The sequence below is a fragment of the Sylvia atricapilla genome, chromosome 25 (assembly GCF_009819655.1).
Source record: "Sylvia atricapilla isolate bSylAtr1 chromosome 25, bSylAtr1.pri, whole genome shotgun sequence".
Lineage (NCBI taxonomy): Eukaryota > Metazoa > Chordata > Aves > Passeriformes > Sylviidae > Sylvia > Sylvia atricapilla.
Genome location: NC_089164.1, coordinates 959,914 through 1,211,204, shown reverse-complemented (window position 1 = coordinate 1,211,204; position 251,291 = coordinate 959,914). Strand labels below are relative to the sequence as shown.

At 53.5% G+C, this 251,291-nt stretch overlaps 4 protein-coding genes and 1 long non-coding RNA gene across 14 annotated transcripts; 3 read left to right on the top strand and 2 right to left on the bottom strand.

Annotated features, from left to right (window-relative positions):
* Positions 1-3,184: 3,184 nt before the first annotated feature.
* On the top strand, positions 3,185-22,248 carry LOC136371456 (complement receptor type 1-like). The gene is given in 37 exon segments (XM_066335558.1): positions 3,185-3,257; positions 3,912-4,088; positions 4,674-4,856; positions 5,009-5,188; positions 5,328-5,510; positions 6,002-6,184; positions 6,337-6,516; positions 6,619-6,801; positions 7,031-7,233; positions 7,236-7,272; positions 7,538-7,729; positions 7,966-8,065; positions 8,656-8,741; positions 9,649-9,843; positions 10,155-10,334; positions 10,422-10,613; positions 10,760-10,859; positions 11,036-11,121; positions 11,639-11,833; positions 12,355-12,537; positions 12,872-13,051; positions 13,160-13,342; positions 13,464-13,646; positions 13,737-13,915; positions 14,926-15,199; positions 15,747-15,929; positions 16,151-16,342; positions 16,591-16,690; positions 17,205-17,290; positions 18,008-18,187; positions 18,576-18,623; positions 18,820-19,002; positions 19,267-19,449; positions 19,715-19,894; positions 20,312-20,341; positions 20,478-20,553; positions 20,811-22,248. Coding segments are annotated over 37 exon segments (5,613 nt in total). The 3' UTR covers positions 20,893-22,248.
* A 749-nt stretch (positions 22,249-22,997) lies between these two features.
* LOC136371602 (membrane cofactor protein-like) lies at positions 22,998-45,450 on the top strand. Of its 9 annotated transcripts, none has more exons than XR_010745370.1 (13): positions 22,998-23,132; positions 23,932-24,123; positions 24,363-24,459; positions 25,072-25,157; positions 25,486-25,692; positions 26,236-26,418; positions 26,831-27,019; positions 27,195-27,386; positions 27,692-27,718; positions 28,382-28,448; positions 42,492-42,655; positions 43,538-44,048; positions 44,586-45,450. XR_010745370.1 is itself a non-coding variant. In XM_066335780.1 (12 exons), the coding sequence occupies exons 1-11, from the start codon at positions 23,057-23,059 to the stop codon at positions 42,640-42,642; spliced, it is 1,467 nt and encodes a 488-aa protein (XP_066191877.1). In that variant the 5' UTR covers positions 22,998-23,056; the 3' UTR covers positions 42,643-42,655; positions 43,538-44,564. The 9 variants fall into 9 exon arrangements, 6 of the variants coding, with proteins under 6 accessions (XP_066191877.1, XP_066191883.1, XP_066191880.1 ...); XR_010745371.1 differs by having other exon boundaries at positions 43,538-43,642; positions 44,586-45,448; XR_010745372.1 differs by lacking the exons at positions 42,492-42,655; positions 43,538-44,048; positions 44,586-45,450 and adding exons at positions 29,952-30,049; positions 30,559-30,611; positions 31,932-33,760.
* Positions 45,451-46,540: 1,090 nt separating this feature from the next.
* Positions 46,541-50,115, top strand: LOC136371604 (uncharacterized). The gene is made up of 2 exons (XR_010745373.1): positions 46,541-46,789; positions 46,876-50,115. It is a non-coding gene; the product is annotated as an uncharacterized lncRNA (long non-coding RNA).
* A 16,897-nt stretch (positions 50,116-67,012) lies between these two features.
* Positions 67,013-81,785, bottom strand: CD34 (CD34 molecule). 2 transcript variants are annotated; one of them, XM_066335529.1, is made up of 8 exons: positions 81,548-81,785; positions 75,940-76,083; positions 74,967-75,247; positions 74,803-74,886; positions 71,735-71,882; positions 70,932-70,978; positions 69,933-70,097; positions 67,013-68,680 (listed from the first exon to the last, which is right to left on the bottom strand). In XM_066335529.1, the coding sequence occupies exons 1-8, from the start codon at positions 81,597-81,599 to the stop codon at positions 68,486-68,488; spliced, it is 1,116 nt and encodes a 371-aa protein (XP_066191626.1). In that variant the 5' UTR covers positions 81,600-81,785; the 3' UTR covers positions 67,013-68,485. The 2 variants fall into 2 exon arrangements, with proteins under 2 accessions (XP_066191626.1, XP_066191627.1); XM_066335530.1 differs by lacking the exon at positions 67,013-68,680 and adding an exon at positions 69,361-69,720.
* A 25,161-nt stretch (positions 81,786-106,946) lies between these two features.
* On the bottom strand, positions 106,947-232,497 carry PLXNA2 (plexin A2). The gene is made up of 31 exons (XM_066335774.1): positions 231,276-232,497; positions 230,674-230,856; positions 192,854-192,988; positions 167,549-167,649; positions 163,544-163,667; positions 162,383-162,536; positions 160,919-161,015; positions 158,528-158,642; positions 150,280-150,480; positions 148,477-148,573; positions 147,618-147,814; positions 141,373-141,524; positions 138,009-138,126; positions 137,385-137,521; positions 134,420-134,587; positions 133,810-133,903; positions 132,429-132,668; positions 131,666-131,809; positions 129,669-129,903; positions 127,965-128,107; positions 125,723-125,991; positions 122,216-122,282; positions 121,486-121,632; positions 120,817-120,976; positions 120,429-120,532; positions 115,475-115,574; positions 113,172-113,362; positions 111,880-112,049; positions 109,389-109,601; positions 108,399-108,549; positions 106,947-107,416 (listed from the first exon to the last, which is right to left on the bottom strand). The coding sequence occupies exons 1-31, from the start codon at positions 232,461-232,463 to the stop codon at positions 107,321-107,323; spliced, it is 5,691 nt and encodes a 1,896-aa protein (XP_066191871.1). The 5' UTR covers positions 232,464-232,497; the 3' UTR covers positions 106,947-107,320.
* Positions 232,498-251,291: the final 18,794 nt, after the last annotated feature.

Genomic DNA, 251,291 nt, shown 5'->3' with positions numbered 1-251,291 from the left:
TCCACGGCGACACAGGCAGCAGCCCCGTGTGTCCCCTGGCCGGGGAGGGGACCCTGGCACACCTGGTGCCCCTGCACAGCCCCGGCTGCCACTCGTGCCCCGTGTGCTCGGCGCCCAGCCACGCTCACCTGTGCCAGCCCCAGCGCCTGGCACCCGATGGTAGGAGCTGCACCCCAAACACCCCCCGGGGACCATGGGGAGGGGGACAGGGCTCCAAAAACCCTCCCCAGCCCCAGGGGTTCCCTCTGATTCCCGCTTGTTTCCTGTTGTAGGATAAATCCGGGAGCTCCGACACCGATCCCCGGGCAGGGATTCAGTTCCTAGTGCAATAAAGTGACCTGAAGTTGAGGCTTTGATTTCACCTGATCTGGCAAAGAAGCAGAAAAGCCAAACATACTTCAAACCCACCCCTGTGCTGGTTTAATGCCCGTTTTTTTGTTTGTTTTTCTATGAACGAAGTATTTTTACAGCTCTTAAGAGGAGACTTTAAAAAGTCAGCAAACGTTTCTTTGCACTAGGAAAATAATTTCCTCCTTGCACAATCTTACGAGATTTAGTTGTGCTTCTCAAACTACTTTTTGTTTATCAACTGAGGTTCTTCCACTAGTGTGCAGATAAAAGTGCAAAATTTCCATTATTTATAGTAAAACTGTTTTGTAAATAAAAAAGAATGTAGAATAAGGAATACTGGTATCCTGGCTCTGGGGATTATTTCATATTTACCAGTCAAGCCTTCCCACGAAGTGGCTTCAATGATCTTGCAGTCTCATTCTTTGCCGGATGTACCCAAGTTCATTAATTGCTTCTGCTCAATTAATTGCTGTTTTTGCAGTGGCGTCCTGTGCCTGACCTTTCCTGGGAATTGTGATGAGGGAGGTGGGGCAGCGCTCGGCTTTTCCCTCCTGAGAAAGTGGCCTTGAAGCTGGAAACCACCAGCCCTGGCACAGCCCGGGAAACCCTCGCCCTGCTGGGTGGGACTGGAGAGCTTTGGAAGCTCCCTGGCACCTGGAATGCTGCTCAGAGTTCCTGGAATTCCGCTCAGGAATCGAGGGCAGCTCTCCCTGTGTGAAGTCACGGAGGTGCCAAAAACCTTCCCGCTGCAAGAGAGGAAGCTCGAGAAATTCCTTTGGGGACCCCACGTGTTGGGTTCCTCAGCACCACTGAGGGCCTGGTGGGGATTTGGGAGCTCTGAAGGGTCCTGAGGTGGAAAGTGCAGCCCCTGCTGAGAGGATCAGCAGGGAATGTCCTCCTGGGAGTGAGCTGTGCTCACCTGGTGTGATCCAAGGAGGTTGTGTGAGTCCGGCATCGCCTCTGAGTACTGACAGCACTGAAAACACACTGTGCTCAAGGCTGGGAGAGACCCAGGAAAACCACACCGTGCTCAAGGCTGGGAGAGACCCCAAAATCATTGAGTGAAGCCTTTGACCAAACCCCACCTTGCCCAGAAGGTTTTTGGGCTCTTGCTCTGCTCGTGGCAGGGCTGGGGAACAGCTCTGATCCCAAATAGGTGCAGATGGACACGGAGCCAAATCCTCCCTGGGGAACAGGACACCGACCCCAAAGCTTTTGGGGGCTTTGTTTTCACCTGACCTGACCCGTGGCTGTGCTGAGGACGGTGTGTGAGTGTGCAGAGAGGTGAAGGAGGAACCCGTGGGCAAAATGCCCTGGATTTGTGTGGCTGATGGAAAGGCCACGCTGAGGGCAGTGTCCTTCCCTGGCTGTAGCTCAGCCTGGCTAAAGGGTCAGTGGAGAAGCTGAAGAGGTGCCATAAAATGGAGTAGGATTAAAAGATTTCCTGTTTAGAAGGGCAACACCACTGTGGTGGAGTTTTGACTGGCTAAGCCTGAGCCACTCAGACTTTAAACTGCTGGTAAAGCAAAATATTGAGGTTTGAGATTTTGTCTGCTGCAGAGGTAAATCACCCATCTGAGAGCTCATGATGTGCAACTTGGGAACAGGAACCATCCAAAATGTGTCTACTACAGACCTTTGGTTTCTCCATTTCCCCGGTGTCTTCTTGCTAGCAGGAACATGCCTCTAATAAGAAGGAAACCCACAAATAACCATTTCCATCCTCACATCAGCCTTGTTCCAAGCAGAGCCCCAAGTTCTCCCTTCCCAGCAGAGCACTGTCCTGTTCAGCTGTCACTGCAGATCCTGTTTTTTAGCCTCACAGAACAAGCGTTAGCACGTCGCTGATTATTTTTATTTCTCTTTTACTGTAAACTGTGTGAGTGACTAAATGGACAAAATACAACCTAAAGCCTCGCGGCTCTGGGTTGTGTTTGGTTTTGCTATTTTAATCCCACCACATTTATTCCTACTGCACAGTCCAAAGTGAATTTTTTTTCCCGAATGATTTAACGTGAGATTTGGGGAGCAGCTTGGAATGATCTCAATCAGATGAAAGGAATTGTGAATGCTGAAACATTGTTTACACTTGTGCTCACCAACATTTACCATCGGAGAGGGTTTATTTACTGCATTTGTAATCAATGATAAGTAATTTTTCTTTATAATCTGAGCGCAAAGGACCAAGTGCAATTGTGAATGTTGGATTTGTAAGAACTGGAAGCTCTCTGTCACAAGAAGAGATAAAAGGACTGGAGCAGTTCATGTCTTGCTGCCTGTTTGGGGCTCAGAAAGTGTCACCGAAGTGAGGTGTGGAGCTGGAGCTGCTGCGGCTGCTCCTCCATCAAAAACTCCTGTCTGGGGGGTTTATTCTTCCTGCCAGCGGTGAGGGATGAGCCCAGGGTCGGGCCAGGAGGATTTGTGTCCACGGCTGCTCCCGTTTTATGGGAGGAGGGAATGCACATCCCATCCCTGGGCAGGTGAATTGTGTTATGCCCCTGAGGTGCCACCACCATCACCCGGGACAGAGCCTGGGCCATTTATCCCCAAGGGAGGACGCTCTGCACCGTGGGAACAGCACCTTTGCCTGCACCCAGCCCCTTTTCACCCCTCTTTCCCCATCCTTCCCTGCCAAAACAAGCAGCAGCGTGAGGCACCTGCAGCCTCCCCGGGGTGCTGACTGTGTCTGGATGTGCTGGGAAGCCCAGAGCTTCCTGTCCCACGGGCCTGGAAAGTCCCCCAGCAGCGTCTCCTTCCTCCCACCGGCTCACTGGGGGGAACTGGGGGGCCCTTATCTGCCCTGTGCCCCCGGGAGCTGCAGCCTGTGCCGGGGATGGTGCCCACCTTCACCCTCTGCCTGCTGGGCAGCTCCGCTCTGCTCCTCAGCACCGCACCCGGGGCTCAAGGTAAGGCAGAGCAGCAGTTCTGCTCCTCTGGGGCCTTCCTCCCACGGCCCTCCTCCTCCTCATCGCTGCTCCTCTCCTCGCTGCTCCCCCCCCCCCCCCCCCCCCCCCCCCGCGTTTTTCTCTGCAGAGGGGAATGGGAACCCTGCGCTGGTCCCAGGTGGATCTCAGCATCACAGAGCTCCGAGCTCCTGTGCTGATGGCAGGGATCCTCTGGGCTCACCAGAGCACAGCTGGCACATCACCAGGGCCACAGCTGGCACATCACCAGGGCCACAGCTGGCACATCACCAGGGCCACAGCTGGCAGCCCCAGCCCAGCCCGGGGTGCTCCTGGCAGCACAGGTCCCTGGGGTGCTCCTGGGTCAGCCCTGGACTGCCCTGTCCGTGTCAGCTTTTGGCCCCCAGGAGGGGCTTCAGAGCCCGCAGAAAGGTCAGCAAAGGCTCTTGACCTCGCTGGGAGGTTGACATGAAATCCTGGGCACCCAGATTTTGTCAGCTGGGGTAGCTGCAGGGTCCCCCAGGAGCACAGGGAGGGTCCCAGGGACCCCCACCCCAGCCGCAGCCGCCAGCGCATCCCAGGCTGCACAGGCAGCCTCCAGCACGGCAGGAACCTGCGAGCTGTGCGGGTGAACATTTCCCTTCTCCCCCTTTCCAGCTGCCCTGTGCCCGTCCCCAAATGTCCGGTACGGGAAGGTGTCCCCCCGGCGCTATTACTACAGGACATGGGACACCGTGACCTTCACCTGCAGCCCGGGGTTCACCCTGCGGGGCGCCTCCAGCAGCACCTGCGGAGACTCCAAGTGGAACCCCCCACTCCCGGAGTGCAAAAAGGGTGAGTGTCCCAGGGGTGTGAGCAGCGCCGGCCGCGGGGAAAGCTCCCTCTTGTGTCCTCTCGGATTCCGCGGAAAGGCAAAGCCGGGAGGGATCTGTCCTGGCTTCTCTCCCCAACAGAAACAGCTCCGGGGGGAAATGCTGCGGGGGGAACACGGGGATGGATGGCTGTGCCCTGTCCGGGGCTCCGAGAGCGATGGGGAGAAGTTAACCCCGTTAACCCCGTGGGATGGCAGGATCTGAACCCCGGGGGGATTTCTGACACTCTGCTTCTGGGCAGATGTGGAGCATTGTCACCTTCATGGTGCAGTGGAAAATAATCACAACTTCTCACTGCTCCTGCGGCTTCCCTGTGAGTGTGGATCCCTGCCAAGTCCTGTGACGTGCCTCTGGTCCTGTCGAGACTCTCACTACTGCCAGCAAATTCTTCCAGGTGCAGCAGCACCTTTAGCGAACCAAAACCTTGAGCCAACAAATGGAGCACAGAGCAGAATTCAGAACATCACCCTGACTCTACCCGAGCTGTCCCAGCAGCACACAAACCAGCACAGAGCAGACCCACAGGACATTTTCTCTTCGTCTGCAGAGGTGACATGTCCTCGGCCACCCGGCATCGCCAATGGGCTGCACAGCGGCCAGTCCTCGCCCAGGTTTCCCCGGGGAGTGACCGTGTCCTACAGCTGCAGGGAGGGCTTTGAGCTGCTCGGGAACGTGTCCATCACCTGCACGGACTCCGGCCTCTGGAGCCGGCCGCTGCCCCGCTGTGAAGGTGTGTGGGTGCCTCACTCGTGCCGTGGGGTGGCGGGGAGGGTGCGGGGTGTCCTGTGGGGTCAGAGCGGGGGGGTTCTGGCCGTGAGGAGAGGGCTCTGTGTGCGCAGGGTCTGCTCCGGCGCTGAAGTTTAAAGGATGCTGTTCCCACAGCGATCGGCTGTCAGGCGCCCGAGGTGCAGAACGGGAAGGTCCACAACGGAAAGAGCACCTACAGAGCTGGAGACACTGTGCGCTTCCACTGTCACCGTGGTTATGCCGCAGAGGGCTCTGATGAGGCTCGCTGCCAGCCCGGGGGCACTTGGGACCCTCCGGAGCTCCTGTGCCAGAGGGGTGAGTGCGGCTGCTGCTCAGGAACAGGGCTGCAGGCAGGGATTTCTCGGATTTCCCCCATCCCTGCAGCATCACTCTGGCTGCCCGCCCCTGGCTCCCCGTTCTCCCGCTGAGTTCAATCCCCATCTCCCTCCCGCAGTCCGGCCGTGCCCGATGCCTCCGGAGGTGGCCAATGGCAATCACAACGGCCAGGACCAGGCCTCTTTCACCATGGGGATGTCTGTGAGGTACTCCTGCAATCCCGGCCATTACCTGGTTGGAAATGCCGCCGTGTTCTGCAGAGCGTCGGGGACCTGGAGCCAGCCCCGGCCTCGCTGTGAAGGTGAGTCTGGGCTCCGTCCCCTCAGGGGACAAACTCTCAGGGTGGCTCTGAGCACAGGGGACACCCTCAGTAAATCCACCGAGACCTTCAGTGACAGACTAAAATCCATTTTAATGAAATATTTGGGTTTATAACACGTAAAGAACAAGCTAAGATCCACGAACCCAGAGCCAGCACCGTCCTCCCCAGTCACAGCCTGGCTCCAGCACACCCATGGATGGTGACAGGGCTGAGGACAGGCATGGGCATGGGGGACACAGCTTTTAGGGGGTGACCAGCTGAGTTTAAATGAATCATATCAATACTCTTCGTCCAGAAAAACCAGAGGAGAGACAGGACACCCAAAGGCTGCTGTCAGGATGCAGCTGGCAGTACCTGGGGTTCGAGCTCTCTGTCCTCCCAAAGTCTGACATGCCGGAGGCTGGGGGCTGAGCTGGCTCTGCAAAACCACCTCTCCCAAATTCTCATGGGGTTTTCCCCTCCCTCTGCAGAGGTGACATGTCCTCGGCCACCCGGCATCGCCAATGGGCTGCACAGCGGCCAGTCCTCGCCCAGGTTTCCCCGGGGAGTGACCGTGTCCTACAGCTGCAGGGAGGGCTTTGAGCTGCTCGGGAACGTGTCCATCACCTGCACGGACTCCGGCCTCTGGAGCCGGCCCCTGCCCCGCTGTGAAGGTGTGTGGGTGCCTCACTCGTGCCGTGGGGTGGCGGGGAGGGTGCGGGGTGTCCTGTGGGGTCAGAGCGGGGGGGTTCTGGCCGTGAGGAGAGAGCTCTGTGTGCGCAGGGTCTGCCCCGGCGCTGAAGTTTAAAGGATGCTGTTCCCACAGCGATCGGCTGTCAGGCGCCCGAGGTGCAGAACGGGAAGGTCCACAACGGGCAGAGCACCTACAGAGCTGGAGACACTGTGCGCTTTGGCTGTGATGATGGTTACACCACAGAGGGCTCTGATGCGGCTCGGTGCCAGCCCGGGGGCACTTGGGACCCTCCGGAGCTCCTGTGCCAGAGGGGTGAGTGCGGCTGCTGCTCAGGAACCGGGATTTCACTCATCCCTGCAGCATCACTTGCTCCCCGTTCTCCCGCTGAGTTAAATCCCCATCTCCCTCCCGCAGTCCGGCCGTGCCCGATGCCTCCGGAGGTGGCCAATGGCAATCACAACGGCCAGGACAAAGCGTTTTTTACCGCTGGGATGTCTGTGAGGTACTCCTGCAATCCCGGCCATTACCTGGTTGGAAATGCCGCCGTGTTCTGCAGAGCGTCGGGGATCTGGAGCCAGCCCCGGCCTCGCTGTGAAGGTGAGTCTGGGCTCTGTCCCCTCGGGGGACAAACTCTCAGGGTGCGAACAGATCCCCCAGGAGGGTTAATTCCACGTAAATTGATCATGGAACCAATTAGTGTCAAGCCTTCCCGCGGCCGGGGAGGTTTGTGCGGACATCACGCTGATTTTGTCATTGCAACATTAACAACCCGTGGTTTTGTGTGTTTTCTTTTGCTCCAACTCCTCCTCCTCACCCACATTTCCAGTGACTGTCTGCATCAATCCAATGGTAGCCAACGCAAGGCAACTTGGTGGCCACGGACTTCTCTCTGCCCCCGGGGAAACGGTGACATTTCAGTGCCACGATGGTTACAGGCTGCAGGGCAGTGCCACCGTGTCCTGCCAGGAGGATGGCAGCTGGCAGCCCCCTGCTCCCGAGTGTGACAGAGCTCTGCCTCACCACAACTCCTTCAACAGGTCCTCACGTACGTGTCAGAACCGCCTCGGGGTAACACTGCTGTTTACGTCCCCTAATCCTGTTTGAAAAAATGTTGTTAAACCCTTTGAGGGGAAGATTTAAGCCTGCCCTGGGAATAAGAACCTAATCCTCTGCAAGCCTTTGGGAGAATGTGTTTATTAATGGCTGTATAAATCAAAATAAACATTTCTACAAGGCCAACCACACCCCTTTCTTCCCCACCAGTGCTCTTTGTGTGCTTGCCCCCGATGTGCCCGTCCTGCCTGGTCCTCACCTCTCTTTTCTCTCTCAATAGGTGCTTGTGCTGCTCCCACAAGGTTGCAGTTTGCTGAGCTAAATGAGGAGCATAGAAATGCCATTGAGTTTTCTGTTGGGAAGACTGTGCAATACACTTGCCGCCCTGGATATGCTAAAGTCGCAGGAATGTCACCTACTATTACATGCCTTGGGAGCGGAGTGTGGTCAGAAGCACTAGAGTTCTGTAAAAGTGAATAGCTCCTTGATTTGGTGTCCGTTGTTGCAGGAGGAACAGGTCTCAGGTTCTGTCCATGCCGCCAAAATCTTGATTATTCTGAATATGTGACTAGTAAAGCCATGTAACACTTTGAATTTGGAAACCCGTGTCGGGAGGAATGGGGAATGTGGGCAGGGGACTGGAGGAATAATTGCATATTTTTGTGTAGGGAGACAGGAGCCTAAATTAAGGGTGTTTTCCTTCCCCAGGGAAACAGTGCAGTCACCCTGGTGAGCCTGTGAATGGCAAGATTAGTTCCCTGACAGATCTCCAGTTTGGGTCTACAGTGGTCTACAGCTGTGAGGAAGGGTAAGTCTTGGTCTGGAGGTGGATTAGGTAAGTGTCCCCTGTTTAATTTCCTGTTCATTCGCTCCCAGTAAATGGATTCTGTACAGGATAGCCCCTGTACAGGTTCTGTACCTACAGAGCACATGAGGTGTTCACTGTTGTGTCTATACACTAGAGTCTGTATCTGTATATATATATATATACACACTACATATATATATAGTGTGTATATATAGGCATATATTTGTATATATATCCTATAAATATAACTATAAAATATATTTATAAATATATTAAATATGTATTTATACATATTCTATATAAAATATATACAGACATATAGATATCTATTATACATTATGAATTATAAATTATATACTATATATTATATTGTATATTATATATTATTTATATAAAATTATGTTTATATATAAATATATATATTCCCTATAAATACTGGGAAATGGCTCAGGCAGAGCAAGGAAGGAGCCTCCCGTTCAGGGCCACAGCTCTGCTGCCAGCAGGGCTGATCCCACATCCCGGGTGGAGGGGAGGAGCGATAACTCCAACTGGGATGGTTGGGGATGAATGACCAACCCTTTTACCACCAGGCACAGGTTAGTTGGACAGTCCAGCAGACGCTGTGAGATCTCTGGGGGACGTGTTGCGTGGAGTGGGGAAGTTCCCCTCTGTCAGCGTAAGTAGCTCATGGCTCCGGGGGTTTGCATGGAGCTGGGAAACATTTTCCAGCAGACACGGCCACAGCTTTCCAAGCAAAGCTTTCAGAGGCAATTTCTCTGCTCTGTGGGCAGGGAAATTACCAGAAGGTTTGGAAGTCATAAGAAAGTAGGCTGGGAAAACATCCCAGAGTTAAAGGGATTATGGAAAGCAACACCTCAGCTGGAGCTTTTCCAGCAGTGCTTGAGCATCCTGCTGCTGACTGACACCACGAGCCCATCGCAGGAGAGGAAGGGAAAAGGTGTTCAGCTTTGGGGTTGTTTTGTAAGAGCCAGAGAGACCAAGGGTCAGCCCTAAGCAGGGACAGAGCATTGGGCCAGGGCCAGCAGTGAATCCCAAAATCCCAGACCGTGGGTTTGCTCCCTCTCTCCTGGCACTGGTGAGTGCCCAAAAGCTGCTGTGCTGCTCCTCAGCAATTCCACCCGGGGGTTTCTCTGCTGATCAAATAGTGGCTCATCAGGGCACAGTTTCATGCAAAAACCCAAACATTTGCTGGTGCATTCTGAGGTTTTAAAGCATTCCCCAGATTCTCCAGGTAGGTGTGAAGCACAGGTGACACACAGACTGTGCCTGCTGCACATCTCGGCACCAGGATTTTACACGGGTGATGCAAAAAGGACTATTTGATTTCTTATTTCTTAAAAAGTAGAACATCCAAAGGATGCAGGTGTTTCCTCCACAGAGCTCTGATTATTGCTGCGTTTCCTACCCGCCAGGGAGGCGGGCTCCTGTCGCCAACACGCTCTCACCTGGGAGGTCACTTCATTCCATCTTTAGAACAAGTGTTTGTGGTGCACAGATGGAGGGATTTCAGGCGCTTTGGCGCTGCTGTTGAATTGAGAAAACCTTGTTGTGCACCTCTGCAGGGATCCCCTGCGAGCCCCCTCCGGACATCCCGCACGGGCAGCACACGGGCCGGCTGCTGAGCGAGTTCCACTACGGCACGGCCGTCACCTACAGCTGCCAGGCCGGCTTCCCTCTGCACGGGGAGCCCTCCATCCACTGCACCACCCGCGACGGCCACAACGGCGTGTGGAGCGAGCCCCTGCCGGCCTGCGGAGGTGCGGCTGCGCTGGGGAAGGGCGCGGGGACCCCCAAAATCCTCAGTGTTGGGAAAAATCGGGAAATTCCAACCGGCTGGAATTCTTGCCCCGGCGTTTTCAGGGAGGGCAGGGGAGGCTGGAGGGCCGGCCCAGGATCACCTTTTCCCCCATGGAGGTGTTTGATATTGCAGGATGCAGGCACAGCATCATCTCGAGGGAAAGGATCTTCAGGCTCGAGTCTTAAAATCGCAACCCTTGGTGGCTGCACAGCTCCGCCTCGGGGCCTGTTTTGAGCACTTACACCTCTTTTTATTATTTTTTTTTTCCAGTGGCAAGTTGTCCTGTCCCACAGATCCAGAATGGGAGGGTCGTGGCTCTCAGGGCTGCCTACACACACAGGGACAATGTGACCTTCGAATGTGACCCAGGCTACGCCATCCGTGGCCACAGAGAGGTCCAGTGCCACCCAAACAACACCTGGGTGCCGCCCGTGCCGGTCTGCGAGCAGGGCAAGTGTCCCAGCTAGGCTTTACCTTTCCCCTGCTCTCCCAAATGCACCTTTTCTGGCTCTTTAACCCCCTGGTTCTCTCTCCCAGCTGGCTGCAGAGCCCCTGCCAGGCTGGGCTTTGCCGAGCTGAAGGAGCCCCAGAGGAACCAGACGGTGTTTCCCGAGGGGAGCAGGGTGGAATTGGTGTGCCGGCCCGGCTACACCCAGCTCCCGGGGGTGTCACCAGCCATCACCTGCCTCAGGAACCAGACGTGGTCTGCAGCGCTGGAGTTCTGTAAAAGTACGTCCTGCAAGTGTTGAAAACCTCAAGCGTGAGGCTCGGCTGGTTTTCCACGTTTTCCCAGTTTTGTGGGGTTCGCTGTCAGCTCATCCTGGCTGGGCTGTGAGCACAGCTCGGGGCTGATGGAGGCTGGAATTCCCTTCCAGGGCAGCAGTGTCCCAGCCCAGGGAGCCCAGAGAACGGCAGAGCTGTGGTCCTGACAGATCTCCTCTTCGGCTCCAAAATTAATTACACTTGTGACAAAGGGTGAGTCTTGCCCCGGTGAGAGCGAAGTGGATTTTCAGCTTTACACAACTCAGTCCCCAAGTCAGAACTCTCGGGTGCCACTTGCAAGGGTTGTAAAGAAATCTCAGGGCAAGAAATCTCACTGTTAAATTAAATTAAATTAAATTAAATTAAATTAATCCTTCTGTGTGGTCCAGGTACAAGTTGGTTGGAGGCTCCCAGAGAATTTGTGAGGTCTCTGGCACAGGTGTCTCGTGGAGTGGGGATGCTCCTGTCTGCCAAGGTAAGTAGGCCACCACAACAGGCCTTTGGAGATGGTTTACAAGATAAAATGGAACTTCCTTCAAGACAAAGGTTTTATCGCAAAAGATTTCTGAAGTCACTGAATGTGTAAACCAGTTTCTTTTTCTTTTTGTTTGGGATATGCTTCTGAAAAGGTTTCAAAGGTTTTTATTCTGGTCCAAACTGGGAAGAAACACTAATATTTTAAACTCTGATGGTGGGTAAGTATTTCTCACTGGGCATGTACAGGCAGGATGTGGCCAGTCTCTCTCTGTGTCACCAATGGTTATGGAAAGGGACATAAGAATTGTGCCAGCACCTCCAGACAATGGCAGCAAGGAGGTGACTCACAGGAGGGGACAGATTTTCCTTCCCACATGTGATTATTTTTTTTTTTCCATGCAAAGTGTGTTCCTGGAGAATTCGGGTTGTTGTGTCAGAGCTGAGGTGGTTTCCTCTCCATCAGGGCAGAGTGTGTGCCCTGGGCAGTGCTGACTGTCCCCTTGTCCCACCCCCAGGGATCCGCTGTGCTCCCCCTCCGGCCGTGCCCCACGGGACACACAGCGGCGGCTCCAGGGACACCTTCTCCTTCGGGGACGTGGTCACCTACACCTGTGCCTCGGGGCTGGCCCTGGCTGGGGACACCTCCCTGTCCTGCACCTCTGAGGATGGGGAGAATGGCACCTGGAGAGGGGCAGTGCCGCGGTGCCAAGGTACAGCTCAGGGTGTGCCCGCAGCCAGCTCTGGCTGTCCCTGCCACAAGGGACAACCACGGCTGTGGCAGGTCCTGCAGCCACCCACGGGGACACAGCTCACACCTCTGATTTGATTTATTCTCAGCAGTTAATGTCAGTGTTCAGGACAACTCAGAGAATTTACTATTTTTAAAATAATTTTTCTGGGCATGAAATGCTTATTTGAGTGGCACTTTAATATAACAGCTTTTACTTTTTCTTGCTGGTGGGGAAGTACTATTATTGCCTCAGTTTTCATTACAACTTTATTTGATGTATTTCTTCTGAAAAAGCTCTAAAAAACCACGATGTTGGTCTCTGATGGAGAAAAGAGACCTGGAAAAAAAAAAGAGATGGAAAGCTCCTGGAAAAGCTCCATATCCCCTCGTCCTGGCTGACTGCACTTGTGCTGTCTCCCTCCTTCGCTTTCAGAAGGTTGGATTTTGGGTGGTTTTCTTGCCTTGCTCTGTTTCTCACGTGCCTTTCCTTGTCCCTGGCAGAGGTGAGGTGTCCTGCCCCCCCGAGCATTGCCAACGGGCAGCACAGCGCCAGCCCCGGGGCCAGCCTCAGCCCGGGCTCCGTGGTGCTCTACTCCTGTGCCGAGGGTTATTCCCTGGTGGGGAACGCCTCCATCCACTGCACGGCCAAGGGAACCTGGAGCCGGCCCCAGCCCCGCTGCCAAGGTGTGTTCCTGGGCTTCCTCTGCCTGTCCCCGGGCTCTTTCCTCCTTCTCGGCTCTTGGTTTAATCACTGCAGCCAAATCCCCAGGGAGAGGCAGGGACCAGAGGTGCCCCGTGTGCCTCTGTGCGGTTCCCTTTCTGTTCCCACTGAGTACAAACACTCAGGAACCGCTGAATAAGGATATTTTGTGTAAAACCAAGAGTCAGTAATGTTGAAATGCCCGTGACAGTGATGGCAGTGCCCAGCAGCAGGTGCTGCCCCTGCCCAGTGCCCCTCCACTGCCAGGAGGGGTTTCACATCCCCAGCTCTTCACATCCTCCTGCTCTTCCCTTCCAGCAACTGGCTGCACCAGGCCGGAGATCGAGAATGGAAAAGTGACCGGGCTGGAGACTACCTACAGGCTGGAGGACATCGTTCTCTTCAAGTGCAACATGGGTTATGCCTTGAAGGGCTCCCAAGAGTCTCGGTGCCAGTTTGGGGGCAAGTGGCACCCTCCTGTCCCCACCTGTGAGAAGTGTAAGTGCCAGTGAGGGGCAGGGGGGGAGCTGATTGCCAAACCTCTGTGCGGAGGGTGGTTTGTGGTACCAGCCCTTGGCTAGCTGAGACTTCTTCCCCTCCTTGCAGTGCCGCCGTGTCCTCCCCCTCCAGTCATCAGGAACGGCCAGCACGACAGCAAGGCTGTGACAGAGTTCATCCCTGGCATGTCAGTGAAGTACTACTGCGACCCTGGGTACGTCCTCACCGGGAAAACCACGGTTTCCTGTCTGCCATCGGGAGTCTGGAGCATCCCCTACCCGCGGTGTGAAGGTGAGCTGGAAACGCTTTCCCCGGAGGAGAGCGCTGTGCTCACACAGACCCCAACACCAGAGGAGGAGCCCCCAGCTCTGAGCTCCCCAGCAGCCTGAGCTCCGCTGCTTTTCCCTCCCAGTGCTCACCTGCAGCAGCCCCAGCATCAAGGACGGAGAGGTGGCTGAGGGCCAGAGGGCTGTGTACCACCCTGGGGACAATGTCACCTTCCAGTGCCACCCAGGCTTCGTGCTGAGGGGCAGCCGTGGGGCCGAGTGCCAGCCCGACAGCCGCTGGATGCCCGCTGTCCCCACCTGCGAGCCAGGTGAGCCAGCTGTGACGGGCTTTGCTGCGGTGCCAGTGCTCCACCTCCGCGCAAACCCCATAACCTCTGCTCTCTGCTCGTCCCCGGCAGTGCGGCTCTGCCCTCCGCCGCCCGTCATCGCCCACGCCACGCTCAGCGCGGAGCCGGGCACGAACTTCACCAGCGGCACCTCCGTGAGCTACAGCTGCCAGCCCGGCTTCTCCCTGCTCGGGGAGCCCTCGCTGCTGTGCACGGCCTGGGGCAACTGGAGCCTTCCCCACCCACGATGTGCAGGTGGGGCTGGCTCGGCGTCCATCCTGTGCCAGGCTCAGCGTCCACCCCGTGCCAGGCTCAGCATTCATCCATCCCGTACCAGGCTCAGCGTCCACCCTGTGCCAGGCTCAGCGTCCATCCTGTGCCAGGCTCAGTATCCATCCTGTGCCAGGCTCAGCGTCCATCCCGTGCCAGGCTCAGCGTCCATCCCGTGCCAGGCTCAGCGTCCACCCCGTGCCAGGCTCAGTATCCATCCTGTGCCAGGCTCAGTATCCATCCTGTGCCAGGCTCAGCATCCATCCCGTGCCAGGCTCAGCGTCCACCCCGTGCCAGGCTCAGCATCCACCCCGTGCCAGGCTCAGTATCCATCCCGAGCCAGGCTCAGCATTCATCCACCCCGTGCCAGGCTCAGTAACCATCCTGTGCCAGGCTCAGCTTCCATCCCATCCCAGGCTCAGTATCCATACTGTGCCAGGCTCAGCATTCATCCCATCCCATCCCTTCCCATCCCAGGCTCAGTATCCATCCATCCTGTGCCAGGCTCAGCATTCATCCCATCCCAGCTCAGCATCCATCCTGTGCCAGGCTCAGCATCCATCCATCCTGTGCCAGGCTCGCCCTGGATCAGGCAAACCTGCCAAGCTGCAGGATTCTGTGGTATAGGGGGAAGCACACACAGGAGCTGTGCTCACTTTGGTGGCACTGGGAGTGACCTGGTGGCATTGCCTCAGTTTCCCAAAAGGAGACAGGCTTGGGTGTTCTAAATGTTGAAATTTTTATATATTCTAAATATTTCAATGTCTTAATATAGAAAAAGATTTCTGTACTCTACAGCCCATAGTCATGTGAAGGCACCACACTGTCCAAACTATTTTTTGGCCATTCTTTTTTCCTATTTTTTTTTCTATGACCACATAAATTAGGTCCTTTTGGTGATCCCTGTGTCCTGTGTCCTTACATGCTGAACGTTATTTGATGCAAATATCAGGCTACATCGAAGGTGCATCAATAACTTGGGGTTTAACAGTGCCTACCAATGCACCTGTTTCTCTTTAGCTGCATTTCACAGCCAAGGACATATTTCTCATGCCCATTTTGTTTCTTGGCAGCCGGCTGTGGCACACCAACACCCTTGTTATTTGCTGAGCTAAGCGAGGAGTATGAAAATCAGACTGAGTTTCCTGTTGGGATGACTTTGAACTACACTTGTCAGCCTGGATACGTGGCACAGCCACAGATAACACCAACCATCACATGTCTTGAAAATCTAACGTGGTCTGAAGCCCAGGAGTTTTGCAAGAGTAAGTTTTGCAGCTGCTTTGAATTTGTTTAAATTGTTGTGCACTAAAATCTCATAATTTCTCTTTTACCACTCCCTCCTTTGGAAGGTTTGGGCAGACTCCTGAAAACAGTGATTCTTTTCCTATGACGCTGAGTTAAAGAAACTTAAAATCAGCTCACCTCAACCCCTGCCACGGGCAGGAACACCTTCCACTATCCCAGCTTGCTCCAAGAGGTGTCCAAACTGGCCTTGGACACTTCCAGGGATCCAGGGGCAGCCACAGCTGCTCTGGGCACCCTGTGCCAGGGCCTGCCCACCCTCCCAGGGAGGAATTCCTTCCCAATATCCCATCCATCCTGCCCTCTGGCACTGGGAAGCCACTCCTGTCACTCCATCCCTTGTCCCGAGTCCCTCTCCAGCTCTCCTGGAGCCCCTTTTGACACCAGAATATGCTCTAAGTTCTCCCTGGAGCCTTTTCTTCAGGCTGAACAACCCCAACTTCCCCAGCCTGTCCCAGAATCGTAGCCCTGTCCTTTTCTCAGTTTTGTTTCATCCTCTTTCCTCAGTGCTGCAATGCCCTTCACCTCCAAATATTGACAAAGGAAACCACGACAGCCAGCACCTGGAGGTTTTTCCCATGGGGATGGTTGTGAACTACAGCTGTGACCCTGGCTACAGCCTCGTGGGAGAGGCATCCATCTCCTGCACCGACTCTGGCAACTGGAGCCTCCCTCTCCCCCAGTGTGCAGGTACACAGTGGTTCTGAGCTTGGAGCCTGGGAGTTTCTGCCTGTAGGACTCCTCCTTTCCCAAAATTCTGAACCCTTTTCCTTCTTTCTTTTTTTTTTTTTTTTTTTTTTTTTTTTTTTTTTTTTTTTACCCATTTTAAACTGCACATCCTCAAAATACATTTTAAAACAACTTTAGTAGTTGACATCCCCGTTTTCTCCCTATGTTTCCTCCCCTGATAGGTGGCTGTGGTGCACCTCCAAACCTCACCTTTGCTGAGCTAACCAGGCAATACAAAAACCAGCTGGAATTTGCTGTTGGGGACACTGTGCGCTACAGCTGCCGGCCGGGACACTCGAGACGCCTCGGAGTGCCCCTAACTCTGACTTGCCTCCAAAACCACACGTGGTCTGCAGCCCTAGAGTTCTGTAAAAGTGAATAGCTCCATCCCTTTGCTGTTGGTTGTCGGAAATTGTGTGTTCTGTGGGTTTCTCAGAGCAATTTTCTGAAGGAAAGATTCATACATGGCTTTACTAGTCACATGGTCTGGGCCGCTTTGGGCCTTTTCAAAATCACGTTTTATTGGTGTCAGAACTTGGACAGAGCCTTTAAGATGCCTTCTCACACAGTGTGTTACACAACCTCGAGAGAGGAGTTTAAACTCAGCCTTGTTCTTTCCCAGGGAAGCAATGTAAAGAGCCAGAACCCCCCAGGAATGGCAGAGTTGTTGTTCTCACAGATCTCCTTTTTGGGTCAACCGTGAGCCACGTGTGCGATGAAGGGTGAGTCCCACGCTGCCTTTGCTGACTCTGTGTCAGTGAGTTTGGTGTTGGGTAAGGGATCAGAGCCCACTCCTCTGCACAGCTGTTCTCTCACAGCAGACCTGAATCTGGGTTCTAATTTTGCCATAGCTGTCTGCTCTGGAAAGGGGGAATTGTGGAATTGTCTCGTTTTTCCCTCCTGTGCTCAGTAGATTAATTTGCAAACCAGTTTCAGTTTTCCTTCTCAGATGGCCTCGAGCAGGAGCTGAGAGTGGGAGCAAGCCTGTGCTGCAAGGAGGCTCCAGCCCTCTGGAAATCTGTTGGGTCCTGATTTAGCACCTGACCCATCTAACCCAGAGTTTTTGGGGTCAGTTTTTTTGCTCCTCTTGGATCTGGAAAGAAGGAACTTGATGTCCCAGCAGAGTGACCTTGGGAATCAGCTGGAATCAGGAGGCTGCAGAAGGAAACCTCCGGGGAGGACAAAGTCCACGCTGAAGGACTTGGAAGAAGCTGATATTTCTCTCTGTACCTCCAGGTACAGGCTGGTTGGACAATCCCACAGGAGATGTGAGACTTGGGGCCGAGAAGTTGCCTGGAGTGGTCTGCCTCCCACCTGTCAGAGTAAGGTCACCACCAGATCAGGGCCAGAGTTGCCATACTAACTCCTTAAAATTAAAACGCATTTCCTTTAAATAAAAAGAATTAAAGGAATAAGACTATCAAAGCATGATATTCCTCTGGGATAGTTCTGGGTTTTTTTTAAGGCTTGCATGTTTGGTTTCTTCTAAAAATCTTCCAGATGTAAGCTTTTGATCTGTCACAGCAAAGCAGGCTGAAGAGTTGTGAGATGCCTGCAGGGACTAGTCCCTTTTGTTTCAAAACCAGAAATAAGAAATCAAGTAAAAAATGTGTTTTGTAGTAGAAGAACGGTGTTTTGAGTACGATTGAAATGGAATTTTCCAAAGCACAAGCACGTTTTGCAGGGGTTGATCACTGCAATTAAGTCTTTTCTTCAGATGGAATTGCTTTGGAAGGCACAAGGCTGGGATAGTAAAGCATTAATGAGAATGACAGTACTGACAGATTCCTACCCCATTGCACATATTTATTAGAATATATTCACATTATTCTGTTTATGGACACAAAACTATGTTATATATATAATACTGTGGTACCCTTAAGGTACCTAAAAGAAATAAACCCCCTCAGTTCTTTAAAATATTCTTATCTGAGTCCAACCTGTGAAACTCCTCTGAGCACACTGAGAGTGGGTTTTAGGATGTGTTCATCACAGCACACACACAGCTTTGTGTCCCTAAAGAGGAATTTCTGTTTCAGGGGTGGCGTGCCCTGCCCCACAGGTCCGGAACGGGAGGGTGGCTGTCCCCAAGTCCCGCTACACCTACAGGGACACTGTCACCTTTAAGTGCCACAGAGGCTTCACCCTGCGAGGCCACCCCACGTCCCAGTGCCAGGGTGACAGGAGGTGGCACCCACCCCTGCCTGTCTGCGAGGAGGGTAAGGATCAGCTCTTGGGCCTGTCGGGATTGCACATTCCTCCTGATTTCTCCTCACCGAAGCCAAAGTTGGTTTTATTTTTCCTGTTTGCTCCGACTGCTTTAAGGAGAACCCAGAAATTTTTCCTTTTCATTTATGCTTCTCTTCACACACAGGAGATGAGCCAGGGTTTGGGTAATGCTGTAAGTATTGGCACTTTCTCACACTGCTTGTTGCAATCCATAACCCACACTCTCTTCATTCCCTGGAAGTGAGGAATTCAGTAGCTGATACTGACTATCAGCGAATATTTTCCTGGAAATTTAACACCAGGATGATAAGAAATGAAGGTAAATTTGTGCACTTTATTTGCTCAACCACGTTTTTAAACTCTCAATACTGCATTTAGATGGAGTGGCGGAGTCTTATCACCAGCCTGATACTACAACAAAGCCAGGTAGGTCTGAAGAGGCAAGATTTGATTTATTAATCACCAACTCCTTCTCCCAACCTGCTTTTTTGAGGGGACTTTGGAGAGGGTTGGGCAGTGCTGTTGGAGTCAGTGCTGTGGGAGGGAGCATTCAGCTTTCTCCACCTGCTCAGAAGTTTCCCCTCTCTAAGCTCTGTTTTGATCTGTACGTCTCTGTTTTCAGCACTGCACTGCTCCAAGCCTGCAAATATCACCCACGGGTCTTTCCGTGGCCCAGTAAAAGCATTTTTTACTCCGGGAACATCTGTAGACTACATCTGTGAGCCTGGCTTCTCTCTCCTGGGGACAGCATCCATTTATTGCACAGCATCTGGAGCCTGGAGCCATCCCCCTCCCCTCTGTCAAGGTGTGTTTTGGCTGCAGGGAACAAAGAACATTTAACGAATCTTGCCTCAGGGGAAGGTTTAGAAAGTCTAAATCTGAGCGCAGACTGTGTGATAAGAACAAATTGAAGTTTTAGCCTTTCCCAAGCCTGCTGGAGTTATTACAGGGTGTCGAGTCCAGGGGGAGAAATTCTAATGGAACAGTGGAGGCTGCAGAGGGACAGTGCCTCAGTCGCTCCCTGGGCATCCTTCAGCATCCTGTTGTTTGTCTCTCCGTGATTTTCCAGCGGTGCGGTGTCCGCAGCCTCCCAACATCCCCAACGGGAGGCTCAAGGGCAATGCCTCTGGCACCTTTCCCTGCGGAGCCGCAGTTTCCTACAGCTGCAATCCCGGTTACTCACTGGTGGGGAATGCGTTCATCAACTGCACGGGCTCGGGAGCCTGGAGCCAGCCCCTCCCGCAGTGCAAAGGTGAGTCTGTGCTTCCTCTGGTCTTTGGAATCCCACGCGGGATCGAAGCACTTTCCTGGTTCCGCAGCCATAAAGAAAGGGATTATCCCGCGGAGTGAGAGTTAATTCCTGGCTACACTCAGAAGGAACTCGGGAGCAATGTCCTGAATAACCCACGAGCAGTGTCCTGAATAACCCACGAGCAATGTCCTGAATAACCCACAGCTGTGTTTCTCATATTTTGCCTTCCCTCTAAACGTCCTCTTTTTACTGCTTCCAATGTCAGAGATCAGATGTGAATTCCCGGATGTCCAAGGTGTTAAAAAAGCCATTAAAGGAAATACTTATCGCTCTGGGACTAACATCACTCTCGAATGTGACGATGGTTACATGCTGGAGGGCATCAGTCACACCCAGTGCCAGGAGGACTTCAGCTGGGACCCTCCCGTGCCAGCCTGTAAACTGAGTGAGTGGAATGTAAACCGAGCAAAGATCAAACAGAAGCATGCAAATGCACTTGAAACATGCAAATGTCTGGGTTTTTTTTTTTTTTTTTTAAAGGAAGTACACAAGGGTGTGGTTTTAAGAAATCTGGTGGCGTAGGTTTTAGCAATGAGACATTGGCATGGGGAAGCTGTGGCTGCCCTGGATTCCTGGCAGTGCCCAAGGCCAGGTTGGATATTGGGGTTTGGAGCAGCCTGGGACAGTGGAAGGTGTCCCTGCCATGGCATTGGGGTGGAACTGGATGAGCTTTAAGATCCCTTCAACTCAAACCATCCTATGATTCTGAAAAGTTTACTGGTATTGCTTAAGGACAGCTGAGAAATGCTGTGTTTTGGTAGAACAGTTTGCTGATTTTCCTTTTTTTTTCCCTTCCCTCCAGCGTCCCCCAAGTCCGGGTCAGTCGGCCTAGGTAAGCAGCTTACAAACATTTTTGTCCCCAGCCCAGTGGCACAACCTCCCTCTGATTACTCAGCAGATACACCCTGTTGTGGATTTCATGCACTTTACAACACACAGCGAGAATAACTCGGGTTCCTCTCCCTCAGGGGTGGCAGCTGCGGCAGTTCTGCTGCTCCTGGGGGCAGGCGTGGGCTGGAAAATAATGTCCAAGCAGAAGGAAGGGTAAGGCAGCTCTAGTGTTTGTTCCTGCCCCTTGGTGCCAAATCCCAAGCTTTATACTCTTGAGATATTTGCCTCGGTGTGTCTGGGCCTTGTAAGTTTGTAAATAATTTTGTGCCTTCAGAACAGGCTTGCAAATGGTACAACCTGGAATCCACGGCGTGGTTATGTCATTTTATTTCATGCCTCTCTTTCTGAAAGGAAACCAAACCAACTGCTCTTTTACGAGGCAATTCATTGTTTTCTTCTTTTTCACCTAGCTATTACCGTACATATGAAAACTATAATTACAGAACCCCCCTGAGCCCAGCATCTGAGCACAAAGACCTGGCTCTGCCATAGGAGGTACGGATTTATATTCCTCAGCACAAAATATCAGTTAGAGCTGCAGTAAATATCCTGTCATTTGTTTATATTGCTGACTGCATTGTCTCCTCGACTGACTAATTTCCTATTAGAGTCATTCAAGTAGAAACCTCTTTTCCTTTTCATTTTCTGATAGAATATTTTCTTTTTGCCAAATAGAAGATGTTTAAAATATACTGGGGTTTTAAAACATCCTGTTTTTTTCTGGCACCGCCCTCAAATCTGACTTTCCTTTTCCACAATCTGGACAGTTGGTGTGCACAGGTCAGACTACAGACCAGTCCTTCCTTCAAAGCTGCCTTTAATTTGTACAGATTATGAAAAAACTGAAGAACTGCCTCAGCTGTAGTAGAGTCAGAAAAGGAAACTGAACTTGGTTTCTGGGGTTTTTTTATTGCTTTCACATCTGCTACAATGGTATTTTTACTAACAAGTGAATTCCTTGGTGGATCGATTGCAGCCAACAGGGAATTTTCACTGTTCACAGCACTTCACCTACAGAGCAGGACACCGTAAACAAAATCACTTTCGGGTTGTTTGGGGTGATTCCTTTGAAGCAAAGCCTTTCCCAGAAATTCCCTCCTCTCTCTCCGGGTGCTGATGGAATCTCTACACATCAGCAGGAGCACAGGAAAGCTCCAATTTCAACCTCAGGATCTCATTTCTTTCCTAGGCTGGGCATCCGAGCCGCTGCTAACCAGGAGCTGGGCTTGTTTCCCACAGCGAGGAAGAGCTGCTTATGTGGAGACTGGAATTCCCTGGCAAAAAACAAAGACATTTACTGTAAATCTTTAATGCTCTCCTGCTCTCAGTAGTTTCTGTAAGGATGTAGGGAGGCTCAGCCTGCACACAGTGCAGGAGGGAATTCTGTGTGCTGCTCCCCATGAAGAATATTTCCTTTATCCCCCAAAAAACCTGCATGACCAAGTGGATAACCCCAAGCTTTGGCAGGGAGAAATAATGAAAAATGAACTTTATTTCCTTCCTGCAATGCTTATGTGCAGTGCTCCTCTATGTGCAGTGTTCCTCTATGTGCAGTGTTCTTCTATCAATGCTTAACCGAATAAAAAGCTGATGATGAGAATTCTGTGTCTAATTTTTGGTTTACCTAGAACTTTAACTTCCAAAGGCGAGCAGCCCTGCACAGGGGTGTCCATCCTGAGCTGTTATTTTTAATTAATCACTGCTGGTGTTCAAGTGCAGCAGTCGCACAATTAAATACACTTTGATTTTTTTTCCTGTTTCCTTGAGCTGCCCAGGAAAGGGCTCGGTCTCCTGGCACCCAGGGCTGTAATGCAAAATTCGGAGATTTTTAGTGGAGATTACACTAAATCGGGGCGTTCTTTGCTGGAAGATCTTTGTACCTTTCAATCCTAATCCCTAAGAAAGGAGACGTGGTGAGAGCAGCAGGCCGGAGCATCCCTTGGTCAAGGGCATCTCCGAATGAACCAGCTCTAAGGATGAAATAAATAAAGGCGCTGATGTATTCGTTTGGCAAAATACTCAAGGTCCGTGTATTCTCCAGCTGAAGAATGATTAGTAACCTCCTAAAAATATCATTTTCGGGTCAAACAGAGCCCGCCCTGAGCATGCGTTGAACGGAGCAGGGATTGCGTCATTATTTCGGAAATTAACTCATCACAACACAGCGGCCGTGCCAGGAAACCGAGCTAACCCTGCGCTCCTGTGTGTACCACCGGCCTGGCGAGCAGCGCGGCCCGTGCAATACCGGCAATCCCGGGGGTGAACAGCAGCCCGAGCTGTCCCCAAAGTGTTTGTCCCAAAAGTGTCACCGCGCCGCTGAGGGGACAGGGCGGAGCCCGCCATGGCGGCGTGAGGGCGGGGCTGAGGGCGTGAGGGGCGGGGCTGAGGGCTGGATGGGCGGGGCTGAGGGAGGGATGGGCGGGGCTGAGGGAGGGATGGGCGGGGCTAAGGGAGGGATGGGCGGGGCTTAGGGCGGGATGGGCGGGGCTGAGGGCGGGACGGGCGGGGGCTGAGGGCGGGGTGGGCGGGGCTGAGGGCGGGGCCAGGCGGGGCTGAGGGCGGGGTCGGGCGGGCCGCGCATGCGTAGTTATCCTCGCGCTGCGTCGCCGCCGCCGCCGTCAGGAGGGAGCGGAGCGGCCGCGGCCCCGCTGCGGCGATGGGGCAGCGCTCGGTGCCGGTTCCGCTGCCCGTGCTGCTGCTGCTGTGGCAGCTCGGCGGAGCCCAGGATCAGGGTGAATACAGCGGCCGCGCTCGCTCTTTGCTGCCCCGGACGGTGCCGGTGGCGAAGGGGCGCTCGGAGCGGCGGGCGAGGCGCGGAGCGGCCGCGGGCGGGCGGGAGGAGGGATGCGGATCGGGATGGGGATGGGGGTCAGGGTGGTGCCCTGCTCACCGCTCTGGTCCCCCCGGGCTCTGAGGGTGCCCTCGGGGCCTTGCCGGGGGGAGGCAGGAAGGAAATGGCTCCAGGGCGGTGCTGTGAGCACGAGGGTGCGGGCGGGTTTATTCACGGAGCCGTGCCGCTGTGTGGGCTGGCAGGAACCTCAGAGCCCGTCCTGTGCCCCCCTGCCCTGGGCAGGGACACCTGCCGCTGTAAGCGCTCTCCACCCTGCCCCTGGAGCTGATTGTAACCCCGCTTGCCGCCCCTTAGACCCGCCGTCCTTTTCCTTTTAGAAAGGACCATGAGCTCTGGGAGCGGCTTTGCCGGGTTTGTTTTTCCTGCAGCCGGCCAAACGGGCGTGCGGAGGGTTAACCCCAGTGTTTAAAATCAGGCAGACAAAAGCCAGCATGTGGAAGGAAGTGCATTGTCTGGGCAGAATGACGAAAGGATTCGAGAAAACAATGAGGAACGTGCCATGTACGCGGGTGGAGCTGGACGCTGTAAAAACCTACATTTAAAAATAAAAAAAAAAATGGAACCAGCTTAACTATACCCTTAAATCCTCCTGAATTATTCCGTCTCCTGTGCTGGTGCACTTCGGTGTGTTTTAATTCTTGTTGCTAAGGTGCTGTGCTGCTTTTTCCTGCCTCTCGCAGCCTCGTGTCCCGTCCCGGATCGGCTGGTCTATGCGGAGCTCAAACCGCCCTATAACGAGATGAAAACTTTTCCCGTTGGTACCACAGTCACCTTCACCTGCCGGGCGGGGTACATCAGGGTCCCCGGGATGTCTCTGAGCCGGACCTGTGGTCCTGACTTGCAGTGGTCACCCACGGATGTGATGTGTACAGGTAATTTTTGGTATCTCTTTTTCCCCCCCTCACTGGTGTTTTAACAGTTTCGGTTGGTTTGCAAGTGGGAATTTGGGTTTTGCCGTGTTTTAAATGAGGCTTGGGAAATGCTGGTGTGAGTAAGAGCAATAAGTGCTAAAGGTTTTGTCTTTGTATGTAACTGCAAACATGTCGATCTTTTTTCTTTTTCTTTTTTTCTTTTTTTTTTTTTTTTTTTTTTTTTTTACCCCTTCTCCCAGCGAGAAAATGTAAATACCCAGGAGACTTGGAAAATGGTAATTTTGATCCAACAGATCTTACATTTGGTTCAAGCCTGACATTTGTGTGTAATGAAGGGTAAGTGTTTTGGTGAAGTTAATGAATTATTTTCTTTTTTTATCTTATGTTTACACCGGATTTGAAACAAACCCAAATTTTCTATTCCAGTTCTGACCTGAAATCTGAATTCTACCTGTAGCAAATGGAATTATAGCTAAATTTAATTTGATTCCTTGGTTTAATTACTCGTTGCATCAACCCTTTGCAGAGCTTTTTAGTGAGATTCTGCAGAACTGGAGTGTTACCTCTAGTGACTTCTTTTAATACTCCTATGGCAGAGGGAGTAAATAGATATTCATCATCCTTCATTTTTGAATAATTAAGTCAAAAACACTAAGGAGCTTTTCTCTCCTTTTCCTTGAGTATTAGTAACTTTAGAACTTTAATATTAGAGGGTGTTTCTGAAAATGGTGAGACTTCCACAGTTCCTTAGTGTTGTATTTTTTTTTTCTGCTTTCAAAGTGAGACTGTCAGCAAAATAAACAAGATTCTGTTCTCACTACAGCAAAACCTTGGTGTGTTAGGTCCCCGTAATGACAGAACAGAATTATTTATAAGAACCAATTTTTCCGTGCACGTGGAAAAATGAGGCATTTAAGTTTCACTTCTTCTAAATTTTTACCTTTCTAGATACAGATTAGTGGGTAAGAAAGAGATTACCTGTGTTATCAAGGGAGAAGGTGTTGACTGGAGTGGACCTCTGCCTTTCTGTGACAGTGAGTAAAATTCCTGCTGTGTTTGATTTTCGTTTCAGAGGGAGGTACTTCATTTACAAACTGCTGTGCCACCAACTTCCCAGTATCAAAACCGATGGGAAAACAGGGAGGGTTTTTTTTTTCTTAATTGCTTGGGTTGTGCCTGAGGAATGACCACTGAAAAATGTCAGTTTTTGTGGTAGTCACCTCATATTAAAAGCAACCTCCTGTTGAAGTTGAGGTCCTGTAGCTGTGTCAGATTTTCAGTGAAATGACTTGAAGATCAAAGCTCTCTCTTTGAGATGGACCGGCCAACGCAGCAGAACCAACTTTTGTGCTTCATTTACAGGAATTTCTTGTGAGCCACCTCCCACAATAGCCAACGGGGACTTCGAGGAGCAAGCCAGCTACGTGTACCAGAGCTCAGTGACCTACAGGTGCAAGGATGTCCCCAAGGGCTCTGATCCTTTTTCCCTCATCGGCGAGGCCACCATTCACTGCACAGCTGGTCCAGACTCAAGTGGAGTTTGGAGTGGGCCACCTCCAGAATGTCGAGGTTGTTGGGGTGTTTCGTTCTTTATGACACCATCCTTTTCTTCAGAATCGGGGTGGGGAGAATGGACTTTGCCTCTAGGAAGGGAGGAACAAGTGGCTCTGGTTCAAAGTTTTGTACAGTTCTGGTGGAGATCATATCAGCGTGGTGGATACTGAGGGGTTATGACACAGAACGTGACTGAAGTGCAGATTAAAGCTTGGAAAGTACCTGTGTGATTGTCTTGTTGGTAGAAGTGACAGGGCCGAAATGAAGGGAGACCATAAATCCTGCAGAAAAAAAATAAAATTGTGCCAAGGGCAAGGATGTGAGGGCTGGATTAGGAATTGTAAAAAAAGCTGAGGAAGATTCCTTTTCCTAAAAACAGCCACTGGGGAAGTGCAGGAGTCAGTGTTTTTATAAAGTTTCTCCAATACAACTTGGGGAAATTGATAGGTAGGGAAAGGAAGTTGTGTTTGGTGCAATGTTTGTGTTAACAAATGTTTCCAGGCTTTGTTTTCGTTTGTTAGCAAATGTTTCTCTTAGCAAATGTTTCGCCTTTTTCAGTGGTCAAATGTGAAGACCCCAGAGTTCAAAATGGGAGAAAAGTATCTGGATTTGGGCATCCCTACAGGTACCAGGACTCAGTTATGTTTGAGTGTGATCCTGGCTACTACATCGTTGGAGCAGAGGTAATAACCTGTCAAGAAGATAACACCTGGGCTCCTCCAAAACCAACTTGTGAGAGAGGTAAGATTTTCTGTAAAATTACCATTTCTCTTGAGTGTTGAAAGTGCTTTAGCTAAAGGAGAGCATGGGAATGTTCTGGTGGTTTCATGTGGAAAGGTGTGGAATGCAGGAGAAAATACTTGATCCAGAGAATTAGGAGGATGCACAGTGAGGAAAGCTGTAGAATTTTTCTGGGGTAGTTGAAATCTTTGTGTGTGTTTTTTTTTTTAATGCAGCTCTTCAGCCCCTCTTTTCTAGAAATTATTCTGGAGCTCAGAGTTTTCTAAAGGGAATATTTTTACTTAAAACTGGGATAAAGTTAAACCTCTGAGCTATTTTTCTTATATGAAGCCAACTTGTATTTGTGGCACGAGTTACTGAGTGACGAAAGAAACTTTATTCTCACTAAACTTGTTTTAAATCCCTGTGTTAGTGACCCCAGATGTGTGTCCTGCCCCGAAGGTCCCCAATGGGGTCCTGATTCCAGCCAAAGCTGCCTATGAAAAAGGGGAATCTGTGCAGATCAGGTGCAATGCTGGCTGCTCCTTCCCTGGTGGCTCTGAAGAGATGACAGTGACCTGCCAAGAACAGAGTTCCTGGGGTGTTTTACAGCACTGTACCTGTGAGTGAAATTACTATATTATATATTATATAATTTAGTATATAATTATATACATTATGTAAATTATAATGACTCAAATCTGCAGCAGACTGACAAATTTTAAATCTCTGACGTAGTAACGCATTTTTTATTATTATTTCTTTTTCTTCCCCCTGCTTGTATTTTTTTTTTCCAGGTAAACCTGAAGAGTCTGGTTCCACACCCGTCATAAGTTATGGGAGAGTGATAGCTGGACAAAAACCTGCCTATTCTGTGGGGGATTTCATCACCATTGAGTGTTACACGGGGTACACCTTGCACGGGGAGGCTCAGATTGAGTACATTGGCAACAACCAGTGGTCTCCTGGAGTGCCAACCTGCCAGCTCAGTGAGTAAAAACTCCCCTGAAATACATCTTAAGAGAACAACAACCCTTTTATGTTCGGGAGAAATGGTTTCATGCAGCTTCCTCTTTTTTTTTTTGGTGTTAGAAAATAGGGTTGGATAAAAAAATTAATTAAAATGTTGGTCTTCAGAGTTAAATGAATGTTGTTATTTAAATTGGCTTGCTACAAAGATTGTGTTGGTAGAAGTAGTTGACTTGAAATAGGTCTGTGAATATTTTTATGATAATGTATGAGTAAGAAGCACCTCTGTGTTCCTCTGGTGATAACTGATTCCTTCTGTTTTCAGGTGGATATATTATAGCCATCATCTGTGGTAAGTATTTTCTAAAACCTTAAAAAAAAATACAATACAAACTATATTTTTTATGTGAAAATCCATTTTTGATTCCAGTCACTTGGGACTGCAGCAGGGTGATTTTGAAATTTTGGTTAAAGCTGCATGATTAAAAAAAAAATCACTTAGTTATTAATTTTAATAGCTTTAGGTTAGTGTGAAATGTGTATTTTCTCCTGTGGTGAAGTCACATTTCAAAAGAGGTTACAACAGTTTGGCCACTTTGATAAATTTCATAAATAATTTGGGTTTACTGAGGGTGTGAGTAAATAACTCTGGCAGTGAACAGAAATGTTCAGCCCATCCTGTGTCCTTGCTTTTGTTATCCAGATTTGTACAGATGTGTAAAAAGTCACGTCAGGGCCCTGTCACCCCTGTTTTAGTGTTTCTGGGCTGGTGGGGTTTTGCCATCTTGGTTCTGGGCTGAACCATCCCACAGAGTTTTGAGTAAAGAATTAAATATTTTAATTTACGTGGCTCATTCCATGAATAAATTGGGTTTTGGGGGTGTAGAGGTGGAATAAGCTTATAGATGAAAACAAGGCTAATTCTGCAAAAAGTTTTAATGCTTTATTGTGAGCTGGAGATGATCTTTATCAATCTGAAGTTTGGTTGTTTTTTTCTTTTTTAATTCTCCCAAAGTGGTTGTGGTAGTTGTGGTGCTCCTGGCAGCCTTCTGGGTCTACAAGAAATTCTTCTCACAGAATGGGTGAGTAAACTTTTTTTTATTAACACTGCAGATTTCCAAACGACTGAGCCAAAGCTGTGCTGACGTTTGAATTTCTCGTGAGCTTTGTGTGCCCTTTCTTTTTCAAATGTCTGATTTCGTGTGAGCTCCCCCCAGCAGCTGATGGAAGCTAAAGCCTAACCACGAATTTGACTTGAGTTTTGGATCTGCTGTTCAGCTAAGCTGCTAATTAACACTTGCACTAATTTCAAGGGAGAGAAGAACCTGTTCTTAAGCTTGTGTTTGGCAGTGTCCACTTGCCAAGGGAAGTGTTTTTGTCCATCTGCTTCAGGCGTGTCAGTTTATCTCCTAAAGCCAGGGGGAGCCTTGGTTGTGTGGGTTTGTGCTGCCAGAAGGTGTTCAGGTTTTTCTTCTCCCTCTGCAGCCCCAACCAACTGTAAAATATTACATTTGTGCATAAGCAATTTGTGTTCTGTTTTTAATGAGACACGTGCAGGGCGTTTTAAACTTTATCTTCAGAACAACTGGGGTTTGTGTGTGGTTTTTCATGGAGGGGCAGGAGATTTAAATTCCTCTTTGTGCATTGCTTTTTGCTGTGATGTCTGATTTTATCTTCTGGGGAAAAAAAAAAACAAACACTTTTTTTTTGTCAGAGAAATATTTTGTAAAATTGACAAAACACTGACAGTCCCCAGAGCAGGTTAGGTGGAGGACATGGAGTGGCAGGAGCAGCATCTCATCCAAACCGTGTTGTCTTTTTCCAGAATCTGTTGGGATTTATCTAGAGTACATGGAGCAAAGGAAGGGAGGCTCTGGAAGCAAACCAGAGGGAATATTCCTGTGGTTCATGTTTGTAATGAAGTACACACAGAGGACTTGGGAGAGCCCTGAAGGTGCTTTATATCCAGTGAGGTTTTAGCCCTAGTGTCCTTTAAACAGGCAGTGCAGGAGCAATCTGTTGCAATTGTAGAAAAGCCAATAGCATCACATCAATCCAAGGGCCAGAGTGTGCTGCTGAGCAGTTTGGTGCTTTTGAGGCACTGTTTTTATCCAGTCCTGGGATATTCTGCAGCCTGGATGGGCCAGAGGAGAGCTCCTGGCAGTTCAGGGCAGCACTTGCTGCCCTCATCCCTGGAGAGACTTCTCAGGGGGTAGAAAGCAGGAGGGATCTAAAGCAGCATCATCAAAAATTAAAGAACGTGACATTCCCGAATATCTGACAGCATGAAAAGCCTTTTTGTGCCCAGTGCTTCCCTTCATCTTCCTCTCTGAACATCTGACTGTTAAAGCTCTTTCTTGTCTGGAAACCCTGATCTAATCTCCTTTTAATTAAGGCCTCCATCTCCCTGTTCAGTGTCCTGAGCTCCTGATGCAGCTGAGCCTGTTGTGCTTCCAGCCCCTGATCTTTGCTGGTTTGTAGCCTCCAAATGACAGCCAATCTTTCCTTGGCCTCTCTTTCTTGTGTGTTTAAATTGCACTTGGATGGGACATTCAATTAGACCTTTCTCCCCTTCTGCTGTTCAGCTCGTACACAGTTGATGAGAGTTGCAAGGAAACTTGTATTTTAAAAGCTAATGTCCCAGCTGAGATGGAAGAAACTGCACAAATGAATTAATGACCAGGTATAACTTTCCATTCATTTGGACTTTTTGCAATGCAGCATTAAGTGTCTTTTTTTTTTTTTTTTTTTTTTAAATTGTGACTTGCTTGGAATTTCAGGAGTGTGGGATCCATCTAGCTGGGAGCTTTGGCTTCCTGTAGGAAAGGATATCCTAACCTTTCATTCATTTTGGGAGAACAGGGTATAACACATGAAGAATTCTCATTTTGCAGTGTCACTGAGAGCTTCCAGTGATTGTAAATCACGTTTCTTGGTGTTGTGTTTGAGGAATGAGCAGCATATCACTACATATATTACTCCATGTGTGTAGTGGCCTACAATACTCAGCAGAATGTCTGCACCCATCCCAGTGGTGAATTACTTTCCTTAGCTGAAAGTTTAATTACTTGTAATTAGAAGCTGGAAGCCACTTTTGGGCACTAAAACTCTAGAAGTAGTTGTGCATCCCATCAGAGAAAACCAGATCACATCTCTGACCAACACTGATTCATCTGCATTTTTGCTTTCTAGAAGAGAATGAATGAAGGGTCTGACAAGATCTTTTGAAACCTTCTTATGAAAAGGTGATTTCTGTTTCAAATTCAAGAGTTCTGTAGTCCTGAAAAGGATCAAAATGCAGTTGCTTGTTTGCAGCTCTCCTTTATTTTAACCTAATCCTTGTCCTCTCCTTTGTTTTAACCTAATCATCTCAGTCCAGTGAGGTGCATGTGGTGAGAGCTGAGGTTCCTCCTGCGCTCCTGTGGGGTCAGTGGAGCTCTTCCAAAATCTTCCTCTCCAAACCCTGTCTGAGCAGAGCACTTTGCAGACAGGACAGCTCAGTCTGACTGTTCCTTGCCAGGATTTTGTCACTGCTGTCTCAGCAGAGCTGGAACTATAAATATTTTTTAAACCAGCATCTTTTTTTTTTCTTCGTTGCTTCTCTCCAATTCTGAGGAGGTGATGGGTTCTCTTATTCCAGCTTAATGCAAAGGTCTTTTCATGTGTCATTCGTAGTCTTGATTTTGTTGACTTGTAAAGAAAAGTGAATTTTCAGCATTTTTGGTGAGTTTTTTTATGTGAAGATTAAGTTTGGAGTTCATTCCAAAATAATGTATAGATTAAGGAATATCATCTTCACTCTGAAGGAAGATGTTTATTAAGATAGGATCTGTTTTCCGGGTTAATTTGGCTTATTTTTGGAGGGGAAAAAAGGAGTCAGGAGATAGAATAGAATAGAATTCTTCATTCCAATTTTAGCTTTACACATGATAAGAGAAATTTCTGGCCTGGTATGCCAAAATACTGGTAATTCTGGGGGTTTTCTTAAGGAATGTGGAACCCTTTAGAGACTTGGAATAATAGCACTGAGGTTTGGTGTGGGGTTGGTTTTTTTGGTAAAGCAAAACAGGAGTTATTCAAGAACTTGGGACATTTATAAGAATGTCATTGTGAATTTTAATTCTTGTTTGTTTAATACTCTAAAGTTGCTGTTGGTGGACTGCAGAATCACAGTCCACACGAACTAATATTTCATTTGTGGTTAGAAAAGATGCACGAAACAACACACTGTAATTAAAATGAATTTCAGGGTGCAGCTGGTGGAGTAATGGGAATCCTGTAACTGTTCTGCTGATAGTTTCTGGTAATATCAGTCATCACTTGAAAAGATCCCTTTGGATCCAAGGCTCTGCTACTCCTTGGGTCATTCCTGAACATTCACAGTTCAGGAGCTGATTGAAGCTAAAATCTCCTCACTCCAGATTGATAAAGAGAGGCTAAGGAATGACCCAGTTTGTGACTTTACCTGTGGCTTTAATGATAAGACTAAGGCTGTGCTTTCAGTGTAAATGTAAAACCTCTTGCCATGTAAAAACCTCTGATCTGACTTGTTTTTTTGTTTGTAGGAAACGTGAGAGCACCCCCAGTTCTGCCGAATATAGGATGTATAAAGCATGACTGACCTTTTTTGGGGGGGTGGGAGGGAAACTTGGCAGTGGAATATCCCTTGTCAGAGCTGGAAAACGATTGTTTTGCCCTCTCAGTGAGTTTCTGTCCACGAGTCCCTTGTGCTGTGTCTTGCTCTGCTGACAAACTGCAGGAGGAGATGCTTGATAGGATAAAAATGTGTGTGCATGTAGCTAACACAGATAGATCCTGCTTTGCCTCCTGTGCACGTGAGCTGGGGGAAAGGCAATACCTGTGACATGCCAGAGCCTGTGTGGGAGGGCTGGAATGTCACTGTCACTGTCCCAGTGCCAGCTGCTGCCCTCAGTGCCACCTCTTTGCTTACACAATGTTCTCCTCTCTCCCTGCTCACTCAGTCCTGGTTGTCCTTCCCATCCCTTTTTGCAGTCGAGGTGGTGTAAATGGGTCTCTTGTCTCCTTTGCACTCTGAAATGTGTCGTTGCTCATTCCCTGGAGAGTCTGGTGCCATTTAAGGCCGTGTCTTTTGGAAACTGTCACAATCAAGATCTCATATACTCTACCTCTTTGCCTGCCAAAGTTGGTTGCTGTATATATAATGAATTAAAACGTGCCTTGAAAACAGAGTTTTACAGCTTTTCCTTTGCTTTTAAGAAGGAAAAATGCCGTATATATTTCTGATTCTTTGCTATAATCTCCCAAAGACTGCAGTGGGTTTTGCTGGAACTGAAGACTGGAGGATGCTGTAACAAAGGCATCCCCTGCCTGTTGGCAGGAGGTCCCTAATTAAAGGAGCTGCTGAGAGCTCAGTGGTGGCCGTGTCCTGTCATGGGCACAGTGGAGGTTCTTTAGGATGCTTGTTTTTAGTGAGCCTTGATGTCAGTTCTGGAGATCTTCTGTTGGTTTCAAGGATAGAAACAGGTGCTGTGTGATCCACCTTCCTTGGTTTTTTACTTCAGGTCCCATATTCCACATTTCTAACCTCTGGCTGCAGACTGGGATGTTAAATCAAGCTCTGAAAAGCTGGATTTAGCATCAGATTCCTGTTTAGAAGCAGAAGCTTTTCCCTGTCACTCACTTTCCATGTTAAAGGCAAGCCAAACCAGTTCAGTTTGTGTGAGTTCTGGTACGTGTGGTGATCTTTTGTTTGCTGCTTGTCCCTCAAAGGTTTTAGTCCAGATTCTCACTCCAGGAGCTCCCACCACAGCGTTTGCCATTAGATGAGACTCACTGCTACTTCTAATTCCTCAGCAAACCCCAAATCTTAACCAGAACATGTTTTAGCTTCATAAACTCACTATCAGCATACAGACAGCTTCTGATTTTCACAGAAAACCCAAACAGCCTCACTTCAGATGCCTGAGGCAGCATTGAAACTGCTCTGGCTTGTCTGTGGCTGCTTGGCACTGCTCTCCCTGTCATCAACAGATTGCTGGAGTGGCACAGAACTGTTCAGGGCTTTGTAGGGCTTGTTGGGACAATCCCAGCAGTCGTATTGTTCGGGTTCCTAGCAGGCTGTGGCTGTTGGAAAGGGGCTTTGGCTCTGCAGGAGGGTTTGCTGCTGGTGGCCTGGCTGATCCCTCAGTTTGAGGGTTGTTTGTAAGCTCTGGGGTGTGTGACTGGGGCTGGTGGTCAGGAGCTCAGCTTGCTTTTGTGGCATCTGCAACATGCTGAAATACACTGGAATGTAATTAATTGGGAAGTGAAATCCCTGTAAAAAGTGGTCGTATTTTCACTCTTCTCTCTCGATGTAAAGATTAGCGACGATTTGTAATATTCCAAATAAAATCCTTAAATTATTTAGCAGTAAGTGTTTGTCTTTCATTCATCGTTGTGCTGAGCAGCTCTTTTCCTATTGTTATCCAGGTGATTTTTTCATGTCCCAAACAGCAGGTGGAAACTGCTGAGATTGAAGTTTGCAGTTTGTGCACAGAGTTACTCAGGGGTAGTGCAGGGGATGGGTTTTAATTTGCTGAGCACCTTTTGGGGTTTCCTTTTAGAATTGCAGAGAATTTCCCAGAACCTCCAGAGTTTTACAGTGGGGGAAAAAAAAATTTACTCCTGGAAAAGTTGATGGAGAAGAGGAAGTTTCTCTTGGGGCTGTTTTGGTGGAACACTTGAGGCAAAGCCCAGAGGGTGTTTTGGCCCCTTTTGTCCAGTGTGTGACCAAGAAATCCTTAGGGAATACAGCTCTGGTGGGTTTAGGTGACCTGTGAAGGAGTGTGGATTTAGGGATTGTGTGAGTTTCACACTTGAAGTGTACAGAACTTCCATGGCAAAGCCGTGTGTGGAGTCAGCTGCCTGAGAGAGTGAAGCCTTTCAGAGGGTGGAATAGGAAAAAATAACCTCTCATGCTCTATTTCTTTCCCAGTTTGTGGTTGTGATATTCAGGAGTGATTTGGTGTGGAAATGATGGCAGAGTGCACAACTTTACACTGTGGAGTTTGGGTTTGCAGTGAGCATTGATGGGATCAGCAGAGTTTATCTCTGGTGTCCCTGCCCGTGGGCATGGGATGAGCTTTAAGGTCCCTTCCAACCCAAAGAATCCTGGGATTCTGCTCTGTGGTTCTCTCAGTCTGACTTCAGCACTACAAATTAATTTGGCCTAATTGTCATGAGTCCTGTGCTGTTTCTCCTAGAACTCAGTGCTGCATGAATTATTTCATTTTGGAGTCTGGAACTGATAATTAAAGAGACGTGAGCTCTGTGCTAAGGGAAAGGCTGCGTGGAATAAAAATGTGCTGTTGCCATCTACTGGTAGCAGGGGCAGTGGGAGTGACAAAACAGGTTCAGAGTTACCTGGTTTTGGATTAAATAATGTGAAGTGACAGTGGTTGGTGGGTTCTCAGTGTCACACTCTAAAATCAGTATTATTTAAACCCTGCCCGTGGCAGGAGTTGGAACTGGATGGTTTTAAGGTCCCTTCCAAGCCAAACCATTCTGATGTCTCTGACTCTTAAATACTTCTGAGGGTGGTGAAAATGGAGCTGGGGGCTGAAATGAAGAGACTTGCAGCACTTGGGTGTCATCCAGCAGGGAATCAGGTGATCTCTCTACCTGAGACACAGCCCAGGAGCATAGAGCACACAATTTTATTTCAAAGGAAAAAAAAAATAAATCTGTGTAAAGAACAGGTTAAGGCAAACAAACAGCACATGGAGTAAAGTGGTCAGAAGGTTGGGTGGCTGTGTTGTCACACCCAGGCCCTGGCTCTTGCTGGAGTTGAAGAAGCTGAGTTATGTTTGAAGAGATGCTTCTCTGTGTCTGGAGGCATCCCCTCCTCACTTGAAGGGGATGCTGAGTGTCCTCCTTCAGTGCAGGATGTTCAGCCTGTGGGGGGAACTCCAGAGAACAGCAGAGCAGAGGTGTTTGGGAGGCCAGGCCGTGCTCTGGGTGGTGTTTGTTTGTGACTTGGGGGGTGAGGGAAGGAACTTTCCCATTACTGTTGCTTTTCCCCCTACATCATAACCGATTTCAAATGGTGCTAGACAAAAACTGAGACTCTGAACACCAAGAGAAATCGGTCAGCCTGTGTAAGAGACGTTTTCCTGGCTCAGAGAAGGATCCTCTTGTAGATGACAGCTATGCATTCTTTAGAGATGGCTACTCAGTGCTCTGATCAAACCTTCATCCGCACAGGGATCGGCTTTTCCGTGTCTGGGAACACGCTGCACAGCAGGGAGGGCAAGAAAAGAGTTCAGCTTCAGATTTAGTGGTTGGGATGCAGGGCTGGAGAAATGAAATATTGCTAGGAGGGACCAGCAGCAAGCTGGAAAATTCTTCTGGAAAAAAGAGTGGGTTCTGTGTGTGCTAGAGAATTAATCTGGAAAAAGGAGTGGGTTCTGTGTGTGCTGTGTGGCATCTTCACGATGCCCAAGGCAGGGGGTTGGAACAGGATGATCTTTAAGGTCCCTTCCAACCCAAACCAGTCTGGGATTTTGGGATTGCTGAAGGCCCTTCTGTGTTTGACTGCTGAGATCCCTTTGCTGGGGGGAATCTCTGTGTTTGCAGAGCTGTGGAATGAGAATCCTGTGGCGGTGGAGCCCCCAAGCAGGGGGTGGAAATCCTTTTGCTCTGAGGCAGTAAATTAAAGGTTGATCCTGGTTTTTGGGGTACCAAACATACTCTGCCTGTCAAGGTACAAGAGGTACCACGTTGGTTTTCATGCAACTTGCGGATCACTTTACTCTGGACAACTTGAACTCATAGCCATTGTTTATTAAGCAGAAGTACAGGAGGCTGTGCTGTGTGGCCCTGGGCTTGGGAGGGTGCATACAGTGGTTGGAGAAGTGTCTAGAAATCAGATGGTGTTACAAAGTGGATGGCTGGCAAAAAAAAAAAAAAAAAAAAAAAAAAAAAAAAAAAAAAAGAAAAAAAAGAAAAAGAAAGAACCTTTGGAAAAGGGGCTGGTTTGAGGAGCAGAGGATGTTGTTGAAGTGAGCAGGTGCTTGGTCTCCTCCCACGCTGTAATTCTTGCTCCTAGAACACTGATTTCAAATGGTGCTAGATACAAAGTGGGAAAATCTAAGCCACCATGTGAAACCAGCTTCCAGAGGAAGACACATCTTGTGCATGGCTGCAGGCTGAGGGAGAAAATCCTTCATCTCCACCGTACCTAGAGAAAAATTCATGTATTTAATTTTATTAGACAGCAAGGCAGTTACTTTGGGCTTAGCTACTTTATGGATACACTTTTTTTGGTTTTTTATGGCATCTTGTGGATGGTTGAGGCAGATGTAGGAGAAATTGAATATGTGGTGAGGAAACCCCCAGCCTGGCAGTGAGTGTTGTTCCCTGCTCTATCCAGGTGGAATGCACTCAACTTCTCCCCAGCAAGTGATGATCAAGGATTTATTTCTTGCAAGTGCTGAGCACAATGCTGATGGGGTGAGTGTGGGAAGTTTGTGTGGTACAGGGAGACTTTTTTATTTCATTTCACTGCAGATGAAACCAGGCTAGAAACCTCATTCTGTCCAAGACAGGGAGCGTTCTGCCTTCCTGTCACTCACTGACCAGACAGTACAGGACACATCAGGTGCTTCTTGGGACAGGGAAAGGAAATGTGAGTGTCCTGATGGAACTTCCTCTGTCTGCAGCCCCTGTGCTTTAAATAAGCAAGAACGTGCAGATTTTGGTGAGACAGCTTTTGAGTTCTGCAGGCAGAAGGGAGATAAATCGGGTTGAAAGTCCTTTGAGTGTGGGTCAGGACAAAAAGGGAGTGTTCATAAATTGAACTGTGAATGGTTCAGTGGAAGTTGTCGAGGAAGGAGAGTGTGAAAATGAGTGGCTGATGGTTCCTGGAACTGCAGCAGGGCTGAGCAGTGCACTTAACCTGCAGAGGGAATAGAGGGGGTGTTGAGAAGCCTCTGAACTGCTCCACACATGCATAATTCAGGAGCTATCAACCCTTGGATAAGTGTCTGACCTGTGCTGGAGCAGAGGCCAACCTGAAATGGAACGAAGCACAACTGGAGGCAGCACTTTCACTTATTGATGCCCTGGGTTTTTGGCAACTCTGTGTATGCATATAACCACATCCAAAAATCTGCTCCAGGGCCTAATGCACCTTCCCAGGCAGCAGAGGGAAGGCTCAGAGACAGGAGCTTGTCCTTCCAAGAAAGAGGGGTGGAGGAAGGGGAAATAACTGGACTAGATTCCTGTGTCTGGATATCCGCTGTAGTTTCTAAATCCATTATCTGGGGCAACAGGGTGAAAGACGAGTGGAAAGCAGGTTCCCTCCCCAGTGCCTGCCGTGCTGGCACAGTTATTTGTGAGGTACCCTCGATTATCAGGTGAGATTTACTCCTGAAAAGCTGCACCAAGGAGTTGCTGCTGAGGAGAGGCAGGTGCAGCACAGATCACAGAATCACAGCAGCATCTCTGAGAACCAGGCTCACAAAACGAGAAACAAAGCAAGGTTTGCTTTGGTTTTTCCTTCCCTCAGTAGAAAGCATTACAAAGAAATCTTGATTAGGGCTTTGAAAAATTGTTGGAGGAAATTTTGTGCTTAATTTTGCGCTGCTGAAAATGGGAACTTGTGTCAAAGTATGAGACTGAAAAGGATTGAACACCTCTGCACATCTTCCCCTCTGCAAAGGAGACCAACCTTTCCAGAAATATCATGCAGCAGATGAAGACCAATGGCTCATTTATTATTTATAGTTTTGATAAAACCTGGTTTCACTTCAGCATAATTAAGATGCTGCTGCTCCTCCTCCAGGCTACCTGGAGTTTGTCCTGTTGCCTTCACAAGCTCCCCAGAAGGTGTCAGCCCTTCTTGGCAAGGCGCAGGTGCACGTTTTGGGAAGGGTACATCTGTCTGTGCTCTCCTTTCCAAGGCTCCCAGAGTGTCTGGGCAGGAGAAAGGAGCAGTTCAGGATGCTGTGAGCCACACTTGGGATGTGCACACGGGCAGGAAAACAGGAGCACAGGATGGTTTGGGACCTTAAAGCTCACCCAGTGCCACCCCTGCCATGGGCAGGGACACCTTCTCCTGTGCCAGGGTGTCCAGCCTGGCCTTGGGCACTGCCAGGGATCCAGGGACAGCCACAGCTTCTCTGGGAATTCCATCCCAGCCCCTCCTCACCCTCACAGGGAAGAAAATGGAGCAGTGCTGGTCCCAGACATTTGCTGTGTGGAGACCAGCAAATCCTGTCACCTGTCCTTGGCTTTGTCACAGTGGTCTGGACTTTGCAATAAATAATAGTAGGGAAAGTTCAGTATAATTCTGTGGTTTTCCTCCTCTTCAGATGTTTTAGTGGCAGTGCTGTTCTGTAGCTTCTTTCAGAGGAACAACTCGAAGCCTTTCATGGACTTCAGAGTGCTTTGTACATTCCATGGGAGACAAAGACAAAAAGGGAATCCCTGCTTCCCTGTGAAAGGAGCTTCCTCTCTACCCTGAGACCTTCAGTCTGCAGGAACAAGGCAAGCCTGGATGTCACAGACCTGATTTTTCATAACGCACACCTTCTGTAGAAAGGCAGTTCTGGGGCTTTTACAAAGCAAAACAGATCTCAGTGGGCATCATACATTTTTTTTCCTCCATTTTCGCTTCACGGGGGTGAAACTCGTGGGTTCATCAGGCTCAGGAGAAAATAATCCCTGTTTTACTTGCTGAGAATCTGAGCTTGATGCATCATCCTCCCAGTGAAGGAATGAATCAGCCCAAGGCCAGGTGCAGGACAAGGGGTGTGACAGTACAAGTGGTGACCTGTAAGGGGAATGGAAATGAGTGAACTTCTAAGGTTTCAAAAAGAGCCTCCTCGGCGTGGGGGAGCCTGTAACTGCATCTCTTTGTTGTGCAGGTCTGGTGCTGCGTGGGTCAGCTGTGGACAAATGTGCTCTGACTTGCTCTGGGAGCCAGTCCTCAGTCTGGAGCACTTGGTGTGGCAGCAGCACCAGCCTGGGCTGAGGGAAGGCAGGGGCTGCACTGGGCAGAAAAATTGATATTTGTGCCTAGGAGATGGCTCTGGAGATGCCACTGCTGTTATGGGCAGCAAGAACCTCCTTCACGAGTTTAAAGCATAAGGGAAATATTTTTTTCCTTTATTAAGGCCACAATAAAAACTCTACATTACAATCCTGAATTTCAGGATTCCTATTCCTTCAGTCCTACTCTTACATCTGGAGTATAAATGGACTTCAAAGCCAGACACTGTGTCTGAAACCCCCCAAAACCCCAAGGCAGGCTGAACATGGGACAGGATGAGAGTAAAAGCCTGTGGAGCTTTGTGTCCCTTCTGACTGTGAGCAGTGGGACAGTCAGGCCTGTTTGATTTGAGTCACTGATTTCAGTTCCTGTTGAGGGGACTCTGTCAGAGCTCTCTGCAGTGTCTCTTTTAGCATGGTGACCATCACAGCTGTGCTGAGATATTCATGCTGTAGTTCCCCCATCTTGGGATGCCCCCTGCTCATCTGAAATTGCTTTGACTTGCCTGGAGTCGAGTTTTCCTCCAGCTCTGAGTTCCTGGGTGAGCCCCCAGCCTGTTTGGAGGGCACAGGAGCTGCTGAACCCCTGGATCCTGTGGAGGACTCCAGATCTCACAGGGAACAGCGAGGTGAAACTGGGCAAACTCCCTCAGGGGAAAAAAAGCACTGCACTTTTCCTACTGCCTGAGGTCAGGGAAGGGCAGTAGGAATGAAAACTCATCAAATTCAGCCCTACGCAGCCTCTGAGTGGGCAGCACATTGCAAAACTCACTCCACTCAAACAAATGATCCACCTAAAGCAGCTGCAACCAGGAAGGCCATTTTCTATTCCTAACTCCTGTACCTAAGCATCACTTTAGAATGTAAAGTACTGATTGCAGGGCTTGAAAGCTCTCACAGGGAGATGATTGTTGTGATTTGTACAGTCAGTTCAGGAACATGGTGTTCCCCCAACATCACTGCTCCAGCTTCTCCAGGTAATGGCAAGGGAAGCCATATTTTTTCTTTTGTGTCATTCAAGAGACAAAAGAATGTCCTGTGCCAGGGAGGAGCATAAGGCAACAAACGCAGCCAGATGTTCACTGAAGTATGACCTGCCTTTAAACCAGACATCTGAAAACAAGCCTGTAGTTTAACACTACCTGCAGTACATGGACCTGGCAAAACAGCTGGAGAGAAGCACTGACCAAACACTCCTGGCTGACTCCCCCAGGCTCATGAGCTGCTGCTCTGTCCCTGTTCCCAGGATCCCCATCATTCCACCCCTGAAATATCACCGTGTGTCCAAGAGCCACTGTCAGTGTTTAAGCATAATTTTTGAGCTGGATATCCAAATGCAAACCCAGTGGCTGCTGTTGGACTCCTGAGTGCTGTGAGTGTTTGTGGGGGGAGCTGAAGAGATGAGCTTCACTCAGAAATAGCTCTTCCTTGGAAAGCTGGAGGGCTGAATCACAGTGTGTTGGCTCAGTTTTTAGCAGACGAGCCATCACATCTGCCTCCCTGTGGGCGAGGAGCCGTCACTGGCGTGGGGGATTGGCAGCCAGGTTCTGTCCCTTTGGAAACCAGGGAATAGTGATGGGGAAAGTGAAGGCTCCTGCTGAGCAGGGTCAGGCCGCCCAGGGCTGGCAGCTCTGGGAGCAGGAGGGGTCTGCTCGTGGCCCTGCTTGGCCTGCTCTGCTCCCCCTGGCCCTGTCTGTCTGCAGAATGTGCCCCCAAATTGAACTTTGGGGACGTAAATAAATGGTTTTGCTCAGAGGCATTAACCACTCCTCTGCTGCCTGGGAGGCTGACACAACCAGAGCCAGCCCTGAGCATACCCATGGCTGGTGTTGTTCTGAGACAGCAAAATACGAGTGAGATGGGCAAATAGGAGCACCAGGGAAGAATGGGGAAACCTGGGAGGGGACAGGACAGCTCCTGAGCTGTCTGAAACTGAAAGCACCTGAGAGACACCCCTGGCCTGACAGGCTCTGGGGAGCCTGCAGAGTCCACCTGATAGCTGCAGGAATGCAAATATACACAGAGGTTTTCTTCCTAGAACAGAATGTGAGCCCTTAAATACACACACTCCTGGTTCCTAGCAGTCCAGAGGAATTCTTGGGGGAAAGGAGGATGAGGGAACTGGTGGAAAGTTTTTGGAGCTAGCAAAGAAACAAATTACAGATATGGATTTTAAAATCTTTCAGAGACAGGATTGTTTTTGGAGCTACAGTTTTGGGCTCAGTGCCCCCCACTGCTGCAGTAATGTTAATTTTCAAGCTCCCCTCGAAGTTCAGGCATGAGCACAGTTGCAAGAGAAGTAGATTGGGAGTTCCTGAACCAACTGGTTGCTGACCATGAGTCAGGGGAATGACCTTGCAGCAGGCGGCTCGCGGTGCCGCTCTCGGAGCCGTGCCAGGATAAACGGCACTGGCATCTCGGAGTGCTGGTGGAACCATTTTGTGACATTCCAGCTTGGCCCTTTCTACGGCTGCCTTTGCACCGAAATTGTTCGGGTGGGTGGGAATGGGATGGAGTATTCCCTTTTTTCCTCCCAGCCTGGGCTTGGGACTGTCTTTATACAGAGATAAGGAGGATGTGGACAACTCCTATCTCTTGCCCACATCCTTGTCCACTAACATCAGCATTAGAGACATTTAACCAAATTAAATCTTACTCTCCCCCCCCCAGCCATACTCATATTAAACTGTAAGAAAACACCATGATAAAGTTTTACAGATCCTACGCAGCAGCACTGAATTTTCTGGATAGGTCTGGGAGAGATTTGTCAGAGGAGAGAGGGTAGAACACTTGGCATTTAGATGTTTTAATGAATGTTCCCAAATAAGAAAAGAAAAACATTTGCTTGTAGACTTTAAGCTTCTCACAGCATCAGAAAGCTCCTGACACAGAGCCCAATGCTGTATTTGTATAACATGGAAATGAACAGCAGCAGCAGCAGTGCTGCAGGCTCCGAGCCTGCTCTGTGAGCAGCAAAATGGCCAGGGGTGCTTGGGCTCATCAGAATTCCTTCACCATTTGGGGAGGGTCACTAGATGGATCTGATACCCCTGTCCCTTCAGGTTCAAACTCTTAACATCAACGTGAAATGAATGTTTTTAACCATATTTAAGCTTGTGCCTCCACCAGCTCCACTCCCTAAAGCACCGACAAGGAACCAACAGCAAAATTCGTCTGCGTCACAGATGTAACATGACCATCAGCAAAACAAGTGCAGGAGGAGATCATGGCTGTCTCGTCCCTCACAGAGCCTTCCTTCGCTAGCAGACAAGAAGAGGTAATGCTTTTAAATTTATACCGTGGGCATGTGAAATCCTGCCCTTCGTTCCCCGAGCCCCGCAGTCCCTGAGCGGTCAGAGGGGCCGAGAAAATCGCCTGTGTTTTGTCGGCGTGGTACCGAGCGCTGCGTCACGGTGCTGCACCAAGGCCGAGGCAGAGCAAACCCCACTCCCCAGAGCAGGGAAACCCAGATAGAGGAAAATGAATCAGCTCACGCAGTGTCACACACACACACAAGTGTCAGGGGGAGGGGGAAATCGCAGCTTTCCCCAGTCCTTTTGCGGCACTGTGCAGAGAACGACCACGGAGCAGTTCCCCATGTACAGCTCACGGTGACAGTGACATCCCTGTGCACACAGTCACTGCTGTCCTACAGAAATATGCCATGTCCCCTTCTTAGCCTTGTTTCCTGCCAGTCCCACAGATTTACCTGCTGACAGTAACCTCAATTCCTGAGTAATGAGATTTACAGCTGAAGTTTAACATTGAAATAACTCCTCTTTTATCCGTCTCCTTACCTTCCCTGCGTTTAGGCACAGTTAAACCATCGCTGTGCCCAAAACATGGTGGCGAAAGGAACCAAACCAAATCCATTCCTACGCTGAACACACTCAGCAGCCAGTATCACCTCCTTGAAAGCCATGAAACAACACCAGCTTTACAAAGTAAGGGCTTCTCCACCCCACAGCTGTGATGGGGAAAACCGCAAAGAGTTGTCCGTGCCACCAACACTCCGGAAAACAGACTCAACCCACCTGTCATCCACACAACCCAGCATCGTGCCTTAGTCCAGCTCCTGGCCCTACAGAGCCCCTTCCACAGCTGCCTGGGACTGTTCTCGTGTGTGTGTGTGTATTTATGCCTGTCTGTCTGGCTGCAGGGACCACCGTGGTGGCTGCTGTTCCTGTTGTTCCCCTGCTCTGCGGATCTGGCGCTGCGGGAGGCGAGGATGCTCCGAGGGAGCCAGCTACAGCCAGCGAAGGCAGTGAGTCAGGAGGGGTTGTGATGACTGCAGTAAGAGGCTGAAATTCCCTACGGAATCCGGCAGAAAAAGGAGGGGAAAGTGGAAAGATGGAGACAGAGGGAAAGGAAGTGGGGAGTGGCACGTACAGCCTGGTGGGTCCGTCCCTGCGCCGCACTGCCGTTGGAAATGGCGGCCCTGCGCAAAGGACGGAGTCGCGAAAAATCCGCAACGCCTGCGGCCTTGGCCACCAAACCACCGAAATTCCACTTGGGGTGCGGATCCAGCCCTTCCCTGTCTCCCTGTCTCCCAGAGCACCCTGCAGAGGCCAGGCTACAGCCTGGGCGATGGGACCGTGCGGTGCCTGAGCCGGTGCTGAGCCCAGCCGTTGTTGCTAAACAACCAGCCCTGACGCTGGAGATGTCAGCCAGTGAGTAACAGAGATTAAACGCTCCTGCTAGCACATCCTGAAACTTGGGTAAGCCTCAGGATGATGAAAGGCTATGGAATAATGGTCCCTGTTGTGTGAGAAAGCAAAGTTACCACTCCACTGCATAAATCGAGAGACTTCCTCGGCCAGAAGGACCAAGCTCAAAGCTGGCTGCGTCCTCAGCACTTCCAGGCAGAGCTGCCATCTTCATGGCTGGTCGCTTTGAGAAGAGAGGTGAAAGAATAGTATAGTAAATGTTAAGAGGGTAAAGTGTTCTTCACTTCCTCATCCTCTCTCTGGAGCTGCACTCTGCTCTCAGTCTCCCATTCATCCTTGACCAGTCCTTCCCAATCCTTCCATCCGTGCCTTCTAAGGCTGTTGGTCCTTTGCAAACCTTTACAGACCCATCACTGAGGGCAGTCTCCATCTCTCCGGGATGTTACTGAGACTGGCAAATTCACACTTGTGCAAACAAAAGCTGAGTTTGGGCAAGAGTCGTTTTCCTTTCGTTAACTATTCCTACAACATGATTTCCAGGTGCAATCCCTTCTCCAAGCAGCTCACAGTGCTGCCAACACTCCAGCACCTCACAAGGGAGAAGGAAGCAAGGAGAAAAGCCCTGAACTCCAGTACTTTTCCCTGCACCGCGGGCTGCAGCTCTGACACGTCATCGTCACGACTGGACGGCGAAACGAGACCTCCTGGGAGCACCCATGGGCGAAGGGCTGCACCCAGCACACCGAGCAGGGACCAGCTCCTGTCCTGCCTGCTGCCTGAGGGACACCTGGCATCCCAGGATCTGAGGTGGGCACCGAGCGAGCGGCCGGTGGCTGGGAGTGGGCAGTGGGCAGAGAGCAGGGAGCAGGCAGGGAATGGGCAGAGATTGGGCAGGAACAGGCAGGGAGCAGCCATAGACCAGGATGGGGAATGGGCAGGGAGAAGTTAGGGAATGGGCAGGGAACAGACAACGAGCAGGCAGGGAATAGGGAGCAGTGGGCGAAGGACAGGAGCCCACTGCTGGCTGTGCTGCATGGACACTCCGGCTGACACGAGCAGGCAGGGAATAGGGAGCAAGGAGCACTGGGCAGAGGGCAGCGTGGCACTTCCACGGCCGCTCCGCTGACGCCTGCAGACAGGGAGCAGAGAGCAGGCAGGGAAAGGGAGGCAGGGAGCGAGCAGTGGGCAGGGGGCAGTCCTCAGCACAGCCGCTCTGCTGAAACCCATGGGCAGGGAGCAGGCAGGGAATAGGGAATATGGAGCAGGGCAGCGGGCAGCGGGCAGAGGGCAGAGGGCAGAGGGCAGTGGTCACAGAGCCGAGGGCAGCGGGCAGCCCCTTGGCACGGCCGCTCCACTGACACCCACTGGCAGGGAGCAGAGAGCAGGCAGGGAATGGGAAGCAGGGAACAGGCAGGGAATGGGAAGCAGGGAGCAGGCAGAGAGTGGGCAGCAGGCAGTGGGCACCGAGCAGCGGGCAGTGGTCACGGAACCTGGGGCAGCGGACAGTGGTCATGGAGGCCAGGGCAGCAGGCAGCCCCTCGGCACGGCCACCCCTCTGGCACCCACGGGCAGGGAACAGTGAGCAGTGAGCAGGCAGGGAATGGGAAGCCGGCAGTGGGCACCGAGCAGCGGGCAGTGGTCATGGATCCCGGGGCAGCAGACAGTGGTCCCGGAGCCCGGGCAGCAGCAGCCCCTTGGCACGGCCGCCCCGCTGACACCCACGGGCAGGGAGCAGGCAGAGAATGGGCAGTGGTCACAGAGCAGAGGACGGTGGTCCCGGAGCCCTGAGCAGTGGTCACAGAGCCCCGGGCAGTGGTCACAGAGCAGAGGACAGTGGTCACAGAGCAGAGGACAGCAGTCCCGGAGCCCCGGGCAGTGGTCACTGAGCAGAGGACAGCGGTCCCAGAGCCCCGGGCAGTGGTCCCAGAGCAGAGGACAGCGGTCCCAGAGCCCCAGGCAGTGGTCCCAGAGCAGAGAACAGCGGTCCCAGAGCCCCGGGCAGTGGTCACAGAGCAGAGGACAGTGGTCCCAGAGCAGAGGACAGTGGTCCCGGAGCCCCGGGCAGCAGACAGTGGTCACAGAGCAGAGGACAGTGGTCACTGAGCAGAGGACAGTGGTCCCACAGCCCCGGGCAGTGGTCACTGAGCAGAGGACAGTGGTCCCCGAGCAGAGGACAGTGGTCCCGGAGCCCCGAGCAGAGAACAGCGGTCCCGCAGCCCCAGGCAGCAGACAGTGGTCCCAGAGCAGAGCACAGCGGTCCCAGAGCCCCAGGCAGTGGTCCCAGAGCAGAGCACAGCGGTCCCAGAGCCCCGGGCAGTGGTCCCAGAGCAGAGGACAGCGGTCCCCGAGCAGAGGACAGGGTCCCGGAGCCCCGGGCAGTGGTCACAGAGCAGAGGACAGCGGTCCCGGAGCCCCAGGCAGTGGTCACAGAGCCCTGGGCAGTGGTCCCAGAGCAGAGGACAGTGGTCCTGCAGCCCCAGGCAGTGGTCCCTGAGCAGAGGACAGGGTCCCGGAGCCCCGGCAGCCCCTCGGCGCGGCCGCCCCGCTGACACCGGCGCGCGGCCAATGGGCTCGGGCGCTCCACCTGCCATCCCCGGCGCGCCCAATGGCGGCGCGGCCCCGGCGCTGCGCCCTCCCCGGCCAATGGGAGCCGGCGCTGGCTCTCGTTAATGATGCAGCAGTCCAGGGAAGACTATCACATGTGAGCTGGCCGCCTGCCAGCATGGAGACACCGAGAGAGCAAGGTAAACAACTTTCCAACGCCAAAATGATGACATTTAATCCCTAAATGCTCGCTTCCCCGGCTCGACTCATCTTTAACCCCTTTCAGCTGGTGTGGAAGCGTCTGGAAGGCAGCCGTCTACCTGTCCCCAGTGCTTTTAAAAACTGGACGACGTGCCCTGCAATGATCACTGCGTCACGGTTTGCCACTTTGCGAACTACGCAGTGACAAACCTCCGAGCTCCGAGTCGCAGGGCGCCTGTTAACCCCTGCACCAACCCCTCTCCGACATGCCAGCCTCCAGGGACACGGGGGGGGGATAGAAAGCCCAGACAAACCGGGAAAACAGCAGTCTTTGCAAAGTTGTCATCTCTCCCCCACGACTACTAGCCTCCTCTGCAGTACAGCAATGCCGGCAGGAGTGACATTAGTACAACCTGTGCCGTCGCTCCATTGAGAAAACAGCTCTGACGCAGAACAGAGCGATCCTACCCAGCCAAAATAATAATAAAGGCACTTCGGGATCCGAAACTTAGGGACGCCGGGGAAAGGGACGCCCTGCAAACAATCGGAATACGTGGCTGCAGCTCCAGCCCCATCCTGATCAGAGGGTACGTACGTGAGGGAGACGAACCGGACCGAGGAGCCGTGCCCGTGCACCATCTGCGCAGTCCTCAGCCCTCCGCTCGCTCTGGAGCGCCGCAGAAGAGAAGGTTCCAGAAATTTCCTTCCCGTTAACCCCTTCGGTGTCTGCCCACTCTCCCTCCCCGTGGGATTAAGCGCGCCGGGTCTCCAGCATCGTCAATGGGCGAAGCCTCCTACGCCAGGCGAGCCCGAGGACGGGGTGCAAATGGCAGTGGCTGGTGGCAGGAGCCCAGTCCATGGCGTTGGGTTCCACTTCTCTTCCTGGAGCCCTTTCTGCCTCTTTTGCTGCCTCTCTCCCCTCTTGCTGCAGCAGGGCTGTTGCTGGTAGACCTATCGACGGAGCTTGCTCTCTCACTCTCTCGCTGAGCTCTGTGACGCAGCTCTAAATTCTCCAGCCTGCTCCTTGTGTTATAAGAGCGGAACTGCAGCTTTCCAGGGAGCCCGTGCCAGCGGTGCCAGGGCCAGGCAGACCGGAGGGAGCGTCGCTCTTGGACTCTGCACCTTTTTTTGGCAATTATTCTGTTCCTCACCTCTTGTGTCTGCGCTTCCTCCCCGGCTCTCAGCCTCGCATCTCCTTCTCTGCTTCTGAGTCATACTTACCAGGTTAACTCTTTTAGGATTGGTAGTCAGCAGTACAAATCTCGAGCGATAGCAGCTGAAACCACAGCCAACTTTTTTGGTGTTTTCTGCTTTAAAAAAAACCAAAGCAAATCTTGCTGGCTCTAAAAAAACAAAAACATGTGCACGCACACACACGTTGCAGTAAAGAGTTGGTGCTTTCTGATTAACTGTTTCGGTGACAGGAACCACTGCTTGACTTCCTGAAATAAAATATTTTAGGCCCACGTCCTGCAAATCCTCAGCAGGCAGATCCCCTGAAGCACAAGGCAGCTTAAGAGGAGCTGCTGCTGTGAACAAATGCAGGACTTTGGGGTGTGAGGCTGTTGCTGGCCCCACGAGCCCCAGCTCTGCTGGCCACAGGACACTGATCTGAGCGTGGTTCAGCTGCTGGGCAGATGCATGGTGTGAGATAAGGTGCTGAAAGTGCTGGAAAGCCATAGGATCTTCTTAATCTGAGCAGCATTAATAAGTGTTATCACACGCACAGATTCAAAACGCTCGGCGTAGGCAGGGGAACTAATAACTGTGCTCCTGGAGTCACCAGAATCCAATAATCCCCGACAAAGACAGTCCACAGGCAGCTCTGCATTTCAGCACAGCAGGCATCATCCCCAGGCAAGGAGCCTTTTGCAGCTGCACGCTCTCTCTCCTCTCCTCTGCCCCCCAAATCCCTGGGATAACTCCGGTGCCTCCGGCCAGCCCCAGCACCAGCAGAGCTCTGCCAACCCCGGGAAGTGTGGAGGAGGAGGATCCGTGGTAGGTGCAGCTCCTGGGAATCAGGGAAAGCTGATGGAGAGGCAGCACTGTGAGGGAGTTGATGTGCACACACAGAGCAGCGAGGAGCAGTCCATCAGGAAACACGGAATGCAGAGAGATCCCTGCTCCACTCCTCCGTCTGCCATTTTAATTCTGACTTCAGAGCCGGCTGCGAGCGTTTGGGTTTTTCACTACAACCAAAGCTGAAGTAACCACGATTTTTTTTTTTTTCCTCCTCGCAGCGTCTGAAGAGCCTGAGCTATTTTGGGATTTGTCTGTACTACACTGAAAATGACACCTGTTACACACAGACACAAATGAGAAAAATTACAAGCGCCCGGTTCCTCCAATAGGATCCTACAAAAAATGGGGTGAGATCCCGTGGGTCAGGGCTGGGGGAGCAGCACAGGCTGTGCCGTGGGGTGAAGGGGATGCCCCCGGTGAACTGAGCAGACACCAGGACGAGAAATGTAAAAAGTCTGTAGTAGCTGATGCAAGGGGAAATCAAGCCTCCATGTGACCAGAAGAAGTAGTGCATGATCAACTAAATGCCACAATACATGGTTTCTTATGCAATCCAGCCCATGGGACGCCAGGCCTTACACATCCACTTTGTGGCCAAAGCTGCAGGGATTAACTCCTTCCTTAATGACTGGGAGCGAGCTCAGGCTCCTGAAATGAGTCACCCCTCGAGGCAGGCCGGGGTTTGCTGAGGTTTTCAGTCACCCCCATTCTCTCAGGAGCCCCGAGATGCAGGGCTGGGGTGGATTTTCCGCGCTCCCACTTTTCCCTGGTGGTTTGCAGGCAGGCAGAGGCCACCTCGAGAGATGCACGGAGCTCCAGACGTGACAGAGCAGAGATGAAACACCAGGGAGAGATGAAAAAACGCTGGGAAGCCTCAGAAATGGGGCAGTTCACTGATGCTTTCAGCTCACACCGCTTTTGTCAGGCCCGTGGCGCGTTAAGGAGGTGAAGCCAACTTTGATTTATTTCAAATGGCTCTTTCTGGTTGCTTTCAGGGGAAATGCGTTTATTTTATGGTGTGCTTTCCTTTGAGAATCAGCAGCCCTGGAATGTTTCTATCTTTACCTGGCTCTGAGTACTTGCTGGTGGCACTCAGGCTCCCAAGAAGAACTCAGAGCTGTGCTGCTCTGGGGAACAATCAGCTGTGTAGGAAATCTTGGGGCAATGAGAAACTTCAGCCGTCAGAACTGAGTGATGAGGTTTAAAAACATAATTTTCTGAGACTCTTGGGCAGGATTTGTTATTTTTTGGTTTGAACATCTTTGACATGCCACTATAAAAATCTAGGCTGCTTTTCTGGTTTCACTGGAGCCCATGTCCATGTGTTACTACTGGTCAGGGTTTTTTTTTTTTAGCTTTTTTTCTTTTCCTTCCAGACTTTAAAAGTAGGAGGCAGAGCTTTGGTTTTGTAAGAACTGCCTCTGAGGATGCAAGGTCCTGGCCTAGAAAGCAGGCTTGGAAAATGGGAATAATGGGAAAAATCACATGGCTGTGATCTGAGGCAGGGGAGATCAGTGTCACTGTTGGAATGGCAGGGTAGGAATCTCTTCCCAAAGTGGGAGTGACCCCGTGGCTGATCACAGCTGGGCCCTGAGTGCTTACAGTGCTGACTAATAAAATAAAGAGTTTTTATAGTGCTGAACAGGATTTCAGGATTTGCAGCTGGGCTGGTTCAGGCTGGATGTTTGGGGAAAATACCATTTTTTGAGGAGGGAGGCTGGGGATTGAGCCTCCACCCTGTCACTGACAGCTCCCTCAGCACCACTAAAGGATCAGGGAGCGATTCCTCAGCTTCCAAAGGGAGTTTGGACTTGCCCTGCTGCTGTGCCAGGCTGTACCTAAAGGTTCATCCTCAGTTCTCCAGCATCTCCCATGCCATTTTCTGCTGTCACGTTGCGATGACCTTAGCAGCAATGACATACGGAGCCTGACTGTCCCCAGATCTCACCCTCGTGCTCATCATCATAATGATACCAGCTGCTGGGGGTGATAAAATGACCTCAGGGAGGCCCTTGGTGTTTTGAGTGCTGAAGGAAACCCTCGTGGTCCTCCTGCTCGCACTTCCAGCTTCCTGCCGGGGAAGCCTTGGCTCGGGTTTCGGTTTAAATGCCATCGGCCACACCTTCCCCCAGCGCAGGAAGCACGATTGTTAAAATCAGGGCATGTTCCTGTTCCAACTGAAAGGCTGAGATAAATAATCCAAAGGCCTCGTTGATGCCAAGTGAATTCCTGCCCGGGCCGGAGCAAGTCTGGGCAGCTGTAGATCTGTAACCCCTCGACCTCGGCAGCCACCGAGGGGGAGCCTTGGCACATCCCCTCGGGAGTGGCCGGGCACGAACGGAAGGAGCAAAGAATCGGGCAAAGGTGGACGGGGCAGTGGAAAAGTTTCTTCGCTTTACCAACCCAGGAGGCTTAAAAGCTCCTTTAAAATGCAGAAGAGTTGGTTTTTCGAGTGCTGATGTCGGGGAGCTCTTGTTGATTTGTTGGCGATACAGAACATAGCCTCAGTGAGGGAACAGAGTCACAACAAACGTTCAGGTTTTGAGTTTTTTTTCCCAAAAGGTTTATTGTTTTCTAGACAAGCTTCTTTAGTGAATTCCAGAGAAACGGAAGTGAGTCCTTTACCAGCCCAGCAGAATCACAGAATAGTTTGGATTGAAGGGACCTTAAAACTCATCCAGTGCCAGCCTTTGCCATGGGCAGGGACACCTTCCACTGTCCCAGGCTTCTCCCAGCCTGGCCTGGGACACTGCCAGGGATCCAGGGCCAGCCACAGCTTCTCTGGGCCCCCTGTTCCATTTGGAACACTCCGCTGCTCTCCCTGGGATCCCAAGCAGCAGGAGGAAGAGCAGCAGGCAGATAAAGAGCAGTAAACCCCTTCCCGAAGAGTTTTACAGCCGATTCCGTGCGTCTGTTTGGGTGTGCACAGCTGCCAGTCCCACAGAGAGCGGGCTGGGGGGTTCACAGCCCCCTCGGGAGGTGCTTCAAGGGAATTGTGTGGAGCAGCTGGTGCCGAGATCAAAAGCCGGCGCTGCCAGAGGTGCGGGATCGTTCCCGGGCGCTGTCGGGGATGTGTTGGCACGGCTGTGCTGGCACTGGGGACTCACATTTGCATGGAGCGTTTGCATTCTCGGTGCGAACCCGGCCCACGGCACAGAGCAGGCACTGAAACCGGAGCCCGCAGGTGAAAACCCGGCCCTCCCTCTGAAAACCTGGAATTTTTCCGGTGAAATCTAAGAAACTCCGCTGGAAGAGCCAGAATCCTTTTTTAAGAGGATGAACATCCCAGCTGCTTCCAAAGCACCGCTCAATGGCCTGTGTTGGAGTCGGGGTCGGGGTATTTGGGATCCCAAATCCTCGGCTGGCACAGGGAATCCTGAATCCGCTGTCCTCATCCCCATTTGGCACAGGGACCCTGTCCTGACCCCCAGGACCCCCGTTTGGCACAGGGACCCTGCAGGACCCTGCCCTCACCCCCAGGACCCCCGGCCGCTCTCCCAGCGCCGCCAGCGGCTGTGGGGGCGATCCGAGGATCCAACAGCTCGGGAGACAAAAAGGAATTATTTCAGCTATTAGCTGCTAAGAATAGAGGCGGCGGGGGTGCTGAGGTGCCTGACAGCGCAGCCGGAGGAGCGGGGATTGCAGGGGGAGCACGGAAATAGCCACGCTCCTGCTCTGCACCCGCAGCTCCGTGAGTCAGCCCGGCCCGCGGCGGGGGCACAGCTGCGGTGGGCACCATCCAAACCTTGTGTTTTTGGGTATCTGCCCTGCAAAACCTGCCCTGGGGTGGGCACCATCCAAACCTTGGTTTTTGGGGAACCTGCCCTGCAAAACCCGCCCTGGGGTGGGCACCATCCAAACCTTGGTTTTTGGGGAACCTGCCCTGCAAAACCCAGCCTGGGGTGGGCACCATCCAAACCTGTTTTTTTGGGGAACCTGCCCCACAAAACTCTCCCTGCAAACTTGTCCTGCCCGTGCCCCGAGCACAACCAGCCCCTGGCTGCGTTTGTAGGGTACCAGAGCTGGTTTTTCCCTGTGGAGCATCTTCCCAATCCTGAAACCATTTGGGGAAAACCCCAACCAGCCCCACTGGCTGCCCCCAGCTCTGCTGAAGGTGCCGCTGCCCTGGGCAGGAGGATTTGGGAAAGGCAAAACCATTCCCCGGCCGGGCAGCGGGAGTCTCTTGATGTCGGTCCAACTGTGTTCCAGGGTGTTTTCCCAAGTGCTAATCTCGAAGTTCCCTTTGCAAATACCTCATAAAAGGTTAAAGATATGCGCGGCAGGGTATTTAAAAGCGGGGTCAGTAGATGGTGAGGTGCTCCAAAATGGTTTTAACGTCTTGGTCAGCTGGTGTTTAACAAAAAAATCCCTTTGGTATCACTGCGTGTTTTTATCCAATATAGCCTGGAAGAGGCAATTTTCCTTCTGTGCTGTTTGTGCAGCGCAGGGTACAACACATTCCTGATCTATGACGAGGTTTCCAAACTCCATAGTCAAACGAATAATAATGATAGTAAACGTTGTATAACTTTTTTTTTTTTTTTTTTTTTAATACAGAAACCTTTGTATTACTTTAGCTCTGGATTTTCCAGTTGTTGTACGTGGGGGGAAAAGAAAGTTTTTTGTTTTTTAAACGAAACAAAGGATAACAATGAAATGATTAAAAAAAAAAAAAGGCAACAAATTCAAGGTTTGTAGGAAAAGAAAAATCAGCCCTGGGTGCCGCTGCAGAAAGAGTCGAGCTGGACAGAATTAAACATCTCAGCTGGAGCGTGGACAGGGCAGCAGACAGGCGGCTAAAAATAGATTAATCCCAATTACAGGCACACTCCTGCTTTGCCCAGGTCCCCGCTCCCCGTGGGCACAGCAGGGTGAAGGGAGAGGGGCTCGGTGCCCACCCTGGGGCTGGGGGCTCCTGGTGCCCGTCCTTGCGTCACCCGGGGGCTCGGGGGGTGGCAGTGACAGTGACAGTGACGGGGACAGCAGTGTCCCCGCCTGCCTCTCCAGCTGCCCAGCTCGGCTTAGCTCCTCTCCCTGCTGCAAATCTGCTCTGCCCGTGACCCAGAGCAGCAGGGCTGCGGCTGCCGCGGCCTCTCGGGTTAAACATTGAACCCTGGGCACCTCCTCCTGGGCCTGTCCCCACGCCAGGCTCTGGTTAAACCCCCGGGCCAGTGCCAGGAATCCCGGCTGCTGTTGTTTTTTATTTCCTCTCGGACAACACTCCGAGCTGACTCCTTCTCCTCAAGCAGCGTTGCAAAATAGTCAGTGTGAAATAAACAGGTTTAAGCCTCTGTTTTCCAAACTCTGGTAAATTTATTTGTCCTGCCCAGTCTAGGAAACTCTGGCAAGCAACTCTTTTCCCACCGAAGGGATGGATATTAATTACCAGTTTAAATATTTAGCCAGGGAATTAATCCCTTCAGCTATAACAACTTCGTTTTGTTCAATCCATCAGAAACCAAGAGTGAATGCTCTGGGGTTTCTTTTAGTTTCCGTGGCAGAAATCAAACTTTAATATCTTGGATTTACCTGAGGAACAACTCTTGTGAGTACAGGGAGAATAGAATGGGTATAATTTAAATGTCCAGCTGAGCCCTGATGGGATGTTTTATTTAAAAATGCAAGTCCTGGTGAATGCCAGGACACAGCCCTGAGAAATCCCTGCCAGGATCGTGTCCAGGGCTGGCAGGTAGCTCTGAGTGGGGGTAAGGGTTTGGATGTGGAGCAACAGCATTTCTGCTTAGAACTGATCAGAAAATATTTCAATTTACATTTTTAGGGTTTATTTGCCCTTTGCACTGAAATGCAGATCCAGGGTTTGGGGTTGATTTGTTGTTTTTGATGAAATGAGGGAGACTCAGTGCAGAGCAGTTGGTACCTGTGGGCTGCTGGGCGTTCCCCTGAGCTGACAGAAACTCCCTGTTTGATTCCCCAAAGAAATGTCAACCAGCCGAGTTTCTGGCTGTCCCAAAGTCCTGGCTGTCCCTGCTGCTGTCAGCTCCCATCTCCCCAGAGCTGCACCCTGGGTACACAAAAACCTCCCATAAAAAGCTCCGCCAACCTCGTAACGTAACAAAGCAACATTTTCCCATTGGGAAATGAACAAACAGTGGGGAAGTGGGGAAAAATAATAAAAAAAAATCTGTTTGGGCATTTCTGAGCAGCTGTTTTAGCATCGCTGGGCCAGCAGCAGCCCTGGGGATGTCAGGGGTGTCAGGAGCATCCCTGTCCCTGCCCCAGGATCACCTCCAGGTGAGCACAGAGCCTCCCTGTGCTGGGAGGGCACCTCCCGCTGTCCCTGTGTGTGTCTGCCTGGAGCTGCTGCTTTTCCAGGCACGGCAGGGATTGGGAAACGCTCCGTGATTCATCCGAGCCTCCCCAGCCCCGCTCCCACCCCGCCTGAGCACCCACGGGCGCTCGGGAGCTGCCAGACACACACACGGAGCCAGGGGAACGCCCGGAGCCAGAACCTCGCTGCCACAAACCCCATCCATTCTCCTCTGCGCATAAAATAAAATTAAAATAAAAAAAAATAAAGAGGAGGGAAAAAAATAATTCCTGAAGTGCTTTTTTATTACCGAAAATTATCGTATTTGGGATTACCATATTCATCAGGCTGGCTGGCTGGCGCTGACCGGGGCGTTCTGCTGTTCCTGCCGGGATTGGAGCTGGCAGCGCTGCCGGAGCGCTCTGCCTGCCTCTTGTCTCAGCCTGGAAACCGGGACTGTAAATTGCTTTGGCCGGGGATAAACTGGCCTAAATAATTTGCTTGTGCAGCGCCGAGCCACGATGGCCTCTGGGTCTGGGCTGAGCCTTCTGGAGGCTTCTAAAAATACAGAGTTCTAAGCGATTATCTTTGAAAATACTTGGTGAAAAAAACAGAGGGGGCAAGGAGAGGATCCTTCCACAGCTGTTTTGGCCTCAAACTGCCAAGATTTATTTTTTAAAAATGTGTTTTCTTGATCGGTTCTCTCCATAGCCTTTCATAAAACAAGGGCCCACAAATTTAGGACAGGTGTTTTGTAGTTCCATAGCAAAAAGTCATTTGAAGACCGCCAGTATCTCCTAAAATCCAAGGTACCACTAATAAAATGAAAATTAATCCTAAAGCAGTATTTTTATGCATGAATTCATTACTCTTCCCAGCCTGAAATTATTTTGCAAACAAAGCTCAATTAGAGAATGAACTATTCTATTTTTATTTTTCCTAAGAAAAAATGGTTATTGTCATTTTTCAACATACTTTGGATTTTTTCTTGCTTAGCCAATTCTCATTAATCTCATTAGTCCCACCACAGATTTTTTTATTTTTTTCCCCTTACCAGAATGGGAGAACTTTGTTTGGAGCGATTCCTTTGTATAACTCGTAAAATAGAAAACAAAACATTAAACATTACAAACCAAAACAGATGAAAATACTTTCAGCTTTGCTCATGTTCCTGCCAATTATTTTCCTCTTAAAATACCCCACGTAAACCAGCTCCTTCCCAGCCTGTTTAACTCCTTTAAAGGGGGGGGAAAAAAAGCTGAATATTCTCATCCATCCTGCAGGAAGGGCCAGTACCTGAGGAATGGCAAGGGCTGGGTTTAAGCCTTTAGGAGATCATCAACTGCTGACCCTTCCCCCCAAAAAAACCAAGAAAATAAGAATAAATTATAAAAAAATCCCCCAAGAAAGTACGAATAAATCATCATGGAGTGGTTTGGGTTGGAAGGGACTTTAAATCTCATCTCGTTCCATGGGCTCCCTGTCTGGGAGCTTGGGGAAACTCTCCAGCTCTAGTTTGGGGGCTCAGGGGGGTTCTGGTGTCCCCAAATGCCACGGGATGCTGAGCTCGGTGTGCCACTGGCCCCAGGTAACCCATAGCCCAGTTTTCCACCTGTAACCATGGCAACCATGGCTTGGAGTGATCTCTTCTGAGGTGACTGTCACCCCTGGGAGTAACATCGTGCCGCAGCCCTGGGATCCTCCAGCAGCACATCCCGGGACATCCCAGAGCATCCCAGCCCATCCCAGCCCACCCCAGCACATCCCAGCTCATCCCAGCACATCCCAGCACATCCCAGCCCACCCCAGCACATCCCAGTCCATCCCAGCCCACCCCAGCACATCCCAGCTCATCCCAGGACATCCTGGGACATCCCAGCACATCCCAGCACATCCCAGCTCATCCCAGCACATCCCAGAACATCCCAGAACATCCCAGCTCATCCCAGCTCATCCCAGCACATCCCAGCACATCCCAGCCCACCCCAGCACATCCCAGCTCATCCCAGCACATCCCAGAACATCCCAGCACATCCCAGCACATCCCAGCCCACCCCAGCACATCCCAGCTCATCCCAGCACATCCCAGCTCATCCCAGCACATCCCAGCTCATCCCAGCCCATCCCAGCCCATCCCAGCACATCCCAGTTCATCCCAGCTCATCCCAGCACATCCCAGCTCATCCCAGCCCATCCCAGCTCATCCCAGCACATCCCAGAACATCCCAGCTCATCCCAGCCCATCCCAGCCCATCCCAGCACATCCCAGCACATCCATGGGAAAACAGGAGCAGAGGAAGGAGCTCCTGATGTGAAGCAGCTGGGGGTAAAAAAATGATCTGATTAAATAAATTCAGGATTTGTGTGTTCAAAGTGATGGGCTCAGAACCCCCAAACCCTCACACTGGACGAGGTGTCCCTGGGCAGCGCAGGGAGAGCTGCCTGCAGGATTGGGAAGGATCCGAGCCTCCTGCGCTCCTCCCTGGGGTTCTCCCTGTGGGGCCAAGGCAGCGGGATGGGTTTGTGCAGCCCCGGCAGGGCGGGGCAGGGCTCGTTCCTGTGTTTGCACCGTGCTGGTTCCGTGACAAGCTGTGCTGGGCAGGCAGCGTGACAGGCCACGGTCACAGAGCACCTGTGGGAGGCCAGGTAAACACAGCAGGGACGGGTTTCGTGTTCCTGCCCTTTGCACAGCCCACCGTGAGCACTGCGCCGTTAAATCACATTGAAAAGCTGCAAATTGTCCATTATTCCCTCTCCCAGAGCGTTATCAAACAGCAGCTGGCTGGGAATGCTGTGGCAGGGACAGTGCCCTGGAGACCCGGGTAGGGAAATGTTGGGAACACAAGGGAAATGCTCCAATGCAGTTGAAAGGCAAATGTGTCTTTCCCAGAATACCAAGGTTATTCCTGCAGCACAAAGAAGCCCCTGTAAATTTACTTCTCTAAGTCCCTGGAAGTGTCCAAGGCCAGGCTGGATGAGGCTTGGAGCAGCCTGAGGCAGTGGGAGGTGTCCCTGCCCGTGGCAGGGGGTGGAACAAGGTGAGTTTTAAGGTTCCTTCCAACCCCAAATCGTTTTCACAGAGCCCAGACAGGCAAATCCATCCCGCTGGCATTGGGAGGGGATGCTCAGAATGCTCCAGGGACATTCCCAAGCTGGAGCTGGAGTCGTTCCATGACTGGAGAGGGTGGCAGCGAGGGAACCACCAAGGCCAGCGCAGCTCAGAGGGAAGGAAAAGCGGAACTGTGGGATGGAGACCACACAGGTTTGTCTGGGAAGGACCTACTGCCTCCTGATAACCTGGAATAAACCCACCCAGCTCCCCATCTCCATGGAAACTCCGTCCTTCCAAGCACTTTCAAAGCAATTTGCTCCCTGCTCCTGGATTCTCCGCTGGCTTTGGAACAGACCAGTCGAGGCTGAGGGGCAGGACTCAGGTGAGGGACCAGCAGGGGACAGGCAGCGCTTCTGTCCCCTCCCAGGAGACACCCGTGGTGCCTTCACTGTGCAGGATGCAGAAAAAAATCATCAGCCTTCAGTGTTCCTTGTATTCCCTGGTCAGGGCAGAGCTCAGAGGAGCCACCAGGAGTGATGGCACCTTAAAACCCCTGTCCCAGCCCGGCAGAGCCATGCTGAGGCACAGAACCATCCTAAAAACAAATATTCATTGAGTGTATTCATTAAATGGACCGTAAACAGCACAGGACATGTCTGCAGTGACTGATAACGGGGCTGAGGAGCTCTTTGTCAGCCAGCAGAGGAAACCTAAACCCGTGAAATATTGAAATTCCCGAATTAAACCCGTGTTTACAGAATGACTGGGTCACTGCTGCTGGGGAACACGGGGGTTTGAACCAAAAAAAGGCATTTCTGCTGGGCACTGAGGTGCTGCTCTGTGCCAGGCCTCCCCCAGCCTGTCCCCACCACGTTCTGCTCTCCTTCAGGGACCTGAGAGCTGGGAGCTGCTTTGGGGCTGAGCCCAGCTCTGGGGTCCTCACCCCACTGCTCATTTACCCCTCCCGGGGCTGGGGACCCTCCTTGGGGCCCTTCCCAAATCTGCCCTTCCCAAATCTGCCCTTCCCAGAACTGATTCTGCCCAAACTGTCTTTCCCCAATCTGCCTTTTCCCAAATCTGCCTTTTCCCAAAACTGGTTTTCTCCAAATCTGCCTTTTCCCCAATCTCCCTTTCCCCAATCCGCCTTTCCCCCTGTCCCCTCACCTGGAGCACAATCCCCCTGCAGTCCCTCAGCTCGGTTTGGTGGCTTTAACCCACGCTGAAAACTGGTTTTGGGGCTGTCCCGTGCAGGGCAGGAGCTGATGGTCCTGTGGCTCCATTCCAGCTCAGGATATTCCAGGATTCGATGGGTTTTTCTCTTTGAAATGAGGAATAAAACTGTCTGCACCCTCCGACAGAAAACAGGGAAATGTCTTTGCTGCTTCAGCCTGGCTAATGACAAATATAACAACACGGCAGACTAAAAATAAGAAAATCTGAGTGCAAAATAAAAATAAAAGAATTTTATGGAGCTTCCCCCCTGCAGTGTCTTTAAAAAGCCTTCTAAAAAGCCTTTTACCACATAGCTAAACACACCTTTATTTATTATTTTTTAAGAAAAGGGCATAAAAGAACTTAATCCAAACTAAATATTTAAGCAAACAGCAATTAACTAACAATGATGAATGGTAAACAGTCCTAGTCCCACGCTAGGCCGGGACTTTAAAGCCCGTTTATCTAAGCTAAAGCTGCTCAAGGGGAAAAGAAAGTTTATTGAGCAAACTTTGTCTCAGCCACCTCGCTATTAAAACAGTCCACAAGCAGAACTTGTGTCGTATATTCTGCGAGGGGAAAAAGAAAAAAATAAAAGAAGGAGCAAGAACGTAACAGCCCGTGGAGGTTACAATGCTGTGTGGAGCAATTAGCCCTGAACAGAAAATCGGGGAAAATACAAAGTTCTAAATCAGCTCCTTCCACCCCCGTGGCCTTGGGTTAAAATAGGAAGAGGTGAGAAAACCCTTAAATTCCCCCCAATGTCCCCATTTCGCTTGGGGCTGTCATTCCCATTTATCCACTGGGAAGGAGGGAGCCTGGGCAGAGATGCCCAAGATTTTATCCACGTGGATCCTTTTATTTAAACGTAACAGGATTATTATTATTATTCCTTTAATTTGAATGTAACATAATTATGATATTATGATCATCGCCATTATTAGCATTATGATAATTAGCATTATCCCCACTGTCATAATTACCATTATTGTTATTATTATTTCTAGTTTTCCTGTTTATCATTATTCCAATTTATTATTATGCCTATTTATTATTATTCCTATTTATTATCATTATTCCTATTTATCATTATGCCCATTTATTATTATTCCTATTTATCATTATTCCTATTTATCATTATGCCCATTCATTATTATTATTCCTAATGACATTATTATGACAATCACCATCACTATCAGCTCTACCATGATTTTAAATCACCCCCATCTCTCTGCAGAGGCCGGGGCCGTGCCCCACGCGGGTCCCTCCTTTGGGGGGTCCCGGCCCCAGCGAGGCGCAGGGGGACAAGCGGGGGGCGGCGGGACTGGGGATGTGAACGGGGAAGGGGAGATGAGGAGGGGATGAGCGTGGAGGGATGAAGGTGGGGAGCGGGGACGCAGCGGGATGTGCGCGGGATGTGTGTGGGATGTGCTCAGGGATGCAACAGGATGTGCGCAGGGTGCGCGCAGGGATGCAGCGGGATGTGCGCAGGGATGCAGCGCGATGTGAGCGCGGGATGTGCGCAGAGGTGCGGTAGGATGTGCGCAGGGATGCAGCGGGATGTGCGCAGGGGTGCAGTAGGATGTGCGCAGAGATGTGCGCGGGCATGCAGCGGGATGAGCGCGGGGAAGCAGCGCGATGTGAGCGCGGGGATGCGGCGCGATGCCCGCGGGGATGCGGAGGGACGAGCGCAGAGATCCAGCGCGACATGCGCGCCATGTGCGCGGGGATGCAGCGGGACGTGCGCGGGATGTGCGCGGGGATGCGGCGCGACGTGCGCGGGATGAGCCCGGAGATCCAGCGCGACGTGCGCGGGATGTGCGCGGGGATCGAGCGCGACGTGCGCGGGATGTGCGCGGGCTGCGCTCGGGCTGTGCTGGGCCCCGAGGCCGCCGCTCGCCGCCCGCGGTCCTCGCCTGGAGCAGCATCCCCGGGCCGGCCCCGGAGCACGGCGGAGCGCCCCCGGAGCCCCGGGATCCCTGGCAGAGGCGGCGGCCGCGGGGCCAAGGTCACCTCGCAGCGACTACAATTCCCAGCAGGCAGCGAGATCCCGGGAAAAGGCCCGGGGGCAGCGGGGGAGGAGTGAGGGGTCCTCTCCAGACCCCTCCGAGTGCCTTCTCCCCCCGCATCTTCCTCTTCTTCGCCAGCGGAGCTGGGGTGTCCCATCCCGGGGGATGACGGCGCGGTCTGTGAGAATCCGGCACAAACAGACGCCGATCTATTTCGGGATTTTCCTCAGCTATCCAAAAAAAAAAAAAAAAAAAAAAAAAAGCAGCATGGGGAGAAATAAATGTCTGACGGTCGGGTTTAAAGTGCTGCGTGTTCCTTGCAGGGCTGCAGCCCCTGCGTGTGCCACCGCACATCTCCGGGACCACCTTCCAGGACCCCCCCAGTCATTAGTGGGTATTATCCTCACTCCCTCTTAGGAAGTGCTGGGATAATCATTCCCCATTTAACGGCTGGGGAACTTGGCACAGCGCGCATTAAGCGATTTGCTGACAGGCACACAAGAAAATTGCGCTAGTCAAGCGTTCTCCCAATTATGCCATCCTTGGAAGTGCATAATTTCCCTGCGTGATTCCAAACACGGCTCGGGCTCCCTGGGCAGGGTTCATCTCTGCGGAGCGCGCAGCTCAGAGCAGCCGGCGGGACCCGTCCCCTCCACAAACCCACCGCTCCTCCCCACGGCAGAGGTGGGCAGGACGCGCAGGTACAACCCCGGGGGGACACCCGAGCTCTGGGGGAGGCGGAGGGAGACTCTCAGCTGCACAAACCCCTCGGTCCGACCCTTCCCCAAACGCCGCTCCAGCCCCGCGCCCGGCAGAATCCCGCAGCCCAGTGGAAATTCCCCAGCGCTGGCGCCTCCAGGGACCGGCCAAACCTCCCCGGAGCCACCCAGGAGCTGAGGCCATCGAGAGCAGCGTTTGGGCCGTGGGAGGGACCCTGTGGGGTCTCGGGGAGGGTCGTGGGGCAGGGGGGAATTTTTGGGGAGCGGAGATGTCCCCCGCGATGCTCCCCTCGATGTCCCCCGCAATATTCCCCGCGATGTCCCCGCAATGTTCCCCTCGATGTCCCGGCGCTGTTCCCCGCAATGTCCCCCGCGATGTCCCCACGATGTCCCCGCGATGTCCCCGCGATGTCCCCGCGCTGTCCCCGCTCTCCCCTGCCCTGCTTGCCATGGCCCTGCCTTGCCCAGCCTCCCTAATCTGCCGATGAACGCCGCGATAAATTTAGAAAGAAATCTTTGTGTGGGTCAGAGGAAAAACACGGCGGCCCGGGGGAGCCGAGCTGGAGCTGCTGCTGCTGCGGCGGCGCGCTCCGATACTTCATTTTTTTTTTTTTTTATTTTTTTTTTTCTGTCCCTGGGCTCGCTCCCAGCAGGGATTTCTGGCCCCTGCGATTGTCGCTGCCGAAAACCAGAGGCAGCCGCAGGGTTTAGAGGTGGGCCGGACTCCGCTGGAGTTCGTCAGGCAAAGACGGCTCGGTTTAAAATCAAGATTTTGGAAGTGATTTAGTGGGAAAGGAGCGGGAGGAGGCGGCGGAGGCTGCGCTGCCCCGGCTCCGACCGCGACCTGACATTTCAGCCGGAGCCTCTTAAAGAGCACGTTTGCTTTTCCCCACGTCCCTAAGCGGGGACAGCAGCTGTGTTCCATTCCTCTGCCCGGCTCTCCTGCCTGCTCCTTCCCAATCGCTTTTGGGTAATCTCTTAAATTGCTTTAAAACAACAACAACCACAACAAAATAATGGCATTAGCCGTGCAAAATCCCCCGTGAAATCACCAACCCGGCTCCACTCCCCTCTCTAAAATCGGAACGTTTCAAACTGTTTTATCATTTGCTGGTGAATTGTATTGTACCAGCGCGAGGAGAGGAAAAGAATTTTCTGAATGTATTTTCTTTTAATAAGCTATTAAGACCTTGTACTGCTAATTAAACTATTAATTAGACGTCTTATCATCCCTAAACACGTTAGCATGTTGCCAAAGCAGCAATAAGCCTCTGGGGCAGGCAGGAGATAAGGAAAGAAGGAAGACGCAAACATGAAGATTTATATATATATATATATATATATATATATATATATATATATATATATATATATATATGAAGGAAAAAAATATCAAAAGGACGAGAAAGAGCAAATAAATAACTAAGAGTCAGAAGGGTGATGTGTTACTTAATTTATAGGAATAAAAAATAAGTAACTTGAGAACGAATTTTCTACGTAGGAGCCCTTGGGGTATCTATGACAAAAGGACAAAAAGGGACAGGACTCTTCAGACCTTTGTTTTTCTGCAGTCAGAGCAGTGGAACCAGAAGCGGAACTCATCTTTCCCCAACACCAGAAGCTGCCATTAGAAAATGAACAGGAAAACTGTACAGAAATGCTGAGGTTTTCCTTCTCCGGGAGAAAAACTCGAAGGGGTTTCAACAGGAAGATCTTAACTCCGAGGAATTTCTGCAGCTGGCTCCACACCGACCCACGGCCAGCCCCCAGCTCCCCCACCCTTGTCTTTGTAAAGGTAAAAAAGAGAATTTCCGGCCTCACTTTGGATGCTCTTTGCCCCTGTGAAGGTGGCTCCTTCAGCAGTGAGAAGGAGTTTGGGGACAGCTCTGCCACCCCCCCGAGGCACCTCTGGGACCCCAGTCCCGGCTCCCCCCGAGCTCTGCCCCTTCTCAGGGTTTGCAGCACATTAAAATGCCTTCAGCCCCCAATTCCTCAGCGTTTGCCTTCGACAGCCGGTCTCAAGGGATGGATAATCTCATTTTACGTCTGTTCCTACAAATCAAAACAGCGGCAAATTAAATGGATCTGAAGGCCAAGATTAAAGGCTCCAAACACATGGGAAGTGCCTGTAATACAAAGAGCCCTAAATACAATTGATTGTTTTGGTGGAGGGGATGGAAAAGCCCATCACAGATGCTCTTCCTTTACCTGGAAAGCGAAGACAGAATCCTGGAAGTTTTAAGGCTGGAAAAGACCTCGGAGATCAAGTCCAGCCGCTAATCCAGCGCTGCCAGGTCCACCACCACGGCTGGAAAAGGAGGAAAAAACCCAAAACGAGCTCGATCGTGACCCTTTTGCAGCTCTGGGAAATGCCTTTGTGGCCATCTGATGGTGGCTGAGGTTTAGGCTGGTTTGAAGCTGCTCAGAGGGACTGAGCCCAGGACACTGCTGTTCCCAGCTGGGATTTCAGGGGTGTCCTGACCCCACTCATGCTTCCCCAGCTTCTTCTCCATCAGCCCCCAAAGCCCCAAAAATCCTGCCTGGCCCCTGGAGCAGCGAAAACGGGAGAATTCCCACGGGGGATTTACAGGATCCGCCACTGAGAGAGAAACCGATGTGAACCCCAGTTCCAAACGCCACTGTGGACATTCCCCGTTCCTGGAATACGAGCCCCCAGTCCCGCCGTTCACGTTATTCTTCCATAATTCCATGTTTTCTCTCCCCCCGGGCTCTGGGCTGGGGCAGGGCAGGATTTTTTTTGGGAGCAGCTCCTGCCAGGGCCGAGTTCCCCGAGCTCCAGCTGCCCTCTAGAGCCCGGCTCCAGCGTTCTGGCGGAGCGCAGCCAGCAGATAGCAGCATCGGAGTGCGAATGCGCCTCTTCCCCGAGTCCTGCGGGATGCTCGGGGCTCTCCCCTCGCTCCGCTCCCCACCAGGGGAAATCAGCGCCAGAGAAGGGAGGAAAGAGCCGCTTTTGCCCGTCCCAGACTGAGCTGTTCGGCTCTGAAGGGTTTGGGACAGGTCCTTCTCACGGGGAGGGATGTGCTGGATTTATTGGGAAAGGATGGAGCAGCCAGCCGAGGGCCACGGCTCCTAAAAATGAACCAAAACTCGTTCGATTGCAGAAATTGAGCGCCGGCAAAGCACAGAGGAAGGCACCTTTAACTCACAGAGAACTTTGAGGTAGTTCAGGTAGAAAGGTGTTCCTTCACTTGTGGGGAAAATCTCTGATTTCAGCTGGCAGAAAGATTTGGGGGCGGCGGGCTGGGAAATGGACACAGACATGGTTCTATTTCTATTATTTCTATTTCTATTTCTAATTTCTGTTATATTTATTTCTATATTTATTTCTCTATATTTCTGTTTCTAATTTTTGTACTTGTATTTAGAATCAGCACCCTATATCCCCCACATTCTCCCCCAGAGGATGTTTTCATGCCGATTATTTCCCTCCAGAGGGTCCCTCTCAAAAAGAGGCTCCTCAGCAGCTAAAGGTCGTGTGGGAGCAGAGTGGGAGCCCACGGACCAGGCATGAGCAATTCCACCAACCTTGAACCTGTTTATGAGAAATCAGGCTGCTGCTGGAAGCTGAGATGGATTCAGATTCCCCAAAAAGTCCCCCAAAAAGCAGCTGTGAGGCTGCAGGGGATGCTGAGAGGAGGGGGCAAGGAAGGAATGCAAGGCGGCTGATAAGGAAGGAATAATAATAAAAACCTTTTCGGCCTGGCCAGGGCTGTTTACACACGGGCAAAAAAACAACTTCCTGAGCTGGAAGTGCAGCTTTTTCCAGCCTTTTCCAGCCCTTTCCAACCCTTTTCCAGCCTTTTCCGCTGCCTCAGCACCGGCCCCGCTCTGCGTTTCCCTCAGTCTGGGGCCTTCGGAGGAACCTTTTGTTTTGCCAGAGCACTTGACTGTAAGTTCATTGTCCCCGCAGGACATTCCCTGAGCTGTGAAAAAGGCACCTGACGTTTGATGAGATCCGCAGCTCCTGATGCAGCGCTGATTAGATGAACAATGACCAGGAGAAAAGCCGGACCCCAGCTCCTTGTCCCATCTCCCCGGGCTAATCAAAGCTCCGGGAGAGTTTTCCCTGGGAAAGTCATCGGCTTTTCCTGCATCTGGTCCCCTCCCAGCCGGGCTGCCGGAGGTCAGGCTGCCCCCAAAACCCGGCCAAACAGGAGCCAGAGCCCCCTGAGGAGTTCCTGGGGCCAGGGAATCAGCGCTGGGAGGGGTCAGAGAGGAGAGGGATTCAGGAGAGATTCCCCGTTCCCAAAGTTCTGCCCTCAGTGCAGCTCCAGCATCTCCACCAGAGCAGGCACCGAGGGCCTTCCCTGCATCCCCCCGGTAGATTTTTAGGGCAGGAAATGTTGCTGGTTATTGCAGAGCCCTCACAGAATCCCAGGATCTCTGAGGTTGGAAAATCCCTCTGGGATCATCGAGTCCAAACTGTGTCTGGTCCTCACCCTGAGCGCTCAGTGCCACCTCCAGGTGACACCTCCAGGGGTAGGGACACCTCCAAACCTCCCTGGGCAGCCCCTTTCCAAGGCCTGGCCGCCTTTTCCATGGAGAAATTCCTGCTGCTGTCGCCCCTGCCCCTCTCCTGGTGCAGCCTCCCTGTGTCAGGTCCAGCCCCAGCCCTGCGCATCATTCCGGAGCCTCATTTCTATTCCCAGGAACCGAACGTCTCAAACATCAAATAAACCAACCCCGAATCAAACCAACGAGGTGTTAACAGTCTGCCGCACGTCACTCATCCTGGGATTTTTTGGGGAGGAGAGGAGGAATGTGCTCAGAGCCAGCCAGAGCCTTTAGTCATGGGATTTGTGCTGGGGAAAAAACCTCTCCGTGAGGCGTTGTCCTCCCATGCTGCTGGCAGCAGCCAGAGCCGCGCACCCCGCAGGGATAAACACGCTGCTCTTCCAAGGACACAACGGAGAAGCCGGTTTTTAGTACTTAATTCTTTTTTTTTTTTTTTTTTTTTTTTTTTTTTTTTTCTAAAGGGATTATTTACAATGAGATCAGGGAGAAGCAATTCACAACCAAAGCAAACAGCCTGGAATATTTTAATTGTGTTTGAAGAGACTCTCGCACCCACAACGCACAGCCCCAGGTGGTGATGGATGCTGCTGTCATTGCTTTGAGCATGTACCAGAAAAAAAAACCAACAAACCCTAAACCTTTCCCTCAGGTGTTCAGCACTGAGAGAAGTTTGGGATGAATTCACCCGTGAGAGGGTAGATGAGCTTCACGGGCCATTTTTGGGTTTATTCGGGGTGTGGAGGTTGCTCGTGTTGAACCATGGCCCCTGTTGGTCTGGCACCAGCGGCACGGGGCCGGCACAATCAGGGCTTGAGCTCCCTAAAATCCTCTTGGGCTGGGGAACAAACCTGCCCTGAGTCCCCACCGAGCTGCCGGGAGCTGGATGTGGCTCCAGCAGCGTTTTCCTCAGGAGCAGGAGCAGCGCAGAGAGAGCTCAGACCTGCTCCTGGGGTTTGGTGCTTCCCAAAGTGGAACGCTGCTCTTTGTTCATGTCCCTGCTGCTGAGCCCATTGCAGAACTGGGGTTTTGTCACCCTCTCCTTCCTCTGGGAGCCCTCTGGCACCTCTCCTGCCCAAATTCCTGCCCCAGGGGCCAGCAGGGAGAAGATCCCAGCCCCAGCCAGAGCCCCACAGCCCTGCCCGGTGCTCTCCATCTCACCCCAGGGATAAATTTCTGGCTCTGCCCGTCACAACCCCCAGCCCCTGGCAGGATGAGGCCGGGGAAGGATTTTTTCCTCTAAAAAAATACTTCATTTCACAGTCCTGGAGTCAAAGAGAAAGGAGTTGACATTTCAGCCTTCAATTCCACGTGGAAAGTTTGTTACAGAGCTTCAGCAAATTCTGCTGGAGTAGGAAAGAAGTAGAGGAGCCCTAAAGCACAGGAAGGGGTTAAATACCTGATGGCCTCAGAAAAGGAAGAAATCTTGCACTTTAACACAAAGATGAGATTATAAACAACTCTGTTAACCAAAAAAAACAAAAAACTATCTGAAACCTGAGAGGCTTTTGTCGCTGCAATCCCAATTTAACTACTTTAGTCAGCCTAACATATTGCTGCCAGAGATCTGGGCTGCTCCGAGTCCAACTCTGCCTCTGCTTGAAAGCTGCCGAGGGCTAAGGGCACTTGTGTTCGTCCTGATGATCGTCCTGATGTTCCTCTAACAACAAAAGCAGAGAACAGCTGCAGAGAATTGTCCTGTGTGGTCACCGAGAGCAGGAGGAGGAGGAGGAGGAGGAGAAGCTGCTCTTTGGCAGCTCTGCCCCTCAATGCGCTTCAGGCTGGTTTTGAAGTTCCTCGGGGACACGACACAGAAGGTCTGCGATTCCCTGTGTGTCCACAGAGATGTGCCCTGCCCCGCGCCGTCCCTGCGGGCGCTGTCACATCTCGGTGTCGCCGGGGCTGCGCTGGTGGCCCGAGTGGCCGTTCTTGGAGCCCGCCTGGCCGGTGCCGTTCTCCTGCGCGCCCCCGTTCGCGTTGGGGAGATTTGGCTTCTCCTGCAGCTCCGCCGGCTCCTGGGAGGGCGTCATCAGCATGGTGTTCCCCTGGCTCTCCGTGTAATAGGGGTCTTCAGCCTGCCGGGGACACAAGGGACACGTCAGCGCAGGGACAAGGTGCTGGATGGACAGACAGCCCCAGGTCAGGGCACTGCTCTGGCTGACAGCGAGGGGAGCAGAGGGCCTGGACCAAGCCAGAACCGCAGTTTTCCCAGGAACTGCAGTTTTTCCTCCGGCACCTGCACGAGGAGCTGTCAGGTTTTGTTGTTTTCTCCTAACCGCGTTTTGCAGCACACCTTGCCTTGGGACAGATCTGCTGGCCCCTTTGGCCAAGGAGGAGCCACCACGGGATGGAAACGATGGGAATTGTCTCTTTTCCTTCCCTCGGCCTCCCTCTGAAGGGCAGAGCTCACTGCCAGATGTGGCAAAAGTGCAGAATTTCAGCTCAGCAGGGCGGTGAGGGGCAGGTGCCTCTGGAGCATCCAGAGCCCCCAGAGCTGCCTGCATCCCTCACGAGAATCCCCCAGGGGTTGTGCAGCCCTGGCATGGGCAGTGGTGACTCCAGAGGGCAATTCCCAGCTGGAATGCCCTCAGCAGCAGCATCCAGCAGTGGCCAGGCTGGAGGTCACTCGGTCTCCCTTCCCTGGGTGGGCTGGACTCGCCTCACCTGGGATTGGGATTGGCACTGCCAGGGGCTTCCAGGGACACACTGCCAGCATCAGGGACACGGGGCAGTGTCCCTGCCTCTGCCACGGGCATTGCTGTGATCTGGGGACATCCCTCCTGGCCAGGGAGCGCCCTGCTGGCCTCCCGGGACACAGCGGTGATGGGAAATCACGGCCCGGCCTCGCTTTACACAGGGGCACGTCCCCAAAAGTCACCGGAGGGGAGGGTCAGCCTGCCTGGGAAGGGGAGAATGGAAATAGGAAATTTCTGCCTCTTTCTTTCTTGATATGTTTTATTGCCATGGCCGGTGGGGGGAAATCGCCTTTATTACAGCACGGGTACAGACACGGGGCTCACGCAAGGAATGGAAATTAAAAGGGCGTCACTTTTAATGACAGACTCGTGAGGTTTCAGTGGCTCTGGAGGAGTGGCTCTTGCCGGATGAGTTCTTACTGCCGAGCAAAAAGAAGTGTTAGACCTCGGGGAAGCTGCTGCAGGAGCTGATTTTGGAAGACCAAAGATGTTCCCCCTCAGTGTCCCTTGCCCTCGCCCTGCCCTGGGGACACACCTGGGGGCTGGGGATGTCCCTGTCCTGTCCCCCCAGGACCCCTCTGTGCTGCCGGGCTCCTCTCTACCTGCGGCTCTGCCACCTGTAAGCACTGACCAGCCTCTCCCCCGCCGGGCTCCAGCTGCGCCGCTTCATCAGGAAATATCCAGCCAGCCCCAGGAACGCCAGCAGCAGCCCCGAGGTCACCAGGGCGATCAGGGTCTTCTGGGAAGAGTCCCGCCGGCTCCTCGCACTCACCTTTTTGAGGGATTCTATTCCAAACTGGAGGAAAAAATAAAATAAAATCAAATAATAAACCCGCAACACCAAAGGGAGTTGGGAGCGAGACAAACAGGAAACGTTTGCATCTGCTGCACAGGCTTCAAACAATGCTGCTCCTCACCTCCTCGGGAAACGGCACGTAACCAGAGCTGGGTTTGCTGGCCCAGCCCTGGGAGCCCTCACGTCCTCCCAGCTCATTCCCAGCCTGCAGCCTCCTGTGGCACAGGGAATTTTGTCCTCCGGAGCACACCCCGGGGTTCAGAGCACCCGCCTGAGAGCTCTGGGAGTGCTGCAGCTCTGCCATTTACACCCGGAGTGACACTTGGGGCTCAGCCCCCCGGGCCAGCGGCAGCCTCAGGGGAAGGAGGAATTCTCTGATGTCAGCCTGACCCTTTTGAAGAAGCCAGTTCCGTCCTGAGAGTCATTGATGGGGTCCGACCCTTGCTGTGACAACTCTACGGCATTTCCCAGAGCCAGTCCAAGCATTTCTGTCCCCACGGCTTGTCCTGGTTCTCCTGGGCTCCATCACAGCCTCGCTGGGGCTTGGGACCTTAAAAATCACCCAGTGCCACCGCTGCCTTGGCAGGGACACCTTCCACTGTCCCAGGGTGCTCCCAGCCCTGTCCAGCCTGGACTGGGAATTCCAGGGATCTCTACACTCCTCCAGACTGGAGGCAGGTTCAAGTCTCAGCATCTCCCTCAGCCTCATCTGACCATCTGAAGCTCTCACCCCTCCAGCCCCCTGGCCAGGCCTTTTTAATTTTTTTTTTTTTTTTTTTTTTTTTTTTTTTTTTTTTTTTTTTTTTTGCAGGTGAATTTGCTTAAGAGATTTACCTTTTCCCAGTGAGACTTGGGGAACGTGCTCAGGAGTTTGTGAGAATCTGCAGGGTGGAAAACAGGAGAGCACATCACACACACATCACACACATCACACACACATCACACACATCACACACATCACACACACTGCACCCATGGATCAGGGCACACCGAAGGGCCCAGCTGGGCACAGAGGAGCCAAGGTTGCCCCTGGAGGCAGTCCCACGGCTCCAGGGGTGCAGCAGGACCCCAGAAGAAAGAGCAGAATGGATCCAGGCTGCTGGTGGTGTATCAAGCCCTGAGGGCTGATCTGCAACCTCCCAGAAACGGCTTTAAAATAATCGTGAGGTGTCTGATCAGGAGTGCTTTGAAAAGCAAAAAGGTTTTAATCAAAGGGAAAATAACAAATGATACAAAACCAAAACAGAAGCCGTGCCCAAGTGCAGGAAAGCCCCTCACACCTGGCTAAGGCACCCCAAAAAGCACCTCTGTGCTCCTTCTTAAGAACTCAATGTTTTAGGAGGGTTCTTTGGCTTGTTCCCAATAGAAAGAACAGCTACAGAGACCAACAGGTGCCTTTGTCCTGGCACTGAACCAGCCACGGTAAGGAGGGCATGGAAAATTCCAGATTTTTTTTCTTCCTTAAAAGCCTTGAGGTGAAACTGAGCCCCTTTTCTTAACTTGGAAACATCCCCTTGGGTGTGAGGATGCAACACAGAATTGCAGAGAGGTTTCTCCTGCCAGGATCTGTCTGAACCCCAGTCCCCCTGCCCACAGCAGGATCCGTGGGTCACAGCCAAGGAGTGCCCTGCACTGACCTTTCTCTCCTTCGAGGATGAGGACCAAACAGTTACTGTCCATGCTGAATGGGGCCAGTTGGATCTTGCAGGGGGAGACCACGCCGTGGGTTCCATTTTCGCATATCACTCGCCACAAATCCCGGCCCTTCTTCTCTAAAAATTCTTGCTGTGAAATTTTCAGAAAGAGCAGCCGTTAAACCGAGCAGACTGAGCAGTTCTCTGCTGGTGGAGGTGTTGGTTGTGCTTTCCCATTCGAGTTTTGGTGGCTCCTCTGTGCCCTGCAAAGCTGAGCTGGGTGTCAGAGCTCCCCTCCCACCGCAGCCCTGCCCAGACCCCAGCACCTTGGAGGTGCTCGTTTCTCCTCTCTAAACCTAATGAGAAATAATTAATCGAAGATATTATTAGCAACTCTTGAAAACGGCATTTAAACAAAGCTAAATTTAGGCTCTGAATCTCATGGCAAGTCTCCCCAGTTTTTGGGCTGGAACGACTGAGGAGCCCTATTGTTTCAGAGTCCCAGGCAGGGGCTGGGAAAGGGGGGAAATAACAAAGAGGCATTGAGCCTTCCTGTTTAGGAAATGTCTTCGATGTTTTTGCTAGGTTGCTGATCAAAGGCTAGGTAAAAACCCCACAAATTTCTCACATTTTAGAGCCGAGCTGACGCTGGGGTGGAAGAGGAAGAGGAGAGAGGAGCTGCAGCCTTTGCAGGCCAGTCTCTGGATCAGACAGGATGGGCTTTCTCCTCGGGGAAAGGAGCCACAGGCAGCTCAAAGACAAAGCCCAGCCTCGCTAAAACCCTTCGCAGCCGCCCTGACACCCTGTGGGCTGGGGACAGCGGCTGTGCCCACCCCAGAGACAGACAGAGACAGCTCCAGGAGCCTGCCCTGGGCTAAATCCCCGCGCTGGGGCTGTGCAAGAGGAGAACCCGCCTTGTCCTGGGCTCAGCGCCCTCCTCCCTGTGCCCCGGGTCCCTCCATCCTCCGAGTGCCCAAACCCGCAGGAACTCCTCCACGGGAGAACAACAGACAAATCATTCTCAGCTGTCTCCGTCCAGCTCGGCTCGGGGCGGGGAGGAAGGCCAAGATGGAACAAGAGACCCAAGAGTGTATTTTCCTTTCTGTGCTGTGGAAAGAACTCATCGGAGTGTCAGAGTTTCCCTCTGCAATTAGCGGCGCCGGGTGCCAACTGATTGCTCATTTACCTCGGGCAAGGCCAGCAGGAGAGAGGGACACGCGGTCCCTCCTGGCTGCCGCCCTCCAGGACTGCTCTTATCGGGTTCCCAGCTCCAGCCTGAGCCCCTGGTCCCACCTGCCCAGGGCAGGGCTCTGCCGCGGGCTGGGAGCCTCCAGAGAGCCCCGCTGGCAATCGGGGATGTTTGGGATGTTCGGGATGGGACAGAGGGGTCGGGAGTGTGAGCTCTGAGTCTCCAGGATGCTCTGGATGTGCTGGATCCATCTCCATCTCCATCTCCATCTCCATCTCCATCTCCATCTCCATCTCCATCTCCATCTCCATCTCCATATCTATATCCATATCCATGTCCATATCTATACCCATACCCATATCCATATCTATATCCATCTCCATCTCCATCTCCATCTCCATCTCCATCTCCATCTCCATCTCCATCTCCATCTCCATCTCCATCTCCATATCCATCTCCATATCCATATCCATATCCATACCCATGTCCATGTCCATGTCCATATCCATATCCATATCCATATCCATATCCATATCCATATGTATATCCATACCCATATACCCATATCCAGACCCATATCCATACCCATATCCATACCCATATATCCATATCCATATCCATCCCCAAACCCATATCCATATCTAATCTATACCCATATCCATCCCCACATCCATCCCCCACGGACCCCGCTCCAGCCGGGCTCTGAGCCCACTAGATGGCATCTGAGCTCGGGCTCCCGCAGGAGTTTCCCGGCGGGTTCCCTGTGCCCAGGGCCGAGCCTAAACGCCATTGAATCACCCATCTGCAGAGGAAAGCCGAGTCACACTCGCTCATCCTCAGTGGCAGCGGCGTGGCTCGGTGACAAAACTAAAACTGTGTGGTTTAGACGCGTTTCACAGCCAGGGCATTGTTGTCTCACAAGATCCAGCCCCATCCACCCTCTGGGGCGGGCTGTGCCTCCGGTGGGGAAGGTTTCTTCCTCCCACCCGCAGCAGACCCCCCTCCGCTGTTAAAAATTCCTCGTTTTTGGTGCACGAGGCCAAGGACGGTCACAGAGAGCCTGGGATTCCCTCAGGAGCTGTCGGGGCCACCGAGCAGCTCCTTCCAATGCCCTGTTTTCTTTCCTAGGGCACTTGGCAGGACAAAAAAGGGCACCTTTGTTCCCAACAGGGAAGAGGAAGAAGAAGAACAAAGGGAACTTCCTGCTGGACACGCTGGGAGACGCTTCAGAAGCTGAGCTGACCCCAGAGCTCAAAGGAAAAAGGAGGATTTGTGCAGCTGGGAGGTTGCACTTCCCCTGGAGCCGCTGTGATCCCTTTGGGATCCACCCCTTTGGGATCCTCCCGGGACCGGCCCCTGCTGCAGCAGCCCAGCGGTCACTGATGGAGCTCCTCACCCCAAAGAGCCCCCGGGGTGCTGGGTGACCCCAGGGCTGCAGGACCCCAGGGACCCCAGGGACCCCAGTGACCCCAGTGACACCAGTGACCCCAGGGCTGCAGGACCCCAGTGACACCAGTGACCCCAGTGACACCAGTGACACCAGTGACACCAGTGACCCCAGGGCTGCAGGACCCTAGGGACCCCAGTGACATCAGTGACATCAGTGACATCAGTGACACCAGTGACTTCAGTGACCCCAGTGACACCAGTGCCCCCAGTGACACCAGTGACCCCAGTGCTGCAGGACCCCAGTGACACCAGTGACCCCAGTGCCCCCAGTGCCCCCAGTGCCCCCAGGGACCTCAGTGCCCCCAGTGACCCCAGTGCTCCCAGTGACACCAGTGATGCAGGACCCCAGTGGCCCCAGTGCTCCCAGTGCTGCAGGCGCCCCGCAGCCCCTCCCGCTGCACTGTCCCCCCGCGGGGACACTCGGGACACTCACGCAGCTGCTGGACTCGTTGAGCTGCAGGCAGACGGCGTCATCCTGGTCTCTGGCGCTGTGACACTCGATGGCGGGGAAGGGACGCTGCAAAGGAGAGCACACAGCGCTGGTGGCAGTGCCCGGCTTGGGGACAGCCCAGGCTGCCCAGGCAGCCCCGTGCTCACCTCGGCGCTGTCCCCGGCTGGCTGTGACGCTGCGGTGGCCGCTGGCGCAGCAGGATGCTCAGAGGTGGCCGCAGAGCTGCCGCTGTCCGCCGTGGAGCCCGAGGTGTTGGCGCTGTCCTGGGGCTGGGGCGGGGGGCTCTGGGTTGTGGGGACCCCCGGGGTCCCCTGGGGTCCCGAGGAGGAAGCTTTGGGGGTCAGACTGGGCTGGGAGCTGTTCCCCAGCTGCCCCAGGAGCTCTGCTTGTACCGAGCTGTTGGCCACGGAGGTGGATGCGGCTTCAGCTTGGAGAGAAAGCAGAGAGAAGGTCACAGGGGAGAGATGAAACCCCGTAAGTCACTTCACGGGGAGTGAAGGACAAGGCTGACTTGTCACTGATTTGTCACAGCCAGCAGCAGCAGTCAGTGGCTCTCCGGGAACCCTCGTCAGCCCCGGTTCTGCTGCCTGCTGTCACACACACCCCACAGGAGGGGTAAAACGGGCTCATCACCACAGCCAAGGTGCCACCAGACAGTGGGCATTGCCCCCAGACAGTGCCAGGGACACTCCCTGGGCGCCCTCATCCCCTCAGAGCCCTGCAGAGCCTGAGCCGGGCCTCCCATCAGGGAAACACACACTGCTTTGGGTTGAAGGGAGCTAAAAACTCATCTGGTGCCACCCCAGCCATGGCAGGGACGTGAGGGACACCTCTCACTGTCCCAGGCTGCTCCAAACCCCATCCAGCCCGGCCTTGGGCACTGCCAGGGATCCGGGGACAGCTGCTCTGGGCACCCGTGCCATGGCCTGCCCGCCCTCCCAGGGAACAATTCCTCCCCAGCCTCTTTGTTTGAGAGCACGAACCATGCCTTAACAGTGCCAGCCTGTTAAAAAATCTAATATTAAATTATAATTATTATTATTATTAATAATAATAACAAATCTAATTATTAACCCAGAAGCTACCAGGAGTTACAGAGGGAACAAAGGGAGAGGTTACCAGAGGTTGGTTTGGTGCTGTTGGGCTGTCCTGTGGCCGTGGTGGCAGTGGTGGCAGTGGTGACTGTCCCGGTGCTGTTGTCCCCTGCTGTCACAGCCATGGCTGCCGGGGTTGGGGGGTCTGTGGTGCTCTCAGCAGCGCAGCCTGAGGGGAGAGGGAGCCCTTAGGGGCTGCTGGACCCCCAGCCCAGCCCTGAGCCCCTGGGGGTAAACAGGAAAGGTTTAGCTGCTCTCCCAAATTTGTGTTTTCTTGCCCCAAACCGGCAGGAAGATTTGGGGCACATCTGGGAGAGAAACTTATCATCCAGGTGAGCGCCAGCCCCGTGCAGGGCTCCTGCAGGAGGAGCAGGACAGGCTCGTCCCCACGGTCACCCCAGCCCCAGCTCACTGGTGGGTGCACAGAGCTCTGCACAAAGCTGGATTTCAGAGTAGGCTGGGTTTATAATCCCGGGAGGAAAGAATCAAGCCTTGGAAGGGATCACTGCTCTGCCTCAGGATAGATAAGTTGGATTTACAGTTGCAGGCACGATCTCAAAGTAAATAGAAACATTCCCACTGGCTCGGGATCAGCCCTGACTCATGAGCGAAAACATCTTTGGAGGTAAAGCAGAATGTTTGGAGAGTGGTTTGCTGTTCTAACTTAAAGTTTATATATTGCTTCCTGCTGCGTTACAGAGATGACACTTCCAGCTTTTCCTCCTGGAATGAGCTGTGCGAGTCAGTGAAAATGCATTTCTCCCCATTCCTTCAACCTTCTCTCTCCCCAAGACCCCTTCCCACTTTGAACAAACAGCTCCAGTCTCTACCCCAGGGCTCTTGGTGTTTAAGATTCTTATCCAGGCACTAAAGAGAAAATCATACAGAATGTGTTGTTTCATTTGTAGCTCTGCCCAGGGGAGCCCCAGCTCCAAGAAAAGTTACTTCATCCTCCCAAACCACCCTGAGAGATGGAGCAGCTCTGGCAGGTCCTGAGCAGGATCTGCTGCCAGGGAAACAGCACTGGGCACTGAGGGCTGGGGGACTGGGATGGGGACGGGCCTGGCAGGAGCTGCTCTGTGTCACCACACAGGGCTTGGCTGGCCCAGCTCAGAGCCTGCAGGGTCTGTCAGAGAGAGCCCCGGCTCAGAGCCTGCAGGGTCTGTCACAGCCCAGGCACAGCTCAGAGCCTGCAGGGTTTGTCAGAGAGAGCCCCGGCTCAGAGCCTGCAGGGTCTGTCAGAGAGAACCCCAGCTCAGAGCCTGCAGGGTTTGTCAGAGGGAGCCCCAGCTCAGAGCCCGCAGGGTTTGTCAGGGCACAGCCCCAGGTTGCTGGGGTTTGGCCATGGGGTTGCTGTTGACTGGTCCTGTGGGGCTGCCCACACTGGTGCTGTCCATCCTGATGCATCCTATCCATCCCAATCCATCCCATCTATCCCAATCCATCCCATCTATCCCAGTCCATCCCATCCCATCCCATCCATCCATCCCATCCCATCCCATCCATCCATCCCACCCCGCAGCTGCTCTGGGGGGGCCCTGCTGAGGGCTCAGTGCAGGTGTCTGGAGCTGAAATTCAGGTTCTGGCACAGCTTTTATTTCAGGGGGAGAAGTTCTCCCTTCTCCAAGCCAATTCATGTTTCCAGCTGGTTCAATCAGCGACTTTTCCCCGTGACTTTTAGCAAATGAAAAGCAGGAGGCACCGCGGCGTGCCCAGAGCCAGGAGCAGCGGGGAGCCAGGGCCAGGCTCCACACACAGCTCCGTGTTTTCCTGGCCACGAGCAGGAAATTTGACATCACCAGAACCCGGGCCTGACCTCCCCGAGTGCCACAGCCACCCCAGCACCTCTGAACTCCTCCAGATGTTTGCAGAGCACCTGAGGAATTTCCAATCAAAGCCTTTTCAGCGCTGAGCATTGCAATGGAGGCCTGGACACTGCTCAGGGTGATTTGGGAGAGGAGCTGTCACTTTGGATTTCTTTTTTTTGCCTTTCTTGGAGCATGTGCAGGAGTTTCACCACAAAACATGGATGAGGGGTTTTTTTATTTTTTAAATCTTTGGGCTCATGAGATAAATAATGATCCAGATGTGGGCTGGATAATCCACGTGGTGCTCAGCTAAAGAGGGTTATATATTGCACCATACATTTTTAATGGCTTCATTAAACTTTATCAATTTGTTAGGATTGAGGGTTTAGAGTTTAAGCCAAGCTATTTATTAACCTGGGAGAAATCTTCACCTGGCAATGCAAGCACATGCAAGAGCAAAACCGTGCAGGGATGGGAAAGAAAATTGCACTTTCACAGCAGCCATTGTGTTCACCCACCTAGGTTTTAAAAAGTAAATTATTTTTTAAAGATATTTTAATAATGAGGCTTAGGAAGGATCCTGGATTGAATAAAGAAAAAGCAACAATAGAAATGTTAAACTTGCTCCAAGACTCGTCCCTGAGCACTGAGTCAGGGCCACAAAACAGCTCTGCAGTGGCAAAGGTTCAGGAAAGAGAAGGAAAGTTTCCCTCACTGGATCCCAATCCTGCGCCCACAGCAAACAAAACCGAGGGAGGTGAATCCCTCTGGGCAGGACCTGCCCCTCCTGAGCTGATCCTGGCTCAGATCTCTTGGTCCACCTCTGGCAAACCTTCTGCTGAGCCTTGGGCTGGTTGGGCACCTGACACACACACCCTGGCCCAGGGGAGCTCCTGCAGCTCCGTCTTCAGCTGAGTTCATTCCCGAGCTCCGGGAGCTCCAGGGATACCCCAAACTGGCACCAGGACACTGCTGTCCCAGGGCTGCAGAGGAGGGTGAGGGACCAGGGGATGCAGAACAGGAGGGTGCAGAACCACGGGATGCAGGAGACGAGGGTAAAGGGACCAGGGGAGTCAGGAGAGGAGCTCTGGAGCCACGGGATGCAGAGCTGTGGGATGCAGAGCCCTGGAGCTGTGGGATGCAGAACCCTGGAGCTGTGGGATGCAGAACCCTGGGGCTGTGGGATGCAGAGCCCTGGAGCTGTGGGATGCAGAACCCTGGGGCTGTGGGATGCAGAACCCTGGGGCTGTGGGATGCAGAGCCCTGGGGCTGTGGGATGCAGAACCCTGGGGCTGTGGGATGCAGAACCCTGGGGCTGTGGGATGCAGAACCCTGGGGCTGTGGGATGCAGAACCCTGGGGCTGTGGGATGCAGAGCCCTGGAGCTGTGGGATGCAGAGCTGTGGGATGCAGAGCCCCGGAGCTGTGGGATGCAGAGCTGTGGGATGCAGAGCCCCGGGGCCGGAGCCAGCCCCCGCTCCCCCAGCAGCCCCTCCAAGGACTCCAGCCGGCATTACTCACGCCTTCCCAGCTCCGCAGCTCTCAGCCATGTGGCAGGAATTCAAGCGGGTGGAGCCCTCTTCCCTCTGGAAATATCTGATAAAACTCCTTTCCCTCCTCCTTTCCCTTGGCCCGGACAGGATGTGGGTGTGGGGCCGGGGGCCGGGGGCGCCCCCCGAGCTGCCCCACCAAAGCCCAGCTGCTGCTCCCAGGATTTCCTTGGGCTTGGGGCCTCTGGGGCAGCCCAGGAGCTCAGCACCTTCCCGGGGTTGGGATTTCTCCTGGCTGGAGCAGCAGCCTCTAAAGGATGTTAAACTCCAGCAGCTGGAAGTTTTAAAGTCTCTCTTTTTTTTTTTTTTTTTTTTTTTTTTTTTTTTTTTTTTTTTTTTTTTTCCTTTCCTGATTTTCAGAACTTTCACAAGTGTTGCAAAAGGAGCGGAGGAAAGAAAGAACGTGTGAAAGTGGCAGGAAAAGCGATTTTTTCTAAAAACCAAGCTTGGCAGAGATGAATTAAAAAAATATACATATAAAAAAAAGGAAGATGAAAAGTTAAGTAAAAGAAATAAAGAGGTTTTTATGAGGCACAAAGGCAATCCACGCTCCCTTTCCCACGTTCACTCTGAGACAAGCACAGGACAGTTCTCCATGTGCTTTTTCCATGCTCAGTTTTCCAACACAAACTGCTCACAGCGTCCTCCCAGGAGCTTAGGAGGGTGTGGGAACTGCAGCCCGCTCTGCACACCAGCTGCAAACCTCTGCCGTGCTCCTGGAAACTCAGCAGGAAGCCCGGAGAAGCAGGAGGAACATTCCCAGGGGATTTGCTGCCTTAGAGGTCGGGTTTCCCAGGGGATTTGCTCCTGTGGGCTTGGCCCAGGCTGCTCCTGGGTCCTGGAATTCAAACTCCATCCTCCCCACATCACATCCACACACAGCATTTGTAGGATTCCTGTCCCAGTGTGACAAAAGGGTGGTTTTATTCCTTATAAAACACCTGGCTCGAGCCGAAGGTGTCCTGGGAGCAGGAGGAGCCCGGTGCTCCCACCCTCAGCAGCTCTGCCAGGAGCAACTCCAGCCCAAAGCCACAGACTTGGGATTTCCATGGAAGTTGCACAACTGGAGCCTTGGCTGGGTTCTCTGGGGTTCCCCACGGAGCTGAGGGAGAAGCAGAGCCCCGAGGATGAGCTGCCTGGGTTCTCCCAGCAGCTACACCGAGGAGAAATCAGCCTCCTGCACTTTCCAGGCAGGAATATCCTGCAGGAATGATGGGCACGGGCTGTGCAAGGACATTCTCAGCATTAAAGCTGCTGCCCAGTGCTTTGTCCTTCCAAAATCCCGGATTTTTATCACTTGCCCATCAATTTTGTACAAGGAACTCAAGGTTTGGAACTCGAGGCTGGAGGCTCAAGGTTTGCCTCACGCTTTTGTCTCACACCCTCCCTCGGTTCAGCCCAGCCTCACAGTCCTGAACGTCATTTCACTCACATAAAATTGGGGTTTTTTCTCAATTCCTATAAAATTCCCACGGACTGGAGGGTCAGCCAGCAGCTCAGGTGAGTGATTTACCTGGGCAGCCAGGGGAACATGAAAGGAACTCTGTGAAACAGGAGAACAAAACCCAGAGAATTCCTGCAACGGATCTCTTCACTCACATTTGTGTGAGGAAGAAAAAATTACATTTGAGGAGACACCCGCAGGCTCCTGGCTCCTGTCCCAGCACAGCAGGCAACACACAGAGTGCTGCTTCACTTTTTTAGCCCTTTTTTTTTATTATTATTACCTCATGGCTGTTGGGTTTGGGACAAAAATGATAACATTTCCCTAAAATACAGCCCTTTAAAAAAAGTAGCACCTAGAGAAAAAAAAAAAAAAAAAAAAAAGTAAAAATCTCGGTGCTGTTATTCATTGCTTCATATGATGAATATTTGAAGAGCCGCAATAGGAGATTTTAATATTTATGGCGATTCATTTGATTTTCAGCAAATGTTTAGTTCCAACCGCAAAAATGAAAAGCGTGGCTCGTTCACACCAGCGCAGGCTGAGAGACAACTTGAACTGTGGCTGCACTCTGCCTGCTGCATTCCCATCCCCTCGTGTTATCCAGGATTTTGGGGCAGTTCAGCTCCCCAGTCCCGTCCTTTCCAGAGCAGCAGTGAGGGTTTTTGGGTTTTTTCCTCCCTGGCACACGGGGATGCTGATGCTGCCCTGTGAAATAATGTCACCGCGGCGTTTTGGGGTGACATTGAATCCCAAACTCCCGGAGGAGCATCTTCCCCTACCCGAGGAGCTGCAGTGAGCCGGGGGCGGTTTGGGGCAGTGAAATACTCACCAGCCAGCTCCAGCAGGCAGACGGCGATGCAGAGGAGCTGCCTCCACTTCATGGCTGGGAGAATTCCCAACAAACTCGGCGTTCCCTGCTCCCGGTGCAGCGGGATCCGGCCCGGCCAGCGCCGGGGCTGCTCAGCCCTGCAGCAGCTCTGAGCTCATGCGGCTTGGTTGGAGTTCAAACCTTTGAGATCACTCACTGCTGGGGTGGGTTTCTCCTCCAGGGGTTGTGCTTTGTGGTGCAGGACAGGCGAGGTGGAGTTTTCTCCGCCTTTGATTTCCCAGTTTTCTTTTTTTTTTTTTTTTATATAGTTCGTGGCAACTTCACTATCACTTAGGTAATTTTCTCCTCCCCGTTTTCCTGCCAGCGGCTTCAAAACAAACAGAAGATCGGCCCTCTCCTCAGCAAAGGATCCCAAAGGCTGGCTGGGGTTAACCCTTTCCTGAGAGCTGCTGCTTGCCTGGCCCAGGGAAGGGACACAGCCGGATCCGCTGGGCGCAGGGATTGCTGAGCTGGAGCACAGCAAACACAGCCCTGAGCCTGCAGGGATGTGGGGGAACCCCAGGTCCAGCCCAGCAAACCCCAACACCCTGGAAAAAAACCCAGAGGAATGCAAAAAAAAAAAAGGCTGCAGAATGAGAAATGTTCTCAGCAAATTCAGCGAGGAACTGGAGGATGTGAAATCAGCGCTGACCTCAAGAGAAGGAACTCCATTAGCTCCACTGAACTGACTCCAGTCAAACAGGGAGATGGTTAGAGAAAGTCTGGGGCAGGGGAAAAACCCACAGGCAGGAAACTTTGGCATTAAAGCTGCAGCAGGAGCAGGGTGGGAGAGCAATAACCTCCCCCAGCTCGTTAGGGATGTTTTGTGGGAGCCCTGGGAGCAGCACAGAGCTCTGGCTGCAGGTTTATTACCAGGCTGAGCCTCATCGAGTGAGAATTTTGGCTCCCTGCTCCTTCAGTGACAGACACACGTGGGAGCAGCTCAGGAAGGGCAGGGAGAGGGATGCTCGGTGCGGATGTCCATCCCTGGAATGTTCCAGACCAGCCTGGATGGGATTTGGAGCAAGCTGGGATAGTGGAAGTTGTCCCTGTCCATGGCACGGGGTAGAATGAGAGGATCCTCAATACCCCTTCCAACCCAAAACAGTCTGGGAGTCAAATTTTTGGCCTCTGGGTATAAAAAAAAATTGGAGATGAACACTTGGGAAACTCAACTTCAGTTTAGTATTAATTCCATTCTTTTTATTTTATTTTATTTTATTTTTTTTTTTTTTTTTTTTACAGCTGGATGATGAGGTGACTAAAAGAGTCATCGGGAACAGGAAATCAAAAAATGAGGTGGACAGGAAAGAAAACTGTGGGAAGAAGGACGAGGAAGCTCTTACTCAATGTATTATCTTTTTGTGGATGTTCCTGTAACTCTTCTACAGTCACAGAATCACAGAAACTGCTTTGGGGTTTAAGGGACATAAAAACTCATCCCAAGCCCCTGCCCTGGGCAGGAATGGCCATCATGTGGTTACAGCCAGAAAAGGATTAAAACACACACACAAAAAAAGGACAGGATGGTGCTACCTACAGAGAAATCCTCAAACAGCATTTCCACATTTATTGCAGGACAAAATTCCAGTAGCTTTTGCTTTTAGCAGAGCACAGGAGTTGGATGAGATGATGTTTGAACGTCCCTTCCAGCTCTCAAAGCCTTCTGTGGTTCCGTGGCAGGAAAATGTTTCTTGGAAGGAAACATCTGTAGCTCAGCAAAGGCCTCCAACATCTATATAACGATTTCTATTATGTTCAGCAATCTATTACTGACTGACAGAGACACACAGCTCTATTAAAGGCCAAAATGTCCCGGTAAAATGCGGTTTAAAACCTGAGTGTGGGCACAGCCCTGCTGACTCCAACAGCTCCCACCAAGAATTTTCCCTTTTTTTCCCCCTTTTTTCCCTCCCTCAAACACACAGACACACATTGGGAAGCGCCTGACTCAGTGTGTAACCAGGTTTTACATTGCATATCAGCCCAGAAAATGAATTCAGAGATGAAATGTGAAAGGCAGAGTGAGACAAGAGTCTTATTTAAATAACAGATATGTTTTTGTCTATGAAAGTGAGAGTTTGGGTGGAATAACAGGACTAAAAATCAGAGTGATAGATTCATGGAGTATTTTAGGTTGAAAAGGACATTAAAGACCATCCCATCCCACTCCTGCTGTGGACAGGGACATTTTCCACAGCCCAGGCTGCTCCTGGATGAAAGAAACCAACGGGATCATCCGGGTTTGGCTGCTGGGTTTGCTTCATCTTTCAAAACCAGAGCAGAAATAGAGAGTTGGACTAAAAATAGGCCATGACCGGGTCTGGCACGGGAAGCTCGTGGGTTTGGTTTCCAGTGGAAGCTGGTTTGGATTGGAACAACATTCCCCGTGTCAGAGATGTGGGATTTCATCCCTGTTTTATGCACTACCCGTGTCAGAGCATCCCACAGAACTCCTTTGGAGCAGAGCACAGGGAAATCCAACATTTCCTCAGAGGGAGAGCCACAAACCCACAAAACGAGTGACTTACTAGGATTATTCTTTAACTGAACGCACTGTCCACAGAGGATTTCTGTGGATAGATCTAGGGATGCTTCCATCCATCCAGCCACTCAGGTTTTTGAGCCTGGGCGTTCCTGTGGCACAGGAATTGCTGTGCTGGACCCTCCTTCCTCCCACAGCTGACAAAAATCTGACCCAGCCCAGCAAGGAGCAGGCCAGGCTTTGTTGTTGGATGTTTCTTTGCACACACCTCCGAGCAGATCCTAAATATCCCAAACTGTGCCCAGTTATTTCTGTCCATCCCACCTTTTCTCATGGACACAACTCTCCCTTTAAACCCGCCCGAAGCGACTCCCGCGGAATTATTTCCTCTCCCTCGGAGAGGAACACGTTTTTACAGCCAGGAATTGCAAGCCCACAATAAGGAACATGCCCTCGAATTATCTCGCAGCACTCAGCATCAGCTGTATCAGGTTAACCACGCCTGAGCCAACTCCAACCCAACGTTTGTGGGATCAAGTGTCCACATTTCATCCAGCGCGGCGACGGAGGCTCGCTCACACGGGGCTGGGATTTTCTCCAAGCCTTTAAGGGTGATTGAATCGAATTGTGAATGATGCAATAGACATATGGCTGCGAAGCTATATGCCAGGAAACATGTTTTCTATAAGTGTTTTAGCAGGCAGATGGCACACAATGGTTTCGGTGTAGTCATTTCCTCGCCCCTTTAAAAGTTACTATTTCGGACAGATGAAATAATCCCGTTCCCACCGTCGTCCCAAGGCAGCAGCTCTGCTGACCCAGAGGATGTGCAGTGCTTGAGGGATATTTCTGTGCAAAATCGCATCAAGTAAATCAACCCTGCACCATTCACAAGTTTTGAAGGATTTTAATGATTTTCCCACTTTAACTGGAGCGGGTGGTGACTCTCCACAGCACTTCCAGAGGCACGTGGAGCCACTTGGAGCAGGGGAAACCCCAAAAGACACGAGTTCTGCATCCCAACCCTCAGCCTGAGCAACCAGACTGCCCCAAACCCAGGGAGAGCAGCTCCTCTCCTACATCCTCAGCCCCCAAAAACTGCTGACGGAGGAGGAGGAGATGCAGCTTTGGGAATGGTGGACAGCCAGAGCAGAGCACAAAGCTGCAGATAAAATGGGATTTAGTGAAGTTCAGGTTGTTTCTCCGAGGAAAACGCTGTTGGGATCACACCTGCTTTGGGACAGCACCAAATCCTGCCCAGGGCTGAGCAAGGGCAGCTCCTGTCCCTGCAGGAGAACACAAACCCTGCTCTGAGCAGGCATTTCCTCAGGGATGGGCTGGTGGGATCAATTCCTGAGGGATGGGCTGGTGGGATCCTGTTCCTGAGGGATGGGCTGGTGAGATCCAGTTCCTGAGGGATGGACTCATGGGATTCACCCAAAAAAAGGACCAAGAGCCCCAAAGCTGCCCTGATAGCATCATCCTTATTGTGATTTCCTTAAAAACGTGTCATCCCTTTGTTTGCTGGCGCTGCGATTTGCACACTGGTGTAATTCTATTGTAGCTGTCGGGGCAGGAAATGCTTCCTCCAGAAACTCCTGCCAGGGCATCCTCTGTGGGAAGGCAGCTCTGGAGAGGTTTTTGACTTAATTTCTGCACCGGAGTGTCCTAAAGAGTCCTGAAAGTGCCCTGGAGACTTGGAGGTGCTAAAAGGTCTCCCCGAATCGTTCTCTTTGTTCCTCCGGGCATTCCCAGGACTGCAGTGAGAGCCATTCCCCTCACAGCTCCAAAACACAATTCGAGGGGGTTTTGGGTGAGTCTCTGGGCTGTTTTCAGATTTTCTTGTTCCCTCTGCTGCCGCTTTTGCCGTGCTGATGGGGAGATATCATCTCCACAGACCTCCTTCTTCCCGTCTCAAATCCAGGAGGGATTCCTTTCCAGGACAACAAAGGGCTTTTTTTAGCCCTGCTGCTGGGGCAGCCTCACTGGTTTCCTGCCTGCGCTTCTCCAAGGGCCACCAACCGTTTCCAGGTCACTCCAGAAGCTCCATGCCCATCCTGTGCCAGAATTCCCTTTTTTTTTTCCCCCCACCCAAACCCCTGTTCCTGCTGCTGGGAAAAGCATCTCCTCCTCTCCATGGGCCGTGGGGTTTGCCCCTTCTCGCCTTGTTTTTCGAGGCAATTCCTCCCCAACTCGTTCCACCTCCGGTGTTGCTGCAGGAGAATTTTCCTCTGGGGAAGAGTTTCATGGAAAAACGTTTCAGTGCCTTGATTTATATCCCTTAAAGCGGGATTAAAGACCTGGGGACGGCCCGAGGAGCGCTGAGCACACGGGAGGCAGTAAATGAGCAGCGCCTCGATTAGATTTGAACCAACAGTCTGCGAGTAAAAGTTTCAGGCATGAAACTCCTCAGCAATCTCTCCAGCAGATGGTTTGCCCGACTGGAGTCGTGTGTGCACTTCAGATTTGCTTTATTATTTGAAGGCATTGATTTTAGCAGAACGATCATACCGAGCAATTTGTTTTAATAGACCACTTCTATTAACGGTGTTAGACTTGCAGCAGCCATGCATCTTTCTTTTTTCTTTTCTTTTTTTTTTTTTTTTTTAAGATTTCCAAGACCTTTTTAGAATAAAATATATGATCTGAAGAGCAGAATCCCGAGATTCTGAAGGGCTTTTTTCAGCTGTTTCTCTCAGAGAAACGATTCTGCTCTGTGTAAGTGGCTGAGTAGTAGCTGTGTAAGAGGGTGATAAATAGCAGAGCACAGCTAAATGCGGTTAGAAGGGTTATGAAGGGGCAAAAATTTGCTCAAGTTAAAAAAAAAATAAAGTGTATATACATATATATATATATATATGAGTTTTAATTCTAAACCAAATATTTTAATTGCTATCCTGTCCCTGGAAGTGTCCAAGGCCAGGCTGGAGAGGGCTTGGAGCAACCTGAGAGGATGGAAGATGTCCCTGCCCATGGCAGGAGTGGGACTGGAGGATTTTTAAGGTTCTTTCCAACCCAAAGCACCCTTGAATTTTATGATAATTCCCTGGGAAGGGTAAATAAGTGCATTACCCATCTCTGCAGGGTGCAGCTGTATCCCCATGTGCCATCAGATGCACGAAGTGTGATTTTAGGCAGCTCCTCTCGGCGTTTTGAGGTACCCAGATACCCTCAAAATCTGGATTTTTAAAATTTTTTCTGGAAAATTCCCCATTAGTTTCACGTACCAAAATGAGTTGAACAAACCAGGACGGAGAGGGAGCTGCAGGAATGTGAGAGGACAGAGAGGAGAGGGCAGAGCTGGAGCAGTCACATTCCTGCCCCATCCATCAGAGCCCTGCACGCTGCTGGGTTCTCATTAACCTGATCCCGTTGATTGCTTCCCATCGCTGCCCCCTCCAAAAATGTTTAACTATAATAAACAGCAGCACCATGAAACACCGATAAAAATCATTAAAGCATAAGTCTGGTAATTCAGGGCGAAGATTGGCTCCTCCATCCGGATCTGCAGCCTGTTAATTGCAATTTATTTCCCTATTTTATGGATGTCATCGGAGCACGAGAGCTGGATTCATGGCTGGAGCTCTCCATCCATGGCCAGCACTGCAGCAAGTCCATCCTGTGGATGCCCCGGGCGAGGTGGATGAGATGTTTAATGTAAAACTTAATTCCAAATAAACTGGTTTTGCAATGCTGCTCGTTCTCAATGCAGTTATGGGATGGTGGAATCATTTGGGTTGGGAAAGGGCTTTGAGTCCGACCAATCCCACCCACGGCCCCAAGTGCCAAATCCACACATCTTTTAAACCCCTCCAGGCACGGGGACTCCACCCAGGCTCACCTTTTCCAATTTTCATCCAACATTTTGGTGAAAAAAAATGTCCCCTATTGGCTACTTTTATGTGTTTAATTTATTATCTTTGCAAATATACTTCAGACACAACCACCTGATGGCTCCTCCTTGTCGATCCCAAGTTTAGATTTGTCAGAAGCCTGGCTGCCTCCTGCTGAGCATCGCCTCTGCCCAGGGAATTAGGGAAAAAAAAAAATCTCATTGTCTTTGTTTCCAGGGAGATTCCCCTCTTCAGCTGTAATTCATGCAAAGGAAGCACAACCTTAAAAAAAATTAAAGAAAATTTAAAATTCCAACTTTGGTGGTGTTTCTGAGAGCGAAACCACAACTGTGATCAGGAAATGAAGGAAAGGCTTTGAGCAAAGAGCAGCCCAGTGCCGGGTGCTCCTGGAGCAGGAGGAGATGTGAAACCCACCAGGGGCAGCGATGAAAAGCAGCTCCAGCAGCACCGGGGGGAACGGGGCTCTTGTCTCCACCCTGCCAATTGCCGACAATAAAGTGCTGCTGTTTTTCTACCTGGGAAATGAGGTCCCAGAGGGACGAGGCTTTTTCCATTTTTCAAAGGAGGATTTGTTCAAACGCAGGGCTGGGAGCGTCCTCGGTCATTACTGACTCCTGCTGCTCCTGACCCACTGCTCTGGAAACCGCCGGGGCCTGAATTCCAAACCTCCTTTCCTTTTGTCTGGAGTTTCAACTCGTGTCCTTGTTCTCAGAGGGATAAATAAAAAAAAAAAAAAAAAAGAAAAGAAATAGGAATCTAAGAGCCGCTTCTTTGGTTTTGCCTCCTGAAGAGAAGGATGCAACAGCAAAACTATTTTAACTGCAGCGCCAGCTGACCTGAAAAAATGACAGGGCTGTGCCAGCAGCTCCGAGCTCGCAGCTAAATTCAGACACCACTTATTTATTGATGTGTTTGTACAATAGGAGTGGCTGGGAAGGCTGCAGACTCCCAGGTACCTTCTGATGGCTCGTAACAAGCGCAGACAACACAGACCGACGGTGAATAATAGAACAAAAAAAGCTCCCGGGATCACCGGGAATCAAAGTGCATATGGAAGGAGATGATATCCAGTGAAACCTCCGGGGAAAAGGAGTGAGGGAGGAGGTGGGACTCACAGGGAGCATCCCACAGAATGGACATTTGGGATCACGGAGCTCTTTTACCCCACCAGTGACGGTGTGTGTCACTGAGAAGGTGCGGCTGGAGGAGAAGCACTGCGAGTGGGTTGGGATGGGATGTTGGGAATAAATCCTTCCCTGGGAGGGTAGGGAGGCCCTGGCACAGGTTACTCCAAGCTTCATCCAGCCTGGCCTTGGATGAAGCTTGGAGTAACCTGGGATCATGGGAAGTGTCCCTGTCCATGGCAGGGGTGGCATGGGACGAGTTTTAATGTCCCTTCCCACCCAGGCCATTCTGTAATTCTGTGATTCCATGAAATCGTGGTCACCACCCCGAATTTTCTTCTCAGTGCTGTGGTGAAAAAAAAAATTATATTTATCAGAGAATAAAGAATGCATTAGCAATGAGCAAGGTGCAGGAACAGAGTTAATGACTCCGGGTGCTCCCAGAGCAGCTGAAGGGTTTCAGGGCCAGGAAGAACTTTCTGGGCACGGCTCCTCTGTCCCCTCCATGCTCAGGGTGGCACCTTGGTGGCCACAGCAGGGTCACGAGTGGCTCACTGTGGCTTTGGCCGGGGCAGTGGGAGCACTGAGGGAATTCCCACGAGGACTTTGGGATGAGGAATGCTCTGAACTGACCTGAAAGGATTTTCCCTTCCATCCTGTGGGATACAGCTCTCCCCAGCCCCATCTGTGATCTCAGGGAGGGGTTGGTGATGGGAGGTGACGCCGCATCACTTAGAGAAAGCCCTGGGGTGACAAAAGCCACACGATGGATATGGGCAGGCTCAGGAGTGCTGAGGAGAGAGCCTTGGAAATGCAAACCCCGTGCCGGGACCTCTCCCGGCCCGTTTCAGATTAATTGTTACAGGTTTGCAGGTTTGTTTGGATGGAGGAAAGGCGGTTTGTTTGGTTTTCCTCCCCCTGGAGTTTAACCATCATCTTTTCTCATTAGGAAGGTGGCAGGAGGTCAATGGAGGCTCCAGCCTGGCCCAGATTCCTCCGTAATTTGGAAATTTCCTGAGCTGCAGCGCCCAGGGCACGTTGCACGGAGTGTTTGAGAGCCAAGTGTGGACCACACAACCCCTTCCCCTGACCAGCTCCTTGGTGAAACACAAAAGCTTTAAATTCACCCAGGAACGAGGGATAATTGCGGCTCTGCTGCTCTCCAGGATCACCCTGTGGAATTTTATTGCCAAGCACAGGAACAAAGGTTTGTCAGCCTGTCCTACTCAGAGCACAGGTCGAGAGTTGCCTCTCCTCCCTCTGCCTCCTCCTCCCCGCCGCTGTTCTTTCTGCTTTTTTGATTCCCTTAATTATTTTGGAATCTGGAGAATAATCCCCCGTCAAATCCCGCAGAACAAATCGAACGCCAGGTTTCCAAACCCTCCCGATAAAAGCAGATGGCCTCACACGCCCGTGAATCTCCTCCCAACTTCCAGAGCATCCAAAGGCTGACAGATTCTCCATTAACGGCCGGATTAATCCCGAGCTGCACAAACAGGGGGAAGGAAAACGCAGGCCTTTGTCTCCATACCAGGGAAAAGGAACTGGCTGCTGTGGACAGCTCTCGGGAGAGGGGCAGCCCCAGCCCTGAGGAACTGGTGGAGCAGAGCCCTGGGCCAGGAGAGCAGCCAGGAGAAGAAAAATAACTTTGTGCTGGGAAAGGCAAGGCCAATTAATTTCAGTTTCTGGTCATTCCTCTGCCCTTTCCAGCTGCCTTCCCGTGGATCCTCTCCCCGTTCCATTTCCCGCTGGCCATTTTGGCCAACTCTCTTTGTCCCAACAGCAGCCAGCGCTGCTTCGGCGGCCACCCCACAGCCAAGTGGAGGATTTTTGGTGTTCCATGAACAGGCAGGGCCCCCCCAGAGCAGCATCAATGCCATTCCCCTCCCCTCCCTGCCACTGATTTGCTTGGCAGGTGTGAAATATTAATTGCCTCACATGGGAGCTTGGCTCACTGTCTGTCGCGTTTGACTGAAATATCATTCTCCGCTGCAAATATAATTACTGGGGGTCTGGATTTTTAAAAATAGCCTCTCGCCTGTCTGTTAATTAGGAGCCACGCTTTGCTACACAACGAGATATTTTGGTTAATTATGAAAGAGAAAAGGACAAATTTGTCACGTCTTTTGTTTTTGTTCCGCCGCGTTCTCCCGGTGACAGCGGAGGGGAGCGGTGATGGAACTGCTCAGCCGACAGCACCAGATGTCCCCCCCAAAAAAACCGGGGAGGGGGCCGGGGCTGCTGGGGTCTCACAGCTGAGGAGGTGCTGCTGCCTCCCCTCACGGCAGAGCCGTCTGAACAAAGGCAGGGAAATTCAATCAAGAGGCAGAGCTTGGCTCCAATCCTCCCCGCGACGTTCGAGGAGCCTCGCTCGAAGCTCTGATTTATTCTTGTTGAATGTTCAAAGGGCTGAGCTGAGGCAGCCAGACCTGCAGCTCCAGCAGCCAGCAGAGCCTCTCCTGCCCATCCTGGGGCTGCCAGGGCTGACACAGGTGACACAGGTGACACAGGTGACACAGGTCCATCCTTCCTCCATCCTTCTCCAATTAAGAAATTCCATCTTCTCCAGGTCGCCCACAGCACCCTTCACACCCATCCCTGGTTTCTTTCTTAAAAAAAGAGGGGGAAAAAATCCTTTTCCAATGCAAAAGGAGGAGATGGGTTTGGGAATGGCAGGTGAAGGAGCTGACAAACCTCCCCTCGGCCTCGTGTGCTAATTAATAAGTGTTAATAAACCTCCAGGAGGTTAAGGATCGATAGAGGAGCTGCAGAGGGAGAGGGAAGGGCCAGGAGAGGCTTTGGTGGCCATGGGATCCCATGGAATCCCCAATCCTTGGCTTGGGCCAGACACAAGACACACTTCTGGTCAGAAAAAAACCCATTTGAACACATTTAATTTGTGGAAATAACCATCTCATCCCGTGATTTTAGGGATGTGCAGCCCCACGAGGGCACCAGGAGGATGAGGAGGAGCCAACAAACATTGGGAATTTATGAAAAACCATCCATTCGTGGTGCCACGGATCCCCTCCTCTGTCCTCAAGTTTTAGTGCCATGTGTAGAGAAGATCAGCAGCTCTGCTTTGTCCCAGAATGCACTGATGGGCTGTTTCCTAATTATTTACGTAATTACCCAGCATTTCGAAGAATCCACGATAACAGCTCAAACTGATGTATTAAACAAGCAGAATAATTATTCCAGCAATATTGAAAGGCTCTTCTGTCAAATAATCATTTCATGTAGGTGAAGAAAGCGTTCAGAAATAGCACCATAATTCATGATGCTTCCAGTCCCACATCCTGTTCCTGAAGACAGGCAGAACTTTCTGTATGGAAAATTAAATATGTATACACAGAGCATATATGAAGGTATCATACATCAAACCAGGCAAGAAACAATACAAAGAGAGGGGGAAAAAAATTCATTTTTTAGCCTGGAATGGTTTTGCAAGTATTTCAGAGACTCTGCAGGTATCAAAGTAATCAGGAATAGAAAATGTTGTCTGTACAACAACAGCCTGGAGGGCAAATTTGGGCCCCAAATTTCATTGCAAGTCTTCCCTGAACCCTAGTCTTTCCTCAGTAGTAGGCACTGGAAATAGTAATAATAATAGTAATAATAATAATAGTAATAATAATAGTAATAATAATAGTAATAATAATAATGGTTCCAAAGGAGCACAGGAAAATCCCACTAAATGAACTGCAGCAAACCTGCACTTCCCTTCTCCTCCTGCTGATCCTTCAGGAGCACTGGGAACAGTGGCACAAGTTTTATAGCCTTGTGATGAAGATTAAAAAATAAAGCCCAGTAAAAAGCTCCCAGTGAATTATTGAAAGTGTAGCTCATTATAATGGGAGAAATGAACCTTTATTTTCAGTCAGTGACACGGGAGTGGAAAAATGTCAGGATAATGATGCTCAGGCAGAACAATTATTTTGTGTGATAGAGAAGCAGAAAGTTTATCACTTGGATTACTACCCTGACTGGGGGGTTTTGTGTGCCCAGCTCAGAAATCAATAAATCAGGAGGGTTTTTGGAGCAGGAATTGGGCTGAGGTGCTGGGGCGGGTGCTGCATCCTCCCCCTGAACCCCTGAATTTCTCCCAGCCCCAGCCCCTCGTTTCACAACAATCTGACACAAACACGGAGCTTGGACAAAAGCTGGGGATTTACAAGTCCCACGCCCTTGGCCGTGTCCAAGCTGAGGGTGTGATGCTCTTGATAATGATCAAAACCAGCTGCTGCAGCACAGAGGGGGATTTGGGGGCTCTTCCTGGTAGGAAAAAGGACCCCAAACCCTGCCCAGGCTCAGTGTGAGTGGCTGGAGCTGTGCTGAGCACACCTTTCAGGGGGATCCTTCCCCAGCAGCAGAGGGAGATGAGGCACCCTCTGTTTTCCCTGGCACTCCTCTCCTCTGGCTCTGTTTTGGTGACACTTCCCCCATAACCCCGTGTCAGCGCCAGAGTGACGTGACATAACTTCTATCAAGGGGAAATTTAAGGCTTAAGTGCCTTTAAAACGCTGGCATCAGTCACCGGGCTGCGCTCTCGCTCTTCTCTCTCTGAATATTACACCCATTATATGCAATTCTTCCTCCTCTTGGAGAAATATTAGCATGTACTTTCCTCCTCGTCAGTCATTTCTTGTGACCTTTGCCTCATCAGCCGCCTTCAGGAGGGTCGCGTTTATTCTGATGTCGGCACCTTCCTGAGCCTCTCTGGAGGAGCCGATGGGAGCAGGATCCTTCTGCTTTAATCAGGAATGCTCCCTCCGGGGAATTCGAGGCGTTCTCCACTCCAGAGGGAGGCTCCCATCGCTCACCTGAGAGGTGCACACTCGGAGCAGCCCATGGAGTGGCTAAAACTCATTTTATCCCGTTTATTTCAAGGGTTTTCTTTTTTCCACAGCAGCAGCTGGTCCTTGCTGTGCTCTGAGGGGCTCCCATCCCATCTGGAGCTCCAAAATTCAGGCCTTGCTGGTCCTCACAGCCCAGCTCCTGCTCTGCAGAGCATCAGGGCAACTCAAAGGGCTGAGCCAGAGCTCCCAAAGCGTTTTGGGCTGAAAACCATCCCACCGAGTTCATGAGCCCTCACTTAATTTTATCCTTCTCTTCCAAACGAGGCAAAACCCCCTTAAAACTCAGAAGCAGAAAAACACAGAGGATTGTCCCAGCCCCAGGGTGACATTCTGAGGATGAGCTTTCAGATCTTTCAGATTTTAAAGCCAGTCCCTATCTCCTGGATATACACATAGAGCAGGATTTTTTCTTTTTTTTCTTTTCTTTTTTTTTTTTTTTTATTTTTTTCTTTTTTTCTTTTTTTTTTTTTTCTCCTTTTTTCTTTTTCTCTTTTGTTTTGTTTACCATTTGCTCTGCTACAAACGAGGATCTGAGCTGCTGGCCGGGCTGGGAGGACAGGATATCTCAGATCATTATTCCAAACCCCTCGTCCTCGAGTTCATCACCGGCATCTCCCGGGCTGGGGAGACGGGGCTGACATCAAAGTCTGTGTGCCCGGGCTCAGGAGCACATTCGGGGCATAAACAGAGAAAAGTTGAGTCAAACAATACCAGAAAGTGCTGTAATAACGCCGACTGATATAAACTTGAAATAAATCCGGCGTCGGTCCCCACCCAGTGCAAATCCCTGTGATCCCTCCAAAGCCTGGCCAGCGCTTTTCTCCTACCCGCAGCTCGCAGACCCACGGGAGCTGCTCCGGGAGCTCATCCCGGGAAAAACAAAACCCTGGGAAGCCAGCAGATGGCAGCCGGAGCGGAGCAGAGCATCCCGAGCATCCCCCGCTCCTCCTCCCGGCACCGGCGGTGCCCGGGGACAGTGACAGGGGGCTGTGCCCTGGTGGCGGGCACGGCCCGGGCATCGCCCCCCGGGCACGGAGCTGTGAGCTCCGCTATCACCAACCGCCGGCAGAAATTACCCCTGTAATTAACACAAATTGCGCCGCGTTAATCACTGCAGGGGGCTAATTGCTGTGCCCACCGCCCCTGCCAGCCCCCTCCTGCTCCCCCCCAGCCCGAGGTGCTGCTGCTGCTGGAATCGCTGCTCTCTTCGCCCTGGGGATGGGCGGCCTCGGAGGCTTAATAAACATTATTAATTAATAAACATGATTAATTAACCCTCCGCAGGCCGGTGCTGCCCAGAACCCCCCGTCTTTCCCTCCTGGGGCGGCCGTTTGTTCTGATAGAGCTCCTTTGTGCGCTGCTCCCGTGGTTCTGGGGCCGTAATTGTGCCAGCAGATGCTGGGGGAGAGGAGCTGCAGTCCGGGAGCTCTTGTCCGGCTCATTACAGCACCCCAAAGCTGCCGCTTAATGAGCAATTAATCCTCAAGGGGCTCGGCCCCGGCTTGACAAATGCAAAGGCAGTGAGTTAAAGCGAAAATCAGCGCTGAGCAAACGCTCCTGGACTCATCGTGCACAGGGCAGGCACTACAACCCCGGGCTGTGCCGTGGGCTGCAGCGTGTTATCCGTGTGTCCCACTGCCCATCCCCTGGCCCAGCCGGTTTTTTCCAGGGTTTATCCCTGAAATCCACGGCCAGGAGGAGCTGGAAAACCCTCCCGTGTGGAAACCTGGGCAACTGCGCTCAGGAGCTCAGAGCTCAGAGCAGCTGTGATCTGCCCAAGCAAGCGGAAAATGGAAGAGATTGTTTTACACACACGCACAGGGCACACGGGGCTGGGCACACGCCTGGGCAGCGCTGGCCCCGGCCCCCAGGGCCCTCTCCGCTCCTGGCAGCGTTTGCCCGTGCTGGAAGGAGAGGATTTGCAGTGCCTCGGCTCTCAAATCCCCTCTGCCAAAGGCCGCTTTCATCGCCGGAGCAATGAAAGGCAATTGAGGGGGACGGGAGCTGAGCTTTGAGCTGCAGGAGAGGTCACGAAGCGCTTGAAAGTCTCCTTCCCTTGGAGGTCAGCGCTTTGCAGACGGGTCAGGGATCCACCCGCACGTTTAACCCCTTTTTGAAGCGAGAGCCCCTCGTTTGCAGGGCTCGGCAGAGGTGCGAAGGCTCGGGGCGCTTCAGAGCACGGCAGGAGCCCCGCGCCTGCGGTTTGCAGTGGATTTTCTCCGCTCAAGAGTCATCCTGCAGCCGAGCCGAGCTCACGGAAGGTGGCACGGCTGCTCGGGGCTGAGCGTGGCACTGTGACCATGGGCAGCATCCCTGCTGGAGGGCAGCAGCCTCAAAGCCGAGGTGAAGGTGGTGACAGTCCCACCTGGAGCAGGGTGCAGGTGGCGCTGGCAGCTGTCAGACATCTCCAGAGGTTGCTCCAGGGATCTTCTTCACCCCCCAGGCCTCAATGCATTTCCTGCTGTGGGTTACAAGGATTCACTCTTACGCTCTAATTTAATGAGGTGTCCTCGATGTGGATTTAATCGCGGCATTAAGGTAACGGTCACCGCGTTCCAGCTGCAAACATCTCTCCTGAGCAGACAGCTCTGCTGCATCCTCATTAATCCAAAAACCATCTCCACATTAATCACTCCGCAGATTATTTCTCTCCCCATATCCATGACCAAGCTGCTAATCCTCGTGCGCTGGGGGCATTGGATCCCCACCGGCAGCTCCTCCGTGGCTGGAAGGAGGGATGGAATTCTCCCCTCTGCCATGGACGGAGGGAATTCTGCCTCTTTCCAGAGGTGTAACCTCGGGAGTTTCCCCGCAGAGTTCCCCACTGGCCGGTTCCCCGTCAAAAGGCAGCCAATTCATTAGTGCGTGAGTGTAAATGAGGTGTTTGGCTGAGAGCTGCAATTAGCACAGCGCGGAGACCCCTGCGGAGCGTTCCCTGCGCCCTCGCCCTGCCAACACACACCGAGCTGCAGCGGCTCCAGCTCCCGGGGAAAACAGGGAATTCCAGCGGCTCCAGAGGGTGATCGGCCTTCTGGAAACACTGGTCTCTTCTATTCACCCACAGCAGGCGAGGAGAGCTCCATCCTTTAGCAAATCCTGCCAGGGAGGAATTCTGCTGCCAGCCTTGCAGCCATCCTCGCCCCTGATCCTTCTGGAAGCCTCCAGCCATCCTCCTGCTCCTACCTGTGCAGGCAAAGAGGCCAGGCCAGGCACACAGCAATCCTTTGAGCACCTCCCGGGGTGGATTGGAGCATTCCTGCTCCTTGATCTGTTTGTTTGGTGCGTTTGTTCCGTGTCACTTTGCCTTGAGCCGTGTCCCTCCCAGGAAAGGTGCTGCCGGGCTGACCCGGCTTTGTCAAAGGCTAAGCCGCTATTTGAGCGCATATAAAATATGCATGAGGTCCGTGACCCAGGCCATAAACCCCTGTACAGCCCGAGGCGATGCCTTTGTGGGGAGCTCAGAGACAGCGCAGGTTCCCGCTGCAAAAATCAAATGAACCTCAAAAGAATCCTGAAAAACGCGCAGCGGCGCCTCTCCCCCAGAGATCATCCCCACGCTTCCCTTTGTGAAGGCTGAACGAGGCTAAAAAAAAAGAGGAACTTTTAAGCGTTCCCATCTTCTCCTCAAAGCTCAGCCTAATTGAGTGCGAACAAAAGAGAGAACGCTTTCTCCTCTGCAGGCAGGCGGCGGCTGGAGCGGAATGACAATTCCAGCCGTGGGAGACAGCGGGGCCCGGCATCAGGCGGCACCTCTGCCACCCACTGTCCCCTCAGCACGAGGGGTCCTGTGTCTAGGGCCAGTCCTGGTGACCCCTGGACAGCCACTGACACCTAAACACAATGTGTCCGTGTGTCCAGAGCCAGTCCTGGTGGCCCCTGGACAATGACTGTCTCCTAAACATGAGGATTTGGTGTGTCCAGAGCCAGCTCCAGCAGCTCTGCCCAGCACCCCAGGGACCCCTGGCCATCTCCCACCACTTTAACACGAGGGGTCCGTGTTAGGACCCAGCAGATGAAAGGATGGATTAATTCCCGGTGTTTCTGCAGTGCTGAGGCTCTCAAAATGGGATTAAATCTCCCAAAACCCTGGCACAGGAGCCCAGAGGAGCTGTGGCTGCCCCTGGATCCCTGGCAGTGCCCAAGGCCAGGCTTGGAGCACCCTGGGACAGTGGCAGGTGTCCCTGCCCGTGGCAGGGGTGGCACTGGATGAATTTTAAGATCATTTCCAAGCCAGCTCATTCTCTACCATTATTCCTGGTGCTCAGCCCACAGACGAGGCCATTCCCAGGAGCAATAAAGGCGAGCAGGCATCATAAAACTCCAGTAATCAAACGTGAAAAGAACAGCCCAATTCATTATTAGCCAGACAAGCTGATAGAGACATTCTTAATTATCAAATATTACCACGGAGTTCATTTTTACCTGAGTTGTTTAAGCCTGACCATCCTCCTTCCCTTTTCCTACACACGTTGGCCCGGGGCAGCATTGAACATTTCTAATTAAATTCTTTCACTGGAGTTAATTATGAAGTGACAATAAAGCCGGAGTGGTTCCCATTTTCCTAAGTATTATTTGGGAGCAAAACCGACCCCTTTGTTTCGGCAGCAATATTTGTAATTTTAAGTTTAACATGAACCTCGGGGTGTAGTCTTGATCCAAATAGATACAGACGTGTTCATGTTGGATTATGCTGTACATCTATTTTATATCATGTTTTTATACTTTCACATTATTTTATATCCACTTGCCTGCACAGACCTGTCAATACACTGGAGCACAGACAAGATTTCTCTTCTGGATGATCTCTAAATTAATTAACGAGCTTTCATCACATTGATGCCAGACTGGGACAACATCAATATTTTGCAGGTTCCAGGTTGAGCTGGCACCTGAGGTAACGTGTTTTATGCTTTACTATTATTATCTTTAAAATTTAATTGGATTATAATTTTTATAGCCCCAGCAGGAGAAGGGTCCCCTGGAAAGAGTCTGGGGTTGAGAGGAGGGATTTAATGTGGGTTTTAGTGATCTGCTCCATTTTAAACAGCAAAGTGCCCAATAACACGGAATTAAATTTCCATTACAAATGAGTTGGCCACTTAAATAATAACCAGACCCTGCATAAATAAAAAGCAGGAGATTTTTGTGACCGTTGTTGCCAGTCTGAGGTCACTGTCTGATTCCATACAATTCTATGTCACCCTCCAGCTAAGCACTCGCAGAAGGGAAAAGATGCTGAAATTTAAACAGATCAAAATTAATGCCACGACTGTATTTGATAATTGGAAGTGTCACCTCCATTAGCTCGCCCTGATAACCAGGCTGGAAAAGCCAGCACCAGGACGTCCAAAATCTGCTGCACAATCTGCAGAGTGACAGTGATTAACCAACAGCACCATCCCACACGGTCAGGAGGGGAAATAAAAACTGGCCAAGGGGATGCAGGGGGTGGCAGGGACAAGGTGGGGGATGAGGGGAAACTCCAGGGTATTTTTCTGCTGTTTTCAGTGCTGGGGACCCCCAAACTTCCCGTGGAAGATCCAAACCTGCTCTTCTCCTGACTCTTTCCACTGTGGCTCTTCCCTCCTCTGCACTGGATGTGGGGGATGAGGAAGGGATCCAAGCCATCTGCATTTTATATAACCTTTATTAAGCATCACTTGACCTTGTCAGTGCCAATAAAGGCCTGTGAAGTGCACGCCAGATAAAGTGTAATTTTTAATTGAGTATCCTTATTACATCTATTAACAAGGTGCAGATGAATACAAATGACCCCACGGTCGATGCTGTCGATTCATGTTGGAATTTCTTTCTCCTTTGCTGAGCTGAAGGAGTCAATAACCTCCCAAAGGGTGCACAAGGAGGGGAGATTTTCCTGGCAGCTGCTCTCCTGCCTCCAGGGTCTGTCCTCCAGTGGCCACGGGTAAAGCAGCACAGGGTCAGCATCTCTGAAGGTAAAACACAAAATCCAATCCCAGCCCTTAGCAAGAACTCTAGTTCCTATTTAATGATTTAAATTTAGACTTACCCAAGGCACAGGTGAAAAAAAATAAGTCTCTTTCATCCCCTCATTCACAAATGATGTGAAAACTCCTCTCCACCGTTGGGTGGTCACAGCACTGGGAGCCCATGGGACCCATCTGGGGAGGTTAAAATCTGCTGGTTTCAGGTGGGAGACAGCAGGATATGGCCAAACTGCCCCCCCTGAGGTCTGTGACAGGCTTTGGTCTCAGTTTGAGGGAAATAAGCTGGAATGACCTGCCTGAGGAGCAGAGTGCTGCTCTGACATGATGGATTTGCATTCCCTTCAAACAGGAGCAGCTTCCCATCTCCCCATGAGCCCTGCACTAAAATCAGGGGATTCAGAGTCAAATGTCCATGAAAACCACATCCTGAACTCCCTGCTGTGACCCACAGTGTGCCAGGCCTTCCCCTTCTGGCTTAGATTTATCCTTTTTAGTACCTAATTTGGAAAAGGGAAAAAAAAAAAAACCCAACCCCTTGAGATCCTCCAGAAACAGCAGCAAGACCTCTTGTTCCATAGCCACATGTTTCTTCTTTAATGCTTCCTTAAGGGTCTCCATTTTTCTGTCAGTTATCATCATCCAGAGTAATTTTGGGCTGTTAGAGAAAGTTCATTGCTGTAATTGCGACCATATTGGTCATTAAAGTTGACAGACAGCTGCTGGAGAAGTCACTTGCTGATTCCTGCTCCTCAGCAGATGCCTCTCAGCGTTCGCTGAGACGTTGGCTTGAATTTATGAAATGGAAGCAAAAGTGTTTCACCTCAATGTCTGAGCATTTCAGAGAGGGGAAAACATGAAGAGCTCACCCAGGTCTTTTATTTACATCCAGGGTTTGCTGCTCCTGTGACAGCTGGAGTGGAAATAAGTGGAATTTTGTGCAGGCCCTAAGGCTGCTCCTGCCTGCAAGTGTTGGGGATCCCCATCCCACCAGAAGCTGCACCCCAGTTTCACCATTCAGGGGTTATTTCCTGATATCCCATCCCTGGAAGTGTCCAAGGCCAGGTTGGACAAACCTGGGATAGTGGGAGGTGTCCCTGCCCATGGCAGGGGGTGGAATGGGAAGAGATTTGGGGTCCATTCAAACCCAAACCAGTTTGGGCTTTCCACTCACCCATTTCTTGCTGCTGGGATTCAGTAAATCAATATTCCTCACACAATAAATGCCACACAAGCACATCCTGGAAAATAAGGAGCTGCTCAGAGGGGCTTTTTTAACCAGTAAACTTTATTTATATATAACAACAGTACAAAGTGAGTCCTTGGCTTGCAAAATAGGAGTGTTTCATATTTACAATAGGTACACAATAATATATTAGAATAATAACAAAACCCCCTTTTATTTCCTTGGAACATTTTTAAATACTTAAACTTTCTTACATTTGTTTTTTGTTTTTTTGTTTTTTTTCCACAACACTTGTAAAAACAACAAAAAAAACCAAAACCAGACAATCATCTTAAAAAAAAAATATAATACAGAACTCCAGTGTGTCAAGTATAACGGGGAGGGGAGGAGCCAGAGAACGATACGGTGGGATGGGCACAGATACAAATCAATTCCTTGTTCCTGCCAACACACAAATCCCCTAAAACTGCTGGGACTTGGTCTGTGAGGAGAAGGGGAAGGATAAACCGGGATCTGTTCCATGGCTGATACCTCTACATTCTGTTTTTGTTTTTTTTTTTTTGAGGGGACCGCAGAAGTTTTAGTACCTGTACATTCCCTTCCCCTTTGCTGCCTCTCCTAACGGCCCCCAGGGTTCCATCAACACCAAAACTCAGCAGCAAGGGAAGGAGTTTTACTGCAGCTCCTGAAGCTGTGAAATAACGTGGCAAAATCAGCTGTTTTCCCTCCCCACGCCTCCTCTCGCACCTTTGTGTGCCCAGCCCTCGGGACGGAGAAGCTGCTGCACAAACTTCCTCAAAAGCTGACTCAAAAGAGAGGTACGAAAAATCCCAAAGGAAAGGCCATACAGATCTCGTGTTTGATTTGGCAGCCTCGGGAGGCGCAGGGAATTGGGGATATTTGGGATATTGTCCGTGCAATCGGAGGGGCCCTGGGGGCCCTTTGGAGCATGTTCCTCAGCGCTGCAGAAAGGTCCATTTTTTTTTTTTTTTTCAGGGTTATATTCAGGAAGGAGAGGGATGGGAAGCACAGGGACAAAGGGGGATCTGAAAGAACAAGCACAGAGACACTGCCACAGCACGGCCACCACACCTCTGGGTGTCACCTCAGCACCACGGACACCCTGCAGGGACTGGGGCGGCTTTTCCAGCAGGGATAAGGCCAGGCTCTGCCATCCCGCACTGCTCCACCCTTCCACCTCCCCACCTCTGACCCCAGCACCCAGAGGAGCACCCTGGGGTGCAGGGCACACACCACAGAGCCCCAGTTTTCTCCCAGGAGCCAGGGAGGCAGCAGGCAGCACCCACAGCTGGGGCTCCAGCTGCTGTTCCATGGCCTTTCCCAGAACAGGACAGGCACCTGGATCTGGGGGTTTTCAGGGTGAAGGGGCTTTGCACAAAGCCTTCCAGACAGCCAAAATCGGTCCAAAGGCTCCATCCTCTTCCCCTGCAAGAAATAAACGGACCAAACTGCACGGAGATTGCACATTTGGGGTTGCTCAGCCCAGTGGATCCTCAGCGGCGCCTTCGCAGTGCACACGGGCATCTCCTACTCTGATTGTTTCCCCACTGAACGTCTCACCAATGACACCAAACCATCCTGCCCACGCAGGTGGCCTCAGAGCTGTCCCCAGAGCTTTGCCCTCAGCCTCTGACCCACTGCTCTGTGGTTTTGGGTCCAGGCTGGGTGTTTTCACCAAGGACAGGACTGCTCCGAGCTCTTCCTCGCACACAGCTCTGTACAATGTCACAGCTCCCTGCACTATTGCCTTGCATTTCCTGGTGTAAATGTGGTTCTGGAACAGGATGGCTGCAGCTCTGTGGCATTTTAATGCACCTTTGATGTCAGTTATTTACCCTCCTCGGAACATTTTTTTCTTCTCTCCAGGGCACAGTCACACGTGAGCTCTCCCTGATGGCCCAGCTTATTCAAGTCAGTCTGGTTTAGTCTCATTTAGTTTGGGGAGCTGAGTCCCTGTGACAGGTGAGCTCTGACAGCGCAGGAAACTGGATGGAGAACAGCCAGTGACAGGAGAACGTGGCTGGGCTGCTGCCAGGGAAGGGCTGGAGGCTCTGGAGCAGCACAGGGGCCGTGCTGGGAGCTGCTCTGCCCTGTGCCAAGCTGGCCTTCCTCATCCCTGCTGGCTCCTGGGGACTCCTGGGGATGAGCCCTTGTTTGGAGGCTGTGCCCGCTGGAGGAGGGGATGCTCTGACCCTTTTCCCACACGGACTGAAACACTAAAACCCCCACGAGGAGCTCGGAGCCAGCAGCGAGCAGAATGCCACCCCAGAGCCTCGAACCCTCTCGCCTTGGCCCTCCACGTGCCCACCCAGCCTGTTCCCTGCACCGGGACGTTTTCTGTGGAGTCCAGTGGAAGGTGGGAGGGAAACACCGACACGGGGATGGGCCACCAGGAGTTTAAGACAGAGTGTGGAAGGCACTGCTGTGATGAAGGTCTCTGTTGGCACCGTGTCCCCAGCGTGTCACAGCCCCGAGCCCTGCGGAGAGGTGCCACTGTCCCCACACCCATCCTTCAGGGACACACCTGGAATTGCACACCTGGAATGCTGCTGGGGTGCAGCCAGGCCGTGACAGCAGCTTTGTTTCTGCTCACTCCGGGCCCTCACTCCGCTGGAGAAGGGACATCCAGGGTTCCCATGGACATCCACGCTGGATTTCACAGGGTTTCCAGCGCTCTGGCCGTGCCGATCCCTCCTGCCTCCCTTTAAATCCATCCTTTATGGCAAAGCGTGGAGCACTCGCTGTCCACACCTTCCTCGGCGGGGCCAGCCTTGCCTGCGAGCTCCACTCTCGTTTGTGGGGTTTTAATAAAGGCTTTCAAGGTGGAGAAGCGTTTGATTAGCACCTCACTCCCCCTTCGGAGTGGGTGCTTTGATAGCTCATGAGCAGAAGATTAAACGGAATTATTCAAGCGGTGACACCAGGCAGAGAGATCCCGGCAAGTGACGTCTCCCTCTTTGATGTCGGAATACCTGAAACAGAGAGAGCTGGAGGCTCCAGACACCGAGCGGCCCTTGCAGGAGGAGAGGGGCAAGGAGAGGGACGGGAAATCGTCTCTTCTAAGGCAGGTGCCCCCTCCTGACCGAACCTCGAGTCCGGTTTGCTGCGAGTGCAAAGGAAAATGCCGTTTGGAGATCTGAAGCTTCCTCTTCCCCACGGGAGGAATGGAAATGTCAGATGCAAACAGGGCAAGGGATTCCCAGAGCTCTGCCCCAGGGGGATATGTTGCTTCAATCCATATAATCGCCTGTAAAGATCCATAATTAATGTCAACTACCAAGAGGAGACACTTGGTAATGTATTTCTAGGCCACCCCTCCAGCCAGGACTGGGTTTTCTCTCTGCCGTCCTCCTAAAGCTTTTCCAGGTGATGGAAGAGGTGTTTTTGCTGTTTCCCTTGGAATTCAGTCAGAAGTAGAGGAACCTGCTGGTCTGCAAAGTGCTCCTGCTGCTTCCCCTTTTTTCCTCTCTGCTCAAATCATCCCACAGCACAGGAGATGGACTCAGTTGTCCCCTTGTCTCTTTAAATGTTCTCCCAGAGAATCCAGGGGGAGCTCGGGGACCTCCACTTCTGCTGAGAAAACACAGGGGAGTGGGGAATGACAAAACCTTGGCTTGGAGCTGCTCCTGGCCAGAGGGGAGAGGGCAGGAGGAGGAAAACAGGTTTAAAGGGATTACAAAAAAGCCTCTCCAAGAGCTGCAGAGAGGAGCACCACGAGGGCTGTTGGGCAGGGACACCTTCACCAGGCCCAGGTGATGCACAGCCAGGCCTCTGCTTTGGGCTGGACTCGTGTTTTGTGAGTCCTGCAGGGATAACTCCCCAGACTGATATTTGGAAGTGTTTGGAAATCGTTCAGGAACTTTTTGGAGTGCTCTCTTTGGGTTTCGGAGTACCGTGAGAACTGGGTGAACCCAAACCAACAACCACAGCTGGAAGAGATCTGGAAATCCCTCACCCAAGCTGTGTGAAGGATCACTGTGAACAGCAGGAACAGCAAAAAAACTGCAGGATTTCAAAGCCTGACCCTCTGCCATGTCCTGTGGTACCTGCAGCAAAGAGCAGGCCAGGCTGGGGGCTGCTCCAGTGACATTCCTGACTTTTAGTAGGACTTCTGCACATTGTTTGCCTTAGAAATGAGATTCACTGTGCAGGAGCAGCATCCCTGGGAAGGGAACTCTTGGAAAACAGGCACAACAAACACTGCTCTGCCTTTCAGTCTCTGTTTCTGCCACTCTCCCCCCGTCTCAGCAAATCCAGTGCTCAGGCTGCTGTAAATGTCAAGAACTTATTGCACAAGGTAAATTATTATCATCATCAGTATTTTCTGCTTTCCAGAGAGACTCAGAGAAGTGGATTACCAAAAGAAAGTGGACTTGGCATGGCTTTTACTGAATGGTAATTAAACCAAGTTTCCTGAGTATTTCTCTAGGTGCCTCTCCCCTGGGTGCTGGGCTGCAGGACACAGAAAGCCAGCAGCTCTCTGGAGCCCTGCTGGGCTCCTCCAGGCAGGAATTGTGGAGGAGAGGGGTGGAGATGGAAGTGGATTTTCCTTCAGCACACACTGGCTGCAAACGACGGTCCCAGTCTGGTGTGACGCCTCCTGGGCAGACACCAGGGATTATTTTGCTGCCACTGCCAAGCTCCTGCAGCCAACACTTGTATTCCCATCAGGCCTCCTCTCCCTGCCCTCCCCACTGCAGCCTGCACACGTATCAATATTTACTACAGAGAGAAATATTTACAGCATTCCTTCCCCTCCTGGCACTCTACAAAGGGACACACAATAAGCTTTGGTGTCTTTGAAAGAAATAACACTCACAAACATTTGCCTGTCACTGGCCACAGGAACGTGTGCTGTGGGGGCCAGCAAGGAACTGAAGAGAACAACGAGACGCCGACACAGACACGACAGCAGAGCTGGCTGGCCCGGGGGTGCTGGTTAAGGTTTGCTCTTGCCTGGAGTGGAGATTTCTCTCCCTTTCCCAGTGGAAATGCAAGTCCTGGCCCGGGGTGAGGCGGCAAACGCTGGCAGGGACACCCAAAGGGAGCCTGTGCCAAAGGGCTCTGCACGCCCAGCTGAACAGCAACAAAAATCTGCTCTCCCACCATCCAGGGTTTTCAAGTATTGTCACCGTAAACATCGGGGTTTGGGGGGTTTTGCTGTGAGAAATCGGAGGTGGGAGACCCCCCAAACCAACCCTGGAGGTGTCGGCCCAGCTCTGCCTTGGCTCAGGTGGCACCTGCAGGAACCAGCAGAGGGCACTGAATGGATCACTGCTGGATCACCGTGGTCATCCTGGACACTGGTGGACACTCCTGGATCACCATGGTCATCCTGGACACTCCTGGTTCACCATGACCACGCTGGACACTCCTGGATCACCGGCAGCCAGCGAGGTGGGATGGGAGGTGGAAAAGGGAAAAGCAATGAAATTCAGATCTTTCCTCATTCGACAGTAAATGGGATTTTTAAAAAAATACATGTATATTGACACTATATAAATACATGGATAAAGCTGGATTTCAAGACAGGTCGGATGATCTGGTGGTTTTGCAATTCAGGTAAAATTCCTTCTAGTGCCTCTAAGTTACTCAGCCACTGGACTATTTTCGGGCAAAACTGCCTTTTCGCCTCTGTGAAAAGGTGTGGTGCAAACTTGTGCTCGTGTTTGTTGTAAGAATCCAAAACGAAGACATTTGGGTTTTCCAGACGTTCCAACTGGCATGAAAGCCCGTTTGCAGAATGCCTGAGCCATGTCCTTGGGAGGCTCTTGGGGACAGGATTCAGGGCTGATCCTTCTTGCCAGGATTATCTCTATGGCCTCTGTGGTTTCTGCTCTATTGATTATTTTTTTTCCTTTTTCTTCCTTTTCTTTCTTTTTTATTTTTTAAAAAAAAACCCTTTAAATAAAGTTTTGTTTTCTAATATACATTAAACAATTTTCATGCAAAGCAGCAGTCGTGGAGACATCCAGACTTTCCAGGTTCCTTCTTTCTGTGTATGCTCGAGAAAATGATCCACCTTGCTTGGACTTTGATTGAGATGTGTCCTCCTCTTCCCTTCCTGCCCTCTCAAACCGGATCCTGTACGATTTTTGAACACAGCCCCTCCTTGGGCCAGGCTCTGCTCTCTCCAGAAGAGCCTTGGGGGGTGTGTCCAGTGCCTTCCTTGCTTGTTCTCCCTCCAAATCCCCGAGAGTCCGTGCGATCCTCTGCCCTTTGCTGTCCTTTGTGACCTTTCTTCAGCTCTCGAAGGACATGGCCCCGATGAGTTGCTCTACTTTGTAAGCCAAGCGCTGCCTCCGAGCCTGCTCATCCTGCTCCAGAGCCCCGATCAGCTGTGGGAGAAAACAGGAAAAAGGGGGGGAAAATGAATCAGAGAGAGGAATCAGTGTGAGAGAGGGGGTGGGAGAGGTGGGTGGGCAGCGAGATGTGAGCAGCTCCAAGAGGGGAGGTGTGAAATCCCAATAAATAGCAAAGCAGCTTGGCTGTCGTTGGTTTGTTGGGCCCCTCGATACCCACCCAACAAAACCCACTCTGGTGCCTTGGACTCCACATTTCTTGTCTCGTTTAGCACGAAAATGACGAGATTTTTCAATCCTAATGGGGAAATAGCCGTGGCGTTGTATCACAAATGGCTACACGCAGTTCAATGACAAAACCCTTCCGTTTCACGGACATAATTACAAAATCCGTTCTTCTTGCAGCGAAATGAAGGGGTGGAACAGATGGCGAGAACTTGGTTTCAAGTGATGCATTCATTAAAGGAGCTCAGGCTGCCAGGAAGCCTTTGCAAACAGGAGCCCGAGCCACTGCAACAGGGATTTGGACCACGCTGGTCCCAAAGGACACCGAGGCTTCTGGGAGCCGTGACGGGTCAGGAATATTTTCCATTCCACTGGCAGCATGCCAGAGCTGAGGTATCCAGGTGCTGCCAAACAACATTTTAGCTCTCAGTCCTCCTGGGGAGGGTGCTACAAGTGCCAAACCAAAGTGTGGGCCAAACCCCTCTGTGCGTGAAGAGATCTGCAGAGCTGCACCTGCTCTCCCACACACCTGCCACGGGGCCCTATTGCCCCAGGGGACACCACCATGGCTCAGGGGACACCATTACCCAGGGGGATGCCATGGCCTGGGGACACCATGCCCAGGGGACATCACCATGGCCCAGGGGACACCACTGCCCAGGGGACACCATCACTCCAGGGGACGCCACCATGGCCCAGAGGGCATACCCATTCCAGGTGACACTACTGCCCAGGGGACACCATCACTCCAGGGGACACCATGGCCCGGGGGGACACTGCTGCCCACACCCACCTCCTCGCTGTACTTGCTGACGTAGGAGTAGATCTCGTTGAGGGCACTCAGCATGTTGAACTCCACGGCGTGCAGGCGCGACTGCTCGGCGAGGTAGGCGTTCATGTCCTGGTCACTGATGGCCGGGAGCTTGGCGATGTCCGCGTAATACCTGCAGCAACGAGGTCGGGGGAGAAATGAGAAACAGGAACGCTCCAGATGTCCCTGTTGCTCCTGGGATTTAAGCTAAGCTCTGCAGGGATAAGAACATATTTTTGCTCCATGTTTACATCCAGCAGAACAGGATTCTGGGCTGTAAGGAGCTGAAAACAAGAGCAGCGATGCTTGGCGGGGCTGAGAGCCCTCCTGCAGCATCACCTGTGGAGACCCTCGTGCCATTAAAGGAATTTCCAACTGCCCTTCCCTGGAAAAATGAAGATAAAGATACCCCAGGTGTAAAAAGGCTTCTCCCCCATGGATCCTTGCAGACATTGTGCAATCTTCTCTTGGGGTTTCGCAGGTCCATCACCCACCCCACGGCATCCCCTCTCCCTGTTTCCCCAGTGGCTCTGGGGTTTGGTGTCCTGTTCTCTCTTCCCCATGGTCACCTGTCCCCTGCCCCTGGTGTCCCCCACGACCCTCAGACCCTCTATAACTGAGGAAAACCACATGTTCTCCCTCTCTGGCTCTGGATTCACCTTCAGCCCATGGAATAAACTCCTGCTGGGAATTGCTCTGGGGCTGGGAGCCCTCTGCCCCTCTGCTGAGCCAGCCTGGTAACGTGTGTTGTGTGAGCTGGAATTGCTGCCGGAATTCTTTTCCAGCAGTTTCTCTGTGGAGAGGCTGACTGGGGTTCAGAAAGGCTGTGCCTGCACCCCAAAAAGACACACTGCTACAATCACCGATGGTCCTTGTGCTTCCCTTCCACCCAGGATGTTCTGTTCTGAGCTCCACGGGGTTTCAGGCTGCACCAGAGCCCCCTGCACCCACCCTCCCACGTGCTGCCCTCACCTCTCCACCCAGCTCTTGTAGCTGGGGATGTCCTTGGCGTACAGCAGCTTGTTGGAGGGGGAGTCCTTGCCCAGGCGGTGCTCGGAGGTGGAGCAGGAGTCCATGAAGGTCTGAGCCACCACGGAGAGGCAGGCATCCGTGATGCTGCCCTTGTGGATGTCGAACACGAACTGCGGGTTTTTGATCACGTTCACCCAGAAGCGCAGGGGAAGGCTGGGCGGGAAAGCGAGAAACAAAACGGGATGAGGAGACAAAGGCAAGGAAAGGGGGCACTGGCTGCGGACGGCGCTCCCAGGCAGAACACGAATGGTGGGAGGAACAAGAGAATAATTTATAAACAGGAGCTGGGCCAAGGCCATTATCACCAGTTGGCCCAGTGCTGCCCAGATGGCTGGTGATGGATCCTGGGATCTGGGGGGACCGCTCCAGGCTCGGATCCCTCACGGAGCAGTGGAGGAGACGGGACAGGGCAGAGCTGGGCAGTTTGGGGGCACTGGGGGAGCATCTGCAGGAGGAGCCCGTGAGGAGGAGGTGATGGGAGCCGGGTGTGTGCGGCCAGAGCCGGAGCAGCCCCGGCGCTGATCAGTGCTGTCCTGCCACACCCGGCAGCGCCTTTGTCCCCAAATCCCGGGGCCTTCGCAATCAAAGAGGAATTATTATTCCTTTTTTTCTTCGCCTGTGTAGCAGGATCAAAAAAGCAGCTGCTGCTTTCTATTACCTTTCAAGTCGCAGCTCTCTCTGTCTCTGCAGCCTTAACTCATTCAGTGCTGCGGGAGAGCAGCTCAGCCCCGGCCACCTCAGCTCCCTCTTCCAAACTTCCCTTTGCTTTGCTCTGCTCCAGGGGCAGCCTTCTCCCCACCAAAATTCCCCTTCTGGAAATGCTGCAGCTCAGCCGAGATGGGGGGAAGGAAGGTCCAGGCCTGGTGGCTCAGGCAGACCAAACTCTGGTGGTCATTGCCTTCTTTTTTTTAATAATTTCTTCTGATTCTACAGTTTTTATCCCAGTAACTCCTTCTTCTAAAGCTTTAAATTAATTGTTTTGAGCTTCCCACTGCCTTAGCAGGGAACCAGCTTTTGCAGCCATGATGATTAGAGGCCTTTAAACCATGAGGGACTCAGGGGAAAATACAAGGTCTTTAGGGAACAACCATTTGTTGTGGTTTTTTTTTATTTTTTCCTTTCTTGCAGAGGTAAATTTCCAACCCACAGAGGTTTTAATCCCAAAATAGCAGCAGAGGCAGAGATGTGAGAGCTCCCACGGTTTGGAGAGGCTGGACCTGGCTGCAGCCCATGCCTGAAGCATGCAGAGCTGGCTCCTTCTCCCTGTGCCACCTCCTGCAGCTGCCCAAATTCTCCAGCTGCTTCCCAAAGTGGTGGGAAAGGTGCAGTCAGGGGCTGAGCTCTCCCCTCCCAGCCAGTGCTGGCATTTGTGGCACAGCAGGGCTGTGCAGGCAGCACGGGGCAGCTCTGGAGCCTTGCTTCCCACTCTTTCCAAATCCAGATCTACAGCCTGAGGGCAGTGTCCACTTCCCACCCTGGGCAGAGGACTGAGAGACAGCCAGGCTATCCCCCTTCCTTTCCAAATCAGGATATTTCAGGAATTTATGATCCTGTGAACACCCCACTGGCAGCCCAGCCCAGGCTCACACCCCATGGGTGGCACAGCTTTGTGCCCCTCTTCCACTTTAGGAGCTTGGCTGTTCCCAGCCCTTCCCAAAACAATTCCCCACACTCTTTTGGATTTTTTTTTCCCTTATAACCTCTGAACACTCAGGTCTGCCTCCCTGTCCCCCTGTCTTGGTTGCAGCATGTAACCAGAAGTGTGTATTCTATTGCCATCTGTTGAAACAGGCTGGGAGGGGGCAGGTGCCTTCTCTCAATGGGCAGCTGTTAAACCAGGTGGGGCATTTTTCTTTTTCCCTTCCAGGACCCGTCCTCCCTGCAGGGGTATCTGCTGTTCATGGGCCATCCAGGCCCACTGCAGGGCAGAGACAATTCCAGCACCCCACTGGGAGAGGCCCCGCCCAGGTGGGGGAGCCCAGCATTCCCACCTGGATCACCCCTGGGGTTCAGAGCCCCAGCACAGCCTGTCTGCACTGGATTCCCAGAGGAGAGCAGACTCAGCTCGGCACCACTGGACCTTCTCCAGGATCATCTCTGCTCCACCAGAACCACGGCTGGCACTGCAGGAGGACTCATTTTGGACTGCTTTCAACACCCTGACCAACAGGGTGTCAGGTCATATTCTGACTCTGATTTTTTTTGTTTTTGTTTGCTTGGGTTCTATTTTTTTTTGCACTACTACATTTGTATTTTTAATATTCCTACTAAAGAACTCTTATCCCTGTTCCCACATCTTTGCCTGCAAAGCCTCTTAATTTCAAATTCACAATAATTTGAAGGGAGGCTGTTTACATCCTCCATTCCAAGGGAAGCTCCAGCTTTTCCCTGGCAGACACCACGCCTTCCCAAACCAGGAGACCCCCGTTACCAGTTGCTCTTCCAGGTGTGCCGCACGTCGGTGTCGTGGATGCCGTGCTTGTCCGCCTGCTCGTCCAGGAAGTCGAACATGTACTTGATGGCGAGGGGCAGGGCGCTGCCGCGGTGCACCGTGCTGAACAGCGTCTCAAACAGGTCGTCCACGAACTTCTGCAGCGTGCCCTGAGGGCAGGAGGGCAAATCAGACAACTCCTATCGATTGTTTTTAGTGTGGTTTTGTTCGGGGGTTTGATGGCCTCTGCTCGGGGTGGGGGGAAGTGGAGTTTTCTCTTCACTGAAGTTTTCACCGAGGTTTTGAGAGTTTCTGGATGAGGCCTTACGGGCTTCAGTCAATGAAAAGGAGACTCCCAGAGGCAGAAGATAGAGAGGGGATAAATGGACATTAACAAACATCACTCCCTGGTGTGATCAGAGACACCTGGTCTGGAATGATCGATAGGAGAACCAAAGCATGAGGGCCAGATCGCCATTGAAAGGATCAATAAACAATGGGAGGTCGAGTATTAAGAATTGTCTGATTTAGAAGCAGTGAATATGAATTCCTTCGGAGGTTTTATGTATAAATACGTGAAAAATAGGGGTAAAACCCCATGTGTGATGGAATTATTTTCACCGCACAATCCAGGCATGTGTGGATGAAATAATTTCTATTGCACATCCTGGCCAGAATAAATACCTAATTCTCTAACACTGAAAAGATGCTCTCGGAAAGTTTCTGTTTTTCCTGCAGTTTTGGTGACAGGAGCAGCAATCCAGGGGTGAGGGGAGGGAGACTCCCTGGCCAAGCAGCAGTGGCAGGAAGGGATACCAGATGTTACCAGCCCCCAAAAATGTTACTACAGATCCCATGGGAATAACCAAGGTTGGGGTCTTTTCAAATGCTGCTGGAGGGTCCTGGGGGAAAGCTCCAGCCTGCAGCTACTCACTCATTTACTCTTTATTTTTAACCTGAAACCATTTTTTGTTTGCTTTCCGAAGCACAGCTGTGTCATCCACACTGATGAGCACGTGGGGAAAGGCAGGAGAACCGTGTCTGGTCAAGCAAATGGGTAAATATTTCCAGACACTGCTGCATTCACCAATCTGTGCATTAACACAAAATGGAGAACTGCAGCAATTGCCTTGAGCATGAGGAAATCTGGGCTGTGTTTCTGCTGCTGCCCCAGGACTCTCCCAATTCCAGGAAAACCCAGCAGGGACATCCACCCTGGGAGCTGAGCATCACCAGGGGCCGCCCAGGATGATCCTCACCGTGCATCCCCCAGCTGAACTCATCTCAGTTACCTTTGTAGCCAGGAGCCTGGTCAGGTAGATCTCAGACACCATCTTGCTGCCCCTGTCTCCTTCCTTCTGGTCGCCGTGGTCGTGGTTCTTGACCAGGTGCCAGACCTTGACGCCGCTCTCCAGGTCGGGGGTGATCATGGGCGCGCGCGAGCGCAGGCTGTCGGGGCTCCCGGTGTAGCGGAACGTGGAGTCTGAGCCAGGGGAGAGAGGCTGCTCAGGCTCACAGCAAAGCCCTTTCTGCACCTCCCTCAGTGCCCTCACCATGTCTGGTAATGCCTAAACTGGGGGGTTTTTTTGGTTTTTTTTTTGGATAGGGAAGTGAAATGGAAAACCACCGTGTTTTTGTTTCTTGCGTGTTCTCCTTCTGCACCGTCAAAATTTGGTGTTTGCCAAAAATCTCTGCTGGTCTCTATTCAACAAAGACCCTCAGAACTGAGCTTTTTTTTTTTTTTTTTTTTTTTTTTTTTTTTTTTTTTTTTTTTTTTTTTTCCCCTCCCTCATATATGGCCTTTCCTGCCCCGTTCACATCTTTTCCTGATGTGGACTCCTCACAGAGATCCACACAAAATTCCTCCCCGAGTCACAGCTCACACACATTAACCCCAGGCACCGACTCCTGCAGGAGCAGAGCCCTGATTTCAGGGGTTTGTAAATAATGAGGAGCTGCCCAGCACAGCCAGCACAAAGGGCAGGAGAAAGTGCTGAGCTTGTCCTTGAGGCTTTCAGGAGAGCAGCGAGGACTCAAGCTGAGCATCAACAGCAGAGCCTGAGGCCAGTCCTGCACCCTGTGCCACCCCTGGGCTGAGCAGGTCCAGCCTCCCGCTGTCCCTGCTGTCCCTGCAGGGAACAGGGAGCTCAAAGAGCACCAGAAAACTTCCCCTTAATTGCTCAGAAACCATGGGGGGATGTAGCACATTGAATTATGTATTTCACTGCCCAAAGAATGTCCCTCCCTGGATCCCCAGCGTCCCCAGGACGAGACACAAGGCTGAGGAGCCCAAATGGGCCTTGCTGGATTTTTCCTCCTGCTGCATTTCTTTGTTCTCTGGGAATCTCGTGCATTTTCTCAAGTTTAGCCTTCAATTCACTGCTCACCCTCCTCGTCAGGAGTGTGGGGATCGATCGTAAATCAGCTGAGGGAAATACTCAAGTCATTACCAAAGTAGCTGGATTTTCATCCCTGATTAAGGCTTAGATAAATGAGTGCTCCAACTGATATAATTAAGGAGACAGACAGGGGGACAGCTCAGGAAGCATGCAGAAATTCTATTTTTAAACATATCTCTGTACTGATATATAACAGAGGAAGTAAATAAGTATCTAATTTAAATTCTGCCGGCACAATTAGAAATATTAATCTTCACATGAGCAATGATCGCTCACATTGGTGCTTTGCAGAAGCTTTTCCAGCTGACAGAGATCAATGAGCTCAGGTTGTTGAGACCCAGCCTTGGTTTTTCCATCACCTGGACTCTGGGATGTGTTGGACTTTTGTGGGCCCACACCTTGAAGGGAGAAATGCCTTTTTCTCCTGGTTTTTACCTCAAGACTCCCCTGGCTTTGGCTCCTCAGAGCACTTGCTCTAGCTAAAAACCAACATTATTTTGGGAGCTATAAACAAGAGGAGGAGATGGGTTTGTCAGGAGGCTTTTTGCTGGTAAAACACTCTGTGAAATGAACGATAATGAAAGATCAGCACTCGAGAGATTTTGCCACTGCTGCCTTTTATGGAAGTCTATTATTACAATTATTGTGGATTTAGTGTTCCAAGCGTGCACCTGGCACCTCACAGGCTCATTTTCTCAGGCTGCAGCATCTTCAGGGACCCTCTGGAATGTGCTGAGCCCTTCTATTATGCAAATCAGGAATTCCCAGGTGTGCACATCCCTGCACTCTGAGCTAAGATTGCCCTTCCCCATTTGTGACCCATTAACTCTGAGCTCAGGATCCTGCTCTTGAGGAGGAAATAGGGGGAGGAATCAGGTTTATCTGTGCTGCAGCCCCGCTCAGGGCCAAGGGCTCAAAGATCCTCTCCTGCATCACCCATCCCCTCTGAGCCCTTGGAACTTTCCCAAGCCCCACATTCCCAAAGGTATTTCCTTTTCCCACCCCTCACCTTTCCTGGTCCTTTTGCTGTTCTCACAGCTGGAAAAGCCTTTGCAACCCGAACCAGCAGCCAAGGAGGTTTTTCTGTTTGGGTTTATGTTAGTTTGGGGTGGTTCTCTGGGGGAAGCTGCTGCTTTTTCCCCACCTAAATCCCAGTGCCTGTCCATGAGCAATCCCTTCCCCGTCCCATTTCTCACCATATCTGCTGATGGATGTCCTGGAGATGCTGGCAGAGGCAGGGATGTTGTAGGAGGAGGTTTGTTTGGGAACCAGAGCCACCACGGAGCGGTCTGACACCTGGGGAGGCAAAGCAGGAGGTCAGAGTGTGGGCTTGATACTGCTGGGTGTGGGAGAATTTCAGCATGCTGGCAGCTGGTAACTTTTTCCCCCCAAAAAAATTTCTCCAGAAAGTTTCTTCTCAAAACAATCTCGGCAAACAGCTCTCCTCTCTCAGAACAATATTTCTCCAGGTGTTGTTTTGCTGTTTCTCTGGTTTAACCAATGGGATTAGGGAGGTGTCATGATGCTGTTTTACACCACAGTGACACAGAGCCTGAGATTCAGAAGGCTGAAAATGGCTCCTTTATTTTTGGGATGTGTCTCCCTTTTATACCATTTCACACAGACCAATCAGATTGGTGACACAGAGACAAACCTCTTCACTGCCATTGGTCAGAGCAGAGGGACATCAAGGAGAAGTCCCTCCTGGGGAAAGGCATGAATAACAAAGGTACAGCTACAAAAACATTTCTCCTGTTTACAGAAGATTCCCTGGGAAAAGAATTTCAGAAAACCAAACCATCTCAGGCACAAACCAGGGCTGCAGTGTCATTCCTATTCACCAACCATGTTAAGTCTGTATTGGAATACCTTATAAAAATAGTAAAAATTAGACAATAAGGCCTTTTTTTTCTATGCTCTTTGCCTTCTGAACTATTTGGGATCCTTCATCTTTCTTTCGTGTCCTACAACGACAGTCAGGGGCATTCCCTGTCCACTCTGTGATCCAGCAGATCCTGGGAAGAGGAATCCAGGGCACACTCCCAGCCCGGCTGAGCCCTGTGCTGGGTCAGGCTGCACCAAAAGCCTGAAGGAAACGAGGGATAAATCAAAAGACGTGGTGAAGATGCTTTTGGTCGTTCTGATTTAAGATCATGCCTAACCCAATAAAAATGAGAATCTCAAGAATTGTTGTGATCCAATTAAAGTAACAATGCAGAGGGAATAAAAGGGCTGTAATAACGTTATGGGCCATAAAACATTCCGATTAAACCATTTTTTATTTTAGCAATTTTTACGAACTTTAAAAGTTTGATTTATAGAGGAGCAAGTCATAAAGCCATCTTTCAGGGTATTTAATTGTTATCCCTTTACTGCTCCAGAGAAGGAATTAAACACTGGGAAGTCAAACTATAAATGAACATTAGCGCTAACAAGGTTTTGTTACAGCAGATTTTAGTGGCCATGTTTAATTTTATCCTCCCTATAAATCTGCTAGTCACTGGAAGTTTTCTAACTTATTCCCCTTAATTAAGGATCTGCAGGTTTCCAGCGAATGGGCCTGAGTGGCTTTTAATTTTGAACTTGTGACCTATGGTGCAGCACAGCGAAGGAACACAGAGTCACCAATTCTTGCCAGGGCCCAGCAGATACTTTTTAGAGGTTCAGCACACACACACACACACAAAAAGCCTCCTCCTGCTGCAGGAATTGCTTTTTGGGGTGAAAATCCTGCATTATCTGCCAGGAATCTGGTGATGGACTCAGCACTGACCCTATGAAAGGAGGTTTTTTGCTCCCCCAGCAGCTCCAGGGGTTTGTACACTATCTGCAGCACCAAGGTGAGCTGTGCTGCTCCCAAGGCTTTGGGCTCCATCCAGATGAAAGGTTTCATGGAAACCCGAGTAACTATTATTATTGCTGGTGATAGTGGAAATAATAGTTACTCACGTTTCACGGCACAAAAAGTGAGATTTTTCTAAGCAAAACACTCCAAACACCTCCATTATTTCCTTTGCTGCTCCTGCCTCACTTCATCCAATTTATTTAGTCAGTGGAAGAAGTGATCAGCGCTGATATTATTTTCTTAGGCTGTTCTTAGCTGCCACTTCAGCTCCATTTCAGCAGGGAGAAACCCGAGCCCAGGGTGCTCCCGTGCCGGATCCGTTTCCACCAGGGCTCTGCTTAACTGGGAGAGAGGCACTAAAAATTCCACACACACACACACACAAAAGAGGCCTCTCACCCTCTAAATTCTGGGTGGAATGGCTGCTGTCAGCTGAGCCCCAGCAGCTACAGAGCAGCCTCAGGTGGAGCAGGCGTTGGCGCTGCCACGCTCCCCCAGCACCCGCGGGACGCGCTCCGAGCCGCCTGCCTGTTTTACGGCTTTATAAATATTCTGATTATTCTGCAAGCTGGAAACACAAAACACCTCAAAGGCAAGGGGAAATAAAACCTGGAGAGGGGGAGGAGGGAGGCCAGGCCAGGGAGCTGTGTCTGCGTGCGGCTGCGAGGGCGCGGTGACAATTCCGGCTCCACCGCCCTCACCTCCTAAGCCTCATTTTCCACCCAAACCTTCCCTTCCTCCTTCTGATTTTTCCTTTTAAAGCAGTTTCCTGGTCTCCTGGCCTCTCCAGACTCGCAGGGGCTGACAGGTACTCATGCTCTGCTGCCTCTGAGTTAACCCTGCGTGAGCCACTGTAAATCATTCGATATTAAATTCAGTGTTTCATTTTTTCCCCGAGTGAAACCACACGGGGTAAGACCCTCCCGTGGAGTTTAATAGCCATGAAACCAAAAGGATCCGACACAAAATGTAATGCAATTCCTTGCCATGTATAACAGCTCCAGAGAATTTAACAAAGAATTACACTTATTTAAGCTACACATCTATTTTTATAAATGAAGAAATAAGCAGGAGGTGCACGGTTCTCTCTATAATTTCATGAAGTGGTTCAAAACTATTTGAAAGGCGAATATTGCTCTTTAATTCCAATTTAGGTTTTGGATGTGAAGGCTTCCCACGAAAAATGCGCTTGATCAGTTATTGTGTTTTTGTGATTCTAATGCAGAAAACAAAAGCATTTTTTTTTTGCTGGTGTCAAAATCCAGCATCCAGGTGTGGAGCTGGGAAACCCCCGGGATTAAATAATCACCCTCAGGGCCCAGTGAGGAAACCAGAGGGGAAGAGGAGGGTGGTTTGGAGCCCTGGAGCTGCAGGAATGGGGCTGTGGGGAATCAATCCTGGGAATCAGGGAATTGAGGACCAGGGGGGTTGTGTCCCCTCCTGCAGCCGCCCAGGTGCCATCACCTGTCCAAGGGACACACCTGGAGCTGCGGGATGGGGACCTGGGCTGAGCATGTCCCAGCACACCACCTGCAAACCCAGGGATCTCCCTGCCTTCAGAGCAAAGACAAATCGGCTCTGAATAAAAGATGGGCAGAGCTTTGCAAAGCAGCTTTCATTTCTCTCCTAGAAATCACCTGAACTACTCCTCCGGAAAGCCACATTTATTCTAATGGCTTGAACCACACCCGGTTCATGTGTCACACTCCTGTTAAACAGTGAGACTGTGAAACAGTTCCAAGTGAGCAGCACTTGGAACTCTAGTGATTTTATACCCCCCTAAAGTTGGGCTTTTACCCAGGTATTTGTTTCACTGTGTAGTCCTGGAACATCTGTATTTTTTGACTCTTTACTCTAACAGAAAAAAAAAAAAACCCAAACTGATAAGAATTTTTTAAAAAATCACTATAAAAATACAGATATTGTTGATGTGTTTTGGCAAAAGCCTCATCTTGACAAGCGAAAAGGATTTGGCTTCTCTTTAATGCCTGAGACAGCTCCGCTGGGCTGAGAAGAGCCCGGGCCAGAGCAGGCAGGCTCTGTCACTACCTGGCTGGATGTCTGGCTGCCAACTTCTGCTTTCTTCCAGAGCAAACCTGACATCCAAACAGCAGCGAGAGCCGCAGCATCTCCAGCGCTGTGAGGAGTTTGTTTATTTGAAGGGGAAGCTTTTGGCTCAGGTTTTCCCACAGGCACGGGAATGAAAGTGCTCCCTCCCCCAGCATCTAGCACGCATCAGACAAGCACAGCTTTCACTTGTGACTTCCTCGTGATGACTTTTAAAGATCAAGGCATAATAAAGCCTCGCTGCTTTCCCTGCGTGTTGGTTAATCCCTTGCAACTGTCAAGTAAAACAGATTTTTAGGAACAATGGAATTAATCTGCGCAACTCCTCTGACATTTTACGGTAATCTGTGTTTAAATCCTGGGGGCTGCTCGGAGAAGTTGACCCCGGAGGTGCTTTTTAACATGCACCGTGCATATTGATGGCACTCTCCTGCCTGGCTCCCTGATTGCAGGGCTCCTGTCAATACTGGCTCCCATTCAAGTCCCCCAGCGTGAGTCAGGCTGATGGACTGGAGATGCTGGATAAACAGGGAGAGATGCCAGATTAAACACTGAACACTTCTGGGGAGGTGGTGATGGACAGGAGTAGGTTACGGGTCCCAATTAATGCAGTTATCCTGTGCTGCAGACAGGCTGAGAGGGAAAGCCTTTGATTCCCTGCAACCAAACCTTCCTCAGCCTCCTCCTCACCTCTCTTCCCATCTTTTGCTTTGATTCCCTGCAACCAAACCTCCCTCTGCTCCCTCTTTTCCCACCTTCCACCTTCCCAACAGGCTCTGCCCTATTCAGCAGCTAAAGATGGCAAGAATTCCTTAGGCCTCCTCACCCTGAGCATCTTCACTGCCTGGCTCCACCTTCCTGTAATTTTATGCCTCCCTTGCTGCACTCCAGGCTGTCCCAGACCCCCAGACAAATCCCTGAGCCCCCCGTGCTGCCCTCCCCAGGCCCCCTGTCCCCAGCAGTGTCAGCTGAGCCCCTGCACTGCTCCCTCTGCCTCTCTCTTCTCCCACGGCTGGCAGCTTTCATTTAGCCAATTTTCAACTCTGCTGCTTCCTCTGAGCTCCGTGTCAAGGTTGCTTTCCCCCCTAACGCCAAAGCACATGGAACCCTTATGGTTTATCACACAGACGTCACCTCCCTGTCTGTCTGGGCAGGCGAGGCACTCGGCACTGAGGTTCCTGCAGTTCTTTTCCCTGCTGGCAGCTTCCTGGGAGCCGTCAGTGGGGCTGCTGCCTCACCTGATAGTGCACCAGGGTGTTGAGGCGCTTCCAGTCGCCCTCGATCTTGGTGGTGATGTCTTCATCCTGCAGCACCACGCGGGCGATCCGGCCCTGCCGCCACTCTGGGGACAGGGAGAGCCACGCTCAGAGGGGCCAAACCCCCCCAGGATCCATCCCCAGAGCCTCTGATCATCCCCTCACACAGGGCAGGGCAGCTCCTACCCAGATCCATCCCCTATCCAAATCCATCCCCTACCCAAATCCATCCCATACCCAAATTCACCCCCAGCCCCTCTGATCATCCCCCCACATCAGGCAGGGCAGCTCCTACCCAGATCCATCCCCTACCCAAATCCATCCCCAGCCCCTCTGATCATCCCCCCACATCAGGCAGGGCAGCTCCTACCCAAATCCATGTCGACAGCTCTGGGTCTTTGGGAATAGGGCACGTTTTTGTACACGGCGTCCAGGATCTTCTCCTTGACTTGGGTGATGGTGTCGCAGTTGAGCACCTTCACAGGGATCTCTGGGCTGTTCTCGTTGTCTGGGTTCACGCAGTTCAGGATCTGCAAGAGAAGAACCACACCACGCTCTAAAGGAGAAGTGTAACCACGTGTCACTTCTTCGCACAGATAGCCCCACTGCAGCCCTAAATGCATCACTCGTTTTTATATAGGGAATCTATATTGTATTTAGATATAATTTATATATGTATAAATTATATATATAATTTATACATATATTTTATATTATATATAATATTTACTTAGTGTATCTATCATATTTATATTGATGTATACTTTATATTTTTATATATATATATGTATTTTATATATTCTATATTCTCAGTTATTGCTGAGAGATGAGTCCTCGGTGTCCATTTTCACTCACTGCAGGAGGAGGGCAATGCCCAGAGCACAGGGAGATAAAACTTTCCTTCCCAAACCTGCCAAGTGGTGACACACCTGGCTGGGACACGGCTCCTCGTTGCCCAGCAGTGCCCCACCCCAGCAGCCCCTGACCCCTGCTCTGAGGGCCAGCAGGGTTGGGGTTAGGGCGAGGATCTGTCACTCACCAGGGTCTTGTACTCGATCTGCTGCCGGATGAGTTTGTCCTCGCTCAGGGAGTACCGCGCCTCCCCCGTGATGGCATCGATGGGGCCCTTCTCCATCTGCTGCTTGATGGCACAGTAGAGCATGAACAGGGGCTCTCCAGCACATTCCTGCGGCGGGAGGGGCACAGCAGAGCTCAGCCAGGGGGAAGGAGCCTCTCCTCCAGCCCCCTTTGGCACAGGATTCCAGCCCCAGTCCCACTGACCCCATCCTCACACATGTGCAGCCCAGGGCTGGCCCCAAGCAGCTCCTGGAGAGCACAGCCAACCCCCCGAGCTCCACTGGCGGTGTTGCCTTTGGCAGGGTAAATCCCTCCTGAATCTACCTGGCTGCAAAAAAACCAAAAAAATGGAATTCGAGATCTCCATCTTACCGTTCACTCCCCTGGAGCAAATTCAGTGGGGTTTCCAAAGCCACAAATTAAGTTAAAAGCGATGGAAGTCGAAGGCGTGGAGATGTGAGAACTTCCTTTAAGTACCAAAGAGTTGGAAGAGAGCCTCCTTCAAATGGGAATTTCTCCGGGAGACCTGAGGCTTGGGGAAGGCTCTGAGCACGGAGCAGCAGCCCCAGAGCAAATTTCCACCTCTCCTTCCCTATTTCAGAGGCCGATGGCAGAGTGTCACCCGCAGAGTGACCCCGGGGGTGGCTGGAGGCTGGGACAGCAGAGACAGACCCCGCGGCACCTCCCCTTACCTTGAGGAACCTGTGGAGCAGGAAGGCAAACCAGTTCGTCAGCATCTTCTCGGCCACAGACTCGGTCCTGGCGGAGGCAGGAGGGCACAAACATCACACGGGGAACCCCCAAAGCCGCACCTGGCCCCGCGGGGCAGCGGGGTGACACCAGCGCTGTCCCTGTCACCGGCCGCCAGCCCGTCCCTGCCCTGCCGGGGCTGGTGACAGCGAGCCTGGTGACACTCAGCTCCTCGCACGTGGTGCAAATTACAGCCTGGCTCAGTAAATCACTGGGATTTACTGCGGTTCCCGGCAATCAGAGACAGCCGAGTGACAATGGCAGCGAAATTGCAGCTTTCTCCCCGGTCCCACCCAGTGTCCTCTCCCCGCATTGTGCCCGAGATTATCTCTAATTTAAATACAATGGCTCCTAATGATAGTTTTTAACTCTGCCCCTGCAGGACCCCGAGGCTTTCCTTAAAGCTCCACAGCCCCTTTTCCAGGGAAGAGCTGCTGTGCTGCAGCCTGGCCACCTGTGACCCTGTCCCTGGCCACCTGTGACCCTGTCCCTGTCACCTGTGACCCTGTCCCTGGCCGCCTGTGACCATGGCTCAGCACCACCAGCCTTTCCCTCATCGACACCAGGATCTGGTCCAAATTCCAGCCAGCCGAGAGGGATCAATGCAGTTCCCTGCCTCCTTTCCTCTGGGGACTGATCCCTCTGCCCTCACCATGAACCAGGTCACGTCCTCCCCAGCCTGGAGGGGGTCACATCTCACTCCAGACCCATTTTCCCCATTTTTCCCTTTAAATTTCTTGCCGTGAATGCCCACAGCATTCCGAGTGCTTGGAATTACAAGCACACACCAGAGAAGCACAGGGCTTGATTCCAAAGCCGAGCAGATCAAGAATAAACAGGAGCCAGAGATTTCAGCAAACAAAAAGTGACACCAGTCGGCCAACAGACCTGGGGTCACATCATCCATCATCTCCTAGGATGGCAACATCTGCCAGGAATTCGTGAAAATGTCTGCAGATCCCTGAAGAATTTAAGCCTGAATTGATTAACTGCCTAAAAATTCATCCTACAAATTGACACGTACATCCTCCTCCTGTTTGAAATATTTCAGGCACCCAATTAAAAAGGAGAAGCACCAGCACCCTTCCAAAACAGCCCTAGAAAATGGAGAGGCAGTGACACAAGCCGCAGAAGGGGTGAAAAAACTCAGAAAATAATACATTCAGGACTTCACGGGGAATATTAATTTAATAAACTACTTTGTTAATAGAATATTAAATGAAGAATCAGCAAGTCCCCCAATTAGCTGCCTAACAGCTCATGGCCTGGCCTTCCTCCTACACTTGGAAGGCTCTGTTGAGCCCCAAAATCTGCTGAGCCCCAAAATCTGCTGATCCCCAAAATCTGCTGAGCCCCAAAATCGGCTGCCAGGTTTTTGAGCTGCCCCTGCCACCACTGCTCAATGCCATCATTGGCCTTTGGATGCTGCTAAAGATCTGCTCCAAAAATAAAAAATAAGCTCCTGGAGATTACCAGGGCAGAAGAGAATCCCTAGACTCAGAGCAAACCCTTCTCATGCTGACCACAGAAGGAGGGCACAGCACGATCCAGAGATGATTTTCCAAAAGAGCAGCCTTGCCTTCCTGAGGCACTGGCAAGAAAACAAACCTAAACAAAAAAAAAACTGAGCTGAGAGAACCTAAAAAATAAATATGTGTTTTATTAATTCTCCCTGCTCTATGTAGGTCTCCAAACTGCTGTTGCCAGCAACCAGAGCAGCTGTTTGATTTAATGTCAACTTTCTTGCTGTCTCCCGCGAGGGGCAGCCGTGGAAGAAAGAGTGAGGGGAAAGGGAGGAAGAAAGAGGGAAATAACTGAGTGTCAGTTATCAACTGCTGCCACCAGAGAGCTCAAAACATTTTTAAAAATAGTGTTTCACTTCATGGCTGATCACTCCTTATTAAGTCAGAGCAAGGAGCTCTAGGCTGGGCTGGAACAGCCAGGCACAGGGTTGGGACAGGTCTCCAGGCCAAGGTTTAACAGAACCCGGAGTATCAGGGCAAAGAATAAAGCTTTTAAATTAAAAGGAGAGCAGATTCAGACTGGATATAAAGCAGGATATTTTGTCAGGGTGGTGAAGCACTGGCCCAAATTGCCCAGGTTTGTGGTAGAGGCCCCATTCCTGGGAAGATCCAGGTTCCCTGTGCAATGGGTAAATCGTGGTGCAGGACAGACTGACCAAAGGACAGACTGACCAATGGACAGAGAGACTAATGGACAGACTGACCAAAGGACACACAGCCCAAAGGACAGACAGACCAATGGACAGACCGACCAATGGGCAGAATGACCAAAGGACAGACTGACCAAAGGACAGACTGACCAAAGGACACACAGCTCAAAGGACAGACAGCCCAGAGGACACACTGCCCAAAGGACAGACTGACCAAAGGACACACAGCCCACGGCCCTGGTTCCTTGCTGGCTGCGCAGAGAGGAGGGTGTACAGCCCTTATCACCATCCCTGTGTTTTTTGGAGCTCCAGGAAAAGTCATTATTGATGGCTGAGGCACAAGACGCCTTCCCAGCCACTCGTCAAACCACGGGGGAAATTAAGGCGGCTTCCTTTGCCGAGATGAGTTATTGCCTCCGCAAACACAGCCAGATTTAAAGCAATTTCCTGTCAAGTATATTCATTGTGGCTGCAGGGACCCCTGAAATTTTCCTGGAGCTGTGAAATGCTCCCCTCTCACCAGCCTGATGCCAGCAGAGCCCCAGCACGGCCGAGGGGCAGCACTGGCCAAGGCCAGGCTCTGCAGGACCCCCAAGGACGTGGGGGACAGGGGGAGCCTTTCCCTTGTGCCGGCTGATGTGCCCCACATTACAGATAGATATCTAGAGTAAGGCTAACCCCCGTCCTGGAGACAGGTGAGGAAATCTTTGAGAATCCTCCATGGAGAGCAGCAATTCCCTCCTAACACTGGCACCTGCCGAGTCCTCAGCTCACAGAACCTTGCTATGAATCAGCTTGGAAAACACCTCTGAGAGCACCGAGTCCAACCTGAGATCAATCCCCACCTCGTCATCCAGACCAGATCATCCAGACACTGCCCCACCTCCCTGGGCAGCCCCTCCCAGCCCTTCCCATGGAGAAATTCCTCCTGTGTCACCCCAAATCTGCCTGCTTTTCACTGTTTGCATTTTATTGTCACGCATCTTCAAGAAAACTACGTGTATTTTTAGAACTTATCTATTTGGTTTTCATATTTCTCCCCTAGGAGGAGAAAGGCGATTGATGGTGATGTTCACCAATGAGGTCACAGAGGTGACAACCTGTGTAGCCAATCTTTGGGCTTCTTGTAGAAATGTTTATAAGATGGAGTCAGAAAAATAAAGTTCAGAGCCTTTCCTGCTGACCTTTCTGCTGCCTGCCTCGTCCTTTCATGTCCCTAACAGTGACACTCCTGCAGGCCCCCCCAGCGTGACCTGGGACACACCCCCGGCCTCACCTGCGCAGGAGCAGCTTGGGGTGGTTCTTGTTCTCCAGGTTCTTCTCGATGAGGTCGGAGAGCAGCTGTTTGAGGACGTCGGTGGCGTACTCCAGCTTGCCCTGCAGCCCCGTCATGATCAGCGAGGCCACGTTGCCGCGGTCCCGCATGGAGAAGCTGCGCTGCAGCTCCAGCGTGCGGATGAAGGTCAGCAGGAACACCTTGTTGTTGATCAGCTGGGCAAAGAGCTTCAGGGCCTTCTCCACGCTCTGCTGCCCGTTCCCTTGGACCTGCAGGAGGAGAGCACGGTGCTCAGGCACGGCACAGGGGGGACAAGGGACGGGAGGGCAGCGCTGCACCACCCTGGGGTCACCCTGCCAGCACAGGGCCAACCACAGCAAGGGTTTGGGTGGGAAGGGACATTAAAAATCACCTCATCACACCCCCTGCCATGGGCAGGGACACCTGCCACTGTCCCAGGCTGCTCCAACCCCCATCCAGCCTGGCCTGGGATCCAGGGGCAGCCTCAGCTTCTCTGGGCAGCCTGTGCCAGGTCCTCCTCACCCTCACAGGGAATCATTTCTTCCCAATATCCCACCTAACTCTGCCCTCAGCCAGTCTGAATCCATTCTGCCCTGTCCTGTCCCTGCAGTTCCTCATGAACAGTCCAACTCCAGCTCTCTTGTCACCCTTTCAGACCCTGGAAGGTGCTGGGAGGTCTCCGCACAACTTTCTCTTCTCCAGACTGAACATTTCCAACTCTCCCAACCTGTTCCAGTCCCTTGAACAACTTCCTGACCTCCCCTGGACTTGCTCCAGCAGTTCCATGTCCTCCTCACTTTGGGGGCATCAGAAGTGTGCTCAGGATGGTTTAACCCTGGCTGCACCCACTCCTCAGGGTCCCAGCATCCCTGGCCGTGGTTCCTGGTCCATCCTGAGCAGAGCTCCCCAGCACAGCTCCCCCCACTCCTGGCTGGGAGCTGCACTCTGTGCACGCCATAAAGCAGCAGCTTTGAGCCTAACGGCCCCAGAAATGACACCCAGTTCTGCTTGTGCTGCACAAAACACTGACACTCTTGTAAGTAAATTAAATACTAATTTAAACTATTGCTTTATTATGGGCCAAGTGTAAAAAATTAATTGAGGCTTTCAGCCAGTTGCAGATTCAAGTAATTCATTACGAGTGAAAATGATGAACTGCACCAAGCAACTCTTTACCAAACATTTTGGAGAGTTATGTATTGGTTTTACTAACGTTTCATAATTAAGCAACTGTGTAATTGGCAACACATTTATCACTTCTGCAATTCTGTTTTTCATTAGTAGAAAAAAAAAAAAAGAAAAAAAGCATTCATATTTGTTTGTTGGAGCGTCAGCTTCTTTGGCAACTCCAGCAGCAAACATAATGCACGGAACTGGAAAATTCGGAGCAGGAATGGGCTGGGAGAGGCTGTTTCTGTTTGAGCAACACCACAGGCACTGCTTGGTGCTGGTGGCCGAGGAAAGGAACCCAAATTAACGCTTTAAATTCCTGCCTGGAAAAGGAATCCAGCCCTAGAGCAACCAGGACTCCTCCCTCCTACATCCAACCCGGGTCTGTGTGGAGGCAACAGGATTTCAGGATTGACTGGGGCAATCCCAGTCTCTGAAAAGCTCAGCCGAGCCTCTGGGCATCCCACGTCGAGGATGGCAGCCCCATCCCAGGCGTGAGATGATGTTCATGAAGCCCCATGCTGGTTTTGGCCCTCTCCCAGGTGAGCGGGACCCACCTGCCGGGTGCACGGATGGAGCCACGTGCGCTCCCGATCCCTCTGCATTCCCAGCGCAAGATTTTATATATTTTTTACGCGTCCTGGTGGGAAAAGCAAGGAGATGGGAGCGCTTGCTCCGAGGCTGGAATGGCTGGGCATCCTCCTTGCCCTCCTGTGGACACGGGAGGGAACAGCAGCAGGATGCTCCGGGCAGGAGGATGCTCCGGGCCCTCATCCATCCCCTGCCCCAACAGGTGACTCAGGAGGACTTCAAAGCACACCACAACTGCTCTGCCCTGCTCCGCCGCTGCCTTAGAGCGATATAAACCGCCCATAAAACAAAAATAAACCAACAGCAGGGAGGAGAAACAGAAAGGAATCCGAAAGGCGATGCGGGAGATCAAACTCCAAGCCCGGGGCTCAGCCTGCTGACCCCAGGGCATCCAAAAACGATTGGTGTGGAGCCACAAAGGTGCTGCAGGGCTTCCCTGAGGGCTGGGGGTCCCTGTTACCTCCAGCTCCCGCAGGACGGGATGGTCCTCGATGCCCGGGAAGAGCACCCGCATGGCGTAGGTGCGGTAGTCCAGGTACGGGATCCCCGAGCGGTCCAGGTCGCTGGTCAGCTCGTTGATGTCCGTCTGCAGCTCTGCAAAAGCTGTTTGGGGGAGAGAGAGGACAAAGCAGGGAGAGCTCAGCTCCGGGATGCTCTGGGGGAAGGTTTTGGGCAGGGCTGGCTGCCCCGTGGGCAGCTCAGGAGAGGATTCCGAGGAGCTCAGGCACCCTTGGAGGCTCCTGTCAGCAGCCCAGGGTGGGAGAGCGGGCGCTGCTCAAGGCAGGGACTGAGAACAAAGCTGCGGTGATTTGTATGCAGTTCACACCTGGGCACACACACCTACAGCACCTTTAAAGGCTGCGCAGAGAAACAAGGATGTGTTTTCATAACTCGCTGCCTCCCCTGTTTTCCTTTCTTCTTGTTTTCCTCCTCTATCAACAATTGCCAAGATAATCAAATCTGATGCAGATCAAATCTGAGCTGCTGCAGGGGTCAGGAAGGGATTTATTCTCCTCTCCTAACACGGTGTTATACAGCTGGATGTGTCTCCTCGTGTTCCCTCTCCGAAGTGTGACATGCTGGCTCAGGGAAGCCTCTGTACCCAGCTGGGCTGTGCCGAGCTCAATCTCTGGTTTCTCCTGAATATATCTCAATTTTTGCCCTGCGCTTTCAAGGCAACCCTTGAAAGGAGCTGAACAAATCCGATGCAACTCTCTCTCTCTCCACTATGAAATGTGCAGCCATTTATTTTACTTTGATTGATTAAGCCCCTTCCCAGGCGGGAGGATGTAGGAACCAACCCCAAAAATCCACCTTCACCACCAGGGTGAGGGCGCTCAGCCGCCTCCTTGCAAGGGACAGGATTTGTCCATGTGGGAACTCACAAGCAGCAGCTCTGGATCCTCCAAATAACACCCAGAATTTCACAGAGGCAAAGCCTCGAGGAGCTTCTGCCTCCCTCCCAACCCTCCTCCTCCTGCTCGGGGCTTAGGCTGGAGGAGGGACTGGCTCAGCTTTCCAACCCTCCTGCCTCTGGTTTGGGGTCCAGGCTGTGATCTGGGCTCTGAGCCCCCTCTGTCCTCACCCTGTGCCTTTGGGAAGCCCCTCACTCAAAAGCTGTGTGACAAGGGGACCCTGAGCGGGCACCAGTGCCATGGGAGCTGGGCACGGAGCCTCAGCAGGACCGAGCCCCAATCCCACTCTCTGCGCTTCAGAGCCGTGTCTGCTGCTCACACACTGCTGCTGGTGAGGGCAGGCGTGGGGACCCCACGGGAAACCCCCCAAACCCCACGGGAAACCCACAAAACCCCACGGGAGAACCACAAAACCCAAAGGAGCACCCACAAAACCCCAAGGAGCACACACAACACCCCAAGGAACATCCACAAAACACCAAGGAGCACCCACAAAACCCCACAGGAAAGCCAAAACCCCTAAGGAGCATCCACAAAACCCCAAAGGGCACTCGCAACCCCCCTGGGAAACCCACAACACCCCAAGGAGCACCCACAAACTCCACGGGAAATCCACAAAACACCAAGGAGCACCCACAAAACCCCAAGGAGCACCCACCCATCTCCCTGCTGCAAACCCCTGGGAGAACTGGGACCCCATCCTCGGAGCTGCAGCACCCAGAGAGCACCCAGCCCCGGGCAGCACTGACCCTCCTTGCACTCCAGGGCCACCCGGGACTCCAGATTGTCCATCTGCATCTGCAGCCTCTTGAGGGTGAGGTCGTTCTCCCGGGATTTGCGCTTGTAGGCGATGAGGACGATGATGACGATGATGAGGAGCAGGGAGCCGCCGGCGGCGATGCTGACGATGGCGGGCAGCGTCAGGAGGCTGTCGGACACGATGCTCACGGAGCCCGGGGAGAAGGCGACGCCCCCGACACGCACCTGGGCACGGGGACAGCGGTTATTGAAAACCTGAACAGATATGGTTTTAATAGGAGCTGTTTGTTGTTTATGTTGTATGTTAGAGATAGAATTTTAATATATATAAATATATATATTCATAAATACGTACATATATAATTAATATTAAAATATAGATTAATAAATATACAAATATACAAATAATATATATGCATATTTATATATAGATATTTAAATATAGATAAATATATAGTATATAATATTGATAATGCATATTAATATATCAACATATATAATATATATGCCATACATATAACATAACATAAATTATATAAACATGATATATAACATATAATATATTATATATATATGTAATATAATATATATTATATATATTATATATATCTAACATATATATTATATGTTAGATATAGATTTTAGATTTTTTACTGTCTACGTGGGCACATATTTTTGGGGTTGGCAAAGCTGCTTTTTTATGAGGCAGGAACACATTTTTTAGGACATTTAATTGGTTAAGTGTTTATTTTTACATTGTGCTTTTTTTTTTTATTTAGGGTTTAAGTTTTTTGCAGGTTTTTATAGGGATTTTTTTTTTTTAAGTAACTTTGATGAATTTTTGAGAGCTCTGAAGACCAAACTGCAGGTGGTTTGATAATATTACTCACAACTGGTTTGGCTGGTGGATCAGAATGGTTATACAGATACACTGCTGCACACCTGCAGGGCTCAGCACAGGTGAGCAGCACCTCGGGGTGCCAAAGCCCCATCCTCTGTGCAGACCCTGAGCCGCCCCTTCCAGGGACAGAAACCCCAAATGTGCCTCCAAGGCTGCCTGTGTGAGCACAGAGAGGCTTCAAGGATGACAAATGGGCCAACCCTTCGCTATCTGGGCTGCGCTCCTCTTATCTGATGGCTCCGTTTGACTTTTCATTTTATAAGCTTTCAGCTCCTTTCCACAAACCCGCGGGCGTTCACAAGGCCCTGATCATCATCACCATCGCTGGCAGGAGAGCAGGGTGGCCCAGAGAAGGGAGCAGAGAAGAGCCCCATGTGCAATCCGTGCAGCAAACAGGCCGCAGTGACACCAGGACAGGCTTCTCCTGGATGTGGCCCGGCCACAGATGTGAGCAGCTCTCGGCCAGGTCACGCTGTGAGAATGTGAATGTGTTTTGGATGCTGAACTTCAAGGGAAATAAATGACAATTACAATCTCATCTGGGCTCTGCTCAGGCCATTTGGCAGCTGGGGTTTGGTCTGTGAGAGGAGCAGAGGAAGCAGCAGTGCCCAGAGCACAGCGAGGCACTGACTGCTCTCCTGGATGAGGGTGTTGATCCAACCTCTCCAGAGCTCAGATGTTCCTGGCTCCTGCTTCGGGAAAAGGCAAAACCTTTCCGTGCACTTGGCAGGTCAGATCTGTCTCCGTGGGCTGATTAAATCCCTCCAGGAGGGAGAACACTGGGAATGGTCTCAACTTCATCCAGAGGAAGGATGGCACCCAGTGCCAAAGGCACTGCCAGGAAGATTTGTTCCTTCTAGAAAGCTCTGAGGGGCATTTCTCCTTCTAGAAAGGAGTGACTCACAGGGAAGGACAAAGCCTCTCCGTGCTCATCCACATCAATATTTTAAACTTCCAATTAGACACCCATAAAATCGAAAATCCTCCTGGGGATTGTGCATCCAAGCGAGTCAGGGAGCTGGAGAAGGAGGGGAAGGGCGGAGAGGGGAGGGGAAGGGGACAACGAGGGCACAGGTGACCCCTCACCATCACTTTGTGCTGCCCGCTGAGGGTGGGGGGCTCGCACAGCAGCTGCGTCTCGGACACGGTGACGGCGCAGGGCGTCTCCCCGATCAGCACCGTGTAGTTGAGCTTGGCTCCTCCCGGGGCGGGCGGGCACAGGTTCCTGCCCTGGGGACACGGGGACACAACACCGGTGAAGATGCAGCGCATTCCTCCAGCTCCCAGCTCGTGCTGGGCTGTGTTGTGGGGTTATCGGGGATAAACCTCTCTCCCTCCACCCCTCCCTTCCTCCCGCCGGGGTTTTGTGACCTCCCCACGGGCTGAGAGAGCCTCTCCTTATGATGCCTTAAGCTTTAGTTTTCATATTTGCACATTCTGTGGTGCCCAGGGGTGAGTTCTGAGCTCACAGTCAGTGTCACTCAGCTCTGCACTGAGTACGGGACACAAAACAAATCCTTCTCCTGCTGCACACCAAGGACAACTTTCAGCCCTAAAGCACAAACAAGGGTGGGCTGGAGGGAGGGACAAGAAGGATGGGACCTCACAGCCTGGAGCTGTAACTGGACAATTAAACCCCAATATGCAAATGGACCAAAACTTATAAAAATGTCAGATCTAGTGACCAGGCAGCCATTTTTTGTGACTATTCTTGGTCCACCCTGGGTGCAGCCCTGGCCAGGCCCTGTCCTGCCCAAGTAGATCCTGGAGACCTTTCAGTAAATCCCTACTTTATTCCCCAGCTCTGTCCATCTCTGTTCCAGCTCAGCCTTCCCATGGCGTCACTTACCTTCAGGATGATGGGCGAGCCCGGCTTCTGCTCCAGCACCCCGCTGGAGCTCAGCATTTCGAACGTGGGGTTGGGGTAGTAGATGAACTTGGTGTCGTTGTAGACCAGCAGGGACTGGACGTTGTTGAAGATGAAGCCGAACTCGTCCGGCCGCTCCACGGCGTCCAGCCCCGGCCGGTACTCGGGGCTCAGCGGCGGGGCCAGGCAGGCCAGGGCCGTGGCGTTCACCACCCTGCACACCTGGGGGAAGAGGGGCTGTCACAGACACGGCAGGGGACAAACGCTCTGCCCTGAGCTGGGCTGCGATGCTCCGATGGCTGAGGAGCACAGTGGGTTCATGCTCAGCTGGGAATGTTTAATCCAGGCTGGGTGCTCTGCGATATCAGAGGTCTTTTCCAACCTCACTGACTCCGTGCTTTGGGGTGGTTTGCTTCTCTTCCAGCCAGCACGAAGGCACTGGGGTAGAGATGGAGGGTGAGCCCAAAATGAGCCCTGTTTCGGTGGAGCTAAGGGCTCACACAGCAGCTCGTTCCTCTTTTAATTCATTTTTTCCCCATTTCTTTCCACTTTCCTCCTCTCTAGCTCTGAAGCAAACCCATAGGGAATACCTGATCCCTGCTGCAAAGGGGTGATTCGAGGCCATCCCCAAATGCCAGCCAGGGAAGGGGACGGATCGTGTGGCACTGGTGGGCAGGAGGGAACGTGAAGGTCATCTCCTGCTGGGCTGAGGACACCCACAGCTCCTCCAGCCCTCCAAGCAGGGAAATCACTGATTTATGGGGCTCTTGCCTTGTAAAGCAGCAAGAGCCCAACCATTTGGCCTCCCTCCATGAGAGAAAGATTTAATTTCGCTCAATTTTGTGTCTTCAGAATTATTTTTGTAGCACTATAACCACAAGTGCTAGCAACAAAATTAGATGTCTTTTTAAAAAGAGCTCAGATGAAAAAGGTCTTGAGGGGGAGAAAAGGAATAGGAAAAGACTGCTAAGTGATTTGCCCTTTCCAAGATAATACAGACTCAGTTTCAAAAATCACTGCATAGAAACAACATATTTCAGTTTTACTTGAGCAGAATAATTTCTGAAGTCCTGGAGGTACAACTCTGACCTGGAGCACACACAAGAACCTCGCTCAGCCCCCATTTTAAGCTAGGGGTTCATCTCAGCTTCTCACTCATGGACTGAAAGGATACAGACAGGGCAAGGAGGTAATTTCACATTTTTGTGCGCCACATTCCCTCTTCCCAGTGCTCCCAGTTTGGGGGAGTGCAGGAAATACCCCCAGAGCACCTTTTGCCGTGGCAAAGCTGCCCAGGCAGGCAGCCCTGGCAGCAGTACCCCGCCCAGGGGGCTGCAGGGTGATGCTCCCAGCCCCTACTCACGTTGACAAACTCCTTCCCGTTGTACTTGACGCGGATCCGGGGCTCCTGGATCACGTCCAGGTTGGTGCCAGTGACAGTCAGGGGCGTGTGTCCGCTGTGGGCAAGGCAGGAGAGGCCTGGTCAGTGGGGCTGGGCTGTGCACACAGCCTGGGCTCCAGAGACAAGGTGCCACTGGGGTTAGGCTGGAGAGGATGCGCACAGCCCGGGGTTTTTAGCACTGTCCCCGTGATGTGACAGCAGCAGCCACCCTGTTCCCCTCAGTGCATTCTGATTAACATCAGCTTTTTCCTTCCCTGCTGCCTGCTGGTTTTGTTGCATTCCAGGACCACAAGAAGGAGCCTTTCATGAGCAGTTGATGTGCCCTCCTGCAGCAGAGGGGCTGATCTGGCCTTTGGCTGTGCCCCCAAACTCTCAGTGCAGGGTCTGCTGTCACTGCCTGGCTGGACACAACAACTCTGCCGACCCCAGGCCTGAGCTGTGCTAAATGCAAACCCCAGAAATGCCCAGCGCTGACCCATTCAGGGATGTGCATTTGCCAACAGCCCCTTTTTCTGCCTGGGTGTGTCCTGAGGGGCCCCAGAGCAGGGCAGAGCCAAGGAGGTGCTGTTACCTGGCGATGCTCCACTCGGGCTCGATGTGCTGCACCTTGGGGTCATCGATGTACTCGAACAGCAAAGTCCTCTCCAGCTGAGCCCTGTCCACGCTGACAGAGACCTGAACAGCCCCCAGGCCGTGGGCTGAGGGCGCTGACACACAAACGATCTCATTCATGGATCGCCTGCACAGGAGGGAAACGGGGAGCGTTAATGGGGTGGTGCTGCAGGGGCAAGAATCAGCCTTTGCCCCATCCTGGGGCAGCTCAGGAAAGGGCTGAGCCATCGGCCAGCCCCACACCGGTACCCGGGCAGCTCCTGAGCAGGGTTTGGCGTGGAGGGAAGGGTAGGGAGCTCAGCACTGAGCCATGCCCACCATGAGAGCAGCTCAGCCTCCCTGAAGCCCCCTTTGTGCCAAGCTGCAGCTCCCGCAGCCCCCTGAACCCGCCGCCTTCTGCTGGGCGTGTGAAAACAGATGGCTGCCTTTTCAAACGGCATGCAGCAGCTCCGTGAAAAGCCAAATTCTTCCCCTCCGCAGCCCGGTGCACACACGAGGCTCTTGTCAGCGGCACAATGTGCAGCCCCTGCCTGGGAAGGGCCATGGCACCCTGCCTTGGGCTTTGTGTCCCCGGCAGAGCGGGGTGACCTCGGCTCAGTCCTGCCTGCCTGGACACAACAGGACCATCTGCTGCCACCCGAGCCCCAGAGAAGGTCGAGGCACTGTCAGAGCACAAAGGCGCCGGTGGGTGGAGGGATGGAGAAGGGGAATGAGATCTGAGCATCCAGAACCGAGCTGGGAGGAACCACTCGGCTCCTTGGATGTCCCTGGCAGGTCAGTGTTCCTGCACGGCCACTGTGGTTGTCCTTCCTGCCCAAACCTGCCTCTGGCTTGCTGGAAAGTCGGTTTTCTTTCTGTGGCTCCTTTAGTTTTGGGTTCTCCCAGGGGAGAGGGCAGGCAGGTCTGCAGCACCTCACTGCCAGTCTGGTACTGGAATCAAAACCTGGCCCTCCGGAGTGGGCGACCTTCACCATCCTCACCACCCTCAGCATCCTCAGGGGCTCGTGGAGGTGCCTGAGTGGCTGAGGCTGGAGTGCAGCTCCACTTCCAGCACAGCTCTGAGCCTGTGCCTGGCAGAGGGACGATCTGTGCTCCCTTTTGGGGGTCCTTACACACTCCCTGCCCTCTCTAAGGGGCCTGGGCATTTAGGAGGGCGTGGAACAGCAGGCACCACAATGTCCTCAGCTCACACCTTGGCACTCCCACCCCTGATGGGCGGGGGGACAGAAACCACCCCCTGAAACACCTCAAACCAATCGTTCTCGACCATTTCTGTTGATGCAATAACACGTGCACCCTGCTCCTCTCCCTTTGCCTATCCTCACTCGGTTTTATCACATCCCTCGGGTCACTTTAGCCACAAAGGTTTCCTTGTGTGAGGAGGGGGATTCTCCAGCCCCTGTGCTGAGTCTCAGAGGGATTATCTGCAGCCTGCTGTGATTCCTGCCCTGCTGCTGCCCACCCCAGACCCCACCGTGCCTCTGCCACGAGCCGGGAGTGACGCCGGGCTGCTGGCAGAGCAGCTCCCGGCTCCCTGTGATCAGCTAATTAGCTTTCTGTGCTATTATTATGTCGTCATGGTGAATCTACCCACTCCTCCGATCAGAGAGGGGAGAATGGGGGAAGCTGTAATTAGAGGGAATCTCATTAGGAGCCGCTTCATCTCGTCAGGCTCCCCCACGCCCTGGAGTACAATCGGAGCTCATTGCCCTGGAACAGGCCGAGGCAAACCAAGTGCACAGCGCGGCCCCACGTGAGCGATGGGGCTGCTCAGCCACTGCTGAAGTTTCTGCTCCCTGCTGTAATCACAACACCCAGGGAGCCCAGAGCTCCTCCAGGTTTTGCAGGTCAGCAGCTGCAGGTTGCCTGAACAGGAGCAGGTATTTTAGGGATGGTGTTCCAGGGCTGATCCTACACTCCTGCTGGTGGTAACTGCTCCCTGTGTCCATCTGAGGGAGAATTGGGCCTCTTTGTTTGGATGTGGCAGGAAATATTGATGGGTTGGTTACTCTGCTAAACGCCTGGGGAATTGAGCTGTGCTGGAAGGTGCTGGAATGCCCTGAGCACCATCCCAGGATGGATCTGGAACTAACACTGCTGCTAACCCAAAGTGCTCCCACAGCTCCCACATCCAACAGCCTCTGGGCCTTTTGGATGAGAAATTCACCTCCAGGGACCTTTGCTTTCCCAGAAACTCCCTCAGCTCCTCCTGGGCAGCCTGAGGGAGGCAGAATCCCTTTGGGTACCAGGTTGGCACCCAGGCTGTGCCCGCTGCCAGCAGGGTGGGCAGGGCTGTGTACTGCTGCACACAGATGTAAACCACACATCTCTTGTTTTAACTAAGCCCCAGGAAAACCCATTAAACCCTGCAAATGTCAACTCTGTGTTCACACTGCTCGGTAAAAAGCAAATTTGCCATCGAAATCCCATCAGAGATTGATGGCTGTGTGGTTCCTCAGCAGGAGGGCTGAGCAGACCCTTGCTCTGCCCTGAGGATCCCACACCGGTTTTTGGAGGTCGAGAACCTACAGCAGCGGCTGCAATAAAGGCAGTGCAGGTCTGTGAAAAGAGAAAGGAGATATTTCTCATAAATGTTCCATTTTCTTCAGAGCAGCCAGGCTGGGGGCAGGTACTGATGACCAATGTAAGCACATTTCCATCACAGTGGTTTTTCACTGTGATTTTCAGAGCAGTTACCACTGGAACAGCATTCAAATGAAATCATGAACAGCACTGACACCGACGAATCCCTCCCTTGCCATGCAAGCCTCCATCACAATAAAAGAGAAGAGATGGTTTCATGCAATAAAAGAGGGAATTGGAGCCTTAGGGGCTCCCAGATGGATTTTTGCAGGTTCAGCTCCAGCAGATCCATGCTGGGACGGGAGCAGGAGGTGCTGCAGGAGCCTGTGCTGGTCTCTTACTCGTGGAATTCGCAGGTCTGGTTTCCCAGGAGCACGGACACGCGGCTGCCAGCCCCGAGGTAGTGGCCAGAGATGGTCACCAAGGTCCCTCCCGACTCGGGGCCACGGCTGGGGCTCAGGAAACTCACGGCTGGAGTCTGCAGGAGGGAAAGGATGAGCTCAGTGCTGCTGCAGCCAGGGAGCTGCTGTGGGTGTCTGTGACAGCAGAGGACACCCCTCAGTGTCCCAGGCCAGGCTGGAGTGACCTGGGAGAGTGGAAGGTGTCCTTGCCCCTGGCAGGGCTGGGAATGGCTCTTTGTGGGTGCCTCCCAACCCAACCCAATCTAGGACTCTATAATCGTTATTTTGGGGTGTGAAGCTGCGCCCAAACGCTGTGGGATCCCTGGTTTATTCACAGGGTGAGCTCTCCATCCTGCAAGCTGGGCTTGTGGACTGGGCCACCAAAAATCCTGGTGCAACACCGGGGGGAAAGCCCCAGAAAAAGAAAGAAAAAAACAAAACCAAAAAACAACCCCCAAAAAACCCCCAAAAGACAATTCCAGGATCGCCTTCTGGAGCCGAACCCCGTCCCCGTGCCAGGCTCAGCCCCGGGGACACGCGTGCTGCCCCCAGCAGGACACTCACCACGAACATGTACTGCTGCGCTGACTTGGCCGTGAACTCGGGCTTGCACTCTCCGATGCACAGGAGCACTGGGCCGGAGCTGATCCCTGGAAGCGCCTGCCCCATTTCACAGACGATCCTGGAAGCAGAAATGCCGCAGGGAAGCTTTGGCAGGAGGTGCCAGCAGTGCCCTGCACAGCTCCACTCTGCCTTTATTTCTCCTTTCTCTCCCCCTTTCCTGCCCCTCCTCTTTAACTTTGATATCTGCCTCTTTGGAAGAAGTTAATTACTGAGTCTATTTTTACCCCGTGTAGTAATTTAAAGGGGAAAAAAATCAAAATTAGACATAATTATTACAAGCTGTAAACTCCAGAGCAAAGCAGAGCACTAATGGCAATATATTAGCCAGTAGCAAAGTGAGTGCGAAGTCCTCAGAGTAACAGATGAGTTCATTAAGGGAACAGCTCACACTGCAGACTCCCAGTTAATCAAAAGTGGAGAAACCTGCTGGGGGATGATAGAGACAGCCCTGGAGAGCAGCTTCTGCGGGGGACGGGGCTGGCTGCCACAAACACACTCGTGGTGGTCACAGGAGCTCGTCCCCGTGCTCCTGGGGTGGTCCAGCTCTGCCCCGTGGGCACATCCTGAGGCTGGGAGAGCTTCGGGGCCAGGGAGAAACTGCTGGGGTTAAAAACTGATCGCTGTGGATAAAATAACCCCCAAATCCCAAGGCAAAGCTGCAGGACCAGGGAAAGATGCTGAGGTTAACCACAACTGATCAGTGTGGATAAAATAAGCCCCAAATCCCAGGGAAAAGCGGCTGGGGGTGGTTAACCACAACCGATCAGTGTGGATAAAATAACCTCCAAATCCCAGGGAAAAGCGGCTGGGGGTGGTTAACCACAACCGATCAGTGTGGATGAATAACCCCCAAATCCCCGGGCACGGGGGATGTGTGACACCAGCTGGGGATGGGATCAAGCGGATGCCAGTCATGCCAGCAGGTTCGGGGGAGGTTTTCAGAGGGGCATCAGCTGGCAGGGCTCTCCAGATGGACCTGGATGCTGCTCGCTCCCACAGCACGGCCGGGGAGATAAATTCAAGAGCATCCCCGCAGGCACTGCGAGGCTGAGGGTGGGAGGAACCGGCCCCAGCCTGGAAATCTGAGAGTGGGAATGACTCGCCTCAGGATTATTGGAGACCTGAGGCTGGGTAATTTGCCTCAGGGGTGAAAAGCCGAAGGTAGGAGTAACCTGCCTGAGGCAGGAGGTGCAGCTCCACCCGTGAGGAGATCCGTGGGGATCTGACCCGGGGAGTGGGACCAGAGAAGAGCCAAGAGCAGCCTCTGCCCGCTGAGGCTGAAGGAGAACCTCACTCCTCACTCCTCTGCCTATCACACACAAAGATATAAAAGGCTCCAATTTGGGGAGGCAGAGTTCAATTCACTGCAAATTAAAAAAATAAAATAAAATAAAATGGCGGAGATGGAAGCTAAAAAATAAAAAGAAGCAGGCTGGCTGTGCCCAGGTGATGCCAGGACGCCCCGTGAAATGCGCACAAGCCGCTGAAGAGCCGCTGCACATCAAAAGGGGCTGCCTGGGGAGACGCTGCCTTTGGAGAGCGCGGATTGAAGCGTCTCTGCTCTGAGCCTTCCTCGGCCACGTGCTCCTCGCTCTGCCTTTCCCCCAGACATTGCCTGCGCCTGGTGTTCCTTCACCTCTCCCTCCTCCCTCCTCCTCCTCCTCCTGCGGGCTCTGAGCTCGGGCCACGGCGAACAAACCCGGGGGAGTGATCCCTGGCACTCCAAGGGACAGGAGAAGGGAGGAAACACAAAATCCTCAACTCAGAGCAGCAGCCGCGGCACCGGCCGGGCACGGACGCGCGTGGGACAGGGCACAAGTGCCCGGGGACACCTGGGCAAAGCCAAAGGCCCAGCGGGTCCCTCGTTACAAAGCGCTGCATCCGGCAGAGCCGTAGGGTGCTGATTGCCGGGCTAAGTGGCCCTTTCACCAACATTAACCTAATTGCTGGCTGATAGATTGCGGGGCTGGAGCATATGGCACAGTCATTACAGCCTTGGAATTCAGTCTGCCCACAGAACCCTTAAGAGGGTCCTTTTATCTGTATTCATCTTTAAAAGGCAGCTCTCATGCTAACGCTCGCTGTTATCTGCCCAGGGTAAATGTTTTAATGATGTTAACAAACTTTGAAAGCTCGAGAGCCGTAATTAGAGTCATGATTATAAAATCAGGGTTTCATACCATCAAAGGGGGATAATTTCATAATCTCCCATCCTTTATTTGAAAAATAAAATATAACAAAGTGCTGCTCGGCAGAAGAGCCCCAACTGCTCGCAGGGACGGGGTATCGGTGCCATCCCTGCAGCATCCCTTGATCCCAAATCCCAGATTCCCTGGCACTCTGCTCCGCTCCAGAGGGGTCAGCAGCGCCCCTTCTGCCCTGGGGATGGGCAAACAAACACAAGGGATGGACAAACCCCAAGAGATGGTGCCGGTGACAGCTCCTGGCACTGCTGGGGCTGAGCGGGAGCCACCAAAGGCATTTTTCAGCAGAGGAAAACTCCTTTCAGCTGCTCCCCGAGCTGCGGGGACAGGTCTGTGCTGCCGGGCCCACCCGTGGGATTGTGGCCACCTCCACACTCACAGGACACCAGCCTGGTCCCCAGCAGGAGGTGACACAACCCAAGGGAGGACATCACCCATTTCTCCTGTCCACACAGCACGAAAGTCCCCAAACACTCTCTCATCACCCCAAACACCTTCTCATCACCCCAAACACTCTCCTATCATCCCAAACACCCTCCCAGCACCCCAAAGCCCCTCCCAGCACCCCGGCTCCCCCGGCACAGCCCCGCGGGGCAGGACAGCAGCGGGTGTCACTCCCTGTGAGGTTTATTCGCCCGTCCCCTGGTACGTCGCCTCATTTTCTAATTTCGGCCTGACATTTTTCTTAGTGAAACAAATGAATTGACTCCAGTGGAGGCCCCCACTCGGATTACGGGGCTGTCAGCGCCTCGCCCGCCTAACAAATGGCTGCGTGCAGCCGGCGGCGCCGGCGGAATTCCAAATGGGATGGGGAGCGCCGGGAGCTCGGCTGCAGCAGCAGCAGAGGTGCTGCTCATCAGCAAAGGTGCTTAGCCAATCAGGAACCCGCGGCGTGGAGGCAAACAGAACACTTTATGAAAGCTTAAAGGGCTGTTTTAACCCCTGCAGAGAGAGTCCAGCGTGCGGGAATGTGCAGGAATCCCATCCCATGCCCACCTCCAGCCCTTCCCGCAGGTGCCCGGGCTCTGGGGGAGTTTTGGCCACCTGGAGGTCAGGGAGAGGTGCCCAGCCCCGGTGGGGACAGGCGAGGGGACACTCACTGCTCGGCCACCACGTAGTGCTCGGGCAGGGGCGTGCACTGCACCCCGGCCACCTGCACGCCCTGCGCGATCTCCGAGAAGTCCAGGCCCAGGTTCACACCACGGATGGTCACCCTGGTCCCTCCTTCGGGGGGCCCCGACACCGTCAGGATCTGCAGGGAGACAGAAGAGGAGGGTGAGGTGACAGCCCTGCCACACCCATTCTCCATCCCTTTCCTGGTCTGGAAACTCTTCTGCCGGGAGTGTGGCACTGGCCAGGAGCCACGGCAGAACCGACACACAGGCTCTCAGGCTTGTTAGCGAGTGAGAGCCATCTTTACTCTTTGAAATCTTCTTTTATAGACAGTTCCAATGGAATAAAACTTCATTGAGCAGCAAACCAACACATCACCATCAATGGGACAGGCAGGAACAACACCCCTCAATCATTTCTTGCAAACAACAGAGACACAAACAACACCCACAAGGATTGTTTTCCTTTCTCCAAGGACTGTTTAAATTCCTCCTGATTTCTCAGGCCAGAGTGAGAAATCTGAGACTTAGTTTGACACAGACACTGAGCTGCTGCCTCCTCCTCCTCCTGCTGCCCAGGCAGCCAGGGCCAGCCCCTCAGGGCTCTTCTGGATGTCCTGGAGGAGCCCAAGGATGCTGAAATCCATCCGTGCCATGCTCCAAGAGAGGACTCCGAGGTCCCTGAGCTGGTGAAGAGGAGTGGGCAGAGCCATTCCCCAGAAATCCCTGCAGAAGGATGAAGCTGGCTCCCATCTTCCCCACCCAGAACAGGGTAAGTCACCTTCCAGAAGGAGCCTAGTGCCTGGGAGAACTTTACCTTCTGCCTTGGCCGTTCTCTGAATATTAATGTCACATTTTATTAGTGACTTGGCACCTCAAATGACTTAAAAATGTTAAAGGGTGAGGTGTGTGCTTTCAAGCTGCCTGTTTATAGCCTGCCTGAGCCATAATCATCCCTCCTTCCCCGGACTTGCATTAAGGACAATCTCCTCTTCAATTAGGAGTATAAATTTCAATAATGCATGGTCACAAAATTTGGACCCAGGACTCTCAGACACTCATCCTGAATCTGCCACTGCTCTGTTGTTGCTCTTGGGTGAGTTTCTAATCTTCCCCGTGCTGCGGCTGTTATTAATAAATAAACACAATCCATAATAATGCAATTTAATTAATTTAATGGATAAATCTTGTTTATGCTTCTTTGTTCCACCCTTGTCTTTGGCAAAAAAAAAATCCCTAAACTTGAGCTCTTCAGAACCTTTTCCTGGCTGTTCCCAGATGGATGGTTGGATTTTTCCACCTTCTCAGGAGTGAGGAAGGTGGCCAAACACCAGGACACTACACCCCAGTGACCTGCCCCACTGCAGCCCCCGTGGGACACCCCTGTCCCCACCACTTCTGTGGCTCCCAATTCCCCAAAGCATCTCCAGAAAGATCTTCAAGATGGAATCCCACTAACCCCACTAAACCAATGGCCACATCCACTTGGCTTTTTAGCACTGCCAGGGTGACTCCAGCCCTTCCCTGGGCTGCCTGTCCCATCTCCAGCCCTTCCCTGGGCTGCCTGTCCCATCTCCAGCCCTTCCCTGGACATTCTGTCCCGTTTTTGGTCACACAAGCTGAGGTTACTCCAACTCCATGCACCCGCCAGAGGCACCAAACCACCCCCTGCTTCCCCCACATCCTTTAATTCCCACCTCCCTCTCCCCTGCACCACCTGATGGAGGGTTTTAATTTATTCACCACGCAGTGCCTGTTGTGCTGCTGCTCCCTGTAACTCACACCACGGCCTGTCGTGTATCATTTAGCTCCGGGACGCTCGACGTGCCCATAAACCCTCTACAAGCCCGAGCTGGGTTGTGTTACACCGAGTCCTGCAGGCCTGGTGCTGTTTACATCACTGCCTGGGAAATCACCTGAGCTCGCCTGACAGTTACAACTGTCCTCTGCAGCTCTGGATGATGTTAAAATGCATTTACTGGGGCACTTACTCCACTCGTTGTCTCATCAGTGCTCTAAAATACAAAAATAAAGAAGTCACCACTTGCCATTTCCTGACCTGAGCAGAAGCAGCGGGGCCAGGCGGCCTCCACCAAACAAAGCCGAGCTGATGCTGTATTTTAAAAATGTCCTGACCTGGAAAATCCCCAATATGGAGCTCCACTCGACCTAGATTTTAGTGGCCACTAATTGAACAGTTTTGAAGTAACTGTGCCATAAAGCAGCCCCAGGGTTAGAACAGATGCATTCAATTAATTACAGCTGGAGAGATTCAGTCAAAATCGCAGAAAGAAGATAAGTCTTAAAGGTCCCCGTGCACCCAGAGCTGGGGACCCTCTGAGCAGCATCCCTGGGCTCCTCTGGGTGAGGATGAGGCACCTCCAGCACAGCCAGCCCGTGGGCTGCCTTAATCCCAGCTGGGCTGTGCTGAGAGCTGCAGGGCTGCCACTCCAGACTTCTGATCTGAGACAGACAGGATTAGCAAGAAGTATTCCCCAATTTCAAGAAAATCACTTCACTAGACTGGCTTTTCACTCGGAGCTCTGTGGAGGATGAAAAGGACTTGCAAAGGGCAGCTGAGAAAGAGCCGGGCCACTGCCAGGAATTGGACGTTTGCTGTTTAGGAATCTGCACCTCTGCTGGAGGGGTTTTTCAGGCTGTTTGCTAAACCGAAGCAGCTTGAAAGTCACTGAATGAGATCTGAGCGGGGTGTGGGAGGCAGAGTTATCCTGAGCAGGTCACCTCTCCCCGCTGCAGGAGACAAATCCTCCTGTAGTAATGCTGGGAAGGAGTGATCAGGTGTGCAGTGCTCTGGTATTCCTAAAATGGGCTGGGGACAGGGATGAGAGGGGTGGCAGGAGCTCGGTCACCCTCACACCCTGTCCTTCATCAGGGAGGGGTTGCAAATGCTCCAGAACACTTCTCTAATTGCTGCTTTTTACCTGAAAGAAAGGTGGAGACCCTCAAGGCTGGAACCCAAGGGATCCCCAAGGCTGGAGTCCAAGGGCTCCCAAAGGTTGGATTCCAAGCGATCCCTGGGGCTGGCACCCAAGGGGTCCACAAGGTTGGAATTAAAGGGAACCCCAAGGCTGGGATCCAAGAATCCCAGGGATCCAGGAGCCCCATCCCAGCGCTAAAACTCTTCCCCCACGGAGCCTGCAGAAGACAGGGCTCCGCCAACGGGGGATAAACGCTCTCAGGGTCACGTCTGGCTGTTTGAATCTCTCAGCGGTTCTGACGTGAGACAACACTTTGCCCGCAGAAGAAGTCAGCGAGGAGCCGGGAGCTGCCGGGGCTCTCCCTGCGGAGCCGGAGGGAAAGAAACCACGAGCCTCACACAGCAACCCCCCGGCATCTGTTCGGGTGCACCCAAAGCCCATCCACCTTCATCCTCTTTGTGCTTTTTTTCTCTTTTTGCCGCTGCTCGAAGCCCTGGCTGCCAGCTGATGAGCCCAGCGGGGAAGCGGCACAGGAGCATTGTCATCCCGGCGTGATCCCTCCTTGTCTCTGCCTCAGCTGATGGCACATTCAGAGCCTAATTGTTATCTCAGCAGAGCAACTCCATTATTCAGCCTGACACCGCCCCCCCTTCGGCTGTTTGTTGCGCTGATGTTATATTAATGAGGCCTGCAAATAAATGAACAGGAGATCAGAGCGCCGCTTGTTCCCCAGAAAACTGATTTTTATTTATTTATTGCTAAGGCCACAGCCCGGGTGGAAATTTGAAGCTGCTGAGGGGACATCGCTGGGGAGGGCTGAGCCTCTCACTCAGTGAAAGGACTGCAAATACCTCACTGCTCATTTACTTTTAGAACTATTAACAAACAATCCCTTCCTATTTATGCATCCCCCGAAGGCACTGGCGCCTGAGAGCCAGGCCCTTGACCTCAGGCTTGTCACAAAGCGTGAACCTGGCCAGATGAAGCAGCAGGAGTGGAAACCAGCCCACATTAATGTCTCTTTTACTCCGGGTAATCCAGGCTGCCGTGTGAGCTCCAGCAGGAGAGCAAAGCCTGCTCCCCAGTCCTGTCACTGCTGGTGCTCAGGGGACGGGGGATGTGTCACCAGGGCCAGCTCTGGACCTGCCAGGGCCAGGTCAGCCCCAGCAGGGCAGGGCGTCCCCCAGCTCTGCAGCTCTGGGCATCGCAGGCTGGTCCCCAAAACCCTGAGAAAACTCAGACTTGGGAAAGGACCCAACAGCAACGAAAACTGGGAAGGTCTCACAGTCTCCTCCACAGACCTGGGGATGGAGTCAAGAAATCTGTAACAGCAGAGCTCTGCTCTTTTCTCCTTGGACGGAGCCCAAAAGTATTGCTTTCAAGTTGGACAGTGATAAAACACTTGGTGGCAGTGCCCTGCCTGCAGCCAGCTGCCAGAGCCAGCCTGGCACTGCTCACTTGCAAGTCATTTGGTGGCTGGAGCACAGCGTTTCTCCCCTTCTCTGCCCAGCTCAAGGAGGGGCACATAAATAATTCCAAGATTTCTTGGACTTGACAACTTTTCTGCACGGTTTATGGGGGAGTAAATGTCAGCAGAGGCTGCTTTGCTTCTTGCAGCATTATCCTGTGCAGCAGAACAGCGCTGGGGCAGGAGAAGTTTGGGTTCTGCCCAGTGGCAGGGCAAGGGGAATATCCAGGGAAGCCTTTAAGGGTCATTTTGTTTCTTGGCAGGACAGATGGGACTTGGAAATCAAAGAGAGCAAGAAAAGGACAAGCTCCCAACCCTTTAAAATGCCTTCCCATCCCTGCACAACCACCTCCCAGCAGCTCCACTCTGTACGAAACACTGCACGGGAGAAACACCTGCAGCAGAGAAAAACCTGCAGCAGAGAAAAACCTGCATCACAGAAACACCTGCATCACAGAAACACCTGCATCACAGAAACACCTGCACAGCAAAGGTGTAACACTGCTGGGCAGGCGGCCTGAGGCAAAAATACCAAAACGTCCCTGAGGATGGACGGACCCTCCCCGGCAGCACCGTTCTCCTGCCAGCCCCACCCAGCCCCGGTCCAGCAGGAGCCTCTGCACTTCCTCCTCTCCCCCATAAAAGGAGGTTGATGCCTCCTCACCACGGGATCTGAGCCAGTTCAGTTAAACCAGAGTAGAAACTAATTTAATTTAAGAGGAGACGTCCACGCTCCCTCGGGTTCTGGTTCAGCTGGCAGATTTTGGGTGCTGAGCAGCTCTGCCATCAGCATTGGTGTAACAGACAACTCTGATCCTACTGTGTTACACCTTCTGCAGTGTGGATACACACCCAGGGCAAGGGAGGGTTTTTTTGGGGAGGATTTAATTAACTGAAAACCCAAACTTTCCTTCATTCCCACCTGAGAGGAGTGTCACTCCTCATAGCAGCGTTAACAGAGCGAGTGCAGCTTCACCGCTAAAAATGCTCCTGGGACACATCTTGCATCCCTCAGTGGGCTGAACAGAAACACCAGCAGCGCCAGCTCCAGACTAATTAGCTCCCTGGTTTAATTAGCATTCCAGCAGCAGTCTGTGGCGGTCACCCCGGCGTGGGTGGCGAGTGCCAGCTGCCCCTGGGGCAGTGCCTGCACACCTGGCCAGCTGCCAGTGGAGTCCCAGAAAATGGGAATTCCAGAGGCTGAGAATTTCAGCCTTTCTGTGCTAAAAGGCCCAGGAGCAAACACCACATTTGACTTGAGGCCGTGGGACAGGGTTCCGAAATTGAGTGACAGCACTGGGGTTGTGGGTTTATTGTGGGTAGTATTGCGTGATCTCACAGGGTGAAAAACATAGATTGAAGATTTCCGTATAGTATTGTATATTATATCTATTAAAAAAATCACTGCTGAGAGCAGAAATCACTGCTGAAAGAACAAATCACTGCTGAGAGCTAAAATCACTGCTGAAAGAATAAATCACTGCTGGGAGCTGAAATCACTCCTGAGCTGAAATCACTGCTGAGAGCAGAAATCACTGCTAAAAGAATAAATCACTGCTAAGAGCTGGAATCATTGCTAAAAGAAGAAATCACTGCTGAGAGCAGAAATCACCGCTAAGAGCTGAAATCGCTGCTGAGCTGAAATCACTGCTGAAAGAATAAATCACTGCTGAGAGCCGATCACTTGCAGCCCCTGGCTGTGCCTTGCCGAGGCTGCCCCACAGCTAAAGGACCGCCCAGACCCCTAAAAGCCTTTCTCCATCCAGACTCTCTCTCTCCCTGGGAAGATCTCAGTATTCAGGGCCGGACCCGGGGCGCGGGCTCACCTCGGTGATGCGCGGGTTGGAACACTTGACGTTGTGTCCGGCCCAGTGCAGCCAGGGCTGTGCCGAGCCCGGGGAGCCGCAGTGGGGCCGCAGCGAGCACCGGCCCTCGCCGCTGCACCAGCCACACTCGAACTTGGGGTCGGCCTTGAGGCACAGCCCGCAGCTCTCCCGCTGCGCCGCGCACTTGTACAGGTGAACTGCGGGGAGACGGAGACGTCAGCGGGAGGGATTCACCTGGGAGTGGGTGGGAGTGGGGGATTCACCTGAGGTGTGGGGGATTCACCTGGGAGTGGGTGGGAGTGAGGGATTCACCTGGGGTGCAGGAGGGAGTGGGGGATTCCCTTGGGATACAGCTGGGATTGAGAGATTCCCACAGGATACACCTGGGACTGGGGGATTCCCCTGGGGTACACCTGGGACTGGGGGATTCCCCTGGGGTACACCTGGGACTGGGGGATTCTCTTGGGGTGCAGTTGGAGTTAGGGAGATAACCTTGGGACACACCTGGGATTGGGGGATTCCCTTGGTGGAGAGCTGGGATTGAGGGATTCTCTTGGGGCGCAGATGGAATTGGGGAATTCCCTTAGGGCACAGCTGGGACTGGGGGATTCCCTCAGGACACAGCTGGGATTGAGAAGTTTCCTCAGGATACATCTACCCCTGGACTTGCCCACCACAGCACGAGCTCAGCTTTGGCTCCCCAAGCTGCAGGTGGATTCCAAAACCAAGGCTCAGAGAGCAGCACTGACACTGCAGGGAGCTGCTCTCCTCCTCAGGGTGATCCTCCGGGGTTGTGACATCTCTGCCCCTCTCCAGCCCCCACCAGCCCTGACCTGGAGCCAGTTCAAGCAGATTTTACCTTTCAGGTTCTCGGGGTTGTCAATGACGAAGTTTCCATTCCAAACCACGGCAAAGTCCACTGCCAGGTTGCTGATGTCCATCCCATCATAGAGGTACTGCAGGGTCAGAGCCAGAATTTAATTAAATGCTTGGGGAGACAACACTCACACACAAAGAGGGTTTCTTGAGAGAAACCATCTTTATTCTTGGCTTAAAAACATCTGCTGGTGCCTGAGACACTGCATTTTCACACTTCATCTCCAGGGTTTGAGTCCCTTCTCCTCACCAGGAAGAGATAATTAAATCAGACCTAGTCCTTGTGAGAGGTAACAGATTAATTAATCCACTCGCAGCGGTTGCTCTCATCACTCAGTCTCTGGTTTCCCAGCACAGCCCCCCCAGTTAACCAGACTGGGACTGCTGCCTTCAGGCTGCTCCTTGCCCAGTATGTGACTGGGAGCTCCAAAATCCCACTGCAGGTGGAACAGGGAACAGCTGAGCAAAGAGAGATGGTGCAGAGCCCCAGCCACTGTCTCAGCCTGCCCTGGGACAGCGCTGGCTTGGATTATTCCCCTTCCTATGGACATCCTGGGCCGTGGCTGAGTGAGGCTGAACTCCCAGTAAATGCTGAAATTCCCAGTAGCACACCCAGCGCTGCCCAGGCCTCACTCTGGTGCTGTCTTTAGGTCAACCAAGAGCTGCTAAAAAGGCTTTAAAAGGTGAATGAGCCTCTGTGGCATGAGGGGATGGTGATGAAAGCAGGGCAGACCGCTCTGCCTGTCCCTGGGCAGGAGCTGTGCAGCTTTAACTCACGTTTGGCTGTGCTGGTTCACTCTGCCCGGGTTTTATTGAGCTGGTGTGGAACAAGAAGCTGTGAGTCCAGAGCGGCCCTCACATCCTCCCCCTGCCACTTCCTACCAGCCCAACAGCAATAAAAGTGCTTCTCTAGTGCTTATAAATCACTCTGGATAGGAAAAGTACTATATTCTATTAATACATTTATTATCCACCAAGCTGCAAGGCCCAAAGACGGCCGGCGGTGTATAAATATCCAGCAAAACTTTTAAAAATTCAAAACTTCATTAACAATTTAAGACCATCTGCGCTGAATATTCGAGTGGACCCTGTTTTGCTGCCCTAAAACAAACTGGCTGTGCCCTCTTTGCCCAGGGCCCTTTCCCAGCACACGGTGAGCAGAGGAAGGGTCACACTTGTCCCTGCCCATCTGTGAGGGGACACAGGACACCCAAATTTGGGCTGTGGGTCGGGGTGGGGGTGTCTGCATTTGCCGTTTGGGTTTTGGTGCCCACCAGGGTGAGTTTGGGGTGCCCTGGGGTCCGTGGTGAGGCTGAGCTCTGTCCTGGGGAGGGGATTATCCTGCTCCTGGGGCAGCATCACCCAGGTGATGCTCCTGTCCCTGAGGTGATTCCTCTCTCCAAAACAGAGATTCCCCTTTTCCTACGGGTGATTCCCTTTTCCCTGTCCGTGATTTCCTCTCCCCCGGCAGTTTCTCCTTTCTCCCAGCTCTCCGGCGCTGCTCCGTTCATCCAGCCACCGTGACCTGGGATTTGACAGCTCCCCGATAAGGGCTCTGTGATTCTCCTTATCTCCCCGCGCGTGAATTAACCCGCCTTAACACCTGAATTCCCTCCTCCTCCTCCTCCTCCTCCTGCCTTTCCCCGGCTGAGCGCCCACCGCAGCGCTCCGGATGAAGGCACATCCCTTCCCCAAATCCCTGGCGGGCGTTTTCCCAGCTGGCCTCGAGGATTGGGGATTTTGCAGCCTGCCCGCGGCTCTTTGGGGCCCGTCCCGCGGCTCTCACCGAGCTGTTCTGGCACTGCACGCTGGAGCTGTTGAAGCGCAGGGCCGGCACTCTGTGGATGACGCCCTGGATGCTGAGCACACACTCGTAGCCTCTCTGCCCCGACTGCGGCTGCGGCAGGTTCCGAGCCTTGAGAGTGATGGGCTTCACCTCTCCCACCGGGATCAGGATCTCCTCCGTAGGGAAGAGCTGCGGGCAGTCCTGGGGGGCGAGGAGAGAAGGGTAGGGGTGAGGTGGGGATGCTTTAGGATTTTAGCTTTTATAGTTTCCAGCTATTTGTAATCCTGCAGTTCTTCAGTGTGGAACTCCAAACTCCACACGCAGTGTGAGCTGCTCTTCTCCCATTTTGACACAATTCCTCTCCAGGTCTGGCAATCAAGGACACCTCACTGCCTCAGGCCCTGAGAAATTTCAACAAAAGCGAGTGTGGGGCAGCAAATTTGGGGTGAATGACTTCATTACCTGAAGCTGTAATTGAAAAATTAACCCTCAATATGCGAATGGACTGAACTTACAAAAGTGTAAAAACTCATAACCATTATCCATTTTTGGGTGTATCCCCTTGGGGGCTTTGCTTGAAATGTACCCGAAAGCCCTTCAATAATTATAAATAAACTGCTTTTTATTCCCTTCATTTGGTCTGGCCTGTGTTTTTAGGTAAGCCCAAAAGGGCCTCAGTGGAGCTGCAGGTGTGGCCAGGTCTGGGCTGATGTCCCCAGTGCCCAGGACCTGCCACTGCCCAGTGCAGGGACACAGAACCCCCCGTGCCCCGGGGCTGGCACTCATCTCATCCTCACCGCAGCTGCTTCAGGAGGGACACCACACCCTCTTTGGGGATGAGTCCAAGGTGTCCTCTGAGCTTCCCACGGGTTTTATCTGAGGAGGCAGCAGCTCCTGCTGTACCCTCCCGAGGAGCTGAGCCCTTTATCAGCTGCTCCAGCCTCTGCCCTGGGAGGGGACGGGCTGCTCCCGGCCACAGGGGCTTCTCCTAATCCCATTTCACCCCTCAGCCCCCTGGTGCAGTGCCGGGAGATGGATCAGGATCTGCTTCCCTCGAGCACCAGGCACTGCTCCGCTTTATCTCGGTAAAATTAGGCCGAGGTGCCATTAATTTCCGAGGTGACATTATGTTCTGCTCTATCTGCTCTCCCTCCTCTCCAGCTCCTGTGCTGGGGCTGGCAGTGTTTTCCCGGGCTGGGGAATTCCTGGGTGGGATTCTCTGCCAGCTGGGTGGGCAAAGCAGCTGACCTGCCCTTCTATCTCCAAACCCCAGAATGGTTTGGGTGGGAAGGACCCTTAAAATTCATCCCTGGAGCAGTGTGGGGTGGTGGGAGGTGCCCCTTGCCTGCAGCAGGGGGAGGAATGAGGTGATTTTTACGATCCTTTCCAACCCAAACCATCTGTGGCTCTGTGGAACTCCATTGCACAGCAGAGCAGATCTCCAGTTCGCCCAAGCACAAGCTGAAATGTCTGAATGAAACCCTGAGATGGACCACAAAAAACCGATTTATCAGCTCCTGGTAACTGTGTGACATCCCTCCCGTGCGATCTCAACACGCCAAACATTATCTCTGCACAACACACTGGGAAAAACAGTTTTCCTTCCATTCCTACACCAGGAGCTGCACCAGGCTGAGACAAAGGCTCTGGCCATCAGTTGTATTTACATTCTGCTCAGCTCTAATTTGCTTTGATCTGACGGAACAAGGTACCTAAATACCTGTGAGCACCTGACACTGAGTGATTAATCCCGAGCTAAAGGGGGAGTTTAGAACAAACACGTCTCCCTTCCCTCTGCCAAATCCCAGACTGGCATCCCGAGCCCTTTGCCCCAGCCTGGGGATGAAGGAAATGATGCTGACGGCGATGCCAGGACTGCAGCCTGCCCAGGATCCCGCCAGGACAGCGTGTCCGGGGGGAAAATCCCGTCCCCAAACCAGCCTCCCCCTCCAGCCCCCAGCCAGGCCCATGGGAAGTTGTTCACCACTGGCTCAAGCCAGCTGTAAATGAGAAACAGATGCTCTCCCGGTCTGGAGGAGCCACTAACTTAAACTGCAGCCTCATAAACCTTTTTAGTGGCACTTTTCCGTATATATATTTTATTTTATTTCTAACAGGGACTTTCACGGATTAACAGCCAGGAGTGATTTCAGACTCCGTCAGCTGCTCTGGGGAGGGAAGGGAAGCGCTTTGCTGCAGTGGAGTGTGTTCACAGGCTGGAGGGGAATGGTGTTCCCTGCTCCCCACTGACCCTGGGACCGTGGATCCACCACCAGCAAACTCCCTGGAGCCACGGCATTTTCCATGCAGCTCTCCCAAGCTGACTCTGCACGTTCCTTCCTGTCCTGAAGCCCCACACTCCTGTGCCACCTTCCACCCAACACCTGCCGGCATTTAAGGTTTTGCATTTCACCTCCAAATCCCACTGAACACCAGGAGCAGATAAGCTCTGCTCCTGAGAGATGCCCAGCCCGTGGATTGGAAGGAAAAGCAACCTGGAGCCACAGAATCCTTTACCCCATTAGCGCTGAAAACAACAACAAAATATCTCCACTTGCATCACCAGTGGGAGAACTTCAGTGCACAGTCCTGAAAATAATGAATATGTTATGGGCCATTATCCTTCCTGGCCAGCGCCGTCCGTGAGGTGACTGCTAAGGAAAAGCTCCTGCCTTCCCTGGCAGGGAGAGGACTCCCATCCCCAGATCTGCTCCCTGCTGCTGAAAGTGCTGGCAGCAAAATGTGTTCTGCCATCATTAGAGACGAATGGGACAAAATAGATTTTTGTGGGGTTTTTTTTTTTTTTTTTTCTCTTCCCATTCCTTTGGTTGCAGGGGAAGGAAAATGTCACTGTGGGGAAAGCAAGGCAGGCACAGCCTGGGCAGGAGCCGTGCTGCCTGACAGCTGCAGTGATCACACTAATAAGGGATCCACATTTTGGGATGGAGACATCCCTAGGAAGACACCAGAGTCAGGAAAAGCCAGGCTGCTCGTGGGGAGCCACAGTGCTGCGGGCAGCCACTGCTGCATTTCTCAGCTGAGCCAGTGGAGCTGCCGGGGCTGGGGAGGGTCTGGGTCAGAGCTCAGACTCTGCACGTCCTGTGGAGCCCCGGTGAGCCATTTGCAGCCTCAGTGCTCAGCTTTCAGGGCTTCTCTTAATCCAATTTGTTTTTTTTTTTTTAATTGCTGCTGCAATGATGTGCGCCCACAGCTCTGCACAGCCACATCCCTGCACCCCAAATCCCTGAAAACCTATATCCCTGCACCTCAAATCCCTGAAAACCCATGTTCTTGCACCCCAAATCCCTGAAAACCTATATCCCTGCACCTCAAATCCCTGAAAACCCGTGTCGCTGCCCCCCAAATCCCTGAAGACCCACATCCCTGCACCGAAATTCTTGCACAGCCATGTTCCTTCACCCCAAACCCCTGCACAGCCACATCCCTGCACCCCTAAATCCTTGCAAACCCATGTTCCTGCCTCCCCAAATGTCTGCACACTCAAACCCCTGCACTCACAGCCCTTCCCACAGACCCTGTGTGGGGTTTTGGCTCTCCCGGGGGTGCTGCTGCAGGAGGAGCAGCCTGGCGGGGCCGTTTGTCCCTCCACCACCTCTCCCTGGTGGAAAAACCACAGTCCAGATAAATTATTTTGTTGGGGGTTTATCATCCGCTGGAGCAGTGCCTGTGAGGATGGCGATGCCCTTTCCAGGAATTTCGCAGGGCACTGGGAAGGGGTTGGCAGCCCCAGCCCTGCTGCTGTGGCCAAGGTCCCCTGGTGTGCTCAGCCCCATCCTGCCTTTCCTCCTCAGGAACACAAAAAAACCTCCAGAAAAAAACCTAAAAAAACACCCAACCGAATAAAGGCGGTGGAACACACAACTTGCTCCAATAATCAGTTTACTTTGTTTTTTAATTCATGAGAGGTAAATCCTGCAGCGAGTTAGAAAGGCCATTATTGCCTCCTCCCGCTAAACAAACACGCCGAATCCTCTCATTATCCCCCTTGACTTCCCCGCGCCAGAATAAACACGGATCAGATCTGCTGGAGGAAGACAAGGCTCCGATGCCTGAGTGGCACAGACTCTCGGGGAATATTCTGCCTCTGAAGTATCAGCACACACAATTTACAAAGACATTTTATGCTTCTCCAACACTTTTTAGCCTCAAAGACTGCAAGGTCTATAAATACCTTAAAGACCCGCGTTCTGCAGCTGTCTCTGGAGCAGAACAGAGCACCCATGGTTATTATTTGTGTTTAACCGAGCAGTTTTAGTAGGTCAAACCTCCGTGCTCTTATTTGGAAAAAAAAAATTGCCTAGAAATGGCAGGCAATTCTTCTGACTACGGGATTTAGCCCAAATGGCAGAAAATAGACTGGGGTTTTTTCGTACTTTTCATCTTCAAAAAAAACCCCGCAAACTCGCCACGAACGTTAACTTGCCGCACGTTATTTTCAAGTTATAAACATAACCCAATCCGGCACGTGAATGTAAACCCCTGGTTCACAGTTGTGTTCCCAATGATATAAATTACAGTCCCTGTCACTCATGGAAACACATTATCCTTCATTTCTGCCACTGGAAAGGAGAGCAGACCCTGTTCCTTAGAAACCAGACATGAAAGAAAGGCAGCTGGAGCCGAGCCTGGTGAATTCCTTCCCCACACCATCAGCCCCGAGCTGCGGGCACGTGCTGGAACCTGGGTCCTCTCCATCCATTTGGGGAGGCAGGAGAGGGGGTATTTACAGCCTTTCCCTGCTGTAAACAACCCTTCGTGTGCCGGAGGTGAGGGCAGCAGCGATTCCCTGGCACAGGGATGGGTTAGGGGCAGGAACATCTCCTTTTGCTCCCCGCAGCTCTTCCCTGCCCGGCTCCTTCCCTCCAAACGTCCACACTGGGGATGAAAACCGCATCGCCGCAGCTCAGAGCTGAGGGAATTTGGCTAAACCCGGGCTTTTTGTTCCTTTTTCACCTCCCCAAAGCCAGGTGTGAGCCAGCAAAGCCATCGGCTGCCTTTGGCGGCCTGAGATGTGGCTCTGAGTCACCTCCCGCATGTCGTGGGATGGGGATTGTCGGGACAGGCACGAGGACGGGCTGATTTGGGGGTTGTTTCCTTCCAGCCACATCAAGCAGCACCCAAGGGCACAGCCAGGGGCAAGGGCACTGCCATGAAATCCGCGGGAATTCAGAGGAGTCACCAGGGCACTGAAATCCCCGAATCTGCAGCGCTCCGTGCCCAGATCAGCGTCCCTCCAGGGGGAAGGGCATTAGCAGCGCTCGCTGGACATCAAAGACGGACGGGCTCCCACATCCCGCGGAGCTAAGAGGATTTCTTCCCTGCTGGCTCTCCTCTGGGACGGGGTGTGAGGATGTTCATGTGTCCACGTTCCTCCTCATCTGGATGGTTCAGGCATTTAGAGAGAAGTCACAAAACCTCACACACAAACCACACCACGCCAGGCACATTAAAACGGTGTCACTGGTCTGATCTGGAGTTCTGTAAAGTGGGACAATCGGCCCTCCACAGCCACGAGATTCTCATGGAGAAATCCTGATTTACTGGGAGCAAGGTCTGAGGAGGCACCTTGTGCTGACAGGGAAGGCTCTGACCAGGAACAGGATGAGAAAATAATCGCTTCTCTAATTATTAACTCCTAAAGAACTGCCTGGAAATGGAGACCTCAGAGGAGCTGGGATCCCCCATCTCAGAAATTCCCATCAGAGAGAGGATATCAGGAACAGCCAGCTCTGTCCTGCAAGATCCTCAGCTGCAAAGGCTGTGAAAGGCTCTGTGCTCACTGACCAGCCACCCCAACGTGTTCCACATCTTCATTTTCCCTGAAAGTCTGCCCACGTCTGCCTCTGAGCTCTGCCCTTGGAGCTGAGCACACAATTCCTGCCCACGGGGCAGGTGGAGGGATGAGAAAACCTCTCCGGGCTGTATTTTCACCGAGGGCAGGGCAGAAAGGCAGCCCCGAGCTCGGTCAGTGCGGACAGGAGCTCACAAGGAGCAGGAGCTCACGAAGAGGGAATTTCTCTCCCCCGTCTCCTGGCGAAGTGGCTGAGGCTTTGAGTTGTTCCTCCTCCAGACAGACAACTCCTGGGAGCATCAAAGGGAGCTCGTTACACATCCCATCCCACTGGGACGCCGATTCTGATGGGCCACGGGTAAAAGGGAATATTCAAGATATTTTCCCTTGAATTAAATATAAAGAGGCGAGGAGAATTTGCAGGCCCGTGTGAACACGTGTGTAAACCTTACGTAAGGAGAGGCACAGGGGACTGAAAGTAGGGCACAGGCACGGAGATCACCGGCTCCAAACACCACTGGCTGTGCTGGGGAGGGAGCCAGGCTAAGCACAAACAATTTCCTAATACATCAGGCCGTGACACAATGAGAACATTGTGATCTGAATTGGTCGAGGAGAGGAAACCCTTCATGAGGCATTTACTTATTTCTGTGTTGGTGAAGAGCCCACAGCAAAGGCATTATCACCACGCTGTGTGTGAAGAGGAAATTCATTGCTCTCAAATAAGCCAACACATTTGTTTGGGGTGGTTTTGCCCGTGCTCTGAGATCCGGGGAAGAAATGACGGACAGCAGAGCACTTGCATCGTTATCATCAGCCCTTATCACAACTAATCACCCGCAGGGTGTGAGATATCCCAAAACATCCCCTGCCAAGAAACAACCTCTGCAAGACGAGGATGACAGAGGAGGTTCTTTGGAGACACGACAGCCCTGTGATCCCAGCAGGAACTTCCAGAGGCACCAACTCGTCCCCTTCTCCCTTCGTGTGATCTCAGGCGAGTCCTGGGTGCTCCCAGGGGAGAACAGAGATCATGGGACTGTCCTACTTTAGCAGACACTTGTCAGACACTTCTGAGACGCCGGGGTGGGAGACCCAGGGAACGGAGAACTGCAGTCGTGCAGCCTGGGAGGACAGGGATGCTTTGAGTGGGAAGGAGAAACTCCTCTTCACTCAAGAGGAGGAGAAGCAAAGGGTTTTGATGTCTCTTGATACGGTGAAAGGAAGATTCTTGACTTTGAGCTGGAGGGAGAAAGCTTTTGGTTTGTTCCTGGGGTGGAGATGCTTCTCCTTGGGCATCCGTCCCCTTCCCTGGATCTGCAGATTCCCACCACGTTCTTTCACATAAATTCCTCTCCCCTTCACCTCTGAATCTCCTGGCAGCATTTTATCCAGGGAGACACAGGAGTAGAGTTTACTCCTGGTTTAGCAGCAACCTGGTTAAACCTTCAGTCACTTCTTTTTGTAAACTCAGTTTTCATGCCACTGACTGAGCTCTTCTGTTTTCCTCCATCTCCTTCACTCACTAACGAGGATTTGTCTGGAAACTGGCACATCTCCCTCTCCTTTCTTCTCCTCCCGTTCGTACATCTCCTCACCCCTGCCTTTCCCACTTTCCAGGACTCGCAGCATTTCCAGAGACTCTTTTAAACCTCTTTTTTACCTCTCAGCTTTAGGACCTGCACTCATTTCAGGTGCTACAAAGGTATTTGTAGGGGCAGTGAGGGCAAAGCCCAGGACCCTGCCGGCACCAGGACCTCATGAAGATGGAGCAGGCAGGAGAAGGAGTGCAGAAACCCCGGGCCAAGGGCTCCTGGCAATGTTCAATCAGGAATTTGTGCTAAAAAACCCCTTTCCTCCACGGATCTCTCTGCCCTGGGACACACAGGAGAGCTGGCAGAGCCACTCACGGGCTGTGCCTTTCCAAGTGCTAAAAGCATTTTTGGATTGGAGCCCCACACCTTTTATGAACTGCTAAGAGAGACGGCTCCGGGTCCCCGGCGCTGGAACCTGAACCGATTCCCTTTTCCAAACTCTGGGGCTGTGCACTTTGGTAATTCCCTCCTCCAAAAGCTCCTGCCATAAATCCCAGCGCTGCCAAGGCCGGGCACTGACCAGCCCCAGCCAGACCTGCTGCTGGCCCTCGGACAAAAGCAGAGATTCTGCAAAGTGCCGGCTTTGAGGAGCCTCTGGAACCCCCCTGGGGGAAAGAACCACAGTAATTATCGTAATTAATGAACCTGGGCATTCCCACACAGCAGGGGAGGGATCAGCTCTGGCGTTCGGGTCAAGAGCAGCACTTCAGTGACACCAACACTTCCCTGCTTTAAAGCTGCTCTTCTCCACACCAAGCGACAACAAACCTCCCACCGACGTGGGTTCTGCTGCTTGCGGCACCGAAAAGCAAAGCTAGAGGGAAGAATCCCGGCGTGGTACCTCGGAGACGTTGATGCGTCCCTCCTGGAAGGAGCAGGTGGTGGGGTCGTGGGTGCACAGGTTCCGGTACTTGCACCAGTGGCAGCGAAAGGCGCTGTTCACACAGGACAGGCACCTGCGGGGAAAAGGAGGGGTTAGCACAGCCATCAGCACCTTGGCAGGGCTGCAGTCACCTCCAGGCCTTGCCAGAATTCCAGGCTTTCCTGGGGAAAGAATTCCTTTGGGAGGGGGTGGTTTTGATACAGCAAAAAACCAAACCAAAACAAACCAAAACAAACCACCAAAAAACCCCCCAAGGACCAGGTTTGGGGAAACACACACACGCTCAAAGACAGGCTTGGGGCAGCCTCAGAATTTACTCCACAGTAAAACGCGAGCTGGGATTTATTGCCCACGGTTGGGTTGGTGTAAAACGGGGCAGGGCATTGCACAGGCGCCAGGCTGGGGTTTCAGCTCCTAGGAAAGAAGGCAAGCCTGGCAAAAACGGGATCAGTTATTCTACAAGCCAGGAATGCTTGAAGTCAACAGCAACACTTCTGCCTGGCCTTGGAGGGCAGAGGGTGCAGCAAGTGCTTTTGATTCATGGCGAGGAAAAAAAACAAAAACAAAAACCCAACAAAAAACCTGCTTATGAAATGTTTTTGAAAGAACACAGACCCTTTTGAGCCCCAGGGGAGCCAGCTGCCAGCAGAGTGCCCGGGTGGGTTTTGTTCCCCACTCGCTGCTGCCACAGAGACTCCCGAGCTGTGACAGCTGCTCATCCTGGCAGTTGCCACCTCCTCCACCTCGGAGGCCACCCCTGGTGCCACGTGGCAGTTCTTGGTGGCACAAGGATCAGCTGTGCCCGTGGATCCAGTCCCATGCCACAGCCCGTGGCTGCGGCGCTGCCTGCAGAGGGAAGTGCCCGGGATGTGCTGGAGCAGGGCCAGGGCACAGGGACAAATGTCACCAGGGAAGTGGCAGCGTGGCCTCAGGCATGGAGCTCTGGAGGAGGAGGAGGAGAGCAGCGCTGCAGGCAGGGGCTCTCCCTGTGCCAGCTGGGCTCAGGGGCCAGGGCACTGTGAGCTGCTGCCACCAGAACCAGCTCTAATGACTCAATTGTGTTCTCCTTCTGATGCATTCCTGCTGACCTTAATAGCCCGGGAGCTTATTCTAATCATGCACCAGCGAGGCTGTTTAATTACTCCTTTGTCTGACCCATTTCTGTCCCTGTTTGGGTCTGTAGCACCTCACCTGGCCTGGCCTGGCCTCCAGCATCCCCAGCAGGGGCTGGGGGAGCTCCCAGTATCCCCTCTGGGGAGGAGGATCTCCCTGGCCACCCCAGGCCTGTGGTTTGGTTTGGTTTGGTGTGGTTTGGTTTGGCACCTCTCCCTGTTCCGTGGTGTCTGTGGTTTCCTGCTGCTGCTCCCAGCTCTCCCCAGCCCCCAGCAGGACAAGGGACCCCAGCAGGATCCAGAGCTCCCAGACTCACACCAGGTCACTACCTCGCCTTTTCCACCCCAGTCCAGCCCTCTCAAGGACCACTCAAGTCTCCTTTGCTTCCTCTCCCACCTGATCAGGTCCTTACTAAAAGTCACTTGGCAGGGCAGGTTTCCTGTCCCACCTGCAGCTCCCTGGGCACACAGAATCCTGAGCTCTGAGCCACCCCAGCCCCGGGGGTCACAGCACCACAGGAGGGCTCCCAGGACATTCCATCATCCTCAGCACAACTCAGCCCCTCCACCGAGCCTCCTCTGGGCCCCCCACATGCCTGGGCTGTATCCCACCTTCCCCTCCTGCAGCCACCTTCCTCTCCTGCATCCCACCTTCCCCTCCTGCATCCCACCTTCCCTTCCTGCAGCCCACCTTCCCCTCCTGCATCCCACCTTCTCCTCCTGCATCCCACCTCCCTCTGCCCACATCCCACCTGTTCTATTCTACATCCCACCACCCACATCCCTTCCCTTCCTTTCTCTTCCCTTCCCTTCCCTTCCCTTCCCTTCCCTTCCCTTCCCTTCCCTTCCCTTCCCTTCCCTTCCCTTCCCTTCCCTTCCCTTCCCTTCCCTTCCCTTCCCTTCCCTTCCCTTCCCTTCCCTTCCCTTCCCTTCCCTTCCCTTCCCTTCCCTTCCCTTCCCTTCCCTTCCCTCTCCCGCCCCTGTTCCCGGCTGGATTCCCTCTCTCAGTACCGGGATCACGCAGCTTGGGGGCACCCGCAGGTTGAGCTTGTTCCCGGCTCTCTCCTGCCGAGGCTCCGGAGCTCCGCACGCCCCCGGAGTCCCGAGGAGAGCCGGGCAGTGTCCTTGTCGCTGTGCCCCGAGCACTGTGCCACCCCCCGGCCGCTCCCGGCGCCCCCTCCCCGGAGTTTTTAGGTTGGTTTTTGGCTCTGTTTGGGGACAAGGAAGGAGCACTCACAGCTGGTGGGCGCTGCAGTTGTAGAACTTGAACTCGGTGCTGACGAAGGTCCTGCCCGTCTCCCGGGACTTCAGCTGGAGCAGGACTCCGAACCAGTCTGGGGACAAAGAGCAGAGCCCGTCACTGCTGCCCGCGGGCCCGGGGGGAGCAGCAGCACAGCCCGCGGTGCTCTGTGCCCCCCGGCCGCCTGCTGAGCCCCCCGCTGCTGGGGGAGCTCAGGTTTTCATCTTCCACCGCCAGGACCCACACCCTGCCCTGGGGCACCCCGGGGTGCCCGTGGCCAGAAATGCCTCTGAAAAACCAGCAGTGCTCCGAAAAAACCCAGCAATGCCTCGGAAAAAACAGCAATTCCTCCAAAAACCAGCAATGCCTCCATAAAATCAGCAATGATTCAAAAAAATCAGCACTGCTTTCAAAAAACCAGCAATGCCTCAGACAAACCAGCCCTGCTGGCAAACTGCGTCAGAGACGTGGGGTAAAGCTGCCTTGGGGTGGGTTTGGGACCTCGCCCTGTTCCCTGGTTCCCTCTCCGGGATGAAAAGTGAGGCTGTTCTGAGAGACAGCCCAGGAATAGATCTGGGGAGTCATGGAAGGCTTTGGGTGGAAGGGATCCTCAGACACCCCGCGGCTCCCCCTGCCATGGGCTGGGACACCTTCCACCATCCCAGGCTGCTCCAAACCCCACCCAGGCCCATCCCTGAACACTTCCAGGGCTGCACAGCTTCTCTGGGCATCACCTCCCACAATTATCTCCTTGAGCAGGAGCCGCTGCTGGAAACAGGAGAAGCGCCAGTGGAGCTTTTCAGCAGCCTGAGCTCGGGGTTAATTAAGAGCAGATTGTTCTTTTGGGGCTGTGTGGCCCTGCTGCCACGGGGCTCTGGTCCCAAAGTGTTCCCCAAGGCTCAGGCTCCATAAAACGCCTCAGAATCACAGAGACCTCAGCAGGGAGGCGCCGTGGCCACCTGGAAGGATGCCAAGGGGAAAATGAGCTCCAGGCCAGTGGCACTTCGGTTATAGGAAGAGAAAATCTGACAGCGGTGACATTAATGAAGAGCCAACCCAAAGATCAGCACTAAAACAGAGAAACTGCAGCCACCTACTCGTGGGGTGCTGAGCCAGGCCTGGGGGACATCCCTGCTTGCCACATTCACCCAGCCTGGCAGGGCTGAGAGCTCCCGGGCACTCGTGACACAGCCTGGAGGGGACAGACGGCTCCTGTCGTGCCCTGGGAGCTGTCTGGCAGCACAGGGAGGGAGCAAGGACAGGGCAGGCACTCACTGCTGCCTGCTGCCAGCCCGCCCTGCCCTGTGTGGGATGCGTTTCCCAGGGCTGAAGCTCCCTGGGTCCAACAGGTTTTGACAGCAGCGTGGATTTCTCGGTGGCAGCCCCAGAGGCTCTGCAGCGCTCGGGTGATACTCCCCGAGCTGGGTGACACCGTGTCAGTGCCCAGCAGCCGTCACTTACCCTGATCCACGGGGATGGAGGGGACATCTCTGGCCGGTGGGGACACACAAACCACCCGGCTGCCCGAAACCTGCCCCTCCACCTCGGTCAGGTTCCCGAAGAGGCAGCTGACACCGGCACTCAGGTCAGGAGCGTCCTTCACCCACAGGCTGAGCTGCAGCAGGGGCACAGGGCAGCAGAACAGAGCTGTGAGCTCAAAGCACAGGCAGAGCCACCCAAATCTCCCTCAAATTCCCAGTCCTGGCAGTTTTCCCTTTCAAAACCACCCCGTTAAATCACCCACCTGCCCACGGCTGCGCTTTCTCGGGGAAGGGAGGAGGAAAAAGGAAGGGAGGGATGTTCTTTATTGATACAAACCCACCTTGCCCAGCCTTGGGGCACTGCTGCAGGTCAGGGCTGGTGGCAATGGCAGAGTTTCATCCCCTGGCTGCTCTACAGCAGCTGTGCCACCCTCAGTGCCAGGACCCCGAGAGCAGCAGTGACCGTCCCCAAAGCCCTGAGCTCAAAGCACCTCCCTGCCCACGGCGCTGCAGGGGAGACCACCCTGCCCTGGCCTGGGAGGGGCAAGTCCCCAGTGTCCCCACCACTGCTGGGGGTGTCCCCAACACTGCTGGGGGTGTCCCCATCACTGCTGGGGGTGTCCCCATCATAGCTGGGGGTGTCCCCATCAGAGCTGGGGGTGTCCCCATCACAGCTGGGGGTGTCCCCATTCCAGCTGGGGGTGTCCCCATCATAGCTGGGGGTGTCCCCATCAGAGCTGGGAGTGTCCCCATCACAGCTGGGGGCTGTCCCCGTGGCAGACCAGTGCCTGTAGGGCTGAGTGTCCTGTCCCCAGCCCATTTTCACACGGGGGGTGGCAGCACCAGCTGCCAGCGGGGTGTGGGGGGCTCTGGCAGCAACAGCTGGGAAGCTTCGGAGAGCCAGGCCCGAGCACGGCTCACAGAGGAGCTTTTTGGGAAACAAAGCCTTTCCTTTCAGCTCCAGAAAGCAGGGAAATGTGAGCTGGGGTAGCAGGGGAAGGGGAATTTGTTTCTCCCCCGGCTCGGGTGACCCCTTGGCTCCCCCGCTCCTCTGCGAGCGTGACTTCATGAGAAAACATTTGTGCCAGAGGGAAGGGGGAAAGGCTGGAGCGGAGGTGTCCCTGTCCCCGTCCCCGCTCACCGGGAGGCTGTGCTCGGACACGGAGATGCTGCTGGGCTGCACGGCCACGCTCAGGCACTGGGTGATGCTGCCGGCGAAGCGGAACGGCTCCTCTGCCCGCTCACAGCGGTCCCTCGGGGAGCACCTGCCACACAGGAGCGCTCAGAGCCCCGAAAACAACCCCCCGGAGCACAGAACACCCCCCAAAACCCCGGGGAGATGTTCCACAGCAGGGCCTGGTGGTGTCCCACACGGGGAGCAGGTGTTGGGTACCAGGTTTGGATCAAAGGGCGCTGGGAAATGTTCTGTGATCAGCAAGGAGACAAAGCCCGAGTGTCCCGTGAGTAATTCCTGCGCTGGGACACAATCCAGAGCTGCCAGTCCCGTGTGCTGCTGGTGCTGGGGCTGTGGGGTGAGCCGGGGACTCCCCATCTGCACACAAACCCAACCAGGGAGCAGTGACACGATGATGCCTCTGTCCTAATTAAAACCACACAGCTCACTAATCATCTCCTCCCGGAGCTGGGGCAGACACGGAGCCAGCAATGGGAGCTTCCAGCTGCTGCCAGCAGGGCTTGGCTGCTGCTCCTGCCTCCAGCTCCCAGCTCCTTCCCATTCCCAGCAGCAGGAATCAAACCTGCGAGCGTGCCAAGGTGGCTGGGACTGCTCCTGGCATTCCCTGTGCTCCTCATCCCCGTTTTCTGCTGCAGGTGTCCTTGGGGCAGGGAGGAATCCCGCTCTTTCCAGCAGAGCACCCGCTGGGAACCGAGGGAGGACCATCAATGTTCCAAACCAGACTGCGGTGCTGGCATCCCTCCAGGAGTTCCTGCTCTGTGTCACTTGGGGAAAATCCTTTTCCTTCCAGCCCCCTCCGTGGATGCAGATGACAAACTCCCCCCTGAGGTCCCTTTGAACATTGTGGGGTTCTGTGCAGCAGTGGGAGTGAGGCTGTTCTCTTTAGATGAAGGTGAGTGAAGTTTCCACTTCCCCTTTGCAAACCACCCCCGTGATCCCCCACAAACGCTGGGGCTGCTCTCCTCACCCTCTCCCTTTTGTGCCTTTTCCTTTGGAGCACAAAGGAGCTAAATATGAATGGTGCCAAAGGAAGAAATATCGAGGTTTAAGTGAATCTCTAAGATAGCCCTAAAGTGAGCTCTTGACTGGAGCCTTTATCTCATTGACTGGCTGGAATGGCTCTTTTTTATCATCCTATTTATGGCAACAGCCCCAACAGAGATAAATAGGCCTGGAGACAATAACACACTCGCAGAGAGCAGCACGGGGGAGTCTCGCAGGTTTCAGATCCCGCTGGGCTGGAGAGATCCTCTAACAGTCTCCAGGAGGCCTCTGATCGCTCCCAAAAGAGCAAAGGATCCCTCTGTGCCCACAGAGGAGGAAGGAATCAGCTCCTCCTCCACCCCTCACCCTCTCAGCCAGCCCTGAACACCGTGTGAGCATCACCCCCTGACCCAGCGCCCTTCCAGGGAGCAGCTGGCAGCAGCAACGTGTGAGAATTGGAAAGGGAGAGATGAAAATTAAATACAAACACTCCAGCACCGTGGGCCTCCCAACAAAGATGACAGAGGCTTCGAGGAACAGCATGATAAACCCAATTATTTACAGCTTAAAAAAAAAAAAAAAAAAAAGCTAAAAAATGATCACTGCTCCAAAGCGGCAGATGCTGGAAGGGAGAGTTGAGAACTCCCACCAGGGGAGGAGCCCTCGTTGGGAATAGGTTGATGCCGAAATGTCACGGCCAAAAGGGCAGAGGAAGTGCCACTTTCCTCTCCTCTTGTCACCGAGGGTTTTGTCTCTGCAAAATGAAGATAACAACCTTTACCTGCTCCCCGGGTGCCTTGTGAAGATTCGGCTCATTAGCACGAGGGGAGCGCTCGCTGATTCTTGCAGAGGAGCTGCAGCAGCACCAACCAAACAACCACGGCACAGCTCCTGCTGCAGCGTCCCCTGCCCAGCCCCTGCCCAGCCCCTGCCCACCCAGCCCCGGGGAGGCCACACAGGGCTGAGGGCATGGCCCAAGGTGTGGGGATGCCCAGGGATGGAAGTCATTCCCTTCTGTCACAGGAGCTGTGACACTGGAGACTTTGGGACACTACTGCACAAAGGGTGGCTGAGCTGTAGGGCTGGACAGCGTCTCTTGGAAAGGAAAAAAAGCGAAATAAAAACCCCCAAAATGCCTGGAGTGCCCTGGTGTACCAATGTATGTGTACAGTAGGACATTCTGATGGACCAGCCCAACTGGCTGTGAGTAATGTTATCAAACCACCTGCAGCTCTGTTCTTAGAGCCCTCAGGAATTCATCAAGGTTACTGAGAAAACAACAGGATCAAAAATAAGAACAGAGAGCCTGAGAAATTGTCTGCAAAAAATGTAAACCCTGGACAGGGGAGGAAAGGTGAGGATGGACATTGAGCAGTTGGTGTCCTGAAGGATGTGCCTGCCTCAGGGAGAAGCGGCTGGGCCAACCCAGAGGTGTGTGCCTTAGCCCTGGTTCCCTGCCTGGGATGTTTTGGTTTTTTGAAATTCTTTTCTTAGAGAATCTTCTGTAAAGAAAAGAAATGCTTTTGTAACTCTACTTCTGTTATTTATTCTTTTCTTAGGAGGGACTTCTCCTTGATGTCCCTCTGCTCTGACCAATGGGAGTGAAGAGGTTTGTTTTCGTTCCACCAATTGAATTGGTCTGTGGAAAATAGTATAAAAGGGAGACACATCCTCAAAATAAAAAAAGGCATTTTCAGCCCTCTGAATCTCACAGTCTGTGTCGTTGTGGTGTAAAACAGCGTCACGTACCCATGAGGACAGCAGAACTAGAATCTGTATCTGCCATGTAATGTGAATAATAATAATAAATAGTAATAATCAATGTGAGTAACAATAATAAACAGCTTCTGTTGGAATCATATGGGTTCTGTTATCCAGTGGCCCATTTCCCCCCTGCACCCTGGGCTGCTGCTGGGGGATGCTCAGAGCTCTGCTGCTGCCCCCAGCCCCTCCCTGAGAGGAACCTGTGGGATGCTCAGGGGGGCTGAGCCGCTTCTCCTGCACCTCCCCGAGCGTGGCCACGACCCCAAACCCACCGTGGGGAGCTGCTGTGCCCCCCAAAGGCCCGAATCCAGGCCGGGTTTGTGGAGGAGCCCGCAGCTCCCCCCCAGCACCTGCTCCCCAGGCAAGTGGCCAAGCGCTGCTGTGCGGGTCCCTGCGCTCTGCCTCCCCCATCTCCACGCTCCCCAGGCATTAAGGGGCCACTCAGCGAGCTGGCACGGGGCCGCAGGGATTGCTGAATTCCTCTCCCCCTGCTCCAGCCTCCCCCAGGCTCGCTCTCCTCCCCCGAGCTGCTCTGCCCGGTGGTCTCCCTTCCGCTCGTTCATTATGGCAGGGCAGAGAGAGAGGAAGGGCACGGACACCTCCTGAATGCAGAGAGAGTTTCCTGGAGTTCCCCTGGAGAAAAGCGCCCTCGGGGCTTTGTGCCTGCTGGTGTCAGGGGGGCTGCCAGCCCCTCTGCCGGACCCCCCCGGGAGGGGCTGGAGCTGGGACCCCCTGACCTCCCCTGGCAGGATTGAAGTCTCCTTTCCTGGGGGTTTTAAAAGGGCTCCGTGCTCTGCTGTGCTGCTGAAACCTAAATGTGAGCAAAGCCCCGCTCACAGGATCACTGTTGCCTTTAAAAATTCCACGTTATTTGGGATTTACAGCCAGGGCAAAGGGCAGGAGGGTGCAAACCCCCAGGAGGGGTGTGCAAACCCCCAGGCCTCCACTCCCGACAGCTTAAATTCAGGTTTTCCACTGTGCACATGTCACCCTGCCCACCCTGAAGCAGGAGGTGATTTTCCTTCACCTCTCCCCGGGAGCTCAGGGACCTCCATTGGTATCCGAGCTGCAATGCAGGGAATGTCCAAAGGAGAGAAAAATGGATTTAAGGAACTTCAGCCTAATTTGTTTCTTTGCGTGGGAGGCACTTGGAGGCTTTGAAAGCTGCTTTTATCACCAGGAAACGGCCAAGGCTGGACTTACATGTGGTGGAGGGAGCACCAGCCGCAGTGAGGGTCCCCCGAGCTCAGGCACTCCTGGCAGGTGGTGTACTGCTCACAGGACTCCACGGGCACCCGGGACACCTGCAAGGGAACCACACCCTCAGTGCTGCTGTACCTGAGAGAGAACCACACCCTCAGTGCTGCTGTACCTGTGAGAGCCACACCCTCAGTGCTGCTGTACCTGCAGGGAACCACACCCTCAGTGCTGCTGTACCTGTGAGAGCCACACCCTCAGTGCTGCTGTACCTGTGGGAACCACACCCTCAGTGCTGCTGTACCTGGACAACCACACCCTCAGGGCTGCTGTACCTGCAGGGAACCACACCCTCAGGGCTGCTGTACCTGCAGGGAACCACACCCTCAGTGCTGCTGTACCTGCAGAACCACACATCCTCAGATCTCTCTCCCCCAGCACAACCGGAGCAGCCCCAGGTCCTGCCTCGCCCCTCTCAGAGTCACGGAGCACAACAGCAAATCCACGGCCTGAAATGAATTTGTTCCGAACGTCCAAGAATAGGAATTGTTGGAGCCTGAGACATGAGCTCAGCCCGTCCCTGGGGTGAGCCCTGGGCACGCAGAGCCCCACGGCGGCGCCGGCTCCTGGAGCCCCCCCGGCCAGAGCCCGCCTGGGGCTGCACTGAGCGCTCTCCTTCCTCCCTGATTTATGCCTTGCTGCCTCACCCTTCCCGCGGGGGAGCTGCTGCAGGGAATCCATCACGGGCATTTTGGCAGCTTGTTTAGTCTGGGTTGGGTGTTCCACTGCTTTGGCCACCCTGAGCCCTTCCAGCAGCAGCCACTCGGGTCCCCAGCCCTGACCCACTGCGGGCTCCTGTCCCTCCCAGGCAGGGACAGGGATGCCACCGAGCGGAGCACAGGTGGGAACAGCCCCAAACCCTGCCCCAAACCCTGTCACGAGAAAGGTCCCTCCTATTGCTGAGGTGCTGCACAGCCCTGACCTATTTACCAGCACTGAAACCCCCAAAGGCTTCGAAACTACACCAGGCTTTAAGCACAGGTCACTGCTTGGCTCCAGCAAAGACATTTTCAACCATTTTTGACCTTTTTAACCCACTTTAACCTTTCCAGCCCATCCTTTGCAGCAGGATGGGTTTGTAACCCCCATCTTGAGCTCCTCTACAAAATACGGAGGAAATTCCTTCCTGGGAGGTTAGGGGCACTGGAACAGGTTGCTCGAGAGATCATGGAGTCCCTGTCCCTGGAGGTGTTCAAAGCCAGGCTGGACAAACCTTGGAACAACCTGGGACAGCGGAAGGTGTCCAGATGATCCTTCAGCTCCCTTCCAGCCCACACCATCCCGGGATTCTGCCATTCTAGTCCCATTTCTCCCAGATAATCCTCTCCCACCCTTCTGCAGTGCTCAGGCCCCCGGGAGCGATGCCTGCAACTGGCTGGGAATTCAAACAACTGTTGGATGGCTCTGGCTCTGTCCGTCAAAACAGCACCCGGCTCCCAGCAGCCGGCTCTGAAAGGAGCAGTGTCTGCCCGAACAACGGCCACTGTCAGGCCAAGTGCTGTTGACACAGTGAGAACCCAGTTCCTCTCTGAGGACGGCACCAATAGGGCTGCTATTCTTCTTGTTTCCTCAGCCCCACTCAACAGCTTTTCCCGAAACAGAGATGGCCCGGGGAAGGGCGGGGTCGGTGTTTTCTGGCCGAGGTGGAGCCCAGGAGGTGGGCGGAGGGTTGGGTTTGGGACCCTGGAAATGAGGGGCAGAGCTTGGAGCGCCTTCAGGATGGAAATAGCTTCAGGAACGTGAGCAGAGGAATTCAAGGTCAGGGGTGGAAATGAAGGGCTGGGGTTGGATTCCTGGGGTGCCCTGGCAGGGTCTGCACCTGGGGCGGTCACAGGTGATGTGTTCTTGGCTGCTTTACCTCTCCCTTCCAAGGAGAAAAAAGCACTTTACAGACGGGGTGGGAGCAAGGCCTGGTGACAGGAACAGCCCCCCAGGGTGGCCCATCTAGGACTTACCCCTGCAGGACACTGCCCACACCCATCCCACCTCCAGTGACCACCCTGCAGGACACTGCCCACCCCCAGTGACCACCCAGCACTGCCCAGTGCAGACCAGTGCTGCAGCCACCATGCAGCTCCTGGGTGCACAGCCAGAAGCCAACACGTGTTTTTCAAACCAAACAAGCATCCCACAGCTCTCAGCATTCCCTGTGGGAGACACCAGCCAGCACAGGAGGCACCCAGAGAGGTGGCTGGGTTTTCCCTAAAATCAGCCTGTGACCCAGCCTGGAGGTCAGGACAGCCCCCAAATCGCCCAGCCCTGCAGATCCCCCTGCTCGTCCCCACAAAGGGAGGCTTGGCAGGATCTGTGCCCGTGATTTAAATGCAGCTCAGGGCTTGTTTCGTGTGTTGTCAGGAGCTGGATGCTCTCGCTGCGCTCTATAAATAACAGAGGGTTGGAATTATGTGAATAAGAGTTCATTAGAGATGATTTGATGTTGAGCGCTCAGTTTCTTTTTCTGCTCAGAAGCTGCGGCTTCTGCACATGATAATTCTTTAAAGACCACGCAGAGGTTTGGAACAGTGTCTCTGGAGGAGCATCTGTGTGAAGGACAACAGCCAAGAACCCAGCACTGCTGGGGGATCTCCTCCAGCCCCGCTGTGACCTCTTCTCCCACCCCCTGTGCCAAAAACCAATCTGCTGCTCAACCATTAAATGACAAAGCCTCATTATTACTGTCCCTCACTGCCCTGACCCATAACTGCAGCAAAATAAAATAAATTAAAGAGAAGAAAAAAAAAAACAAAACCCTCAATCAAGACTCTCCAAAACACACGAATTCCAACTCTGCCATCATATAAGCACAAGAAACCAGTTCCAAATAAATAAATAAATAAAATCAACAGCCAAAGCAAAGTTTCCAGGGCCTTTGCGTGCTACCAGCCCAGGCCTGTGACCTCCCCTGGCTGGAGACAGCCCCTGGAGCATCTCACAGCCACGGCAGGCTGCCCACACACCCCTCGGGGGGCTGGAGTTCAAACAGAAAATCTATTTTTAATGACTTTGGGGAGTGGAGTAGAGATGCCAACTAGTTCAGTGTAATTAAAGCCATCTATCACTCACTGAGCAGGAGCCCAAAGTTGATGAACTTTCCAATGAGGTTTGATTCTTTCCTATATCCACGAGAAAACTCTGCTTTGTGCTGGGGCAGGAGACGTGAAAAAGTGTGGGAAGGAGCGAGGAGGACGCCTCAGCTCAGCCATTAATGTGTCAGGGTGACAGGGAAAATAAAGCCAGACTTTCCTGGGGGGCTGTAAAAAGTTTGACAGATTCCTGTTCCCCTGCTCTCCTCCCGTGGCTCCATGCAGAGCTCCAGGTGGAGTATCCTGGAGAAAAACCCGGGTGTGCAGCGATGGGAATGCTCTGGCTTTGCTGAGCAAGGCACGTGGGTGGATTCTGCCTCAGGCTGAGGAAATTCCTACCTGGAATCTGCTGCTCCTGCCGTGTGGACATCTCAGGCTTGCCAAGACTGATGCCAGCAACAAGTGTGGGAGGACCAGGGGTGAGAGGGAAATGAGTCCATGGGGCAGAGCCGGGATTCACAGAGGAGAGGGGAAAGGACTAACCACAAATAACTGGGGAGCATCCCCAGGATGCCGTGGAGCCCCCAAAGGTGGGGATGGCTGGAATCCACCCCTGTGGCACAGAGCAGGTGAGGGCCAGGCCCAGCCGCTCCTGCAGCAGCAGCTCAGCTCCCCCAAAGCCCCCAGCACAGGAGGGAGGCCTCTCAGAACCAAATCGACGCCTGGAAGTTCTGGCAGAGAAGCAGCGAGTGGGAGAGGACACGGAGACAACGTTGCCATGGCTACGAGGGGATTATTTAATTACGGCGCTGCAGATGCACGCGGAGAGAGCCCCTTCAACTCTGATCCAGGCAACCTCTGCGGTGGGGTCGCCTTTGCTGCTCTAAGAACCTCATTAACATCTGAGGAGGACAAGCTGCGCTGGAGCACGGGGGACTGGATCACCCTCCGAGGGAGGGATCAGATCTTCTGCAAACATTCCCATCTCCTTGGCTCCCTCAGCCCCTCCGTGCACTGCGCCAGGCTCCTGAGGGAGGTGATGAAAGCAAGGACAGCCTCCTCTGGGAAGCCAGAAAGACTGAGAAAATAGCAAATATCCCGAAGTGAGGCTTGCTGAAGCAGGAAAATTGTCCTCAAGCCAGAGTTTCCTCCATCCATCCGGCCCGGCATCCCGGCAGGGCTCAGAGCAGCCTCATGTTCTGGCACACAGGCTCCTGCAGACAAACGCCTTCCTGTGGTTTACCACGGCTCGAGTTAATCATCGCATCAATATGGAACATCTGAGCGGGGTTTGTTGGAATAACAAAGTGCCAGGCAGAGATCCCAGCCCCGCTCCCGGGAGCAGCACAGGCTCGTTCAAACCTGCAGGAGGGGAAATGGGTTTACATCCCTCCGGCACGTGACGGGTCGTGGGATGCTCGGTCTGTTTGCTCTGGCAGCTCCTGCTCTGCCCCTGGCAGGTGACAGTGACACCCCAGGGTGGGCCCATGCAGGAGGTAGCACAGGGGCAGGTGGCACAGGGCAGTGTCCCCTGCCTGGCACAGGCACAGAGTGTCCCATCCCTCACCCTCCCTCGGCTCCAGTGTGGGTGGAAGCTCAGCCACATTTGGGATCCCACCCTGGCATCCAGCCCCTGCCCAGACTGGCACAGCAGCGCCAGCTCTGTGTGACAGCCACGGCTCCAAAGCTCCTTGGCAGCCCCAGCTCTGCCTCCTGCCTGGCACGGGCCATCTGCATCTGGGAATTGTGGGGCCAGGGATGCACGGCTGCCTCCACCTCCGTGCGCCCACCAGAGCTGGAGACATCTCGTGCACACCCCAAATCGGGAGGCTGTTCTTTCATCTCCAGCACTGAAAGGAAATCTGGAGCTCAGACCTGGCGGAGGGATTCACAGGAGCTTCTGCACTGGCAAATGCAGCAAAATCCATGGATTCAGACACACCTTCCTTCCCTCCTGGCTCCTCTGAGCTGTTCCTGCCCTCAGGGTGCTGGTGACAGCTCGGTGTCCCCACACAGGAATGGCAGCTGGAGAGAGCAGGATCCTCAGCAGATCCTTCTCTTGTAGGAGAACCCTAAACCACTCAGTTTCTGGCAGAACTGACCCACAGAACCTCTCCCTGACAAGAGAAGGGGGTGGTGAGGGCGTGCCAGTAACGAGGAATGGGGTGTTAAAGGTCTCCCCCACAAGGACAGGGTTTTGCTGTGATGGCTCCACGTCCCTGGATCCCTGGAAAACCACCAGGCCTCAGGGGAGCTGCAGTTTTGTTCTTGAGTGCACAAAAAGGGCCAAATGAGCTCCTGGAGGTCAGGGTAGTGATCCAGGCAGGATCCTCACCAGCTCAGGGTGCCACAACCTCCCTGCTCCTGCGGGAGCCCCCTCTGGGCTCGCTCTAGAGTGCAGGATGATGTTCCTGGAGCAGCCAGGGGCCCATCCCTGTGCTCCTACCAGGGGACATCACTGCTGCCATCACAAGTGGCTTCCTGAGGGTTGGCACCGTCTTCTGACACGGCTGGGCAAAGCCACCCTGCCACAGCCACCAGCTGATGAGCACTGCCCTTTGATCAGCCCAGGCCTCAGGGGAGCTAATTAATCAGGATAAAAGGGGGGCAGCCTTCCAGAATTTCTGGGCTCAGGTGGGGATCAATCCAACACAGCAAACTTTCATCTCACATCAGTCCACGGCCCCTGCGCTCTGTGCTTTGCCTGGCTGCCACAGCACTCCTGACGTGCTCCCTGCAGCCATTTAAAAGTTTTATCAGAAGCTCAGAAAATTAATTAAGGTGAATAATTATAAATTGCGCTCTTCTTCCCTTCTCTATTTGGCGAGAAAACAGCAAAAATAGGATTCAGAATTATTTTGGAGTGGTAACCGATGTAATTAGGTGTTCAACAAGCGCTCGCAATTGGGCTGTGCTTATTAAAATTATTGTTTTAGTCGGAGATTTTTGCCTGAGAGTCATTAACAGCACAATGCTCCCCTTTCCCGGGACTCTCATTAAGGCTTGGATGGCTCCAGCCCAGGGATGCCCGGTCCTGCTGTCCCCCATCCCTGCTGTCCCTTAGTCCTGCTGTCCCCCATTCCTGCTGTCCCCCATTCCTGCTGTCCTCCATTCCTGCTGTCCCCATTCCTGCTGTCCCCCATCCCTGCTGTCCCCTATTCCTGCTGTCCCCCATCCCTGCTGTCCCCTATCCCTGCTGTCCCCTATCCCTGCTGTCCCCATGCCTGCTGTCCCCTATCCCTCCTGTCCCTTAGTCCTGCTGTCCCCTATCCCTGCTGTCCCCCATTCCTGCTGTCCCCATTCCTGCTGTCCCCCATTCCTGCTGTCCCCTATCCCTGCTGTCCCTTAGTCCTGCTGTACCTTAGTCCTGCTGTCCCCCATTCCTGCTGTCCCCATTCCTGCTGTCCCCCATTCCTGCTGTCCCCATTCCTGCTGTCCCCCATTACTGCTGTCCCCTATCCCTGCTGTCCTCTATCCCTGCTGTCCCTTAGTCCTGCTGTCCCCCATTCCTGCTGTCCCCCATTCCTGCTGTCCCCCAGGCCTCCTGACTCCCAGCTCTTCAGGTGATTCTCCCTGGGCTCCTCCCAGCTCCAGGGTGTGGGGACTCAGCCAGGAGAAGGGCAGGGACAGGGACAGAGCCCCTGGCACTGGGCAGTGGCAGGAGCTGCCGTTGTGGCAGGGTGGGCAGGCCCTGGAACAGAGCAGCTGTGGCTGCCCCTGGATCTCTGGCAGTGCCCAAGGCCAGGCTGGACACTGGGGCTGGAGCAGCCTGGGACAGTGGGAGGTGTCCCTGCCAAGGCTGAGGTGGCGCTGGTGGATTTTAAGTTCCCCTCCAAGCCAAACCATTCCAGGATTCTGTGATACCCTGAAGGTGTGGATACCTTGGAGTGTGGGAACTGACAGTGGTCAGAACATGGATTCTCAGGCTCCAGGCAGAAGCTTGAAGCCTCTGGGAAAGCCGAGGACAAAACTCTCTCAGTCTGGCCTGGGAAATCATAAGGAGGAACCCAAAACCATCTCCTCCTCCTGACACCTGGTGTTTTTCCAGCTTATTTACTGGTCGAGGTGTTTACAGAATGATGGTGCCCTGAAGGACCAATCCTACTCATTGTACCCAAACACTGGGTATATAAAAGAATCTGTCTTTCAATAAACTTTGCTCTGAGCCCTCTGAAGAAATCGTAATTCTACGTGTTGTTACATGATCCCTCCTGAATCCCAACGATATCAGAGGGGGACACACCTCGTGAGGAACCAGAGCACCCAGTGGAAACACCCTGAGCATTTCCCAACTACAGCTCCCAGCAGCTGCCTGGACTGGCTTGGAAAGGCTGGATCCTCCAAATCCGGACTCACTGCAGGGATTGGGGAGCACAGCCCCCCAGCTCTGCCATGAAACCCCAGAATCCCCAGGCTGTGGATCCCGGGAAGGCTCCGAGCCTGCTGCCTGTGCCTGCAGCCGTCTGTTCCTCCTGTCTCCCCAGGAAAAGCTCTGCCAGACAGCGGAGCCCCTTCCCCCAAGCTGCCAGCCTGCAACTCACGGATTCACTTAAGTTGTTAAAAAGGATTGTGGCAGGCTAAGATAAAACAGAAGAGTTTAAAATGACAAACAGACTCCTAAATGGGACTAGAGTCTTAATGAAAACAGTAATGAATGAATGAGGCAAGCAAATATTCCCCATTAATATTAGACAGATAGATTAGATCCCTGGGCGCTGCATTTAAAACCGACATGAAATTACTTCAATTACTCTGCATTGATAAATAACAAGGCCGTATTTACTGTTAAAACACATTTCCTCCACCCTCCCCTCATGCCTGCTTGGGCTTCTGCTTCTCAAGAGGGAGAGGAGATCACGGAGGGGATGGAAAATGCACAGGGCTGGGAGCTTCCCTCGCCTCCCTCCTGCCCACGGGAGAGCTCAGCACCCACCCAAGGTGTGCCAGGGCACCTGCCCCGCAGGATCAGCCCCATCAGGCTCCATCCCCACCCTCAGCGCTGCTGTTTCAGCCCCGGCAGTGCAGAGAGGCAGCGCAATCACTGAGCCACTTCAAACGTGATGCTCGCAGCATCCTTCCCTCTCAGAAATTCACTCCACTTCCCCTCGCTGGTGGGTACAGCTGCTCAGCATCCTCCTTTCCACGCTGGGAAAGTGAGATTAACCTGATCAGAGGCCTCTTCTGATGAAGAGATCATAGATGGATAATTCCTGGGTGTTTGCTGGCATTTACATGCTAATGATGAAAGGCGCTCTGGTAAAGGTAATGTCAACACGAGTCCCTTGTCCTTGCATCTCAGCCTCCAGCCCAGCCATCTGTTCTCAGGGTTCACAAAAGCCCTGGAGAGCAGGTTGCTGCTAGAAAAGCTGCAAAAGCTCCTTTGCCAGCTCTGCTGCCTCAGCCTGTGGAGCTCCAAGCCTGGCTGGAGTGTCCTCGGTGGCTGGGGATGCTCCGAGCTGTGGCATGAGCAGAGCCCTGGAAGCACAACCCGGGCTGTGCTGCCAAATCACCGATGGTTTGCTGCTACAGGACCTTGAATAGCTGCAAAAAAACCTCTCTCCTCACTCAGCCTCATCAGAATACCAGTAAACAGGAAAGACATCAAATATCTCATTTCAGGGGCACAGGAGCAGCGAAGCGTCCCAAGATCCTGAGCCCAGAGCCCGGGCCCCTGCTGCAGATCCAACATTTTGTATTTCCCGAGGGAGAGGAGGGGAATGACTCCCTGTTTCCCCCAGCAGGGATGCAGTGCCCTGGGGAAAGGGCACACTGCAGCTCCAGGGGGCTCTGGGTGAAATGCTGGAGGGTTCAGGGAGTGTGGGAATGAGGGGCGGGAGGGCTGAGGGGGCTCTGTGTACCAGGCAGGGATAAATTCACTTCCCAGGCAGGCAACAAAACCCAGGCTCGGTGCATTCCCAGCCTGAAACCAGGGGTAAAACAACCCACTGGAGAGGGAGGAATGCTCAGAGCTCTTCCCACAGCTCGGGGGGATGGATGACCTTTCCAACACTATACCTGTATAAATCTTACTTAATGAAATAATAAAAAGGAAAAAAAAAAGAAAAAAAAAAAGAAAAAGAAAAAAAAATAGCCGAAGGTTAAATCATTCCCTGCAGCAGATTTACACTGCAAACGGAGCCTGTTCAGGCAGCGGTGGGTTTACACAACAGCCCTTCAGCTGTTGGGTTTTGTTGTCCCAGCACCGGAGCCGAGGGCAGCGCGCCAGGACGGGGGCAAAGGAAACTTCAACACACAAATTAGGGCTTTGGCTGGGTCACGAGTCATAGCACGGCGGTTTTTACCCACCAAACCTTCCCCACAACATCCCCAGCCCTGAGGACATGACTTCATTTGCGGTGCCAACTCAAGTGAGCGCTTTGAGCCTCTCCTGCCTCTCCCACTCCCGGAGCCAGCGCCGCTGCCTGCGGCTTGGAAGTGTCCCTGGGAAAGTGGGAGCAGCCACCACGGCTGGGAAACAGGAGCTGGGATGGTTTTTGTAGCCAGACAAGGCCGGGTAAAAGGTTCAGCTTTGATGTTTACCTGCTTTTCCTTGTGCTGGGTGGGAGATGTGCAATCAGGGAGCGGCTCTGGGGCTGTGGAGGGATGCTGCTCTGACGGGAGCCTGCACACAAACCCCAGCACTGCTGCATTAATGCTCCCAGCGCTGCAGCGCCCAGGCGCTTGTCCCTGCAAGCCACATCAGCTCCTGCTGTAAACAGCCGCTTTGACATCAGCCTCTCAGTGTCCGGATCCAGCCCTCACAACGGTGGCGTTTTGGGCAAATAATGCCACGGAACTATTTCTGCTCCATCAGAGCCCGAGGAAGTTCTGCATACATTTCCATAAATATCACTGGCGTCAGTACAGCAACAGACCCAACAGACTGCGAGGGGGATCCTGCAGACTGCTGCTGAGCCTACCTACGGATCAGCTCCAGGAAAAGCGCTGGGCTTGGAAGGGATTGGAGAGGACAAAATTAACCGGCTTCTGTGGGAACTGGGAGCCCTGAGCTGCCGGTGAGGATGGGAACAAGGGGGAACCATTGCTGCAGGAGGCTGAAAGTGGATGGCATGGAACACACTGGCAGGGATCAGTCAGTTCATTAAGGACAACTCGGGAATAGAAAAAAAAAAAAACCGGGAGAAGAGCTGGTGGATCCATGACCTGCTCTGTCTTCTGCCTCTGGTGGCCACGAGGGTGGTTCTTTCAGCCACGTGAAAGACATGAAACCATCACTCCTGGACCAAACTCTGTCCCTGGCACGATGTTTTTCAGCTGCAAACCTCCCACTGGGGGCGAGTCCCCCCGGGAGGGCTCTTCCCTCGCCTCAGCTGCCTTCCTGCTGGAAGCCAGCGCTGGAGCAGCTGCTCCAAGGGCATTTCTCCGCAGGGCGGCTGGCAGGGGACGGGGTTAATTGTCCCACTCCACGTGTGACCTCTCTTCCCCCTCTCCGAGAGCCCCTCATTAATTTCCCAGCTGAAGGGAGAGGGGCAGCCCTGGGGCTCTGCCAGCCCCCAGCCCGTGCTGATGGCATCGATCTCAGCCCGGCAGAGCTCCTCCCATCCCACCCAGCGGATGAGGGCCAAAACCCCGCTAAAAACACAAACATCAGCAGTTCCCTTCCTCCACAAAACCAGAGCAGCTTGAGGGGGGCTGAATGCAGGGCGCCGCTGATGAGAAGGTGCCCGCCGTGGCTCTGTCCCTGCTGCCCCCGGCAGCCTGACAACTGGCAAATGAACCTCGGTGCTTTATGTGCTCCCCCTCTTCATTCTTTGCTCATAAAACCGGCAGGAACAGGGCTGGGACAGAGCTGCTGGCGGCAGCTGTGTGTTCAGTATGAAAAATGAGCAGCACATGCACGGGAGGCAGCTGGAGCGCAGCGAGGGACCTCGGGGGGTCCCTGGGGTCATTTCCCTCTCTCCAGAGGGGCCCTGAGCTTAACTCTTGCTTTCCTCTTTGCTGCAGCAAAGCAGCCCAAGGCCCAGGCCCGGGTGACACCTGGCTGTCCCCAACGATCCGTGTCCCGTGGTGCATTCCCGGCGTTTCTGGTGTTCCTGGAGATTAAAGAGGAGCTGGGCCAGGCACCGAGTGTGTACACAGCCAGGGGATCACAGCTGCTGCCAGCAGCCAGGAAACATCATCCCCACTTTATGGGCACCGTGGGGCACAGCACAGGGGTGGCAGTGGCCAGAGCAGTGTCCGTCCTCAGGCTGCCCGTCCCCTGATGGGCTGAAGGGCCCTGCCTGGTGTTTTTAGAGGTCACACAGGACAAGGTGTGCCCCAACCCCGCTGGCAGCACTCTGTGTCCCAAAGCCACCATCTCCTGCCACCTCCTCGGGCAGAGCTGGAGCTGCCTTTGCCTTGTGCCTGGCGGGGAGCAGGAATGTTCTGCTGTCCCTACGGGACCTGGTCACCTGCCGGCCCTGGCACACAGGGGGACGTGGAGGTCATGTTTTGTTTGCCCTCCTCGCTGAGGAGCAAGGCCAGGCTGTGTCCTGCTGAGGCCTTGGGAGGGCTGAGCTGGAGCAGAGACTGGGCAGAGCCAGAGAAAATAAAGGAGAGATTTATTAAAAGGCCTTAAGGTATGCCTTGGGCAGAACAGGAGCCTGGCCAGGATTACACCCAAGGTGGACCCAAAATGGGCACAAAATGGACCCAAAATGGACAGTCATGAGGTCTCACACTTTTATAAGTTTTGGCCCATTTGCATATTGAGGTTTAATTGTCCAATTACAGCTTCAGGTAATGAAGTTCCACTTTCCTTGCTCTCTCCCCTCAGCCCTTCATTATTTATGCTTTTTTGGGCCTGAAACTTGTACCTGTTCTCCTTGGTCTCATGCTGGAAAAGGATTTATTTTGTCTCCCTACCCTGTGACGAGAGCTGACTACCACTCAATACGAGGCTCAGAACGACACGCCTTTTCAGATTCCGCGAAAAGAATCTGAACAACACGAAAACTCCAACTCAAAGCATCATTTCCCCCCTTTCCTCCTCTGCCCACCCACCTTGCAAGAGGGCCCCACGTGTCCGAGTGGCGGCGGCGCAGCAGGGTGGGCACAGCAGGGTGGGCACAGCCCCGCATCTGCCCGCTCCCAGCAGCCTCCCAGGCTGTGCTGAGCCTCAAAGCCGCCTTTGTTCCCGGCTCTGGCACGTCCGAGGGTGTCAGTGACACTGAAAAGCTTTGACTGGCCCTTTCTGTTTGTTTTCTTGGCACACGCAGGCATCGCTTCAATGGCCCGACCTCGGCTCTGCCCCGCACCTCGCCTGCTGTGACTGATGGGATTATTCAGAGGCAGCTCTGCCCAGAGCAGGGGCTGGGCACCCACTGATGCCATCCAGCCCCTCTGGCTCCTCCTGTGCCCATTTCCCACTTTTGGCTGCTTTTCCAGCTCGGCATCCCACATCCCAGAGTGGGTGAGGTGTGCCGGGCACTGCCCAGGCTCCCCAGGGAATGGGCACGGCCCCGAGGCTGCCACAGCTCCAGGAGGGTTTGGCATGCCCAGGGAGGGATTTTTGGGGTGTCTGTGCAGCATTTGGACTGGATGATCCTTGTGAATCCCTTCCACACTTTAGGATTCCAGGAATCCTGGCTGGCAGAGCTGCAAGGTTCATCCCTCAGAGCCCCCATCCCATGGGATGCTGCCTTTCCAAGTGAGCTTGGTGGCAATGCTGGGGACATTCAGCACAGCCATCCCAGACCCTGCTCAGACCTTCCCCACAGCCACAAAGGTCTGCTGCACACAGGGCAGGAACACCAGCAGCCCTCAGTTCCCTATTTCTGAACCATTCAGGCACCTTCAAATCATTCAAATGATTTGAAGGACATCCCAGGGATGGGTTTGTGAAATTTCATAGGGCCTTGAAAATCCAAAGCATTTGAGTGCCCTGAGCAGCTTTAAAGGTCCCAGAGTGGTGTCATTGCTGCTTCCACAGCCTGGCGAGGGCCCTGCTCAGCGTTTGCTCCAGGAGCACTCGGCAGTCTCCATGGCTTTTTAGCAGGGATTGCTCTCCAACTCCATCACGCTGTCCTTGCCAGTCAATTTTCTGCTACTCCATCACTTCCCCATTTGTATATCATTACATGCTGCTGTCAAAAATAATTTAGGAACCTGGCTGCCAGTGCGAGGAAGGAGACCTCTTTAGCATGTCCCAAACCCTGGAGTATCCTGAGCTGAAGAGACCCTCAAGGATCAATTCCAAGCCCAAATAGACACCCCAAAATCCCACCCTGAGCATCCCTGGGAGCAGTGTTCAAACATTCCTGGAGCTCTGGCAGCCTCAGGGCAGTGCCCAGCACCCCTCTGGGGGAAGAACCTTTTCCTAAATATCCAACCTAAACCCCCCTGACAGCTCCAGATTAACCCCCCATGTCTTCTCTGGGCACCCACGAGGAGCAGGCAGCTCCTCCTTTGGCAACCAGTTATTTGGGGGTTTGTAATGCATTTACTGGGGAGGCTTTTCCTCCTGCACAGGACGTGTCAGAGCCCTCAAAGCCCCACAGACAGATCCAGGTGGAGTCACTGCAGCTCCCACTCCTCTGAGGCTTTTCTCCTTTCCCCTTTCCCTTTCCCTTTCCCTTTCCCTTTCCCTTTCCCTTTCCCTTCCCTTCCCCTCCTCCCAAGGATTCCCTGGTTGCTGCAGGATGAGCCGGGCTGGTTTTTCCCATCCCTGGCACGGAGCTGCTGCTGGTGCAGCGCTTTAACTCATTTTCATACATTTATGCCGAGACTAAATATGTCCCTGCATATTTTCCTCCCAAGCCCAGCAATCAGGAGTGGAAATAATTTGCTGTTGTCTGCTGTGATGTTGCCATCTCCTGCACACGTCCGAGTGACAAAGACATCAGGCCCTCAAAGTCCGATTGAAGAATAATTGGAAATCCAAAGTGGCACTAAATGATATTTTCTAAATAAAACGCGTTCAATTACAGAACATGAGGCTGTCAAGCATTAAAAAAGATTAGTTAAAAGCGGAAAAGAGATATTGTTCAACCCCTCAGAGGCTTCATTACACACACAGGATACCCCTTGTTTTTGGGACAGGCAGGGGGAAAGGGAAGACAAATTGTGGAAATATTTCCAGCAGCCTGTGCTGTCCCAGCTGGGCCTGGACTGCAAACCTGCACTGCTGGATTGGCATCTCAGTTGTTGGATAAATATAGAGGGAGATATGGAAATAAAAAGATATGAGATATATGGATATACAGATAGATAGATACAGATATATAGAGATAAATATAGGGGAGAAAAGATATATGGATATAGAGACATAAATATAGGTGACAAAAGATATATGGATATATATAGGTAAATATAGGTGACAAAAGATATATATATATATATATATATATAAATATGGGTGAGACAGACAAGATGGCCAAGGAAAAAAACAGAAAAATGAGGAAAAAGCAGAGAGCAGAGCATTTCCTGCCTCAGTGCCTGCAGGGGAGAGAAGACCCAGCACAAGGATGGGCTGGGACAGGAGGGATCACGGATCTCTGCAGGGATGGGGGTGGCAGCCAGCCCTCGGTGTCCAAATCCCCCCAAACCTGCCGAGAAGGGACAAATCTGTGCACAAATGCAGCAGCTGGAGCCCGGGGCTGTGTCTCTGCCTTGTCTGTGTGTTAATAACCCAAATATTGCAGCAGCTGCGCTCAGAACTGGCCGTGGAGCACAAAGACAATCGTATTTCACCTGGTAGGAGCTGCTCAATTCACACTTGGAGCAATAAAGGCCCAGCCAAACAAACATGACCCCGAGTGAGATCCGTGCCTGTGGCAGGCACATCCCCAGCCTACACAAACAGGCCCAGAGGAGGAGAATTTCTCTAAGATCCCTCCTTTCAACAGCTTTCCTTAACAGCTCCGGCCCCTGGAATTAATACCCAGAGCCCAGTGGGCTGCAGGGGGAGGCAGAATAATTTACATGGCTGCTCTCCCTCCCTGCACAAGGATTAAAGGCCAGGTGAGGTTTCTTTGAATGGCAGTTTTAATTTTTTAATTATTTTTTAAAAATTATTATATTATTATTATTATTATTATTATTATTATTATTATTATTAAAAGAGAAGATAATTATCACCTGAAATTATTGAGGTGCAGACGCACCAAAGGCTGCCCTGGGGCTGCTCCCCCAGCCCAACACCCCCCTGTGCTGGGGGAGAGGGCAGAGCAGCCCACACACAACTGGAGATGGATTTATTCCAGCCTCTGCTGCACGGCTGAGGGCTGGGAAGGCAAATCCCTCTCTCCCAGGGTTTCATTAGCTGGGAATGGCTTTCTAACGAGATTTACACAGCCTAGCCCGGAGCCTACACGTCCTGCTCTGCACCCAAAGACAGTAACAGGGGAGCTCATGGGGAGCCTCCTGTCCCTCCTGTCACCCCTCCCTCAGTGCTGTGACACCGCTGCCACAGGGAGCACAAATCCCACACCAAACCCGGCTGCTGGAACTCTGCAGACTGAGAATTCGGGGGTTTGGGATATAGGGATACATGTGAAGCAATATGAAGGATTTAGGGACAAAAAGTTCTCCTTTTTCTCTTTCTTTGTGGGTTTGAAGGCTCAAGGTCCTTTTTGGGTGGGATTTGGCTGTTCTGGATCGCTGCATCCCCTGAACAAAGCCTCAACCCAGCCCCCAAGCCCCTGCTGCTGCCTCTCAGGGAGATTTCTCCTACAAATCCAACACTTCCTCCAGCATCCTGCTTGGACGAGGTGCCAGGGACACACTGGATCCCCGGCCACCAGCCTGGACCACGGCACAGACCTAAAATGGAAAAATCCAGCTTGTTTTTGACTGACTGGAGCCTGCCCTCTCCTCTCTGCAGGCACGGGAATGCTGTTTCTGGCACAGCTTCTCCAAATAAAAGTGTGGTCAGCTCTTTTTTGGATGGGTTTTGAGCAAATTGTTTTTGTGGGCAGCGCTGTCTGCTCGCTCTCTCCGAGGCCCCGCCACACAGGGAGGAGATGTTTGTCAAAGCCCTTCCTTCCCCTGGCCCCTCCACAAAGAAAATACAAATAAAAATATTTAGAATCCAGTTCTTGGAGAGGTATTTATAGCACCCAAAGGCACTGACACTGAAGTGGATGGGGAAAAGCCCAAAACAACTGCAGGAGGCAAAGGGAACATCGTGCTGAGTGTTGTCTTTCTCCAGCAGATTGGGTGGGAATTGCTCCCCACAGCTCCCTCAGCCCCAGAGACTGCCCAACCAACCAACCCCGGCCCGAATCCTGCCCGAAATCTCCGGGGATTTTGGCCAGTTTGGTTTTGATGTGGCTCTGGAGGCCGTGGCACCGAGCAGGGTCAATAAGGGTGTCACCAAAGAAGCAAAATCCTGGCATGATTTGGGTTGGAAAGGACCTTAAAGTTCATCTCATTCCACCTCCACCTGCCCCATCTTCTCCAACATCTCCTCAGCTGGAGGACCCTCGGTGCCTGGGGCTCCCTTTTGTCCACTTCCCTACTCAAACCTCCCCGTTCCTCTGCTGCTGGAATGGGATTCTTAGAGGGTCTTTGAATTCAACGGTTTGAATTAAAATAATTGGAACCTTGGCACCCCAGCTGCAGGTCCTGCAGCCCCCACACAGCTCCTGCTCTGCTCTCAGCCTCTTGAAAGGGAACACGAACACAGATCAAACAGCCAGAAGGGCAAGGAGCAGATAAATATGTGCTGCAGGAGAAACTGGAGACACGCTCTGAAGTGGAGCCAGGGAGGAGGGGAGGAGGCAATGTGTCCCTGCTGCTGGTGGCAGAGTGCTCGTGGCTCAAAACACCCTCAAACCCATCCAGACTCGCTGCAATGTGAGAAACACCTCCCTGAAAACCTTCCTCTTCTTCTTCCCTGACCTCTGCGGCTGCCCTGAGCTCAGCAGCGCACGTTTGGAGCAGAATTTTGCAGAGTTCCTGTGCAGCTTCCAGCAGCGCCCAGAGCACCTGTGCCGAGCCCTGTGCAGCCCCTGGGCTGCAGGGACAGTCCTCCTCCCCAGCCCAGCCTTTCCTGCCTCCTGAGGGAGAGAACAGCAGCACTGCTCACTTCTCCCTGCCGAGGCGGGTGAGCAGCGCTGGCAGCTCGAGCAGCTCATGGGCTCTCCTGTCCCTCTGCAAACACAGCACAAACCCCCTGGGTGAGCCCTGGGAGCAGTTTTAAGCCCCAAATTTTGCAGCTGGAGTGAGGGATGCTGCTCTGTTTGTCCTGGGGAAGAGGCAGAGCCGTGGGGATGCTCTGTGAGATTGGGGCTCCAAGGCAGGAACAGCAAAACCCCCCCTGAATTTGGCTTTTATTTTTTGGCCATCAAACCCACAAGTTTGGCCCTTCCAGAGTTCGAGGAGGTTTGGAGGAATGAGAGGAAGTTCCCGGGGTGGGGAGAAGAAGAGAGAAGAGTCTATAAGCATCCCCAGGTGTCACTCAGCAGCAGCAGCTCACACGAAATCCCCTGCGCACTGCGGCGCTGCCAGGACGGATCAGCCAAGGCTGGAAAAACGCCCCCGGCTCCGGCCACTTCCAGCTGCTCTGCAGGGAGAGAAGGAGCTCCCGGAGGTGCCCAGCAGCCAGCCCAGGTGCCCAGCACACCTGTGTGCCCTGCCAGGAGCCTCCCCTCGGGACAGCGCTGGGGAGGTCCCTGCAGCTTCCTTGGATTTCTGGGATCAACTTTTGGTGAAGGTTTATCCATTCTGAAGGTTCACTCCTCGGAGCTCACAGGAATCGTTGTGTTGGGAAGGTGATGCCCAGGTCGGTGGGGGTTTTTTGGACAATCTGGCATTGCAAACCACACCCAGTGCCCTCTGTTCCTTCATTCCCCTGGCTGGAGCACGGACCTGGACAGCCGGGATGGCCCCTGGCTGTGGGAATGAGGGTTTGGGGGTTCCCAGGATTCCTGTGTGAATGAGGATAGCTCACACAGCATCTCTACGCTTCAGTCCCGATCTAAGAAGTGAAATTGCTGCTCCATCTCATCGGGAGGATAAATCTGGGAGTGGAGAGCAAACTGTTCACAGGCTGAGGGGAGAAACCGCTGGAAAAGGCAGAGGGAGGATAAAGAGGGAAAACAACAATCCCCCTGTGAGAGCAGCACGCTCCAAGCTTGATTACAAGAAAAATAATTTCTTTAACACCCACACAGAAAGCTGCAGGCCGGGATTTGCTGCTGCCCCTCTCTGTCTGGCCCCCAGCACTCTGGGCAGGGCCAGTCCCTGGGCAGGGCTGGGGCAGCCCCCGGTGCAGCGGGAGCAGGGCAGTGTTTAGTCTGCCAGGCACATTCCTGCTCGCTGCTCAAATAAATACAGGATTATTGATGGAGCTCCTTCCCCTCCCCAGCACCAGGCAGAAATGCCGGAGCTCTCCCTCGGAGCAGGGCAGGGATGGGGCTGGAGGGACCTCAGGGCTGGAGGGACACCAGAAGCTGGGGAGTTTCTTGTTTGGAAAAGCAGAAGCTGCACCAGGTTTAGTCCTCAGGGTTTCCAATTGGGATGATGAACGTGCTCTCCAGGAACATCCCAGAGAAATCCGTGTGCCTCCCTCCACACCCACCCTCCAGAAAATACCAACATTTTTTTTTTTTGCCACAGCAAAGTTCTAATGGGAAATATGTGTCCAGAGGAGAAGGGAGAGCAAGAGCAAACCTCACAAAAAGTTGAGTTTTTCTGCTTTACAGCCAGCCTTAATTTTATATCTAGTCCCAGCTTGCCAGAACATTCCAGCCACTTTCCCTGGGGCATGTCCATCATTTCCCACCTATCTGGAGCCTGCAGGAGCTCGAGCCAAGCTCCTCCTCACCTGGGGGAATTTCTCAGAGCCTTCAGGGGAAAAGGAGAAAAAGGCAAAAGATGTTCAGGGTTTAAGAGTCAGGGTGGATTTGAACTCTCTTAAACCCTTGTGCCCCTTTGAGCCTCAGCTTCAGCCCAGGCAGGAGCTTGGACTGAGGTCAGTGCTGGGGCGCTCCCAGCTGCTCACACAGCCACCAGGAAAGTGCCACATTGTCCCAAGGGAAGCTCTGCAGGACAGACCTTGGACTTGGTGGAGTCATTGACCCAGGAATGGTTTTGGGTGGGAGGGGATCTTAAACCCCATCCAGTGCCACCCCTGCCATGGGTGCCCCAAAACCTGTCCAGCCTGGCCTGGGAAACTCCAGGGATGAGATAAACACCTCTAGGAATGGGGAAACACCTCCAGGGATGGGATAAACACCTCCAGGGATGGGATAAACACCTCCAGGGATGGGATAAACACCTCCAGGGATGGGCAAACACCTCCAGGGATGGGATAAACACCTCCAGGGATGGGATAAACACCTCCAGGGATGGGGAAACACCTCCAGGGATGGGATAAACACCTTCAGGGATGGGCAAATGCCCCCAGGGATGGGATAAACTCCTCCAGGGATGGGATAAACATCTCCAGGGATGGGCAAATGCCCCCAGGGATGAGGCAGTTTCCTCACATGGAAAAGATCCAGCAGGACAAGCTCCTGCACGTTGTCTGCACAAACCCCACAATAATAAAGCGATACTCCACACCACAGACCTTTTTCCATTTCACCCTTCACTGGATCATTTTATGCATCCATTCCCATTGCTAATTCAAACTAATTAAAGTACAAAATAGAATAATTTGTGCCATTTCAGAGCTCCCCTCAGCATATTGAGAGTTATGTTTCCTTTCTGCTGGCGCCTGATGTGAGCAATCCCCGGCCCAGGCCGCCTCAGCTCCCACCAAACTCCTCTGCTGGGGACACCAACTGCTCCAGGAGAACGGGAATGGGGATAGAAGGGAAGAGGAACCCAAATCTCCTTTTGAATTTCAGAGCTGAGCACCGAGTGTGAGATTTCAGGTCTCTCCTTCAAGCCCTTTTCCCTCCTGGGAATGCAGCCCTCTCCTTTTACTGCTGCTGAGGGAGACCTGGGTCTGTCTGTCTGTCCATCCAGACTGGAAATCCTGCGGCATCCCAAACCCAGCATCACCCACAGAGCTGGAGGAGGCTCTGGATAACCCGGGATAGTGGAAGGTTCCCTGTCCATGGCAAGGGGTGGAAATGGATGAGCTTTAAGGTCCTTTCCAACCCCAACAATCCTGGGAATCCATGAGCTCAGCTCTTTCAGGATGGAGCAGGGGTGGTGGCATCCAGTCTGGAGGGACATCAGACCTGTCCCCAGCTCCTGAGGATGTCACAGGCCCCTTCCCAAACCCCACAGCACGGGGGAGTGGGGCTGTGCCTGGGAATGTGCACGTAAGGGAAATTCTAGAAATACCTCAGGGCTGCGGTGGCTGGTCTGGAAAGGGAACAATGGGGGAACAGGGGGAATTGGGAAGGGAAGGGAAGCCAAAGCAGAGGCAAACACATGGGAACCCTGTGGCTGCGACTGGTAGGGGAAGAAAGAGCCCTAAGACAAAGAAAAAAAAAAAAAAGCAACCAAAAAACCAAAGCAAAACAAACAAACTGCAGGCAAAGGCAGCCAGCACTTGAAAAGAACAACCACACCAGCAATGTCTGGGATATAACTCATCCAGGAAAAACAAACCCACTGACCCCGAGCTCACACCATTTTCCGCCGGTTTTTTTTTTTTTTTTTTTTTTTTTTTTTTTTTTTTTTTTTTTTTTTTTTTCCCGGAAAGTTCATCTCTCAAGGATTCCTTTACCTCAAAGGCTCCTGCCTTGAGCTGCCCACATTTATTTTGTGCGTGGACAGACCTGGCAGCCGTGGGGAGGCTCTGGGAGCAGCACGGGAGCCCCAGGGCTCTGCAGGGCTGACATGTGCCGGCAGCAGGAGAGCACAGGGGCCAGCAGGTTGTCCCACCTGGCCGGGAGGAGGCTGGTTTTTTAGCTCTTTTTTTTGGTCAAATTGATGTTAATTAACACATCCTCCTCGTCAGGGAGGTATTGTTAATGATATCAGACAAGTTTTTAGCTGGAGTTCTTAATTATTCCTAATTGACGGCGGGGAGGGAAGGGGAAAGGGGCGGAGTGGAGTCAGGAATTTTGGGGAGGAGGAGCAGATGGGGTGGAGAGGAGCTGTGCAAACAGCCCACGGGCACAGCCCTTCCTCCAGAGCATCCCGAAGCCACCCCCAGCTCCCTCTGTGGCCTGGCTGATGGATGAGCAGGTGGAGCAGCCCACGGGAGGCAGGATTTTGGACACCTCTGGTGGGATTCAGCCGAGCCCTTTTCCCTGTGCCAGTGCTCAGAGTTTGCTGAGATTATGTCCAGCTAACTGCCTGTTCAACTAGCAGATAATGTAGTTAAAAATTTAATCAGTTCATCTTTTTTTTTTCTTTTTTTCCCCTCTTGATGACTCCAGACCCTTTTATCCACATCTCTTGCATTTTTCATCATGTTTTCTCAGTTCTTTTCAGGACACTGTCAGTATTTACAGCTCTGCTGCTCCGGGACTGATGGGCTCCCCCGTTTCTCTCAGCCCTCACTCCAACCCCAACCTCTCCTCAATCATCTGGGCAGCTCCCACCTGCCTCCTCCTCCCTCAGCATCCAGGAAAAGTTCAGCCCAAAGCAAATCTCTTTTCACAGGACTGAAACCTCCCGGGGTCACAGGACGGGGGAATGCACAACAAATTATCCCTGAGGAGCCGCAGCTCCTGGCACAGGGGCAAAGCAAATATTTCACTGCTCCCAGAGCAGACTGAAAGACGATTTCTTTACCTAAAGCCACAGTGATGGATGGGCACAGGGAAGGGGGGGAAATTCAGTCGGTGGAAAAGCAACAGGTCTGGGAATAAATAAGGAGCAGCTGTGGCTGCCCCATCCCTGGAGGGTTCAAAACCAGGTTGGATGGGGATTGGAGCAGCCTGGGGTGGGATGAGATGGGTTTTAGGGTCCCTCCCATTCCAAACCATGCTGATTGTGTCAAAAAACACCATCATCTCCACCATCTCCATCATCTCCATCATCTCCACCATCTCCATCCCCATCCAGCTCTCCCCGAGCCTTGCTCAGCCCGTGTGCAGAAATGAGCTCGCTTTGTTCCACCAGCACTGAGAAATGAATTCCTGCTTTAAACAGGGTCAGAACCACTTCTCTTTTCTCCTCTGAGTGTTTCCAACCGGGGGCTGTGGAAGGGGACCTGAAGGAGCTCCTGACAACCACCCTTCAAGCGAGTGGTTCAAGAGCTCTGAGTGCCTGGAAGCAAAAAGTTTCTTTATCCCTCTCTCCCCCAGACTGGGCTGTGCAACTGTTGCTTCTGTGCTTTGTGGGAGTGAAATCAAATGTCAAATATTCTGCTTTGGAAGGAGTTTGGCAGCCAGACATGAAAGGCTCAGGGAGAGCTCCAAAAAGAAAAAAAATAAAAAAAAAAGAAGGAGGGGAAAAAAAAAACCTGGAGCAAAGCACAGAGAGGGCTGGGCCAGGAGCCAGGGGAGTGGGGAAGGGCTGTGCCTACAAGCACAGCTCCAGATCTGAGCAGGGAGAGGCTCTTTTCCTGCAGCTCAGCACAGAGCTGCTCCTGCCTGCTGCCTGCACAGAAGGGAGGTGGGCTCCGTGCCCAGGAGCTCCAGCTTTGGGGGGAAGTGTCCCCCCAGCTCCCTTCCCTCCTCACAGCTGTCCCCAGAGCCCATCCCAGGGCTGTCCCCAAGCCCAGAGCAGCTCAGGAGATGCCACCAGCTCTGTTGGGCAGCACCTTCCTGAGCCCAGCCCCACAGAACCCCAGCTCATTTCTGGGAGTTGTGTTTTGACACAGGCACTGGCCTGTTTCTGTCTCAGCAGATATTCAAATTCCCTGCTCTGGACAATCCTCCCCCACAGGAACGTGCAGCACATCCCTGGGAGCAGCAGCTGCTGTCTGTGGCATTTTGCTGTGGCAGAATTTCGGCTTCTTCTCAATTTCCAGCCTTCAGAGGCCTTTTTTTTTCTGTATATTTTTTCCTGTATATATGGGGTTTTTTAAAAATTTTTTTCTGTATATTCTCAGTCCTTCTGAGGACACCTCCCACCATTTCCAGCCTCAGCCCCGTGGAGCTGCTGGACCTCTCTCCTCCTCCTCCTCCTGGTGCTGACCCCTTTTCAATCATCAGCCTCCTTCATGGAGAACCCGGGGAAAAAATAAATCCTTGGCTGCCCTTTGCTGAACTGTCACATTGCCGGGGTGGGGACACCGGGGTCACAGGAGCTGACAGGATCCACACGCTGGGATTTGGGGACCCAGAGCTGCAAGGGCAAAAGGCAAATCCTGCGGCAAAAATCCTGCAAGGAGTGAGAGGCAACAGCCCCCAGCTCCTGGAGGCTCCCCAAGGCAGAGCCGAAAATGGAATTAATGTTCCAGGAATATTCTATTATTTGCTAATTCTCTTCACATCTTTTTGTTTCACAATTAAGCAAATTAGCGCTTTGATGAATATTAAGGCGCTCTTGCCTCATAAAAGACGAGTGAGAGGCATTCCCCCTGGGTTTGGCTCCTAATGAAAACAGTTCCTCAACTGTTTGGGATCCACCCTGGGTCGTTTTCTGCCTGCTGGGAGCACGGGCAGCACGTGGCTCCTGCGCACAGTGACCAAGCATTAACATCCAAATAAAATAATTCAATCTCAGAAGTTTGCACAGATCCTCGTTATTGCCATCTAATCCCAGCCCAGGCTGCGATGGGAGCTGAAATTTGCGGCTGCTCATGCAAGTGTCGATCCCTGAGTGCCTCTAACCAGCACAAAATGCCTTCCTCAGCCTCAGGGATTCCCTCACTGCAGCCTTGTAGCAGGGAGAAAACTCTGCCCTCTTCTAAAACATTTCTTCCCTGCTGTTTAAATGAATTTATAAGCAAGAAAAGGATTTTTTCCTTTTTTTTTTTTTTTTTTTTTTTTTTTCTTTTTCTTTTTTTTTTTTTTTCTCTTTTCCCGCCCCTTTTCTTTCTGTAGGTCAGAAAAAACCCCCCAAAAAACAAACAGTTCTGGGAGGAGCTGGGAGCTCCCAGTGCAGGGAGAGCTGCTCTCTGCCTCCATCAGAACGTCCCTGATGACACCAACACCTCCCTGCAGCATCCCTGAGCCGCTGGGAGGGAGGACAGGAGGAAAGCTGTCGGTGACCAGGGGGTTCACCCCACCCAGGACAATTGAACAGCACCTAAACCTCTCTCCTGCCCCCAGCACCCACAGGGCACCAGCCCTGTGACCCTGAACCCCCCAGGGGTGAGGAGCAGCCAGGAAAACACTCAGCAGAGCCACAGAATCCAGAAATCTCCATGCTGGGGGCTCTGGGGGTTCTGTACCTCACACAGGAACAGGAGGCCCCAGGTTATTGCCATCGTTCTGCATCCCGTGGGCTGCCAGCCATCAATTCCCGTCATTACCACTCGGGTTGCGGGGATTTTTGGGATGTGGGCAGTGCCTCAGGACAGGAGCAGAGCTGGCACAGAGCAGGGCCAGCCTCAGTGGGGCTTGGTCCACCCTCTGTGCAGCAGCAGCTCTCGCTGGCAGCCCCTTCAAACCTGCTGGTGAATGACTAAACCAACAAAGAAATGCAGAGAGAAATAATTCACCATCGGTTCAGCCGTTTGAGGAGGAATTTGGGCACAGGAAAGGCGGCCAGGCCTCAGCAGGGGCTGCCCAGGGAGGTTTGGGGTGCCCATCCCAGAGGGATTTTCCAGCCTCAGGGGTTCTGGGATTCTGTGCTCAAGGATGCTCCCCGACAAAGCCTCGCAGAGCCTCAGCAGCAGCCCTGGGCTCCCTGCAGCTCGGGACTGGGGCAGGAATGTCCCAGAGCCTCCAAATCAGCTCAGTTCCCATCACTCCCAGCCACAAACAAGAACACACAACTCTCCCCCGAGCACTGCTGCCAACCTCTGCTCAGGGGCAGAAGGACCCGAGCTCCTCGCGGCTCTCCTGTGCCCGGCTCTCCTGTCCCCATCTCTCCTGTCCCCGGCTCTCCTGTCCCCGGCTCTCCTGTCCCCGGCTCTCCTGTCCCCATCTCTCCTGTCCCCATCTCTCCTGTCCCCGGCTCTCCTGTCCCCGGCTCTCCTGTCCCCATCTCTCCTGTCCCCAGCTCTCCTGTCCCCAGCTCTCCTGTCCCCATCTCTCCTGTCCCCATCTCTCCTGTCCCCGGCTCTCCTGTCCCCATCTCTCCTGTCCCCATCTCTCCTGTCCCCGGCTCTCCTGTCCCCGGCTCTCCTGTCCCCATCTCTCCTGTCCCCATCTCTCCTGTCCCCGGCTCTCCTGTCCCCGGCTCTCCTGTCCCCAGCTCTCCTGTCCCCGGAGCTCCCCGGGCGCCTTCCCCAGGAAGGGAGGTGGCAGACACTCACCTGGCGCTCGGCCATCACGTACAGGTACTTGTGGTCGATGGAGAAGGCCATGTCCCGCAGCACCGGGCTCCCGTCCTTGAACACCGTCAGCACCTCGTACTGGATGCCGCCCTGCGGAGGGCCGTCCGCCCGGATCTGCGGGGAGCAAACACACCTCAGAGCACAGCCCAGTCCCACCTTCATCCCGGGGCTGCTGGGCCGGGGGAGGAGGAGGAGGAAGGTGGGAAAAGGAATTCATCCAAAAATCTCAGCTCCGAGCTGGAGACAGCGTGTGGCAGCAGCGGCTGGAGCAAAGGTTCTGTCTCCAGCATTTTTGCTGTCCCCGTGATTTTCCAATTCAGGAGAAATAATGAGAGTTTTGTGGTTGCAGAGAGACCACCAGTGAGCTATGATTGACCATCCGGGGGGAAGGGAATTGTAAACTTTTAAGTTTCTCACTAAAATAAGCCTGAAAGGAGACCACAAAACCCTACAGCCAACAGCAAAGTCAAGATACTGCAGAGGTGTATTTTAATTCTCCAGACACCTATAAAATGACACTTGGACAACCTCCATCACCTCTTCCTGCCACGGAATCCTCCTGGAGCATCATCCCTGCTTAAAAGCTGGAGATCACAGACTGATTAGGTTGGAAGAGACCTCCAGGATCATCGAGTCCAACCCACCCCAACACCTCAATAACCCTGGCCCTAGTGCCACATCCAGTCTGCTCTAAACACCCCAGGGATGGTGACTCCACCTCCTCCCCGGGCAGGGCAGTCCAGCACTTTATCACCTTTCTGTAAAAATCATTTTCCTGATATCCAGCCTGAATTTCCCTTAGTGCAGCCCGAGGGGGTCCTCTCCTTCTGTCAGCTGAAAGAGCCCAGCCCCAGCTGAGCACAGCCACCTTCAGGGGCTTGTGGAGAGTGATGGGGTCACCTCTGAGTCTCCTTTTCTCCAGGATAAACACCCCCAGCTCCCTCAGTCCTTCCTCACAGGGTTTGTGTTCCAGCCCCTCACCAGCCTCGTGGCCTCTGGATGTGCTCAAACCTCTCAGTGTCCATCCTAAACTGGACACAGCACTCAGTGTCCATCCCAAACTGGACACAGCACTCAGTGTCCATCCCAAACTGGACACAGCCCTCAAGGCATGTCCTCACCAGCGCTGAGATGCTGCTGCCCCTTTCCTGCTGCAGGATTCAGCCAGGCCAAGGCGGCCCAGCCCGTTCTGCTGAGGAGCGGAGCTCTGACACACACAGCCCCACACGGCCCGCTCACCTCGGGCTCCAAGCACCCCTCCATCCCTCCAAACCCGCTCCCTGCTCCCGCAGGAAACCTGCGCGGGCTGTGACAGAGCCCAGCCCTGCCAGCAGCCGCTGCTGTTGAGGAAACGCCTTCGCTTCCCAAAGTTAATAATTAATGGCCCCGGGGGCTGTGCGAGGGGAAGGGAGGAGGATAAATAAACTCTTTACATTGTCTTTCCCGGCAGGATTTGCATATTTGGAGAGCCGCTGGATGGAAAGGCGGCGTGTGCGGGGCTGGGAGAGCCGAGGGCTCGCAGCGACAGCGCTGCCGGGCCAGGGAGCCGGGAATGTGCCGGGAATTGCCGGGAATGTGCCGGGAATTGCCGGGAATGTGCCAAGGATGTGCTGGGATGTGCCGGGAGTTGCCGGGAATATGCCAGACATGTGCCAAGAATTACCGGGATGTGTTGGGATGTGTCGGGAATGTGCCGGGAATTGCCGGGAATTAGGGAATGTGCCAGTAACGTACCAGGAATTGCCAGGAATGTGCCAGGAACGTGCCGGGAATTCTCGGGGCTGTGCCGGGATGTGCCCATCCAGGAGAGGGAACAGCCCCATGGAAAAGCTCCTGTCCTGGGGACAGGACCAGCCCCTCTGTGCTTCCCCGTTATTCCCCCCCGGCCGCGTCACGGAGCCGAAGGCAGGAAAACCCGGAGCCCAAAGCCCGGGAAGAGGCAGGATGGAGCCCACAAAAGGCTCTTTTTTCCTGGTTCGTGTCCCCGGCAGGTGAGAGAGCAGGTTGCTGAGCATCCCATGATTCAGCTGAGTAATGATCCACCCCAGCTGGAAATACCCCAAATCTTCACACCCCAAAGGGCAGAGAGGCTCCTCTGCATCCTCCTCGGGATAAATCCCGCCCTGGGAAAGAGCCCCGGAGCCTCCAGCCACGCACAGACACCGTGGGTACGCACAGACACGGCTATTTGCTGATTTCGCGTTTTCCCTTTACTTCCCGAGCGCTCGGTGCTATAAAAGACTCCGGGGGGGATTGTGAGGGGTCTGCTGGACCCCCGCAGGAGCCTCCGGCAGGATTCAGCTGCCAGCCCAAGGCCTGAATTTTCAGAAAGCAAAATCCGCCCCCCAGAAAGGCAGAAGGTCAAATCCTGCTTTAATTCCACCTGTGAGAATTAGGATCATCGCAGGCCAGGTGATGAAATGCCGGGAATTAGGGGTGGATTCACACCAGTGTGAGCCCGGTGCTGCCACCTGAGTCACCCACGGAGCCACCAGGCTGCAGCAGGGGGACAGAGGGACAGAAATCACCTGAGGAGCGAAGAGCAGGAGCACGGGGCTGTCGGGGAGCCGCAGGCAGCACCACGCCTGATTAATGGGCACACTGGAATGGAAGCGCCGGACATGAAGGATCAGCAGCCTTTGTGAAAAACAACTGTTTTCCAGAGTTCCCTCAGGGCGCCGGCAGCTCGTTAAATTGAGCTTCTTTCTAGTAATGAGGTCAGACAGGGCTAATAAAGAGAGATACCGCTGGACAAGGCTGGTGCAGCCCAATCCCAGGTGGGAATTGCAGCTCCCGGGGTTGGGGACGGCCCCGAATGCCCCGACGGCTCCTCCAGCCTTGGAGCTGTGCCTGGAATGGGAACCTCAGGGCACCGCACGGGGGCTGGGGGCTGCCTGCGCCCCCCTGCACCCACAGAGCAGCCCTGGGGGCTCTCGGGGAGTCGGGGAGGTGGCTCAGGGCATGGGAAAGGGGACAGCAGAGCCCCCTGCTCTGTCCCTGGGTGGGTGTGGAACCCCCAGAGCCCCCCAGAGCCCCCCGAGCCCCCCGCCCACCGCCCAGGGCCGAGGGGCACCCACGGACACCGGGATGCTCCACTGCATCTCCGGCTCAGGGCTCGGTTTCCACGGCAACAGATGATGATGTCAGAGAAGAGCGATGATTCCTGGGGACCAGGAAGAGGAGAGGGATCATCTCACACAGCAGGAAGCTTCTTGTTGACGTTTGGAGAGGGAAATGATTCCTCTGCCTCACGTGTGGGTGTCCTCCCGGGGCCAGACACCTCCTGAGCTGGCCCTGGGGCAGCGGCGTGGGACCAGCGCTGTGCCTCCAGCTCATCCCAAATCCAGGGCTCATCCCAAATCCAGAGCTCATCCTGAATTCAGGGCTCATCCCAAATCCAGGGTTCATCCCACATCCAGGGCTCATCCCAAATCCAGGGCTCATCCCAAATCCAGGCCTCATCCTGAATTCAGGGCTCATCCCAAATCCAGGGTTCATCCCACATCCAGGGCTCATCCTGAATCTAGGGATCATCCTGAATTCAGGGCTCATCCCAAATCCAGGGCTCATCCCACATCCAGGGCTCATCCTGAACCTAGGGATCATCCTGAATTCAGGGCTCATCCCAAACCCAGGGTTCATCTGAATTCAGGGTTCATCCCAAACCCAGGGCTCATCCCAGATCCAGGGCTCATCCCAGATCCAGGGCTCGTCCTGGCCTGGTGATGGGGCAGAGAGGCACAGAGGGAAGCAGGGTCGGGATGAGTGGAGCTCAGGTGTGGGGAGAGGCACCTCAGCGAGCTGAACCCGGGTCAGAGGGACAGCAGAGCCCAGGAGGGGACACCACAGGCTGCCACATGGACCCCAGGAGCTGCCTGGGCCACATCCAGCCCTTCCCTCCCGCTGGATGCGTACAAATCCCTCCTGAGAAGTGCCTAAGGACATAATCTGCAAATCCAAGCTCATCCCTGGCGGGCAGGGCCCTGGGCAGCCCCGGGTGGAGCAGCAGGACGCGCCGGGTGCTGCGGGGAGCTGCGGAGCCGGGCTCACACGGAGCTCTCTAATACCCCCACAATGCAGCTGCGGGCTAAGCTGGGCTTTACGGGCAGAGATTAGCGAAATTCCACATTGTGCCACCGGGATGAGCCACTCAGGGATCTAATGTGACACGGAGCTGCAGCGCAGCTCGGGCAGGGAGGTTCCCTCAGGTGTGGTGGTGCCCGGGCAGGGCTGGGATCTCTCTGCATCCCCTCGCAGCAGGCTCCCATTAGGAGACACGGGATCCCCCTGTAGGAACTTTCCGTGATTAAATTACCTGTCTGTTCTCATTAGGGGTGTTTCCACCAGGCTGACTCGGGATGGAGTTCCTGAGGAATAAATCCGTGCACGAGGGGCTGATTCCCCACCTGACCCTGCACCCAGCAACTCCACCTGAGCTGCAGCTTCCCCCCACCTCTGCAGGGGCCCAGAGCACTTTGGGCTTCTCATTTTTGAGTCTGAAGGATTTTTAGCCTGCTGGCAGCTGCTAATTTTTTTAAGGAAAGAGTATTTCAGGAAAGATATTTTTTTTCAAAACAATCTTGGCAAACAACCTTTTTTAAAAACATTTTTTTAGGTGGTGTTTTATTGTTTCTCTGGTTAACTAATAGGATTAGAGAAGTGTTGTTCTTATGCACCAGTCACATTAAGTTTGTATTGGAACAGCTTATAAAAAGTAGTAAAAATTTAAAAACGAGGCCACCTTTTTCTATGCCGTTTGCCTTCTGAATTACTTGGAGTTTGTCTTTCCTGTCCTCAGTGACAGGTTCCGTGTGGAAAGAGCCAGGGAGGCGCTGGGGGCTGCTCACTCAGAGCATCCCTGAACTCTTCTTTTTGGGATGGCAACAAAGTGAAAATCTGTCCCTGCGTGATGCTCCTGGTCCTGCATCCCCTGACACCTCCAGGAGGGGAGAATCCCGAGCTGGAACTGCAAATTATTACCCCAAAAGTTTCCAAGAGCCCCTCAGGCCCTCTGTGAAACTGTGGGAGGGAAGAAGCCCCAGACTCGCTGCTGACCCATTTCCAGGTCATTGCTGGGCCCAGAGGAGTGGGGAGTTGTGGGGATCACTCAGAATCCACCCCACGTCTGGGGCCTGAATTTGTTCATGCAGCTGTGGCAGAGCCCCAGGCCCCCAGCAGGACCCCTGGCCGTGTCCCCAGCCATGGGAGAAGCCCCAAAAAGTTTCCCTCCTGCAGGCAGGGACACCAGGAATGGGACTGGGCTCTGTTAGGAAGTCTTCCCCTCAGAATTCCAGTGAAATAGTAACCCCATTAAACACCTTCCCTCTAAATCATACATGTGCCTGTGAGAAAGTTAATGACAAACCTTACATGCACATTCAATTCAAATCAGCATATCCAATTAACTTCGTTACCTGCAGGCTCCCTCATCTCTCAGTCTCTTTCTCTCCTGTCACATTTTCTTTATGCATTTCTCCCAGACTGGGCCGGGGTGGATCTGTCACAGTGGGAGCAACCTTTGTCTTTGTCCCCAAGCCCCGATGGATGGGCTCCCTGCAGGGACTCACGGCCAGGAGAAGCTCCTGGAGACCATCTCTAGTCCCCGGGGGAGGAGAAAATCCATCCTGCCCCGAATTACACTGTCCAACTAAACATTAAACACTCTCACTAATCACTGCTGGGGCTGCCCTCACAAAACCCTGGGGAGAAAATCGGCACCAAGCCTGGATTCCAGGTCCCTGGCACTTTGGGGTGGGATCATCCCGAAGTGATGCCTTTGGGATATCCCAAATCCCATCCCAACACTGCCCCAGCTCCCCCTGCCCCTGCTGCCTCTGGGTGCCTGGGCTGGTTCTTTGGGCCAGGGATGGGCAGAGGGCAGCAGGAACGGCTCCAGCCCCCCTGCCCCACATTCCTGATGGATCCCAGGGCTCAGTGGATCCAATCCCGCTCTCAGGAAGGTCTCTGGGGGTTTATTTCACACCCACTCGTGCTTCCCATCCTTTCTGTTTGGGAGACGTTGGCTCAGCCTTCAAAGGCTCAGCCCGGGCAGCTGCAGCTCCCCAGAGGAGGCAGGAGGCAGAGGAGGTGCTGGGCTCTTTGGGGGGCACCCAGAGCCCCCCCAGGGCAGCAGCAGCTCCGGGGGAAGGGGGGCTGTGTCTGCAGCACTGCACCCACACACCGCTGGTGACGCAGAAAACCAACAAACCAACAAACAAACCCGAATTAAGCGGTGTCTCCAGCACCACGGGCCTGTGGGTGGGCGGGTGGCTGCTCCTCCAGGGAAAGTTTCCTGCCTGTGACAAGTGGCTGCAGCCTGCCCAGCCTGAAACACAGACCTGAAGCCTCCATCTGAGCCTTTCTGAGGGTGAGCTCGCCTCCAGGCAAGGTTTGGAAACACAAAAACTAATTAAAAACCAGAACATTTTAACTCTGCTAAAGCTCAAACCACCCTCAAGAGGCTGTTGCACCGAATAAATTCTGGATGTCCCATCCCAAGGCCGGGTTGGACAGGGCCTGGGGCGGCCTGGGACAGTGGGAGCTGTGCCTGCCCATGGCACAGGATGAGCTCTAAGGTCCCTCCAGCCCAAAGAACTCTGTGAGCCCAGGATTGGGTTCACTGTGCCCTGCCTGAGGACACCCAGTGCCACCCCAAGGACAGCTCTGGGGTGCACCCACAGTGTGCAGGAGAAGAGATTCCATGAACGTTTCTTCCATGAGCACAGCTTTTCCCATTCCCTCGAGGAAAGACATCAGGAGAAGGATCCCTTGCTGCCTTCCTGCAGGGTTCTGGAGGAGGAAGGAGCCAATTGCTGGACACAAACAGCACAAACCCTTCAGAGAAATTGCCACTGGAGAGGTTTTTCCTTCCTTCAGCCTTTATTTCCCTCTCGCACCCTGTGCAGAGCTGGTGGTGCAGGATGAGGCAGGAGGATGGCACACAGGCACCATGCAGAGCCTAATCAGCAGCCCCATGTCTTTAATTTATTGCTGCATGAGAGGCTCGTTTAGAACAAAGCTGCCAGTTCGGGAGATCACTCCTTGAAAAGACTTTTTATTTGAAAAGCTGTCAGCTCACACCTTGTCACAGCCCCACTTGCAGCAGCAGAACTTTAATAACATGCCACCTCATGCAAATGAGCTGCTAATTAATTAAGTAGTATTCTTCCGGGGATGGATTCATTAAAATGAAATTTGGGCTGGCGAGCTCGGATTGCTTTGGATGGTGCTTTAAATCAGCAGCATTGTCTTTTCCTGGAGGCCCAGCTCTCCCTCCCATCCAGGGGGAAGCTCCTTCCCATGCCGTGCCCGCAGGAAGGCTCTGCACACCCTGGAGCTGGAACCAACCCCTGCAAGGCACAGACCAGCCCTAAATCAGCCAAAAACCAGCACTGAGATGTAGGAAATGATGTATGAGGTGCCCAAAAGGTTTTCTTCTGCAGTTCTGAGGAAATCCAGTGCAGGAGAGGGCTCGGTACAACAGCAGGAGGTAAAGACTGTAAATCCGGGGGGCTCCAGGGGTCAGGGAGTGCTGAGAAGGAGCAGAGCTGCTTTCTTTGGGAGCACTTGCTGCAGAGAGACAATTGCGGGGGGTTCAGGGCCTTGCACCTTCCAGCAGCATCAAACGCAATCCTGCAAAGGTGGGAACACTCAGGGGACTCCCTGCCTAGAAGGAGGAGAGCTCAGGGCACAAACCCTGTCCTCTCTAATCCGTCCCCAGTGAGCAGGGACGTCCTTTCCCTCTGTTCAGCAACCCCTTTCTCCCTTTTCCCTCCTGTTTGATTTTTGGGGAGGTGTCTCTGTGCCTCTCGGGCTGCTGGGAATCGCTGCTCACAGTCCTGCTCTGCTCCAGGCTTTCCATCCTGCAGGGAAACCACCACAGGGACCAGGCTTTGGCCTCGCAGAGGCAGCAGCGAGGTGGGTGTTCCTGTGCCAGGGACTCTGCAGGCTGGTGCCCATCCTCTGCCATCCTCCCCCTGCCTCAGCCCTGCCCTGGGCAGCTCCAGCCCGGGTGAGGAAAGAGCAGGACAGCTCCAGGAGCAGGCACAGAGGGGATTTTACCCCTAAAGCAGCCTGTTCTCCACGGCCCTGGCAGCCCTGAGCAGGGAGGCAGTGCAGGGTGAGCCCAGGCTGGCCCCCAGCCCTCATCAGGGTGTCACAAACCCTGCACCATTCCCGGCCTTTCCTCACCTTTTCCCCTCGGTCTCCCCTTTGCCCTGTGAGATCGGTGTGAGCCCAAAGGGAGGCGAGACAGAAATCCACAGCTCTGCCCACAGGGCACCATCAGGGATGGAGGGATGGAGGGAGGGGTGGAGGGATGGAGGGATGGAGGGATGGAAGGATGAAGGGATGGAGGGGTGGAGGGATGAAGGGATGGAGGGGTGGAGGGATGAAGGGATGGAGGGATGGAGGGATGGAGGGATGGAGGGATGGAGGGATGGATGGAGGGATGGATGGAGGGGTGGAGGGATGGAGGGATGTGTGAGCAGCGCTTGGGGAGTGAAAACTGCCCAAGTGAAGGAAAACGGGGCTGAGTGCTGAGCCTGTGTGATGGACAGCAAACATGGGAGCGAGCCCAGAGCTGGGGATCTTCTGGGAGAATGCTGGTGTCATTCTGGTGCCATTCTGGCATTATTCTGGCGTTACTCTGGTGCTATTCTGGTGTTATTCTGGTGACATTCTGGTGTCATTCTGGTGTTATTCTGGGTTATTCTGGTGCTACTCTGGTGCTATTCAGGGCGAGGGAGGTACCTGGTATCTGCTTGTCACAAACCATTTGCAGCCCTTGCCCGAAGCCCCCAGAATAGCCCCGCATCTGTGTTATCTGTCCACACCTCACCTGTGCCCTTCCAGCTGAATAATCCCACACAGCTCCATGTCAGGCTCCCCCTCCCCACCAACATCCTCCTCCAGCGCTGCATTTCACAGCTGAAGGGATTGGTCTTGCTCAGTTTGCTTTGTTGACCTTGAGTGGCCGTGTAAAATGGCATCAAAAGCCACTTAAGACAAGATTGTCTAATGTGAAGTTTGCTCTAAACGAGCTCCAGCGAGTCGTGATTCTCCCCAAGGAGGAAAAAACTAAACGACTGTCAAAAATTACCACACAAAAACCTCTGTTTCTCCAAAGCCAGGGCTTCCAGCTGATCAGGTGGGAGCCGCAGAGTTCCTCAGGAAGTATTATTCTCTTTCCTTTTTGAAAACATCATGTAAGTAATATGTTTCAAATGGCTTCGATTTCCTGCCCAGCACCTCCCGGGAGCGCTGGAACACGAGCCAAACTCTGAGCTGCCCAAGGCCAGAACCCAGAAGGAAATAAGAGAATCTAAATTTTATTGTCTTTGGGGTTTATAAAGCCGTGGATAAACCCCTGCCTGGTGGTTCTGCTCTGCTCTGGGTCAGGCAGCTGAACAAGGGGGCCGTGCATGGTTTTGGTGTCACTTGTGCACGCAGAGCCACTCGTGTGTTACTGATCAGATCTGACCTTGCTGGGGCAGAGGATGGGAGAAAATTACAGAGCTCAGCTCAGATCCCGGGAAATGAGGCTGTCCCACGTCCCTGCTGCTGCTCCTCCATGTCACTGCTGTCCCCCCCAGGTCACTCATGTCCCCAGGTCACTGCTGTCGCAAGTCTCTGCTGTTGCTCCTCCAGGTCACTGATGTCCCCCAGGTCACTGCTGTCGCCCATGTCACTGCTGTCTTCCCCAGGTCATTGATGTCCCCCAGGTCACTGCTGTCCCCAGGTCATTGATGTCCCTCATGTCACTGCTGTTCCCAGGTCACTGCTGTCCCCCCCATGTCACTGCTGTCCCCAGGTCACTGCTGGACCCAGCAGGACTCAGAGCTGCAGGTGGGAATGGGAATGTTTGGTTACAAATCCAGGCAGAGTCTGCCAAAGGACTGAGTCTGTCCCTGCCACTGCCCTGGGGCTGGGTGGGGTCGTGTGGGGACAGAGAGCCCCAGGCAGGCTGGCACTGCCCCAGGGTCCCCTCAGCACTGTCCCTGCAGCCTGGCTGGGCTGTGTCCCCCAGAGCAGCGACAGGCTCTGTCTGGGGCTGCTGCATCATCTCTGGGCTGCTGCAAATGCTGCAGCAAATGCTTCTCCTGCAGCAAGGCACCAGGCAGGACCAACAGCGCTGGCTGGGGCCCAGGGACATTTGCTGGTACATTCCCTGGCCTGGGAGCATTAAAGGCTCCTGGTGGGAGGCTCTACAGTATAAATCCGTGGGGCTGAGTGTCTCCCTCTCTGCTCATTCATGCCCCAATCTCCATCAGACAGAGGTTGGAGGCAGCTCAGGTTCCTGATGTGTGAGGAAAGCTCCTCCTGCCCCTCTGAGCTGCTTCGCTGGTGCTATTCTGGGGCAGATCAGGGATAAAAATAAAAATAAAAAGCAAAATCTCTTCCATCTCCGCACTGTAACTCCCTAAGCCTTTGGCACATTCCCTTTCCAGCATCTCAGAATTAATCAGCAGATAAGCAGATGAACTGGCTCTGAATAATCTGTGCATGCAACACATGGAACGCTGCTCAGCACGGCCTTGAAGGCACTGGGATCTGCTGGGCTGGGCTCAGAGCACACGTCTGTCCCTGTCCCTCTGTCCCTGTCCATCCCTGTCCATCCCTGTCTCTCTGTCCCTGTCCATCCCTGTCCATCCCTGTCCCTCTGTCCCTCTTTTAATTTTAAAAACAAATCAATAAACTTCCAAGCTGACCACTGGGGTCGGAGAGGTGTTACTCTCATCCCCCAATCCCTAGCCAAAATCCAAACCCTATTTAAACCCTAAACCCAAACATAAAGATCTTTTCCTCGCGCTCAACCTGACTCAAGAGTGTCCTTTTTTCATGTCCTCGAGAGACAAAACCTCACACACAGGACAGAGCTCTGGCCCTGCTCTGCTTCCCCCAGAGCATCCTGGTACCCTGGTACCCCTCATCCCTCCTGGTACCCAAACCCAGCAGCGGGTTTTGGGCCGGGCACAGGGATGGGGGGACAAAGCCCCGGCACATTCCTGCTCCCGGTCCCGTAATCGACCTGCAGATCAACACACGGCCTCCTCCTTAATCCCCTGCAGCCTCGGGAACATCAGCCGCGCTAAATTTTTCATGTAATTAAGAGAAAAAACACCCTAATCCAGTGTAATTAGCTCCCTGATTGCCGACGTCAGGCGGCGAGGCGGTGTTTGAACAGCAGTTCGGGTCTGGCTGGTTGGGCAAACACCGCATGTGTGGTTGGGGAATTGAAGCCTGGGACAACTCCTCCCGTGTCCCCCGGGCTGCCCCAAACAGCTCAGAGTGCTCCCAGTGCTGCCGGGGGGCTCATCTCCCCGGGGTGCTGCTCCATGAGCTCCGGTGACATCCCCACGGGGCTGGGCACCCAACAGCTCGCCCAGAGCCTCCTCTGCTTCGCCAGATTTGGTCCTTGCTGCTCTAGAGGCTGAGGTTTTGTGCCTGGGCAGCTGCAGAGCCCCAGAAGCAGCCCCCACTGAGGAGCAAGCTCAGCACCCGATCACACCCAGATTTTGGGGCAGCACCGCCTCTGCCTGCCGAAATTCAGCACCCGAGAGCCACGACTGGGAGATGGACTGATGGAGAAGCTGTGGCCTCCTGAGGGATGCTCAGAGCCAACAGCACGACCCGGCAGAGCTGGACAGGGCCACACCTACGAGGGGTTTTGTGGTGAAAATCGGAATTTATCCCAGCCACAGAGCCCTCGTGGTTTGCAGGGATATTTTTCTCTTTCATTCATATACATGAAGGCAAAAAATTTAAGAGTGAAATGCTTGAATTTTGGGCAGGGGAAGCAGATGGGAGAGGAACAGAGAACGTGGATGTGTGTGCCAACGGGGAGGCAGAGAAACCAAGAAAGCACAGAGAGAAAACACCTCCACTTAACCATTTCATCCATCCCCAGCAGTTTTTTCCTCTTTTCCTCTTTTTTCCCCTTTTTTCCATTTCCCATCCATCACTGCACTGAGGCACCCACGGGGATGTGCAGCAGCATCCCAGAGGTGTCTGCTGCTGGCTCTCAGGTGCCAAAGCTGCAGCAGAGGCACAGCCCAGTGAGCTGGGGGTGCTCTCAGCCTCTGCTTCCCAGAGGATGGTGGAAGTGTCCCCAGGCAGGCCCAGGGACCTCGGGAGTCACGTTAATGAGCACTGGCAGGAGATTCGCAGCCAGTCAGGGAGAGGTGTCAGGGTGCTGAAAGGGGCACGGGGAGGAGCTGGGAGCTGCTCACAGTCACCTCCAGGCAGCTCTGGGGTGACCTGAGGGACACCACCAGGACGTTTTCCACCCCTGTCCCCAGGAGTTCTAACAAGGGGACTTGTTTGAACTGCTCTCACTAAAAACAGACCAGGTATCAAATGTTCCTAAAGCTTTTAAAACAAGAGCTCTAAACCGAGCCAAGAACTGATATAGAAAGTTCCCTCCCAGGACAGATTTTCCCAGTGAGGGAGTGCTGGCAGCCACAGCAGCCTCTGTGCATGAGGCCACTGCTCAATGTCAGAGGAGCTGAGCTCCTGCCTTTCTCTTCCCATTGCTCCAGAGGCAGCACAGCCCCCTGCACGTCCCCACATCTGCAGAGTGCAATCTGCTACTGATTCCAGCCCTCGTGCTCTGTCACTGCCGTGATTTATCGGTTGTGTCACGGTTTGCACTCAGCTGTGAAGAAATCTCGCCGTGACCTCAAAGCACGAGACTCCAATTTTCCTGGTGTTGGAGGCCTCTGGCCAGCCCAGCCCAGCCCTGCAGGTATTTCCCTGTCTCCTCCTGCAGTTTGTGCTTCCAGAGCCTGGCTGGGAGCTGAGTCCTGCTCTGAGCATCTGGAGTGGTTTGTGCCTTCACCAAAGGGCTGCTGCAGCCACCAAAGCCCCGCTCCCTGGAGGTTCTGTGCCTTGAAAATTTGTTCCAAAGCAGCTTCAAACCCTCCAGTTTTCATTATTAATAGGACTCCTTTCATCAGGGTCCACTCATCTTTTTTGCTTTCTATTTCTAGCTCTCTACCCTTTCATTGTTCCCCTGGTGCTTCCACGGGAATGGCACCGAGACCCCGACCCCGCAGCCACAGCAGCTCCTGCTCCCTTCCAGCAGCAGGAATTTATTCCATCAAAGCTTCCTCCTCCAACTGAGGGTTTGTCGTGGGGGTTTTTTCGGGTTTTTTTCCCCTCCCCTCTTCGTTTTAATTCCATCTGTATTTAATCCCAGACAAACACAAACAACAATCTCATCTCCCTGAGGCCGTCGCTTTCTAAATCAGTTACAGCCAACTCCAATTAGCAGGCAGGCAACATGAGCAGCTCCTGGATCTTTGGGAAGGAGCCAGCCCAGAAGGTCCTTTTTCCCCCAGACTGTCCCTTTTTATTTTTTTTTTCCCCTTCTGAAGGACTTGCACCATCATTAGAGTCACAGGCTCAGCAAGATGAAACATCCTCCCCTTTGCTTCTGCCGCCACGGGGATGATGTTCCTGGGCCTCATTAATGCTGTTTGTGGTTCTGTGCTCCAGCACCTGAGTCCACCTGCAGCCTTTGATTTATGAGAGGATCCCAAAGGCTCCACCAGCGCTGAAGAGAGACTTTATCGGTCACTTTAGCTTCCCTCTTAGCCTGCACTTGAAACTGCTGCTTCACGGCCTCTCTGAGCCGGGCTGAGGAGAGGCAGCAGTGCCAGGAACAAACCTGGCCCTTCCCAGGGCATGAGGGCATCTCTCAGAGACCCTGGGGAAGCCTCTCCCTTCTCCTGGAATTACCCTGGGGGAGAACCCTCCAGCCCTCAGAGGAACCCACCCCCCTGAGCAGGAGCAGCCCATGGGATTATTTGGTTGAACCCCACTGTGAGTTCGCCATCCTCAGCTGGGTTTGGTGGGAATTGTGTGGTCCTGCAGGCTGCTGGGCTTTTCCTGGAATTATCCAGACTGGCACATGTTTAGGGCTCAGTGCTGGTGGTGTCCCCAGGGCTCTGCTGGGCTGCTCCTGCTCACCGGGTGCCTGGAGGGTGCTGGGAGCACTGGTGGAGCTCAGTCCGTGGTCCCCTGGCTGAAGGGACATGTCCAGACAGGGCACACTCACACTGTCCCCCTACAGCCATCCTTCCCTCCATCAGGGAGCTATTTCAGGCAAGGATTACAGATGAAAATCTGTATTTTATTAATTATGGGTCTGTATGGACTCTTCAATGTGTTTGCCAGCTGTATCAATCCGAGCCATGGAGGGAACCATTAACCCCATTAATGGTTAATTAATTAGCCATTAACCCAAACTGCCTGGAGGTGTCACGTCCCTGTTGGGACACATCTGTCCCCAGGGCTAGCCCAGGGTGGGGGCCACACTGTCCCCCCTCTCCTGTGGAACACAGAATCGTTCAGGCTGCAAAAGAGCTGCAAGATCATCCACCCAACCTCCAACCAGTGCCACCACAGCCACCAAGCCACAGCACAGGGCCACCTCTCCTCCTTTTGTGAGCACTCGCGGGGATGGTGACCCCACCACGCCCCTGGGGGGCTGTTCCAAAGCCCGGCCACTCTTCCAGTGAGGAATTTTCCCCCAGTATCCAGCATTTCCCCTCTCTCCCTGCGGCAGAGCAGAGGAAGCCGTGCCCAGCCCAGGGCTGTGAGGGGTGGCCAGGGAAGGTCCATCTGGACACTCCAGTGGGTTTCTTCATCTCTCCCATCACTGGCAGGGAATGCACAGAGCCAGACCCGGCACTGCTGGGCTCCAGCTCAGCGTGCTGCCAGCAGCTGGCAAAGGGACAGGCAGGGATGGGACAGACAATCCCTTGAATTGCTGCAAACCCCTTCCCCAGCCACATTTCCCCAGCTCAGTGTCCAGGCTCCGACAATCCCACAATTTCTCCACTCGTCTCCCGTTGTGTGCACACACTTTCCCTGTGGGAACTGACAGGGGTCAGAACGTGGATTTCAGGCTCCAGACAGTGGCTTGAAGCCTGTGGGAACTAAATGTTCTCTCGGTCTGGCCTGAGAAATCATAAAGAGGGACCGGAAATAGTCTTTGTGGATATCCTCCTCCTGACACCTGATGTCTTTCTGACTTGTTATTTACTTCTAAGAAAACAGTCAAGAAATGTTGCTCAGAATGACCAATCACATTGATTGTACCGAGACACTGTATGAAAAAAGTCTGTCTTCCAATAAATCTTTGCTATAAGAACCAAAGTTTTACGTATGGTTAATTGAGCCGTCCCAAACGGCAACGACACTCCCCAGCAGGCAGGAAAAGGATTTCCCCCATTCACGCCTTCTCCTGCCACGCAGGGATATCAGGAAGAGCAGGCAGGCAGATTTATCCACCTGCCCTACCTGGCACAACTGATGGGGTCTGACAGACGTGCCGGGATGTGCCGGCACATTAACGAGCAGTTTAGCACGGAAACGAGCGGAGCAGTGCTCCTCACAGATGTTACCAGGAGAACTTTATCTAAAGCCTATTTTATGGCTGTGCAGAATGTGTTAGATCAGCAGCCCTCAAGAAAAAAGTCACCACGGGCTCTTTCCCTAACAAATACATGCAAAATTTTTAAAATCAAGTAAAACAAAACCTCCCCCCAGAACAAAGCGTGACACGTTCTACAAATCAAATTCTTTGCTGCTGTGACTTGCGCTGTTGGGTGAGGATTAAAGAGATCTCCAGGAAGGAGAAAAGGGTGAGAAGCAGCCGGTCCGGCCCCACACCACCCATCCCTGCAGATCAATCCTCCCCAGGACCTGCCTTCCCCCTCCAAGAAAGTGGTTTAAGTCCTGTTGTTTTAGAGAGATCTCGAGGCAGAGCAGATTTAATGGGGTCTGCTGTCTGTGCCCGTGCTCAGACACCCGCAGAGCTGAGCAAGAGAGGCACCGGCCTAAAAATCCTTCCCTCTCCAGCAAAACAGACTCGCGCTCGGATTGCACAGAAATCAAACCAACAAAAGGTCTCTGAAGCCAATTGCTGTCTAACCGAGGAACAGGCCCGTTGCTCTGTACACCCATCTGGCAGGGACACACTTTCCATTTCAGCAAGTGCGAGGATGGGCGGGCAGCGAGGGGAATGTGCAAACAGCGAAGGGAGGAGAAGAATGCCAACCTGCGGGCCAACACCGCGGCCCTGCTGTGGGTACTGCGCTCCATTCATGTGAAAATCCATACGGCTGCTACTGTTGCATGCGCTCTTCTTACGCAGCATGAAATTAAAATTCCTCCTCAGTCTCACGTTGCCAGCACTACAGAGCAGCTCAACAATTTATCCTCTGCCTTCCTCCGAGGGGCTTGTGCTGGGATTGGGAGCCAGTGGGGTGAGGGAGACGAGTCCATCGCCCACGGTGACAAATTCTGCTTTCCCAAACAAATCCCAGAGAAACGTTTGCTGGCCTCGAGTCTGGCTGTGGGTGCTCCTCTCCCAGCGCAGTTTCACATGCCTAATTCCCCCCCAGGCCCCCCTGCCACTTCCCTTCTTATCTCCCCAGAACAAACTCAACGTGCGGGCTAATTTCAAGGAGTGTTTCACCCCGAGTCCAGCCAAATGTCAGTGGATCTGCTGGAAATGCAAATTGAGACAATCATGCAAAAGAGGAGGGCTTACGGATTGTGCGGGAGGGCAACAGAAGGCAAATAAAAGCTGACAGGGAGAGGGAGCGGGGAACAAATCTCTGTCTCAAGCTGTTGATCATTTGCACAAACGCCCGGGCGAGCAGCAAAGACAGATCCCCCCAAAAGCCCAAATCCCATTGATCATCGCTGCTGAACTGCCTGCGTGCCTCCCGAGCCCACCTCAACCAGCTCCGAAAGCGGCGTTTCACTCCCACCATTCCCACCCACTCCACGGCGTGTCAATGACAGGGAAGAGATGGAGAAGGGATCTGGAAGAGAACGGAGGAGCCTGGGAGGGTTTGGGTTTTGTTTTTTGGGTGGTTTTTTTTGGGGTTTTTTTTTTTTTTGGTGTGGTTTCCCAAATTTCAAAGAGCCATTGAGTTGTCAAAAGCAATTGCAGCTCTCGCAGAAAGTGTTTTATTTTGTGCTTTTGAGAAAGTCGGGATAACTGTGAGATCATCTGGGGACAAAGCGAGGGGAAGATGCTGGAGACGAGAACTCGATTAGCTCAAACCCAGCCACAGGAATTTTTCAGAAACAAGCAAATTTGTTCGAAGGTTTGCTCATTATGTGTGCAAAGAAACAGCAAGCAGGATCTATCCTTATGTGCTGTAACATGATACAGAATTAATCCCCTCAGGTTCCAAAATTCCTTATAAATTGCAGGAGGGGCCGGGTATCTGCTGTGTTATATTTTATCACACTTTCTGTCAAAAATATCCCTGGCAGGGAACCCTTTTTTGGAGATGCAATCAGCACCAAAGCCTTGTTTGGGGAGGAAGATTTGAACTGAACAGCAGCAAACTCCAAAGATCCTTGGGAGAGCTCTGGAGAGAATCCCCTTGGAGCAGCGTTAGTGGGGTCTGACCTTCTTAAACCACCTCGTTTTATGGCTCTGCCCGGCCCCGTAATGGAGCAGAGATGCTCTCAAGTCCCATTAACAGCACTGTTAATCCAGCCTGGCTGCTCCAACCCGCCCTGAGCCCCCATCGAGGGACCACAAAACACTTCCCAAAAGCATCCCCGGAGAGGTTTGTCACCTCGCAGGTGAGGCAGGGCAAGGCTGGCGTTTCACGGCCCGGCTCACACAGCTCGGATGGTCCTCACCCCGCCGAGCCGAGCTCCTGGTGGCGCTCGGGGTGGGGACAGGGACAGGGGGCTCCTCCAGGGCTGGCCCCTCGCAGCGCTCACGCTTGGCTGCGCCCCCGCACTTTTGTGAGGCGCTCCGGTGTTTTTGGCAGCCGCTGAACTGGAAGGAAAAGGGTCTGATTATCTCCTCCAGCACCTCAGTGGTGACCCAGACCACTGACCCCTTTTCTGTCACTCTCCATTTGCTCTGGATGTTTTACACAGCGAGGGGGCAAAGCCTTCACAATTGATCCAAAGGCTGCATCCAAAGGCTCCGTGGTTACCGCGGGGTTTCAGCTCCGTCTCTTGCTCGGGGGCCCTTGATGTGCCTTTCCTCCTCAGAGGACAGATCTGGGGGGGCAGAGGTGGGGCCAGCAGCCCCGGCACAGGCTGAGCAGTTCTCATTCACACAAAAGCTTCTCCACCTCCAGGGGCTGTTTAAAAGCCAGACGCTGCAGCCTCCGTTTGCACCAAAGTCATCTTTGTCACATCACAGAGCTTCAGGACAGTTTGGGTCAGAAGGGACCCTAAAGATCATCTCATCCCAAACCCCCTGCCGTGCTGGGGCACCATCCCACTGCCCCAGAGCCCCATCCAGCCTGGCCCCGAGCACTTGTAGGGACGGGGAGCCCAGATGTTGACCCTGCCCCAGGACTGAAACAGCTGCACTGGGTTTGCATTACCTGAGCTCTGAAAACCGGCCTGGAACCACTCACTGCTGTTATGTGACACCACGCCTGACTCACAGCTTGGCCTGCAGCTTCAGGGCAAAGCTCTCTGCAGCATCCAAACCCCCCCAAAAAAGTTTCCCAGCCCTGCCTGATGCGAGCAGAGGTTTGCCAGCCCTTCCACGCCGAGCAGATTGTGTGAAAGATGTAACATCCCCATCTGGATTCCTGCCGTGGAGACAGCCAGGGAAGTTTCTGGAGAAGGCAGTGTCATGTGGGAATCTGCAGGATTGTCCCTGCAGCAGCAGCCAGAGGAGCGCAGGGGGTGCACGAGGCTCTGCTCTGGGACACAAAGGACACAAAGCCTCTGCCCAGGAGCTCTGGCCCCAGGCCAGCCCGGGCTGGGAGAAGCTGCTGCTCTGACAGAGGTTTGGCAGCGGGTTTTGCTGTGGGGTGGGTTCATTTAAAGACCTTTGGCCACGAGTCAAGGACACAGGGCTGGGGAGGGACCATGGCAGCCTTTCCCCTGCAGCAGGAGAGCAGCTGGGGGCTCTGATCTCCTAACCCAGCTCCAGGAATCTTTGTGCAGCCTCGGGCACGTCCCTGTGTCCTGTAAAATGGAGATAAACTTTACCTTCCCCTCCTTTCCCTGGCAGCGCCTGCTCCTGGGGCTGTGGGCAGGGAACAGCAGCACGGTGCTGGAGGGATTTGCTCTGTATTACTGCACAATCAATAAATAATGCCCAGCTCCCTGCTGATATCCCAGCAAAAAGCTTGAGCAGAAAGAGGCAAAAGGAGGCGAGAAAGAGGAGCTGGCACAGGTGCTCCTTCTGCTCCAGTAAAACTGCATTTTGAAAGGAAAGTGGGGCTGGCCAGGCCCTGATGTCTCTCCCGAGAAGTTGTGGAGCTGCAGGGACAGCCCCAGGGAGCTCTGGGCAGGGGGACACCTCAGGGACACGGTGGTGGCACAGGGTCCCCATAGATGCAGGGATGGGGATGCAGCTTCCCACGCTGCTGGCACAGAGAGGACCCAGCCCGTGATTAATAAATCCATCAAAGTGTTTTTAAATTAACTGTGGTGCCCCTGGTGTCACCCCCGGGAGGGCAGGGATAGAATTAACCCCCAGCACGTGTGTCCTGCGCCCCGTGCAGCTCCTGTGTTTGCTCCTGCTGATCCGGATATCAGGGGGAGCTGCTCACAGCACAGCCCTGCCTGATCCCACCGTTTTCCCTTCAAGATTTCCACAGCCAAATCCCACCTGTGCCCGCTCCTCCTTCCTCTCCCACTCCTTCTCCCAGGAAAAGATGCTGCCTGGCCTCCCCTTCCACCAGCTCCTGCTCAAATCAGGATGACACCATCACCCGGAGTGTCCCTGGGTGGCACAGCCCCTTCTCTGTCCCTCCCTTTCCCATCCCTTTCCCGGGAAGCCGCCCCGGAGCCGCTCTGTGCGTGCACAGCCACGTCCCTGCCATGATCGCTGCAATTTGGAGCAATTTCCCTGCCAGCCTCGCTGCAATCTCGTGTAATCTTCCCCCCGAAGGGGATTCAGAGATCCCCCGGCGCCGTGAGGAATGCAAATCACGTCCCCTCCACGGCCCTGAATAATGCAGAGGAGAGCAGCCAGCAGAACCCGGGAGGGTGGGATGGGGTGGGATGGGATTGACGGGATTGATGGGATGGGGTGGAATGGATGGGATTGATGGGATTGATGGGATTGATAGGATGGAGTGAGATGGGATGGGATGGAGTGAGGTGTCTGTCTGCTCCTCTTTGGGGATGCTCCACCTTAGCTCAGGCACACAAAAATCTTCAGCAGAGGCTGGGCAAAGGAAATAATTTTTTTGGATGGTTCCAGCTGACAGTTTCCTGCAGGTCCCGTGGTTTACAAGGTGCTGGGACCTGTCCAAAGGTGCCCTGTGGGGTTTTATATTCAAATGGTGTCACCAGAGCTATGAGCTCACAGAGCCCTCAGCAGAGCAGCTCTGGGCTCCCGGGGAATGCCCAAAGGCTGGGAATGCAGGAATACAGAGACAAGTCTCTGCTTCTCACCTGGTGATGCCTCCCTGATCCCGCCACGACCCCCACCATCATCATCATCACCACCATCATCAGCAGCAGCAGCAGCCTGCCTGTTCCACATCCCACTGCTCTACTGGACTTGGAGCAGCCAGGCTGGGGGACACCTCGTGGGGGCAGGGACAGGAGGGGACACCTCGTGGGGGCAGGGACAGGAGGGGACACTTGCTCTGCTTCTCTCCCAGCGCTGATGGACAGCAGCTAAAACCCCTCACAGCCAGCCCATGCATTAAAATACCCGCTCCTCGCAGCCCAAGGCACAGCTATTTAACAGTCCAGTTGGCAATTCCAGCAGAGCATTAGAGCCCCAACCCCTTGGTTTAAGGTGGAGTTGAATTTCCTCCCTCTGGCTGAGGCCCCTGGACGCTCCAGTTCTCACCCCAAACCCTCGGGTCCGTGGGTGGGATGTGGAGCTGGTCCCAGCCCTGAATTTCACGTTTCAGACCTCGTCTGTGCCCAGCAGCACGAAGCCCCCAGCGCTGAGCAGCACCACCAGGAGAAGCGAGAAATGGAAAATCCAAGTGCAGGGAGGCCCCGAAATAAGGAGAGAGGGACCAATGAAGTATTTTTACTTTGTTACCCTGGGAGATTGTTATCTTTGTGAGCTGGCAGAAAGTTCCCAGAGGGCACAAGAAACTTCTGCCAGCTCCATTTTCCTTTCAGCAACCCCAGGCAGGCTGGCAGAGCCCTCCAGATTAAGCAGGGATTTGTTCATTCTGGGCTTTTGCTGTAATCCAAACCACAATTCCCTGATAAGCTGTTACCACATTTGTGAACCGACGTGTCCCAGATGCTCGGGCTGCCAGAAGAGCCCACAAACCAATTCCTGCTGGGAATGGTGGCCAATTCCCAGCGCTGCCAGTCTCCCTCTCGTGAGCAAAGCAATAGGAGCAGCACAGGCAGGTGGGAACAGCACAGCCCTGGGGTGTCTGCCACCTCCCAGAGCACTTCTGCAATATTTATCTGCCTGGCACATGGGGCCCAGGCGTGTCTGCAGTGCCAGGGACACCCAGGGGAGCACACACGGCTGGGGAAGGCTGATCTGGGACAGAAAGCCTCCAAAAAAACAAAGCTAGCAAGCCTCTGCTTTTCTAGAAATTGCTTCTTAGAGTTGCATTAAAACTCCTTTAAGGTTTTGGCATCTGATCCCCTTTAAAGACCTCCTTTGCATGACGGTGCTCACAAAAAAGTCACGGGGTTTTTTTGGGGAAAATGAATTCCCAAAAGGCATTTCCAGCTGCTCCCAGGGCTCAGCAGAGCAGAGTGGGGCACCCCTGTGAGGAAAAACCCTGAGCCTTGGCCCTGCACAGTCACGGAGCAGAGGAGCTGAGATCTGGGTGTGATGAGCACTGACACCCCGATCTGCCTGCAGACAACTGAGGTGGACTAACATCGGCTCCAAATTTGTACAAATCAGTGGGAGGGATTGTTTCCCAGCACTGATGGGAAATGGATTTTCGTTGTTCAGACAGGGGCAAAGGAAAACAGGTCCCTCTCCTCTGCCCAGGGCACTGCAGGGGTTTGGAGCTCCCCTGAGCCGGCCCAGATTCACCATCCCTGATGTCCCACCCCGGCAGGAAAATGGTCCCCAGCACCTCAGGGCTGCCACATCCCCCTCTCCTCTCTCCCCACCCACCTCTCCCTGCAGTCAGCCCGTGCTCAGCACCTCTCTCCTTTCCCTCCCAAGAACACGAGCCTCGGGAAAACACGAACCTCACTTTCAACAAAGGCTGACATGTCTTGAAACAATTATTGCCCATCCTGGGGGAGGAGGAGGGCTGGCAAGAGATTATTTTGGGAGATTAGGTCTGGAGTGACTGACAAACTGATATGCAACAGCGTTTGTTTTTAATCTGAAACAGGTTTGGGATAGAATTGAGGAAAAAAAAAAAATCCAAAACTGCAGCCACCCACCGCCAAGAGCTGCTGGAGGCAGGGGAGCTGCAGCCAGCAAGATTAATGTGCTCCGGTTGCCAGCCACCCTCTGCCTCACAGGACACACGTCCCTGTCCCCAGCACAGGCTGGAACGTGCCCTCCCTGGGGCAGGGACAGACCCACGGAGCCACAGGAGAAGTTGTGGCACTCCTGGAGCATCACCCACAGACCCCCCAGAGCCCCCCAGGTCACAGGGTTGGGCTGGAGCCTTGCACTGGGACTGACGGAAGGTGAGTTTTGCACTGGGCTGCTCCATTAAAGTCAGAATTCCAGCCATCATTGGGTTTCCAGTATTTATTGGTGTTTTATTCCTGCCCAGCCCAGGGGCAGTGTCAGGGGCTGCACCCCACAGCTCCCATCCATGGGGACAGCCCCAGCCCCAGGATTTCCTGGCCTCCAAGCCCTGAACCACACATATAAAAACACCAGCAGATGAGCAGGCCCACAGCAGCTGCGGGGGAATTAAATTAATCCCTTCATTATCAACCTGACCCCTGGAAAAATCTGAAGGAATGGCTGTGAAGGTTCAGAGCACTAAAGCCACCAGCTCAGGCACCCCAGCATCTGCCAGGGCAGCGGGGCTGGGCCCTGAGCCCCTGCCCCAGCTGGCACCAGTGGCAGTGCCACCGGTGGGGACAGGCTGTGCCACTAGGTGTGTCACCAGTGGGGCCAGACTGTGTCCCCTGGCAGTGCCACCAATGAGGCCAGGCTGTGTCCTCTGGCAGTGCCACCCATGGGGACAGGTTGTGCCACCCTGGCAGTGCCACCAGCAAGACCAGGCAGTGCCACCCTGGCCCAAAGCCACTGCCATCCACAGGACCCTCGAGGATTTCCTGCGTGGAGCAGCCGGGCCACCACCAGTGCCACCAGTGTCCCCTGCAGTGGGGCCAGGCAGCATTCCGGGGCCAGATGCCACAGGGCAGAACCAAGGCAGGCTGCCGGAGTGGAGGGATTTGTGTCCCTGCAATCCAATCCCCTCTGCTGAGCTGCTGCCAAGAGCCCTCCTGGCCCCGCTGCCACCGAGAGGCCGCTGCCAACAGATCCCCTGGAAAAGTTTGGGGAGGGGGGAAAAACACAACGGGGGAAGAAAAAAAAACCCAAAAGGAAAACCCCGCCCCTCCTTCTGAGATTGATATCTCCAGTTTAATTTGTTTGGAAAAATAACAACCGGGGAGCCAAAGGCAGAGAGCACTGGCCCCCAGCCCGTCTCCAGCACGGTCCTGGTGGTCCTGGCTGGGCTGGAAGTGGCAGCACACCTGGAGAGGGGGATTAGATGAGGAGTGCTCCCTGCCATTCCCACTCCCAGCACAGCCAGGCAGCTGAAAGCAGATTTATCTGCTGGATAATAAAGGCAAAAAGATTCTCAAAAGGGGACGAGTTTCGAGCCAAATCGCCAGGCTCCTGCACTTCTTTCTTTAATCCCTCTCAAAACTGTCAGTATTAGAACAGGCGGAAGGGGGAGAACGTGGGGAAAGGGGGAGGATGAGGGGGCATCTTCACCCAAAAAGCAGCAGAGCAGCCGTGGCTGGAGCTCCTGTGGCAGCCAAAGGCTGCAGAGGTGCCCCCGAGGCACAAAGAGGGGATTAAGGCCGGAAGGCTGCAGCCAGGCCAGGAGGAGGCTGCCGGAGAGGATGGGGAGAGCGCAGGGGAAAAATCTTCCTGGATGCCTGACAAGGAGCTGCAGTGACCATCTGGGTGAGGGGAGGGAGGGCAGGGGGCCAGGGCAGCCTTGGGAAGGAGCAGCCCGGGCAGGGGAGGGCAGATCCTCCCCAATGCCTGTGCAGGACCCGCTCCCAGCCTCCTCTTCCTCACACCCCCCAGGGTGGAGCTGCCAGGGGGGCACAGACACAGCAGAGCTGTGGAGGGTTTGTTCACCCAGCCAGAGAATGGCCTGTTGTGGAAGGGACCTCAAATCTCATCTCATTCCATGCCCAGGGACACCTCCCAGTGTCCCCAGCTGCTCCCAGCTCTGTCCAGCCTGGCCTTGGGCACTGCCAGGGATCCAGGGGCAGCCCCAGCTGCTCTGTGCCAGAGCTGCCCACCCTCACAGGGAAGGAATTATCCCAATATCCCACTTAAACCTGCTCTTTTCCAGGTTGAAGCCACTTCTGTCCCAGCCTGGATGCACCAGCAGAGCTCAGAGCAGCCCCATCCCCATCCCTGTCACAGCCCAGCCCTCGGAGCCTCCTCATCCTCACAGGCCCCGAGGAAGGCTTGTCCTGCCCAGGGGCACCCAGGGATGCTGTGCTGGGCAGGATCCATCGGTGTGGTTTGACCCAGCTGGTGCTGCCCTCACCTGCCCCAGGCCATGGGAAGTGATGGCAGGTTTTGGGACAGGGATGGATGATTCCTCGTTGGGAACAGGACCAGGAGCTGGTGACTCATTTGTCACAGGGCTCTGAGCAGCCACCAGACGGTGACGGCTCCTGGCAGCGCTGAGCTGGGTGGGGCTCAGAGCAGTGACCCTAAAGGGACAGCTCTGGTTTCCAGTGACCCCAAAGGGACAGCCCTGGCTTCCAGTGACCCCAAAGGGACAGCTTTGGTTTCCAGTGTCCCCAAAGGGACAGCTTTGGTTTCCAGTGACCCCAAAGGGACAGCCCTGGCTTCCAGTGACCCCAAATGGAGAGCTCTGGTTTCCAGTGACCCCAAAGGGACAGCCCTGCCTTCCCCCAGAACGGCCCTGGCCGGATCCTGCTGTGCCTCAGGAAAAAGGGAGCCCCGAGGTGCTGGGCTCCCTGATCTGCATTCACCCAGGCACCTCTCCCCAGGAGGGATCAGAGCCTCATTGATATGTGAATTATGAATGAAATCTTCAGCTTTTAAACTTTTAACCTGTGCGTTTCTAAGAAAGTCTGAATTTAGCCAAGAGAGGCGGCAGGAAGGAGCAATGGTTCTGGGAAGGCGCTGGGTTTTCTGGGCTTTTACAGCACACGCTGGTTCCTCATGAATATTTCGTTCTCTGAGCCATTCCCAGGGGCGAATAGAAACCCTGATCCTCAGTGACCAAAGGGCTGAAATCTGTGTTACCCTGAGCCCGAGGATGAGGCTGATTGACACCGTCCCCGCTCCAGCTCCTCTCTCCGCCAGATTTCCGATTTCAAGGCACATTTGGGGATGTTTTGGTGCTGAGTGAAGCCCGAGCATCACCCCGAAGGTGTTTAGGAATTTACCCCGGCCCGTGGCACCCAGAGCCGGGGCCAGGAGGAAACTCTGGGATCAGCAGAGCGGAATCCAGCGGATTTGGTGGACGGGGGTCAGGTCACACCAGAGAACACCAGGGAGGGTCAGGCTGCTGGAAACTGCCCTCATTAGAAGAATAAACTGTGTAATGAAGAGGTTGGAGGTGCTTTGCAGGGCTGGGGAGGGGCTGTTCAGCCTTTGAGACCCTCCCCGGTTTTCCATATGCTGGAGCTCACCCAGAGCTCCCCTCGCTGACCGGAGCTCAAGGAGCTTTTGTTGATTTTCCAGACAACCTCGGGCACATTTTGCTGCCGCCAGAGCTGGCACAGAGCTGGGGCTGAGCAGAGCCAGGAGCAGAGTGAGCCAGGGAATCCAGGCTGCTGCCCTGCAAGGGAGAATTCCCCAGGAGATGGACGCTGGGAATGGCCTGAGGAGAAAACCCAAACTGTGCAAACCCCAAAGCCAGCCCAGGAAAGGCACAGAGGTGTCACTGGAAGGGCAGGGCACAGGATCTTGGAATGGTTTGGGCTGGAAGGGACCTGAAAACTCATCCAGTGCCACCCCAGCCATGGCAGGGACACCTCCCACTGTCCCAGCCCTGTCCAGCCTGGACTGGGACACTGCCAGGGATCCAGGGGCAGCCACAGCTTCTAAAAACCAGTCTGAAATCATGGTGTGAGTCCTCCAGTCCCCTCCTGTCACAGGCTGGGGTGGAGCAGAGCTGAGCACAAACAGCAGCCAAGGAAAGCTGCAGAGGAGCAGAGCCGGGGCTTGCCCAGCACCTCTGCTGCTGCTCAGGGGGAGGAAGCAGAACTGGGGCAGGAGAGGCAATGCCACCCCTGGGAGCGCAGGGATTACACATCATGAGCCAGCAAAGCTCCTCATTTTCAAAGGAGGGAAAAAAAAAAGCTTAAAAAAAGTAAAAATCAATCAGCCACAAATTATAAATAAAAGAGATGAAAGTTAAGAGTGAAACGAAACAAAGCCCCAGGTGGCCTCTGCCTGGGGCACTCCTGCTAATTTTAGTTCCTCAGCTCTTCCCGGAGCCGTCTGGGTCCATGACTGCACAGTCTGAGAGCATTTACTGCAACTCCTGGAAATGTTCCACACAGGATGCCCAGCCTGGCTGGGGGTGAGCGAGGGGGAAGGTGAGGAAGGGGCCGGTGGGACCCACCCCTGCTATGACAAACCCGGTGGGGTGTGAGGTGGTGTGGGGTGACCCAGGAGCTGCCTGCTGGCCATGGCACTGTGAGCCCATCCCCAGGGGGATTTGGGACCATCCCAGTGGGGATGTGCAGCCCCTTCCCCACCCCGTTCCTGCTCCCCCTGCCCAAACCACGCTGCCTCGGTGGGTTTTTGGGAGGGGTCAGGGCCAGGCACAGCCCTTGTCAGCCCCCACCTTCATTTCACGGGGAGAAAGGGCAGTCAGTGACCTCCCCTGACAGCAGCGTCCTATCCGGCAGCGTGGATTGAAATCCCTGATGAAGGAATAAATCTGGGAGCTGCAGACATTTACTGCAGCCTCATTCACACAGAGCCTTTGTGGGGCCGGGGGAGGTCAGCACCTGCTCGGGGCCAGGGAGGGGGATGGATGAGGGAACATCCCATTAAATGAGGCTCTACCTGCCGGGGGGGGCTGAGCACTGCCAGCCCCACATCCCCTCCCCAGGACTCGGCAGGGCAGGGACAAAACTCCAGCAGCCACAAAGGGCCTTTCCCAGGGGCTGGGGGGGGACAGAGAGGGATGGGGCCACTCTGCCTCGGTGTGACACTGCAGGGACTCTTCTCCTCGGCCCTAAATCCGCCCAGGCAGCGGGTCAGGGGGCAGAGGGCGTGAACTCAGCCCCGGCACAGGCAGGGCTGAAGGGCTGGGCTGAAGGAGGGACTCAGAGGATGAAGATCCCAAGAGGACAATCCTAAAACATCCCACAGCATCCTACAGCATCCTACAGTATCCTACAGTATCCTACAGCATCCCAGATCTTCCCACAACATCCCACAGCATCCCAGAGCATCCCACAACATTCTACAGCATCCAACAACATCCTACAACATCCTACAACATCCCACAGTATCTCACAACATCTTACAGCATCCTACATCATCCTACAGCATCCTACAACATCCCACAACATCCCGGCCATCCTTTGATGGCAGCTTTGCCTCCTCCAGAGCTGAACTCCTCCTGCCCTTTCCCTGCCCTTCTGCCTCCTCTCCTCCTCTGCTGTACCAAAGGTCGAGCTGGAAATTCAGGGGTCAGGGGGAAGAAGTGGAGCGGGGTCAGGGGTGAGGGAAGCACACAGGGGAGGAATTTCACCTCTCCAAGCACTTGCTCCCAGGAATCAGCAGCTCCAGAGCTCCTGCCAGGGCTGGGGGAGCTGAGCTGGGCCAGCAGAGTGCAGGGAGGACTTGTGGGGACAGAGCAGGGTGTCCCCCACCCCACAGCTACAGCTCCTCTGTCCTGAAGCTTTTTCCTTTTCTGGGGGGTTTATCCCAAGCTTCTCAAAATGCCAAAAAAAACCACAAAAAAAACAAAAAAACAAAAAACAAAAAACAAAAAACAAAAAAAACAAAACAAAACAAAACAACCACAAAAAAACCACCAAAAAAAAAAAAAAAAACGAAAAAAAAAACACCAAAACAAACAAACAAACAAAAAAACAAACAAAAACCCCCCAAAAATAAACAAAAAAAAAACCCCACCAAAACCAAAAAACACCACCAAACCCCAGTGGAATGGCAAGCCCAGAGCAAAGCTGCAGCAGAAATGGAGCGAGAGGAAATGAAAGATGTGCTTCACACATCTGGAGTTCCCAGGTTCCATCTGCGAAACCCAGCGAGGCTCCTGCAGGTTCCCCTCCAGGACTCCCTTCAGGGGAAGGAGTTTGGCTCATGGTGCCTCTCCCCAGGCAGGGAAAAGTGAATAAATCCATCATCCCACAGTGCTGATGTCATCACTCTGCCCTAACCAGCAGCCTTTGGGGTTTTTCCTTTGATTTATGTTATCACTGCACTCTCTATCTGCCAGACACATCCATTGGCTCTCCCTTCCCAAACTGCTCCAAAGGCCTGGGCACTTTGGGAAGCCCTGTGAGGATTCATTCCTGCTCCGGGGTTCTACAGTGAAAGGTACAAATAATTCCTGTGCTGGGAGGGGAGGGATGCACCCGGCAGCCCAAAGAACCCCCAGGGTGGATAAAGGGAGCAGGGAGCCAGGGACAAGCTGGGATGACACTACTGTGCTAAAAAGACACAGATTCCAACTTCAGGAAGCTGAAAATGACTCTTTGATTTTTGGGATGTGTCTCCCTTTTATACCATTTCACACAGCCCAATCTGATTGGTGACACAAAGGCAAACCTCTTCACTGCCATTGGTCAGAGCAGAGGGACATCAAGGAGAAGTCCCTCCTGGGGAAAGGAATGAATAACAAAGGTACAGCTACAAAAACATTTCTCCTGTTTACAGAAAATTCCCTGGGAAAAGGATTTTATAAAACAAAACCGCCTCAGGCACAGAACCGGGGCTGCACTGGAACATCCCCTCTGGAGCACGGGGACACTGCAGCTGCCCCACCTGGAGAGGGACAATCCCCGTGCCCATCCCTGAGCCTGGCAGCCCCATTCCCCATTCCCAGGAAAAGTGGAGATCTCCTTCCACGCAGTGAATGCAGCTGCAATTGGGAAAAGTGCTGCGAGAGCAAAAAAAAAAAAAAGAAAAAAAAAGCTGTTTTCATGTAAATGTCCCTAATAATAAAAGTGAATGAAGAAAGCAATACATCCAAACAAGAAATAGTACATTTGTGCTAGAGAAGCAAAAAATGATTCTAAAAAAGAGAGCTTTATCAACACTTTCCAGAAGGCACTGGCTGCTCTTTAATGCTCCTCAAGGAATCCCACAGCTCCTGCTGGACCTGGGCTGCCGGTGCCTCTGATCACAGGGCTCTGAGCACACCAGGCTGGGCACAGCACACTCCAAAAACACCAGACTCGTTTGTTTTCTCAGGCAAACACTGAGCTGCCTTTCTCACCCCTAACCCCGGTGTTTTAGGGGCTGTGTGTCCCATTCCTGCTGCAATCCCACTCTGGGGCCGCTGGGATCAGCCTCAGCCCAGCCCCACATCCTGGCAAACTCCCCTAAAAACCAAGGGCGAACCATAAAAAACGTGTCCCATGCAACGGGACGTCCTTTGCCCCAAAATCTTCAATATTCAAACAGGTTCATCAGTTGATTGCAGGCGCTGAAGGTCAGTGTTAATCTTGCTTTCTTTGCACTTTGGATCACGACCCCTCAGCTGAGCTGCCTGTGCCTCCAGCGCGGGCAGTTATCCCTTTTCCTGGGGGGAGCACAGGGGCAGGAACCAGCCTGGAGGTCTTTGAAACCCCCTCGGGCTCCCTTCCACTACACCTGGGCCTTCCAGGTATTCTAATGATTTATTCCTCTCCCTTTGTGTGAAAGGCTCTGCACAAAGGAGAAAAGCAGAGAGGGTCAGGGCCTGCTGCCCTTTGACTTCAAACCTCTGCAGAACGATTTAGCCCAAATATACTCCAGACCTGCAATTGCTCTGGGAGGGAGAAGAAAGGGGAGGGCTGGAGAGAGACTCTGGTTTCATTCCAGCTGTGATTCACTGGTTTAAGCCAGGCCAGGGTACCCCTTTGTGCTCATGAAGGAGCATCAGAGGCAGTGGGAAGAGTCAGGGGATGCTCTGGAGAGGGCGAACCACACATTTGGCAGCCAAATTCTGCCTCGAGAGGGCTGGAGAGGACAAACTCCACATTTAGGAGCCCAAACTCTGCCACAGGTCCCAGCTGGAGCCACAGAGCTGCTGATGTGGAGCACTTTGATTCACCCCAGCTCCTCTCCCTCACCCTTGTCCCCTTTTTCTTTTACTCTCAGCAGCTCAGGGGACTCTTGCTCGTTCCTGGGGTCTGTGACCAGCATCCTCTCCAACCAACAAACACAAATCAGGCTCTAAGTTGGTGGCAATGACCAATTCAGGGCTGCCAGGGGCAGAGGGAGCGGGGCAGGACAAACAATTCCCCCCTCAGCCCCTGCTGCTGGCTCCCGGCTTGCCAGGATGCTCAGGCTGGTTTGCCTAAGGCCTGCGGGCAGGTTTATCAGATTAAAGCCCGGCACACAATAAATAATTTAGCAGATAACCACAAAAATTATAAAAAACCCCAAAACCAAATCCTTCCCCTGCTGTGTCAGAGTGAGGCTGTATGATGTGTATGTTCATTTTAAATGCATGTCACTGTCACATACATGGATCTGTTTGATGCAGAGCCGTGTAACCGAGTGAGGAACAACAGGAGAGGGGCAGGGCACCCACACAGGGGCCGGAGGGACAATCACTGATGAAGCCTCGTGTTAATTACTGCAGCCTCTCCTGCTGCTGTCTGTGCTCCCCTTCCTGCATCCCTGTCCAAGGAATCCCAATCCTAAAGCCTCTGTCCCTCCACCACCATCCCCAGGTCCCCAGTATGAACTGGGAGTAACTGGGAACCTCCAGCTCAGCTCAGGAGCAAATCCCGTGGGATGACAGGTCATTCTCGTGTCCCACTGCTTTGGGCCATGTCACTGCAGTGGCTCACACCCCAGCACTGTGAGCAGGCTCAGGTTCAGGGTTTTGCTGTTTTTTGGTGGGTTTTTTCCCCCAGGTCACGGCCAGAAAAGCCCCAGGGCCGTTCCACAGCTCCAGAGAACCCTGGTGTGTAAAATCCCCCGGATGCTGCAGCATCACCCCAGAGCTCCTCACAGCAGCAGGGCTCCATCTCCCTCTCTGTTTTCCAGGCTGGGATGCCTGCAGGAAGCTCCCCGCACCAAAGCCGGCCTCTGCCTGCCCAAACAGCTCGGCACGAATGGGAAAAGGCTCCTAAAAGGCCGGGGAGGCGTGGAGCCCACGCTTCATAAGGGGGGTAATGGGCTGATGCTGCTGCGAAGCCTCGCCGGGCACGGCCGTAAATAGCGGGCAGATGCTCCGAGGATGGATCGGCCACCCCAAACCCCGCAGGGTTTTACAGCCCTGCTCACTGCCAGAGCCACCCGCTGCAGCCAGGGGCTGGAAACTCCACCGGGGGATGGAGAGGATGTTGGAGAGGCAGCATCATCACACCGCCAGGGAAAACCTCCCAGGCAGCCCCACCTCAAACCGCGGCTCTTCCCCCGACTGTCCCCAAAGCCCGACCTTTCTGCAGCAGCAGCAGCTCAGGGGCTGTGGCGGCGCCCGGGACTCTCCCTGCACATTCCCCCGTCTCATTTGTGGTTTCCACATTTGTTTTTCCTGCCTCGAGGAGGCATTTAGAGAAGCAACACAGCCCGGGCTTCTCACAGTATTTCTTGCCACCCAGGGATTTAAGATCTCTACAAATGGACCAAAACCTGTGTTGTTTTGACCTCTGAGGATTTTAAAAGCCTGCAGAAAAAATATGTTTATAGTAAAGAAAGCATGAACTTCTTGACTGGTGAGTGGAAAGGCAGGAGTCTGACACTGCCCTGCCCCCAAAGCCAGCAGCTTCCAGAACTGCAGCTCCTCCAGCCTCACGCTCCAAGGAAAGCAGGGACGGGCAGGAAAAACCAACAGCAGTTCACAGAAGAGTTTGGAACTCCGTGATGTTTTTCACCAAGATCATTTCAAGTAGAAACTCATTATTGAACTTGATGAAAGCGTTGTGAAACGGAGGAGGAATAGAACAGAAGTTATTCTGCCTCACTTGATGCTCATAAGGGAGATAATATCCCTGGGAGAAGGTGTGGGGATGAATTATCTCTCAGATATTTTCAAGATAAAAACCTTGTTTGGATGGGGCTCTGAGCAGCCTGGTCTGGCTGAAGTTGTCCCTGCTCTCTGCAGGATTAAATGGCCTCTGAAGGTCCCTTCCAAGCCATTCCATGATTTCAGGAGCAGGATGTGGTCCAGGCAGGATGGATTCCATGGATAAGGATGCTCAGCACTCACAGCCTCCGCTAACCCCACCTGATTTAGGGCTGAACCAAAAGCAATCGCTGCCCTCCAAAATTTCCAGTTGATTTTTCAAGGTGCCTGAACCTGCGTAAAACCCAGAGTCATCCCCATCTCCTGAGCCAAGAAAAGAGATGAAAGCAGCCTCCGAGCTCACCTGGCTCCATTTCCCATCCCCAGCACTTCCTGAACACCTGCCCCTTCTCTCTCCAGCAGCTATAAAAATATCTGCCAACTTCTGGGTTTTTTTCTGATGTGACTTGCTCTGGCAGGCACCGGATAAGAGATCCAGGGAAGGGATGCTGGGACAAGGGAGGACAATCTTGTGCCACTGAGAGGTGGCAGGGATATTCCTGAGTGCTCAGACCCACAGTCCAGAGGGTCTGGGCAGCTCTGCCCCATCTCCAGCCCCAAACACACCCCAGTGCTCCCCTCTGGCTTCCAGCACTTCCCCTATTCCTTGCACAAATTCCAATTAATAAGATTCCAACTTCTGGCTATGAAAAATAATAAATGTGAGGGAGAGTGGGGCATTTTGGGGACCCATTTCTGTGGTTTGGCAGCACAGGTGGAAGCAAAGGGGAATTACTTTCTGAGGCTGGGAAATCCTCGTTTAGGGGAGAAAACAAATCCCAGCTCCTCCAACCACAGCAGCAAGTACAGCACTGAACAATCACCCTCTTATTTCACATCCTAGGGCAAAAATGTGGGTTTTTTTTTCCCTCAGACCTTTCAATTAAACAGCTTCTTCAGCCAAACAAGAACCATCTGCCCTCTCACACCTCTGCTGGGATGTGCGGATCTGCTCTCTGAGGGTGATGGATGGACCACGGAGCCGCCAGAGCCCCTGACCTCCCACCCTACTGCTAAAACCAGGCAAATCCTCTGCAAGGCGCCTGCAAATGGATGATTCTCATCTGCTCAGTAACAGCCTGGTGTCCTCTTGGCTTCTCCACACGCTGATGCAACCGAGTTTTTCCCTGAAGTGTGGCGGGATGAGCGTGCGGGGGCCAAACCGAAGGATAAATTAGCGGGATGAGATAACCATCCACGGAATGAAGTCATCTAAGGACGGGTCCGGACATATATATTTCATTGTGAAAGTCCTCCTTTATTCCCACTAATGGAACAAATTAAATCAGCCAAGCTGAATAAAACTCTCACGTTCCCAAGACGTAACAACGCACTTAAAAGTTCTGCGCTCCTCTGGCGGCGCCATCCAATGGCTCGTGGCTGTCCCTTGGAAAAGGGGAGCAGGGACAGAGTTCAGGAATTCAGCAGGTGACAGGAGAGTGGTTCCCATCAGGAGGAGTGTCCCAGAGCTGTGTATTTCTCTGTGGACTCCTGCAGACAGAGCCTGAGCTGCTCTTTAGGGGTGACCTCACAGCCCGGGATGGATTCGAGCCATGTCCAGTGCAGCTGTCCTGGGGACAGAGTGTCACAGCCAGGACAACGTGTGACACCTGTTTTCCAGGAAAATTGGGGGTGATTTCATTCACACACTTTATCCTTCACCTCGGGGCACCTGAAATAGCCCCACCTGGGCCTGCAGCACTGTAACGCCTCCACATCTCCAAGCGCACAAATTAAAACCTCATCACCCCTGAGCAACTCAGCACCGGGTACAACATCACTGTTCCAGCTTTTCCCTCGCCTCTACCACCCAGGAGCACTCCCAGCCCGTGGGGAGGCAGGCAAGGCTGCAGGAACTGCATTTTCCCTGCAGCCAGCATAAACAGCATGATGGAAAAATAATACCTAGATGGCGACTGGCAGACAGAGCAGAGACATTTATTTATTCTTGATCACAAACAATGTCCTGCATTGACAAGCTGAATGAAGGGCACTTCACTGATTTATTAGACCTAATAAGAAACAGACCTCTCGGGATGAAATACAAGATTGATTTTTAGTGGTGAGCCTTGCTGCTGTGGCAGGCACCGAGCTCGGGCTGATGGGATGGAACCAGGCGTGCACAGGGACACGGGGCTGACACAGCTCTGTCAGGGCAGGGGGATAAAAGGGAGGATTGCAGGAAGGGGAGATGGAATGGGAACACGGCAATAACAGCCCTGCACGCTGAGGGTTCCTCTTTTCTCCCTGCAATCCTCCTTTCCCCCACTGAGCCTCTGCATCCCAAGAGCAGCAAACCACCGGGAAGTTCAAGGGCAACTCTGGTGGAATTCCTGGTGGACCTCTGAGGCAGCCCCTTCCCATGAATCTGCCTTCCAGAGGAGCCCCTCTAAGCACAGCAAGTGCAGTTTCCACATCAGCCTCAGCGCCTCCCAGGCACGCCACATGAGCTGAGTGCCATGGATGCCGTTTTCCATCAGGAAAAAGACAACTAAGCGCAGCAGTGCTTAGCTTGAGGCCCTATTAATAGCAGTTCTAATTATATGGCTGCAAATTTAATTCATGGCAATGATTAGTGTCAAAATCAAAGGCATCACACATCAATATTGATAGAATTGTATGAAGCCCATAAACAGAGCAAGCAAGCTGACACATCTCCCCCCAGCACTTAGTTGCCGTTAACTGTTGCATTAATGTCCCTTCTCCTTTTGCTCGATGCAAAAATGGTTTTATTGGAGGACTCCACGGTGCTGAGTGGTTATGTCTCCAACATGAGCCCCTTTCCCTTCCTTCCCACAGCCAGGAGGCTGAGGGGCTTTGGAAGGAGAGCAGGAGGGAGAATTTCATCCCATGCCCCTGTGCTGGAGCCAAAGGGCCGCAGCATCAGCACCTTTTGCTTTTCGCCCACTTTGAGACAATTTCTGGGGAGCAGGAGCAGCAGGACTGGGAATGTGGCAGGAGCAGTGGGGTGAAGAGCTAAAGGCAGGAGGACACCAGTGAGAGGACCCAGTGTTTCCAGTAAGGAATCCTCACTGGGGGAGCGCAGTGAGAATTTGAGAGATTTCTGAGCCATCTCCCTGACTTCCCTCCAGCTACACAAAAATGCCTTCCCTGAAAGCCCAGACGGAGCCAGCAGCTTGTTTCCAAAGGAAATCAACAGCTGTGGGCGAGGGAATAGGTGTGACAAAGCTTTCAGACATTAATCGTGTGGGTAGATCCGAGACGGAGGAGGAGATCAGGTGGAAAAGGTGTCTCCACAAATCCCTGGCGCTTCCAGAGGTGCTGAACGTTTCCACCAGCGTTTCACAGACGGGGAAGGAGAGATAAGGAGAGAGTCCTGGGCACTCTGAGCACTCGGAGACGTGTCTGGTTACCTTGGAACAGGCACGAAATCAGAGACAACCTGTGAACTTCCCCCGGGTGTCGCCTCCTCTGCAGCCAGAGCCCCTCGGCTCCGTGCAGAGCCGCTTCCTACACCTCACCTGGGCTCCCTCAGGCCAGGGAATAGATAATCACACGTGTCAAACGAGGGAGAATCTGCTAACGGTGTAGACCGAGCTGTGAGAGAGAGAGAACAGCAACATCCCCAGCCCCACACAGGGGAGGACCATGATTGTTCCCAGTTAATTACAGAAGGGATGGAGCCCAGCAGCTTCAGGCAGCTCTGCTGTTAAATAAGGGCAGATGCCACGGAACCCTGGCTGCAGTGAATGTCTGGAATGAATTTACTTCAGAGACGGGCCGATTTTCATCCAGCAGATGAAGGATTGCAGGTGAAGGGTTCCACAGCCCTCCCTCCGGACAGCAGAGCACAGACAGATTAACTTTGCATCGAAAAAGTGTTCAGTGTAGACTAGCACCAGGAATGAAACCCTGCTGGAGGGACTGCTGCTTCTGTAATCCTTCATCATCCACGGAACAAGCCCCAAAATACTTCATGTGCAGGCACCGGCTCTGGGCAGTTGCTGCCTCCCCATCCCCAAACCCTGCCCACAGCCAGCACCAGGCTGCACTCCCAGCTGCATCCCCAGCTCCGAGCCTGGCACTGAGGTTTGGGATGTGCTCAGGGCTCCTCTTCCTTCTATTTAGCTAAAAAAAAAAACCCAGCTCTCTCCTGTGCCAGCGCACGGGAAGCAGGGAAGTGAAGGGCTCTGCTTCACAAGCTCCTTCTCTCCCCCACGTTCAAAATTGCCCCACTGACACTCGAGAGGCACCAGGGAGGCACCTAATTTACTACTACTCAGCACTTGTAAAGTGCTGAATGAATATTAATGAACTGATGTAATTAAAATGATGCAGAGATTCAAGTGTAGTATCTGCCTGTCCTTGTATCTTCCTGGATAGATGAGGAAGAAATTCCCTGCTGCTTAAGGACTCAAAAAATTAACAGCCTGCTGTTGATTACATTTGTTAACTCTTTCCCCGGCATGAAGGAGCAGGGGCTGCGTTTAACATGCTCACCTAATGCTGTCATTTAGAGCCGAGGTTAATTGGAAGGGTCTCAGCTTGCCAGAGCAGCAGCTCCAAGGCTGCTTTTGCTGGAGCTGGATCAGCCCCACTGCTGAGCTGGCTTCCAGCTGCAGCTCCAGCTCTGAAGGCCACCAAGGGCTCTCACAGTCCCCTGTTCACACCCCAAGGCCACTTCCACACTTATTTTAAATATAGAGCTCCTCGGACAGTTCCCTTCCAACTCAGAATATTCTGTCATTTTGTGATTCTGAAGTGGGGAAATCCCAGCTGGACTTCAAAGGCCTGAAAGTCATTCAAGGTTGGGCAGGGCTTGGAGCAGCCTGGGCCGGCGGAAGGTGTCCTTGCCCATGTCCCTTCCAACCTGAACACTCTGTGACTGTCACCTGAGCCCTACCAAACCCCTCCTCAGTGCTTGTGATGAGGAGGACAAGGAATGTTCCGGGGCTGATCAATCATCCAGCAGGAGGGAGGAGGCAGAGGGAAGCAGGACTCTGCCCTGAGGCTTGGTTCCAAAAGCAGCCACGTTAACCCGTTCCTATCTCTCCATGACCAAAATCCTGCCAGCACCAGCTCCAAAGGCTTCGTAACTCACAGTCTTCTGCACCAGTTGCAGCAGGACTGCTGGGAAACAAAACCACTGCAAGATTTCCATCTGACCTCCTTTGGTTCCTTTTCCAGAACCGTCCTGCAGCAGCTTCAACTTCACCTTTCCCGAAACTTGGAACAAACCACACTCCAAAACAAACCACACTAACAACGCTGACAGCTGAACTCTGCCTCTCCAGCCCCAGGCTGGGACCCAAACTCTGCCATTTCCACTCCTGCTTCACTCCCAGTTTCCCACTGGGAAACACCCACAAGACACAACAGCAGTGACACACCGGAGCATCCCGAGAGAGACAAAACCCAACTGGAAAACCCAGAACCCGGCTCTCCACAGCCACGGACAAGGCTTACCTTCTTCACCCTGCCCGTCTTGGTGCCCACGAAGACCACGCTGTAGCCATTGTAGACATAGGAAGCCACGGAGGTCATGCGGTCGCGGCTGGATGTGAAGAGTGTCACCCCGTCCACGGGCACCGAGCCCCCCAGGGGCTGGTTGATGTCCAGCCCACAGAAGTTGTCATCGATGGGGACTGGCTGGAAAGACAAGGTTTGGGGCAGCTGTGAGTGACACAGAGCTCAGGGCAGCCCTTCACACTTGGGGTGGTGTGGAGGGAGCTGGCGGTGCTGGCAGCAGGGGGGGACACACCAATGTGTCACCCCCTGCCAGCTCTAGCCACCTTCCTCAGGGTTCCTGCAGCTCCCAGAGCCCCGGGTTGGGAGTGGCAAAGACTCCCAGGAAGCTGCACACCTTCATTCTGCCTTAACACCACCCCTTCCCTCACTGCCGCCACACTGTAGGATGAGAGCATGGATTAAAGCAGAACAGTGCTCTGAATTTAGGGAAACTGAGGCACAGGGAGACTAATCCTCCTCTGCAAACTTGAGTTCCATTGGGGCAGGGACCAACCGCGGCTCTCAAAGTCTCCCACAGCCAACACCCAGCCCATCCTTACCGCCTTGGTGCACTGCACGTCCTTCCCCAGCAGCCAGTTGAGCTCCAGGTTGCCCTCTCCCTGGTAGCAGGACTGCAGGCGCTCCTTGATGTGGGCGTTGATGGTGCGGATGGGGAAGGCGCAGAGCGCCGAGTCATCGGGGGGGTGGTGGTACTGCTTCTGCCCCTTGGAGAAGATGGCAAAGAGCACGTCCTCCTGCGCCGTGATGTTGAGGGCCCTGGCCAGCACCTCCCCCGGCTTGGACAGGTAGGCAGCCTGCAGCAGGCGGTACTCCGTGTCCCCCCTGACGCAGCCAAAGGGCAGGGACACGTACGAGTGGAACTTGGGGTCGTCCTTGCACAGGCGGACGATGCGGGAGGTGTAGAAGAGGTCGCTGGCAGAGTTGATGGAGACGCCCTCGGGGGTCTCTGGCTGCACGGTCAGAAAATAGACAAAATTGCCGCTGGCGAAGCCGTAGATGTAAAAGATGTCAAAGTGCGAGACCAAGGCCAGCGTGTCCGAGGGGATCTTGATGAGGGATGAGACAAAGTCACTGTGGAGCTCGTAATCCAACATCGCCGACGACTCCGGGTCCCGGGGCAGCTTGCGGCTGGACAGGGTGGGGAAATAATCCTGCTTGCCGTCCACCGCCGTGCCGATGAAGAGCTTCCCGTCCTCGCCCTCGGAGCGCACGATCACCCCGTACATGGTGCCCGTCTTGTTGACGCTGGACAGGTAATGCTCCTTCTTGTGTGACGGCTCCACCAGGATGAAGAGGTCGTCGAGGCGCAGCAGCTTGCAGACCCCCTGGTAGAGGCTGCCGCACGCCAGCAGCCGGTTCTCGGAGTAGTCGATGATGAGCAGCTTGTTGACGTTGTTGGTGAGCGTGAGGACCTCGCTGCAGGGCTGCACGATGAGCGGAGGGTAGCAGGACTTGTTGTCCTCCTCGGGCCCGGTTTTGTGAGCCACCAGAATGGTCAGGTTCCCCGAGAGCTTGTACACCCTGTTGATGGCGCCCACGTAGACGGCGCCCGTGCCCCGGTGCACCGTCAGGTGGTTGAACGTCCAGTCCCGGTTCTCCGAGTGGAAAGTGTTGAAGGAGGCGTTGCCGGACACGTCCCAGGAGAGAGATGCCAGGAGGAGGCAGAGCAGAGCCACTGACCGGCCATCAGAGTCCAGTACCCGAGGCCAGCTCCTCCTCTGATCCATCCTGGGAAAGGCAAACTCCGTGTCCCCCGCACGCGTCCTGAGCCCCGGCGATGTCCCTCACATGGTTCTGCGGAGAGAAGAACCACCCCGAGCAAAGGATTAGATCCTGTGTGCCCTGCAGATAAAATTCAAAGGAGGCTTTCTAATTACACAGTCCTTGAGATAAAGGGAGAATTAAGCAAGTCCACAACTTACTGGGGAACAGTTCAGGCTTGATGCTTTGCCACTTGTTTCAGCCCCTGCATCTTAATTTTGTGGTGGGGTTTGGCTGTTTAGAACACGCTCTGCTCAGCCAGGGAGGGGAGAGTCAGCTCCAGCCCAAGACAAAGCCTGCTGCTCACAGCCCCAACCATCCGTCTGCAATCTTGGCTGAAAGGATGTCTCCTGCCGGGTGTGTTGCTGCAAGCAGCAGAGGAAATGAGAGCTGTTCTTTACCTTTAAACCCTCTCTGGTTTAATTTGGGAACCCGAGGAAGAAGCCTCGTGCAGGCAAGTTCATTGAGCACAAACACACTGGAGGTGCTGCCATCTCCCCTCAGACCTCCCCGGAGTCAGAAGTGCCTCTCAAGCAGGTGCTTTTTAGGCAGGAACTCCTTCACAAAGTATTTCCTGCCAAAAAGCAGCTGCCACCAAGGTGGGAAAACATGGTGAGATCAGCCACCAAACCCTGCCAGCAGGAGAGACACCACCAGTCCAGAGCAGCCAGCTCGACCTCACCACAGAGGTGCCTGAGAGCAAGGAAGCAGAAAACCACCACGGAGTTCTCCTTTATCCCAAATTCTGCATTCCTTACGTGCTCGAGGCCGGGCGGGCAAAGGAGCCACTTCAGAGACATCCTCCCTCACCTCGGGGTCAGCCCAGCCCTGGGCAGAGGCTGAGGATGAGCCACATTCCGCATCCATCCACTCAGCCCATGGAGACCCTGCCCCTGCAGCTCTGACCCCCTGCCCCGGCAGGAGGCCGTTCCCTCACCCCCCATCTGAGGGCTGCTGCTCCTGGTTTGGTTTTATTTCGATGTAAAGCGATTCCCAGCCCTGCCCAGCCGCCCTGAGCCGGCGATGGCAGCGAGCAGCCGCTCTTTAGGCTTGTTCCCGCCGGGCGCCGGAGACGGCTGCTCCGAGAGGTGACAAAGGAACTCTGTCCCCACGCTGCCATCTCAGTGTCACTGACAGGAGACACGACAGGAGAGAGGCAGCGGTAATGGCTTTCTCATTCTCATCAGGGAGACATCTCCCCAGCTGCTCCCCTCTCGCTGCCAGGCTCGGCGTTCCCACCTTTGGCCGCGGCAGTTTGTCTGTCCCAGGGAGGGGACGAACCCTGCCACCCTCCCGGTGTTTTGGAGACACTTGTGGCACAAAGCAGCTGCTCCTGCTTCCTTCCCACACCCATGGCAGCAGCAGGGGACTCCCCAGCTCTTCCCACCACATTTCTGGGTGAATATCCCAACACCATTCCTGGGTGAATATCCCAACAAGGGACAAGGTGAGGTGCAGCCCTGGTTTGTGCCTGAGGTGTTCTGGTTTGCTGAAATTCTTTTCCCAGGGAATTTTCTGTAAACAGGAGAAATGTTTTTGTAGCTGTACCTTTGTTATTCATTCCTTTCCCCAGGAGGGACTTCTCCTTGATGTCCCTCTGCTCTGACCAATGGCAGTGAAGAGGTTTGTCTCTGTGTCACCAATCAGATTGGGCTGTGTGAAATGGTATAAAAGGGAGACACATCCCAAAAATGAAGGAGTCATTTTCAGCCCTCTGAAGTTGGAATCTCTGGCGCTGTGGTGTCAAACAGCCTCAGTGAGGGGGCAGGTTGAGCAGAGCTCAGCACTGCAGGCACCACACAGCCACAGGAGCCTGCTCCCTGTGAGGGCCAGTTGGGATTTTGGGGAGGAATTCTTGGCTCAGGGAGTGGGGAGAGGTCGGCAGAGATTTGCCAGCTGTGGCTGCCACATCCCTGGAGTGCCCAAGGCCGGGTTGGACAGGGTTTGGAGCAGCTCAGGATGGTGGAAATTGTCCCTCCCCATGGCAGGAGTGGCACTGGATGAGCTTTAAGGTCCCTCCCACCTCCAACCATGGCTGTGGAGGAGGCCAAACACCTGGGGAGTTAAACACCAGCAGAATGGATGATTTTAACTCTGATCCTTAATACCATTTGATCATTAATTTCTCCTCTCTCTTTTTTTTTTTTTTTTTTTCCCTTGAAGAGAGTTTTAAAATACAGCCTCAGAAGCAATCTGCAGCTATTAGTAACGCAAGGTGAAAGCAAGAGTAAATTCAGGCACACAATATAAACCCAAGCAGCTGAAAGGCCTCAATTAGGCTGAAAGGAGTTATCTGGTATTTAAATAATTATTAGATTGAAGGAATAATCACAGGTCTGAGCCGATTTTTTCCCCCACTGTCATCCTAATGGAGACTATAATATTATTATTCAAATGCCCATGATTCTCATTGAGGGGGGAAGAGAAAAGGGCTCATTTAATCTCCATGTGACCGGGCTTCAGGAGGCACCATTAGTCATTTCTCTCATTTCAGCTGTCACTCACTCACAGGCACCACAGTTTGTCATTAGTGGTATTTTGTGCAGACCAGAAAAAAAAAAAAAAAAACCCCAAAAAAAAAAAACCAAAAAAACCCACCAAAAAACCAAAAAAACCAAAACACCAAAATACAAAAAAAAACTCACACAAAAAGACAAATACTAAAACCCAAAAAAACCTTAAAAAAACCCCAAACAAACAAACAAACAAAAAATCAACACCTCCCCCCGCAAAAAAAAAAAAAAAAAATTAAACCCAAAACAATAAGAGAACGTCCTGTGGCAAAGGATGGCTCAAAGGCACAATTCTGATGTCACCAGTGTGGCAGCTGTGTTTGCCTGCTGGTGACAGGGGCTTTTCTTTGGGGCTGGGGTTGTTCTGGTGAGCAGTGATTTACACTCAGCCCTGCTGGGCCCTCACCCATCCCCTCTGCTCCCTCAGCTCCTGTTTCCTGGGATGTTCATCCCCTCTGGATGTGCCCTGGCACCTCCAGGACACAGCAAAGCAGCCCCAGTGCCTTCCCTGAGCCCAGAACCTGCACTGACCCCTCACCCCCCTCATCCCCTCACCTTCATCATCCCCTCACCCTCATCATACCCTCATCCTCACCCCCACCCTCCCAGCCCCACAAGCTTTTCCCTGTCTGTCCTTTTTTCTCTCCCTGTGTTTCCCCCCGCCCAGAGGCCACCAGGGTCCCCAGGCAGGGGGAGCAGATTGGGCCATAAATCCCGGGCTGGCTCTGTGGGGCTGTGTCCCTGTGAGGAATGACACACCCGGCCAGGAGGGGCTCAGGGGCTGCTCTCCAAGGTGGGGGTGGGTCCTGCCCTTTTTGCTGTTTGCAGCCCCAGAAGATTCATGGCTGGGAGCAGGGACAGGGGACAGCCCCCAGCAGTGCCCAAAGTGTCACCAGGCTGTGACATCCCCCCCAGCACTGCCCAAAGTGTCACCAGGCTGTGACACCCCCCAGCAGTGCCCAAAGGGTCACAGGAGGCCAGGCTGCACATGATAAACCCAAAGGAAGAACAAACCCTCTGGAGCAACCTCAGGCTGAGCCTTTCTCCTTCCATTGGCTCCATATCCAGTGGGAATGAGGGGAAAACCCTGAGTTTGGCCATTTTTTGGTAGCAAATGGGAAAACTGATGCTGGACCCTCCTCCCTCCTGCAGCACCTCAGGAATTTCCCTGTGGAACCTTTCCAAGCTGCTGCAGTGACTGATCCCTTCGAAGGAGTGACATTCAGGACACATTTGTCAGCTGTGGAGGAAGACCTTACAATAATTAATAGGGTTTGGGTTTAATTAGACACAAAAGTCTGGGCCAAGCTGACCGATGGAAGCTTCTCCAAGCCCTGGGATGTTCCTAGCATGGATCAGAGCTCTGGGTGCTCCGTGGTGCCTCTCTGGCCAGGCCAGCACAGCCAGAGGAGCCCCAGGACACCGAATCACCCCTTGCCCAGCAGAAACTTCCCAGCCCACTCACACCACCCCATCCTTGCTCTCAGGGAAAGAGAAGCCTCAGCACATCCATGCCCAAGGTGAGGATTTCCCTGGCTGCCCTGGAGCTGGGAGCTTTGGCACTTCTCCCTGCAGACCCAGCAGCACCCACCAGGCAGACACCAGCCCAGAGCCTGACCCCACGGGAAGTTTCTGGCAGCTTGGGGTGAATAATGGAATTCCATAACACAGAGCCATGAGGACGGCTCCTGCCACCTCTTCTTGGCCTTTCCTAGTTAGCATTTTGACTCCAACAACAATAAGGACAAGTTGTAAATCACCAGTGAGGAGCCTGGAGTCGGCTCCGAGTTTTTTCCAGAGGTTTCCTCACAGGAATGACAAATAATACAAAATAGAACCTGAACCTTTTGGGTTTTGGACCATAATCCACCTTTCAGCTGTGCTGGCAGCCAACAGCAGGACCTGTGCCAGGAGCTGTGTCCCCCCTTCCCGGGGCTGCTCATTCCCAAGGATGCCATTTCACAGGCTCACAGCTTTCTGAGAAAGAGTTAAGAGGGCAAAACACAGCATTGTGATTATTGCTTCCTCCAGGCCTGGGACAAGGAAGAGGAGGGGAAGAACAGAACCCAGCCACCAAAAGGCATTTCCCTGATAACAAACACCATCAGAGGAATTATGCACAGAATTTGTCCGGAGCCCAGATATTTGTTTATACAACACACACTGTGCAAAACCCTCCCCTCCAGCTCCTTGCTGTGCACACACAGGTCTGGAGAAGCAGAAAATCCCTGCCCTAAGCCCCAAATTTGGAGCTGCAGTTTGGAGGACAAGGACAGGCCACATCTGATGCCACCCTTGGCATTGTCCCAGATTTGCTGGACAAGCCTTGGACAAGTTGTGCTCCTCACTCCCCCCATCCCCAGGGGGATCCAAAGCAGCAGCACAGCTGTGGCTGTCCCCCAGCTGTGCCTTGCAGCTGGAGTCATTTAACCCAGCAGCCCCAGAGGACTGGCAGGGGAATCCATAAGGGAGCGCGGACACCTCGGTGGCAGAAATGAGACACCTTCTCCTTTCCCCACTCTGACACTTGACACCTGCTCGCGGAGAAACCGCAGCTGGCAACGCCTGAGCCTCGAGAGCACCGCTGTGAAATAGCTCATAAATTACCTCGCTCGGAGAGGGGAGCTGGGGAAGGAGGACTTTATTCCCCAGGCAGTCCCCGGGGACAGGTTTGAGGCTGGTGACAAGCTGACGTGCTGGAGCACGGAGCGGAACAGACCCTGGTTTTCCAGGCTGCCTTGAAGTCTGACACCAAGGGGAAATTTAACACTTCTGAAGTTTCACAGCTGGTTCAGTCAAGTTTTGGGGAGGCTCAGGTTCAGGCAAACCTGTATAAACAGGTCACTGGCTTTGGGTAACGTTGAAAGAGTTGGAGAGAGAGTTGTGAGTGTGTGACACAGGCTCCTGCTGCAAGGCCCAGCTGCTATAGCCATCATTCCAGCCGCCTTTCTCTAAATAGTCCTCCAGGACCCCCAGAAACAGAATCCACAGCCCCTCCAGGCAATCTAGGTCAGTTTTATGTGCCTCACAAAGTGCTTTTTCTGGTTTCCTACCTGACTCCTGGTGGACTGAGCTGTATCCACCTCTCCACCTGAGCATCGTTTGATTATTCATGGACTTTCTTCCCAACAAAACGGAATTTAATGGCTCCTGACCTTAGGTGCAAGCAGATTAAACGATGAAATGATTTGCCCAAGGCTAAGCAAAAGGTCCCAGTGGCAGGGCAGGGAGGTTTATCTCCCCAGCCTCGGCCCAGCGCCGTGTCCCCAGGTGACATCCAGCTGCAGTTTATTACAGGAGAATATTACAGAGCGGCACGAGGGAGGATCACAGAGCGGCCACCGAACTGCGGGAGGAAAATAAGCAGCAGCTTCTCCTGGCCTCACTCCAAGCACACCACAGGCAAGTGAAGAGCCCCAGCTCCAAATTAAATGGGTCCCCAGCCACTCCATTAAACAGAAATCCTGCAACAGAGCTCCTGTGGCTGTGCCAGCCCCTGGCAGCGGGCGGGGTGCGTTATCCCCTGCTCCCTCCGGCAGCCAGAGGTATTTACACAGTGGCCACAGCGCTGTTACCTGAGTAAAGCAGGAACCGGGGCGTTTGTTCAGATCAGGTTCTGGGATGCCCAATCTCCAGCTGGGCAGCGCTGGGTCTGTCTCAGCCAGCGGTGCTGGAGTCGTGGGAGCACGGAGCTGCCTGGGAGCACCCCTGGGCACGTCTGGGGGTTACTGGGGGTGCTGGTGCTCCCTGCCACCCCAGAACGGGCTGATCCCCTGAGACCAGCACCAAGGCAAACCTGCAAACCCCCAGGCCATCCTGCTGTCCGTCCCTGCGGGGACAGCGGTGCCCCAGCCCCAGCAGGGTGGGCAGGGCAGGAACTGCACAGGGTGCTCATTCCACAGCCCCAGCAGGGTGGGCGCTGCAGGAACTGCACAGGGTGCTCATTCCATGGCCCCAGCAGGGTGGGCGCTGCAGGAACTGCACAGGGTGCTCATTCCATGGCCCCAGCAGGGTGGGCGCTGCAGGAACTGCACAGGGTGCTCATTCCATGGCCCCAGCAGGGTGGGCACTGCAGGAACTGCACAGGGTGCTCATTCCATGGCCCCAGCAGGGTGGGCAGGGCAGGAACTGCACAGGGACAGATTCATCCCCACTCCATGCCCAGCACCAGCTCCCCGCTCCCCTCCACTTCCAGCTGCCCCTCTCAGTGCCAGCATTCCCACCACAAACACGGCAGGAATTATCACCCAGGTGCCGCTGTGGGATCCGGGGAGTTGGGAAGGCAGAACACAACTGCAAAAGGCCTTAAATGAGTAAGGAAAACAAAGCAGACACACGATGCAGGACAGGGGCCTCACAGGACTGAGGAACCCTTCAGCCCATCCACCAGCCCCTGCCAGGCCTGTCCTGAGGAGGGTGAGCTGAGAGCTGCAGCCACCACCAAGGAAACACCTTTACCCCCTAAAGCCTCTTTGCTGGAAGTCCTTCCAAAGGCATCCCTCGGGTGCTTGATTTGGTTTTTGACAGAGTTTTCAGGTGCTTGAACCCTGGGAAGGGTGAAAGAGCTCCATCCCTGCCCAGCCTGCTCCAGCCAGCAGGAGCAGTGACCACCACGGGACGGTGCCTGGCCACGGGCAGGGTCCCACCACGGGCTGCCAGTCAGGGTCTGGGGGCTCCCAGCTGCCCCCAGCCTCATGTCCTGAGGTCCAGGCAAGGACCCCAAAACCTGGAGCCATTTCCCCGCCGTGCCACCAGCAGCTGAACGTCATCTCCTCTCCCAGAGCATCAGGACATCAATGTCTGCCTGAGAAAGTGGCTCCTTCACACTCGTGTGCTCCCTGCTCCTCTGCCCTGCTTTTCAATTTCAGAGCTCTGGCAGATCTCTGATTAATTCAAGCCTGTTTAATAACCCTTCTGTTTAGATGAAACGAGCTGTCTTGTTTTCTTTATTTTTAACACTAACTCTCGTTTCTTTGCTAAGGATCTCTGTCATTTAAAAACTTCTCTCTCTCCAACCAAGCTGATAATAAGATGGAGAAAGCAGCTGCTGACGTCCCCATCTGACATCAGCCAGAAGGTCTGAGGCTAAAGAGGGGCTGGACACTTTGATGGATGAGATTTCCCAAAAGCCTGAGGAAAATCAGGAGCTCTACAAATGCCTGAGTAGCTCCGGGCAGGGCACAAACACCGGGCTGTGGGGACAACGAGGGTGACAGGAGAGGTGCTGCAGCACCCACACTCCTCACCCAAGAAGGGTCACCCTGGTTCTGCCTGTGGGGGTGGAAAATATTCCCCCAAATCCCCTGGAAGCTGCTGCTGCTCAGGCTGTGTCCCACACTGTGCCCCTGGCGTGGCAATGGATTGGCCATGGGCTGCTCCAGCTGCTCCCAGCCTCAGCACGGCACTCACAGCCTCTGCCTGCCCCTGCAGGTCCCACCTTCCCTTGTCACCTGCTCCGCTGTGACATCCTCACCCCACAGGGTGCTGAGGCCACTGCCCAGCCCGGCCTTTTGCCTCCCAGCCCCTGCCCAGCCCAGCCAGAGCCCACCAGGAGCGAGAGCCACACCGGGAATTCCACCGGGAGTGAGCTGGAGCCTCTCAGCTGCCTCCTGCCTCCCTGGAATTCAAAGCTGCACTTGTCTGGAGAGCAACTGAGTCACTTCCTTCCCACATCCAGCCTGTGGGACGGGCTCCAGCCGTGCCCGGAAAACAATAAATCCTTCAGGGATGTGTGAGGCCATATTTCACAGGGATGCAGCCCAGCCTGCCTGCCCCGAGAGCCCCACAGCACCCTTGGGTTCAGCTCTGCCCCAGGGACGTGTCCCAGCCTGGCCACAGGCTGTCCCCAAATCCCCAGGGCACTGCTTTGGATGGAGCAGCACAGGGATCAAAGCCACCTTATCACCCCTGAGCGGACAAGTCACCAAGGTGGGTCAGGAATTGACCACAGAATTCCCAGGATTCCATAAAAATACACAGAAGGTCCCACAGGGGGAGAAGCTACAGCTGAGTTTGTGGCAGGACTCCTTTGGCAAACCCAAAGAGACACCACAGAAGGAGTTTCCTCCAAAAACACAACAAAACAGCTCGTGAGGGCCAGGGCACCACTCTCAGCTGGTTCAGTTTTATAAATCCCCTTTACAATCACAAACTGCCCCTTCAGATCCCCGAAACTTTCCTACAAAGCTCAAAGACTCTGGGAGTGGCAAAGCCAAAACTCAACAATTGCAGCTCTCTCTGGACCAAAACCTGTGGAAATCTCACCAAAACCACCCAGCAAAGAAGCTTGGCCAACAAGAACCTCCCAGATCTGAGGGAAATTGGTGATTTTGGAAAATCCAGGAGCACTTGAGTGCTGCTCCCTTTGTCTTTTTCGAAGCCAGCAGCAAAGACCAACTGAGTTACATTAAAGATCACAAGACTTCTAAGCAAATGATCCCACACAGCTGAGAACAAACTGAAAGACAAGGAAATTAATATGATATCCCCTTCAGTGACACGATGGCTAAAGCAGATAATCTGCCCAAGTGTCATGTTTATAATGGGAATCTGCAGACAATGAGGCAGGAATTCACAGGGATGAACGAATGAGCCGATATTCTGCTTCTTCTCATGTCAAAATTTGCAGTGTGAGACGAAAATAATGTGGGTTATTTTTTAAATCTTTGGAGGAGAGGGAAATTAGGCCAAAATTGTTTGGTTTGCAATAGATCTTTGCAGCTCAGAGGGTGTGAGAGCAGGTTCTGCTGGGGCAGGTGAGCTGCCCAAAGCCCTGTGCCAGCAGGACTCACCCCCAGGGAGACCATTCCTTTATTAAAGGCAATTAACTCTCATCTCAGTGACAGGACTGACACAGAGTTTATCAATACAAGTCTGTGAGGCAGTGAATGGTTAAAATCCAGCACATCCAGAATTCCCACTCAGAGGTGATAAAACCCCCACTGCAATTCCACCCAACCCGTCCCTCCTGAGGTCAAACCTCCCGCTGACCCCGGGCTGGGCTAACCCTTATCTTTTTTTGTTGTTGTTTTTGTTTTAAACCAAGTTATACAACACCCTTGGAAGTGCTCACAAGAGCCTCAGCTTTTGTTTCTCTCCGGGAGTTTGTTCTGGCACGGCTGAGCCCGGCACAAGCCGCGGCTCCAGGGGAATTCATCTGGTGGAACGGCCGGGACCGACTTGTCCCTGTCACCCAGGACTTGTCCCTGTCACACAGTCGCTGCCCTGAAAAGCAGAGTTACACAAGCCCTTGTAGCAGCACCTCATTATGGCCCGGGGGACACGCCAGGGGCTGCTGCCTCTCTCTCGCCGTGAGCTCGGCGAGCTTGGCCCGAGCCCCTCCGTTGCTATGAGATCTTCAAAGACAGTCTGGACCTGTCACCACTGAGCAGGCTCTGAACACAATTCCTGCTCCAGGAGGCTCCTCAGCTGCCAGAGGAGCCAAACACTCCAGGAGAGAGGGCTCGTCCTCGCTGCTGCTGGAATTAACTCCTTGAGAACTGCAAGGAAAACTTCACAACTGGGGGCAGAAAGAACCTGCGGTGCCCCTTCTCCTGCCACAGCATCTCCCAGCCAAGGCAATTCCTGGGGATGTTTTTCCATTTAGGCCTCCCAGCTCCAGTCTCACAGTGGATGATGTTAAATTCATTTGGAAGTTCAGTGGAGCAGGCACAAAAGTCAGGAGTTTTGGAAAGTTTAAGGCAAACACAAAAGTGTTTCTCATTCCAAGGTGGACTTTGAAAAGCTCTTAGTGTAATTTATTTACTCTGGGTTAATAATGGAATTCCAGAATGGTTTGGGCTGGAAGGGACCTGAAATCTAATCCAGTTCCACCCCCTGCCATGGGCAGGACACCTTCCACTGTCCCAGGTTATTCCAAGCCCAATGTCCAGCCTGGCCTTGGACACATCCAGGGAAGGACCTTTAAGGTCCTTTCCAACCCAAACCATCCCACAGTTCTACCTTTTAACTTCAGTGCAGACTTCAATCCTGTGAAATGGCATATTTTAACCATCAGAATAATCGAGGCAGTTAGGAAACCTCCAGGCTCCCTTTTCCTCCCCACCTCTTCACACTTCCATTAAAAATCAAAAGGAAATTCGCAGGCTATTTTTTTTTTTTTCTTTCTTCAAATAACATTCCAGGCTGTGACATAAGCCAGCAAAGACAGGAAATATGATCATGAGGGCAGAGCTCCATCCTCTGCTCCTGTCACTGCGACTTTTTGGGGACTTGGCAAATGACTGAGTAGAGGAGACAGCCGGCGTGTTTTATGGAGTTGAACTGTAACATCCCTGTTCCGCAGCCAACTCCCCGCTCCTCTGCTCTGACACCAATAAATCTGTCCAGCCACGGGGAACAAAGCTCTTCACACGAGCTGGCCACACGTGAACCCCTCAGATTTGGCTACCTGGGCAAGCGCCCAGCCCTGGGGCTCTGCCGTGTGTAAATGTTCCCCAAAAAGTGGGAAAACGCTGATTTCAGTACCCTCACCTGGGGGTTGAGGAAAATATTGGCTCCTGCCACCAACACACATTCACCACGGCTTTCCCAGCTGCCAAGTCCCAGAATCTCAGCTTCTGAGAGGGGAAACCACCACTTCAGGCTGGCAGGAAAACCCTGCCAAGGCCAACCCCGCCACGCTACATGTCGCCACACAAACCCCAACAACCCCAAGCCTCAAGCACTGCCCAGCTATCACCCTCAAAAAGCACCAACTCACTTTTCGGCAGCTCATTCCCAGGCGAACACACCGAAGCAGGGAGGTGTTCAGGAACACCTGGATATCACCTCCAGCTTTGTGGCCTCCTCCAGCAGGAGCAGCGCACACGAGGGATCGCCGCTGCCTCCCGCCCGCTGACAGCGCGGCCACGGAGGAAGAGCTGCACATAAATCTCCCTGGCAGGAATCTGTTCCCAGGCTGGCCCAGCCTGGAAATGACAGGAGGAACTTCTTCCACGCTGAGTCAGGCGGTGTTGGTCCTGCCGCTCTGGCTGCGCTTCCTCCCCGGCTCGCGTCAGGAGCCTCGCAGCTTTCCTGTTTGCCTGCGCCTGCCCCAGACAGGGAAATGGGGCTCCAGAGGCTGGCACTGCGGGGGTTAAAGCGCTGAGGTGTCAGTGCTGTCAATGTGAGGGAAATGAGCTGCTGGCTCCAGCCTGTGCACCAAGAACGGCCTCTCCCAGCACTGCCTCTCTCCATCCACTGCCCCTCAGCAGGAAAATGGGATTGGATGTGCCTGAGCATCCCAAGGGCATCCCCACACAGCTCAGCTGATCCCCACGCGGCAGTGGAGCCCGGGGCAGGTGGGAGCTGCTGGTCCAGCCCCGGGGAGGCAGCAGCAGCAGCGGGAGGAGGAGAGGTGAGAGGTCAGGGCAATATTTACTCAGACGTCACCTTTCACTTTTATGAAGTGGGGAAACGGCGCTGGAGCAGGAAAAGGGCTGGGAGGGACGTTCCTGCCTGGGAAGCTGCTGTCACAGCACGGAGCTCTGGAGAGCCAAGGCCTGGCTGGGACAGGACCCTCCAACCCCACACGAGGCTGGGGATGGGCTCCACCCCAGACTCCATCGGGGAATGGCTAGACAGGCAGGAGCTCTGCAGAGCCTCTCCTGGGCACTCAGGAGCCCGTGGCACAGCGGGGCCATCCCTGCTCACTGAGATTTCAGGGACTCAGGTGACACGGAGCACGGCGCAGTGTGAGCACGGGATCAGCTGGACGGACAGAACCTCCACAGGGGAAACTCTTGGAAGAACCTTCCCCTTCAGCAGTGGGGAGATGGAGCTGAGTGTGGCCCTAGCACGGGGCTGTCAGGGCCAGGGCTGTCCCAGGGCACGGAGGGGCAGCAGCGCCTCCAGCCTGGCACAGCAGACCCCTGCCAGGGCCCTCCCAGCCTCACTCTCCCCGTGCCTTCGGAGATCATCCGGATTTTTTTATAACGTGACTCTGATGCCTTTTATCTCCAGCTCTGAATGCAATTTTAGCCCAGGCAAAGCAGGATTAAATTTTCATAGTAGGATACATTTATCTCGCTTTTCACTCCCCCCATTTCCCCCTCGCAGGTCGATTTCAGCCAAACAGGAGCTGCGATTACGGGCAGAAACATGAGATGGGCTCTGATAGGGAGGGGAGGGTTCCCCTTTCCCATTCCGGCAGCATCCCGAGGCCCCTCCGAGCCACACGGACAGATCAGAATTCCCGCTGCAGCCCCGCGGGCAGCACGCAGCGCATCAGCTCCATCACTGACACGTGTTGCGCTGCTTGGGAAAGCTGCTCTTCCTCGGGAAATGCTGCTGGAGCAGCCTCCCCCAGCCGGGCGGCTCCGCTCGGGCACTGAGGAGCCACGGAGATGGGCAGGGAGCGAGGGGACACGGCCACAGCCAGCCCGGACCAGCCGGGGATGTCTGCAAAGTGCCCAAATCCTCCTGTGTCCCCTCCCGTGTCCCCTCCAGCAAAGCTCGGGGACAGATTTCCAGCCCCTGCGCCCCGTCCCCCATGGCCACCAGCCAGAGGCTGCAGCTCAGAGCTCCTTTGCCGGGTCTGTGTTGGGTTTCCAGCCGGATCCAGAGGATCCCCTCTAGCGGGATGAGGAGGAATTTCAAGGCCACATCCCACCCCCAGTTTCCAGCCCCTCGCTGGGTGTGGGGCCCGGTCTGGGTCCTGGGCAGCTCCTCAGCCCTTCTGCCCTTTCCCCCTCGGAGGTAAAACCAAAACCAGGCCGAAATGGGGATGCCAAGGAGGCAGCGCAGGTGGGGACAGGGAAAAGAGGCAACCACTGCACAGCCACGAGGATAAACCCTCAAAGGGAGGTGACTTCCATCACCAAAACACCTTCAGCAACAAGAGGCCACCCGGCCCGTGGGTGTCACCGGGCACTCAGCGAGCCGGAGGTGGCAGGGCCACCCTGTGCCACAGCAGCCCGAGGCTCCCCGCCGGCAGTAAATACATTTATTTCTTTATTCTCGCTGCAGATAGCGCCTCTGAGCCCTGGGCGGCCGCCCCAAGGACAACACGCTGCCCTCAATTCCACTTTTGTCGCCTGTTTTCTTTTCACGCGCGGCTCCTCCGTGCGCACAGAGAGCTCCCGGGCCCTCGCCAGCCCCGCTGTGCCCTCGCCCTGCCCGGGGACGGAGGTGGCACCCAGCTGAGGAGGTGGCACCCAGCTGAGGAGGTGGCCAGGGATGCTCGGGGTGCCACCGACACTTCAGCTCCCTCAGACGGAGCCCCCGGCAGGAGTCGGGAGCACCTTTTCCCCCCGGGTCCCCCCTGCCCTCCCCTCGGCTGTTGTGGCGGTGGCCTCCCAGCCAAGCTGGTTAAGAGATTAACACTCTAAAAACCACATTTACTCTAATTAGCCATGAAATCTTTGTAACTAAGTGAAAAAATGTTTCCCTTGAGGGATTTTGGTCCATTCATCACTGTTTGAATTGCCAGGGAGGGAGGTGGGGGGGTGGGGAAGAGAAAAGAGGGGGGACGAGAAAGAGAGAGAGAGAAAAAAAAAAAGGCCTCAGATCTAATGAATTAATAGCAGAATGCCCTGGGGGAGCAGCGGCTCCTCCGCAACACGGGCACCTCAAAGGGGGCTTTTCACAGCCCGCCGAAGGGACGCTGCTGAATTATTTCGAGTTAACAGACTGTAACAGCTCTGCTCCCGTTTGAGGCGGGCAGCTTGGCCGGGGCTCCGCTCCTCCCTTCCCTTCCCTTCTCTTCCCTGGCACGGGACGGACAGACGGACACTGAGCCCGACCCGCTGGGCGCCCCTGCCCCGCACACAGCCAGACCAGCGCCACCAGTGCCCCCAGTTCCTGTTGTACCGGGAAAAATAAAAAAACAACGTTTCAGAGTTAGGTGGGAAGGGAGGCAGAGAATCTTGCCACAACTTAGGCCCATAAATATTTCATATCGCTGGAAGAAGAACGATTATATTCCTGCCAGCACTTTTCTTGTGTATTTTAAATGTGTCACCGCCTTCTACTTTCTCCCCCGTTTGTGTTTCTTGTAACAGGCCCATGAAATAAAGATTAGCTGAATAATCAAGAGTGTTTAGAAATGTGAAGGGGCCTGTCTCAGGAGCACTGCATGCTGAGGTTCATCATTTTCCAGGGTTTGGTCATGGTTTTAGGGTTTTTTTCCCTCTTTTTTAAGGATGCCAGGGGCAGATGGGGGAGCGGGGTTTTCACGGGGTGGAGTGAGAGGGAGCAGAGCCGGGTGTGGGGCTGGGGAGGGCGGGGAGCACCGAGCCCCGGCAGAAATGACAGGCCGGGCACGGTGAGGAGCAGCGGGGCACTCTCCCCCATTACATATTTATCGCTCAGGCTGCAGAGGGGCCAATTAAAACAGCTTGATCACCGCCGTGCGGGAGCGGCCGCGGGTGCGCTGCGAGAGGCGGGGCAGGTGTGTTCCTGTCGGGATGTGCTGCAGCCCCTGCTCCGAGAGCCCCAAAGCAGCCTCGGCCAGCAAAGGTGGCCCTGCTCCACCAGGATCATCCCTCGGTGCCTCTGCTCCCCCAGGAGAGCATCCTTTAGTGAGGAAAGATACTCCTGCTCCACCAGGAGAGCATCCCTCAGTGAGTAAAGGTGCTTCTGCTCCGCCAGGAGACCATCCCTCAGTGCCCCTGCTCCACCAAGGATCATCCCTCAATGAGCAAAGCTACCCCTGCTCCACCAGGATCATCCCTCGGTGCCTCTGCTCCTCCAGGAGAGCATTCTTTAGTGAGGAAAGATACTCCTGCTCCACCAGGAGAGCATCCCTTGGTGAAAAAAGGTGCTCCTGCTTCCCCAGGAGAGCATCCTTTAGGGAGTAAAGGTGCTTCTGTTCCCCCAGGATCATCCCTCAGTGAACAAAGGTGTCCCTGCTCCATCAGGAGATCATCTCTTGGTGGACAAAGATGCTTCTGCTCCACCAGGAGAACATCCTTTCATGAGTAAAGGTGCCCCTGCTCCCCCAGGATCATCCCTCAATGAGCAAAGGTGCCCCTGCTCCCCCAGGAGAGCATCCTTTAGTGAACAAAGGTGCCCCTGCTCCCCCGGGAGAGCATCTCTTGATGCCCCTGCTCCCCCAGGACCATCCCTCAGTGAACAAAGGTGCCCCTGCTCCCCCAGCACAGCGTCACGTTGGCACCAGCAGCCGGCCCAGCTTCCCACCTTCAGCTCCTCACCACTCACGCAATTTCTAAATCTCGGCTTCTCTTTCTCTCCCGGTTCAGCTCCTCATCTCAGCTGCCCACGGCATGAGACAGTCTGCACCTACATCTGCCCTAGCTTTCGGGCAACCTTTCCCAGGCAGGCTCCAGACTCCCACATTTAGCTGCAGCAGGAATTCCCGGAGTAAGTTCTGGAAAGCCTCGTGGCGGGACCCAAACGGGAGCTGTCGGGAAGCGCCTGCAAATCACACATTTCCCCGAGACTCCGCGGGGTCTGCCCGGCAAACTGCTCCAAATGTCATCTCCATTTAGCTGCCTCGCGAGCCAATTTGTCACGTCCTAATGCAATTTGCTGAGGAGAGTTAAAGAGCACGGGGCAGGAGCAGTCACCCCTTCCTTCCCCGGGCTCCTGCTGCCAGCCGGAGTCTGCAGCTTCCCTCTGGCATCCAGCTGGAGTTCCCTTCTGCCGGGAAGCAGCGGAGGCTCAGGGTTGAGGCAAAGAGCAGGGCAGAGCACCGGGAAGAGCTGCTCCCATCATTTTGGTGGATTCTGCGCAGATCTTGGGCAGCATCTGTTACCTGCTCCCACCGCCACCAACTTGTTCTGAGCCGGGGAGGGGCGTTGGGGGGGGGGGGGGGGAACTCCACGATTAATTACATCAAACAACACCATAAAGACAATGAGGAGTAAATTGGGTTACTTTATCTCCTTGCAGCAAGCGCCGGGGATGTGGTTGGGAGAGTCGGGAGGGATGGCTGCCTTGCCTGATAAGCCATTTCACAACCGTCACCGTTGGGTCACGTCCCTCTCCGCTCGCACCGAGCGTCTCAAATCAAAGCTGCCTTATCTGCTCCCCTGCACCACCCCGAGCTCCACACTGCAGCTTTGAGGGTCCTCAAAGTGACAACAAATGGCAAAAGGACAGCAATAAAGACGGAAAAAAGAGCCCCCGTTGAGCTCTAAAGGATCTAACACCTCTGTTAAAGGTAAAAAGCCAAACATCTGTTCCGAGGATGGCACAGATTCTTGCCAGGCATCTGTCCCTCGGCTCTAAGTAGGTCATCTCACTCCACTTTAGTCACCGTTATCAATGAAGCCATCCGGAGCAGGAGGGACACCACCACGTCCCCAGCTCAGCCGAGGTCTGTCGAGCACGTCGAAGCCACCAGTGAAGCATCAAGTGCCCAGCAAAGAGCAGGAGCTGCCTTGGAGCGGTGGTTTCACATCACGGCACTCGGGGAACTTCCCGTTCCCTCACCTCCCAGCCTCAGCCGCTGCTCGCAGACGCACAGGGGAATTTTTTTCCCCCCTCTGCCACTTACTATTCACCTCGCTTAAAATTAACCTATTGACTTTCTGATACCCCTCAGAACACAGATTAATTGAACATCGCTCACTTCACCTCCAGGAACGCGCGGCTATTGGCCGTGGCGTGAGCGGAGACAAAGCCGGGGATGCCTGACCGTGCCAGGTTAAACGGAGGTCACGGGCGGCGAGGACAGCTCGCACCGAGCGGCCCCGGCTGTCACCGACACCCATCCCACGGCCCCGGGGCTGCGGAAACCGGGAGCATCCCTCGGGAGCCGGGATTTCCCTCCGGGGAGCACAAGTGCATTCGGCATCTCTCCCCTCACCACCTTCCAAAAAGGATTTGGGAAAGTTTCAGTGGGGATTTTATCTCTGTCCCCCTAAGATTCGGGGGTGTTTTTCCCAAAAAGTGCCTCCTTGCCGATAGGAACTTTTTATGGCGGTGAGTTTATCCCTCTGCATCGGCTCCAGACCGTGACTGAGCGGTACCGAGCGGAATGAACGGGGAAAGAGCGATGTGTAACGGGAGCGCGGAGCAGCCCGCGGAGGTAGCGGGAGCTGGATTCGCTGGACCCGGGCAGTCGGAGGGGATCCTCCATCCCTTCCCCACGCACCGCCCGCATCTCCGTGCGGCTCCGCGGCCACGGCCGGGACCGGCGGGGCCGGAGCCGCCGGGCACCACCCCGAGCTCTGCAGCCCCCGGTGCCACCCGCAGCCCCCGGTGTCACCCGGCTCGGGCGGCACGGCCACAACGATGCCGAGCCTCCTCCCCGCATCCTCCTGCGGGAGATGCCCGGCGCAGCGCCCCCACCCCGGGGACCCCCCGCACCCCGGCGGGCAGCAGCCCCTCGCCATCCGCCGCCACTCACCAGCCCTCTCCGCTCCGCTGCCGCCCGCCTCCCGGCTCAGGGCGGGGGGATGCAGGCGGCTCCCGGCACCATGGAAATCCGGGGGCCGGGCGGCCGCCGCTGCCTGCCCGCAGCCCCTCCGCCTCCTCCTCCTCCCGGCTCGGCTCGGCTCGCCTCAGCCCCGCCGGCCTCTCATCTCCTCCGCAGCCGCTGCCCAAGTGCGGCGAGCGCGGTTCGGCTGCGCTGCGCCCGCCCCGGCATCCGCCCGCCGCCGGCCCCGGGCGCGCTCCCCGCTCCGCGCCAGCCCCGCGCCCGGGCGCGCTCCCCGCGCCGCTCCCCGCCCGCCCCCGCGCCGCCCCCGCTCCTGCCTTAACCCTTCCGCGGCCTGAGCGCCGCCAGCGGGGCTCGGCACCCCCGGGCCCACCTCACCTGCGCCCCCCTGTCCCCGCCGAGCCGGTGCCGGGGGAACAAAGCCCCCGGAGCGCCCGGGGCAGCGGCGGCCGGCGGGGATGGGGCCGGGCCCGCCACAGCTGTCCCCGAGCCGAGCCCCGCACCTGCCCCCGCAGCTGTCCCGCCTTGGGGCGGCTGCGGGCATCGAGCGGCGCGGTCGGGTGCTGTCCCCCCCAGCTCTGAGCCCCTGAGCGGCTCCAGTTCTGGCGGAGAGAGCGACAGCCGAGCTCTCCGGTCCTCGGTTTCCCCATCTCTGGAAGGGGCTGGGGGCCTGGTTTCTGCCGAGGCCGGGTCAGAGCTGGAGCTGGGCTAGTGCTGCAAGGCCTCTGAAGCCCCAAACCTCCTGCCAAAAGCTGCCAGGACCCAACCGCAGGGGCCATGGGCAGCTGAAGACAGTGTCCTGTGACCCCCCACTGCTGGGACCCCTCCTTGGGGCTGGGTGGTTCAGCCTCAGAGCCACGGGCTGGCCAGTGCTGCTGCTGAGCATGGGGAGAAACCCCTGGGCGCTGCAGGGTGCCCAAAGTGAGGAGCATCTT

Excerpts from the sequence above, each read along its gene's own strand:
- PLXNA2 (XM_066335774.1), bottom strand. The coding sequence starts at position 232,463 with ATGGATCAGAGGAGGAGCTGGCCTCGGGTACTGGACTCTGATGGCCGG. Across the intron at positions 138,127-141,372 it reads CACTACGTGGTGGCCGAGCA|GATCGTCTGTGAAATGGGGC; the intron begins GTGAGTGTCCCC and ends TTCTGCTTCCAG. Across the intron at positions 121,633-122,215 it reads TGCTCCACAGGTTCCTCAAG|GAATGTGCTGGAGAGCCCCT; the intron begins GTAAGGGGAGGT and ends CTCCCGCCGCAG.
- LOC136371602 (XM_066335780.1), top strand. The coding sequence starts at position 23,057 with ATGGGGCAGCGCTCGGTGCCGGTTCCGCTGCCCGTGCTGCTGCTGCTG. Across the intron at positions 23,133-23,931 it reads CGGCGGAGCCCAGGATCAGG|CCTCGTGTCCCGTCCCGGAT; the intron begins GTGAATACAGCG and ends TGCCTCTCGCAG. Across the intron at positions 27,387-27,691 it reads AGTGCCAACCTGCCAGCTCA|GTGGATATATTATAGCCATC; the intron begins GTGAGTAAAAAC and ends TTCTGTTTTCAG.
- CD34 (XM_066335529.1), bottom strand. The coding sequence starts at position 81,599 with ATGAAGTGGAGGCAGCTCCTCTGCATCGCCGTCTGCCTGCTGGAGCTG. Across the intron at positions 70,979-71,734 it reads CATCCTCGAAGGAGAGAAAG|ATTCTCACAAACTCCTGAGC; the intron begins GTCAGTGCAGGG and ends TCCACCCTGCAG. Across the intron at positions 68,681-69,932 it reads GCCCGGCGGGGGAGAGGCTG|GCTGAAGACCCCTATTACAC; the intron begins GTCAGTGCTTAC and ends TGTCCCCGGCAG.